General features: G+C 47.3%; 24 protein-coding genes, 2 long non-coding RNA genes and 1 other non-coding gene across 32 annotated transcripts in view; 15 read left to right on the forward strand and 12 right to left on the reverse strand.

Annotated features, from left to right (window-relative positions):
• Positions 1-517: 517 nt before the first annotated feature.
• On the reverse strand, positions 518-1133 carry LOC111069903 (the record flags this gene model as incomplete). Its single annotated transcript, XM_022360116.2, has 3 exons — positions 518-673; positions 734-901; positions 960-1133. Coding segments are annotated over 3 exons (498 nt in total), but the record flags the coding sequence as incomplete, so codon positions are not given.
• A 695-nt stretch (positions 1134-1828) lies between these two features.
• On the reverse strand, positions 1829-2538 carry LOC111067344. Its single transcript, XM_041591767.1, has 4 exons — positions 2479-2538; positions 2271-2426; positions 2045-2212; positions 1829-1984 (listed from the first exon to the last, which is right to left on the reverse strand). The coding sequence occupies exons 1-4, from the start codon at positions 2536-2538 to the stop codon at positions 1829-1831; spliced, it is 540 nt and encodes a 179-aa protein (XP_041447701.1).
• A 2651-nt stretch (positions 2539-5189) lies between these two features.
• Positions 5190-54960, forward strand: LOC111068339. Its single transcript, XR_005967466.1, has 4 exons — positions 5190-5912; positions 21951-21995; positions 49245-49332; positions 54785-54960. It is a non-coding gene; the product is annotated as an uncharacterized LOC111068339 (transcript).
• Positions 27102-28585, reverse strand: LOC111068350. Its single transcript, XM_022357791.2, has one exon. It carries the CDS (start codon positions 28331-28333, stop codon positions 27224-27226), a length of 1110 nt encoding a protein of 369 aa, XP_022213483.2. The 5' UTR covers positions 28334-28585; the 3' UTR covers positions 27102-27223.
• Positions 32750-33493, forward strand: LOC111068399 (coiled-coil-helix-coiled-coil-helix domain-containing protein 10, mitochondrial-like). Its single transcript, XM_041591586.1, has one exon. The coding sequence runs from the start codon at positions 32855-32857 to the stop codon at positions 33389-33391; it is 537 nt and encodes a 178-aa protein (XP_041447520.1). The 5' UTR covers positions 32750-32854; the 3' UTR covers positions 33392-33493.
• Positions 54961-54969: 9 nt separating the features above from the next.
• Positions 54970-57465, forward strand: LOC121403765 (5-hydroxytryptamine receptor 1). The gene has a single exon (XM_041591584.1). The coding sequence runs from the start codon at positions 55330-55332 to the stop codon at positions 57037-57039; it is 1710 nt and encodes a 569-aa protein (XP_041447518.1). The 5' UTR covers positions 54970-55329; the 3' UTR covers positions 57040-57465.
• A 5552-nt stretch (positions 57466-63017) lies between these two features.
• LOC111068359 lies at positions 63018-64271 on the forward strand. The gene is given in 2 exon segments (XM_022357803.2): positions 63018-63690; positions 63692-64271. Coding segments are annotated over 2 exon segments (1077 nt in total). The 5' UTR covers positions 63018-63156; the 3' UTR covers positions 64235-64271.
• Positions 64272-65732: 1461 nt separating this feature from the next.
• Positions 65733-131855, forward strand: LOC111068376. Of its 2 annotated transcripts, none has more exons than XR_005967465.1 (4): positions 65733-65897; positions 131188-131343; positions 131406-131574; positions 131642-131855. XR_005967465.1 is itself a non-coding variant. In XM_022357834.2 (4 exons), exons 1-4 carry the CDS (start codon positions 124981-124983, stop codon positions 131644-131646), a joined length of 366 nt encoding a protein of 121 aa, XP_022213526.2. In that variant the 5' UTR covers positions 124957-124980; the 3' UTR covers positions 131647-131855. The 2 variants fall into 2 exon arrangements, 1 of the variants encoding a protein (XP_022213526.2); XM_022357834.2 differs by lacking the exon at positions 65733-65897 and adding an exon at positions 124957-125016.
• LOC111068318 lies at positions 65867-68424 on the reverse strand. Its single transcript, XM_022357713.2, has one exon. It carries the CDS (start codon positions 68307-68309, stop codon positions 66051-66053), a length of 2259 nt encoding a protein of 752 aa, XP_022213405.2. The 5' UTR covers positions 68310-68424; the 3' UTR covers positions 65867-66050.
• Positions 92440-92948, forward strand: LOC111068410. The gene has a single exon (XM_022357878.2). It carries the CDS (start codon positions 92482-92484, stop codon positions 92863-92865), a length of 384 nt encoding a protein of 127 aa, XP_022213570.1. The 5' UTR covers positions 92440-92481; the 3' UTR covers positions 92866-92948.
• Positions 93026-93547, forward strand: LOC111068400. The gene has a single exon (XM_022357868.2). It carries the CDS (start codon positions 93113-93115, stop codon positions 93518-93520), a length of 408 nt encoding a protein of 135 aa, XP_022213560.2. The 5' UTR covers positions 93026-93112; the 3' UTR covers positions 93521-93547.
• Positions 100542-118486, reverse strand: LOC111068334 (pituitary homeobox homolog Ptx1). Of its 2 annotated transcripts, none has more exons than XM_022357740.2 (5): positions 118008-118486; positions 114565-115341; positions 107116-107256; positions 106113-106366; positions 100542-101126 (listed from the first exon to the last, which is right to left on the reverse strand). In XM_022357740.2, exons 2-5 carry the CDS (start codon positions 115079-115081, stop codon positions 100542-100544), a joined length of 1497 nt encoding a protein of 498 aa, XP_022213432.2. In that variant the 5' UTR covers positions 115082-115341; positions 118008-118486. The 2 variants fall into 2 exon arrangements, with proteins under 2 accessions (XP_022213432.2, XP_041447519.1); XM_041591585.1 differs by having other exon boundaries at positions 107116-107271.
• LOC111068344 (cytochrome P450 4c3) lies at positions 131794-137588 on the reverse strand. Its single transcript, XM_022357779.2, has 7 exons — positions 137172-137588; positions 133909-134141; positions 133680-133839; positions 133530-133599; positions 132773-133064; positions 132428-132707; positions 131794-132374 (listed from the first exon to the last, which is right to left on the reverse strand). Exons 1-7 carry the CDS (start codon positions 137404-137406, stop codon positions 132034-132036), a joined length of 1611 nt encoding a protein of 536 aa, XP_022213471.1. The 5' UTR covers positions 137407-137588; the 3' UTR covers positions 131794-132033.
• A 4930-nt stretch (positions 137589-142518) lies between these two features.
• Positions 142519-147783, forward strand: LOC111068308 (prosaposin). Its single transcript, XM_022357702.2, has 8 exons — positions 142519-142687; positions 142786-142882; positions 144226-144508; positions 144582-145832; positions 145901-146456; positions 146533-147020; positions 147085-147226; positions 147285-147783. The coding sequence occupies exons 1-8, from the start codon at positions 142642-142644 to the stop codon at positions 147287-147289; spliced, it is 2868 nt and encodes a 955-aa protein (XP_022213394.2). The 5' UTR covers positions 142519-142641; the 3' UTR covers positions 147290-147783.
• A 78-nt stretch (positions 147784-147861) lies between these two features.
• Positions 147862-149492, forward strand: LOC111068367. Its single transcript, XM_022357815.2, has 3 exons — positions 147862-148133; positions 148196-148284; positions 148343-149492. Exons 1-3 carry the CDS (start codon positions 147862-147864, stop codon positions 149047-149049), a joined length of 1068 nt encoding a protein of 355 aa, XP_022213507.2. The 3' UTR covers positions 149050-149492.
• Positions 149493-150099: 607 nt separating this feature from the next.
• LOC111068328 (putative uncharacterized protein DDB_G0271606) lies at positions 150100-155263 on the forward strand. Its single transcript, XM_022357725.2, is given in 6 exon segments — positions 150100-150225; positions 152127-152634; positions 152693-152802; positions 152911-153276; positions 153401-153946; positions 154121-155263. Coding segments are annotated over 6 exon segments (1872 nt in total). The 5' UTR covers positions 150100-150192; the 3' UTR covers positions 154430-155263.
• A 951-nt stretch (positions 155264-156214) lies between these two features.
• On the forward strand, positions 156215-157887 carry LOC111068123. The gene has a single exon (XM_022357481.2). The coding sequence runs from the start codon at positions 156294-156296 to the stop codon at positions 157572-157574; it is 1281 nt and encodes a 426-aa protein (XP_022213173.1). The 5' UTR covers positions 156215-156293; the 3' UTR covers positions 157575-157887.
• Positions 157888-159447: 1560 nt separating this feature from the next.
• LOC111068927 (extensin) lies at positions 159448-160894 on the forward strand. Its single transcript, XM_022358723.2, has 3 exons — positions 159448-159620; positions 159674-159922; positions 159986-160894. The coding sequence occupies exons 1-3, from the start codon at positions 159603-159605 to the stop codon at positions 160790-160792; spliced, it is 1074 nt and encodes a 357-aa protein (XP_022214415.2). The 5' UTR covers positions 159448-159602; the 3' UTR covers positions 160793-160894.
• A 1829-nt stretch (positions 160895-162723) lies between these two features.
• On the reverse strand, positions 162724-164301 carry LOC111067898 (DNA translocase FtsK). Its single transcript, XM_022357244.2, has 3 exons — positions 164065-164301; positions 163738-163988; positions 162724-163667 (listed from the first exon to the last, which is right to left on the reverse strand). Exons 1-3 carry the CDS (start codon positions 164074-164076, stop codon positions 163196-163198), a joined length of 735 nt encoding a protein of 244 aa, XP_022212936.2. The 5' UTR covers positions 164077-164301; the 3' UTR covers positions 162724-163195.
• A 14191-nt stretch (positions 164302-178492) lies between these two features.
• Positions 178493-180415, reverse strand: LOC111069156 (protein tailless). The gene is made up of 2 exons (XM_022359069.2): positions 180212-180415; positions 178493-180087 (listed from the first exon to the last, which is right to left on the reverse strand). The coding sequence occupies exons 1-2, from the start codon at positions 180285-180287 to the stop codon at positions 178799-178801; spliced, it is 1365 nt and encodes a 454-aa protein (XP_022214761.1). The 5' UTR covers positions 180288-180415; the 3' UTR covers positions 178493-178798.
• Positions 180416-191914: 11499 nt separating this feature from the next.
• LOC111067789 (mucin-5AC) lies at positions 191915-200520 on the reverse strand. Its single transcript, XM_041596452.1, has 4 exons — positions 200375-200520; positions 193706-195494; positions 192900-193331; positions 191915-192857 (listed from the first exon to the last, which is right to left on the reverse strand). Exons 1-4 carry the CDS (start codon positions 200417-200419, stop codon positions 192451-192453), a joined length of 2673 nt encoding a protein of 890 aa, XP_041452386.1. The 5' UTR covers positions 200420-200520; the 3' UTR covers positions 191915-192450.
• Positions 200521-207976: 7456 nt separating this feature from the next.
• Positions 207977-229124, reverse strand: LOC111067688 (SH3 domain-containing kinase-binding protein 1). The gene is given in 8 exon segments (XM_022356946.2): positions 207977-210449; positions 210514-211059; positions 215433-215597; positions 217044-217200; positions 217202-217594; positions 217733-217844; positions 218153-218387; positions 228346-229124. Coding segments are annotated over 8 exon segments (2850 nt in total). The 5' UTR covers positions 228356-229124; the 3' UTR covers positions 207977-209217.
• LOC111067713 lies at positions 226684-228538 on the forward strand. Of its 2 annotated transcripts, XR_002607138.2 has the most exons (4): positions 226684-226808; positions 226866-227230; positions 227282-227412; positions 227462-228538. It is a non-coding gene; the product is annotated as an uncharacterized LOC111067713 (long non-coding RNA). The 2 variants fall into 2 exon arrangements; XR_002607137.2 differs by having other exon boundaries at positions 226866-227412.
• Positions 229125-232461: 3337 nt separating the features above from the next.
• Positions 232462-233366, reverse strand: LOC111067908 (protein dj-1beta). Its single transcript, XM_022357255.2, has 3 exons — positions 233182-233366; positions 232797-233116; positions 232462-232731 (listed from the first exon to the last, which is right to left on the reverse strand). Exons 1-3 carry the CDS (start codon positions 233311-233313, stop codon positions 232575-232577), a joined length of 609 nt encoding a protein of 202 aa, XP_022212947.1. The 5' UTR covers positions 233314-233366; the 3' UTR covers positions 232462-232574.
• Positions 233367-234102: 736 nt separating this feature from the next.
• LOC111067731 (serine/threonine-protein kinase Warts) lies at positions 234103-252471 on the forward strand. Its single transcript, XM_022357005.2, has 9 exons — positions 234103-234426; positions 239349-240672; positions 247569-249065; positions 249140-250013; positions 250071-250191; positions 250681-250796; positions 250853-250931; positions 250998-251193; positions 251264-252471. Exons 2-9 carry the CDS (start codon positions 240550-240552, stop codon positions 251663-251665), a joined length of 3408 nt encoding a protein of 1135 aa, XP_022212697.2. The 5' UTR covers positions 234103-234426; positions 239349-240549; the 3' UTR covers positions 251666-252471.
• Positions 252472-253816: 1345 nt separating this feature from the next.
• LOC121403824 lies at positions 253817-254201 on the forward strand. 3 transcript variants are annotated; one of them, XR_005967494.1, is made up of 3 exons: positions 253817-253858; positions 253980-254023; positions 254132-254201. It is a non-coding gene; the product is annotated as an uncharacterized LOC121403824 (long non-coding RNA). The 3 variants fall into 3 exon arrangements; XR_005967492.1 differs by lacking the exon at positions 253980-254023; XR_005967493.1 differs by lacking the exon at positions 253817-253858 and having other exon boundaries at positions 253912-254023.
• A 779-nt stretch (positions 254202-254980) lies between these two features.
• LOC111070919 (zinc finger protein 1) overlaps positions 254981-282293 on the reverse strand; it is a 27475-nt gene continuing 162 nt past the window's right edge. Inside the window, exons 1-5 of the mRNA XM_022361970.2 lie at positions 281966-282293; positions 272234-272394; positions 271391-272170; positions 258440-260627; positions 254981-258365 (exon numbers count right to left, since the gene is read on the reverse strand). The exon at positions 281966-282293 is cut by the window's right edge and continues 162 nt beyond it. Of these exons, the coding sequence (XP_022217662.2) occupies positions 258172-258365; positions 258440-260627; positions 271391-272170; positions 272234-272394; positions 281966-282065 (3423 nt within the window). The 5' untranslated portion in view covers positions 282066-282293 and the 3' untranslated portion in view covers positions 254981-258171. The remainder of the gene's footprint in view (positions 258366-258439; positions 260628-271390; positions 272171-272233; positions 272395-281965) is intronic.

Here is a 282293-nt window from a genome sequence, read left to right on the forward strand (position 1 = left end):
CGAATTTGTTCTCTCTCTATCTGACAGCATTTCCTCGATGGCGGCTTCGATTGCCACTGATTTCTGCCCTTTGGATAAAGCATTCAGAAATTGTTTCTGTTCCTTATAATTGGCAGGGCAAAGTCGGGTGGATGCAAAGCAGTTGGTGAGCTGGGAAACAGAAGCAGTCTGAATGAGACAGCCGCTCAGCCAGTGACTTACACGATTGACGTGGCATTATCAACTCGTTGACAGAGAAATTAAAAGAAAAACACTGCAAATGAAGTGAAATGGCGATTGGTGAGAGAATAAATGCCACATCGAAATAAACGAGCTTGCTGGGCACTGGGGGCACTCTGCGTGCGGAATATCTGGTAGTCAGCACTAAATGTAGTCTCACAATTAACGAAAGAAGACAATCCCGCTTAGCCCACATATATACACATCATATATGAATAATGTTCCAACAATAACTATATATCCCAAAAGCATATAAAATCATTTCTATTAGAAATGCAGTTTCAGGCACCTTTTAAATTCAAGATAAAGTTCCATAGATTTTAATCTCAGCGCGGCTAATATCGTAAGCAATCCATGTTGTTTCCAAAAGATAATCGCCCTCAGGAAATGGTAGAATTTTTGTAAGCTGGTGATTCGTAAAGCTGATAGAAACTTTATCGATTATCAGATCGTGCTGGTAAGTGAGAAAACAGGTTAAAAAAAATAGAAGCACAATATCTGAAAATCCACGTACATTGTAGGGACAGGTATGATTCATATTGGAGAAGCTCTTGAAGAGATTGTAAAAGAAGGAAGCAACGGGGTATGATTTTTGATGTGCTAAGAACCGGCACGAATCCACAGTCATATTGTAGAGGAACGGCCTATAGCCACTGAAGCGTTTGAACAATGAAAAGTTTAACTAGAATTGAAACAAAAAAGAGAATAACTTTAATTCTTTATGTACATACAGTACTCACCTTGATTTTGGTAACAGGAATCTGCAGTAAATTGGCTCTTAAGGAAGCATACTTGTACGTTCGATTGATCGACTTCAAATAGCAATATTCGAACTGGGTAAAGTCTTTATCCAATGAAGTGCATTTTAAATTGGTGAACTCCCATTTGCATGTGATCTTAAAGGTGGCATTAATAGAGATATGCAGTTTTTTTTATAGATAGGTGTTACTCACTTCCAGCACTAAATGGAGTATTACAATGAACGAAAGTAGACATTTCCGCTCAGCGCACATCATATATGAATGAGGATCGAACAATAACTAATCCGGGGTCCGTGGCATTTTCCAGAATTTAAATTGTGATCATTAATAAATTTTGATTGAAAATGAGCAATTAGAGAGTAGTGCAGATACTCCGTACAGCAGATTTTCCCTCTATTACCCTGTTAGGATAGCAAACTCTCATCTGGTGTTCATTAATTCGGAATAGCATTATAATAATTATTTTTTCGTTGTTCCAGTCCATTTGGGAGATCAGAAACGAGCCAATTGAAACTAATTACGACTATTTTTAAGCAGTATGAAGTATATGAGTACGAGCGAGTACTTTTATGATATTCAACGAACCGTACCTGAGCTGAGCTGGCATATGTGACCTAATCATTGACTGAAACTGCCACAACGGATATCAACCCGTCGAGCACTGCGAAATCTTAGCCAGTTGGCCGTTCTATTTGGATTTTTTATATAGTGAGACTAGACTAGATAGATTCGAGGCTATTTTCGCTTAGCCCACATCATATATGAATAATGTTCGAATAATAGCTATATATACAAAAACCATTATAAAGCATTTATATCAAAAATACAGTTTCAGGCACCTTTTAAATTCAAGATAAAGTTCCATAGATTTTCATCTCAGCACGGCTAATATCGTAAGCAATCCATGTTGTTTCTATAAGATAATCGCCCTCAGGAAATGGTAGAATTTTTGTAAACTGGTGATTCATAAAGCTGCCAGAAACTTTATCGATTACCAGATCGTGCTGGTAAGTGAGAAAACAGGTTAAATAAAATACAAGCACAATATCTGAAAATCCACGTACATTGTAGGGACAGGTATGATTCATATTGGAGAAGTTCTTGAAGAGATTGTAGAAGAAGGAAGCAACTGGGTATGATTTTTGATGTGCCAAGAACCGGCACGAATCCACTGTCATATTGTAGAGGAACGGCCTATAGCCACTAAAGCGTTTGAACAATGCAAATTTTAACTAGAATTGAAGCAAAACAGAGAACTACATTAATTCTTTATGTACATACAGTACTCACCTTGATTTTGGTAACAGGAATCTGCAGTAACTTGGCTCTTAAGGAAGCATACTTGTACGTTCGATTAATCGACTTCAAATAGCAATATTCGAACTGGGTAAAGTCTTCATCCAGGGAAGTGCATTTTAAATTGGTGAACTCCCATTTGGTTGAGATCTTAAATGTGGTATTAATGGAGATATGCAGCTCTTTTATAGGTGTTACTCACTTCCAGCACCAAATGGAGTATCACAATGAACGAAACTAGACATTTCCGCTTAGCGCACATCATATATCAATAACGTTCGAACAATAACTAATCCTTGGTCCGTGGCATTTTCCATTGAATTTTAAAAAAAAGCAGAATTTAAATTGTGATTATAAATAAATTTTGATTGAAAATGAGCAATTAAAAGTGCATTGTTGTAGCGTGTAGAGAGTAGTGCAGGGTGAAGGGAATACAAGACAAAGATTTTTAGTTGCAGATTTTCCATCTAATACCCTGTTATGATCAGTGCGAACTCCAATCTGGTGTTCATTTATTCGGTATAGCATTATAATAATTATTTTTCCGTTGTTCCAGTCCATTTGGAGATCAAAAACAATCCATTTGAAACGAATAACGACTATTTTTAAGCAGTTTGCAGTATATGAGTACGAGCGAGTACTTTTATGATATTCAACGAACCGTACCTGAGCTGAGCTGGCATATGCGACCTAATCATTGACATGGCAAACCTCTGAGCACTCCCTGCATCGTTTCACATAGCTCCCTACCAATCCGCTTATTGGACTGTGCTCTGTAGGATATATGTACATGTACAATGTACTCTTATGGGGGGACAGGGAAAATGTATTTGGCTTGCAGTTCACACTTTCATTTCTTTTCAATTTCTGCAGCTGTGGGAATACTCGCTTTCGTTTTGGTCAGTGGGCATCCCCTACCCATTAGCAGGGTGTTTTAGGCTACTGAGGTGCTATGATCAAGGAAAATTCACACTGAAACTGCCACAACGGATATCAAACCCGTCGAGTACTGGAAAATCTTATTCTGTTGGCCGTTCTATTTGGATTTGTGGCACTTTCATTGAACACGGACCTGCATTAAAAAAACATATTTTATCGCATGGGGAGAGCTTGTTACCCGTACTGGGAGCACTAGCCCTCGCCGAACTCGTACTCCTGGTTGTTGTTGATGATGTTTCTGTTTCGAAAGTAAACAGCAATTTTTTATATAGAGAGACTGCATTCGATTCGAGGCTATTTCCGCTGTGTAATATTTCTGATCGTTGCTCTGTTTAATGAATTTTTATTTTTAATGAATGAACAACATTTTTCCTGTTGCTTCTTCTACATATGTGAGTGTTCTGTTTTGTTCTATTCTGTTCGGTTGTGTTCTGTTGGGCTCTCTTCGGGTATTAAATTTTATTTTTTTCTGTTTGCCAATTGATTGGAAATATTTCTTTTCATGTTTTTCAATTTTGAGGGCCCCCAAAAGAGAAGCGGGAGTGAACAAAGCCGAGGGAAAAACACTGCACATTTCCTCATGTCTGTGTTCTCTGTATTCACCAATATCCACCGAGCCAAGTGCTTTTGAACGATGGCATATGAGGTTGCCCCCTTTTGTTTAGATAATAATAAATTTTTGCCGTTTATTCCGAGAGCCCCGGTCTGCTCTTTCAGGATTTATGTTCTGTGGCCGTCTGGCTGACAGCTAATGTTAGCTTATAAAGCTTCAATTTATTATATGTTTTGGCTATAGGTTATTATCATGTCGATAAACACGAGTCTCAACTAGTATGGGTTTTCCTTTATGATTATTGGTCGAGTGGAAAATTTAAGTATTTTACTTGTGGGAACTTTTTTTCTGTGCCAGTGATTCTATTTGATTGATTTAAAAAAATTATGCCGATATCGTAACTTTTAAGGATAGCTTTTGATGTACCTATGTGTATGTTCTTACAATGTGTCTATGGAGCCCGATATTGGTAGTTTGAAAATCGAATGTGTTGCTCTTCAAATGTTCTTCCAATTCTTTTAACTTTAAATTTAATAAGATACAGCATTGCTAGGGACGGACATAAATACATAAATGATAAAACTTAGTTTGTTATTTTTTGACTTAGTTCATGTAAAATCAGTTGGAGGAGAATTTATTTTAGCGCTGCATCTGTTAACAGAGCTTGTTCTCTCCTCACTGTCAGTATGTATATTTTCTTATCTCTCTCCCCATCTCTATACATCTCTATACATTTCCCCTTTGCTCTCTAGCTCATTTTGTTGTTTGTCTGCTTAACATTGATCTGTTAGGGCATAACATTTATGCATTGGCGCCATTTTCAAATTTTTGCACAGAACTTTGGTATATTCAAATTACGTTAAGAGTAATAAAAGCGTTTAAAAATATATATTCTTTAAATAAAATCAACGTTATTCGTATATAAATATTTTTTGAAACTCTAAAACTTGAAATACCGCTTAAATGTATGCCCCACTGGAGTGCTGTTCCACTTGCCAAATGTTCCATCTCTGCAGGCAAATGTGCTTTGTTATCGCATGCTATAAATGAATGGCTAGTGCCAGTTACAGCACTCTCTCTGCCAGTTACAGCGCTCTCTAAAATTGGATGGCTGAATTTGTTACCCCACTGTGCAGACGGGAGAGAGCTCCACAGAGAGAGAGAGAGCGAATAGCTGCTGGTGCAGCCGCGCCACTGTCCGACAGACCCACTGACACACTGATAGTGCTGATAACAGCACGCAGCTGTGTGAGTGTGATAGAGAGGGGGCACCCGGAGAGTGCCACTGTTAGCAGATGCTGTTAGAGCACTGTTGGAGCGCTGGACAGGTACGAGGCCGATGCTCGGGCCCGTCTCGGTCGGCGTGTGGGTGGGTCGGCGCTCGTCGTTTGTCGGCTGTCGGCATTCGGTTGTAGGGGCGCTCGTCAGTCCCGCTTCCAGTTAAACATTTACCGTGCACGCATCAGGCCAGCGAACACCGAGCAGGCGGACGCGGACGGGACGACGACTGTGTGTGTGGCGTGCTCCATCGTTTTAGAATTTTGACTCTGCCCCGAACCCAGTGTAACGGTCAAACGAAATTGAAAACGGACAAAATTAAACCCCAGCATCAGCATCGGACCCCCAAAAAAGAAAGAGATGCAAAATATAATTTAAATAATTATAATACGAACGTGCGTGAGAATTCCAACAAACAAAATAAATAAAAGTGAGAGTTGTGTTGAGGAAATATTTAAATGGAAATCTGCGGAAAGTCTGTTTGTGCTACTTGAATGAAAAATAAATGCCATTAGTGTGTGGAAAACAGCAAATATTTATTCCTCTACAAGTATAAGTAAAATCACGAAAAATCAAGAAAAGAAAAATCATTTGAATGGAAAAGTGCTTGAGTCGAAAATTGAAACTGTGGAACTAGAATTTTCCACCGCACCGCACCGCACAAAAACTCATTGTCTGTTGTCTCAGTTTCCATTTCACTCACATATGTATTTTCCAATATTCTGTGTGCTATTATTAAGATAATCAGTGCGACACTTGCCACCTGTTTGGCAGCATTTTCGAAAATACATTTCTATGCTAAAGACTTTCCGAAAGAAAGCCGTGAAAGTGAGAGTGATTGAGCGTGCTGTTGACCCCCGCCCCATGTAAGTCTTTAGCCCTATCATAGCTTTTAAACTAAGTAGACTTTCCAGTTTAACACCTTAACACCCATTCTGTGTGGGGGGGATCTGTGTGCTTATCGCCGACTGTTTGTCGGAGATTTAAATATAGATTTATGGCAGGTACACAACCATAATCTGTAGGGCAATCAACGAATTGGGACTGCTCCGCTCCACTGATTGACCTAGACCAAGGAGAAATAAATAGTCGCAAGTGTCCGCTAAGTGGGGGGGGTTGGGAAGTGTTTACAGCTCTCGAGTGTTATTTTGTGGGTACTTTGTAGTGCAGTGTTTTTTGATTCCCAGAGCCACTCAAACACCCTTTCCAGGCAGCACACAACACATGCGAGTGCTCTTTCATTAACCTGATTACCGCGTACCTGAGGAGGAGCCCCTTGGGCTATGGCTAATCAAATTACAGAATCATATTTCGCTTGATTTAATAAATACCAAAGGAGATGTTTCAGTTGCAGGTACAGGTACAGACACAGGCAGAGGTAGAGGCATCCGTTTTTATCTTCAAAGTTTGCTGGGAATTACCCCAGAGATGGGGCCTGCTGTTGCTTAACAGCAAAACAACAGGCTTAATTGCCCAAAACTGAATAAAAACCCTGAAGAATCCGCAGCAGAAGAGGAAGAGAGGTGCGGCATGTGCCTGTTTTTGAAATGATTTCAGTGCCCAGGAACTGCTGCTGCAATGGCGCGCATCCTTGAACATGAAAATGGCAAAGTGAAAAATGGAAGAGAGCACGAGCACTGCCAAAAGATGTCGGGGAAAGTCATGTGGGCACTTACACTAATTACAGTTGCCGCTAGGTTTAGATACGAGTATAGCCGCCCCGGAAAACGGCAGACCAGACCAGAGCAGTGACTCATCGTGTCCATAGCGGCACATGTGTTGTCAGGGGATAGTGTTTGCGTTTGCCTGGGGAATTAGTGCCAAGATATTCCTTGGCCATGGATGGCTATGGCTTGGCACAGTTTTCCTGCCTGCCTGCTCTTTCATCTATTGTAAATTGACTCTCGACGATGGTGCCGCACAATGGGCGGCATGCGTAATGTCTTGCTCTCTTCCTCATTGTCTGCCGTGTCAAAGGATGTGGCATTGCCCCATATGGCTGCGGCGGCAGAAAGATACACAAACGAATCCGTCAAATCAAAGGCGACAAGCCACAACAATAGAGCACGAAATGCCGGCAGGCATCACGGAAATATAAGCTCAAACTACGAGTATTGTTCCCCAACAATGGTCTTGGCTTCTCTTTTCTAGTTTTCTAGTCTATTGCGTATACGCCACGTAACCGAGCCTCACCTCACCACACCACACCACACCTTTTGCGGCGGCCCAATTGGCAGTGCCTGGCAGTGCGCTAAGCGGTTGTAAGCTTTTAATTAATTAATAATTAATCGCTAGACAACAGTGGAGTCCATGGAGGCGACATCATCATTGCAGAACAGAGAGGTCAGCCAGGTTTTTGCCATTGCCTAGAGGATGGTTACTGTTGCTGCTGCTTCTGCTGCTGCCCAAGCTTATCGTAATGGCCAAAAAGTTCTAATCGAGGCAATTAACGTGACCAAATTTAATTTCCGTCCCCCAAGCGCTATCAGCATTCAAGACAGACAGCGCTCCAGTCGAGTGGAACTAACTGAAGCATTTGCTTTTATATTACAAAATATTTTTCTACACTTACGAGTATGTAAGTAAGTTTATTCCCTGCCCTGCTGCCACTCGGGAATCCATCATGTAAGTCAGTTGCATTTACTTTTCCATTCTACGTATTCCCCGCGCCGAGTTCCTCTCGCTTTTTGTTTGTTCTCTCGCCAAGTCCTTGCTTTTGTTTGTTCTCCTTCCAGGTGGTATGTAGGTCTTTCAGGTATTGAAGATTGCGGGATTTACTTTGAACAGTTGCCTTTAAGGAGCCATTAAGCAAATTACTTATGTTAATTAGTTGCCTTGCCTAATGAGAAATCGCTGGGATTTGCCGGTCTACCGTGATAAGTCAAAATTTACAAGTGGGCGCCCAGGAGAAGTCCCTTCCTGATTATGCACCTTCCGCCCCATTTTGGCTCTGTTGATTTATGATACAGCAGAAACTCAGCTTGAAAGCTAATTTAACATTTCCCCCAAGGGATTCTTGCCATAGAATTGGAATTAAATGTTAGTTCCTGTTCTCGAACTTCGGGTCTGGCCCTTTGATTCATCAAATTTCATTTATTTGGCAGATGAGCGGGCAACTATAATGCGGTGGCTCAAGATGCAACAGTTTGCTGAAAGGAAAAGCAGTTGCAAAATTGCATAAATAAACAAAACGACGCAATAGTTGGAGTGTCAAAGAAGAAAAAGGAGCATCTCAAGACGGTTTACTTTGTGGCAAACTAATTCAATTGGAACAGGAATTCCCGTAGTTTAAGGGTTAGACATAAATTCTGCAAGTGCTGTGTGCTGCAAGTACTGTATGACGAGCAAAGGAAATCCTCTCAGCTACTCATATCTCTCATATCAAAGATCTTTCGCTGAACTATAAAATTCCCCAGAAATTTTAAAGGGAATATGCTCGTAGTTTGATTATAAACAGGAGAGAGATTTAGGAATCCTTGTGTTTATGAATATGATTTAGAATGCATTCCCTCAAGAATCAGCAGTGTATGTGTATGGTATCAGCCTCCTGTCTCGCATGGAATTATAAATATCTGAAAATCATTTCACAAGAAACCTGCTTCGAATTAGCATTGCTGATTGTTCAGGAAATCCTGTAATAACTGCAAATATTAGGGTTAAATTGATTGATTCCACGTTTGCTGCTGCTCAGCATTCAGAATCTCTTATCTCTTATGATATTCGAATGCTCCTTTCTATAATGTATTGTATATCCCGTTCAGGCGAAAGGAAATCCTGTCAGATTACCTTTTATTACATGTTGAATTTCCACTAAAAATCGTCTCTGTACTTATCTGCTTTTACCAACAATTATTAATTTTTATTTTACATTATTGCGCAGCCAGTCGTCGCTTAGCTTTTCCATTCCATGGAAAATCCCTTAATCAATTTAATGCAATGCAGATGTGTGTATTGAAATTAAAATTAAAATGCATCGTAGATTTGTTAGCCTTAAGCTGTAAAATAATTAATGTATATAAATATGTTTCACGCAATTTTCATAACCACTCATGCCGCTGGACATTGGCGGATGAGATCGCTTGGGATCGATGAATGCTGGAAATAATTGTATTAAAATCAACTCTGGTTGAACTGCCTGCGGTTCTGTGGAAAAGAAGATTAATTACTGACTTTATTTGGACTGTTGTGGACCTGATCCCAGTGCAGTTCTGAGCTCTGGAATGCCATCCGTCGGCAGCACTTTATAATTCCTCATTGACATATAATCAATTTCTGTGGAGGGATGCGGACAGAGGACAGCCGGCAGGTCTTGTGCAATTCATGGAAAACTAATTAAGCAGCGAGTGAATGTGAAAAAATTAATTCAAATTGCATTGCTCGGCCAACAATAAACTTCTGGGCATCATACATACATATATCTTAATTTTGTGAATAATTAATGCCTGCAATTAAGTGCGAGTTTCGTTGCCTTTTTGGCCCTGGCCCTGGCTCTGGCCCCGAGTCCGTATACCTTAGTACAATTGTCACGCACCACCCACCCACACGCACTCACTCACGCACCTCACCCTCGCGATGGTGAAGGGGGCGACGTATTCAATCCACTTAACATGCTGGGAAATACCATTTGATCCTGCCATCCATCTACCCAAATGCCTGTCTGCCTCTCGCATTGTGTATACGCTTAACCAAAGGCGAGCACAAGAAGCTGTGTTCTTGGCTTCACTTCCGCTACCACGAAGAATGGTGAAATGAGGAAAATACGGTGGAAAATAGGGAGCTTGGAAATTCTCTATAATTTCAGTCGGTTGTGTAATCCAGAACATTCCTGCCGCCCAACGGACCGGACCGGACCGCCTTTGGCTACATTGTGTCACGCGCATTATTGATAGCCCGGCTCAATCGTTTCGGCTTGAGTTTCAGTTTCAGTTACAGCCCCTGGAGCTTGCAGCTTCTGGGCCTTATGGATTCCCACAGCATCTGGGCAATTATGGTGCTGTGTATTAAAAGGACATAATTGCAAGTTGAAACCCTGGTAATCAGCGGTGGTGATGGCCTGCTGTTGTCACTCTCCTCGTCAGCGATTTCCCGGGCTTACTTTCCGTTCTCTGCCGTAAAAAGTTTGCTCCCTCTTGACCCTGGGAAATTTGCATAAGAAGCGGTCAGAAGTGTAACTTTTGCCCGCCCAAGCAAGGAAATACGTTGCTCCGCATTTCAATTATGATTAATGACCAGTAATTAAAGCCATGAAAAACCTTGGCAGCTCGGAAAATTGATTAGAGACGGACGCGTGAGTCACGCAACAAAGTTTACTGGCTTAAGGACTGTCTGTCATCGAGTGCCACACATCTTGAGGCCCACACACGTCTTCAGGTCAGACACATTATCTTTTATTAGCCGAATTGTACACACTTGATACGAGTATTGGCCTGGCCCCACAAATACTTGTGCATAAATCTGGACCAGAGATGCCCAAGTGTTTTGGATTTTCATTAATTAAATTGTCGGACTCACCTAGTTTTCCTTCTACGGCCTATGTATGTGTGTTTTGATTAGAACAAAACCGAGATCCGAAAACATGTTTTGAGTTAAGTGCAGGCGGCCCTCGAGAGTGGGTCGTGGAGTGTGGACTGTGGGCCCTGGTCAAGTGGTTCGTGTCTTGTTCGTGTCTCGAGGGTGCATTATGTGTGTGCAATTATGTTTGCGGGAGGGCTGTCCTAGTATTAGTCCTTCGAGTGGCAATCGTAGACCATTAATCAAAGCCCATGTCTGGCAAGACAGCCGCGAGTGCTTGCCCACTCCACGTTTGATGGCTAATTGCATGCAGGGCTATCGACTGTACGACTGGCAGTGATTGTGGGCCTATTGCACCTGATTGCATGCTGCGAAAATGGTTCCGCCTCTTAATTGAATTGTTATTACGGAAAAACTAACACTGGAAAGGGCTTAAAGTCCGAATCGATTGCGTTCCCGTTCCCATTTCCATTAGCTGCAGCTTTTAATTTTAATTTAATGTCTGGTGACTCGGCTCGCGGCGTTTTCCATTTCCTGAATAATTACCACAAAGCACTTCCATCTGTACGAGCTGCTCTGAACTTGAACAGTACGCGCGAGGAAGGGAGGGAGGTAGGAAGGCACCCAATTGTTTTGCATTTATTGTTTAATAATATTATTTTGTAAGCTGGAAACTGTTCGAGTAAACAAGAAAGTAATCAAGCGCCGAAAGCAATTAAAAGCTTTGCTCTTCTCTTGTACTCCTCCCCCTCTGGGGCACTTGTGCACACAAATTGTGCAGCCCCAGATCTGGACAGTAGACAACAGACAACAGCCAACAGACAACAGCTAACAGACCATATCCCATCAGAGCTCTGTTCTGTTCTGCTCTGCACTCATTATGGTTATGCGATAATCACCATCATCAGCAAGACGAGACGGGGTATAATTGCAGCTGTTGCCACCAGGCGGCGAAGGAATGGGGGAATGCGAGTGCGATTGCAAGTGGCATGCCAGCTGAAAGATATTCCAAAACAATGCGATTATGTCTGGGGTGGCGAATACGTAATACGCCCTAATGCAACCCCTAACTAATTGGCTCTGTTAATTAAGTGACATTTGCACTGAGCTCCGCGCTGGCAGAACCGACACAGAACCGACTTTCTTATCGCCCGGAGCCACCGCGAATCGATCAAGAATTTGTGGGGACTGTCACTCAGCTTGAGGCAAAATGCTTTCGCTTTCGCTTTCTAATAGAGTCACGGCCACACACGTATCTATCCGATAAGGTTTCTTTTCTCTGCTAACTGCAGGAAAGTACGGGGGTATTTGCAGTGGGAGTCGAGCCATATATCAAAGCAATACAATACGCGTACCATACCCTTGTTCATCTCGCGGTGACTAACGCTGACCGCTTGCCCAAAAATAGACCCCCTTCTCACTCATATGCGACTAGGTAAATAAATTAAATTCAAATCTAAATTGATATAAACTATGCTGCTCATTGAGGCTGAACTAAAGAATAGAAACGAAAATAAAAGAAGGCCCGTGCTTATCGCTCGCCCTCCATTATCACCCCACCAGCCCATACCCCCCTTGGACCGACCCGTGGAACTCCACATACGAGTTGTACATGGAATGGAAAGCGGGGCGCCGCTGCCGGAGGGCGGCAGGCAACTGCGGCAGGGGGTGTGGCCGGCACTTTATCGCTGCTTAATTACGTTACTGATAAGGCCACATTTTGGGGCCGAATCGAGTTGATTCTTTGTATTTCTTTACCATTTTCTTGGCTCTTCTCTCCATATCCAAGTTATGCGGGTTCTGTTCTGTGCACGGTTTTTTTCCTTTTGCCGGACAGCACTTTTTTTTTGGCGCCCGGCTTTTGGCTCTCGCAACTGCTCAGCCGAGATTTTGTTAATAAAAATTAATGGCTCTGTGATTTGTTTGGCCTTAAGTGCAGAATTTCCTTATGTGTTTGATGTTGCCCCAGACTGCCCCCAGATTGTGTTTATATTGCTTGATTGTAATATCAATGCCCTGACTAAAGGCAAAAAAATACTCATGGTATCATGGGTCTGGAATCGGAATGGGAAGAGTATGGAAAGATTTCTTTAACTATGGGAGAAGTTTGCTTCACTTTGGAATTGCGCAAAATGGTTAGCCATTCAAAAAAAAATGTTTAGTTTCAATTACCAAGAAAGTTCACTTTTCCCTCAGTTTCTATAGCAGTGAAAGTTACAATAATGAGAAAACAGTTCCGTCCGGAAACATTTTAAACGTATTTCCTCAAACATATTTCGTAGGAAAATTTTTCTTCTTGTGAGGACTAAGTGAAGAAAAGCACCCTCACTCACTTTACAATGCATATCATATCTCATTTCTCTCTATCTTTTTATTACAATTTACCACTGCGTAAAATCTCAACTGATGTAGGTCCGGACTATCTCTCCATATTTGCTTTGATTAGAAGATGCACACAAGATATATTCAGATACAATTCAGAGAACAATAATTCACTAATTGTGAATAGGAAGTTTTTAATGCCATTTACTGAGAGATTGGCAGGAGATACTTAAAAGGCAAGGGTATAGAATACTCTCCTTCCCCAATGTTCTTATTCTCTGCAAATATTCTCTCTCTCTCTCTCTCTCTCTCCACACATATTTCTGCGGGATACGGAATAGGGGCTAATGGGGATATTCAATTGCAGATATGCTGCTGCTCTTGGTATGCAGACAACGCCCACATCCGACACTAATGCTCCGCTAATTATTTATTTAGGCACTTTAATTACTTATTTATCGATGGCGTCCGGCACTGTGTACGCGTAATATCTACAATAAACCGAAAAGAGCGAGCGAACAGCCAGAAAGCGATTCATTTCGCGTTGCTATGGTCCCAGAACTCAAACTCAAACCCAAACCCGGACACGAACAAAGAGTCAATGACATAAGGCTAAAAATACACCAATAACTATTTATAAATAATTCATTTTAATCATAATTGATATCTATTTGGTATTTATGGGGGATGCAGGCCAGTCACATGAACGGAAAACTGTTCTGCGGGGGGGGAAATCGATTTATTTAAAGAGCAGCGTATTTGCAGGCCTCTGGGATGGATTGTTTACCGGGCGGCTGTCAGGGAAGCCATTAACCCATTCAATCATTTAATGGTTAAGGCGGTCGAGTGCAAGTACAAAGTGTGAAAATATTTATTCGAACTCATAAAACAGTGATATTGTTGCCATTATTTGGCCATAACACTTTTTGTTTACTGGCGGCTGGCAATTTTCATTTTCGCATTAGCATTTTTTCCTGTTTAAAATATTTGAATCGCAATCTGCAGGCCTGGTCTGCATTCGGTTCGGTTTGGTTCCGTTTCGTTCCGAAATTTTCTCCTTCCCATTCCCAAATAAATGAACCGAAAATTGATAAGTTAATAAGTTTTACTGCGGTCCGAAATATTCATTCATATCGGGTTTTCCCAATGTTTGCTTGGGTGTGTGGGTATTCGGGTGTTTGGTTGTTGCTTTGCGGCCTTTGGCTTTGGCTTTATCATTCGGACATAATCTTTATGCATGGTCTGGCACGAATATGTGTGGTATTTATTTCTTCAATTAATTTAAGCGCCAGCCAAAGCCACAGCCACAGCCAAAGGGAGCGAGATAAAGGCAGATATCGACAGCAACCTGGTGACAGTGTCGCCCACATTCGTGCATTGTCTATGCATATCGGAAACAGTATATATATATATCCATAGATAGATCCATAGATCCACGATGCATATGAATACCCAAAACGTTATGCATGATTGATGGGCTGCCCACATAGAAACATTCTGGCAGAGGAGCCCTTTGCATTTGGCTCTGATGCCATTTGCATGTCCTCCTAGCTCTGGTTATGCAAATTGCCTTTATTTATTAATCGAATGCATTTTGTGGTCAGCATCTGTACTGTCCATGAATATGCAAACACGAATTTCCACTTTATTGGGGATTGGGAAAATATTTAATCTGCTGCACTGTGCACCGGAAGTGGATTTGATAAGTTTTTCACCATAGCACAGTCTCGGGCAAATTATTAAATTTAAGCTGGCAAACTTTAAGCTTTAATTTATTGGAATTTTACAGTTGTAATCGCACATACGAGTGTATTTTGTTGAATCTCCTGTATCTCCTAGAACCGGATCTCTTCTCTGGTATTTTAATATACCCATAAGCAACAAAGTAACGAGTAACGAGGAAAACCAAGTTCCCCCAGGCATGCGAACTGTTTTCATGCTATTTCCAGAAATGCAAACGAGTTTCCCTCTGTGGGCATCTTAAAGTCGAAATGTCGACACTAGTCTTCGTTTCCTATATTTCGGCTGGGGTTTCTTCTCAATTTTTTGTTGTCTTTGTTCGCCACATAAATCTCGTGGTGAATTTAGTTTCCGATTTGCATTCGGGTGCGTCCTCAGGTTTCCTCGCACATAATTCATGCAGCACGACACTTGCCACAGCCGCTGCCGCTGCTGCTCCCACTCCCACTCCTGCCCCAGCGTGTGGCAATAAATTTCGTGTTACTTTTTTGTGGTATGCCACATTTTCAACGCCATTTGTCCTCGACCTTGCTCGCAGCGCTTTTTGGCATCGATTTTGGTAGGGAAACCGCGTCGTCGCCAATTATGCCATTGGAATCTATTTATAGGAGGGAGTTCTGCGAGTTCTGCGAAGGCAACTCCAATCACGCAAGTTGCATGCCACCTGAAGGCTGCCACCATGCCACCATGCCACCATGCCACCATGCCACCATGCCACCTTGCCACCTTGCTGCTTGAACTTCACATTCCTTGGCAGAGCGTCAGCCCTCTCTTTGCATTTTAATGGTTTTTATTGATTTTCAGCATTGTTTCATTCGCACTGGCAGTCGCACTCTGCACTCTCCACTCTCCAGTCTCCACCTGCCTCAAGGGCTTCACCTGCTGCTGCCACTGCCATCGGTGCTGCTGCCTGACTACTCGTTATGAGCATTCATGGCATCAATTGGCGCGTGCCACCAACCGAATGTTCCCTAAAAACCCTCGCGTCGCCTCGCCTGACCCTCACAGTTAGTCCGCCAACTGGTTCTGTTGCACCTGCACTTGTGCTGGCATTTACCTTGCGGCCGATGTCCTCGTTCTGAGCCTCCTTTCATCGTGCCATCCATCCATCCGCTCAGCCATCCATCCACCCGAACACCCTATTTAGGAATCCGCGCAGTTAAACGTGCGCTTTATTCCGAATGCTCTACACAGAATTGGGGTCTAATTGTCAGGTGTTATGGTTGGGGAGGGAAACTACTGTGGGACACAAAGAAATTAGCTGCCAAGCTGGAAGGTCTCTGACATCGATTCAATTTTTGAAGGACCTTTGGGAGTGTCCCTTTTTAAGCAGCTTTTTTTGCAGAGTAATTTAATAGAATTAAATCCCGTACAATAATGATCTACATATGGCCCTGAACATATTGCCTTCGAGAATTCCTGAAAAATCGTTGTCAGCTTATTGATATCCCCGTTTAAGGTGCACATTTGGTTGAATAAATCCCCGGATAATATTTCACAAGTTTCAGTTATGCAAAGCAGACTCCTGAATAGCCTTCAGGATGTCGACCATTACTGCGGAGAGACGCAGACAGCGGGGAGGGGAGAGAGTACCTGCACCCGTATAAGCTGTAAGCCTCGACGATGGCACTTTACTCAATTTTTTTGTTGTCGTCATCTCTGTCCCCCCTTCTACCAGTGTATCTGTGACCTCTCTTTCAGCTGTTCTCTATCACCCTCGCTGTCATTCGCTTTGCGTTTTGCTTACACTTTCTTACTCCTTCTGTTGGCGCTACTCTGCCATTGCTGCTGCTGCCGCTGCTGCTCCTGGTGCTTCCGGTGAGCACGCCTCGCTTATCAGCGCATTTTCAGTTGTTTCTTGTTGCTGTGTGTCTGGTCTCCCCAACCCCCCCCTACACTCCGACACCCTCCGTACAGCCATCATTTTCGCACAGACCCCACCCCACACCAACCGTCGTTTCCCTGAGGCCAACTCGTTGCTTGTTTGCCTGTTTTGCATGTCATGCGCTTGTTTGTTTTTTGCTCCTGTTTTCTTCGTTTTGTGTGTTCCTTCCGTTTTCAATTTCTTTTTACATGTTCGCGTTCGGTCGTTGTTCCCCCGTTCGCTTTTCTTGTGCCCTGCTCCTACGCTTTTCTCATTTTATTTTTGCATATTTTGAGCAGTTCCTCCGTATGACATTTCTGCTGGCTCATGGATTCAAGGATTTGGTAGGATGAGGCAGGCGGACCTGCATCCATATTTCTCATTCTTCCGCTTCTTGTGTTGTGTGCCAAGGATTTCAGCATATATTTTGACCTGCCAGATAGTCAGCGCTAAGCCTCTGATCGGCTATAGCAGTGGTTGCCTTCGAAATTGATTTGCGACAAGGATGCAGCAGACTGGACCTCAATTATTGTCCTCATTCATTTGTGGGGCATGCCTATACAAACCTCTAATTGAAATCTAACTTAATTTATGGCCCAGCTACACAAACATTACAAATATTTGGCCAGGAGGAGACGGTCCTGCTTTAATTGGAAATGCCAGGACAGGGCCCGCAGCATATGGGCTGGGCATGGGTATGGGTGGGCCATCAAAGTCGACTTTAACGCATGACCTGCCAGATCAGAGCCACTGGAGCGGCAGTAATTCATAATAATACGAGTTATGTATACATTAAATCCAGTAATTTATTGATTTTTCATATGAGAATTCACCACACATCCGGACAATAGATGGGGGAACAGCAGTGAGAATGGGAATGAGAATGGGGATGGGGATGACTTCCGCTTTGTTTGCCTCAGATCTCAGATGTCAATAAAAATATGTGCGGCCACAGTCCAAGGAACTTCATCATCATCTCCAGTCGTCTGCATCATCATCATCGATGGGCCAATACGGAGTGCCGAATCAAAGATGAATGCGTGACCCAAGCAAAAGTTGTGATTGGAATGAATTAAGGGAACCCAGGCCCAGGCCTGGCTCCATCACGCGGCCATCTCTGAGGCCCACAGCTGAGTGATTGACATGACCGCAGGGGGTCGGTCGGTCTGTCGGTCGGTCGAAGGCAGCCAGGACATCGTCCTAATGGCCCATTGACAATTATGGCGCTACTAAATCTTGTCGAAAGAGAGCGTGTCAGGGGGGAGGGGGTCTTGGCAAACATGCCCCCTGTCATATGCACAAACGTTGTCCAACCAAAGCCGACTTCAACTTTAGTTTGCTTCTCTTTGTTTGTCTTTGATGGGGATCGAAGTGCGGAGTGCGGAGTGTGGGTTCCCGGCTGTGGTTGTGGTCACTGTGGAAGGGGATGTGGTGGAGGCTGGAGGTGGAGGCTGGGCTCTTGGATCTTGCATATTATTCAATTAAAATCGCACTACTATTAAGCTTGTACGGACAACTGTCAGCAGCACGCATGCAATCAATGTCAACACGAACAGGGGCATACAAACGAGTTTACTGCAGATGAGGCAAAGGATATATGCCCCGACACACACACACACACACACACAGACACACACACTTGCACACACATAAACGAATGTGTGAGTGAGGAAGAAGAGCCACAGTTTTTGGTGGGTGTACGTTAATAGAACTTAGACTCGCATAAATGTCAGCTACGAGATTGGATAGCCCCGGGCTACAACTAAGTCTCTGCATATGCGTGTCTGAAGTGTTTTCCCCTGGGGGAGGGGACTCTCGACTCTCTCTGCCCCCCCCAAAAACAGGCAGCAACCAGGGAGACAGACATAGTCGATGTGGCGACTAGAAGATACCCACTACACCGGGAACTGTCCAGCTAATGCAAATATTTACAGGTTTGCAGGAGGATGATTTGTTGGTTGAAGAAGGAGTAATCACACGATGTGGAGGGAGAAGGCTGGCAGCGATATATACACACATATGTGTGTTAGTTATCAAGTGTTCTTTTTGGGGTTTTGCTATCGAAAAGCGATAGGGAAACAGGTTGCGGTAACAGACTGTTAACAGACGTGCGGTGCTAACAGTTCTGTTAAGCTGTTCCAGCTGCTGGCCTGTACAACGGAAATCTCTTTCTTTCGATCTGTAAGTCTTCGAAATCCGAGAATTCTGGAAGGGAAAAGTACAGACTCTAATAAAAGAAAAAAGAATATACCTTTCGTGCTGCACACGGTATACTCAAGTACCGGGCATAAAAATTGGACGAGCTGTGCCAGCTTTAAATTTATGTGCAACAGTGGAGGCTGCTTAAAGCGGAGCTTGCACTGGGGCTGTGCGAGTTCCGCCAGTGGCCAAAGTTCACTGTGGCTCAGGTTTTCTCCAGCGTCGTGTTTTCAAGCATCCCGAGCAAATTAAGACAGAGCAACACAACAGGGGCCACACTGCCACACGCCCCTTGTGGCTTGCTACTTCGGTGGTGCCGTGCCTCATCTGGCAGCACGACCTCGTAGAAAGTTTTCGTCTGTTGTGTTGTGTGTGCCCCACGAAAGTTACCCAAATGCCAAGGAGGAAAACCTGAAAGAAGACGAAAAAAGAAAAAAGAAAAAGAAAACTGTTGCCCCCAATGAACTTTTGCATAAGATGTTTGAGAATACGAGTGGAGGATGCGATGGGGGCACGGCCACTGTCAGTGGCGTTAAGTGGCGCCCAGCCAAGACGCAGCATCAGCAGTTGGTTGCCGTTGCCGTTGCCAGCCCCTATCTCTGCCACATCCAATACTCATTCCCAGTCCCTCCCAGCTGGCCTGCTGGGGCGCAGATAGCGTGCAGAGAGTGAGGGAGAGCTGGGGGCTGGGGGACCTCTTGGAGTAGGTACATGGAGTAGGAGCCGCGGAGACGACCATTCGTTGCCCATCCGCCATGTAGCCTTATTTTTACGGCTATCGTTTCAATTTTTATGGCTTAAGTTGTTGTAAATTTAGTTGGAAGTAGAGTTGCGCTCCGGCGCTCTCCCCCTCCCTCATTCCCTGTGGACGGGCAGCTCGAAGGCTCTTCAATGGGGCACAACAGTGTGGTGCCCCAGCGTGGAATCGATATCCTCTAGCTATCCGCAGTGACCCACTCCGGCTGCGTGTCAGTGCGGACGGCGTCTGCTGTCCTATTAGCCGTCAAGCGGAAAATTTAATACTGTTTATTTACACAATTTCCCAGTTAGCCCCCCCTAGCCACGGCTTCACAGTTACCTAACGTTGTCTCTCTGTCCGTCTTACTGTTTGTCCGACTGTCCGTCTGTCTGTCTGGCAGTGTTTTTTCTGGGTCTGCTTTTTGCTTGAACGTTGCGTAATTTTGCTTCTCTTTTGCTTTAAATAACTCTGTCTCCCTCTTACACTCTCTTTGTGGCTGTGGCAACCACACGCACTCCCACTCCCACTCACACTCCCAATTACATTCGCACTTTGTGTGAAAAATACGAGTTAACAGTACATTTGGCGTAGAATTTATGCGCCGATAAAGGCGGAAGGTAACCCCGACACGTCACGCCCACAGCTACCAAAGCCGCCTCCACATCCGCCCAGGCGCTGCCCCGCCTGTGTGCGGTCCTGTGCGTGGCATACAATTACGCATTGCGTATTTTATTCAATTTGCAACACCTGGAAACACCTTCAGCACAGCCTGCTTAGCACCCCCACGATGTAAGGATATAAGGTATCCCCGATTCTTCAATCAGCCCTGGTGATGGGAGAACTGAAAAGGTCAGAAATCTGATCAGATATTCCCCTTCAATGGAGGAGGTGGATTAACCAAAAGAAGGCATTGGATGAAGAGATTCCAATTGGATTACACTTCCAGGTACTCCTTGGAAACGGGACTAATGTATGTTTGGGTACTGGTACTTGGTACTTGGTGTGGTAAGGTTTGCTTGGAATCCTGGTTACCTTTTTCTGTCGGAGGAAACCAAAAGAGAGAGATTTCCCTGCTCCATCCCTCAAGAATATTCTCAGCTAGAAAAAACAAATCCCCATTTCTACAGGCAACCAATTTATTCATAAATTATTTCAAACGGATAAAATGGTTACAAAAATAAAATGATTTATTTTTATATAAAGGCAAAAGATAGCCAAGAATAGTCCCAGAAGTTCAGACAGTGGGTAAACATTGCTATCATTTTGTGGCCAACTTGTTTTAGAAAGTTTCTCAATGTGCGTTCTCTTCAATGGGTTAAAGCTTGAGCCTTTTATTGCTATTTCATTTATTTATTTGCTATCGCCCTTCGTGCTCGCTGCATTTATTCGAGTAATTTTGTCTGGGTCATGAATAACAGACGACTCTGCCGCTTCGGCACCAGCGATGCGATGTGCACTACGAATGCAAATGGAGAACTGGAAAAAAAAGCGATGGGATTTGTGGAGGAAGGCGGAAGCTAAGCTGCAAGTCTGTGCTGACTATGGGGCAGAGAAGGCGGAAAAGTGTGGATATTTTTGCATCCGTTGGTACCTCGTGGAGAGCGGCGGTTTATCGTATGAGTAGATTATAATACTGGTAGATATATATAATTGTTTTGAATACTCGTACTTGGATCTCCACAACATAGAGAGACTTCCCGAAGAACCTTTCTAGTACCAGTAATGCAAGAAATCCTTTAGGCGCTTTCCACGGTACCTTGTGATTCGAAATCTCGCATATGCATATGGTGTTTTATTCCCACTTGTTGTGCCATACAATTTATGCGAAATCACGTATGCCAGAGCATAACAAATCAGGCACAATACCCGTACTATAAATAATGCAACAGCCGAAATGCAATGCTATGCGATTGCGGCATCCACACATAGGAGACACACTAAGAATTCTCTCTCTCTCTCTCTCTCTCTCTATCGCTCGCTCTTTTTGATGGAAGCTTAAAATAAACAGTGAATTTGTAGGCAGTCGGACAGGTGGGGAGAGGAGGGTTGACTAGGCAAACACAGTATCTACAGCTGCTTCTCCCATTTGGCTACACACCCCACCCCAGCCATGTCCATGTCATTGACTGCTGTCAGCCGAAGGCTCTTTGCTGCCAGACCGAGATGGAGACAGAAACGGAGACGGCGCACTCTGACCCATTTCTATGTGAACCCTGCACAAGCGTTAATCTTTTTTATGTTCAGTACCATCCTGGGTCGCTGCGATTCAATATAAGATATTTTTCAATGGAGCACAAGAGTGGGTTAGGAGGGGAGTAGGCTGTGGAGGGCCTTCATTTCGGCTGTCATTTGGCCCTGAGTGGCACTCCGAGTTAGCTTTATTGGGTTCCTCAGCTGTCGGCATATGTGGAGTCTATTTCGATAGTTGCCATAGGAAACCCGACACCCAAACTTCATGGCCATCGATCCGATACTTTCTAATAATCCCATGATTGAACCCCATTTTAACCAGTCTTTTTCTCTTTGCAGAGTACACATACGAGTACGAGTACGAGGGCGAGACAGGGCCACAAGGTGAGTCTGGGCGTCTGTAAATTTGACTATAGTGGCATTTGGCATTTGGGAGTTGGGAGTTGGGATCTCGAACCTCAAGAGCACATTCCACTCGAGCGAAGCGCAAGAAAAATTTGACTCTAGATTAGGCCATAAAAATACGCATTAAGCTGTCTGGAAGAGATAACTTCATATGAATTTATTGACATTTCGGTTGGTCAGTCCCACTCGTCCAGTCGTCCACTCGTCCAGCTGTCCACTTGTTTGCCCTCAGAACGATTCGTTGGTCCGGTCAACAGAGCATGAAAAGGCCAACATCCGTTGTGGCTAATGTGCCTGTGGGCAGGATGTTATGATGGGTGGACGAAGGGGGAGCAGAAGGGTCCTTTGTGTGAATGCGGCGAATGAGAAATACATAAATAAATTAGTTACGTGCCTGGCAGAACCCCCCGGAAACCACATCTGTATAGCTGTGTAGCTTTTTTGATCAACTTCTTTGCTCGGAATATGAAAGGGAAATATGTTTTTGGAAAAGTACTGTCGTACCTTGAGGGACAATTGTGATGGGTTAAGCTGCTCAATAGTTGCCACGGACTGTCTCCCTCACTTACATACATAGATACTCCCCAAATGGCATGGGCTGATTTATGGATAGAGATCCTTTATGCAGAGTTTAAATCACAAGCTCGGACACCGCTTAACTTTGCGGTTGTGCTTCATAAATTTTGTTTATTCATTTGTTTTGCTGTCTGGTCTGTCCTTGCCGGGCATGGCCTTTGCTGTGGTCCACAATTTTTTACCTCTAGAAATGTTCTATTTTTTTTCGTCCGTTGGTCAATTATTCAGACCGAAATGAAACGCTTGTGGTTTGCACACAGGCTACAAAAAGGCAGCAGCAGTAGAATGGCCTGGTGGGTTGGGTGTGGGTCTCTGGGAACTAGAGCATTTAAATGGAACGAGAGAGCACTGCATCCAGGCAGGGAGGGACTGGGACTGGGTCCACGCCCAACGAGACGTGTGACTGTTGACGGGCTTGTGTAAATTGCATAAACTTGGTAAATGTGCAAAAAGTGTTGCTACAGCTACAGCTACAACTACAGCCACTCCCTCAACAGGTGGGGAGATGAGGAGATTGCCGGCACTGCGCCAGTCAGTCCTTCAGTTCATTATGTGGCCAGCACTGTTTACCCAGTGGCCTGCTCCTCTTACTCTCGTGCTGTGGTGACAGTCAGTCATTGGGCTGGTCACTCGACTGCAGTGCCAAGTCCTCAGTCCTCAGGCAGCCTGTTCGCATCCTGTGGCCACATCCTGTCGGCGGCACGCCAGCCTCAGTGCCATCCCAGACTGAATGACGAGAGCGAGCAACCATTGTGTTTGGCTGGCAGCAGCACTAGCATTCATATGACTTCTCACAGACACAAGGCATTATGACGCCCGGACAGAGCTTCTCTGGAGTGTGTCGAGAAGAAATCAAGCGTAATGAAGCCCCAGCCTCAGCCCCAAACTGGGGCCCGGGCAGACAAAGGTTTACTTAGGCGATGTTCTGTTTGGTTCTTGTCTGTTTTGCTCCTCTGCCCATTGGAAATTCAACCAAATGATAACAGATAAGCCGCTTGACACTAACACGCTTAGGCACTCAAGGGTTGCTTTAGTTTAGCCCTGTTCCACCTTCTGATAGGTGGGACAGCCACCACACTCCCCAACGACCGACTGCCCCCCAATTAGTGGGAAACTGCCATGTAATGCCTCGGAATTAGGAAATACATATAATTGGAGTATTCCTGGGAAAAGGCATTACAAGACAGTTTGCTCAAATAGACTGGGAACCGAGACCTGCTGCTGGTATTACTTCTGCTGCATTTCGAGTGATATTTTCCGGGGAAAGCTGCTCTGTGAAATTCCATATTTTTTGCTGTGAGTTACGCCCAAGTTCTGTGTTCAAGGCACACTCAAAAGTTGCCTTGAAAAGTTTCTGAATACTGTAAACTACTGCTCGCAAATGCGACCAATCTTCCAAATGACAGTTTAGCCAACACTTTTAGCCCTCCCCTCCCCAGCCCAGTGTAGCTCTTAGCCGTCCTCGCCTTGGTCAGCTTTACCTTTAATGGGCATAAATGTTTACCATTTACCGTCGTGTGCCATTAAATAAACTATCGCAGAGGTGTGGGCGTGGTAAATTGGTTCGATTGGGTGGTTGTAAGTTTTACAGAGTAAACAAACAGGCGCGAAAGAACAGAAAGGGAAGGACGAACTTTTGATACTCTCACAGATCCATCAGATCCCTCTTTATGGGTATATGCAGACAACAATGAAAATCACGAGCTAATTGGCAAATTTTAAGCGCTACCTTTTAGGCAAACATCGACAAGGCAACCAACGACGAACGACCTCAAAGGCAAGACATGGGAGACATGGTAAGAAATGGCTGCAGGAAATCATGTGACGTGAGGCTTTTGTTTGTTTTGTTTGTTTCTTTGGCTAATGCTGTTGTTGTTGTTGCTGTTGCTGCTGTTGCTGTTGCCCGCAGCTGTCCACAGCAGCGTTTCAGGGTTAAGGGAAGTTGTTGTTGTTGCTGCTGTTGGCTTTTGCTGCTTTTCTGTTCTGTTCTTGCCACAGCAACATCATTGAAATTGACTTCATTATTATTTTATAGTCTTGGCCTGGTCTCTGGCCTTAAGTTTTGCTGTGCTGTGCTCTGCTTTGACTCCAGCATGGTTATGGTTCTGGTTCTGGTTTTCCTTTTCTTTTTATGGCTTTTTATCAAATCTTACATTGTGGTGCTTGTGGCACGTTCTACACTGATGGCCATGTATCCCCATCCCACTCACTGGCAGTGCTTATTAAAACCCGGGCACCGGGCTGCTGAAACATCTCTATATGGCCAAGTTTATGCACATAAAGATATGTATCCTGGGTACATAAGGATATCCCGGGATGGCTGGGTGCTGCTTGGTTGGATGATGGCTGGAGCCTCAAGCAAAACTGATATAATGCATTTTACAGCACACAGTCAAGAGGGTGGCAGGGCCAAGAAAACTACATAAATGGTGGCACCATTAGCAGCCATTATATGTGAACTTTGATTACATCTGGAGTATCTACGCTAAGTAGTGGGGCAGCTGTGCTCAGAGTTGTGTGCTTATTCCAATTTTAATCTTGTTCATTCTGTATAGATTTAAACTTTTAATCGAAGGGACTTTGGTTCGGGCAGCAGCAGGATCGGACTGTCGTCTGCAGCTCGCTTCCCTGTGTCCTGTGTCTCAACAGACTTTAATTTCCTGAAATGTCCCTGGATGGGGGACAATTTTCGACTACCTCTTTGATGGTCACTCATCCGCCAGTACTCCAGCGCGGCACGGCGCGGCGCGTCGCTTTTCCGCTTACCGAGAAGCACTCGCTCAAGTGTCACTTGCCATTTGCCAGTCACTTGCACTGCTCCCATCCTCCCCCATCCACATTTACACACGGCTCGCTGTATTTCTTTTTCAGTTTTTGCCGCTTCGTCGAGGCATTATGTAAATTTTTTATCGCCATTTTTGCTGTATTTCCTTTTTATGTGTGAGCGGCGTTTTAGTTTTTGTATGTGCAAGTAGACAGCTTAAGTCAAATGCTCTTCACGGGCTCTACCGCTTCACCGTTCTACCGCTCTACCGTTCTCTCTTTTCTACCTTTCTGCCGCTCTTTGTCTTTGTTAGTTTACGAGCATTAACACTCATGGCACGACACTCGCACGAGTACGAATACGAGTACGAATCCGACGCGTACGGGTAGTACTCCCATTCCCATTCCTATTCCTACTTGTTCTTGTTTTTTTGGGTCAGTTTCGAAGCTCTTAGCGTTTTTCAAGTGGTTTTAGCGCACACTCGAAATAATTTTGTGTACGGAATTTGCTTGTGGCGGCGGGTCTGCTGCTATCAATGCGATTAAAAAACAATTACACTTGTGACATTAATGGCACCCAAATCGCAGATACATATACATACGAGTATGTACAGGTGTACCGAGTACGTATGTACATGGGTACATATTTTTTAGTTATATATAATTTACCTTTGCACATTTCGAGGGTGGGGCGGTCCCGTGTCTGTCTCTGCCTCTGCCTCTGTTTGTGGCATCTGCGCAAAAAAAGCGTCGATTTGTTTACTCTGCCAATGGCTGTTCGCCGGATAACCACATCGAAAATAAACACAAATCCAAAATTGATTTCCCAAAAATCAAAATAAACAAATTCCCTTTTTTGCGTGTGTTTAGTGTTGCGTTTCATTTCGTTTCGCTTCGGTTCGTTTTTGTTCCTTTTGGAGTTTCGAATACTCGGTATTTGGTGGGGTGAAGGGTCGTGAAAATTCGTGGAAATGTACATATGCAATAGCCAGTGGAAAGCATTGCATACCTCAGAAAATATTCGACAGGTCATGGCCGTCTGCATGAGAGACTTTTAATTGCTTAAAACAAACAAATCTGTTGATGAAAATCATCAGTTTCTTCATTCTTTAAATTAACTGCCAGGCCAATGGCGGAGGGGCAGGCTGGGGCACAGCAATCCTAATGGCCAGGCTAATGGCTGGTGGCCAACATCTTGTGGCATTATTAACATTATTGCCGCATGAGTCCCATGCCATCCCTCCTGCCACAGCCTACTCTCCTTTGAGAGCGTCAACAGCAGCAGCAGCATCAGGAGGAGACGGATCCATAAGCAAAAAAGGGAAAGCTTATCAATGAATCACCAAAGCATGTGATTGATGATTTGATGTGATGTCTGAATGTGTAGGTGTATCTGTCAGCGCATGTATGTGTGTGTGTGTGTATTAGTGTCGTTTCATTTGCCTCTTGAAGAGCGACACACACAGGCACACTGAGTGTGGCTTCTCTGACAAGGATTAGGTGCCCACGCAGAATCCAAGCAAATACCAGGAAAGACTGCGACTGTGTGGGTGGGTGGAAAATGGGGAAAATGACAGCACACATATGCATACGTGTGCGTGTGCGTGTACGTGTGTGTATTAGTCAGTCTAAGACAGATTAAAAGTGAAGAGCCCGCAAAAAGTTTGCCTTCGTCGAGTCTGGGGAGGATATACCCTAACTGGCATACGGATGGTATGACTATGTAGGCGGTCACTCGGAAGAGAATTATGGGCTGAGTTACGTTTGCTTTATTGCGAAATGTACACAGAAAATAAATCAATTGAGTGAACTATCCCTGGGGGGACATCAATGGCAATCTTTATTCTAATTCATCGAATAATCTGCTTTCAACAGCCGTTGATGCGCGACGGAAATAGCCGACACTTGCAGCAGGTGTCTCGATCTTTCATGGTCTTCAGCACAACGTCGGCCATGCGCAGGCGTTTTGAGGCAGTCTGCGGCCTTCGCTGCTTGGCCGCCGGTGGAGCAGGAGCCGATTCCTGCGAGGTCTGGCGACGAGCTTGGGCTGCCCGTTCCGCGAGCACCTGCCGCATGCGATGCGTGAGCCGGGGATTGGTGTGCAGCTCGGTGAGGGGTCGGTGGTTGAGCAGCTCCTGCCGCTTCTCCATCCTGATTCGCTTGAGCTGAAGTTTCTGCGAAATCACGGCCTCCTTCCGCTGCAGGTGGAGAGCGGACAGTTTCTGCTCAAAGGACGTCCGCGAGCGATTCGCAAAATACTGCACCCATTGGGCACGCGTGGCTGCCATGCTCTCGGGGGTTATTTGGGTTTTCGGCTCAAGCAGCGCCTCCTGCACAGAGCTGTTTGAGATGCTTGTCCTGAAGCGAGCCAGGTCTTCATCCATATCCAGTTGATCCAACAGACTGGCGAAGTTGCTCTCCATGATGGCCGTTAGATAGTTTCGCTGATCCACGGGCATCTCCTTGCAGAAGAGCTTCCACAGGGCGTTGGAGGGCTGCGCATCGTCCCCGTACTCCTCCAGCATCTGGCGATCCTCCTTGCCCTGGGACTTCCTCTTCTCCAGCAGCAGATCCCTGAACCGATGTATCTTCTGTCCCACCACTGTCCTGGCCAACCGCTCCACCTGCTGCTCGAAGTGCTCTCTGTGCATGACGAAGGCTACGTTCGACCTGCATGTGGGTTTCTCCACCTCCTCCATTCCCACAGCGTTGAGCAGAACCCGCTGCATCTGCTGAGTGTAGCGCGTCCTCAGCTGGTTCATCATCACCTCCGATCTGCGGCCGGCACTGACCAGTCGCTTGTGCCTGTCCACCAAATCGCTGAAGATCGCATCGACCAGCGGATACACCTTGAACAGATCCAGATCTGACTTGGGGGGAATGCTTTCCGGATGCACTGGTGGATGTCCGCTGCTGATACTTGTCTTGGACTTTCTGCTATTTTCCGAGTTCCTTTGATTGGACAGGCCCAACACCATGGGACTTATTCGCTTTAGTTTATATGCCGGGAGGGGTTTCTTGGGCGAAGTCCTGGCTATAAAGGGCCCATACTCAGAGATATGCAAGGTCTTGCCAGGACCGCAATACTTCCATTTCTTTGTCGATTCCTTTGCCAGCCCTCCCTTACCTGGACGACTCTCCTCTTGGTGCTCTCTCCATTGCAATGCGCTGGGAAATTCCTTTGCACTGATACTCGTAATTTTGAAATCTTTTCTAAAGTTCCAATGACTTTCCTGTCATGGGGCTCTGCCGCCGGGCAGGGCAGGGCAGGGCATTAACCAGTCAGTGATTTCTTCCAGCGACTGTTTGCCGACATCAACCGCCATCATCATCAGCAGCTGTTGGCTGTTGGCTGTTGGGTGTTTGGGGCTTCCGCCATTTGGTCGATTTGTTCGCTCGACGCGTCGGCAGCTTCAAAAGCCTCGCACTCGCACGTTCGTTCTCTTTTTCTTTCCTTTTAGCTGGCACTGTTGATTTTCACACGCACACACACACACACAGCATACAGTCATACACCCCTGCCACACCATGAATCTCTTTGTCCTAGACCAAACTGTTTACACATACGCGCGATTTTCTTTTAACAATTCATCAAATGCGCTAAGCGCGCACAAAAACTTTGACACTCGACGTTTTCTTTATTTGGGCAGGGGGAAACGGGCGAAAAGGGGCTGCGCACGGTGCCTTTCTGCCACCCCCTTTCTGCCGCCCCATGGCAGCCATATCAATCATCGCCCAAAGTGCGTGGCTGTTAGACACCTTTGCCGTGTGCCCCTCTGACTTTGTGTCTGTGCCTGTGCCTGTGCCTGTATCTGTGCCTGAGTGTGTTCATGTGAAGCTTTAAAATATTTATTATACCCGGTACCTGTGGGGTTCAAGGGTATGTTGTATGCAACGGTAGAGGTGAATGTATTACAGCTTGAATGGGGAAAAGTAAGTTCCAACGAGAAAGTCTGTCTTTTGCTTCCAGTAATTGTTTCAGATGTTCGTGCATTGAAGTACCAGGTATCTCCCTGTCGAGACACTCCGCCAAATCGTTTCTACTTGTTTTACTTTGCGCTTGTTGGCCGCGTTGAAGGCTAAATACAATAACTCAAAGTGATTTGCCGGGGCCGAAAGAGCCGGGCGGCGTTATTTGCATGTTACCCCACCCGTCCCCGTCACTGATGCTCTCCTTTGCCGCCTCAAGTGTGCATTATTTATTTGCTTTGCCTTTTCGCAATTTATTTTGCCAAATTTTCGAGTGAGAGGAATTCGTTGCTGACGTTGGCAATTAGTAACCGGGCATGAAAAAGCGAATATTAAAGGAACTCTTTGCAGACATCGACATCGGAAACGGTAGGTAGTCAAATGATTAAGTGCACGGCATAATCCAGACATTGCACATACGCACTGTGTGCGCGTGCACCGCAACATGCCTCCAGGCTTAACTATATTTATTTTCGCTCGCATTTGCCCTTCGCTTAATTAGTGTAAATAATTTGGAGGGCTTAAAAAGCTGAATTAAAATTAATTAGTTATTAAATGGCAATGCGAAAACGATAAGCCCTCACGTATGCGAGTCGAGTCGAGTGTGTATTTTAGTTGATTTATGTAAATTAATTAAATAAACACCTGTGGCCAGTGCAGTGCAGAGCAGAGCAGAGCAGTGGCATGCCACCACCACACCCATGAAGAGAAATTATCTAGTGAATTGGCCGTTGGACCCAATTAGTACTAGGCCCTGCCCTCTGCCCTGGGGGCATGGGAATCCGTTTCGTGATCTGGTCTAATTTGGAACAGTACCTAATTGCATTGCCCGAGCGTCGCCGGGGGCCCTGATTTATATTGGATGTCAACTGGAGTCCATAAATTCCCCGTGGAATGGTTTGCGTGGCAGTGGAGCATAGTCCTGTCCCTCAGAGAGTGGGTTAGTGCCTGACAGGTCCCTATGTCTGCGCGCTGCGCGCTGTGTAGGCAGTCAAGTGTGCGGATGATTTATTTTCATTAAAAACTTCTTTTGCGGCCACTTAAACATTAAACAGGCTCTGGGCCTCGCCGCTCTAGCCGCGCACTTCATAAAGAAGAAAAGTGGAAAAGTCCCACTCAGCGGAAAGTTGAAAGTAGAAAGCAGACGGCTGCCCAAGAGGCAGGCAAATTTTAATCTGCACATTACGAAGTTGTATAAGTGAAGTCCGTGCATCCATCCTTTCGCCATTCGCCTTTCACTTTCGCCGCTCACTCGAAAATGCAATCATTAATTTTTCTAGCTTAGGTTCGAGGCAAAGTTTCCTAGTAAGCAAAAGGAAAACGAAATGTAGAAATGTGAATGTAATTACGTTCGTTGAGCCCTCCACTCGGAGGGAGGCCTTTCTTGCTGAAATCTAAATTAATTTGTTTGCCTGTCCCCCCCCTACACCACCGGCAGAATACGTGCGTGAACTGCTTGCACTGCTTGCGAGGAGTACTCTCGGCTCCATTCTCAGAACCTTCCGATTCCGATTGTCCAAGTGGCAGTTTGCCATCGCATTGGCACGCGATCATTAGTCAGGGAACAGGAAATGCAACTGCTGGCGGACCTGACACTTGATGAAAGCTCAGTTCCGTCACACCCCTCCAGCGCATACCCTACAGGGATCCGCTCGGCCATTGGAGAGCCATTTCATTGATTGCCGGAGTGGTGGCCGATTGAAATTGCTTTCTAATCGTGTGCCGCCCATCTTCAGTACGAGGATAATGCAATTAGTAGTCTAGTCTGATTTAGTCCACGGTACGGAACAGTTTAGTCCAGTCCAGTCACATAACGAGTACCTCTGTCTCTGTCTCTGCGCTGCTCTGCTCTGAATGTTTTTTCCGTGTTTCCATTGCGTGTCCCGGTCACGGCAAAGGGCGTTGGCAAATTAAAAGTTCTCTTTCCATTATTTGGATTGCCTGCAGGAGCCAAAGTGAGTTTGATATAAATTAGTTTCTGCAGTCGCCTGGAGTCGCCTGAAGCCGCCTGGAGTCGTCTGCTAATTAGACATGGAAAAAGTTCTCCGAATTCTCACACCTAAAGGACAATCCACAAAAAGTTGCCCTAAGCTGCTGCCACTCCGCATTGTCCATTGTCCATTCTTTAGAGAAAGTTAAGTGTTGGGTCGGTATTCCTTTGCCATTCCATTCCTTTCCCTGGCTGCGACATAATTATGTGCCAGCAATTTGCATTGCGACCGGCACCACCAGCACAACAATAACCATAAAACGGCACAACAATTGGAGGGCTGGAAAGGCTGCAAACGTAAAAGAAAAACATGGAAAAGCACAGGCGGCAAAGGCAAAGGCAAACAAAAAGAACTGAACTCAACTCCGTTGTGCAGCAGTTATTTCAACACCTTTATGGCGGTTCTACATTTGTTGTCCCGGCCAGGCCACAAAGCACACACGCCGACCACCACAATGGGTTTCGTTCTGGCCAATGACCAAACAGTGGGTCTGCTCTGCTCTGCTTTGGTCTGGTCTGGTCTGGTCTGATGTGCATGAGGGCTAGACTGAAATGTTGGCTAGGGGACTGGGTGGCTAGACGCCTACCCATGGCACGGCAGGCAAAACAAATGGCGGGACAGCTACGTGGAAATACATTTACAAACCAAAGATAGAAATCTGGAGATAAGGCAAATTGCTGTGCTACAAAATCGTTAACTGTAATTTACCGCATTCGAAATGTTCTCCATTCTCCAGGAGTCGGACAGCAAAGCAGTCCTGCAGTGCAGTCCAGCAGTCCTGCAGTTATGAATGGTATCCTTTAAGGAAGGTCTGCTCAAGAGCTGTACGAGTATTGTGAAACTTAATCGGGTTTTTAGGGGAAAGTCTTTGGTCGAAAATTGCCTCAATTGTAATTGAGGCAGCGCTCTCTTCGAGGTGCATTTGCCCACAGGTGTAATAGGCTGCCACTTAGGTGAGTGGAATGGAAATGACTGCCGCAAATTATCTTTCCTTGTATCCACATTACTCATACGCACCATGGCCGCATTCGGCTAATTCATCCGAAGTGCAATCACCCGCAGACAAACACACTCGAGTCCGATTCCAAACTGAACGCATGCCAGTCAGAAGTCCGCATTTCTCTGGCAGCTACTGTTTCTGGTATCTGACTGTGTGTGCAACAAGTTTGCGGCATCGCTGTGTTCAGAGTGTCCGAGTGCCTGTCAAAAGTAATGAGACGCTCGACGAGTAGAGGCTACCCAGCGGCAACTTACATTTCCAATGAAGCAGACCAAAATTTTAAGTTTAATCGAATTTCCGAGTACTCTGGAGCACCCAAGACCTACCCTGAGGAAAGCTCTCTGCGAACGGTTCCTTCTCCGAATTTGGGAGCACAAAGCAATCCGTAGTAATCCGAGTGGGCGGTGCCCTTCGCCAGATCGGATCCCTTGTGATTTCGAGCATTCGAAATTCAGCTCCCTGGCAACAAGTATCAAATACACACAGTCCCAATTTGTTCAATTTTTGTCTGTGATTTTGGCCCAAAATAAAGTAAGAAAATGCCCCGTCAACGTTCAGATAAGTCCAGTGGATCGGCTCGTCGCCAGAGCTCCAGGAGCAGCACCAGCTGCACGATTCCCGTACCCAGCTCTCGTGCGAGCAGCAGCCGCTTGCCTGCGGTGCAACAGCCACGCAAAGAGGAGTCGACACCAGCTCCAACACCAGCTGCAGCAGCAGCGACAGCGCCAGCGGCGGAGGCAGCCTCCAAGGCACGTGGCACAGGCAACATGTTCAAAGACATGGCCACCACTGCGGCGGGCGTGGCAGCCGGATCAGCTGTGGGCCATGCCGTGGGCGCTGGCATTACTGGACTGTTCGGCGGTCGCGCCAAGTCGGCCGCCGCCAACCACCAGGGAGACCAGGCGGCGGCGCCGGTGACAGTGCAGGCGCAGGGCACCAGCGAACTGGTCGAAGATGCTCCCTGTACGTACGAGCTGCGGCAGTTCCTCAAGTGCACCGAGGAGAACAGCGACCTGACCGTCTGCCAAGGGTTCAACGAGGCCATGAAGGAGTGCCGCCGGCGCTACAACATTTAGGGGCGGAAAACAGAGGCAAAGGCAGATCCAAGACAGCAATCGCTCATAAGAAATAGCCACAAAATATTCTCTTTGAGTTAATTGCATTAAAAAATAGTTCCCAAATGCCGAATATACTTTTTGAGTATTAACTAAGTTACTGAGTGGCCCCCAAGAGTAAGTCAAAATATGCTTCAAAGAGGGAAAATTAATTGGCACTGAGTGTGGGTGGGGCAGGGGCAGGCATCAGCCAGGGCTGGCTCTCCTCTCGTCTCGTTGCTCTGGCCCGGCCCATCCATCTTGCCAGCCGAAACATTATTGATGTTGATTGATTTATAAACATTTCTGCGGCCCAGCAGGGGACGGACTGACTGAGTGAATGACTGGCTGATGGGGATGGGCGGAATGGGCCAATTAAGTGGTAGCCAAAACAATAAACAAAATGAAATTAGCATGCCGACTGATCCTGCTCCTGCTCCTCCCCAGAACCAAAGGAAGCATCAGCTGCTGTCGCAGCTATTCACATGGGCTCTGGTGTAAGCCACGGGCACAGCCACACAAAAATGACAGATAGACAGAACAGAAATTTTCAGCGAGCAAATATAATTTGCTTAAATATTCATAACAGAGTGAGTGGAAATTGTATACTGCTGATTAACATGGGCCCCAAATGGGGAAGATTTCCACCGAATTCCCCAGTCACCACGCCCCCCACTCCACACCACGCCCATCACATAGCATCAATCAAGCGGCATTTGCCGCAGTGTCGAGTCTGTTTGCCGCTTTTGTGGTTGGCAATAATTTAATGAAATATTCCGTTTGCCTCATGGACTGCGGAACAAGGAGCATCCAATTTGTGGCACCCCTCCTCCTCCTCCTCCTCCTCCTCCTCCTCCCCTTCCCAGAAAACCTAATGCGAATTATGCTTAAACATTTGACTGGCTGGCAGTGCCGGCTAATTGCTGCTCGATGTGTGGTTCAGTCGTCCTACGAAAGCCAAAAATAGTCAAGCCAAAGCACTTTTGCATGCTGGCTGGCAATTAAAGCATTTCCGCTGCACACGTACGTATGTAAATACTCGTACTCGTATGAGGACAAGTATTTGGTTTCCAAATACTCTACAAATACGCTTGAGAATTGGGTGCTGAGTGGAGTGCCGCGAGTCAAAAGCCAATGGAACCTAATCTTGACTCGGAAATACATTTATTTGTATTTTTTGTTATATTAAGTTACTTTCAACCCTGTGGAAACACATTTAATCTTGATTTATTTAGTTTATTCTAGATTTTGAAATATCAAGTGGGATTTATTTCCATACAAAGATAAGATTGCCTTTTCTATTCGAGATGCAGCTCCTGATGCGAGAGCTCAAGATTCGCATCTTATGCAAATTTTATTCTAATAAAATGTGCATATATAAGAGGTCATATAACATTTGTATGTATGTATATACTGGAAGCTAAAACCAAAGACTATACCAATAATAAAAAGCTGCATGTGGAACAAATGCCCATTCAATTTTCGTTGACGATACATACATATGTATGTATGTATGGTCCGGCGAACGGGGGATATTTCTTCAATTCTCTTTTAGGCTCTGAAATGCAACTGGCTTCGTCAATGCTAAAACTTTGGCGCGGCACAATGGGGACTCAGCCCAAAAGAGAATTTCCAGGGCTTTAAAAAATTTAATTTTAAAGATAATTTTATTTTATGAGATATAAGCACCCAAAGTTCAAATTGTTTCAGTGTGAGACATTTTGTTGAGCTCTTATCTGCAGATTAATTTAGCCAGCTAAAAAAGGCAAAGGGCCCACTGTGCGAAAGACATGCATGTGCATGCGCTGAGGCTGTCGTTGGGCAGCGGGTTCCCAGTGAGAGACGAAGCAAAGCCGAAAAGAGAATTGAAAGCCCGCGCGCTTCTCTCTGTCGATGAAGCGTAGCGATAAGCCTCGCCCTAGAACAGGTTTTTGGTCTCGCTCATGCAGCATCTTGTTTAAAGTTTGTTTTTTGGGTACGGAAGGTTCTTTGGCACAGCATATTTCGAAGGTATTCGCTTGAAGAACTCTTTAAATATGTAACTTAAAGATTGAAACCATTAAGATTGCCCCCAAGCAATGGTCTCCCAAGTTGTTTAGCAACTTCCTGTCCCACAATTAACTCGAAGAACCCTCCACTCTGCCGAAATCCAGGTGATTTCCCAGCGCATCTATGTATAAATTTGGGCTACCCTTAAAGTTACCTTAGGCGCATAAAGGACAGAGCATTTCCCTCATTTCCGCTCAGGGAAGTCCTTTGCGTTTCCATTATTTCAACGTTGTGTTTCGTAATTAGTGTGGAAAGCAAACGCGAAAGGAAAATCAAATTACAGTTATGATTTTTGTGTAATGCAAGTTCCTTGACGGTTCCTGCCACCAAGCATGCACTTTGCAATTAGCTTTGAGTCACTCGTTCCCTATGCCAATGCAATATAAATTAGCTGAAAAGGCTGCAGATCCTATGGGAAATATCATGTCATGTTCGTGTGATCGAGACTCCCTTTGGGAACTTGGCTGGATGTGTCGAGGCTTTCGCCACTGCCAACGCACAGGCATAGACGCTGGAAAATCGAATCGATACTTTGTGGTTGAGAGAGCCGTAAATTTACAGGTGAATTCCTCCTTTTAAGAGTATCTGCCGGTGGTTCAGTCCAACCAAAGTGAGTCCCTGTCAAAGGCAGCCCAGCCCAGCCCAGCCAGCTGCATTGTCGAATACGGGAGTGCTGTTAGTCCCACAGGAGAAGAACGTAAACAAAATCCTCCGTATTGCAGTGAAGAAATTCGGGAAGGTCTCTACGCTACGTCTTTGAGTACGACATGACCCGCTGGACTGACTTTCACCAGGGAGGCCGTGCAGAAATGTCTGATGATGAATGACGAGGGAAAGCAGCCGAAGCCGAAGCTGAAGAAACCCTTTTCTAATCACTAAATATTCATCGTTTTCTTTGTTTCCGTTTCAATAGACTGCGGATGGTACGAGTGTGAGTCGCCCCTAATCATTTCTCCCGGGAAAAGCCTCCCACATAAAGGAATGTGGGGGGGGAACGGCAATTAAAATGCTTTATGACGAGCACACGCGGCCCTTTGCCAGAATAAGACCTTGGGATGTCCTGGGTGTCTGTTTTTTAACACTTTAAAGAGAGACGTAGATCCTTAACGCCCAGAACCCTCTGCCGTGCGTCATTGTCACACGCTCGCTGCTCGCTGCTCCTTTAGCGTTGTTATTTTTTGTCATTTTCAGTTAATTGTGATTTTGTTTACTGACATCCTTGTCTCTGTCTCTGCCCCTGTCTCTTTGCCCTGGCCCTGGCCCTGGCCCTGGTCTTGTCCCTGTCCCTGCCTTTGTTTGCCTTTCTACTTTGTGTGTGAACCCTGTCACATATTATGCATACCCTTATGGAGGGGCATTTTGGTTTTAGCCAGACTTTTGCAATGCAGATACTGAACCATTTTTGAGCCTGATAAGTCGCTCAGTTCTTAAAGTTATATCTGTGTTTGATTATTCTACAAAGGGTGCCCAACCCATCGGCTTTTCTATAGCTACATATATCTTTTCTTTTTCGCCTTGTTTACTTTAATTTTCGTTCTGTTTCGTTTTGTTACTTTTTGCCTCCAACCGATTGAAGCATTCAATGCACCTTTTCTTCTCACATTTCCCGCTTTTCCGCTCGCTTTTGTTTCGCGTTTTCGCTTCTTTTTTGGTGGTTGGCGGTTGGGGGCCCAAAACTTTTTCATTTCGTTTTTTATCTGCTTGGCCTGCGCACAATTAAGCCGGCGAAATGCTTTGGCTACGTTAAGGGCTGACAAAGGCGACGACGAGCCTGACACTGAAAATACCCCAGAGAGGAGAATACCCTTTTTAATTTAAGCATATTTTCGCGGTAGCAACTCCTCGGAGGAGAGCCCAGGAGACTGAGCATACATTTATTTTCCTGCCGCCTTAAACGGCTTTGTCTGGCTTAATGAAAACAAATTTAATTTTTGGCCAGCAGGCAGGCAGCAGTGGCAGCAGAGCAGCCAGCGGTTCTAATAAATATTTATTGTGCTCTCCAATTTCCCATCTGCACTCACTCTATATCTCTCGCATTTCCCAGCCTGAGCCTGATCTGACACTGGCAGATACTCCCTGCTGCGGTTGACCCATCCGCTCCACTCACCGCCATGCCAAGCGAATGCAGCTCAGACCTGACACGGCCAGAACGGTTCAGGCCCGACCCATCCACGCCATAATTACGTCCAATTAACAGGCTTTGAATTGCTAACCAGACAAACTAATGGAATCGTTCGTTCGTTCTCATTGACCTAGCGTACTGAAGCGATGCTTTCGTTGGGCTTGGGATATCCCTTAATTTTTATTATCTAAGCTGCTTTGAAATGTTCCCAATATCCTTATTTCCTTCCTACCACTTTCTGGGTATATATTTCCTTAATTTAATAAGTATTAACATTAATATCTTTGATGGATACACTGCACTTCTGTGTAATCTGCAGTCTGTGGCAAAATCTCAGAAAAATCCCCTTCCCCTAATGAAGAGTTTTCCAAAATTCAGCGCTTCAGTTCCGTATAATCCCCATTAAAACGTGGCTCATCAGATATCGTTGTATCAAAGAAAACAACGCGACTCCTCTCTGGTTTGCAAAGTGGAAAGCTGCAAGCGAAAAGCATTGTGAAAAACATATTAAGAGTCATGGAAAAGTAAAAATCCAATACGATGCAGATGCAGTTGCAGTTGCAGATACCTACAGATGGAGATGAATTTCCACTGGCAATTGGTGTTGGTGCTGTGGCGAAAGCGCCTCATTGATTGCCTCTTTTTGTGGCCCGCTGAATTTCCATGTTTTCCTTTGTTCGCTTTGCTCGGAACAGTGTGAAATTCGATATGGCAGACAGTGTTTGAGCGCTTTATTGCGGTGGGTGCCCGCGGAAAGTGCGGTGCTGGCGCTGAAAGAGGCGGGGGGAAACCCAATGCGGGCAACAACACTGGGAAATGGCAGATGGAGAGGCAGAGGCAGGACAGAGCCAGTCCACAGAGTGTGCACTCGAATTGCGACCTGCGATCGTGTTTAATTTAATTTTCAGTCTGAAGTGGTCAACGGCAATTCCATGTTTCATGGACACTTCAGCAAATCGCATAAAATCCTAATAAAAATCAAATCAGTTGCACAAGTGGCAGGCCGACTGGCCGACCAATCGAGGCCAATGTTGTGCAATAAATTGCATCAAAATCGTGTAACCAAATTGGTTGAATGGCCAACTAAGTGCATTAGCGGGTGACTCTGACTCTGGGGCTCCGCTCACCCCAGGCGGATGGTTTGGTTGGGTGGGCTTGGTAAAATGTCTATCAAATATCAAATTGATGTTCAGCCAAACAGTGGGCAAACATTGGCGATGGCGGAAGCGGAAATGCATTTCCGACAAACCGGAAATGTACCTCACATGGAATTGCAAATGGCGATGCGGATGCGGCGAACTGTCAGCAGCAGCAGCAGCAACAGCAACAGCAGCAACAACTGCAGATACCTTTATGAATATGAAGGGGAAAAGTTTTCTGCCTGCAGGCCAGCCACACGCAAAAAGTTGCCCCGAAAATGTACCATGCGAAAAGTTGTGGTAGAGCAAAGTTACACATTCGATAAATATTTCAGCAAACCAAAAGTCTCGGGCCACGCAAGTGCGCAAATTCGTGCGGAGTTCATTAAAGAAAGGAGAAACTAAATTTAAATTGCTGCCAGCCGTTTTGCTTTTTGCCTTTTTCGCCCATTTGCATATTAATTAAACCCAACAGCCGACAGGCGTCGGCAGGGCGGGACGGGACGGCAAGCCCCGAAGCCAAAAGGTCAAAATACCAGGACGAGGACTAGGACCAGGCCAACAAACCATAAGCTGACCACATACATGGGCCTGCTCTCAGAGCGCCCACATCTGGCCAGGACTGCTGCTGCTCCATTAGATTGCGTGGCACCCATTCTCTATGCGAAGCGATGCGATGCGATGAGCCCAAGTTTAAGCTCATAAAAATTTCATTTCATCTTAACAAAGGAATATGGGCAAACAATTTGCCGTCAGCCGAAATTTATCTTGCTCACTCCGCTGCCAGCGGCAGTGTCACTTAAATATCAATTTAATTTCCATAATAAAGCCAGCCAGCTCTCGTTCGCTCCCTCGCCCTATCGCCCAAACAACTCATCCATCGCCCGACGGGACGCCACAGAGGATTTTCCCCATGATTGACAGTTGGTTGGCGCGGAGGAAAGAGGAAAAGGAAGCCCCCTCGAGAAGTAGTTGACAGAACATTGATTGAAATAAGTAGATCATCAAATATACGAATATGATATTAATAGAAATGGAAATTTCTGCCACAGGACATCATTGGATCGAATAACTATTGTTAATTGTATTTGCGGAGCTCTCGTTGCCTGAAGGCAGCCACACACGAGTACGCCACAAAAAGGACACCAGAGGAGTGTGTGCTGTGCTCCATTTCTCGCAACGAAATGTGTATATTCTTGATTAAAGATAGACATTCGGTTGATTGCAATACAAATACGTAAATATATGTGTTCAATTCACCGAACTAGTGAATGTAGCAAATTTCGGATGAAATAAATAATTTTAACTAACTTTAATTAACTAGAAAGATTTGCTAACCTTCCTCTCCTTTTACCAAAATCCTTTCTCATCCAGATGCGAAAAAGCTGACAAAAGCGGAGGATTCTGGGATTATCTTTTGTTAATAAACTTTTCCACATTTAATCCCACCAAATCCCTCACAAGCCATCATCGTCCGGGGAGAATGGAGAAATTTTGTTATTAATTTTTGCTGCACCTTCGTCCCCCTTAGATAAATACACAGAAATGCAAACACTCGTAGAAGCGTCCACCATTTAACCTCCTCCGAATGGATACGAGTATGCGAGTATGTATAAAATAAAAGCAATGAAAATGAAACAATAAAAGCAAACTTAAAAGTCCATTAAAAATGCTTAAGCGACTTTATGAAGTCGGCAGACCGCGTCAAGTCGGTGACAGCCTGGTGGAGGAGTGGACACGGAGGGAGGACGACCACCATCCACTGAGTGGGTGACTGGTCCGAGCCGACAGTTGTATGAACTTGATGGTGCCTCTGACTCTGCCACTGCCACTGGGTGCTCGATGCTGCTGCTGTTGCTGCTGCTGCTGTGGTCGCTGACAATAAATAGAAATCTCAATTTACGATGCGTTAGTCGAGCAAACCCCCCGCCTACCACCACCACCACCCCCTGCCGCAGCACTAGTTACTAATGCCACGAGGACATTGTTGTTGCTGGTTGCTGGTGGCTGGTTGCTGCCACTGCCTCGACTCTATGGGGCTCTGTGGTGGTGGGGTGTTGGGGTGCTGGGGCTGGTGCTGGTGCTGGGGCTGTGCGGGTGGCATGTCCTTTCGTCCTTGCTGTGTGGCGGGGGCTAACCCAGCTCGACCGGTCTGCGCCTCTCTAATGGCATTTGTGATGGCTGCGGTTATAGTCACTGTCCTCGTTGACGATGATGTTGATTGGCGATTCGCCGGCGCATGCATGGATACATCTCCATCTCTTTAATCCTCCATGAAGCGGCACTCTGCTGTAAAAGTGCTTTCGCATACGAGGTACACAGTCTGCAAGGGTATATGGTTGCCAGGGAATGCATGTAACAGACAAATGAGTCCTTTTCGATCATTGCACACATGTATGATGATCCTCAAAGAATAGTTGAGCAGCCTCTAGTCCGTGTATCATTTATACTCTTGCTGGATTGTTGTCTACGAGTGTTCGATAACCTGCAGACTAAGTGCAAAGTGTGCTTAAGCTGATATTAAAAACTTTGCTCATCCAAACCGAACCGAACCAAACCGAACTAAGCCTTAACTGACGCTGAACCGTAACCGAAACCGAAACTGAACCGCCTCATAGTTCAATTATGCGATAAAAGTTAAGCACTTGAAAAGTTTCTGACTGCGACAAGACGTGACATAATTTGTGGTAATGCGATGGGATCGGATCGAAGGAATTGTCTAAATTGACGCAGACAGAGCCAGTCTGTTGAGTTGAGGGACCCCCAGAGTGGGCACAGACACAGACGCACAATCACAGCGCCCATTTGATGGGTGACTTGTCAGTGGCAAGCGGCATCCCCACCAGGAGAGAGGCTTTCAATTAGCCAAACCTTGTCAGCCACTTCCGCTTTTGGGGGCAGCTGTGCAAATTGCAGTGTGGCGAGAGGAAATTGCAGACAGAAGGAAAAGTGGGGAAATTAGAGGAACAAAAAAATCAGCCGCAAATGCACTTTTGGTGGAGGCCCAGCCCATTGCAGCCCACTGCAGGGATTAAGCCAAGCGAATCGGAGCTTACTGTGATGGATCCCCTCTCTCGGCCTGAGACAGTCCCGGACAAATCCTCGACAAAGTCCGCACCGCACCGCGGACTGCTCTGAGCCCTTGATGGTGGAACAAAAAGAGGAAGCTGCTCCTATACCACACCATCCGCCTGCGACTCCGCCCCCGACTGGAAGCCCAGCTAATTGGCACTTGAATGCAAATACTAACTCAATTGGATGAGCGCTCAATGGGCCATGGCCAGGACGGAACGGCACTAGGACGGGACTTCGAGTAGAAGAGCACCAAGAACTGGCGCTTAATTTGGCTCTGTTCATTATTTACGCAGCCATTGTTGGCCTGTAGTTGATTCATGCTGGTTGCCCCCTCAAGTGGCAATCTGCCCCCTCCCCCTTCCGCACCAAACCCCACTATACTTCCCGCAGCACTTCCCTCGTTATGGGGCTTCTGCTTTAGAGGCAACGAACGGGTGACAATCAAAATTTCGCTGCCTGCTTAACATTTGATGAGACATTCGCCGAATTTTATGTGCATCAAATGTGCAACAACTTTGACAGCGAATCATCCTCCCCATCGTTGCCTCCCCTCCCCGTTCAGGGCCCTTAAAATGACAGCACATAACTTTCGGCAAATTGCCGCATCATTTCGGCTTCATCTTTGGGATCAACTATTTCGGGACCGGCGTAAATATGCATGAATTTACAAATTTACATGCCACTAAAAAAGGCAACAAAAGTTATTTGCCGTTGCAACTATGTGGCGTGGCAACAACAGACAATAGCGACAGACACAAAGAGGGAAAGAGGCCGTTATATAGGGGCAGAAATCCCTCAGAAAATAGGCACAAAAGTGAACTCTGTTGCTGTAAGGGGTCTGATGATTTTGAGGGGACGTTTGCACTGTTACATCTGGAAAAGAAATTATCAAAATTTGACTATTGCAAAGCACAGCAACGAAGGAAACAATCACTCGTAGGGCCTTCCCTTGAGCGTCCCTAAATTTAATATACATATGCGTTCATAGCTATGCCAAATCTTATCATATCGAATGACTAAATCGCCTCGCAAGGGTATTCAAATATTCGGTCATAATCTTGTCGTCCTTTGTTGTTTTTTCGCTACGGTTGTTGCGGATCTGGTGGAACGTATAAAAAACTTTTTAATTAAATTCCCCCCTGGACCTAGAAGCCACTTCTTGTCTTTCCCCGCGCAGCAACAAAGTGAAGGAGAAAGCCAGAGGAGAAAGGCATTCAGTTCGGTGACAAGTTTGCATAAAGTAGTAAAAAGGCTATTTTTATACTGTTAAGAGTGGCAGCGTTGCCCAAGGCCCAAGGTGCTGCTGGAGGATCCACACTCCAGCGAAGCAGCATTTCCACAAAAGTTTCTTTTCACTTTTCACTGCTGCTGTAGAAATTTCGAAAAGTTCTCACTTAGCCGCGAGAATAACAATTTTGAAGGGAAATTAAGTCAATCAAATTCTGTTTGTTGACCATATTTAAGTGCACTTCCGTTGGCTTGTTCATTTGTCCATTTCCATTCAAGAAATATCTTTTTTGGTTCACATAAACAAGGGAGGGAAATCGAAATTAAATTCATATATTTTTAAGTTTTATTTGATCTAAAATAAAATAAATAAAGTTACTTTTAAACTAGTTAAAATACATCTGCACTCGTCTTCATTTTTTTGAAATATTTGTTCAATTTTCTTCAGTTTATGTCTTCATTTCATCGTTATAATAATTGAAATAAATCAAGCGGCGATTATTAAATTGCATTTGAATTTCTCTGCGAGTGGATTGATTTCTCCCTTCTGCAGGGAATTTGTTTTTATAGCATTTCATATAAATACATTTTGCAATTTATGCCGGAGATATTTTTGCTCGGATTGGCATTGGCCAAATGAGATTGCAACTTGTGCTGGGGCCTTGGCAATCAATTTGGAAACGTTTAAATTGTATATTTCTTTCGTCGGCTTCCTGCCGTCATCTCCGTCGACTCCGTTTATTTGCCGGGGCCCTTTGGTGAAATTCACTTTGCTCCTCATTGGGTTGGTACGGGTACGCCGTACGCCGGACCCCGTACTCTGGACTCCGGTCGCCGGATGCTGCCAGCCAGCAGCTGCAACAGGCAGCCATTTTCATATGTCTTCCCTTCCCTTCTCGCTCTCTGCATCCTTGTTGCAACAAGTGTCTGCTTTCGTCTGTTTGCAGCAGGTTCCTTGCTGCCTGCCGATGCTGTTTGCATTTTTATGGCAAAGAGCCTCGAGCGAGTCAATGTTGCTTTTTCTTGGCCAGCGAGCGAGCGGTGGCGTGGCAGTTGTGGCAGCAGCAAAACCAATTAACACAGGTCAGTCAGCTCACGAAACGAATCGGTGTAAAGACCATCATAACTTGACGCAGAGTAGGTTCTGTTATCCCCATCAATGTTGCACCTGGTTGTTCTCTCAGAGTACCATGACAAGTGGAAAAAGTTTGCGGCCCGCTGACAAGCCCTGAACTTTTCCTTTTCCTTCCGACAAATTGCTGGACCCATGGAATGACATTTGCACCTGTCGCTCGTTCCCCTCGATCTGAGATGTACATACATCACTGTCAAGGCGAATTTCTTTCTCAATTTAGAATATTTCTCGTATATAGTATAGCCCCAGAACAGCAGAGACACGCGAAATGTTTGGGAAATAAACATTCTAAAAATCGAAAATTCAATTTAAACGTCACATGGCCTGGCCCTGTCACCGAATCATAATTTCGCTCAAAGCGAATGTCGACTCGATGGAGGGAGGGATGGGCACTGAGACAGATACAAAGACAGAGACACAGAAAGCTTTCCTGATATTCTATGCAATAAACGTGTCGGAAAATCTGGCAAATGTCAGGCAGCTTGTCAAAGAGGGAGAGGAGAAATCAGTGTGGATGTGGATCCCATGAATGAACCAGCAGACGCAGCAGTTTCCTCTCAATGAACGAGAAACGAAACCAAAATGCATCAAGGTTGTGTGTGGCAGTTGGCAATTGCCAGTTTTGGCCAAGACCACACTCAAAGTCATAGCCACAGCCACAGCCACTGCGCAGCGCCATCGCCAGCCAAAAGAAATTTTCAGCTGCCATTGATTGCGTTACCATTGAATGGAAAGTATCTCTGTATCTCAGTATCTCAAAGTGTGTGCGTTTGTGCGCCTTGAATGAGCCAAATTGCAGGCCGTCTAATAGAGCCACGAGATTTGGCCCGGATTGTCTGCTCGATGGCTCCACAAAGCATCGAATTAAGGTGGTTTCTTCTTTGCAGCAACCATTTCCACCGCCAGACACAATTGCGTGAGTCTGATTTTATATTGGAAATCAAGGGGAACTGTAATCTCTCATCAGCTGACAAATTGTCATCCACTTCTGTCGTTCGATGATTCACTGTTCAGAGAGTGTTCTATTGATGGAATCCATTAAATACGAGATGTGCTCTGTAGCTACTGCCCAGAATCATAGGCTAGTTTTGATATTTATTTATTTATAAAACCTTTTCAAAATATTTATTTTCCATCAATTAAACAACTGAAATTTTTTTGGAATTTCTCTCTGCCATTTCCCGCTTCCCATTGATCGAATTACCAATTGTTTTGGGCCAAGTGCAGCAGTCGATACTCCGATTTCAATCAAAGGCAAATATTAACATTTTTCATTTGTGCAAAAGCCCGACAAAGGACACCAAATGGAGCACAGGCCGCAGCAGTAAAGTGAGGCAAGACAAGGCAAGAGAGAGAGAGAGAGAGAGAGAGAGAGGGAGGGAGATGAAAAAGAAATGCCGAATAATTGTATGAAATACGAAAACGAGCCACTAAAGAGACTGACGGCAGCCGCAGCCTTGAGCCCTTGAGTGGAGCCCGTGGGGGTGGAGTCTGGGTGGGGCTGGCAGCAAAAGAATTAAACTAATATTTATCAAAGAGATGAGCGAGACGTGCTTCAAGCTAAACAAAAGACGACAGCGCATGCCGGCGCCAGTCGAGAGCAGAAATAAGAAATGGCACAGGGACAGGGACAGGGACAGGGACAGGAGCATGGAGCATGGAGATGAAGATGGAGAATGGTCTGAGCAGGATTCAGATGAGCAGGATGAACTGGATGCTGATCCTTGCGAGCAGAATGAGATGCAGCGTCATGGCAGGGTTTTAGGAAAGTGACGCTGTCAAAATGCGGAATGAATGGACCTGCTCTTCCTGCTCGCTTGTCTCGCTCGAAACCTTCCTCAGAGGCTGCTGTTGTCTGAGAGTGTACTGTACGAGGTCCCTGAAAGGCTCTCGGCGGAGTCTCGCGAAAGTTGGCCCAACTTTATGCTAATTAGCAGCTGCTAACCAGCGTTAAAACTTTGCACTTAACAAGCGCAGCAGGCAGCCAGCCAGACATGTTCTCCAACCTGGTCTTGGAGCAGTATTTATGGCCTCCATGGGCCTCTTTTTCTTCACTTTTAAAATGAGATAAGTGCCGCATTTCGGACAGCTGGGCCCACACAATGGACTCGATGGATATCGGGGGGGCGGGCAGTATTCTCTTTCTCCTCCTCCCTGATTTTAGAGTGCATTTTAAGCTGTCGCAGCTGCCGCTGCTTCAGCTCCTACACAATGCTTTTTCCATTTGAAAAAACACACCATTTATAAGCAGATCTGTACGGGTATATGCAGTGAATACATATATATGCCTGGGTAATTGCATTGAAATGGGAAAATAAAACGGCTATAAATATGCCCATTGTGTGTGCTGGGTGTCTGGGGCTCCAGCAAGTGCGATTTCGGTGCCAACAATGCGCGCCATAAATTAACTAAATTGAAAACCATTTTGGTGCAGAGCCCCGCTGTACACCCAGTAAGCCATCCTCCCTCTCACTCTTCTCGAACACACAGTTTCCATCAGGCACAAGCAACACTTTTATATTCATTACAGTTCATACAGAGAGCTCTCTCTCACTCTCTCTCTCTCTCGTACTGTAGAGCATTGGTATATGGTGCACTACGCGTATAGCTGAAAGTAAGGTCTCTGGGCTATGGGCTAGTGGAGGGAACTGAATTGAACGCAGAGATACTTTTATGATTGATGTACATTCGCTGTTTGTTCCTGTAGAGAATTGCCGAGTCAGTTCTGGTATGTTTTTCGGTGCACTACCCATAAAAAAGGGTCCCTGGGCTATGAGATTCTGATTGATAGCATACCCATCCGTACTTTTGGTCGAAAACGTTGTGGATTTAGCTCCTGGATATTACTTCCCTAAGGAAGTAATAAGCAACTTCAGCTGTTAAATTTCCGCAAGTTTTTGATTCTCTAAACTATAAATAAGATAACTATATTGATTGATTTAATACCCGCTCTTCCCTACGCTGTAGAGCATTTACGCGTCCACTTTTTACAATTTTCCTGCATTTTCCGTTCGCTTCTTTTTTGCTCCTTGATGCGCTTTCCGCTGGCTGCGCACATAAATATGCAATAGAAACTTTTCTCACGTTTTTGATTGCAATCTTTTTTTTGTGCAGCATCATAAATATTTAATGTTTACTTTCGCTCGAGCTTCATTTTTATTTCCCACTTATTTCCGGCCAGAGCCGGAGCCAGAGCCAGACCCTTCAGCAGAGATCGCTGCACATTTATCCAGAAAATGCAGTTGAAGGGTAGTGTGGCGGAGGAGCCCTCTTGATTGCTTTTGGTACATAAAAAAGTGCTACAGAGTGCCGTGCGGTGTCCCGTTTTAATGGCCTTATTAATATAGAGATGGATAAGTCACTGCTTGTGACCGAAAAACCACACGATGCACTTCATTAACTTAATTAAAAATCTTGGCGACAGCACCGCAGCAACACACATGAAGGGGAAACACAGATGTTGCAACAGAGATCCTGCTGCTGCTGCTGCTGCTCCTCCTCCTGCTCGTGTAAGTGCAGCAACCGCAAAGCGAGTCAATTCCAGCTGAGTGCAAATAATGCGCTCGCTCTCACAGATACAGGCTCGAGTCCTTGCCACATTCATAACGGTGGCTGCCGCACACGAAGCGCGAACTCAATTAAAAACTGTCGCCCGCTGACTGAAGCTGACTATATTATATCCTCACACACACACACACACACACGTGTGCCTCTACCATTCTACACTCTTTATATATTCAGCTGCTTCTCTATACTTTCTGTCTCTCTTTAGTCCCTGTCAAATTCTATGCCTTTGTCTACACAGAATTGCTTAGCTCTGCTGCATTTTGATACCCTGGCGACGGGTGTTTTTATTTTGCATTCCCATTGCGGAGCTGCAAGATTATCTTAAGCCTGAGCGTTGGGCTTTTCTCCCTTTATCCTCTGTACTAAACGCCGCATGTAAATGCATTTGTTTTTTATGCTCCCTTGTGTAGCAGCCCCCTGCAGCTGTTCATTTCTTTCGTTTGGGCTTTCTAATTTATTTTTCTTGTTACATTCTATCTGCCTCTGCACTTAATGGGATTTTAAATGGAGTTTCATTTATAAATTAGCCGTCTCTCAAAGCACAAATGAACAGTAGTCCCCACATAATTTGTGGACTGAAGAGTCACTTGGTTTTTGGAACTCCTCTCGATGTTATCAGATCTCTGTGCGGAGTTCTTTAAAGCAAAATTGAGCTCCCAAAGTCACTGGGAACTGAGTGATTGAGATTGTTGCTGTCTGGCTGGGGAAGCTGCTGCTGCATGTTTGCAATTTTTATGTTGTGTGTGCAACTGGGTGGCACTCGTCGCCATCTCCGTTCTAGTCTGCTGCACAGTGGTGTTCGACTTACTGCAGCCAGGCCTGCCGACAATGTCTCAAATGCGGCTAAGCATGACGTTGATGAAGCGCATGCAACAGCTCAACCTAGTTGAAGGGGCATGTTGCAGGTTGCTGTTGTTGCTACTGTTGCTAGCTAAATTTGTTGCTGACAGTTTCTTGTTAGCGCGCGCTGTTCATGTTGCGGTTTCGCTCTTTCTGTGTGCGTGTGTTGCTGTGAGTCTGTCACTGTTCTAGACGATAAATTTTCAATTTTCTAACTTGCCACAGAGTGCGTACACGTGTGTGTCTGTATGGGTGTCGGTTTGGGTTTGGGTGTGGGTGTGGGTACGCGGCAGCTATTCAACGTTTCCGCCTGTTTAGCCACCGTTGAACGCAGCACAACATGGCGTATGATTGATGCCGTCTCAAGCAGACACACGAGGTGGCAGTCAGTGGAAGGTGGGCTTATTATATTTACATAAGAAAAGAAGGGATTCAAGCTTTCAAGCCGACGCCCTGGATGCCCCTACAGATGAAGAGTTTCCAACAGTCAGTAGACGCATGGGAAAGTCAGAGCACCCTTTGGGGAAGGGTGCAGGCAACGACGGTGAAGTGTAGTGTGGGGATTTCTATACCCAGTCTGGAGCTGTGATGGAGTGCCCGAGGCATAAGCCCGACTCTCATTATGCGCTAAGGTTCTTTAATTACTTACACACACCTCATAACTTATCTCTTTTATTGCAGGCAAGGTGTTGAGGAGGTCTGAAGAGGTCTAAGCCCTAAAGAGAGACAGCCGTACGGGGAAAAAAACAGAAAGAAGAAGGAAGAAAGGGTGAGTGAATGGGAAAGCGAAATGAGAGCATGGGGAAAGTACAGGATTAGCAGGAAATCAATTACCAGTGAAAGGTTAGCCACCAACATGGTGGAAGGAATTTAATATCGACATTATTGCGAGGATATGAATGCATTCTCCAGTCTCCAGTGTAAACTTGACGCTGATGCGGGGCTCGCAAAACAATTCAATTAAGAGACAAAGTTATCCGACAGCCATATAAAAAGATTTTATGACTCACTCTCGGGATCATGGCCAAGAAGGCATTCCACTAAAGCTGCAGCAGAAGCAGAAGCTGAATCAGACTCTGATACTGCAGCTGATGCTGACGTTGGCTAGCAATCTCATAAAAGTCGGGACAAGGATATTGAGTGGAAAATTGTTGGGGGCCAGAGATGCAATGCACTTTGCTGCGATGCAGCAGCAGGAGCTGCTTCAGATTGCATTAGATTAAAGCAGCAGCAGCAACAGAGGCAGCAGGCAGGAGGCAGCAGGCAGAATGTGCTTTGTATCAGCAGCAAAGTGATTCATTCCCCTGTGTCTGAGCCACAATCAAATCAATTGAAACGTTGTGACTTTTTAAACTGATTGAAATGCGAGACTGTGCCCCGAAAAAAACCCAATAGGTTGGCAATTGGCCAACAATTAGCCAAAGGGCCAAAAGAGTAACATGAGTCGTCTTGCTGCCACACAATGAGGCACAGGGCGGACAATGGATCGGAGGGGACAAAGGCTCCTTTTTTGCTCAAATGTTGCCGCGAATAAATGCGAAATGGTACGTTTTTTTTATGATGATGTCACAGCGCGCCAGAGAAATAATTTTAAAACCCAATAAATTGTGCAGAAAAACACAAAGCAACAAAGTGAGCTATAAAATGGGAGACAACAACGCCAGCAAATGTTTGACTTGACAAAACGAACATTTATGTGGCGGCATATCGGGAAAGGAACGAAACGAACATAAATTCCTTGGGCCTGGGTCTGGGTCTGGGCTGGCCCAGGGAATCATCGCCTTTTTTCCCCCACCCCAAAACAGAAGACCAACCATAAATAATCAAATGAAAATAACAAAAGAGGCAAACAAAATATGTAAATGTTTGCTGCTGTCGACTGGAAATGGCAAAAGCAAAGTGTACGTACATACATATGTATGTATTTATTTTCAGGGCGGAGCAATTTATGGAAAACTCAATGCTTTATTACATCACACACGCACAGGCAAATAAATTCGTGTACCTTATATGCAAATCGTATCACTCATACGCCCACGTGAACTTTAAATGCAAAGGCATTACCAAAAATGAAACACCAGTGAAAATGTCAGGCCAGAAACAACACCATAATGGGGTAGGGTATAGTGGGAAGAGGGCCTCCAAAGATAAGCAAATTCCCTTCTTCCCTTTCCCTCTTCTCTGTTTTCTACACATGTTTGGAAACAAATTTTATTATGCACACAAATAAACAAAAACACACATACACTGGGACACTGGAGCACCCATCAGACTTCCTGTAACGCGTACATATGGCAGCCATTTTACACGAACGGAACTGTTGTGTTGTACAGCACTGGCAAACAAAATTAATGGCAAGCACTTAATACTTTTGTGGCTCACAGATGAGGGATGTACCTGACCTTGACACACACACATCTTATGCCTGAAGAAATTAACGGAATAGCAATAGCAATTCCACAATTCAAAGAGGGGAAAACAACCTCGGCCCCTCGCTTTGTTGGACAGTGTAAGCGCGCTGGCATAAATATATGATTCGAAATCAACGCATTCATTATTTACAACCATGCCAACGCTCCTCCGCACAACGCACAACGAACGACAAAAAAAATAAGGGAAAAGGGAAAAGTGTAAGGGAATGTAAGCCAGCAGCAGCTTGACACATAAACATCAAGTGCGCAAGAATCTGGTGCTGGTGCTGGTGCTGGCGATGGTGCTACCCTCTGCCACAAATTCGACAGCTCTGCTGCTGCTGCTGCTTCTGATGCTTGCCCCCTGCCGCAATTCAAGCCAAGCTGCCAGCCAGTCAGCCTGCCACCGAAGGGGGCGCCAATGTCGACAGCGGCAATTTAAAATTGCTGGCTTTTTAACTCGCATCCATTTACAGCAATTTGGTGTGCTCTCGAGGCGTGTGTCAGACAGTGTGTCCCGTGCATCCGTCCCCCGTGTGATGTGTCAGGTTGAAATTACATGAGGCACTTGGAGGGAACATGGAGCGAATGCCCCGAGAACGGAGGACGACTGATGGCATATAAATAAGGCAGCGAACCGAAGCAGGCAAAATTGAAAGCAAAGCCGTCATGAGAAATCAAATTTTATGACTTTGTAATTGAAATTCGCTTGCGGACGAGCGCATGGAATGAGTTACGCATACGACCCATGGACAGCACAGATTTGGCCCTTTGCAGCTTTTTATTTGACCAACTTTTACACTTAACTTTTACCCGTTTGAAGAAGTTTGGTAGATTCGGTGCTATTATCAGCCAGAATGAAGAAACCAATATCCCAGGAGAGTCTGCCATTCGATACACACACAAAGGAAACGTTTTATCTGCGCTCCCTGGAGGCTCCTTTGATCAAAGGAAACAAGTGGCACCTGTAGCTTTTGGGACTGCGTAGCGGGTATCTCATTATGCAGCCACCCGACTGCACCGTTCTGGGCTGCTTTTATTCTTCAAGGATTTATTATACTACATTATATTATATCCCTGAGTGAGTCACTTGTTTCGTGACTTTCGAGTCTCAGCCGCAAATCTGCTCAGCTTTAAAAATTCTGTCTGTTAAAAAAGACCAAAAGAACGAAAAGCTTAAGTGCCGGCGCCAGCCAAGCCAAACCACAGCAAAGGAGTGGCAGAGTGGCGGAGTGGCGGAGGAGCAGGTCCGCAGCAGACCATAAACTGCAACCATCAACTGCATTGGATGCCGTCCTCGTGGCTGCTCCTGCTCCTGCTGTGGGGCTCGGGTGACTGAAACAATTGTTGGGGATATCTGAATCTGGAAAATTAAGTTTACGCTCGCTGATTTTAAAAAGCACTTTATTCTGTTGGGGGAGAAAAACTTGAGGATTTGCAAGCGTCAGCGCAGTCATAAAATATATTTTGTGTTAACTGAAAGGAAAGCCATGAATTGGCCAGTGAATCCTCCTCTCCACAGAACTTAATAATGCAGAAGCAAAATGGAAATCCGTGCTCATTCCGCCGCAGTAAATAGTTTACAAGAGCAGTCGGAAATCAGGCACCGCATCTGCAAAATAGTTTGCCCAACAAATTTCAGAGCCAAACTAAAACTATATTTGTTCTGCAACTATACTTGTTTCTCAGGACAAGAAATTGGGGCCCTCTGCAGCCCGACCTGTCAGCGGCGTCGAGCGACTGCGGCAAACCTCAAGACGCTGCCGCAGAGGGGCTGGGCTGGGCAGGAAAATTGCCAAGCATCTAAAAAGTTGTGCGCTGCGGGCTCGGGAACGTATTAGGAATGTCAAATAGTGTGGCAGTCGTGCGGTGGCAATCAAAAGTCGAGCCAGGTGGATTCTGTGGGAAGAAAACCAAAAGAAAGTCTCTCATACAGGTCGTGGCACATAAATATTAAAACCTATGAATATTTAGGCCGCTGTCGGCTTTGGCAATAACACAAAAGACCAGCAACGAAATGAGGGGAAATTTTAAGCCCTAGTCGCACGTCCTTCCCCCGAACAATTCATAATTAAATTACATTATTTATGTCCTGTTGCCGGGAGAATTCATCCGAACGGTAGTCCGACTTGGCAACTGTCCCCCGAAGCTTAAAGCGGCTTACGATTTGTTATTTGCTGACCAAATAATTGGCCAACTCTCGCAAAGAGGCCTGTCCATGTCCATGTCAGAAACCCCCTGCCAGGCATCGCCAGGGACCGCCTGGTGTCCGCTTGATTAGCATAATTAACACTGGTGTCCATTCCCCATTGGAGTGCACACTCACAAAATGCAGCCATGCGAATGTGAAACCAACAGACAATTTTCCGCCAGAGATGGAATTTTCCAAAAATCGTTGCACTCGAAATAAAATTAAAACAATAATGAGCAGCGCACAATGTTGTTCGCTCAGAGTTTGGTAATTATTATGCCATCCTATTATCCGATATCCAACCAATTTTCGTTGGCATGTTTCTGCATAGTTTGCTGCGGTTTGCGGGGCGATTGATATTGATGCCATCAGGGATGAGGTGTGATACAAACAATTATGCAAATATGAGAGGAATAGAAAATGACATTTATCACAGAATAAACTCATCAACTTTGGGAGCAAATTAGGGGAATCCCTTTACGGCAAAGCTTTGGAGACTCCCCTCATAGATAACCCAATCCTATTTCGTTGCCTCACAGTTTTTAAATTACCTTTAGAATAGTTATTTAATGATGCAAATCCCCATTTAATTTTTGTTTTGTTTCACTTAAAAATTTGACTCTGGCAAAGAGGGTCACACCTGCAGCACAGGTGTGGCATCGTCTGGCCGTCTAGACACTTGCTCCCCAGCCTCCTCCTCCGCTCCGTCAGGATCGATTGCCAGCCACATTCAATAAATTCTAAAACCGAGACACAGGAATGAGCGCAGCCCGTAAACCAAACCAAGTGATTTTTTAAAGCCAGTCCCCGATTGCGGTGGCAGCTCGAGCCCTTCGGTTCGACGACCGCTTTTCAGAGGCTCAAATGGAATTCAATTAGGAGAGAAATTTCCAAATTCGTACTCGTACTTTTGGTCGCGGTTCTACTTCTAGGACTGCTGACCGCAAGGCAAGAGTGAGGGTGAGGGTGAGGTGAGGCTGAGCAGTGAAAAAGAAATAAATAAAATTGCGAAACGGAAGCTGCCAGCCAAAATGGCTGCAATAAAGGCGGGAGACGAGCTGCCGCCTTTTAGCTGCTGTCCTTTTGTTTATTTGTTTCGCATTTTCAAGAGCGTCAAGTGCTACTGGGCGTGGACGTGGGCGTGGGCTGCGGCTTGTGGGGCATGGCAACCGCCCAACGATTCAATAATCAAAAGAAGTATGAAAATTAATACAAAGGGACGCCAGTGTGGAGCCGCAGCCGCAAGGATGACTCGTGGAAAATGAGGAAAATGCTTAGCGAGTACACAAACCATGCGAAAATGGCCGCGGGGCCGTGGGGCCATGAAAACGTTCGCGGTTTGTTTCTTTCTTCTGCTGCTTCGCTCTCTTTATTTATTTTCCTTTTTTTTCTTTCTGTGTTTCATTGTTTAAAAACGATGCCCTGGAAATTGTAACAACTGTGAGCATCATTAGGGCAACATGTGCGTGCACGAGACGGGGAAGCCTGCGAGCTGCGAGCTGCGAGTGCGACAGATTTATGGCAGAATGAGAATTTAAATTGGGAATTTAATACCGACCTATTTGCACTTCATAAATACCAGAATGTAATATTCTCTTCGCTTCTTTTACTCTTTGCAGGCCGTCGACAATCAGCAGAACAGATCCACTCCAGCCATAAATCCCAGCCACAAACAGCCACTCCGGAGATTGTCCGGTATAGATATAGTGGAGTAATACCCATAAAAGTCAATGTTCTGGGCGACATCAAGCGAAATCATTTAATAGGCAGCCGGCAGCTACGTTTTTATTAAGCAAACGCCTGGCCTGCCCAGCCCACATAAATTAGTAATCAAGCGACACAAAGGCCAAACGCCAAAGGCCAAAGGCCAGAGGCCAGAAGCTGAGCTCCATCTGGGAGCTGGGAAGGAAACTAATAAGACGACTTATTCTTATTGAAATTATGATTAATGACGGGAATATTGCACGGCAACAGCGAAGGGTAAATCAAGGCATTGTGCGGCACTAGCGGTGCTACGCGATGATGAACACAATGATCCAGATGATGATGATGAGCAGCAGCAGCAGCACCAGCAGCACCAGCAGCAGCAGCAGGTTAGTGCTGTGTCGCCACCACCCCCTGACGAATTGAAACCGCAATTCTGGAACACAGAGAACCCCGTTTGATGGCTTCGTCCGTGCCGGAGTACGTTGCAGCCGCAGCGGCAGCTCGACGGCGACGCCATCAGAGCAACCACCGTACCACACTGATCTCCACCGCCACACTGACGCTGCTGATACTCTTCCTCAGCAGCTGGGTGGCCTATGCAGCGGCCAAGGCGGCCACCACGGTTCCACCGCGGCTCGAGGAGAGCGGCACGGAGTCGGAGTCGGTGACGGACTTCAACAGCAGCAGCGCCTTCCTGGGAGCCGTGGCAGCCGCTTCGTCCTCGGCAGCCTCCGCGGCTGCCTTTACCGCGACGACAGCGCTGCCATATCCATACTCCGCATCGCTCAACAGCAGTCCCGTGGCCATCATAGCCCATCAGGGGATAACCAGCAGCATCACGGACAACAACGCCACTCTGGGGCCGCTCTCGGACACCCCGTTGCTGATTGAGGAGTTCGCGGCCGGGGAGTTTGTCCTGCCGCCGCTGCAGTCCATCTTCGTGAGCCTTGTCCTGCTGATTGTCATCCTGGGCACCGTGGTGGGCAATGTGTTGGTCTGCATCGCCGTGTGCATGGTGCGGAAGCTGCGGCGTCCCTGCAACTACCTGCTCGTCTCCCTGGCCCTCTCCGACCTGTGCGTGGCCCTGCTCGTGATGCCCATGGCCCTGCTGTACGAGGTGCTGGAGAAGTGGAACTTCGGTCCGCTGCTCTGCGACATCTGGGTGTCCTTCGACGTCCTCTGCTGCACCGCCTCAATCCTGAACCTGTGCGCCATCTCCGTGGACCGCTACCTGGCCATCACCAAGCCCCTGGAGTACGGCGTGAAGCGGACGCCCCGCCGCATGATGCTCTGCGTGATGGTTGTGTGGCTGGCCGCCGCCTGCATCTCGCTGCCGCCGCTGCTGATCCTGGGCAACGAGCACGAGGACGAGGACGGAATGCCCATCTGCACGGTGTGCCAGAACTTCGCATATCAGATCTATGCCACGCTGGGCTCCTTCTACATCCCGCTGTCCGTGATGCTGTTCGTCTACTACCAGATCTTCAGGGCTGCCCGCCGCATCGTCCTCGAGGAGAAGCGAGCCCAGACCCATCTCCAGAAGGCGCTCAACGGCAAGGGATCGCCCACAGCCGCCGATCCGCCGCCGGGACACACGGAGCTGGTCAGCGGCAACGGGCAACGGCACAGCAGCGTCGGCAACACCTCCCTCACGTACTCCACCTGTGGGGGACTCAGCAGTGGCGGCGGGGCCATCACTGGCGGACCGTCGGGCGGTCATCACGGCGGCCACCATGGCAGCGGGGGCGGTGCGAGCGGCTCCACGGGCCTCCTGGGGTCGCCGCACCACAAAAAGCTCCGCTTCCAGCTGGCCAAGGAGAAGAAGGCATCCACCACGCTGGGCATCATCATGTCGGCCTTCACCATCTGTTGGCTGCCCTTCTTCATCCTGGCGCTCATCCGGCCGTTCGAGACGATGCACGTGCCGCCCTCGCTCTCCTCCCTCTTCCTGTGGCTGGGCTACGCCAACTCGCTGCTGAACCCCATCATCTACGCCACCCTCAACCGCGACTTCCGCAAGCCCTTCCAGGAGATCCTCTACTTCCGCTGCTCCAGCCTGAACACGATGATGCGGGAGAACTACTACCAGGATCAGTACGGCGAGCCGCCCTCGCAGCGGGTGATGCTGGGCGATGAGCGTCACGGCGCCCGAGAGAGTTTTCTCTAAGGCTGGGATGCTGCTCCCGGGCCATCTTTGCTCACTCACTCCAACACACACACACACACACACACACACACACACACACACATTTAGTTGTACGCACACACCAGCACCCTAACGGATAGAATAAGAAGAAGAGTATTTGTATGTAGTAGTGTTAGTAGTGCACCGCCCCGCCCCGCCCCGCCTAGGACCACACTATACATGCATACACACGTGTGTAGGTGCGATATATGTAGACGACTCCTCTAAACGTAACTCGTTGTTGTAATTTTAACAGGTAGAACTATAAGTATCCACACGTACACATACACACACACGGTTGTAACTGTGACAGGTTTCTACGGTTCCTTTTATGTTTCGAAAACAATCAGCACCGGAAATGAGCCACAATCGTTATCGAATCTATTGATATCCATCCTCCCATCCTCCCATCCTCCCATCCTGCGTAGTGCCCCTAGCCCCTACCACCCACTCCCCCCCCCTGCTTAAACGTTAGTTGATTTGCGCGAGATACTCAAAACAGAGCCAAAAATAAACCTAAATGAATAATCTAGATACGTATTAAAAGCTACTATAATTAATATAATTAATATAATTATTATTAATATTATTAGTGTGTTCCGTGGAAGAAGCTATCCTCTGTAAATACGGTTCAATGGCTCTGTCTATATATTATACACGATAAACGATAAACTAGATATACATATGTACATATGTATGTATATTGTACGAGTGCAAGGTAGTCGCGGCTCAGGCTCAAGGGAGAAACACTATAATATTGTAATTTGTAACTTTCTTCATTAGTCCTTCGTTGTATGTATTTTGTATGAAAAAGTCACGCCTCTCTGTGATACCAAACATTAAGCATTACTTTTATGTTTAGATTGAATCGAAGCTGCATCGGACGGAACGCAACACACGCAAACGCAACACCTACTTATACAAAGCATCTAGATATAGTCGAAGTCTACTAAGTGTGCATGTTTTTATTGTATGTATCTGTATCTGTATATGTATATGTAATGCTAATGATAACGATAATGATAATGATATTCACAAGCAACCAAACCAAACCAAAACAAACAAAAGCAAGCGAGAGATAAACTATCAAAACTATTTACATACCACACCAACACCCCCACACCCCCACCTCCCACACTCATGAGAAGAAACCATGACAAAAAAGAAAAAACTAAGCTAAAGCCCAGCTAATATTACGAGTACGAGTAACTAGAGTTCTCTATGAAAACAAACATCAAATATTATAGTAAATATAACAAAACAAAAGCAAAACAAAACACTTTCCGAGTGAAGCTTACCAAAACAAACTGCAGGACTGCATTTGAAAACTGTTTTTCCAACGAGTGCAGTGCGAAAGTTAATGCATCAAATAAAAGGCAAACCGTATAAATGTAATTTAAACAAGTCTCCAGTTTGTTCTATTCTATTCTATATAAATTGCAAGGGTCATTCTTCACTTGAAGAAATAAGTTCATTCAGTTGAATGATTTCAGAGTTCAGTTGATTATTGCGACTACGGGATACCTGGCAATCAGTTTGAAACTTGTTACAGCAGTACTTATGGAGGATAGCTGTCACTGCACTGCCACCTGTACCCGTCAAGTCTATTGTTCCCCCTGTTCACAGCCACAAGCAACTGAAATGCCCTGGGGCATACCTCTGCCCAATTACTGCGTCTTCAAGTTACTCTAAATTGTCCCCTTTGTTAGTGAATTTTCATTCTTAAAAAGTGACATTTATTGAAGCTGCGACAAAGTGCCAGCCAGGGTCTTTCAATAGTATCTGCTCAGTCCGTCACGACGGTGTCCGACAGTGTCCCATAGAATTTGAGCCAAAAAGTGTGCCATGGAAATTAAATTCTATGCCAGAATTCATAAAAAGCGACAGCAGAAGAAGAATTGAATTCAAATTCAACAAGAGCGCAATTCGCAGTATGCAATGGCAAATGGAAAATGGCAGATGGCAAATGGAAAATGTGAAAATGCGAAGCGAAGTGCAGCAGCTGGCGGCAGTAGTTAATGCAGCAGAATGTCAGCCCAATGGGAAATTTAACGGGGCTGCAAGTGGCTTTAACCCAAACACACAAAAAGCGTCTATGGCAGAGGCAGAATCAGAGGCAGAATCAGAATCAGACTCTTATTCTCCCATTCGAGTGCATTCTGCTCATTGAAAGTGACAAGTTGGGCAAACGTGCAGAATGCACGTTCCGGAAACGGAAGCTAAAGCGAAAGCTGGCGCCAACATGGCGAAAATATCAAAAGGCAAACAGAACTAACAAACATCTGTGGCGGATGGCGAATGGAGGATGGAGGAGCCATTCCCGTGTGCCGTTCTTGCCCCATGCAAATATCTGCACATTTCACTATATTTCTTTTTGGGGGCAAGGCATAGACATAAACAAGGCGAATGCTTCGAAGCGAAAGATCTGGGCGGGCAGCCACTTTTCGCAGAGATTCCAGGATGTAGGGAAAAGCTCTTGAAAAAGGGTATGACAATGACAAAGTGATGCGGATCTGACGGCGCCAGCAGTTGGACCAGTTTCCAGCTACGAGAACTCTGAGAGCTTCGGGCGCCGAGCTCCGAGCTCCGAGCTCCTCCTGGCTGCCTGGCTGCCTGCTGATAAATGATGATTTTACGCCCGTACATGCGGGGATGCCACTTTATGAGCTCCGGCAGCCAGCCAAAAAAATACACCAAGCACAAGGACACGCCTTCCACTCACCCACTCATCCACGGATGCAGGATGTGGGATGCAGGATGTGGGATGCTTGATGTGAATGTGAAGGAGGATGCCCGTTTTCAGTTAAGCGGATTTTTGCATTCAAATTCCGACGAAATGAAGAAAAGCTGACGATTGCAGCAAAACTGTTGCAGCTCTGCTCGGCACTTTTCTATTAGTGCTTTTCGTGACACTAATACGACGTTTATGAAACAACGGGAATCGTCGGGGCTGTGCTGTGCTGCTTCTGCAGCTGGCTGTCAGGGACAGGGTCTGTTGTTAGAAAAATATATGTACATACGCATATGAAAGTGTGCGTAGTTGTCGGGCCCATAGCCATGAAGTGTTAACAAGCATGTGCCACATAAATCAACAGACAGCGGAAATGGGATGGGGGATGGGGATGGCAGACAGGACCCTTTTCTGGACAGCCACACTGAAAATTGGCAAAGTCCGAAAAACAATAAAAGCAAAAGGCAGAGGGCCAGAGGGCCAGCGTGCCAGAGTGCCGCCAGAGTGTGGCACGTAACAAAAAACCCCCAATTGAGCTCAATTTCCTGTAAGTGGCACTCTCCTCTCGTCTAGAATGTTTCAGAGGGTTCGGTTCCAGTTCCAGCTGTGTAGGCGGCAGCTAAAGTGACTACTTACGAGCAGCTAGATTTGTCCGATAGCGCTATCGAAAATCGAAAATCAATAGCCCCTCCCACGCCGCAAGCAGCCAAATGTCAATGCTGTAAGGTAATAAGACAAATTTCAAAATGTTTTTGCCAGAAACGAGACGAGACGAAACAGAAATGAGCTCCAGTTTCAGCCATAAAAGTGAAGACCATCCACAAAATGACTATCAGATGGTAGACGGATAGGGGCTGAGGGCTTCCTCCTAGAGGATGTTAAATTTAATAAATATCAAAGTAGCATCTCGGCAAAAATTGCAATTTAATATTTTGTGCGAGTATTCAATGACTCAAACAAAGAAATGTGAAACCCAGTCAAGATGGAGTTGAGGGTTTAGTGAAAGTTATTTAACCGCAGAGCACTCACATTTTACAAACAGATAAATCCACAAAGGTATCACGTATCCATCCGTCAGATATGAGTATTCAACCCAAAAGAATACACACACACACCTTTGCAAATTGTGTAGATTTATTCAAATTAAATTATATAAATTCTTTCAAGCGCTAACAACTCCATTTCAACATGGAGCGATAGGCATCTGCTCTGCTCTGCAGCCCAGAGACACATTTAGCCTCTCAATCTCACTCTGCCTCTGCCACTGCCTCTGCACACTTCTTCTTTGTTATAATTGTAGAAAATGTTTTATTAAATGCCGACCGGTGTCACGTCACCGTCACCCAGTCGAAAGTGAAGAAAGTACGGGAAAAGTGAGCTGAAATTTCTGGGAATTTGTACAAAATTAAGTTGATTAAATGGACTTAGCAGCGCGATTACACGCAAGGCTGCCCGGGTCCTTACGAACCATGCCCCTGCCCTGCCATGTCCTGCCCTGTCCTGCCCTGCCCTGCGTGCTGCCCTACATTCTACTTGGACCGCTTTTGGGCTTGTCGTAGAACATTTTTCATTCTTTCGTCTAATTCATTGCCGTCGCTGATTCGGCTGCCATCCATTGACAGGAGGCAAGCAACGGACGGAAGCAGCGCGGCAAAACTTTGACCATCGAAATCTGGGGCAGAGCCCCGTGGGAGCAGTCGACTTTGGCTTCGTTAAATGTGGCATGATTAACGCTTTGCTCTAGGAGACAATTGATAAAGAATGGAACGGAAGGGCCAGCAGGTTTTGGGGCAGAGACAGAGACAGGGACAGTGATAGGGACAGGGACCAGCTCCCAAGATGCTTTAAGCCGGGTCGGGCTGCACACAATGGGCAATGGAGAATGGAGAATGGACAATGGACAGTGCAGCTTTGCCTTGTGTAACAAGAGTAAAGAAAAGCTTCTTGGAAAACTCATTGCTCAACTTAAGTTGGAGGAGAGGAATCCAAGGATTCCTGTAAGTGTGCATTAGTTTCCCATTTCCCCAGAGCATTCAGCATTCGTCTGGGCTGTGTCTGCGCTTTTTGTGAGCCTTCCTGCCTTCTCTCCTTCCCTCCTTCCTTGCTCCCTTGTTTCCGTCTTGACAATTAAGGTCTGTGGGGCTGGCATAGAAAAGAGAAGCATTTAATGCAGGAATCACTTTGTTGTGCGAGTGGGACGGACCCGTTGCGGATCGTTGCGGCTCGTTGTGGCCCGCGTGGATGTCCTTTTGTTTTTTGTGTGAGCTCTGGTCGAAAAATAAAAAACAAAACAGAACTGGCGGAAAAAGCGGAAAAACCACGCTGCGATGGCTGCTGCAAGCATTCGAAATGATTAATGTGCCGGATCCTGCACGGAACTGGAACAAGAACAGGAGGAGCATTAATGGGCGGTCAGTGAGGCGTTCCCTCCGACAGCTAGTGGCTTCATTTTGTTCGCCCATGGCTCCCAGCGTACCAGCGCCCCAGCCTCCCTGTCGCCCTTTCATGTCTTCACGTACACTCTAAAAAAAATGGCAAACAAAAGATTGCAGCACGTTTTGGCTGAAAAATCCCGTTCCGTTTGGCAATCAGCGGCTGGCCCATAAATTAACTCGGCGCGCACCACGCGGCGTGCGTATGATTAATATTTAGTATTACACAATCTAATGGTAGACTCGTGAGCAATTGCCAGTGGATGCCGTGGATGTTGTGGATGCGATCTTAATTTCGGTGCCTGCCCCGCTTAAATCTTTATTAATATGTCAGGAGTCCGTCTCCTCCGCGCGTCTAATGAAAAATGATTCCCATTACCATTAGCCGCATCAAATTTGCCCGCTTGTCTCGCTCAGCCACGGCACAACTGCATTGATTTGGCGTCCGGCGAGTCCGTAGAGCCCACACAGTGCAGACAGCTCTGGCCACATGCCATTTATGTTAATGATTTGCCAGAATTGGCAGTGGAATCCGTCGAAATTGACGCCTATCCAGTGGTGAGGAGCGTGTACCATCAATTGCAGACAAATTGAGGTACATTTCCCGTCAGATTTGTAAGGGAAGGTGATACTTATCCAAAGGATTCTCATTACACACCGACATGACACACATCAGTGAGAGATTAGAGCGAGAGATAATTTATTTATTATTTATTTCGACATTTCGACATTCCCCCTGTAGTTTAATAGTTTCAATTGGAATCCCAATCGAATTGCACACTGGGAAATACTTCAAGTGCTCTAGAATATCTCATAGTTTCATTGAAAGTTTTTGGAGTTCTGTGGAGAAAGTGAAACATTTGTCAACATTTTTGAATTGCGAACTACCGAAAGCGTCGAAGTCGCATTATGAGTCCGAGGCATAACCACGGAGGAATGGATTATTTCCAGGACGACGATGTCACGCTGCATCCTCACCGCGATCCCATCCACAGGGTGGCTCATGACTCTGGCGGGCACGGGGGTCATGGGGGCATGACCATGTTCTTCCACGGTGGCTACACGGAGACTATCCTGTTCAAGTTCTGGCACTGCGACACTCGGCTGGCGTTGGCCGTCTCCTGCCTGGGCATCTTCATGGTGGCCATTCTCTACGAAGCGCTCAAGTTCTTGCGCGAATATCTGTTTCGGCGTCGCAGGCGGCGGATAGTGGGGGGCTTCGACCGCTACAGTCCGCCCCATTACCGTCACTACAACTACTACGACTACTATCCGCAGCCCCAAGTATACACAGGCACAGCCACAGCCACCGCCTCAGCCACAGCCACTGTTAAGGCGGCAGGACGTACAGGCGTATGTGTATCACCCGCCCCCGGTGCGCCGAGCATCGCCGGCACCACCGACACCACCGACTACTGCTACATACATATCGGATGGGGAGTCCACATCCACGCTGGGGGACCTGGCCATGTCCTCATCCAGTGATCACACCGTGCCGACATCTGCCCCCAATCCTGCACCGACATCGGACGCTCGAGCTACTCCCACAACGGTCGTCCCAGCAGTGTCCGTAGCGAGCGCTCAACGGCCGAAGACCACATCGGGCGTTAAAATCGCTAAGACCACATCGGGTTCTGTAGCCTGGCCGCGGTTCGGCGTATCAGGCACGCGCGGCTCGCGCGGCCAAGCACTGTCCACATCGAGCGCCCAAGGAGTGCCAGCGGCAAACGCCCATTCGCACATTCATCCGCCAGGTCCGCCGGGCCCAGGCCGGCCGCTGCCGGCTGTGGAGAGCCAGGAGACGAGCGAGACCTTCACGTGGGATTTTTATCTATCACCACTGCACATGGCCCAGACCTTTCTACACATGCTGCAGGTGCTGATCTCATTCCTGCTGATGCTCGTCTTCATGAGCTTCAATGTGTGGCTCTGCAGCGCCGTGCTGCTCGGCGCGGGAGTCGGCTACTTCCTCTTCTTCCCCCTCAGCAACAGTGTCCAGGAGCACTGCAACTGAGTCCCGAGTCCCGAATCCTTGTTCCATGTTCCATGTTCCTTGTTCCATGTCCCGGCTAATGCGCATGCTAATGTATTTTTCTAATTAAAGCCAGTTGTTAAAATCATAACGGCTCGACGGGTCCTCTCCTCTCCGCCTAATTGTTAATGTTTATGGCTCGTAAAACAATGGATGCAGCAGCGTCTTCCAAATTGCCGGCTAGCTTGGGCCTGCTGTCCTGGTCCTGGTTCTGGTTCTGGTCCTGGCCTTGATGATGGCTAACTAGGCTTATGCTTATTTCTTGGCCAGAGGGGCGTGCGAGTGTGTGTGCTGGGCATGGGAGGACAGCCAGCCAGGAGGCGTATCGCTCAGCATTTTTATGCGTTATTCTTGGATATTTTTGTATCTGGCGCCCGACTTTACGAGGGCACCCCCCCATTTGGCTTGTACGAGCTCTGTGTGTGGTCTCCAGGTGAGCGCCACCAGGGATGCTGGGGGATGCCGATGCCGTTTATTTGCCCGTGTCTGGCATTTTCATTATGCCGTAATTATGAGGGCGATAAAGCAGCACATCAGCAGTGTTTGCTTTTCGGCACATGAAAAGGAAAAGGGAAACGGAAATGGACGCCATTGTTGTTGGATGTCTGTTGTCTGTTGGCTGTCGTCTGTCGGGTGCTTGTTTGGTGCTCGCTCGTCGATTCCGCGCGCAGTTATCGGCGCTTCCACTTTCAATTAATATTTTAATAAGCAGACTTTACGCCGTTTGGCAGGCGGATAACGCAATTTGGCTTTACCACGCCCCGCTGCACACGAAAGCAGAAATGGCCAAGCCACGCCACGGCCTGAAACAACAGCCGCGGAAGGTAAGCACGGGCCACAGAGGAACGGCAGTAGCAGCAGTAGCAGGAGTCACACAGGAGCTGAACAAGGACCAAGCCAAATGCGGCTTTAATAATTCAGCCGTACTCGTATGTGGGCCCCTGCGAGTCTTGACCAATGCGCAGGGCCTGCATGGCCAAGTGCGGAAACGGAAATGCGTCCATGCATAGCAATTTTCCATAGAGCCAGAGGGTGGAGCCTTCTGGATGTGTGAGCAACGGCTGCCAGAGACCTACAGTTTCAATTAAATAAAGCTTGGTCTGCAGGCAGGGGGAGGGCTTACTAACTATTACAGAACCTGCACTAGTAGCCAGTTGTGATTCTAAAGCCACATCGAATGCCAAATTAGTGTCCATAGAGAGACACCACTGGAAGTCGGAGAGTGTTAAAGTGATATTCTCAGTTAGAAAAAATTTTAGGATTTATTTGTATTATTGTATTGCAAGTGAGAGTGAAACGAGGCCTTGTACTTTTATGTCTTTATTCCATTTGTCCGAACGCGACTCTCTTCATTTAACCTCTTGCAGAACGATCGAGCGTCGATGTACACATGTTCGGCATTCCTCCAGTGTGGCCGTACTTGTAGGAACTATTAGGGCTTGTGTGGGTTAATATTTACACAAAGGGGCTGATAGGGGTTATCCTACCACATGCAATGTAAAACAATACTCGTATTTGTATGTTCTAAATTATTACCAATAATTAGAACTTATTCTAGTCCTGTTATAATGTTTTTCCAACTTAAATATTCAATTGGTAACAGTGTATCTTCCAGTGTTTTGTCCCTGTACTGTTTCTAGGCTTGGTAAGTCATACGCTGCCTTTAATTTACATATTTAAGTTAATCGTTGTTTACATTTAGTACTAAAATAGTTTTCTTTGAAGAAATAGTTGGGTGTTTAAAGAACATGTAGAAGGAGCTTCAGTCCGTTCTTGTCTGCACCAGAACATACAAATACTAATGAAGCTTTTTGTTGATGCTGAAGCCCGTGTCGCGGTAGGCGGCCGGCATGTAGGCGTAGAAGGTGTCGCCCGGCGGGGTGTGGCACAGCGGGGAGCGCATGGCGTTGAAGAACACGCGTCCCACCGACATGAGTGCCTCCACGAAGAGGGTCGTCTGGTGCTCTCGGAGGTTCTTGGAGAGGGAACGCAGTCGCCGGGTGTGGACTTGGCTGGGCGGCTTCACCAGCGGGTACTTCATGATGTCGTAGAGGACGCTCATCTGGAAGGTGTTCTGTGCGTAGCTGCGCTCCCGCTCCGCCTGGGAGTAGCGCTTGCCGTACCTCGAGCAGATCCACTCCATGAGGTACGGCACCGTGTGGACGTTGGGCAGCGTGGGCAGCACATAGCGGCGATCCTTGGCGACGGTGTCGAGTCCCAATCGGAGCATTTTCTTCATCAGCGACGTGTCCTCTGGGTCGAAGTGCTGTTTGCCCATTTGCAGGCGGCGGTCGGCCCTCAGCTCCGCTTTGCGGCGCAGCAATCGATCGTATTCCTCGTCGAAGGTTTTCGTATCGCTGGCGAACACGCGCTTGGCTGCTCTATCCACCAGAGCGTCCAGGGAGTCGTCTTCCTCGCCGTTGAGGGCGGCATTCAGGAACTCGCAATCCTCGTCCAAGGCCTTGGCAAAGGCCGCCTTCATCCGCAAGTTCTGGTCGTCCAGGCGAGTGGCCTTCGAGGGCCCAAAGAGCCGCCGATAGTCGAACTTGAAGCCCGCAGCGCCTGCTGCGCCGAACTCAAACAACTTTTTGCTGTCGCTGCAACTTTGCGACGGAGCAGGAGCAGAAGCAGAAGCAGGAGCCTTCTGCTTGTCCTCTTCGCTCAGCTTCTCCTTCTCGATGTCGCAAAGCTTCAGAAACTGCATCAAGCTGCTGGGGCGTCCAAGGCTTTTGCCAGTGCATGGCTCCGGCAGACCCTTCTCCGGGTCGTAGAGCTCACAGTTCGCACAGTCCATCGCCTCCAACTTGAAGTCGGGGCAGCAGTGTGGGATCAGAGGGTTCTCGCCCTGCAGTAGTCTCACATTTGGCTCCTCTGCACAGCTATCTCCCCCGCCAGATCCTTTGTCCAGGCAGAAAAAATTCTTATCCACGGGTGCACCAGCGCAGGCGCAGCTGAAGAGCTTCTTCCTGGTGGAGGCGAGGCGCGTCCTCGCCGCCATCTCGTGGAAGCGGGCCTGGCAGCAGGCCACCATCTGCTCCAGCTCGGAAATTACCCTCTTGCGTCGCCGCTGCTGTGCTCGGTTGGGGGCGGTGAGCAGCTCCTCGCACTGCTGCTGCTTCAGGGCCTCCAGCTGCACCTTCAGCGACTTCTCCATCTCGCTGATCCGCTGGTGGTGGGAGCACATGGACTCCACATCGTTGGCGGGCAGCTCGGCCGCGTTCAAGGAGGCAATTATGTTGCGGATCTCCTCGTTGAGGATGGTCCGGGTTATGCGGTGGGCGTCGCTGAGGGCGTAGTGGCCGAACCAGCGGGACAAGAGCGGCGACGTGCTCGGGATCACCTGCCTGGGCCTGTTGCTCAACAGAGCCGGACGGGCGGGAATTTCGGAGAAAAACTTTCCAGTGGGATGCCAGGATCGGATGACTGGTGTCTCCTGGAAGTATGGGGACAGGGGTCGCATCATGGCAGGCTTCTTTGGCTTCCCATTCTCGCTCTCCGATCGACGGTCCCGAATCCTTTGGCTCTGCTTTTGACGAGGCTCGGCATTGGCCGTGGCCGTGGCATTGGCATTGTGTGTCTCGGTGGCATTCTGAAGCGGTAGCACGCGGTCCAGCTCCTGGAGGGTGGGGTACAGGTCCAGCCAGAAGATGGCGGACATGATGATCTGCTCGTTGATGTCGTACGCTCGGCCATGGGCCTCCGTCTTGTAGCACATCTCCATGAGGAACCAGAGAAAGGCCAAGTCGTTGCCCCTGCTCATGCGCATCAGCATGATCAGCGTCTTCCTGGACGGTCGAGGGCGCAGCCCCAGGACCTCCACCAGCTGCCACGTTCGGCGCGTCGTCCTCTGTTCCATGTCATCGCGCAGCGCGTCCTTCAGGGCCCGAGCGGCGTCCATCTGTGGATTGGAAATGTCGCGATACCATCCTGCTTCCGCACAGGCCAGCTCCTCAATGGCTTCGGGTCCCAGGTGCTGCTGGATGTGTCGAAGGGTCTGCAGCCCTTGGGGATCGCCTCGCGCACTTCTTGCAGATCCTTGGGGGGCAGGCGAACTCATTTCAACAGTAGCTTAAATTTCGTCTTACCAAAAAGGAAAGTAACTAAAACCGAAAGCGAAGTTAGGAAATTCGAAACTGGAGTTTTCAGTGTTGTTAAAGTGTTTGAAGTGCCAGTCAGCGCTTACCAAAACTGTCTCCTGCTTAGGTTTAGGTTCTCCCCCACCCCGCCTCCGATGATAAATGAATTTGGCGCCAGTCCGAGTGACGCCTGTCCTTTGTCCTGCTCTCCTGCACACGGCTGCCATCGTCCGAAATGCCATAAATTGCCCCTCGTGTGCGAGCGAATGTCGCCTAAGTGTGTTTGTCTTCTATTCATGTGGCGCACAGATTTTGGTGGGTGGAGAAGCACTACGAACCACTACGAACCACTATCATTAATTTATTAGCAAGCCAAATCGGTATGTTTTTCCTTTCACGCACGCTCGCTCTCACACGTGTTCCCCACGTGTGTCCTTTCGGCCGAGCAGGTCCTTCACAATTAGCTCCACTCTGGGTTCGGTTCCAGGTCCCTGTTGGCCTGTTTCCTTGCTTCCATGTTGGTTCGAGGCATCGTCTTTGATACGCCATTTAATTTATGACTTTCTACTGTCAATTAAATTCTTTAGAAGATGACAGTTCTGCCATTTGCCGACATCGTGATCCTTCCCCTGTTTTGCAGTTCTATTTCGGTGGCGGTGCCGATGCCGATTCCGATGCCGGTGCTGGTTCCTAAGCAGGTCGAAATGATTTATGCACCGCCGGGTTGACAGTTCGGTTCGGGCCCTGCTTTTGGCCACCATCTTTGCGTTCCCTTTCACACTCATGGCCTTTTGTTTTGTGGCTGTGTGAGTGAAGAGCTTTTCGGGATAGTTTTCGGTCCTTTTTCCGTACTCCCCCGGCAAGCCCGCCACCGCCGACACGTGCCCAACGCCTGCAGAGTTCTTTATGTTAATGACCCAGACCGGCTTAGGCTCCTGCTCCTGCTCTCCCACACCCTTTGGGCTCTGAAGCTGCTGCTGATGGGGCAATTGGCATGTGTTTCTTCTCATTTTGGGCCAGCGTTTCTTTCCTTTCGCCAGCATGGCGTGGCATGGGGGCAGGCGGATGCTAGATGTTAATAATAGATATGCTCCCATTGTCAGGTGAACTTATCGCATCGGGCATATATCAGGGAAATTAAAGTGCTTCTCCGGGACACAGAAGGAGTACAAGGAGTCTACGGGGGCCTGAAAGCCTTTGACAAGTTTTCGGTTTTCGTATGTTTGCCTGTCTTTCAGTTTGGGTTGCGTGACCAGGCTGCGGGGCTGTTGGAATCGCTATGGTAACCATTACCTTTACTGTTTCTTTCACCACCACGGGTGCACCCACCAGCGCCAGCACCAGGACACGACTGCCTGCCAGGACACACATCGAATGAATTTCACAAGATTTATGGCAGCTCATCCGTTATTGATGTCACCCAAAAAATATCCGAATACCCGAATACCCGAATATATCCACACATAAATGGGGCCACTTTTTAATAACGCGCTTGGCCCGGCGGTTTTTGTGCCCGCCCGACGGGATTTGGTGAACTTTTTTCAGTGTTGCGGGAATCCTCTACCATCAAATCTTTTAATTGCAATTCGTTTTACTGATTGTTGGAAATGGAATTTCTTGGCTGCCTTTTTCCGCCATGAATTCGAATGAAATTTCCAGCGGTTAGGGCAACCTCAAATGCACATCCAGCCACACTTTTATGGTGCTCCTGACCACAAGCGCACACATACGGAAAAACATCCGCTGGGCGGTTTACCCCCCACAGCCCGTGCCGACTGGCACGGCTTCAAGTCTGCGGCTGGGTCCTTTTCCAAATCAGATTTTCGTGTCTTTTGCGCCTGAACGCGCCCGCTGTTTTCCTTAACAATTTGCGCTCCAGTGAGTCAGCAACTTCACCTAGATGTGCCACGAGGAGGAAGGTACGTATACGTATACGCGTACCGCACCACAGTGTACGTACATGAGATTTCCATTGAGGCTGGGAAATGCCGCAAGCCAGGCTTAGGCTAAGTCGTTTTGTGGGCGTTCGCTGTCTGGCTTTATGGCATCACGTGCGCCCAGTGCCAGCCACAGTCCCGGACGACTCGGGGTGGGATTATAAAATACGAGTACGAGTAGGAGCACATGCATACATATATGTATATACGTACGTACGAATATGCATGGCATGTTGCTTGCGGCGCACTTAACTTATCTAGGAATGAATGGCTGCTGGAGGCCAGAGGCCAAACCAAAAACCAGAACCAGTCTCAGAGCCAGTCTTAGAACCAGCACCAGAACCTTATTGGTATTGTAGAAAAACTGTTGCTGGAAGTGCTTAGCACGTGTGTGTTTTTTTCTGTGGGTGAATGGTGAAGGGTGAAGGGTGAACGGTGAAGAGTGAAGCCATCTTGACAACTTACCATTATTCAGATACAACAGACTCACACACACACACACACACACACGCACGCACAGGAAAACAGATGCAGATACAGATACAGAAGGCTCCTGCTGCTGATGCTGTAAGAGTGAAAGCTTGTTCCTCGTATTCCTGCGAATATTTTGTACCCCTTGGCGTACTTTAACGAGCTCCTAACTTTGTGTTTGTTTGTCATGTACACATTTTGTTTTTATTGGGGGGTTGCTTAAGTGAAACATTTTTAAAGCATACTTTGAGGCGATGGAGGGTCGTCCCCTGCTCCTGCTACGCCATTCAACAGAGTTTTTTTTTTCGTTTTGATGGCGGTGGTGGGGGGGGTTAAGGCGAGAAACCCCAAAAAAAACCATGGAACCCCGGGTCTTAACTTTTTGCCAGCTTCTGCTTCTGTTTGCTGTTCGCTGTGTGTGCCATTTGTTTATAAATTTAATTTGTCTTAGGCAAAAACCTCTGACGACTTGTTGACTTATGGGGGCGAAACTTTTCGCTCCGTTCCGTTCCGTTACGGTTTTTTGTTGCCAAATGTGTTTTGCATATTTATCCAAGATTTAATGCATGGCAACGCATTCGGAAGAAGCCTCGCAGTAAATGGGAATTCATCCGTGCCTGCATCCAGAATTTATGTAGCCTCCAATGCATTGCGCAGCGGAGCCAAATGCCAACACGGACAACAAATTGTGTGCAGTGCAGCTGAGCCAAACAATGATTTGTAATATGCGAAATTCCCACTCTTTCTCCAGCATGAACTATCCACTACCCCCCAGCCACAACCCCAATCCTTACTCAATATACGTGTATACATATGTGTGCGTGTGTGTGTGCTTGTGACTTGGTATTTTATGCGTTATTGAATTTCACTTAAAGGCAACTCATGCTTGCCACTCGTATTGTCAGTGGTGTGTGTGTGTGTGTGTGTGTGTGGTACAATACTTTTGGCAGGAGCAATATCACTTGAGTAGAGTTTGGGGTCTTGGCACAGCTCTTGGGGCCCTTAGAGGGTTGGCCGCATTGTGGAAAAGTATTTTCTGGCATGTGGCTTGGCCTCCCACTGGACAGGAGGACCAGCAGCTAGCCAACCATATTCATATTTGAATGGGCCAAAAAGGTAACTTACTTGCTAACTTTTCAAAGACCCATTTCATTTCAAGCTCAACTCTGCCATTTACGAAAGTTTCCATAAACATTTTTGCACACGCAATTATGAACAGCCATTCGAGATGCAAAAACCATCCTGGTATCCTCGGACTCAGAGTCGAGCACAGGAGCTTAGGCATGGCTCAAGTGTTGAGGTGTCGGCGAAAGTTGCTACCAATTAGGAGAGCTGCCGTTTCAGCTGCACACTGCAAGAGTATCAAATTCAAGCATTTTCGGCATTTTTCAGTGGTTTTTGTGGAATCTATTTGGGGAAAATAAAAGCACTTTTTATTTAGTTGGGAGGGGAACCATTTTCCAGCATATAATCACCAAGGGCATGCGAATGCGAGCGTAGTTGGAGCATAGTTTTACCCAATTAAATGATAATTGTTATTAATTACAATGCACACCAGCAGCAGCAGCAGCAGCAGCAACACCTAACAGATATAACAACTAAAAACACATCTCCAGTAACATCCACACAGCAGCTACAATATTGTCCGAGCACTGCCAACCACCAAGGGCATACAAAATGTTCCAGCGTACCCGGAGTTTTGAGCCAATTCAGTTAGAACAGCAACTCCAACGACACCCACACTACCAGCAACAGCAACAGCAACTAATAAAACTATACGAGAGCAACTACGGGTAGTGGGTACTGGGTACTGGGTACACGGTACTGGCAATCACCAAGGGCATATGAAATGCTGCAGCATAGTTTTGGGCCAATTGACAGAAGCGTCAAACTGACACGACCATGGCAAATAAAGGACAACTACACACAAACACACACACTCTAAACAATTGCCAAACAAACACGCGCACATAGATAGCAGGATAGCAGGATGGCAGATAGAAACACGAATACGTGCGAGAGTCTGTGTGGATGGGCGCCAAAAGGTATGCCACAGCACTAACTGAAATTAAACATGAAAAATGCATCGCCAGCGCACAGACGGAGGTGCGATGTACAGGCAGATGTAACTGCCAGTCGTTTTATCTGTTGGCAACGGAAAAATACTAGGAACTAGCAGCCCAAACATGCAGCCACATTCGGAGGCAAAGGCGCATCCACATCCACATCTGCAGGCGGTGCTGCTGATGAATCCAAAACTCTAAATTATGCAGCACGCAAAATTTGAAATGCAAACAAACCAGGCTTTCCCTGGGCCCACACCCGCACCCGCACCCATATGGCTGCTGCATATGTTCCCGGAAACGGATTCGCCGCCTAAATAATTGAGCAAAGCTCCGATGGCTGGGGGGGGTGTCATCTCTGGAGATTTTTCTTTGGAAAGCAACAACTGCAGAGCCAGTTTTGCCGAACCTTCGGGATTCTGTATGAAATGTGTGTTGACTTCAAGTGGGGAACACTCCGTTAAGCTGGTCAGCGTATGCCTCGGGCAGTCACAAAGTTGTTTGGCCCACAACAGAAATAAAAGCAACTGTCCGTCATTTCTGGCTACAAAATATGCGGCCAATGTCGGCGCAATGCAAATTATGAGTGGCATCCAGAGGAGATTGCTGGCAAAGTGCTGCAGGAACGACTGCTGATGCGCAGCTAATTGCCACCAAAATGCACATTGAGGCGCATTTCTCGGTCATAACCATAGCCATAACCATTACCATTACCATTACCATGCCGTACCAATCTCAAACCCCTCTAGCCAGCACCCCACAATCGCTCCCCTGGAGGTGCGCTGTTTGGCAGCTTTTTGTTCCATTTCCGCTGCACAATGTTGTATTTTATCATCCGGCATCCTGGTCAGTCGCCTGCGCTCTGTTCCGTTCCGATCCGTTTTGGCTGCTGTAATCAACTTGCTGAATTAGCATTATAAATGTGAAAATGTGGAAAGTTAGATAAACGCTGGAAGCTGGGATGGGATGGTGTGGGATGGGACCATCCGCAAGTGGCTCATTAGCAAGCAAAGCGTGAACTGCATTTAATGTGCTCAGCTTGCAATTGTTTTTACGGTACTCCGCTCCTGTGGCAGTGGCTGTGGCTGTGTCAGTGGCTGCAATTCATTGTAATGAGCCGTCTGGTGATCCGGGGATTTGGACCACAGTTCCACAACCGCAGCAGCCCCAGCAGCCGCAGGAGCAGCTAGAGCTCTTCTCGGACAACAGATACATAAATAAGAAGCTGACAAAGAAGCAGGGACGGGAGCTGGAGCAGCTGCAACAGAGGACAATGTCAACGAACAGACATGCAAATTCCAGCAGAAAACAGAGAACAGAAAACAACTGAAACTCGTAAAAGAAGCAACCCTCAACCCAGATAACCTCAACTTTGTTACTTTGTAAGCGAAATGCAAAAACAGAAGCGATATAAGCATCCAACAGGGAAAGCGGTGAGGGGATAAGCGGAGAAGGAGTAGCAGGAGGAGGAGGCAACTGGCTGTATTGATGTGTGGCAATGTGTGGTGAGGCGCTCTCCATAGGCCATAAGCAACTTCTCAGACTTACAGCTGCCACTCCTCTTGAAAGCTGTTCACTTTGTAGCAACTCTGGATGATCCCAGATGAACAAATGGCTCTTCAGCAAAAAGCAAGAGCAAGAGCCAGGGAAGGAGCCAAATAGGTGACTAAAAGAATGCAACCTAGTGAGCCGCAATGCACAGCCACAGACAGAGCAGAACAGAACAGAACAGAGTCGCATTCTGAGACAGAGTCAGAGTTGCAGAAGAAGAAATCCTGGCAAGGGAATGCAGAGTACTTCACTGGCTTTGCTTTGTTGCAGAGCCACAGCACAGCACTGCGGCATGTGTCAAAGGGCGACGGAGGCATCCAGGCGCACTGCAAAACATTTACGCCTCCCGTCTGTGGTGCGTGCCCGACAACGACAGCGGAAGTGCTCGCTAAATTGCAGAGGGCCATGGCAGTAGCAGCGGAGGCTTTAAAAAAGGTCACAACTTGGTTAGCGTGACATGCTCAAGCTGCCGTTGCCTCTGCCTCTGCTGCTGCTTCTGCCACTGCCGTTTCTCGGCTACAAGCAAACACACGAGCTGCACTTGAACGCCTTCCTGGCTCACGTTGCGTATACGTGATGTTTGCATTGTTATAGAATAGAAGGAGATGGATGCTGGAGGCTGGATGCTGGAGGTTGCAAACTATGCAAGAGGACAGTGAAATAGGTATTGGGATTTTGTTTACCATTCAGTTCCCTCCGGGGACACCCGTAGCTGAAGAGTATCCACACACCGACCACTCGTCGTTCCACTTTATTTAATGTTTGCTTAGCCTTGACCACTGCACAAAATGGTACTTAAATTATTTTAATGCACTTGAAGTTATTTCGGCCCCTTTGTTGCCGCCCCAAATGACATACGAAAATATTTAGCACGCCCGGCCGGCGCTCCAGCAAACTTTTGTGGCACGCAGCTGGCAAGTGGCGAGAAAACTCCGAGTCCCAGTCTCGGTCTCAGTCTCAGTCCGAGTGCTACAATAAAAGCAACATTGTTGCCACAATGAAATGTCCTGTCATACGTACGAAAGTGGCCGACTTGAGAGAATGTTGAACGCCTTCGCCTTGCCCAAGCGAAAACAAGTTTTCGAAGCGAGTTCTGCCCCATGCCCCATGCCACATGCCACACGCCAGTGCTACAGCCACGTTCTTTTCTGCTTGCTTTCCCTTTGGCTAATGCCGGAAAATCGAAAGTGGCCGGGACAAGAAAGGACACATGTCCTTTGGCGAAATTTGTGCTGCTCTTAAAAGCATTTGTCTGCCGCAGCCACAAAAGATACTCCTCCCCATACCCCTACCCCTACCCCTCTGGCAGTCAATTTTAAAAAGTGCGGCGACATATAATGTGCCCTGCCCTGCTCTGATCTGCCTTTTGGGAGTAACTGCTTCCCGCGGATTTAGGATACATATAATGGCGAATGGCGAATGGCAAATGGCGGATGAAGGAGAAGCAAACTCGAGGGGACAGCACCCGCCGGATTATATTATCCACACACAAACATAATTAGATTGCGGCTCCGTCGCAGCATTCAAAGCAAACCAAATTCAATTACGTGTATTTGACATTGCAATCCCTTGATGAAGAGATCTCTTCTGCTCATGCAGGACGACAATCCCCAGTGGGATGGGGAAGCCTCCATGATGCCATGAATTAGCAGCACTTTCCCCACTTTCCCCATTTGCATTATACAAAGCATCCATTGATGCATGAAATATTTTTAATGTCTTTAATTGCTCCATCAACCGTTCATCAGGAAATGAGTACAAATAGTTGGGCCATGGGTCGGTACATCAGATACCCTAGATGATCCACTGTACCGCATATCCGTGGAAGTTGTGATTTGATCTGATAACTTCCACCTATGGGACTGTGTGTTGAACTGTGAGTAAGGTCACTTAATGCATTCCCTCCTCTGAATCGTTAATACCCTTCCATCCTAGGGTGTAAAAAGAATGCTCATGCATTCATACGAGTGAATCAATTAGGGCTCATCATTTTTTCAGTGGCTCACAGTACTCGCATGTAATTATGCAGCAACAACATCTATGGCCGGCTTAATTGCGCGGAATAAATTATAGATTATTGATTTAGTTACACGAGAGCGCGCGAGCAGCCAGCGGGGGGGCACTGTAATTGAAATGTACGTGACTCGGATGGGGGGAAGCAGCAGATCTGGCCCCAGAGTGCACTCAAGTGCAGAGCTATGCCGCTGACTAGAAAACAGCCAACAAAACAAACAACAAAACGGAGGACAGACACCCGCGGAATGCGAAATGAGTCAGAACGGAGTTGGCAGAAGCTGGAACAGGAGCAGGAGCAGGAGCCCCTGCGATAGCTCTCCCCTCTCTGCCCCACCATCATGTTGTTTGCGGCTTAATGCATTGAGAGCAAGAGAGAGAGAGAGAGGGACAAGGACAGAGCTCCAACAAAACAAAAGTCCAGCGCTGAAATTTGCCATAAATGCGGAAGTGTGCGCCTTACTCGAAACTTTTGCTGCTGCTGCACGAGGATACAAAGAGTCAACCCACATTGAGAGTGTTTCTGCGGGGTCAGGGGTCAGGGTGTGGTCTGTCCGAGTGGCAGGAGTTGGGCCTGCAAAAGTTTTGGCTTTTAAATGGCTTTTACTTTTTTGCCGTATGGCTCCCAGTGGCATAATAAAATACAAAGGTAAATCGAAGTAGCAGCAGCAGCCAACTGCCAGGACGAGTTCTTCTTGCTCCCGCTGTGTTGGACGCTCACCTATAAAACATAAAATTTCATGCGCTCTACTGGATGAAGATGAAGACGAAGGAGACTTCAGGAGCAGCAGCAGCTCCTTCCCATAATCACCCAGCTCTCAGTCTCAGCTGCAGAAAGAATGAACCCAGCTTGGCAAAAAAGTTTGGTCACCAAATTGTTATTAATTGAGCTTTATAGTTTTCCGAAGGAAACTTCGTTAAACATTTACCATCAGCATCGCCATCGCCATCGCCGTCACCGTCCCCAGGGCAGGGCAGGGCAGACCAGCGCAGCGCAGCGTTCGTAAATGTTAATAGAGTTTACTGAATAATGCAGCCATCAGGGAGACGATAATGACGGACCTGCAGAGGCTGAGGGAATGCTAACGAGATGAGTGTCGATGCCATAACCGATGGAATTGCTCGCTGGTGATATTCTCCACTAGCAATACGGTTTACTTAACAATTAGGACACGTTAGTGGAGCTGTTTCGGGCACTAAAATATCCCAAAAGTAGGTTCAAAATCTTTGTGAAATAAAAGGGAATATGCGAACATCTTTTGTGTCACTAATGAGATTCTCTCCTTTAGAGCCAAGAACCAAAATTAATTTCAGTTTGACGTGCTGGCCATTTCAATTTGGAGAATTTTTCCTCCACACACACAGACACAGACACAGTGGGCGTTCCCTAATCCTGACGAGCGATCCGCCCCGAGGTGCGTCCAATTTTTGGCGCCTGCATTAATCGAGTTTCTGTTTGCTTTACTCCCTTTTGTGGGTCCCAACAATGGCAGCCGCTACAAAGGGCCAGCGCAGGACCTTCTATTAACCAGATGAAGGTTATTTCATTTGCTTTTAATTTGGTTTTGGGGCTCGGGCAGCAGGGCTGCAAAGAAAACCAACCAAACTGAGCCCTTTGTAGCTCCTTCGGCTACCTGTTGCTGTGGGGCGTCTGGCCTCTGGCGCCTTGGCCTGGCTTAAATCGCAATGTAATCCTTTCTGATTTCTTAAGACTCCCCACACACACATACAAAAACGGACTAATTTTTTAATGCCGCAACATACCAGCAAAGGTATGTATGCCCGACTGCGGACAATGGACTCCTGCCACGGCAAGGACACAATTTGTTTCACATAAGAGACGTCTTGCATGGGTGTCCGAGAGTGTGTCTGCGAGTGTGTGCGAGAGAGTGCAACTAATTAGTCGAAATGCGTATACAATAGCAAATGGCAAATGTCTTTAGCGGGGAACAATAGAGTTCCAGCGGCTGCTGCCTCATTAATCGGCTCTAATTAGGCGTGCCCCGGATGCCGCCTCTTGTACTTCCTGTTGGATGCATCCTGGCAGGCGGCGGCTAAATGGCCACTGAGGCCACAATCAATTAGACAGAGGGAAGTGTTCCATTTTGAGGCGAAAACCCGCACCAGCAGCCTTTTCTTCTGTGGATGATGATTTAAGATCGCCGCTCGATTAGCAGCAAGCCGAAATTCTCTGCGCACAAATGTCAGAGCTCAGTGGCCATGTCCTGGCCCAGAACATTTCGCACTGGCAGTTCCTGTTTGGCCGAATGTGGTTCCGCCAGATGGCTTGTGCATTGAGCCGCGACCTGGGTTGGAATGTGTTCGACCTGCCCGCCCGCATCAAAGGAGTCAGCACAGGCAGTGGCTCTGTTGCGGCCAGGGCAACGCCATTTCCGTGACGGGAGCTGGACACTGCTTTGGATACGGTACGAGCTGTGATTGCATTCGCTGGAGCATGGCCATCGGCATTAGCATGCATGGGACCAGGGCGTGTCCAGTTGGGAGAGGGGAGAGAGCTTGGCAGCCGCAGCTTACCCAGTGGCCTCATCATCATCACTCAATGCTGGAGTTTCGGGGAATTTTGAGTGCCCAACTGTGTCGATAATCAATCAATGCGCCTGCTCCTCCCCCAGCCGAGGCATCCCTGCATCCGTGAAGCATTCACTTAAGCCATTTCGGCCTGTGCTCGTGGCCTTGCAGCAGCCTAGCTCTCCAGGTGCTTCCCTTCCGCCCCGACGCCAAAGTTTGAAGCTTTGCTTAGTGGCAAACAAATAAACAGAACTGAAGATGAAGAAGGGCTTTGTTTTTAGGCGGCTGGCAGCCAGCTTTCATTGTGGCCTGGACTCCAGCCAAGAAATTGATTTATTTTGTTCGGAAAGTTCTGTTTTCTCAAGCAGCAACTACTTGGAGCGAGCACTTTGCCTGGCGGAGGTGGCGGTGGCGGTGGAGGTGGCGTTGCTTTCATTGTTCAAGGACTTAATGAGCGAAACTTTCAGCTTTCAGCACTCACTGAGCCATCAGCATGATTCATTTAGCATATCTCAAGCTTCCAGCTCCAGCTCCAACTCAGCCAGAGCTCTGCCTTTGGCGGTCATGCAGATACAGGGCTACCTTGTGGTCATGGAGTACTCGTATCTGTTTGAGTTCCAGCAAAGATCTTGGCCCTCCATCGATGGACAAAGTTGCGATAGGCACCCATAGAAGAGAAGTGCCATCGGTGGTCTGTGCTGCATGCTACCGGGCTGAGCTGCTGCAAGACGATAAAACATTTTAACGGAAAGTGCACCCAGGAATCGAAAAAGTATGGCAGGCGATAAAGGGGAGCCACTTTCCGGCTCGAGCTCCTGCAAAGGACTGCAGTAATTTATTATGATCATTTTGAATAATTCATAAAATGTGGCCTCTGCAAGGGAGTTCTGTGCTCCGTGCTCCATGCTCCGTGCTTTGAGTACTCGTAACTGTGTTAGTGTGCTGCCGCTGCTGCTGCCCCGAAATGCAAAAAGGTCTTTCCAGCCCCAGCTACAGTCGCATGACAAGTTAAGCCACCAGAGGACAATATCACTTTGCCTTTGCGTTTGCCACAAGGAGCGGCAAAGCAAACAAGCAAAATATGTAACTAAATTTGTACTCCTCCTGCATGGGCAGGGGCAGGGACACAGGGGCACAGGCACAGGGGTACGGTACGTGTGTGTGTGGCATGTTCCATCGTTTTTCATTCTCCGGATTTATGATGAAGATGCTTTTAAAATTTTTCGACTGCGTTCCGATGCCTGCCTGCCTGCCAGTGTCACTTTGGATTTTTGGGTCCCGCAGGCAAAGCTTTTGCTTGGCCTTTTCCGCTTGCCTCATCCTTTTGAGTGGCCGAATGCGAACGGAAAGACATCGAGGGGAAGATATATGTATGTACCATAGGAAGAGAGAGACAGAGAGAGTCTGTAACCTCCGTTGAAATCTAATTTGATACCGCTCCCTGCCACCGCCACCGCCCTATACACATCCATCCCTCTCCCAAAAAGCCAAGCCAAAATGGGTTTTAGCGTACGATTTGTGGTCAGGGGACCCCCCACAACCAAAGCCAAAGCCGCCCGGCCGGCCCGGCCCACTCCTGTCTGGGACGGGCTACCTCCTTGAAATCTAATTTGATACCGCTCCCTGCCACCGCCACCGCCCTATACACATCCATCCCTCTCCCAAAAAGCCAAGCCAAAATGGGTTTTAGCGTACGATTTGTGGTCAGGGCGAACACGACCCCACAACCAAAGCCAAAGCCAGCGCCAGTGCCCGTGCCCGTGCCAACGCCAAAACTATACACCTGTCGTGGACCCAGATAGCAATCCGAATCCACCTCTTGCCCCCCCAAACTTGATGGGACGGGGGCCACAGTCGAAGTTGATTGTGCTGCTGGCTACTCTTCGTTTTCTGGGCAGCGGATTATGACCCTGATCTGGCCAGGTGCCGGTGTCGGTGCTGGTGCTGGTGCCGCCTCTATACGTGTATCATGTAGCTTTAGTTTCACTTTGCCAACTGCATGCCAATGCCAATGCGTTGTCCTTCTTGCTGCCTCTGCTTCTGCCCCTGCCCCTGCCCCAACTCCTGCATCACTGTGCATGTGTGTGTGCTTGCTGGCTAACTTTCGGGTTACTCTTGGTTATTGGTTTATGGGTCCCATGTGGTTGTCTGCTCGGTGTGTCATTAATTTCGTGTTTTTGCATTCCTGCGTTCGAGAAGCTCTCCCCACCGACGAGGGCACACACATCCATGGCCCAGATATTGCTGCCTTCTGCCGTGGAAATGAAGATGAAGTGACGCGACACGACGCGAGGATTGAACTAGGCCAAACATGCAAGTAACTTGGTTCATTGAGGGCCATTTTAAACGGATACCTCGAATTCCAATTTATTTGCTTATAATTGAGCAGTCCCTTGCGAGTGGAGCTATTAATGAACCCACGTCAAGCAATTAGAAGCGGATAAATAGATAGCTTTGGCTTATAGTGCATGAATGCCAATTGACCCGGCTGGATTACCTTTTTTTTCTAAAGAAATTCGTTTTATTTGCGCCATTTTGGAATAAATGCTGCATTATGCACAGCAAAATCAAGCAAAGCGTGGTTCGGTGGGTTAAGTCGAGACCTTCAGATCCGGGGGTCCTCGGTTCGAAGCGTGTACGGACTTTCTTTTTTTTTTCTTAAACAAATCTTTTTTTTCACAGTTTTACAGTAAAAATTACATTTTAAAATTGTTTTGATTTTTTTTTAAATTTAGCTGGCATCAATTAAATGAAGAGCTTTAAATTGAGCTTTTAATTAAAGCTTATTTGTTGTTTTTTTCGCGCGTAAACTGGCGCCAGATGTGGCGACTCTACTGGCCGCTAGTGGCGCGTCGCAGTTTTTGTAACTCCTGGAAAATACGCTGGAGGCCGCGGCCAAATATTCTTATTGCCAAAAAAAAACGCTAGAGCAGTTAGTTCTAAAAAAAAAACGTCTAGTGGCGCTGCAGTGCAAACTGTTGTCCCAAAAATTTATATTCGGGTGCTGTTAGGCGCCGTTCACTTCGGTTCATTCGGTTCACTGGTTCCAGAAAGTAAATGAACAGCCTTGTTTGGCGCGCAAATTCAAACGAAGTCCACCCTTAAATTGCCAGGCCACTTTGAATCTACAAATTAGGAAACTTAATCATAGGAAAGATACCAAGAGTTTGTTGAAAAGGTAAAGGTAACCCTACGAATCGTATCCTACGTAGTTCCAATTCCAATAATAATATTATGTTATCAAACTGTGAGTTTTTTTGAGCTTATAGGGCCAGTCAAATAATATCAAATGGGTTTCCACTAGGAATAATGAATCGTAAGGGGTACACACATAAAGCACTGACTCCCAACACTTCTCTTGCTTTGATTTTTAGCGACGTATCTTTCAGTTGTTTTCCCTGTAGCCCCGAGAACACTCCATTGCACTCCATTCTCTTCGGAGAATGCTGCGTGGCGTGGCGTGGCCCAAATTACATTAAAAATGCAAAAATTCATAAATTCATGACATGTCGCCGTTACTCCTCCGACTGTTACATGCACACCATGCCCTGCCCCCCACTCCGCAAACTGCTTCTGTGGAAGGAAGTTATCTTGTTGCTGGTGTTGTTCCATTAGAGGAAGCCGCCTGAAATTTCTCTTGGCCAAGCCGAGCCAAGCAAGAGCACAAGCACACAACAAAATGGCGCATGCCAGGAGATGGCAATTGGTGGAGCGCACACCCCCTACACCCCGTTCTCCTACGCCATTTGCCTGGTGTCGTGTCCCTTAAAACGACTCGAGTTAATTATTCATGCAATGTCGTTGGCAGCGCCAGCCATCCCAGCAGGCGAGGGCAGGCAGCGCAGGACGACCCTTTTTAATATTTATGAACACAACCGATTCTCTAATTATAATTAGGAATTGAAAAGTTAGCACAAGGCACAACAACAACAGCAGGCAGCAGCAACAACCAGGACACAAAGCGAGTGGCACGCAACAAAAGTTTGTGTGCACTGAATCATAATTAAAGCGGGGAGCACTGGAGTGGAGTGGAGTGGCGAGGAGTGGAGACCCTGTTCTTCTTTGGGGGTGGTTCCATGTTTGGCAAGGGGTGAGCAGAACAGAACACCGGCAAAATGGCGCACACAATGGCATTTTAATGGGGGGGCGCACTCGAGTCCTGCTCCTCCCCCCCGGATTGGCTTGCGAACCTTAAAGATACTTTTCAAGTGTATCTTTGGCTTGGAATGGCTCGCACATACGAGTGTATATTTTTAGCTGGGAATGCCTTGAATGTACGATTCCATTTTCGCTTTGGAAATGCCTCGAGAGCAGCCTTCAACGGGAATGGAAATGGGAAGGGGAATCGGAGGCAGGAACTCTGGCTTAGGTTAGATATTCCGTGCATGCAGCTGCCATTGAGGCGTGACTGGGCTGAACCTGGGCCTGGGCTGGAGTCCGGCCGCAGAGATTCTGTCTGCACGGAGATCACGTTCCACGTGACTCCAACGCGCCTGTTCACAAAAGTATTGACATGTTTTAATATTTTGTTTGTTATCTCTGCAAACAGAGGGGGACACCCCTGAATTTGAATATCCCTGGTTTAATCCCAGTAGCCGGCTTCTAATTACGCCTCCACACTCCCGTCCACAACTCATGGGAGTAATGAGGCAGTTCGCGGGCCGATTTGCTCCACGTCACGGCTGAACTTCACTCAAAAATTGAAAACAAAAAAAATAATCGGGGAGGAGAGGAAACTCCAATTTCCCCCCTCCCGAATCCCTGGAGTTGTGTCTGTTTGTGGATATTCGATCGTATTTCATGGGAAACAATTGAGCGGAGGAGGCGCGTGGGGCTGGCAGGGCGTGAAATTGCGCCAATTATCGAATGGGACTGGCCCCAGCACGGGGACCAGCACTGGGACCGGGACGGAGAGCTCTTCATAATTTTCCCGTCATCTCTGCGGCGGAACCTGCCATCCCAGGCAATCCACTCCACTTGATCATCGTCTCCGCGCAGGGAACGGTGGAATGGGAATGCGAGGGGGAATGTGAGGGGGAGGGCGACTGACTTCTGGAGCACTGATGATGAGCAGATTACGAGGGCGCGCAGCTATTAATAGCGGACAGGCGAGCAAACGAACCCATAAGTCAAATCGAACGGCAACAGTCCAAAAATGTAGAAACGTCTGCGCTCCTCCGGCTCCTGCTCCGGCTGCGGCTGTGGCTCCGAGCGTCTTTGTCCGCTCGCTCTGTTTTTTAGGGCTTAAGTGGGCTTAGCTTGCAACGACAAATGGTGCAACGTATCGTGTCCGTGTCCGTGTCTCGTGTCCCGTGCTGGAACAGTTTTAGTTGCAACTGCCGCTGACTGCTGGCTGCTGGCTGCCGGCTGCCGAATGCTGCATGCAACATGCAACGTGGGCTTAAGTAGGCTTAACTCTCGCTGCAGGGCCGCATTTTATTTTTGGCTGCACTGAAATTTCTTCCATTGCGGCGCAGCATTCTTTTGTCGATCTCCGGAGGCTGACGGAGTTGCAGGCTTCCTCTGCAGTTGATTTTCCCTTGATTTGCGTCAAGTTCAGCGAGGATTTCCATTGCTTTCTCCGCTGTCTCCGCTTTCCCTGCAGACACTCTCGCTTTTCTCCATTCGCGCCATTAAGTTAATGCCTCGAATGTCCTTGCCGCGGCTCTCGTCATTCGTCTCTCCCTCTCTTTCCCCTGCCTCTGGCCAAATTAAAGTGTTTTCTGTGCAACATTTACATACGGCATTTGGCAAACATATGGCTATGGCGAGTAACTTCATTTATTTTGTGGCATCGCCGTCTCCCCGCCCTCCCTGCAACACAGTCGCAACGCAATATCCATAAAATGCGAAGATAACCATAAGTCCTGTTTAAGTCGCTTGTTTTGTGGGGCAGCCCCACTGGGGGCACGTATGTGGAGGGCTGCACGAAAGTGCGTCCAGGCCCGTGCCCCACTCCTAATGACACTCCCAGCACCACCCACCCCTGCGCTCTCCCACTCCCAGGCTGCCTTGGCTCATCTACATAGCAATAAAGCAAGAAGGGAAGGCTTTCCCAGGCATTGCGACTATTGGATACCCGCTAATGGGCAACTATCTGGAGAAATCTGCTGCACGGAGTCGAATTGTGGGCGAGTACTATGCCCCAGTAGGTGCCACAATCGAGTCGCTTTTCGATGCAGATTGTGAGGCAATGTAACTGCTCGTTCTTCTGCCTGTTTTCCAGGCATCCAATATACCCTTCCACCCTACTCATACCGCGCATAATAAAATTCGCTGGCATCTTTTCCAACTTTGTTTCGGCCTGTGGATGCTGCTGCTCTGCTGCTGGGGAAAGGCATTAACCTAATTTTATATACATTTAATTTTATTTTATTTAATTCTAACACACACGCTGCTAAGAAGGGAAGGGACAGGGAGAGAGAGCCAGAGGGGAACTCTCGCATTGATGGAGAAATATCGAACTTTGCCTAGGGGTAGCTTTGGCAGAAACATGCGAATATGTAGGGCTCTATTTCGTTGGCAAAGATTTTTGTTTCTGATTTAATAGACCTAATTATCCTGGCAACGTACTTCCCCAATCCCCAAGTTCGTCGAGTACTTTCGCGGACGGTCGGAAAAGGCAAACGAGCAAACAGATTTCTGCACGATTTGCTGGGGCAACATCCATATCCAGTGGAGACACAGACCTATCCAGACCTGGCATTCTGGCATCCTGGCAACCCTTCCCCACACCGCTGCCCGCACTGAACCCCTCGACAATTTGTGCGACGCTCGTGCGCATATTTCATAACTTTTCGCCTAAGCTGCCCCAAGATAAATGTGCACGAAATCTACACACAAATCGAAAGCTGCATGGCAACAGCATAACAACAGCCACATGCGGATGGAGCAGTAGTAGCGGGAGCGGGGCGGGAGGACTGTGGCAAGTGTAGCCAATTTAGAAGCGATTTTTGAATAACTCGACTTGCGAGAATTGTTCGTGCGCCGTTTAGACTTTCTGAACAAGATTTATGCAGCAAATGTGTTAACTTGTACATCATTTGATGGAGTTACAGGCCGAGTCCTGCCCCATTCCCCACTCCCCATTCCCCATTCCGGAGGCCAGCCTTGATCCTTTCTGTTGTTGGTGGCTGCTGCCGACATGCAGGCCAAACTTTTTTGGCCCGAGCTTCTTGTTTTTTGTATTTTTATTTATGGCAATTGGATTTGTGAGTTATGTTTTTATATTTGCCCAACAGCAGCGGGACGGGGCTGAGCGGATCTCTGGCTTGGAGTCCATGAAACTTTGCATTCCGAAAATTCTAATTTAAATGGTGGCCTGCGAGTCCGCCGTGGAGTCCTGGGAGTCCCGTACTATGCATGCTCTGGTCAGTTTTATTGTTTTCTTGGGCACCGTCCCGTCCCGGCTTTGTGATGAATTTGCATCTAAATCGAATGCGGGGGGGATCCCATTAAAAGGAGTAAGAGAATGTGTCCGGGCGTGCGGTCGCATTGCATTTGCATAATCAGCTGAAGCCGGACTCAAGGGCTCAGGGACTCAGTGGCCGGGGCTTATATCCGAGGCTCTATCCACCGCCCCCCCTCTCGGGATGTTCCTCCCAATTTAATTTTAAATATTTTTCTGCATTTGTCTCGTGTCTGTTTCCGAATGGGAAAGCATAATCGTTTGGATTACGGCAAACAAACTAAAGAATTCTGAAATGTCTCTCACTCGCATTCTGTGAGTTTCGTATCAGCAAAGTGCATTGCCAGGACTCCACTTGAGAGAGACAGAGAGAGAGAGAGCTGCGGTTCGCTGCCGTTCCTTCCGAGTATACATATTCACTTTGGGGGCGCCTCCTCTGAGCGCGGGGAAGGCACTACATAGTGGTGGCATGTAGCATCCCCACAGAGAGGCTGCTGCTGCATCTACGAGTAACTTTTACATTTAAATTTTCATTAAGTATTCTGCATACGCATAAATAAACTTGAACGTGCTCGAAAGCACAGTTGAATGCAGCACACACACACACACATGCACAGATACTTTATCTGTGTGTGTGTGTGTGGTCCAAACTGACACAACAATCCCTTTGTTGTCCTGGTCCTCCGCCATTCTGCAGCACGATATGGATGTAAGGCTGGTGCTAGGGCTGTGGCTGGGGCTGGGGAGGGGTGGTTCGTCCTGGGGCATCCATGCAGATTTTTGGTGGCCCAAACAAAAACATGAAAAGTTTGCAAAAATAAATTTATATTATGTTCATAAATTCATAGAGCCGCTGGCACAGCCAGAGGCTGGCTATCCGGCCCTGTGGACACGGCACACACACACATACACACACACACACGGATACTGGGGAATGGCCATGGATGTTCTGGCCCGTTTTTGATATGCAAATTTCAACAGCTCCCTCCTCGTACTCCCCGTACTCGTCGTACTCTCCTTCCATTTCCATTCCGGCTGCGTCAACACCGAAAATAACAGCCAATCAACTGTGGCAGGACACGGACGTAGGCGCGGCATGCGGCATGCGGCATGTGGCATGGCATGGCCTGGTCATGGCGTAACTCGCAGCAATCCTTTCAACATGTTGGCCAGGCTCTGGCTCTGGCTCTGCATCTGTCCCCTGGCCCTGGGCCCTGCCCCTGCCCGTGCCTGCTCTGCCTGAAGAGAGGCCATTAAAATCATCATACACCTTGGACAAAGGCTGGTGGCAGAAGGCCATAACAGTGGCAGGGGCAGGAACAGGACTGTGGCATGTTTGCTGTTTGCTATGTCCACACAAGGATAACCTGCACAGAAAGGCGCCACAACGAACACAGTATACACTAAACGGGGAATCATTTGATGCTCTTTGATTGATGGTAAGCAACGGCAGATACGAGTATCAGATGGGTATAGCTAATTCTTCCAAAAAGGAGAATGGCAATGGATTGGCATATCATACACCTATGCAGTAGATGCTATAGATTTCCCAGCTGTACATAGATGTTTCTTCATTTGTCCAATCTGATCATAAACCCAATCAACTCTCGGGCTGTATAGTGGCGAACGATGCCATCGATAGTCTCTGCCAGCCATCCCCCGCCAGAGCAGAGTCCTGCCTGGACCCGAGTGTCGACAATGTTGCCTCAAAAATATGGCCACCGCAGCACATTTCAGGTCTGTTGCTGCCTGCCGCTTTTCCTGCTCCTCTTCCCTCTCCCCTCTGCCGCTTTTCCTCCTGCTGCTGCTGCTTGTTGGTGGTGGTGCTGCTGCTGCGTGCATTTATAAATTATGCTGAACATGTAAAGTGCCATTTTGAATATGAAATTTGATGCTTTTTTAAGCCAACCAGCCGGACCTGGAGCTCAGAGGAAGAGTGCTGGCCCGGACGGAGGGACGTACGGACGGACATCCTTTGTTGACTTTGGCATATTTTATGAGGGGCGGACGAGGCTGCGAAACTGTTCTCTCATATTTTAATTACTTGCAGAATGCAGTGCGCATTTTTCCCCATTTAACCATCTAATTTTGTGTCATCTATATTATTTTGCGGCACCAGCAGCAGCCACATTTGTACTCATTTACCGTGGAATGGATGGAGGTGCGCGAAGCAAGCAGCAAGAAGCAAGAGGCGACTGCAGCTAATGGAGAGTCATGGCATGCAATTGCTCTTAAGCCAAATTGCAGTTTGGCCTACTGCTCAGCAGAGGGGCCAGGAGGAAGCTGAAAAAAGTTGCGGAAAAGGTCAGAAAATCAATCGGGCCGGGGCCGGGCTCGGGCAGCAACTAATTCATTTAAATCTGGCCAAATCTGAGAAAATCCCTGGCAACGACCTTCGGGATTTTGAGATTTTACGAATGTCAACCGAATGCCGCAGCACCGAAAGCATCTCAAAGATGGCGCTGGGGGACAGCCGGACAGGGACATGGACACGGACACGGACGTCGACGACCAGGGTCTGGGCCTTGTTAAGCTAAGCAAGCAAATCACCCGGACCCGGCGGCTCCCAACCGACGGCAACCCGTGTGAGCTCTTTGGCTAAAATAGTTGGCAACACCACATTAAACAATGATGCCACACACACACACACCCAACACCCCCACCACACCCACAGAGGGGTGTGCTGGAGAGAGACAGCTAGCTGTGCGTGCGTGAGAAAATGAGGCCACAGCGAAAGTCGCAGAACTTTAGCAATTTGAAGCTAATATGTTGACAATCCAGGACAGGACAGGGCAGACGAGGACGAGGACGTGGACGAGGCGACGACATCGCCAGCGCCCAGTGGCAGCATCACCATCCATGGTTATGTGTATTTAAGTCACTGCCAAAGCCGCGCCCGCAATGCAGGAGGTCGCTCGCCTGTACCGGAGCAGAGTGCGTGCCAGAGATGAGGTTTGCTTAGGAAAACCAGTGACCAGCTGGGAAAGAAACTGTGACCAGGGCAAACTGTGATCGGTTAGATGTGCCCGTGAGCAGAGAGCAATCGGTTCATCACTTCATCGGTTGGAGGGCAGCAATAGGGAGAGCAGTGTCTTTTCCTCTGCTTTGGAAATAGTTTCCCAGGCAGAGATCAGATTCAAATTCAGACTCAAATCCAAATCCGTCTTCAATGCACTCATCCGTGCACTTCGCTCTGGTTTGAGGAGCTTTGATGCCGTTATGGAGCCTCTGCTCTCGTGCAAGTATGCTTTCGTGCAAGCATGCTCTCGTGCAAGTATGCTTTCGTGCAATCATGCTTTCGTGAAAGTATGCTCTCGTGCAAGTATGCTTTCGTGCAATCATGCTTTCGTGCAAGTATGCTTTCGTGCAAGTATGCTTTCGTACAAGTATGCTTTCGTACAAGTATGCTTTCGTCCGAGATTTAGTGTTTTTCTTGCTCATCTCTGGCGTGCAATCTTTTAATAAGAAATTCCCAGTCCGCTGCTGCGGGTTCTTCTTATGCTTTCTCATATGAGTAACACAAAGCTCTAGAGGGAGCAATCCGGGGACAACTCGTAAAAAGTGGATTTTACTGCTTAACTTTCTCACATCAAATGAAACAAATGGAAAACGCACAGAACACAGAACAGAGAACACAGAACAGCATGGACAGACCCAGAGTCACAGTCCGAGTCAGAGTCAGAGCTGGGACACACGAGCTTTCCATATAAATTGCTGCGTTTTTTGCATAAATAAAATAAAGTCAAATAAAATGCAATATTTTCCGCTGCATTTCATCTGCAACTGGCGCTGCCTGCTGCCTGTTGTTTCCTCTGTGGCAGGTGCAGTCTGCACAAATCCCTTGCACAAAAGTCAGCAATCAAAACAGATTAAAATATGATTTGACAGCTCCGCAAACAAGTATATGTACATACATACATATATATAGATATTCATATCGCATACATGCCAGATGCACACACATATCCCCAATCCCCAATCATAGAGTCCCGTCCGGATCGATCCGCTGTGAGGCCCGATTTCTGTTTGGCATTTGCTATATTCGTTCGAGTATTGTTTCCATATTTAAATAGAGCCGCCCCGTCAGGCCCATCAGCGCTGCGCTGGCATATCTTCCGTGTGCCGTAAGCCTCCGATTGTTCGACTGCTGCGTGCATGGCATTTTTATCAAAGCGCTGCTGCTGCTGCCGCTGCCTCTGCTGCCACATGCAACAAGAGAGAACTGCCTATTAAAAATTTAAATCAATTTTCAATATGGATTTCCGCACATCCGAATCGGCATCGAGAACCCATATCTTTGGGCTGACATTTTTGTTTTACTGCGGATCCAATTCCAGTTTAAGTTCATATCGGAAATGGCAAATGGCATATGGCATGCACCAAGAGCTGCCTTCGATAGCAACGAATATTCAGGGACATTCGTGGCTTTGGCTGCTTTGCGTTGCATGCGGGCGGGTGTGGGCCTCCTCCTCTGGCTTGCAACAATTAACAGTTAATAAGAGCCGCGACTAAGCGGTCGCCGAGCGCGCTATCGCTATCTGACCGACCGACCGACCCCAAGCAGATTTGTTGCAATTAGCCAGGCCGCAGCCGAATCGCAGGAGTGGAGTGCCTAAGTCGCCAAAGCCCGAAATGGCCGGCCCATAATTAAATTATCATTAACGATGTCGGTTTAGTAAATCGACCTCTGCAGGCCGATTAGCACGGGACAGGGGCACAGGAACATGGGTCCGAAGCCAGTGGCATAGTTGTAGAGGGGCTGAGCGCCCTCTGACAGCGAATGGGATGGGCAATGGAAAAACTCCGTCCAACAATCCCCTGGGTTGGTACGATAGCCCCTTCATACTGTATCCACTTCATTTCGCTCTCAATCTCTCATTTCGCAGCATTTTTAGACTCGCTGCAAATCACAGATTTTTGGGTTATTTCGACCAAACAAATTGGAAATTCGAAATTTTAAATTGGAAAACATAAACCCAGAAACCAAAACCGCCGCTAAATGTAATTGTATTTGCACTTTCTGCGAGCACAACTGTACCTCGAATTTGTGTCCAGTGAAAATCCACGCCAAATGCAAGCGGGGGCAGGGCAGGAGCTGGGTGCGGCTGGTGCCTGAAGTGTGCTTAAATTCTCATTAGACGCATTAGTGGCGCTGACCAGCTGCCCCATGGAGGCGGCACAGCCTCCCCCTGTGGCCCACGAACCCTGCCTAAATTCAATAATAATAATTGATTGCTTATTACAAATACAGCGGCAGGAGAGCAGGGAAAGGGCTGGGGCCTTCGGCACTGCATATGTGGCTCGGAATTTATGTGGCTCAAAGGGGTAGGGTAGGGTAGGGGGATCCATTTCGGTATTTGCTAATATTTACGCATTAGTTATATGCCGTTTCAGATAGCGGTTAGGGGGCAGTGCCACATGTGCATAGACAGGCCTCTAAGTCCCCCTGTAAATGGCCAACCGCACCGCCCCACATGCCCCGCATGCGACAGAGACAGATACAGCGACAGACAGGGAGAGAGATTTAGAGACAGAGTTGGAGGAGCGTCATTAAAATTGAATGTTTTCATTTGGGGTTTGTGCAGGCTGCAAAATAATTTTAATTATTAACTTTATAATTATGCAAAATCACGAATTACATTAGAATCACTTTGTTATGCTGATTTGGTTTTCGATTTGGTTGCTTTGAGTCGCCCCAAGCACTCGCATGTCTCGCATTGCCCGCCGCTTGATGTGGCACTTTCCACATTGCTGATAGGCATTCGAATCCCTCCAGTGGCACTCCTACGACTAAAGTGCTGCCACATTAATTAAACCCCAAGGAGTTCCATGACGAAAGCGATATTAAAGTAATGGAGGAATAGGCGAATATGGGATGCCCTGAATCACACCAAGGAATTTCGCCAAGTGAAGGACGGGAGACGACTGAAAAATATAGAAATAAATTGTGGGGATCCATGCTCAGATGTGAATCTAATTGAAATTAACCTGCACATAAAAGTTAATGGAACCCTTGACACTGGAGAAATCTTGTTGTGGATTGAAGTCCCAGAGGAAGAACTCTGGGAAAGACCCGCACCGAGGCGTAAACAATTCCTTCAAACAACATCGAACCTTCTACATATAAAAGCAGAAAATCCAACCGGCCCCGATTCAGTGCCACCAAAACCGCGATTCCGCAATGAGAACTACGTCGATACTCAGTCAAACCATATACGGTCTGCTGATGCTCTTCCATGTCTGCCAGGAAGCTGCCGCCGCCAACATTGTGACCCAATATCTCGACAGTATCCCCGTCAACGTGCTGATTTTGATCGGAACTGGCGTATTGTCCGCCGTCTGGCTGGGATGCACCTATGTAATTACGAACAGGCACCAGATCGCAGTGCAGTACTTGCAGCGGCAACTGGACGAGCTCTGGCTGCTGCAGACGAAGCCATCGGTCTGGCCACACGCCCCATTCATCCCGAACCGCAGGGAGGAGAATCCGCCGCAATATGTGCCCCCAACGAACCCGCAGGAGGATGCTCAGGGGACACCTAAGGATGCCCCATCGCCTCTCTAAATATATCTGAGTAGATCCAGAAGGGAGTTTAATATTCCAAAGAAAAATCCTTTTATGTTAATAAATTTTCAACTCAAATTATAATTTCATCTGAACAAAATGTGAGGCAAAAAGTATCTGGACATAGAAACCTCTGACTTATCGCTAGCAATTGCTGCCCAGAGCTCATTCCCGACACATCAGCCCAGGGGAAGCTACAGAGGAAATTCCCAGTTGCTTGTAAAAATTCTCAAAATCAGGACTAGTCATGAATACCTTGTTGATGCTGATCCTCGTGATGGTGGATGCTCTGGTGCAAGTACATGCGCTCAACTGCTCGACTGTGATTAGGGGGAGGCGCGGTAAGGTGGTGGTCTACGCCTGCGGTGCCAACGGGTGCTGTGCCAAGGGCTGTGTCTGGAACGGTCTGGACAAGTGCGTCGTGGAGGAGTGCACCAGCAGCCTGACGGGATGGCTGCGCCGGCCCGTGACGGTGTCCTGCTACTTCCACTGGTTCCTGCTCCTGTCCGCCTGCCTGGTCACCGCCGTGATGACGGTCCTGGCCCTCTACGCGCTGGGGCTGAAGTTGCGGAATTGCCTGCGCGCACGATTTAACGCTCGGTACAGGCCCATCAGGAACGAAAGCCACATCTCCTTCGGCTCCACACCGTGCTAAGCACACATGCGTGCCGGTGCCCGTGCCCGTGCCCGATGCAGGACAGGAGAGGAGTGGCCTGGGCTGGAGAGCAGAAAGAAGCTGCATAAACAGAGGAAAGGAGTGGCAAAGGGATTTGGCCTAAGCCACAATACATTAGCGGTAGCTTTGCTCTGGCTTCCAATTCAATTCTTTGGGTATCTCGTGCGAAATCCATGTAAATTACGATTCGGCACCTCGCAAATCCTATTAGTAGTTAAAACCTGATTAGGAAATACTTGCGGCTGTGAGCCCTGTGCTCCTCCTGGGCTGCCTTCCCGACCTCGGCCGGGGTTCGTTAAAAACAAATAATAATAAATGGCTCACATGTGAAATGCTTTGTGGGACGCCCTCCGGGGTGACAAGTTCTTCGGCGAAATGGAAATGGAGACGTAGACGGTGCTCGAGTCGAGTCAAAGGTGCATAACCCGTGCGGGCCCGTGCGGGCCACATAAAACTAAATGGCTGCGGGTTACGTTTCCCCCCAGTCACCCCCACCCTCACACACGCTCCATCACTATACCACTCTGCCACTCAACCTCACCCACCCCAACCCCACCCCACCAGCAGCTCTATTGCGGTGAAGATAACACACATACGACGGTTATTGTACCTGGGACTCTTCTGGGGCTGGGGTATGACCGCCTTTCTGATCGTATTCACTTCCCTGGCAGGCAGACTTGAGCTGAGAGATTCCCACATCAATGTATCCCAAGTAGAGTCTCGATTGTGCTGCGAGGCAGCGCATTGACACATTTTTTTTACATTTACTGTATGAAAGGCGTAAGTAAAGGGCATCACACAGTCGTAATGGCAAATATGTCATATGTATATATAAGCATATGGGTGGGTATATATACATATGTATATATATTTAGTATAACTGAAAGTCAGCGAGCCGTGCAGCCAAAGCTAAACGCGTTGCCGGCAGTCGCGCAGAAAATGAAATGGAAAATATTGCAGGAGCGGACAAAAGGGAAAATAAAAAAGAAATAAACGAGCCAAAAAGGAAAAGCTTTGCCAAAAGGTTTTCCCCCACCTCCACCCACACTGTGTGTGTATGTGTGTGTGTGTGTGTTTTGTGTTCGCGTGTGTAAGGGGTGGGGGAGGGGAGCCGGGAAGCAGATTTAGAGGTTACTTATGTGTGATTTAGTACAGCATGCGCGAATATGGCGGCGATAATTCTTTAAAAATTGGAAATTGTTTTCCAATCGATTTCGCATTTAGCCAAAAAGCACTCAACACAAAGACACGGGGTTAGAAAGATTTCCCGCGGAGGGGGATGTCAGAGAAAGAGACAGAGAGACAGAGAGAGAGAGAGAGAGAGAGAGAGAGGGTAACAGACGAGTGTCTTTTATAAAGTTGTATATGTAGTAGTTGGCTCACCCACACACAGATGTGCATTTATATTTCGATAAAAATGTGTATGAAAAATACAATATTTCGTTATTTTTCACCTGACTGCCAGCTTTGAAAAGGATTTGGCAGGTGAAATCATGGATTTAGATTCGGATTTGGCTTTGGCTTTTCCCTATAGTTGTGTTTATTTCTCGGCTGTCGGCTGTTGGGTGTCGGGTGCGGGGCTTGTCATGTGAAAAGTGGCTCTCACTGTGGCTCTGCAGATGGAAATTCGAAATGGGTTTAGTTTGGTTAAAAGGTACGACTATACACAATTAAATCTGTTCACTTGTGGAGTCGCTCGGGCGTGGGTCGTGTCCCTTCGTACATGACAGCGAAATCAATGTGGGTTGACTCTGCGTAACCGCATATACATACATACATACATACATACATACATACATATATCTCTCCCATTCGGCACTGTCCTGTCCTGGCCACATTCCCAGCCACATCCACATGCAGCCATTCATCCAAGTTTATATAAAAGACATTTCCTTAGAGGAGTAAGCAGCCAGAACATTCTCTCTCATTGTGGGTGTCGTGCACAATGGACTACAATGGGTGTACAATGGGCACAAAAGGTTAGATACACACAGGGGCGTGTTTTGGTTATTTCGGGCAGGGGGTGGGTTCTGAGGCAGGACCCAAAAAGCACATCCCAAGAGGGGGAGAATCGAGAGTGGGAGTGTGGGAGAGTGGGAGAGTCGTGACATATTTTATTTGCACAATGACAATACGAGTTACTCGACAGACACTAACCTCTCTTGCTCCTGCTCTTGGGTGAGCACGACACAACACCCGCCGCCACCCGCCATTATACAAACTCACCCCTCTGCCGCTCTGCCACTCTGCCACTCGCACACCCGCACACAATTACAGTTACAGCTACAGCCACAGCAGATCTGCATGAGGCACGGAAAGCAGCCGCGCACAAAGTAGTAAAATAAGTGCAAAGGATAATGCGAATTGGAATGACAAGACCCGGAATAATCATTGGCTCCACACTCTCCAAAGGGGGGTACAGTGCGAGGGGGTGCTTCGAGGCTGGTTGAACACGAAACAGAGTGCACAGATTTCGTTTTGCCGTCGGCAGTTGTGCCACAAAGGGAAAACTAACCGAGAAAAAGGCCCTAAATATATATCTACTATTTTATATCTAAACAATGAACTCTCACCAGAGTATCTATTCTTGGTAAACGCCAGTGACTGCCTTGAAATATCACACATGGATTCGATGGTAGATGTGCAGCTATCCCGCTATTTGGATGAGTAGCCCCATCAACGCCACTGCCACTTGCCTGCTGTATCTTTATGCCTTTTAAGTAAATTAAAATTTACTCATTTTGTTGCCAAGTCCAAGGATTGCGACTCCCCATCCCACAGGCGACATCAAATCGCGCGCATGACAATATTGTCAATTTTATTTGCCGCCATTTTTATTGCAATCTCGGGGCTGTGTGCCCCCGTGCCTCCTGTGTGGCAAATGTCCCCTTCTGGCCTGCTCTAGCCGGGAGTACTCCTTGGGCCATCTATTCCTTCTATTCCTGGGCTGCCTTGGCTCGTAAAATACTTTTATGTATTTTTTATTTACCCAACGCTCCGCCATGCATGACCCCAATATGGTTCGGGGGCCCACTGCAATTGGTGCTCCTCCCGCTCCCGCTACAGCTCCAGCTCCAGCTGCTGGCTCCTTGTGGCAGGCTTTTAATGTGCGCCATTTTATTTGCCACAAAACCGACACACGGCACCATTAAAAAGCCATAAGCGTTGAGCCTTCAGCTTGGTCTGGCCATGCTCTCGCTGCTGCCCTTCCGCCAGCTCCTACTTCCGGCCTGGACTCGCGCTTAGACATTATTAGAATTTTCCAGGCCCCATCTGACCGTTCACCCTGGCCCGACCGATCCCAACCTGGTTGCTGGCCATAAACTGTGCTGGAGCAGCAAACATTTTGATTACAATTTTTATGATTTTTAGGTCAAAATTTGGCATCATAAAATGGCCAAAAAGTAAATTTGAAATAAATAAACAACCGCCGGGCGGCCGGGAGAGACGAGCAGGGGACAAATATGCGATGTGTTTTATGTGCGGCCTTGCTGGCCATCATTTTGTTTTGGCCATAAACCCGAATATTTGGGAATTGTCTTCATTTAGGGCTTGGTTTTCGTTCTCATGGAGAAGCTGACAATTATTTAGATTTCTTTTCGGAGACTTAGTTCATATATTATTTCCGTTTAATGGGGCCCAAAGCTGCTGCAGTAAAAGCGGCTTGGAAATTGAATTTTAAACTGCTCGGAATGGACCGGAATCTGCGACTAATTAACCCGTAAACCCTTTGGCTAAGCAGGTGCCATAGATTTACCCCCAGTCGAGCCGAGCCGAGTCGCAGGCGACTGACATATGGCATCGAATTGGTGAGGCAGGGTGTGAGGGGGGGTAATGCTTCTGCTGCTTCCACTGGGATGGTAGCATGGGGGAAATCCTAACCCAAACTGTGCATGGCAGATAAGAGCGTCGAAGATTTATTGCCAACGCAATGAGTTAAGAAAGACAAGTACCTAAGGGAAAAACACAGCAGCCAGAGATGGAGATGGAGATGGAGCGGGATCTGGAGATGATGCTCATGATGATGATACGATGACGAGTTTGTATATAAAACACAATGGGAAAACAGCTCGAAGAGCAGCAGCAGCATCAGCAGCAACAGTAATAATGATGGAGCTGCCGCATACTGACAAAGTAAATGATGGGGAATCAAGTGGAGCAGAGCAGAGCAGGGAGCAGAGGGAGGTGGCCTGGTTACCCGACTGGTTCTCTGATTGTCTTTGATGGGTGGCTGGTTGAATGGTTGGTGTGGCAGGGGCACGAGGGCACGCTGCCTGGCAGGCAAATAATGGCTGACAGCATGCGTTGTGTCTTAAGGCAGTTTCAAGATGGCGCTCGCTTCTGCTGCTCCTTTATGTGCACAATCGAAGCCGCAGAGATGTGAGAGCCTCACGGAAGGGTCTCCTTACCATGGGGTTGGAAGGGAACACACACATTTTTCCTTCTATCCCTCCTTTGCCACTCCTCTCGTACACACATTTCCCTCGCTTTGCTTTGAGCATGCAAAGGAAGTTGATTTTAATTGTATCTCATCCATTATGTACACTGCCGTCGCCCCTGCCTGGGGCTGTCTTCCGTCCCGGCCTGAGCATGATTAACAATAATTAGACTTGGCATTAATTACGCCGAAAAGTTAATTGCGCAAGTGTGGACTGATACAGATACCAAAAAGGCGACGTGGAACTCCTTTCCAGGACACTTCTTTAAGCATTTCCCACAGCAGCTCCCCAAAAGCAATAGGGCCTCAAATTGTGGCAAACTCTGGCATAGAGACAATAAGGGAGTTCGTAAAACAGCTGGAGCGCAACTTATTAACCCTTTGACTCCACAGCCAGCGCAGGGAGTGCCACAGTGGAGGCCGCAATAAAATCAATCTTATTAAAACATTAACAGCGGGGCAAAGGGGAAATAAAATAAATAAAATGGTCGCCGGGTCGCAGGGTCGCACACCCACACACCCCATCCCCCCGTAATGGATGCTTAACGCAGCGGGCATTCCGTACTCTCCCGCCCGTCTCCGTCTCCAAATCCCGGACTTGCCCGATCCGGCCGCGGCACTTTATTAGCCCGCTTCAATCAAGGCAAGGCAAGGCAAGGCGGGGTCGGGCAGCATATGAAATTCAAATTTGATGCCCGAACGGAGACCAAACCAACCCCCTCGAACATTTTGCATAGTCTGGGCAGGCAATCCAGGGATGTCCTTTTATTATTATTTTTATTGTGCGGTGATTTTCCGGCAGCACGAAATCCTGTCGGCTGGCGGAGGGGGGGCAGTGGCAGTGGCAGTGTCCTGTCACTTGGCGGTCGGCGGGGTGCATATAAATTCGACATAATTTCGTTGTAATGAATAAATTGATGGATGGATCTTTTTGCACCAGGTCCACCTCGGAATTAAACACTTGCCCGCCGCCACCCACCAGGGGATGTATCTTTCATGGGGGAAGCGACCTGCGGGGGGAGTGAGGAATATGTCTTTAAATTAAGTTCTTCCTTCTCCCTTTAAACGTGAATGGAGGGACCGCAAAGCGTTCTCCCACTCCTTTGCGAAAGCTCCCCCCCCTGGGCTCTGTAAATTACAATTTGATTTTTTAATTTTTCCATTTCCAGGAAAGCCATCCATTATCCCTGCGGTTGACCGCAATTTGCCCTCGTAATTCATTTATTCATTCATTCGGTCATTGATTCAGAGGCGTGTGGGTTTTTTCCATAATTTTTATTGTTCTTTTTGATTCAATTTCTATAACTATTAATATTAAGTTTACAATTATTAAATAGCTTTATATTTATACGGGGTTCTGTAGTGGGGGGATATGCACATACACACAGATACATGCATATGTATATGCTCTTCTCTGGCGGATCTATACAACTAGACAACTCCTTAAAAACTTCTACGGCTTTGATATATTTTCTTTTAGTTTAGCTTTAGTTTTGGTTTTCTTTTAGTTACAATACACTTTGACTTTGACTTTGACTTGATCGTGATACGTTTCTGGCATATATATATATACCGATATATATATGTATATATACTATATATATGTTTTACTCTTGGCTGGCGAGTGCCGCCCATTGGGTGGGGAAGGGAAGGAAAGGTTGAGCTGGGTTTTGATTATATTTACTTCCCGTATCCAGTAGATACAGATGCGGACTATAGCTACATATTTGCTTTTATTTACAAAAACACTTAACTTCTACTGTGTCGACTCTGTGTCTGTGTGTGGTGTGTGTGTGTGTAAGGGGCGGGGCAGATCGAACGTAATTAGCATTTAATCTCAACACAAAATTAAACAGAATGCAATTTCAATTTCCAATTCCAATCGAAAACTAATTAATCTTCCTCACATCACATCTTCTCCTCTCTTCTCTCATAACTCTTCTCTCGCTGGATTTTATAAATTTAATTATTGTTCTTTAAAAAATTTGCATCTTGGGTATAGGGGTGGCATCCTTTCGGGTGCGGGTGCGGGTTCGGTACTTTATTTATCCGTAAATTACGCAAACATCTAAAATTATTTCTGAATGCTTAAGCTAACTCTCCTCCGACTTTGCTTTGGCTATAGATTGATTTATTTACTCGTAGTAGCTCCAGTATAGGATTCTCTCAATCGATAACGTCTTCCTCCCCATCGTCGACGTTGTCGTTGCTGCCGCCGCCCCCGCCACCGCCGCCACCGCCGCTGGAGGTGCCTCCGCCGGACATGAGGCCGTTGGAGTCCAGAGGCGACTTGTTGTCTCCCTCGATGCTGTGTCCCCCGCCAGTAGCCTCCTCGGAATGGCCGAGGTCGCCGTGGTCCATCAGGAGGCTGTTGTTGCTGCTGTGGCCATGGCCGTGCAGCATACCGTTGCCGTGGCCGTGGCCACCCCCCAGGTGCTGCTGCATCCCATTGTGCGACACTCCGCCGACGCCCACGCCCACTCCCATTCCCGCCGACTGGTGGGTGGAGAAGTGCTGCAAGTGGTGCTGATGCTGGTTAAGCAGAGCACCGAGCGCGTTTTCTCAGACAACGTCCGTGACCCCCACGCCCGTGTACTGGCAGGCGGAGAGCCCGGCGGAGTTGGATCGCGAGACGGGCGAGGGTGCCGAGTAGGGGCTGCCGAAGCCGGTGGCATGCTGCTTGGCCTTCAGCCGCAGGGTGGCAATGCTCGAGGACATGCTGGAGCTCATGCAGGGCTCGGCGGCGGAGCGGTACATGTACGGGTTGGCGGGCGTCGTGTACGGGCAGGGGGCGCCCACGTTCGAGTTGGTCAGCGTGGAGCCCATCGATCCGGGCAGCATCGAGTTGTTCATGCTCACCGCCACGCCGCTGGCGCCCGTGTTGAAGCAGTTCACGGAGTTCTGGTGGTGATTGCCCGTCACCATCGACCCCAGTGGATTCACGGGCCAGGGGAAGGGCTTGGTGCCCAGCGGCGAGGGCACCTTTGTCCAGTTGTTGTACGGGTACGACGTGTACAGCGAGTCGTCGGCGAACGGCTGCATGAACTGTGTCCCGAATCCGGACTTGAAGTCCGCCGCAGCCACAGCGGCGTTCATGGCGTTCCGCTCCCTCTTGCGCCACTTGGCCCGGCGGTTCTTGAACCAGACCTACGGATGATACAGAGCGGGAGAATTGGAGTTAGTTGCAGTTGCGGCAGCCATTTTCTTTTATAATTTATTACTTGAAAATTTATGTATCTGCAGCCAGCAAAACTTCCCCCAAAAAAGCACAGACCCACAGCGCACAGCGCACGGCCCAAAGGGGGCTCTGGCCCCGCAATACGCATGTGCAGTAATTATAAATATACAAATATATACCGGAGTGGAGTCAGAGCCCCAGAGCCATGGCCCTTCCCGTACCCGTACCCGTACCCTGAGTCGTGCCATTGTTGCCTTTTTTAATGGAGAGCTTTATATAAATAAACTCGGCTTGCCACCCCCGCAAAAATGGCGGCCGAGTGGCAGCAGGAGGCAAAGAAAGCTGCGAGGGCGCAAAAATAAATCAAAATTATTTTGCAAACAGAAAGTACACGACAAAAAAATAAAGAAGAGAGGAGAAGCAGCAGCAGCAGCAGCACACAGAAGATAAAAACAAAATGGCAACTTTGTAATTTATTGCTAAAGTTTGCACAGATACACAGATACGGTGTGGAGGGGGGGGAGGGGAGCAAGCAGAGGCCCAGACAAAGACACTCAGATACAGATACAAATGACAAAGAGCTGCGCAGACTTTGTCCAGCATTTTGATGAGTTTTTTTCTCTCAGCTTGCAGCTCGCAGCAGCTTTAAGAGCAACTTGAGACTAACTCGCACATTTGGCAGTGCTCTGGCCCCGACTATTGGATATACGTATTTGGCAGCCCTCTGGCTGAGGCAATTAAAGCACGCAAATTCGAAATTTCACAGAGTCACAGACCATCCCGGGCCCGGCTTGTTGCCGCATTGTTGTAATCCGCATTGCCACATTGTCCTTAAATCAACGCGCCAGTTTCCACTGGCCACACTCTGCTGCGGTATGGTGTGGCGGTGCGGTGCGGCGTGGGGTTGTAGCCCGATAGATTTATGGGCAATGCAGGTCCGCACACCACACCACACCCTTCCCTTTACCCATAGAGCATAGCCCGTGACTGAAGCCTGACACGCGAGGATCTATGCAAAAACTGTTTGTTTTACGGCTGGGAAAACTCTAATAGAGACATTCTGTGGGTGCTGTGCCCATTGCTAACAAGTGGAGAACCGGAAAACTATGGCCGCGTGCCAGCAGAACCATTTAACGTGCAAGTAGACGATTGCCGGCAATTGCTTTAATCTAATTAGTTGCGGCAGTTAATTGAAATCGCATGAACTTGGGACCCAGGAGTAGAGCCACAGTCAGAGGCAGAGTCAGAGTCAGCGAAGTTAGCGTGAGAACGGGGCAAGCTCCGAGTTCCTTTGACCTTAAATCAAAGAAGCAGTAACTTTCCACTTTCCACTGCCATCAATGCCAGCAATGTGTCAATTTGTCAAGGTACATCGCTCAGCCCCATCATCATCATCTGAATCCGAATCCGCATCATCATCATCAGCAGGAGCCCTGGCCCTGCCCTGGCCCTGGCACCATCATCTCCTGCATCATCACGGATGCAAAACTAACGTCATCGATCTCGTCAGCTGTCATTTTCACGTATCATTTAGCAAGTTCCTCAAACTCCCCCCAGCAAAAAAATACGAAAAACGGAAAACGGAAAATAGAAAATGGAAAAAAGGAAGGGGGCAGGGCAGGCAGCTTTTCCCTGATGGCAATTTGATGTCGTCGTTGCCGTTGTCTTTGGCTGAAAAAACGAACAGGGGAACTCTGCGAAAAAGTGAAATATGCGAGAGTGGAAAAACCAGCGCAATTTTCCACTCAACAAACTCCTGCAGAAAATCCTAATTGGTTTTGATGAAAGCATCAATGACACTTCCCCTCCCCAGCCTTTGGCCACCCGCTGGTCCCAGCAACGCAACGCTTCATCAGGTAAAATTGTGGATAGAAAAAAGTCAAATATGAGTGGCCAGAAAAGTGGCCAGTGTTGGCAGAAGTTACGGGACTCGGTTTTTTCTACGGGCTACAGGCTACGGGCTACGGGCCGGAGCTCTCATGATTGATGGCGGCAAATTGCAGCTAAATACGTTTTTTATTTGCTCGCCTGCGAAAGTTAAATGTGTGAAATGGGTTCCCATTTCCGGGCTGTCTCTGCCCCTCTCCTAACAGATAGCCGGAGTGAAAATTGGTTTCGTCATTCCCCAGATAACATCGATAAGGCAACTCTCCACGAGGCGGCTGCCTCTCTACGAGTACACTATGTAAGTACAAACAGTTGCACTAATGGGTGGTCTGATCTCTGGCCATACAGCTGCATGGATGGATGGATGGATGGGATGGTCACATATGTGAACAATAAGGGAACTTAATCAGAGAAAACTAAAGTAGAAGATACGCAAGAGTATGTATACTGGTAATTGGTATAACATACTGAAAAGTACCCACAAAATGAAGCTCCCAAATGTGAACTAACTCTATCACTTTTCACACCCTCATTGTTCGCTATTCTTCAGCAGCATAGTGGGAGCTCTCCTGTTTCATTCTGCCTTCGATGCTCATCCCTGTCCATCCACCACATGGATGCCATTGGACAACAACCATTCCCACCGAGCATATTGTGGCTCCTTTGTGGCAACATTCAATCGCTTTTTTATGCACTCTCGCCGATTCGAATGTTGCAAATGTTGTTCCCATTTCCGGGCCATTGGCGACACCTGACCTGATAAAAAAGGAACGCTAGAAGGAGTCCACTCCCCGCATGGACCCGAATGGGAACGTTTCGATTGAGGGCAGCAAATGTTTTTATGGGCGTTGTTTGGGCCCGACTGCTGGCTGGCTGGTAATTGAATTAAAAAGTGAGTTCTATTTGAAAAATTAAAAAGACAAAAACGATAGACAATGGGACAGACGGGGAGTCGGAGTCGGAGTTCGGGCGAACATATTGCCATAATTGCCGGCGCATGTAAATCCCCGGATTAGTAGCTATCAGGGACCGAAGAAGCAACATTTCCCCCGTCAGGGCTCTGGTGCAGATTCGGGCACTGGGACTGGGAATGGGAATGGGACTGCGACTGGGACTGCAGTTCCCTCTGTTTGCTCAGACGGGGCTGCTCTTTTTTGACAGTTTAAAACCCACCCAGATTTATGCGGCCCTGCTCCGTAATCCTTTTGTATATTTGATAAATTTTATTGCCTCCGCTAGCATTGCTGGCACAATGGGAATCAGAGTCAGCCGGCCGCCGCCTCGAAGTGAGAGTCAAAGTCAAATGTGAGACTGCCACCCCAGGGCCTGATCATGATCATCATTAATTCCTGTGCTGTGGTTTTCTAATTCATTAAACAACCCTCGCTGTGCGATGACAAATTGTCCTGGGCCGGCTCCAGCCTCACTTTGCATGCATCGGGGGATGAACGAGGGACGAGGACAAACCATTTTGTCATCATCATATAATGGACCATAAAACAAACTGTATCAATATTTTATGCATTTAGCTCGCCGTTCGGCATTATCCGAGGAACACATGTTTAGATTGACATCGTTTCCAGTCCTAGCACTCCCCTGAACCTTCACTTGTTCGTTCCTCCTTCTACTGCTGTTGCTGCTGCTGCTGCTGCTGCCGGGCCGCAGCTAATTTCTTTATAAATGTTGTCAAGTGCAGAGAGAGAGAGAGACAGCACCCCTGCCTGGACTGGGGAGAAGGCAGATTTTCTTGGCATATGCGGCAGTGGGGCAGGAGAAGGGAAATTTGCATAGGAAAACCATGAAATATTTGTCAACGCTTTTCATCGCACTTCGCAGATGTTCCTCCGTTTGTCGGCTAATTGCCTTTTCGTTTCGTTTCGTTTCCGTTTCCCTTACTTTACTCTCCGCTGGCTGATGACCCTTTTCTACCTAGACTGCGGGCCACTTCTAACTGTACAATTAATGCCACGCTGATGTCGCCATACGTCCAATGACAATGATCACGATCATCATCGCCGATCATCGATCATGTGTCTATCATATCCGTGCCGTGCCATGCCGCTGTCGTCGTCGCGCTGATTGTCTTCCTGTCCTGCCTGACTGACTGTCACAGCAAATAGATATCGCATTCGATATCTTTCCCGGATCGACATGGGACCATGTCCGACTCGATCCGGCTACTGTCGTTCCCTAGTCATATTTGCCTTGCCCTGCCGCTTGGCGCCACTTACAGTCGTCGCATACAACTCCAATTGTTTGCTAGAACTATCACTATCCCATCCGTGTTTACAAACAATTACAACTGTTGTGCAGCCAAAGATATCTATATCTGGCAGAGCAGAGCTCTCAATATCCACGTGGACTGCGAAGAGGAGTTGTAAGAACTGAAATATCCGTTTCGAGAATATTGGCTCAGCTCTAAATCTGATTCTAATTCGTGCCTTGGTACATCGCTATTTTCCTTTGAGATTTCAGGGTTCCCGAGACTCGATTTCTCTCAGTGCAGATGCACAAGCTCTGGGTACAAATGCCTATGGGCTGGTCTGTTCTGGTCTGTCAATAGAACGGGTATTGGAGCAAACAACACGATTCGATTCCGCGGAGTTCGATAAGCCCGCGGTTTACAAACAGCAAATGCCGCAAACGCAGCAAACTGCAGTTTTAGCTGCTGCAATTTATGGCAACACCACCCCAGCCCCTGCCACAGTCCCAGGCGCAACCGCAACCTGCCCCAATCCCACACCATAAATTCACGCCGCTGCAGGGAAATTGGTTTTTCTTTTTCGGGCATAGGGTTTTCGGTTTCGGGGTTTAAGCCAATGCCAAACGAGGCGACATATTTACGAGTCTGTGCGGCTGCATTGCGGTCGCGCCTTGGCCAGGCTGCCGGATCCTGACCACCGGCCGACCATAATATAATTGGGGCCCGGACAGTAATGGCCGCATAATGTGGCCGCACAGACAGGCAGACAGGTAGACCGGCAGACAGCTGGACAGACTCTCGGCTCCCCAATAGCTGTTTGCAGTTTGCGGTTTGGCTGGCAATTAATAAGAATAATTATGCTCACCCTGACGCGCGCCTCCGTGAGGTTGGTCCACATGGCGATCTCCTCGCGGGTGGACATGTCCGGATATCGGTTGCGGCTGAACGTGTGCTCCAGCTCCTGCAGCTGCTGGGAGGTGAAGTGGGTGCGCTGGCGTCGCTGCCGCTTGTTCTTCTTGTCGTTCTTCGGCTCGTCCGCGCTGGTGGTCATCGGCTCGTCATGCCCGGAATTGGATATGTTCTCCGTCTTGATGGTGGTCTCGTTGACACTGCGGTTCCCTGAAAGAGCAGCAGAAAGATCGCATCAGATGGGGGCGCTCGCTTTCCTAATTTCCTAATTTGTTTGCTGTTTTTATGCCCCACGTCTGGCCTGATAAGCCAGTAGCCAGTAGCCCATAAACCGGGGGCTACCAGCAAGAGAGCGGAATATTTCCCCACATTTGCGTGGCTTCTGCTTCTGGTCGGGGTGGGGAGGTACCGTTACTAATTGCCATGCAACCTTCAGGCGTCGCCACCCAAACCCCCAAAAACACCAAAACCCCCACTAGACCGAACTTCAAACGGAAACCGCTGCGGGAGTTCCACTCCCGGACGGACCAGATTTATAGCCCGTTAATGTATGTTCCGCCGATGTCATCGATCATGCGGCGTGCTTTCTGTGTAGTCCGTGTCGTGGCCTCTCCAACGCCCCAACCAAACTTAATCAAATAAACTAAATGGCTGCGACTGCGACTGCCCTGCCCTGCCCTTCCATGAAATATAATTTTCGGTCTCCCAGTTTTATTCTCAGTCTGATTTTCTCTTTCGCCGTCGTAGTCGCCGTCGCCGTCGTCACGTCGCAAATCAAAGGCATTCTAATCGAAAACTAAACGGACCCGGGCGCGTAGATTTCGCCGACAAAGGTGGAATAGTTGGCCACGCTTTACAAAATTATTATAAATTATGTTTCTTATCGGCGTACAAGGCACAGCGATAAGCAGTATGAGTGTGTGTGTGTGTGTGTGTGTGGGTGGTGGGTAGATACTCACCATCTTTGCGATCCCGACTCCGGTTCGTTAACGTCGATGTCGACGATGTCTGGAAGTTGTTCAAATGGGTGCTATCCAAACTATTCGCTACGGCGGTCATGGAGCTATGACTATCACGGAAATCGCCAGTTTCGGCCCAAACTGAAAAGAACAAGCCAGCAAAGGGCAAGAGAAAATTACAAAAAAATTTATGTTTCAACGTTCACACAGGAGAAGAGCTCTAGGACCCACTATCCACCGTAATGGGCGCTCATAAAAGGGTTTATGGGCTTTTGGTTAGCCCGATTAAGGAGCGGATTGCTCCTGGAGGAGCCCGACTTAATTGTTTTAATGGAAACTCCAGTGCGCCCTCAAAGGGTTGCCCCGCCGCTGCCCTGCAGGCAGATAATCTCGGGCAGGCCCTGCCATAAATCTCCTGCCACTGAATGAGCCGTAGGCCACCAATTGGCTGCCCCTCTACGCAATAATTGCCGCAGTTAGTCACGCCTATTTTAATATTAATTAGTCAGCCATTGACATCCATTTTTGCAGCAGAGTGGGACTCTCCCACCCTGCGCCGATTCCGTTTCGTCATAGATTTATGGCCGTGTCAATTGATTCTTGGGGGTTTTTCACCCGAAGGTGTGCACCCATATGGTCCCGGGGTACCAGGGTACCAGGGTCCCGACTTGCTCCTAAATCTTATGGACTCGCTTCCTGGCCATCCCAGACTCCATCGAGGGAAAGTAATTTATGGCCTTCTCACATGGTGTCAATTTAATGTGGTTTTAAAGTGCCATGGCCAGGGCCAGAGCAGCCCAACTGGAGACACCAGCGGAAACACCAACACCCGTGGCGACATTTGAAACAATTAGGAGAAGGGGATGAGGATGGAGCATCGGAGGAGTCACAAATGTCAGGCGATCCCTCGAGGAAGTCGGGCCATGACTCAATTAGTTTATGGCCAGCCGAATAATTTATGCCGCCGACAACAGCCTCACATGCCGTTGGTAAATTCAAATTTCCACAGAAAGTATTTTTATGGCCTCTAATGAGTGCGTTTAAAGGTAATTAAAATTTGATGGGATCATTACGAGAGAGAGAGAGAGAGCGAGCTACAAGCGTAGGATATGATGGGGATATGATGTGATTGTGATGTATGACAAACAAACAGCGCCGAGGTGTTTGGAAAACAAATTTACAAAGATATATAAAAATATAACGTTGTCTGGGAATTGTTTGCGAATATTTCTTGATATCGAAAGTGTAAACATAAACTAGTGAAACGAAGTCGGATTTTTTTGGAGTTTTCCTTTTATCATAAAGGATTTTGATTTATGATTCCATGGGCAACTTTTCAGCTCTTAATAATACTTCAGACAATCTGTCTGAATATTTCGTACAGTATTTTCATTTGTAGCTACAAATTGTCGCTATTAGTAGCTCTTTGTGTGGAGACATATGTATGTCTGTTGCTGCCACGACCCGGACCTATTCCAGCACATCTTCCATTTCTTCCATTTTTTAGTCAACGCCTCAGTGCAACCACCGAGGATCGCAGAGGATGGGACCTCCACAGCTGAATGACTCTTAATAGCCCTGACTGCTGCTGCTCTAATTTCCCATTCCCCTTCCCATTCTCGCATCCGATTCTCCGTTTCTCCGCTTCTCAACCTGAGCTAAATGGGTCGTCATCGTAAAAATATTTTCTTAACGACACGCTCCACAAAGAAAATCTAAAAGTGAGAAAAAACAACACCGAGAAGAATTCGGAAAAAACGCAGGGAAAATCACGTACAGCGGCGATTTTTATTTGTTTAAATATTTTCCGAACAAACTGTTCTATTTTCTTTTTTGGCCAGCTACTAATTTGAGTTTGATTTTGCTGCATTCGCTGGCTGCTGTCTGACAGGTCGGAAAAATTGTCGTCGTCTGTCAGATGGGCTCTGACATTTGTCGGGGCAGCAGTTGTCGCTACAGTTTTACACCATTTTCAAGGTTTTGTGGGGAATCTATGTATCCGTATATCCGTATATCCGTATATCTGTGTATTTGTATATCTTTATATCTGTGTATCTGTGTATCTGAATGTGAGTGGCAAGTGTCAATAGCTGTGGGCGTTGCTCTGCGCTCGGACATGAGCGTTTTGCACATGTCAAAAGTTGTGACAACAAGTGTCGCCGTCACTTTCGCTTTTCTCTTTTCGGTTTTCTGTTTTGCTTGGCAGCCATTTTGGCAGTACTCGCAAAGTACCTATTTCTGGGGGCATTTGCTGAGCAAACAAACGGGCAATGGGATATTTATTTGGCTTTGCGACTACTATTGTGATTTGGCGAAACAAAAGTCAAAGGCAAACACTCCCCTCGGGGCGGGCGCACAATTAATCATGCAAGAGGTGGGGTGAGAGGTGGGCCGTGAAACTGCAGAAAAATTTGAAATAAATTTTTGCTCTAGCAATGATTCTGTTTTTTTTTTTCTTTTCTATCCTGCACACTGCACACACATATTCTGTCGCTCATTCATGGACAGATTTCCACATAAAAACTTTTGACACACGACACGGCAGCCGGAGCAATAAATTACCCCGAGACTCGGCCGGAGAGACTGTCAGACGGGAGAGCCATCCGAAGACCAAAACAAACAAACAAACAAACAAACAAACAGAGGGACAGAAGGGACAGAGACAGAAGGAAGAACCAACAAAGGATCGAGAGGCGAACGGACAGACCTACGCCCCGAGAACGAGTCGTGATATGTGCGGAAAATGGGAAAAGGACAGCGCACAAGGAAACAGAACTGTCAGGCAGCGGCAACGTTTAGTTGGTGGCCAAAAACAAACGATTAATGTGACAGTTGAATGGGGATTGAGATTGGAATTGGAATTGGGCTGCTGCTGCGGCTGCTGCTGCCATATCCCTTAACCTAGCATTTACCCTCGCATAACCCTCGGTTGTGTCCTCCCCACATCCCTTGTGACAAGTTAGTTGCTTTCCTTGTGGCTGCAGGAAGCGGTAAACCACTCGATGGCCCATAAAAGGGTTAAACACTTGCGGTTCCCGCTCAGAGAGATAAATATTTTTCCAATTTCATGCCACATTTGCTCCTTTCAGGCTGAGCGAAGGTGTTGATGTCCCTGGGAATAGCCGGGATAGCCATATGCCGGCATTGCGATTCCGACTTCGACTGGGATTCGCCAACCCTCTCTCGCACAAATTAGCCCATGAAAATTAGGCAACGGCACGAAAGTTAATTGTTATATCTCCGGACAATGGCCAGCAGGCACATACATATGTTATGGCCATATAATGAGCTCTTGACCAACCGAGCAGCATGCTATAAAAATCACTGAAATCACATTGACATGCCCCAAGAACTACCCTCCAGCCGCCCTACTCCAGCCTCAAGCCCCAAACAACCCAGAGCCAAATTGCATTGGACCCAAACCCAAAACCAAATCCAGACGGGTCCTGGCCAAAACCAAGACCAAGACCAGAACCAGAACCAGGCAAACTCATTAGTTGAGGCGGCAGATAAGACAAGGCAGAAGGACAATCCCCCCAAAAAAAAAAAACACACAGTGACTATGTACACACTATATATGTACATATGTATACATATATATGTATGTATGGGAGTATGTACAGGGGATATGTATATGTCCAGACTGGATTCCATTCCCCCTTCGCTTCGTTGTTTTCCACTGCAATGACTTTGCCAGTAATTTTCTCAACTGTCAGCTCAAATTTCTGCTCCAGTTGATGCCATTGGGTCATTCCGGCCACAAAAACAGAAGAGCACAGGGCTGGCTCTGGCTCCGGGTTCTGGACAAGTTTGTTTCCTCAGATAATCTCTAATGCGACATTTTTACGAAATTGCACGATGCCCGGATAATGAGAAAAGAGGCGGAAAGCAGACAGACAGAGAGAGAGAGAGAGAGGGGGAGAGAGAGACAATCCCCCATGAAGTTTTCCTCGAACGAAGTTCTGCAACGAGGTAATTGCGGTTCAAGCCGCAGACGAGCAGACGAGCAGGCGAGCAATATGGGAGGATAATGGAGAGCAAGTTGGGGTTGTGGCTGCTTGCCATAATGACATTATAATTTATATAAACGAAATCAGTGCCAGGGCGAGGAGAGAGAGAAGAGGGAGAGCAGAGGCAGGACAGATGGATTGATATATGGGGAAGATTCAGCCACTTGCTGGTACAGTGGAAAAGTGTGGAGAGGAACAAGGTTAAACAGGTTCGTTCTCTTGCAGCCATGAACCACTGTGCTCTGCTGTGCTGTGGCTCTGCTGTGCTGTGATTATCCTGCCCGGTCAGCAACTGCAATTTATGGGGTGTTTGGCTGTAACTGTAACTCTGTGGCTGTGTGCAATGCCAAATCGAATGCGATCTCGGGATGACATATGCGAGCAATTTCGAAGAGATTTGCTGGCAATGCACTGGCTGTATCCTTAAAGCTTTAACACTCCCAGTCGCCGGTGCCGAAAAATCGATAAAATGTATTTATATTCATAAAGAAATGCCGTAGACCTGACAAATACAGAAGGCAGCGTGGAATTTAAAGTAGCCAGGGGGTGTAGTAGCCTCACATCCAGGGAGCTTTCCGTGTGTATCCCATGGATAGACAGGCGGCACAAAGGAGGCAGAAAGCGGGTCCTGTCGTGGGTCTGGCTTAGACATTGTTTATGTTTAGAGGGTCACAAGACTCTGGCTGTCTGGCTGCACGTGCCATTAACACTTACCCGGAAGATGGAGATATGTATAGACACACACACACACACATACACAGAGCCGAAGATAACACCGCAGATTTCACTAGAAACAACTCAGCAAACTGTAAAGAACTCCCTCGGCTGTCGCCTCAAGTAATTTCATAATTTTATCAACGGGCATCAGCCACAAACACTGTCAGGGGCAAATAGTTCTCAATCTCAATCTTGTGCCCGTGCTCTCATATCTGTGGCAAGCACTCGGCAAACAAGCTAAGGACTTGGGCTTGTAATAAAAGAAATAGAGACCCTCTACATAGATACAGATACTCTGCTCGCACTCGTAAAGAAAAACATTCTATTATTTGTCGAGCAACCAAAAAAGAAATGTAAACTGCTCTGATTCGGTTTCCATTTTCATTTCGGTTTTGGTTTCTTTTTCTGTTTCTGTTTGGGTTTGCGTTTACTCAAAGCAAATAACGCACCGCGTTGATATGTAAGTGGTGTGGATATAGTCACAGATACACCACAGATAAGTCCCTAATTGCTTGAGATGGTGAAATCCGGGGGGGACAAGGTCGTGTTTTCGTCGTGCCACAGAACTCTTTCAGCTGCTGACAACATAATTCAAAAGCGGACTCACAGCTATTATGGTACACAAAGAGTTGTCGCGCGCGCCCCAATAAAAAGCATCAACTATTCCGATTTTATTGTTCAATAAAAAATCTGTTCTCTGCTCCGTGGGGCTAAATTAGTGTAAAACGTGAACTTGGAATCCTTTGAGCGCAAAAAGCGAAATAAAAACACGCACAGAAGCCATAAAATGATCTCCGCCCATCCCCCAAAACAAAATAGACACAGAAACCGAAACTAAAAGGTGAACATTTCCCCATAAAAAAGTGCAATCGTTAAAAATTATTACCCCCAACATGTACGAGTAGTATATATAAATATAGCATAAATATGAGCATAAATATCTATAAAGCGAATGGCGAACAAACAAATAAATGGTCTGTGGGTCTGTGGGTGGTCGAGTGGGTGGATTGGTGGCTAGCTGAATTCCGGACTGGCCATTAAATTGACCAATAATTGAAAGTCCAATTGCAGCAGTGCACTGGCAGAGGGAGTGGGTCCCTTGGTCTGTCTGTGTCTGCGGCCTGACGAAGGTCCTGGCTGCAGGAGCAGCAGAGGCACGTTGCCTGGCCATTATTTAAACAAGAGCGTAAACAATAACGAGAACAACAGCAGTAGCCAGAGGAGGTGCAGCATCCACCAGAGTGGAAATTGGTTGGCCCGAAAGGGAGTCGTCGAGCTGTTAACGTTGCCCGCACCTGAATTCCGTGATCCTGTGTGTGTGTGTGTGTGTGTCAAAGGATAACTGCAGTCGTGCATATTTTAAATGCGCACAATTTTTGTGTTAAATTGTTTTGGCACGCAAATAAATGGCAGGACATCTGTGGCCAGGAAGGAGTCGACGTCGCCTCTGTGTGGTGTGTGGAGTGCAGAGTGCAGACAAGTGCAAAGTTTGCACGGGCCGTTAACCCCGTGACTGGGACTGGGACTGGGCCCTGGGGGCAGAGTTGACAGGGCGACAGCCAACAAATCTCTGGGCGAAGGCAGACAAATCTGTTATGCAAATGGAAATTCGCTTGCAGGAAGCTCTTTCCATGGGAGCTTTAAATGGAAAGTTTTTGCCCAAGGTGAGAACTATTCTCCATCTCGGGATCATCAATGGAATTATATAGCAAAACTCTGTTTAAGTTTGCCTGAAGCTAGCAAAATCTTACGGCTGCAACTGCTGCGATTCGTTCCTGGCAACTCCCATGACCAATTGAAATGTCATATCGCGCACTTGAAGCTGTGGAATCGTTCACTTTGCCGAGACACCTCCCGCACACTCTGGGCTGGGCACATCCTCTGGCCCGCTTCCAAACTCCCATAACAATTAGACCAAACGGAACAACAAACACTTGACTGCGGGGCTCTATACATATCATATATCCAGCCTCCCTCCGATACAGATGCAGAGTCAAGAGGGAAATTTCAGAATAGAACGGGAACCCAGGGAGCGGCCGGAGTGTCGCCTTCGGCACTACGGCAGAAGGGTGCTCAATTAGCCGTGACATGCGCACAAAATTGAAATTTGTTTAGTTCTTGCGGCCCTCCACTCCACGCCACGCCACTCCACTCGATTCCGATCCGCTTTTCCACTCGTCTCTGGCCATTTGGGTGTTTTTTTCTGGGTTGTTCCCTTTGTAACGCTCTTGTGAAGATTATGCGCTAATGATTGCACAATGATTATGAATATGCATGAGGGGAGGCCCATAAAGCAGCAGCAGCAGCAGCAGAAGGAGGCTGATGCTGACGCTGATACTGAGGCGCGACAAGTGGCCAACAAAAGCTTTGGGCCCGAAAGTTCACAGAGTAGAGAGCGTGAATGATTGCCAAAACGAATCGCATATTGAAATGACAACAGCTGCCGCTGACAGGGGCACAAACAGAGCCGAAAGTCCCATGAATAGCAATGAGAATGCGGACACTTGTTGAGGACAGTGGGGCCCAACAGTATGTCTCGCCGTGTGAGTTATGAACGCACTAATTAGTTGTCAATGCGAGAGATGCCACAGATAAATTTGACTGCAAATTGCCCACTAAATTGTCGACTATGGAATTACGACTGTGGGCCTGGTTCCTAGTGATCCAATAACATAATTATACATATTAAACTTCCCCTTTTCCACCTCTATTCGGTACTTACTTCTGAGTTTCTCGAGCGGCTCGTGCTTCGGTGTGTGCGGCGGGACGACGCCGTGATGCGGATGCTGGGAGTAGCCCCCGACCAGATCCTGGCCTGCGGCCGAGTGGTGCAAGTGGCTGAGGCTGCTGATGGGCATCAGACTCGATGCCATCGAGATGGCGGGTGAGATGCTGACCGAGGAGCTCGAGTCGTGCAGACTGTGGTGGCTGTGGAGGTGCTCTGTGCCAGAGGTGCTGCTGCCACCGCCGTTCACAGTGGAGCTGCCAGTGCTGCCGCTGCTCAGGGCGGTGCTCGTGGTGTTTGCGCTCTCCGCGGATCCTGCCGAGCCGGCCCCGTTGGCCGTGCCAGCGCTCACCAGATCCTGCAGACACAGGCCTGTGGATTCGGCCGACATGGCCTCCAGGCCGCTAAGGGATCCACTGAGGCCGACCCCGCCGCCGTTTGCTATTCCGCCCGGGCCGAGGGCGGTGGCTGAGCTGGTGACCACGCCACAGCCGCCGGCGGTGGCGCGGTCCATGCCGAGATACGTCGGAAAAATGGTGGAGAAGCTCTGGGCCACAGCCTGGTGCGGCTGGTGGTGGTGGTGCAGCGCGGACTGCTGGTGCGCCGGGTGGGCCGGATGGGCCGGATGCAGCGGTGGCAGGTGGTGGTCCCTGCCGGTGAACTTCGTCGTGACGACGTCCTTAAAGTGTTGCAAGAATGTCGTCGTCTTGAGGCCGGTATCTTCCAACTGGGGTGAGAGCAAATCCAAGATGTGGCCGTTCCAGAGCCTCACAGCTGCCGATGATAAGGGAGACACAAGAGGGGGCACGTTAGTAATCATTTGTGTACAATATACTCGTAATTATCGTATAATACGTAGTCGTAGTCGGTCGTAGTTGCTACTTGGTAAGCAGTAAGCAAATCCAGATGGGGCTTGGGCTAGGCTCTTTATCGCCTCGACGGGCGAGGCGAGGGCAAACAGTGGGGCTTAACCCAAACACCAGCCGAATGGCAAGTTAACACCAAACACGTCAAGGGGTTAATACCACTTGGGAGAGGGTCTGTGTCTCTGTCTCTGGGATGCTGGCGGTACGAATGCGAGAGGAGAGAGTGTGCCTCCTACTCAGTGTCGTAAATTGTACGAGTGGTTGTGGAATGACATCGCACCACCGAACCACCTACACCCACACCTACACAGCCACTATCGGAGCGGTGCGATAAGCCTTATCGTTGTAAAATATTTACATTTCTGCGGGGCGAGCATTTCTCCTGCCGCTGATGATTGTTATTATTATTGCACGGACGGGGAATACGTGTATTTGGCGATAAATACCCACCGTGTCAGGGCATCTAATAAATTCTTTTAAAATAAAGAAACCAACCATTGACAGTAGCCCGAAAATAGCCATAAATGATCGTAAATCAATTAGCGACTCTTTCGCGGAAAGACAGTAGAGAGAGAGAGAGCGAGAGCTCCAACCCCACTTCCCGCTCTGCACTCCCGATATCCCGGACAGTCCCAACCAACCCGTAGGCGCTATCAAGGCAAACCAAACCAAACGAAACAGAACAGAACAGAACGGGACGTTGCAATAAATGGTTATCTAATCTCAATCACAACAGAATAAAGGCATTCAAAGGTAAACGCCTGTAAACAGTCTCGTCTGTGTGTGTGTGTGTGCGTGTCTGAGTCTAATAAAGAATCCAAACCCGAACCATAACCCACATACCCAGCCCGCATAAATTCGCAATTGAAAAGAGTTTAATTTAAATTTAATTCGAGTAGTTTTGGTCCCAATTTGCTTGAGCTGTCACTTTCGATTTCTGTTGCAGCTGTGACTTTGATTTCGGACAGGGGGGTAATGGATAATTTATACTTGATAATGCCGCTTGATCTCCACTTGATCCCCAGTGGATTATTGCGGCTGTAATATTAAATCCATTTGCGGTTGTTCCCACAAAACACACAATAATTTCCCACTTGAAGGCAAATTTATGGCCAGCGCGGTGATGGGTCATCTGATGAAATGAAAAGTTTCTGCATTTATTGTTATGAGTATTTATTGCATGATGATTATTATTGTTATTTGCGGGCAGCATTACGTTGCTACGGTGATACGTGTTTTTGCCGTGCCGTGCCATGCCACATGCTGCGGCACAATTTCTGGCTAAATTATCTGCCGCAGTGTCTAATAAATAATCTTGGTTGCCAGAGGCATTGTTCTTGGGGCATTCTTTCCTCTTTTTATGATGCATATAATATATTCTATTTCTGCCCCGTCATTTTATTTCAAAAGTGAGAATTTATTTACATAATGATTCGCCAAGACAAAGAATGCCAGAAATTATTTTATGTCGCTTTATTGCCACAGAGATCTGGCAGCTCGTATGCCGCTACCCCTGCCTCTGGTGATTCTTCTTCCTCTGCAAAGGTGGCAAGATGTTCTTAGGTTCTGCCAAGACTTTCCACATGTTTTCTCTCCCATTTAATTTTATTATTTTATTCAAATTCAGTTTAACATCCCAGCTCTAGCTCCAGCTCCACCTCCCAGGCAGTTCTAGTGCTGTGTACTTAGGTTTTTTCCATGCCTTGTTTGCCCCCACAAAAAGATCTTAATTGTTTAGGTGACGTCAATGGGTTGGCACTGCCATTCCCGAACCGCTTCGCACCGTCTCCCTCTAATTTTTGGAAGCATTCTGGCCTCCAAACCACAGAGAGGCCCCCATTCGAGATGTGCCCCGAACGTGAGGCGCTTTATGGCCGCCATTCCGCGATGATTTATGCGCGACGCGAGAGTCGGACCAAAGTGTTCAGCAGGCTGTAATTCCTTGGTCAACACTCGGTTTATGGGAGGCTCGGCTGTGGGAATCTCTCGTGATCCCTTATATGAGGGAGCCCCTAAACTTTCTTACGTATCGAAAACATGTTTTCCAGGCATCAACCGAATTGACATTGGCTTAGCCAAAGACTTTGCTTCCTTAGAAACAATTCACCGAGATTTCGGTTTATGTGCTGGTGCAATTGAGATGAGATGCTGGGGTTTTACCTTCTGGTCTTATACCATTTACCGGCACTAGTTCTTTTCTGATTTCATGGAATATGTTGGGAAAGGTTTGAGAAAGTCGTAGCTATTAAAATGTATAGATCCATCTATCAATTATTGGGTTTGAATGATGCATTAAGGAAAGTGTTTTTGGTCACTTCATTTTAGATTAATAGATTGTTGAGTAAATACTTGTTCTGGAATATATTGTGATAATATATTGTGATACTCTGCAGTGGTTCCCTGATTTGTTGATGTTTTACTTTATATAAATTTGCTCTAAAATACCAAAACCGATGGCCAATCAAGGAAGGGAATCAAATATAAACACATATATATATATCTTACTCCGATCTACACAAAATATATCCACAATCAAACGTATATCATTCGTTTGCCACTAACCAATTTGCTCACCTCTGATTTTTGGGAAGAGAATTCAATTAATCCACTTGGTGGTGGCCGTTCGATCGGCTGGAACTGGAACTGGGACGAACTTCCGCCGGCGCTGTGGCAGATACTCGTAGATCGATCGGAATCGGACCTTTGGGTCGGCTGTCGGCTGTGGTTCAGTGGCTTTTCTCGGGTGGAAAAAGTCGTGGGCACTGGCAATAAATCAAATTGCTTTCATTTCAGTTTCATTGGTGACTTTACACGGAAATCTTCGGGATATGTTCGCGTGGCGTGGGCGTGGGCGGCTATAAATCGTTGTTTGGGTAGCCGGAGAATCGGAGCTGTTGATGATCTGATCTCTGTTGTTGCAACAGATTGCTGCCAGTTAGTGTCAGAGAGTGTCAGAGTGTTGCGTTGAAGCGCTAATCAAATGCGAAAGAGCATTTAATAGAGCCGTTTATAGTTTTCGCACACGCGGCTGCTGGGGTGGGGTGGCGTCGGGTCGGATCGGATCGGTAAACAGTAAAAGTCCCAGTGATTATGTTAGTGATTAATTTTAAGTAACTCGGGGATATGTTTTTAATGCGACTTTGATGCCCAACTCTCGCCGATGTCGGGGCGCAACGGACACACACGGATCCACAAACAAAACAGACACTCGCGGTGGGCACTGGGGGGCACTGGGGGGGGGCTCTGGCCGGGGATTCGATTGGATTTGCTGTGATTCGACTCTTTTTTGTGCGGTCGTCGCCGACTGTTGATTCTAAATCCGTTTTAATAACTTAATCCGGCGCGTAATTAGGGTAAGTATCTGTGTCTGTGTCTGTGCGGAACAGGAAGCAACTTTGGCAGATATTGTGGCACTCTCAAAACGGAAGCAACGCGTCTGCACCCGTAACAGGACGTGGCTGAATTGAAAACGAATTCGAAAGCGCACGCAAAGTATCTGTTGGATACGACAGCGGTTGGCAGGCCAGCAGGCAGGCAGCAGCAGTAGCAGCGAGTAAAAGTGCGTCAACCTGTGAGAGAGGGGTTGCTAACGGTGCAGTGACAATGGCAGTGGCAGCAGGGGCTGCTCTCACACACACACACACACACTCACGGGGCACGGACACGGGCACGGGGCACACACGCAAAAGATACAGATACACGGCAGCGAACGTTCGGACACGGCGACTGACTGAACTGAATAACGGAATTTGATTTTCCCAACTGCCGCGGATTCGGATCGGGCGGCGATACGAGTACGTACGCCGCCTGCTATCTATCTGCTATCTTATCTGTGTGCGAGAGTGTGAGGGAGATGGTCTTGCCTGCAGCGAGTAGCGAGTGCTCGGCCCGAATGGGAGTGGGAGCGAGAGACAAGCACCGCTCAGTGCCGATAGGACACACCCCCGAATATGTGTGCCACTGCTCGCGCGCTCTCTCTCTCTCCCTCTCTCCCTCTAGCCCTCTAGCACCCCGCTCACACAGAATGTTTACAGTGCGCCATTGCTCTCGGTGCTCTTCCCTGCCACTGCGCGCGCGCACTCACGAACAAACGCACACCACACTCTCTCCGTCTCCGTCGCTGTATCTTTCCCTCTCTTTCTGACTGTAGCTACCTCACTCTCTCTCTCTGGTATTTTGGCTGCTCTCGAGAGGGTTTGATTTGTACTTTTGTGTGTTGTGTTGGTCCTTTGCCCCCACCCCAGCCCCCCGTCTCCTGGCTGTACCATTGTACGATTGCTACGTGCTGCGAGTGCCCACAATGTTCATAATAATAAGGCTACTCTCCTCTCCTCTCCGTCTTCCCTGCTCTGCTCTCTGGCGCCCAGTTTTTGAGGGCTGGCTGTCTTTTTACTGGGTGTCAAGGGCGTTTTGTTATCCCATTATTCTGCGTTAGACCCCGCCATTGTAGTGCCCCTTTGAAAAGGATGGGATAGATGAATGGAAAGGAATGGAATGGGATGGGATGGGAAGGGGTGCTGCTTGAGGCGTTTACAGGGGGTGTAGCTCTGTAGCTCTGGCTCTGTGATTGCGCACAAATAAATAAATAACTGTTCCTTTTGACGTATTCTTCATTGTGTCTGTGTGTGTGTCAGGGTGTGTGTGCGTATATCTTTTTTTGTAGCTTCTCTGACTTCTCTGCTCTGCGCACTCACTCACCCCCCTTTGATTTGTTCCCTCTGCCGCTGTTGGCAGATACTCTCTCGCAAGATACAACAAGGGAAAAACATCTAAGGGAGCAACAATATTTATTAAAATTCACAACAGCTTTTGTGCAGTTCATAATTTTCGTTTTTTCGTTTTTGTTTCACATTTGCCTGCCTCAAGTGGGGCAGAAAAGGAAGGAGTGTATGGGGGTGGGAGATGCTGGCGCTTAAGGGATAAAGGGTCATGCGGCGCCTCTGAAGCTAGAAAAGTTGTACCATTTATATCCTTGTATCTACAGATGCTAAACACGAACAAATTGATATACTTTTGCATGGCCAGCACTAATCATTTTTATTTGATTTCAATTGATGGATGGGATCTGCACTTGTTGGGAACGGGAACTCAAGAAAATACTCTGCAGACTCAGGAAAAGAACAGCAAACACTGTAAGTCGAGAACACGTAGTTCTATGTAATGTATGTACGTAATCTATGCCACAACAGGCCAAAAACTCTTAAAACTCGACTCGAAAAACCTTGAGAACAAATTCGATTTGCTGCAGCGCCTTGGTACATATTTCCCATTGAAAACTTTAATTGGAAATGTCTCAGATTGTTGTAACTACTTGTCCATCCGACTGTCCATCCAGAACGTGCGACAGAGCAGAGATTGCGCACAGTGCAGGGTTCCACCAGTAATCGAGTTGAGCGGAGGCCCTTGAGAGAATCAGCCCCCCCACTTGAGTCGCTCAGACGGGCTCGAGTTGCTGGGGCGGCGAATGCGCTTTGAACTGTGCAGTTCCCTCCCGATACAAATTCACCTGCCAGTTGCATAAGTCATGAGCATACTCGTGCGATCCACCCACTCGATGGGGCACAAGCACAAGGCACAAGGCAACGCACAAGTGGACGGCGTACTTCAGGCCCTGTGCACATTTTTCGGGGTGAGGAAGTGTGATTTGAGGTGATGGGTGCCAGGTCCAAGGGCTAACACACTCACCAGCCAGCACCTGTTCAAAGGGCTATCCCCCTGGGAACTTGAGTTTTTTATTATGCAATCCGATCCGAATCGCGAATGTTCCACAGTGCAATTACAGTGTCCTGTCCCCAGTAGTCCCCTGGCAAATCCCCCATAATCAGCGCTACTTTCCCATTGATGACATGATATCTATTTGTGGGCCAGCGACTGGTACGGGTACGGGAACGACTTAGTCAGGCTGCAATTTCAATTATATGAGAAATTGAAATTAGACTTTCGACTTTGCGATATCGAAAAAAAATATAAACAGAGGGCTGGGTGGCAGGAGGGAACTGACAGTCAGTGCTTGCTGCTCCACCCACGTTATCTGTGCGCTACAAAATGGCGCTACACCTTATAGATGGTGTCTACGTGCCACGAACTGTGTGTCGGCCATGGGGAGGGAGGGGGCAACCCATCTGCATCCTCTTCATCCTTTGATGCTCGCAGAAGGAAAATGCTAATGCCGAACATTCAAGAAGTCGCACGCACCTCAAGAAATTGAAATGCAAAGGCGGTGAAAGTGTCGGATCCGCAGGGAAATGTCTCCCTATACATATACAAGAAGCAGCATTACCAGTCGGAGCCACATTCTCCGACCCCCCCATTCCAATACCCAATACCCAAGACCCATTCCCATTCCCATCCACATTTATATCTACATTCACATTCACATCCACATCCACATCCGCGCCCTTGTTGTCGTCACATTTCCCTTTCTTTCTCTCCCTCCCACTCCCACTCCCCCTTTCCCAATCTCTTTTTTAAGCAACTACCAAAAAGTTCAGAGGCAGCGACAACGACAGAGGCAGTTGAAAAGTTCAGGACAGAGCCATTGCTCAGTCGCCAAACTAATCCGGCCTAATCCCGAAACATGACGAAATGAAATACGATGGTGCGTGGTAGGGAGTGCGCGATGCGATGCGATGCGAGGCGATGCGACAACAACAAAGACGTGGCCCCAATCCACGACGTATTGCTCCCCCATTGCCCGTACTCCGTTCCGAGTCCCAGTCCCCGAAAACTGAACTAATTTTGTATGCCTTATGATGGAGGAGAAAGCCACGCAGCTCGGGGCGCTCTTCTGTGCTCTGCTCTGCTTTGCGCCCTCAAGCAGATTCTGGCAACTCTTTCGCAAAATGGCGGCATTGTTTCCTGCCGCCACTCAACCCAACCCCATTCCTCTCGCTCCCTCTCTCTCACTCTCCCTCACACTCTCCTCTAGCTCCTGTGTCCTTGCCACGAAGTCAATTTTCAGGATTTGCGGCCAGTCTTACATTCCTTAGCGAAAAATCTCTCCGTTTCTCTATGGAAAGCACTTCCCTCTCAAGCAGTCAATAAACTATACAAACACACGCTCACAGATGCTGGCAAGGGGAGTCGGAGTGCCCTGCCCTCGTGTGTGTGTGTGTGTGTGTGTCATGTCCTTGTTGACATTGGCCATGTCAGAGCCACGCAGAATCTTGATTCAGTGCATCCCATGGATTTCGAATGGCATGGAATGGGTACGGAGTATGCGGACTACACCTACAATTCAATCAAACCGCCAAAATAAATTACGATGCTAATTAATAAAGAACAGGATCAGGAGAAGGAGCTCGGACACCCGTCCAGGACACAGACAGACAGAGCTCCACGCCACTCCATCCTCGGCAGCATCGAGCCAGCAGCATATCGATTTAAATTAATTTCTGTTAGAGGATGCTCAAGCGAAAATCCTCCATTACCGTAAAGTACTTGTAACAAAGTCGGAACGGTGTCGGTACGATGCCGGAGTCGGCTCTGGTGTCGTGGCTCGCTCCTGATGTCGCATCCATATGCCGGACGCGACACAAAAAAAAAAGGAAGAGAGTGGGGAAAAGAAACAGGATGAGGAACGGCAACGGCAACGGAAGCAGGCCATCAGACAGGAGCCGGAGCAGGCCAAACAAATTAAGCGACACACATCGTCTACGGGGACGTAGACGGGGACGGGGACGGGGAGAATGGTAGGATGCAGCGGTCCAAGGAGTCGCATAATTTCGGAACGTGGAAAAATATGATGACATTTGTTTCCCCCTTCGCCCCCTTCTCCCCTCGTGCTCACTGCTCTGAGAGGACACTCGACTCTGGCAAAAGTTACATCGATTGCTGGCCGATTTATGCACGGCACGTGGTGGTTTGCTCCTGCAGCCAGGACGACACGGACCCAGACCCGGACTCTGCTCACGCACTCCGGGCAACAGTCCATGCCGTCGCCGTCGCCGTCCCACTCACTCCCCCCGCTTATCTCCAGCCACTCCACGCTGCACTCAACCACACGCTGGTGGCTCCGGCGGCTCTGATTGGTCAGCTTTGAACGTGACTCGCTACTCCATGGTCCCGCCCTCTGATAGGCAGGGGTGTGGCCTCGAGGGCTGCGTGTTACATGCGCAGAGGCCGCACACACATTTCCCCAGGCAGCGAGCTGGCGAGCAGGGGAAGGACGAGTGCCAGGAGCAGGACGACAGCGAGGTTTCCCCTTTGGGCTGTTGCATTTGCTCGCTTTTGGGACGGTCCCAAGACAAACAGCTGTTCGGGATTGATTCGTCAGTAATTTCCTCTCGAGTAGATGGAGTAGGAGTAGAAATGGAGAAGCCCCTGGTGGAGAGTGGGAGAGGGAGGAGGTCTATTCGAGATGGAAATTGGATATGCGAGATAGTAAGCCGGACAAAATCAATTAAGGGTGCGTACAACTGATTATAGCGACATCCAATTGATATATCTGCAAAGTTATTCCATTTGTTGTACGGTAAACAGTACAGTATTAAAAATAAACATTTTCTGAATGTAACTTGGGATGGATATATCTAGAATATATCCATAGAGTTTCTTCCGCTCCCGAAACGAATGCATTGCCCAACCTTTTGCCGGAACAACTTCAAAGGTTGTGGTTGCACATCAGAGACAGCAGGGAACCAACCCACCAACCCACCCACCCACACACCAAAACTCATCGTCAAACATGGCTAACGCAGTGACAGGGACAGAGGCACCACGAAATGGCTTGGCTTTCTTTCAACTGTTGCCGCCCCGTTGCCGCAGTTAAAAAGGGCCGACAAGAAATGATCTCGGCCATGGAATGGAAGTTATCGCGCCCTATTAGCACTATTATCGATACTCCTCCGATATCCGGGAGTCGGGAGTCGGGGGCAATGACGCAGTTTCCCTCCGCACATAATTAATTAATAAATCAACAAAGAAAAATCATCATCAGCGGTGGCAAACCAGAAGCTAAGGAATGCTTATCACCAGGCCAGGCGGGAACGGGGGCCAAGGTAATCCATCAATTTTTTTTGGGGGGGAAACGAGCGAAAAACAACGAGAAAAACTAACAAAGCAACTGCAGGCCCAAAGGCCCACAGGCCCACAGAACATCAGAGACGCCGCCTGCCCATGTCGAAAAGTTTGATTTTTGGCTTTTTATGCGCATGGATTAAAATGGGGATTACAATATCAAAATGTTTGCTTATGATTTATAGCAGCCGAAAGACAGCAGCCGCACTCGTACTCCAGCAGTGTGGGAGTGGCAGTGGGAGTGGAGTGGGAGTCGACTGGGTGACTGTATCTAACCGTAGACATGGTCGGGCGTCGCTCGTCGTCCGTCGCGTCTATCGCCTCGCCCCCATCGATCCATATCCCTCCTGATGCGTATTCCCCGGCCATATGTCCGATCTGTCGCTGCCCGAACCGGAACGGAACGGAACTGAAGGGAACGTGAGAAATATTGGACTGACTTAGTCCAGTGGTTCAGCGTCGTAAGCCCCCCGGATCAAAACTGTGGGCCCCCCGATGAAGTTCCGTTCGACGTTGATGCGGCCTAAGAATGTGTGATTACCGATTTATCCATCACAACGGGAAGGTATTTACCATATTCATATTCATATTCCACGGACAGGCAGGTGCCTGTGCCCTCTCACATTCTCACGGCAGTCCGCTCAAGGGGGCGGGCGGCTATATTTGGCTTAGGATTATGAGATGATGTCTTGGGCTTACTACTGCTCATCCAGAGGGTGGACGTGGGAAAGGCCTCGGAACCTTCCTCAATGGGCAAAGGGGCAGTACGGGAATGCCTTGCGGGATCCGCAGTTCGTGGTTGAGTCTCGGGTTATCTTGTTTGTTCAATTGATCCAAGGTGGAAATGGAACTAGAAAGTTCTCAGAGTGGCAATGCACTCCCTGACCTTAACCTTGACCCATTTAAGGTGTGAAATATTTATTTAAGGGAGTTAGGGGTGCAAATAAACACTATCTTCTATGGAGCAATTGTACAATGATTATAAAAATATATTTTCCTGAATCTTTGGTGAAAGTTTTCTTAACAGAAGATACTGCCTCGTATATCTGCCATGGCAACCGATTTTGCCAGAGGGTTCGAGTGGGGGAGACTGTGACATTTGAATATGCCAGAGCTCTTTGTTATTTTTATATTTTCAAATTAAAAAATAAAAGCTGAGGCTGCCGGGGACTTCTGTTTCTTGCAAGCCAAAGGGTGGGAGCAATACGGGGGTCTTTCCCTCTTTCTGCTCAGGGGTTGACTGAGCCAGAGAGATATTTATAGAGCGTGATAAGGAGAGCGGGGAGGGAAGGGGAGGGGACACCGGGCGTGAGAAATCCTTGACACGCGCAAACGCTTTCAAAATGCAAAAATAAATAATTTCAATTTAAATTCCTTGTTATTTTTTGTTCTCTGTTTTCTTTTTGCCAGTACGCCTGCAATTGTGATTGTGATTGTGGTGGCAGTGGAAGTGGAACATAAGTTTTCCCTTTGTTTTCCTTTTGATTTTCCTGCTCGTTCATAACTTTCGGGTGGTGGAAATTAATTAGATTTGCTCGAGAGGAGGCGTAGATACCCTAAAAAGTCCCACCAACCTTCGACTGTCTTTAATTTCGCAATTAAATGCTTAACTTTACAGCCCCTGCGGTAAGCGGGCAGCGAACTACCCAACCAGCTACTGTGTGCTGCTGGCCAATGTGCATTCTTTATTGGCAGTAAGTACTATCCACCTCCCAATGGAGACCACTCGGAGACCACTATCAGCAGCGGCTAAGCCAGCTTGTCAATTTCGTATAAAATTTATTATTTTATTTGTGTCAGGTTTCAGGTTTGAGGTTTGAGGTTTCTGTTTCAGCCTCAGGCTCTTTCCATTCTGATCGTTTAGTTCAGTTGGGAGTGAAATTATTTACATTTTGCGAGGCGACTGATTACGACAGTTTTTGCATGGCCATCGGCGGAGAGTTTCCCTGTCATGTCATAAAGCGAACTGTTTGCCCTCGCTGGGCACTCGAACCCACAGGCTGGCAGTACCACTCGCACACTCGTATCATCGCACGGAGAGTGCCATAAAACTTGCATTGCAGTGCACGCAATCAGCCAGAGCAAACCACAAATGTTTGCTCAATTTACGATCGCAGTGGCTGACAGAGACGGAGACAGAGACAGAGGCCCCAGGGTCATCGTCATCGTTTTGGCGGAGATCGAACTCGGAACTCGGAGCCCAGTCCCCTCCCACCCTAGAGTCTCATTAAAGCATTTGTTGGCCAAAGCACAAATCAAATTTGGCAGCTGATTCACTGACTCACACTGGTCATATGATGATGTCGCATGGGCGACGGCGTTGACGGCCGCCGGACACTTCATTGACAGCTCCTCTGGCACCAACAAAGAAGGGGTCACAAGACATAGAACCAAGAGCTGATAGGCGATAGGGGAGAGCACCCGACACGGACCCTGGCACCCTCAGTGGTCACACTGCGTATGAGTAATGTCGAAGCGGAAAAACCAAACCCGGAGTCAAACTCAACAGCAGCAGACAGGCTGGGTGGGAGGCGGACTGCGAGGCAAATGAAGCAACAAAATTCAGCAGCAGCAGCCACAGATTAAGAACCTTTTAAGGGGATTAATGATTTTAATTTTTTCCGTGCATTCTGTTTGCTTTTTTCTTGTTTTTCTACGAGCTCTCTTCCAAGGGTTGCCCCTGCTATGCGAATGTCTGTGGCAAAGGAGATTCTACGGATACAATATTTTACCCAGGGATACACGAGAGATCCACTTATGATGGATCCCCTAGCTTCATCTCCTACATCTTAGTAGCCCATAGTTCTGCAAGTCTACTGCTCTTATTTTGTACCATAATATTTTGAAGGAACTTTTAGCCATAAGAGTATTTGATGGTCACCTTGTCCTAGCCAAGTTTGCCATGGGTTTTATTTTTTCAGCCACTTTACGGACTGCTCTGGCTGTTGCTTCTGCTCTTGCCTCACGTTGCTGCCACATTTGTTTGCTTTGGCATTGCCACTGGCCTGGCGAAGTGCCAGCAAGGACATGCATGGCCAGCACGGATGTGTCCCTGTCTCCGAGCCTGCCCCAGTGCCTCTGCCTGGTTGTTTGTTGCGCGCATTAAGCTAATTATGGCCAAATAAAGTGAGACGAAAGGAGACGCGCGCTCTGGGTAAACAGGCGGACGGAGAGGGTCCTGTGCGCTGCATCCTGCATGCTGTATCTTCTGGGTTCTGCATGGCATGCCACCACTTTACTTTCACTGCCTGCCTGCCTGTCGTCTCTTTCCCGCTGCTGCGGCTCGGCCTTCTGATTGTTTTTCAATTTTCTGCATTGTTAAACTTTTGCTTCCCATGTTGCGCCTTGTTTAATTTGCCGGCTGGCACGTGACAGAAGCGCTGGCAAGTGCACCACTGGCACGTGTCCTTGGCACGGAGGCAGGACCAACATCGACACCGAGAGCGACAAAAGCAGCAGCAGGGGCAGCAGCAGCTGTTTAATGGATGCTGCATGCCGCTGGCAAATATTTTACTTGTGCTACAAGCAAATCAATTTTGTATGCCCCAGCCAAATGGAATACGAATTTGACATTGGTCCATGCTTCGGGTCCTGCTCCCACTCCCACTCGGGCTCATGCTCGTGCTCCTTCTCCTGCTCCTGCTCCGGGTCACGTGTCACAGTCTCGCGCCTCTTTCGTTTTGTCTGCTAATCTATCAAAGGCGTTGGCAGCCCACCAAATTGGGTTTGTTTGGATATCATTTCTGGGATGCTGCTACCTGCCCACCTACCAGCCATAGCTCGCCCGCCCAGTGCCACTTGTGGCCCGCTCTGCGCGAGAGTTGTTTTCCTTTTCCCACAATTTCCTGGCCCGCTGACGACGTCAATCAAATTAGTCGAGCAACCAGCCCCAGCCCCTGCCACAGCCCCTGCTGAAAGTTCACACATCAAATGAGATGCGGGGTGGGTTCAGCCTCAGCCTCAACCTCATCCCTAACGCAAAGTCGGCGCTAACTTGCGATTTGCGTTTGTAAATGTTTTGCTAATCAGATTTGTGTGCTATCCACGAGGGAGTGCAATTTGTTTTGATGTCGCACTCGCAATCCGTTTAAGCGACAACCGAGGATTGGATTGGGTTGGTTTGGATTGGATTGCATTGAAGAGTGGGTTCAAAGCGCCGCCAGCTCGCATAATTACTCAAGTGTTTGGATAGCGGCGCATGCCAGTGGATGGAGGAAGCATATGCCAGCCGGAGATTCCATCTGCAACTGTCCAGAGATACGCTTGTACCTCCAGCGACGTACGTGCGTATGTATGTACGTATCTCCGGTCTGTGGTCACTCCCCAATTGTGATCGATTGATTTTAAAGCCCGTTAGTAAACTAGAACAAACAGCAATCTAGTCGAGCTGGCATTGTAAATCCATAAACCCATAAAATGTACAACTGCCAGGCACGAACACTGCAATTGCAATTGCAATTGCGATTCCAATCGATTTATTGCCACAATTCGTGACCGACTCTATGACAGACTGGCAGACTGGCAGGCCGGCGGACTGGCTGGATCGCCATCGTCATTGTTATGATTCAGGGCCGCACTCCACATCCCTATCGAATGATCGCCATTTTTTGGTTGCGTGCCATACGGTACGGTGCGGTGCGATTTTCCTTCCCTTTTTCCAGTTCTTGTCTGGTTCGGGAATTACTTTTTAAGCTCTTTTTGCGTTCCGTGGATTTTTACTGCATTTACAAAGATTTTGCCATTCTAATTGATTGTTTGCCTCCCCCACCCACCCACCTTGTGTAGAGTAGCCGGGCCGCTCTTCGCATGCTTATCTTCACCTGGTTATCGATCTAGCTATCTGTGTTCCTGCCCCGATTTGAGCTATCTAACGTGACTCGTCTGCCTCCGCCTCCGTCTGCCTGTCCGCGTCATGAAATGTGCGCATAATATCCATTTAGATATATGTACACTGTGGAACCAATGGCCGAGCAGCCCAGCCCGCACACGGGGAATTTATTTGTGCATTACAAGCCAAAAGCACACTTAAGTTCCCACTAAGCTCTGGCGCCGCTCCATTTTGCAAAAAATCGAAAGAAAACAAATAATGTTGGAAAATATGGAAACGGGTGTGCACTGCGCTGCACCCACACAGCCACACAGCCGCAGAAGCGGGCCAAGCCAAATGGCGCCGTTTGTTGTTGATGGCCATTTTGCTAGATTGCTAGATTGCCATTAAAATACTTGAACAAATCGGGGGGCAAGCAAATATTACACGAATGTTTATTATAATTTTAATTATCATCCAATTGAAATGATTTTAGTGAGAGAAAATAGTTACGCAGCGGAGCCAGTGCTGCTGGAATATCAGACTCAGTAAAAGCTAAATTCGGAAGAAAAAAAAGGCTAAACTGGCAGCACTGGCGGTACTTTTTGATCGCTGGGTTTGTGTCCCTACTAAATGTGATCAAGTGTACGAAAATATTTGTGTAGAGTACATGTAGAGATCGTGTAGACAATATGTAACATAAAATGTGTAAGGGGAAGGTTCCGACACCATAAGAGGAGCTTGATCAGCATCAATAACCAAGTGTATGTCCGTCTGTCTCTCTGTCCGTCAGTCTTGTTTGTCGCCAAGTTCTCAGAGACTATAAGAGCTGGAGCAACCAAGTTTTGTTTTCAGACTCTTGTGATATCACACTGCTACAAGTGTATTTCAAAATTTCGCCACGCCCCATTCCACCACCACAAAGGACGAAAATCTGTGGCTGCCCCAATTTTAAAGATACCAGAAAAGTAAAAACGTAGTACCGAAGAGAATGACCATATCTACCAGATTGCCGAATCTGATTAAGATTGAATCATTGTTATAGCCAGAAAAAATAAATTAATTTTCAGTTTCTTCCCCCACCTCCTCCGGCGCTGCTGACGCTACTCATTCCCTTTCTCGCTCGCACACACTCTGCCCTGTGCAATGCGCGACCTTTGCGGAGAAAGTGTAGAATGTATAATTTACATTTCAGGTGTGGAATCGACATTGTAGATGTAGATAGCAGATGTAGCCAAAAAATTTAGAACTTAAAATATTTTAAGATTCAACATAAATCATAAGCTAATAAATTTATTTACTGACTCAGTACGGGGGGTAGTAGAGGTAGTAGAGTCGCATATTAAGTAAGTACTTAATAGTTTTAATCTTTCGTGACGTCATTACACTGTTGCAACCTATTTAAATCCAATAGTTTTGAGAGAGAGGCAACAGCTCCATATGTATATTAGTCTGTACATAATCATTTGATCAAACCAAATGGACCGTAACGAACAGAAGTGCTCTTATTTCTGCTAATTGCTAAGACCATTTATGAAAAGAGGAACACTAATGAACTAATGATAACTAAAATACGTGGAATAAATTAAGTATATCCAATCTGTTCAGCGGATACCCTTCAATTTATGATTTATGAGTAGCAGTTTACATTATATCGGCCCGCTGGGAAGGGTAATAAAGCATTCGTAATGTGGGATTGGATTACCCGACTAAACCTTTACAACTGCTCCAACTGGGGGGATAAATACTCTTGTACTATATACGAAATACGAATCGTATCACAGTGGCTTTCGGTGTTCATTCGTTTTCAAAATGAGCTCCACGTTCATTCTTCTGGTTCAGCTAATTTGGTTTCTACATCTAGTTGGGGAAGTGCGTATCCTTTTAATTTGAGCTGTAAATCGAATAAACCATGATCAAATATTTTAGATCACTTCTACAGTGGAGTTTACCAACATCAAGTGCACTTCATTGGACAAGGAATTCGATGATTTTGAGTATTGCTATCTGAAGTCGGTGAATCGCAGCTACAAGTACATGTCTCTCAAAGTGAATTTGTATAAACTTCCGATTACCAAAGTCAAAGTTAGTATATATTAATGTTAATTCGGTTTAGCAACAAGTGAAATATGATTCCATCATTTTAGGTTAACATTTCACTGCTCAAGCGATTCAGCGGCTATAAGCCATTCCTCTACAATTTTACCATAGATGCATGCAAATTCCTAAGGAACCGAAATTCAAATAGCGTTGTTGCCTACTTTCATGATATGTTCAGGAGCCACTCCAACATGAATCACACCTGTCCCTTTCGATGTGAGAGCCTTGAGATGCCTTGGGGATGTTCCAATACTCTTTCTTTTTAAATTTTCCTTCTTTGCAGCATGATCTTGTGGTGGACAAGGTTCCTATCGACTTCATCAATCGGCACTTTACGGAAGTCCTGCCCTTTCCCAAGGGGGACTACCTCTTCCACTCCAACTGGTTCGCCTACAATGTAAACCGCGCTGAAGTCAACTTCTATTTCACTCTTTCTTAATTACTTTTAATTAATTTAATTGTGCATACCGGATTGCTCCGCGTTTAAATAAACGGGATACAATTATTCAATCACTGAGTTTTATTCTTAGCCTAACACTGAATAGATTACGGAGCGAAACAGGGCACAACCCTGTGCATTAATCGTTTAGTTTAACATAAACTAGTCCCTAACATTACGGTATCTCTAACTATTTACACGTTTTATACTTTGGATAGAGTGCTGGGCCTCTGCGCTCAAGCACGCGGCGTGATCTTGACACGGAGCCCGTCCTTGGGCCGCAGAATGAGCTCGCCCAGCAGGGTGAGATCCTCGCGCCGATCGACAGCCTCGATCTTGTACTTGCGCAGCACCGTGGAGATGACGGCCTTCTCCTCCAGAATGGCGAACTTCTGGCCAATGCAGTTGCGGGGTCCGGCGCTGAAGGGGATGTACGCGAAGGGGTGCCGGCCGGCACAGTTCTCGGGCAGAAAGTTGTCGGGGTTGAACTGTTCTGGCTTGGGGAAGACCCGCGGATTGCGGTGCAGGGCGTATGTCATGATGATTGCTTGAGTGCCGGCAGGTACAAGTTTGCCACCTGCAAACGGATGATCAGAGATCGCAAAACCACTTGGCGAGTAATTGCCTTACCGATATGCACATCCTCGCCCACCATGCGAGCCATCATGGGCACACTGGGGAAGAGTCTGAGGGAGTCCTTGATGCAGCACTCCAGATAGCGCATGTCCATGAGGTTCTTCATGGTGGCGGGCGTCTCCTTGTCGTCCCCGAATATTGAGTCAAGCTCCTCCGCCACCTGCTCCTGGTACTCCGGATGGCAGCCGAGCAGGAACAGGGTCCAGGAAATGGCAGCCGAGGTGGTGTCATGGCCCTCGAACATGAACGTGTCCACCTCCTCGCGAATGTCCTCCTATGGGGGTGGCAAATGACAGGTTCTAAGAGTGAAGGCTTAGCTTCCCTTCCGGTGGCACTTACATTGGTCAGCACGGTGCCCTCCTTGGAGGCATCGATCAGCAGATCCAAAAAGGCCAGACGCTTCTTCTTTCCCAAATCATCGTAGGCATCGGGGGTGTTGTTGTTATTGTTGTTGTTGTTGCTGTCCTGCAGGAGGGCCAACTCGGTCTTGCGCTCCCGAATCACCATGTTGGAGAAGCCGTGCAGCGTGCTGATGTAGCTCTGGTGGAGCTTGTAGTCGTCGGTCAGCCGGAAGATGAGGTCGCTCTGCAGCCAGATCTTCGACTGGCGACTCTGCACAATCGAGCCAATTCTAAAGGGCGGATTGGGATTGGAATGGGGATTGGGAAAGTGTTGCGTTAAATTGAAAGTTAGTCAAGTGTGGGCTTGGGTGTGTGCTTCATGAGGCGTGCCATAAGCAGCAGCAGCAGCAGGAGCGGCAGCGGCAGCGGGAGCGGGAGCTGTCTGTTATCAGCATCAGAGCACTTCAAGCATCGCATTGACATCTTAATCTCGCATATTTTCCGCATGGCTGCACTTTTGCTTCAGCTCCTGCCCGGGCGTAGGGCGGATGGACGGATGGGATGGGATGGGATGGGATGGGAGGACATGTGTAGCTGGGGGAGTGTTCCTCCTGTTCTGACAGCTGGCATGACAGCTCTCGATATTAAACTGCTGCCAGGACGTCGCTGGCAGATGAGGAAGAGTTGCACACAGACACCCCAACCTAGCCCAATCCCACACTATTTTCTGATCATTATGGCACTGTGTCGCTTACCCGTAGACTGCCTTCACGTACTCCGACTCGCTGTCGCTCTGGGCATAGATTCTGCGACCCATGGCGGTCTCTGCAATAAGACGAGTGACGCAATTAGCAACGGTCTATGGAGATGGGGCTACCCTACCCCTACCCGACATTGACACTCACCACAGACAATGTCCAAGGTGCAGAGCGTGACGTAGGGGAACAGATTGAACGCCTCGCTGCCCACCTCAACGGCCAGCTTGCGGGCCAGCACGGCGCTCTGCTCGTTGAAAACATCCACAAAGTCGTCCAAGATTTTGAAGTGGAAGGCAGGCGTGAGAATCTGCAGCAACAGAGAGAGTTACGTTACCCGATGAACTCTGCCGGAGGAGGAGGAGGAGCAGACACTCACCTTTCTGCGGGAATGCCATTTGCGGTCGGTGCTGGTGAGGAGGCCGGTGCCCAGCCAGGGATGCAGATAGTCGTAGTCGTGGCTCTTGTTCACGAACTTCTGGCTGTTCAGGATGGGCTCCACCGTTTCGGGCTCGAAGAGTAGCACCCGGGGCGAGGTGCCCTGCCAGACGCGATTGATGCCGAGGCGCGTGCCCCACAGCTTCTGCATGCCGATGACGCGGTTGAAGAGCTCTGAAAGAGAATTCAAATGGTGATTGTTGATGGTGATGGTGCGAAACCGGTTAGCAAACTCAAATCGTAGCGCTTATGACAAATTTGTGTGAGAAAATAGTTAACGGCAGCAATGGGAGACTCCCTCTCTGGGCAACTATCAAGGTCGCTGCAATTACTTTCCAAGAAAACACCCAAAAGCCGAAAGCAGAGCAGAGCAGAGCATAGCTGAGCGAAGGCACGTTACTCATTATCTATGTAGCATCTGCATATACATACATATGTACATATGTATTTTCTGCATTAATTAAAAATATGAAACACTCTCTCGCACACAAGCACAGAGACTGGGGACCCTTACCCATACCCATACCCATGCGTGGCCATTCAGCGATCTCTAATAATGACTTTATGTAACCCCCAAAAACACCCAAAAAGCAAAACTTGATGATGACGCCGACATTCATACTAGTTTTGATGCCAAGTCGGAAGTTTGCATGGAAGGCGAAGGCAAAGGCAACCCCAATGGCAAATGGGTAGCAAATTTCGTACTCTCCCAAAACAAAGCACATTTTACAGAGTCAGTGGCAGAGACACAGTCAGAGCCACTAGAGTGCCGGCACAGCCGGCTGTCTTCATTATCATTTTCATTTTGATTTTGCTTTTGATTTCATATTGTACCTGGCTGTCACCTGCCTGCTGCGGTATTTTCTGCGTAAAATTGCTTTGGCAATTTGAAATAATTTATGTCTGGCATAATTTTGGTAGCTCTCTCGCTCGGCTGACATTGGCAGTGCACATTAAAAAGCAGTTACCGCGCAGACGGCGATCCAAGTGCTCCCCAATGCCGCACCCAGCAGTACAGTGGGCAGAACACCCACTACCGACCCCAGGCACCCCAGGTTACTGCCACAGGCAGCCGTGACCCGCGCAAGCCAGCGAATGTTCTTTGGCATTAGAACTGGTAACCAGTTGAAGCCTTGGAAGCACTGCACACAACTCCACTCCACTCCACACCACAAACCACTCAAGCTAGTATGTTGCCAATCTTCTTGCCCCTTCAGCTTCAGCTGCGAGCTATCCAAGAGAAATATGCATGATCAAGAACCACTTGACCTTGGGCAGCCGTTCTGCAACATCATATTTCACTATAAGCATTTAACAAAAGCCTCGTAATTGCAGAGACAGACAGGGGAGGTACGTTCTTAAATTAAATTATGATTATAAAAATATTCATAAAAACTCAGAGGCTGCTAATCGCTCCATAAATTGTAGGCAAGCTGCAAGCTGCTACTCCCCGATTGCCTTGACAGCAAAAGAATCTTTTACTTGGCAAGTATTTGATCAAATCTTCTGACAGACTATTCGGCTCTTGCTGCTTGAAGATGATGCTCATATAATAGACTGGTTTGCATGAACCAGTTCCTAATGTTCTGCCCGACTCATTAAATGATCTAACTTGATTATCACTTGGTCGAAACACTGCTAAACATTCAATGAAATTTTATAAATAAGCTAATGCTAATTGGGCAGCCATAAGAACTCTCAAGACTAACCAAAAACCAGATTTGGGAGGTAGGGGGGTAGCCACTCGGTAGAAGAGATCTTCACCGACTCTTCAAAGACAAAGAAAAAAACGGAAATGAATCGAATCCAGTCAGGGCTTAGCTCATATCAAGTGAGCAACAATATTTTATACATTTTATCAAATTCATTTCCTACACGAAATCCGCTCAGAGCCAGCATTGCAGCGGTCCAATAGTTTGCCCACAAATTTCGTATCTCTTGGGGGCTGCTTCCGCATTTAAATTCATGTTAATTTGCTTTGTTTTCGGCATTGCAAAAGCGGATCTGCGGCAAGCGAATTAATCATACATCGATCGATAGAGAACTGCAGAGTTCTTCTACGATTCAGTGTCAAGATCAAGTCCGCTTTGGCCAGAGGCCCATTGCCCATTGTCTGCTTTGGACCTTTTCATGAGACCCCAGTCTCTGTCTGAGCCGGGTCTGGGGCTGCCTTGTTTATGGCTATTTTTATCGCTCTTCAAGTAAGTATTTGTTTGGCTTGTTATGCCACTGATTTATGGGCATCCGACTATAAGCTTCTGGCCACTGACTCTCCACGGCTCTGTTCATATTTCTTAATAGTTTAATTCCATATAAAGGGCGTGTGAAATTACATTTTAAGTATTACGATTAAGGGAAAGTCTTGGCCCACTTCAAAGTCCGGTCGTATATTAAGATCAAAAACATTTATCTGCGCTAATTTGTGTGATAACTTTTGATTGTTCCATAATTCATCCGGTGCCGGGTGGTTAAGTGTCAAATTAACCTCCGTCTGAGGTTTCCAATTAAATATTTGATTAGGTTCTGTTTTCGGGTAAAGGTGAATGCCTTCCCGCAGAACTTTTTCGGAATTTAAACTCATTTTAATTAAACAACTCGTTTGGGTTCCGAGCTCAAATGCAGCTTAATTTATTGGTGTTTTGTTTGTCCCCAATCGAAGATGAGGCAAACCCCGCGGACAGAGACAAATATATGTTAATTAAATTATGTGTTGCAGCAACAACAAAAACCCCGCAAAAAGCTAAAAAAACAAAACAAAACACAAGCGAAGAGCACACAACACAAATCACCTGCTTATTACAGCCCAATTTTCCACAGGTTTTGTTGCATTTCAAAATGTTTGTCTAGGCTGTTCTATAAATCAATTAGCGACTGGGTTTGTGGGATCTTATGGCCTGGGCAGACTATCTTCCGCAATGAAAGTGAATTTCCAAAAGCTAAGCAAAGTTCATTAACACTGGCATCCAAACCAAAGATCGGTCCATCGAAGATCTCACATACATGGGCTCGTTGGGAGCTGATCAGCCAAATTAGCACCTGCTCAGCTCCCCGGCTCACTGTTTGTCCAACCAATCATGCACCCCTTGGCATGACTCAGGGTCGATATCACTAACTGGAGCAGTCACAGAGTGTACACAGAGTATTTATTGTCCAAATGGGTGTGAGAACTCTAGAACTCGTACTGGTACTCGTACTCGTACTCACCATCGTGATCCACATTCATTTCGATGGCATTGCCCAGGAAGGGCATGGCGGCCGGGCCCGGTATCTTCTCAATGTGCTTCACCAGGCGGGACCTGCGCTTGTTGTAGACCACCAGGAAGATGGTGATGGACGCCAGCAGGAAGATTGTTATGGGGGAGTATCCCGAAATCACTTGGGCCATTTTCGTGAGCAAAATGCTCTCGGCCATCAAAGAACTAATCACTTTTGAGGACATCCTTTATGTCAGCTCGGAACTCGGAATGGAGTATATTTTTGGCGTGTTTATTTGCGTTTCACTTTGTAATGCTCGGGGCATATCCCTGTCCCACGTATACGTATGTAGATCGAACCGGATCCGGCGAACCCTATCGAATGTTGGCTATAAGCGCTGCGAACTCCAATAGACAACTAACCAAAAATCCGAGATTGCACAAAAATTTAAAAAGAAGTGCTAAAAATTTCGGGCCAAGCGTTTCGGGTTTCAAGCAGCTCTCGTCGCAAGCTCGGCTTCGTATCGTAGCTCCATCTGTATTTGTGTCTGTGTGTGCCTTGGTGTGCGTGAGAGTATCTCCAAATGCTCGGCACTGATGTGTGTGCTCGATCGCGAAAAGGTAGTAGAGACGACGCCAGTGCCAGAGGCGACAAAAAGGTAGCCAAAACGACCGCCTTGCACTCGGCTGTCTGTCTTTCTGCCACTCACATTGTTGCCTAGATGACTGGGCCGTTTGCTGCTGACGAGACCCACAAATAGTTGCAGTTCCACAGAGGGTTCCACAGCGAGAAATAAGGATGCTACTTTTAATATGAAAAAGATATCTACTGCCAATCTTGACCTGAAGATCTTAGCTTAATGCTTTAACATTCTCATTATACACTCTCTAGAATATATCTCCTCCTTATGTGTACATCTCTCTTGGGCGGAAAAATTCTACCATAAATGGGAATGCCACTCCCTAAAATATCATCTCGGAACACACTTTTTTCAGTGTACTTTTTTCGCCTATTTATTTTTTGCACTTTGATGGCTTGCCCTTGGGTTCGAAAACCAAAAACAGAAGTCAGAAAGATCTCCCTATGCAATTAATTGTGACCGATAGACCATTGAGAACTGACAGCTCCAGGTTCTGCCCAGATGTGGCCTTGAGCACCCATTTTGGATGAGAGAGGGGACCATTAACTATAGATACACTACCACTACTAGTATAAGTGCAATAAAACTACGAGCTTAAACGCATTGTCATGTCCGTTAGTGGACACTTCAAAATGGGAGCGTTTAATTCGAGAGGTTTCAGAATTTCAAAATCAAAATCATTTGCCACCGCTGCCTGCGCTGGCGATTGCAACCTTGCACTGGTTAGATTTTTAGGTTCTTAATTAGCTGCCATTGAGATCGAGATGTTAAATGTAACCCAAGGCCAAGGAGAAGGTCCCTTATGCGCATTTTTAATTGCCGTCACAGGTTGTGCTCGTGCCTGGGTTCTTAGCTAACGTAATTAATTTAATATCGGCATTTGCGTTTTGGGTTTCGTTTTGTGTCTGCTCGGAGTAAGTCGTCGAACCTGTTCCAAACAAGTGTGCCCCTTGATTTTAGATTTCAGATGCCAACAGAACCTTGCCAGATTTATACACCCCTCCAGGCTGCTCCAGGCTTTGCCTCCGATACCGAAAAGAATAATTTAACAAATATTGTTAGCCGAATTAGCCGAGCACCCGAAATAAATTATAAAACCGGACCTAAAGAGTTGGGGGAATCATAGAATGTATCTTTAATTTTAATCCAAAACAAAATTACCATAACAAGCTAAAGAGAAGAGAAGAGATCCCCCCAAAGGTCAGGGACCACTGTCCCCACATATTTGCCGCAGTCTATCGGCATCTAAGCTGCGATAAAGACCTACCATTAGATTCATGTTACATTCACCATTTGGGGGCCTCATCTGTAAATCAGAAACGTAGAAAAGAAGTGATTACGAAACCTCCAAAGAGGCAGACACCCACACACACACACACACAGACACAATCGTATTAAACTCCGTTGTCTGAGTCTAGGAAGTAGATGTAGAAGTATTTACGAGCAGAAGTGGTTGGTTGTTGTGGTCCAAGCGACTCGTTCTTTAATTATAGAAGAATTAACAGCTTCGCGAAGAAAAAGCGGATTGCCCAAATTGCCGAGTCATGCGCTGTTCGAGACTTCTGTCCACCGAGCACTTCTATTTTCATTTAACAATTTTATCGTCTAATTCTTGGTACGCCACTAGCCCCATATCCTATGTAGTACACTCAACAAACAAACAAGAAACGACTCAAGCATCGGGGGAAGCCCCTTGGCCAGGTGTCGTCAATGTGAAGCACTTAACCAAAATATAACCATAGTGGAAGGAATCTTCCCGGATTCAGGATATCTTCCCGATAAGGCTTCCCTTTATTTCGATACGATTTGGGCTTTGTTTTCTTGGATTATGCTAATGGGCCTACGTGCAGTCGATCGATGGCTGATTTGTGCTGCAGGCTGCGAGCAACTCGCACGAATATGCTAATAACCGGTAGAGATTTTCGAATCATGTTATATGGAGGGCAGATAGCATTTAGCTTCTTGGATTTCAAGATCAAGGCCACATGTGGTGGATTTTATTCATTCATCATTCATCATTGATCACGAAGACCGCTTTACGCTTCTTCCGCTCTTGGAATATTTTTGAGAAAAGAAATTCCAGAAAACTATCCCCTTGAGGAATTTACTATAGAAGTAAAAGTCTTTAGTCAATAATATATATTTAGATATAGTTATTAAAAGATTATTAAAATATGTGCACAACATTTGCCAATGTTATTCTCAAATGTATTCCCTCAGAAGAGTTTTTCCCATTTAATGCCACCCCAGGATGGGGCAGACACACACCAACATACATATGCGAGTACCAGCACCACTCGTGCATGAAATTTTTAGAAGCCGGGAATGGCGTTCGACATTTTAGTTATAATTATTATATGCATTTAAATTTTAAGTGAAACCTGCTTAGGGGGCGGGTCATCTTGGGTCGCCTCTCAAAGCAGTTCAATGGGTCAAAGCAAACCATGTTTCGGTTTCGGTTTCGGTTATGGTCTCCGTTTCGGTTTCAGTTCAATGCTTCTAGTTTATAGTTCTCTGTAGCAGCTTCTCTTCTCTTTTCTATGCTTGAGACTTGAACTTGATCTGGAAATCTCGGCCTGACTACGTGCGGAAGAAGAAGTCGCCTTCGGCCAAAGACTGCAATAAAATAAGAGTTGTAGATTTTAACTTTTTCGTTGTTCCTTGGGTTGGTTGGCTTTTGTTACTGGTGCGGTGCGGGGCGGTGCGGTTCGGTTCGGTGCTGTGGTGTTCCGTTCGTTTATTATCATTAGCCAGGCCAGCCACTATTTGACTCACAAATTATGGGCAGCAACAACAGCAACTTGTATTTTCCGCTGCTCTGCTGCCAGTGGTTGTTGCTGAATTGATTAGCTCGCATTTGGCCGGCCTAGCGCCATTCGTCTTTGGCCAACTATCAGCTAGCGGTCGGCTCTGGGCCCGTCGATAAGGTCAAGTTCATTTCCGCATTGAGTCTGGGAGTGGAGAGTGAGAACCACTCTTGATCTCTTAAGCGCAGTACTCCAGTACTGTCATCCATTTGGGCTGCAGCCCGCCGCCTCATGGGAAAGGAAGTTGCACAAGAGGTCAGACATGGGGCAGTAAAACAATTAGCGACTAGATGGATGTGGCTTATGTTTATGTGACGCACTTTAAGCGTGTCTTGGCTTCGTAATCACCGCTGGCAATTAGAGTAGCAAACTACGTACAATCTCTCTCACGCAACACAAAACTCTGCAATAACTACCTGCCCCCACCTTCCTCCACCTCCTCCCCACTCCCACAAATGGTGGGCCACTGTGGTGAGACTTTCTCAATGGCATTGGCCATGATTGCGTGCGCCTTGGCGGCTTGTTCTGGCCAAATTATCGCTCGGGCCCAGACCTAGACACTGAGTCATAGACATAGACATAGTAGAGTCAAACTTCACTGCCGATGGTCAAGTGCAGCCTCAATTTGGTGGCAGTGCTATTAAAATTTTGTTAAAGAACCAAATGGCGATGCAGGCATCTGGCTTCAGGGTCAACGCGACCAGTTTCAAGTTTCCTTCTAAGCCCCTGGCCAGCCGAATCGGTGGTTTTGACACCGATATAGCCGTATTGGATAGATCGCGGATTGGCCTGGCTCTGGCTTGCATTTGGCATTTCGCTTGCCAAGACAACCACCGCCGAGTGGCGACCGCCACCACCGGATGACCTCGACTTTCAATCGAGAATGTGTCTATGTATCTGCGAAACACATTCAAGATGTTTCTCACACACAACTTGATACGCAAACAAATTGGAGAGTTGGATTCAGATAGGCATCGCAGTCGCAGCCGAAATTGTTTGTTTTGCTATGCATTTTCCCAGGCAAACATTACACGACACTATGCCACAGATCGAGTGTGGTGTGGGTACCGGAGACTCTCCGGTAATATAATCGTGTGCGTTCCCATTCGCGTTTACATCAATCAATTTACCTCAGCTGTGGCGCTGTGGGGCATAATTACAATGGAATTGTTCTCTGCTTCTCTATATTTTAATGTGCGCTTGCGAGGCGTCGCAATCAAACAGCTGGGCAAAGGGGGCTAAGCGGTTGGGCAGTGCTGCTCATTTATGGGCGGATTGATAGCCGAGCAAGAGTTCAAGACCGTCGTTGATGGTTATTGTCATAGTTTTCACGCGCCAATATGTTATTAAATCTGCGATTTCAAATCGATTAAAACACCATTTTGAGTTATTTTGAGAATTTTTCAAGAACAGTGTGCTGTTAGAGTCATTATTTTTGTATTTCATGTTTGCGCCCCGTCACATACGTACAACAAATTTACTTTGTGTTACTTTACAAATTTTTGTGATAATAGAAAATAGGAATCTTCTCTTGACAAAATTTCAAATTTCCCGCCGACACTCAAACATTTTATCAGTGGCAGCGCGTATTACTATTTTCCGTCAGTGTGGCAGCACCACAGCTAAAATCTCCCAAATCGTGGTGAGTTTTCATTTTTAAAATATACCGTAAAGTATACCGTTTAAACCATTCGATGGTAAGCACAAAAAACATGTTCCGAAACTTTTTATGCAAAGCTAGAAAATTTTAATTTTTACATTTAATCTCAAACAAGCTAAATTTTTTTTTTCTGAATATGCTAAAAAGCTAGATCTGGCTTGAAAAAGGCTAAACTTGCAGTCATACAAGTGTTTTTTAGGTATCCGCTGCTGGTCACACTTTTTAAAAAAAATAGTGAAATAAATAATTTTTATTCGTTGCAGTTGCAGTTCGCGTTTCCATTTCCAGATAATAACAGTCCCTAAACACAAAAGCAAGCCGACCCATCAACCTATTCAAATAGTTAAACAGAAAAGAAGAACAATCAACAAAATGCGCAGAGCTGGCCTTTTGGCCATTTTGGCTGTTTGTGCCTGCGGTAAGTGTGTGTCATAGTGCAAATTGCGTTTTTTCTTTAAGCATGATTCGTGATTGATGGTGAACTATATGTATGGCTTTTGTGGTGCAATTTTTCAGGCATCGCCTCCTCGTCGCCTGTCAGCAGTGGCGGCCAGCAACTGGTCGGCGTCAGCAAATGCACCTGGGGACCCACCTACTGGTGCGACAACTTTAGGTGAGTGCGGGGGGTGTGGGTAAAGTGCCTAGTCATCGAAAGCATCTAGGCGAAAACGCAGTTCTTAACCCATTAGCCTCTCCCCATTCGTGCATTGTTTGTGAGCCATAAGCCATAAGTGTTCGTTCGCAACGATAAGACAATCAAGAATCAATCGCCACGGCGTCCGCAATAGTCGCCATTCCCGATAACCTTTGTGGCGACTGTTCTAGTTCCTCCGTCCTATTCTTGTTTTGCACTCTCTTAGTTCTCCTCTGCCTCTGCCTCTCTCTCTATCTGTATTCTCCAGTGCGCTTTGTTTTCGACGCTGTTGCCGTTAATCAAATTAACAATTCGCCTGCAGCTGAACAAAGTTAATCGCTGGCTGCTTTATCAACTCATCCGACCGCCCCACTATTTGCATGACTAAGCCAGAGTTCATGCGATCCGGGGATCAGCTTACAGCCGATCTGTTCTGCTCTGCTCTGCTTGTTATCGCTGAACCACAGCAGAAACCATACGTTATGCCCCTGACTAATCCCAGAATGCATGTGTCATACGGGAGTAGTTCGCTGTGGATAGGGTTCCTTTTTTGTGGGGCTTACCGCTGGACATACCATACAACCCATTCCTTTGTTCATTGATGGATTTATTTTTAAACACTCAGGAGGAAAATTCAGCATTTCTTAACTCTTTCTTTGTTTGACAAAAGAAAAAACATTGCAGACCGAAATAAAAACGTCGCCATTGCTGAAATATTAAAAACAATATCACATATACCATATAATGTTTGTGTAGATGTACCCAGATATACGGCACATACTCGCACGTACACACATATGCACATATGTATGTGTGAAGACATTTCCGTGCTTATCTTTTGTTGTTTTTTCCCCACCACTCTCAACGTATTTTTTTGTCGGTATTTGTGCCGAATGCAAACACAAATTTGTGTTGTTAATAGGTATTTGGCATTAGCCATTAGCATATCCAAATCCAGGCCAAAGATGAGAATCACTCCATCCCAAGTGAATGGATCAGATCCACGCAAAATATTATCCACTGTCATTATTAATCAGTCAGAAATCACATGCTCTGCGGGTGCATTCAACTGAAAGGGAAGCGCCCCATTCGCTGTAGTTCGAGTTGCTTCTCCCTTTCCCTTGCCAGTAGTGGACTCTGATCTCTCTGCTGACTTGGCGCCTTGGTCATTCGATTACGAATGCGGGTCATTTGATCTGCGGCTCCTACTGCGGTCTTGCTGCATCAGCATAATCCCAATTGTTTTCGTTCTTTGGGCTTATCATTTTGGAGAAATTCAAGCTGACAGTCCCTTTGTCTTTTTTGTTCTTTCCCCGCTGCAGCAACTCCAAGGAATGCCGGGCTACGCGTCACTGCATCCAGACCGTGTGGGAGAAGAAGGTGGTGCCCGTGGACACGGACTCCATCTGCCAGATATGCAAGGACATGGTGACGCAGGCTCGCGACCAGCTGAAGAGCAACGAGACCGAGGAGGAGCTGAAGGAGGTCTTTGAGGGCTCTTGCAAGCTGATACCCATCAAGCCCATCCAGAAGGAGTGCATCAAGATGGCCGACGACTTCCTGCCCGAGCTGGTCGAGGCCCTGGCCTCCCAAATGAACCCCGACGTGAGTCTTCTCGCCCACAATCCCCGCAATTGAACTCCCTGCTTATCCTTCTTTGTTGGTGATTCCCCCACAGCAAGTTTGCTCTGTGGCCGGGCTCTGCAACAGCGCCGCCATCGATGAGAAGCTGAAGACAGCCTACCAGGCCGCACTCGAAGGCAAGGAGCCGCAGGAGGACGAGGACTCGTCGGAGGAGACCAGGGAGATTCTGGAACCCAATCAGCTGTCCTGCGGCAACTGCAACCTGCTGTCGAACATGATGCACCAGAAGTTCGAGGCCACCAACCGCGACGACATGGTGGAGCAGCTGCTGCACGTTTGCGGCTCGCTGTCCAGCTTCTCGGACGCCTGCGCCAACATTGTGCTGACCTACTTCAACGACATCTACGACCATGTGCGCCAGCATCTGAACACAGACGCGCTCTGCCACGTGTCGGGAGTTTGTGCCACTCGCTACCACCAACACAGCGAAGACAAGCAGGAGCCCGAGGCTCTGGTCGCCCTGGATGCCGGCGATGACATTCCCTGTGAGCTGTGCGAGCAGCTGGTTAAGCATCTGCGCGACGTTCTGGTGGCCAACACCACGGAGACGGAGTTCAAGCAGGTGCTGGAAGGCTTCTGCAAGCAGTCGCGCGGCTTCAAGGACGAGTGCATCAGCATCGTGGACCAGTACTACGATGTGATCTACAACACCCTGGTGAACAAGCTGGATGCCAACGGCGCGTGCTTCCTCATTGGCGTCTGCCCCAAGAATGCTGCCGCCTCCCCAGTTGCCCCGATCATGCCTCTCCTACCCGCCATTGAACCCGCCCAAGTGCAGGTAACCATCAGGAAGCTGCACAAGCTGGGAGCCAACGAGCCCAAATTCACCCAGGACCAGATCATTGGCATGCAGCTGCCCATCGACCATCTGATGGGTGCTGCCAATCCCAGCACGCTGGTGGAGGGCGGCGAGCTGTGCACCATCTGCGAGTACCTGCTGCACTTCATCCAGGAGACACTGGCCACGCCCGCCACCGATGACGAAATCAAGCACACCGTCGAGAACATGTGCACCAAGTTCCCCAAGGGCGTCGCCGGCCAGTGCCGCAACTTTGTGGAGATGTACGGAGATGCCGTGATCGCCCTCCTTGTCCAGGGACTCAATCCCCGCGATGTGTGCCCCAAGCTGCAAATGTGCCCCCACAACCTGGACAACCAGGAGGACATTGAGGTGTTCCACCCGGTTCCCGTGACCACCGGCGATCAGCAGGATCAGCCCACCTGTCCGCTGTGCCTCTTTGCCGTCGAGCAGGCCCAGAGCAAGATCCGTGACAACAAGTCCAAGGTAAGCATTCCACCCGGGTCGCACAGATCTTTCGCTAACTTCCCCCCTTGGTTGTGTTTTTTGTGCAGGAAAACATCAAGAAGGTTCTGGCCGATCTCTGCGTCCATCTGCCCAACAAGCTAAGGTCCGAGTGCGTAGACTTCGTGAACACCTACTCCAACGAGCTGATCGACATGCTGATCACCGACTTCAAGCCGCAGGAGATTTGCGTGCAGCTTAAGCTCTGCCCCAAGAACAAGAACTATCTGGACGACATGGGCATCAGCATGGAGGATGACGACTCGAACAGCAGCGAGGAGATGATCTTCAACGATGTTGCTTCCCTCGAGCATCTGCCCATCGAGGTGGTCTTCGAGAGGGACTACAACGGTGCACCAAACTGCCTGATCTGCGAGGAACTCGTGAAAACCGTCGAGAAGAAGATGGGCAAGCACCCCACAAAAGACAGCATCAAGCAGATCCTCGAGCACTCCTGCGACAAGCTCAAGAAGCCGGTGGCCAGCAAATGCCACAAGCTGATCGCTAAATTCGGAGACCAAATTGCCGACCTCCTGCTGAAGGAGATGGATCCCAAGCTGATTTGCACCGAGCTGGGACTGTGCCTCTTCTCCGAACAGGAGGATCGTGAGTAGAACCGCAGCAAAGCAGCCAGCAGCAATGGAGCCAAATAACGATTCTGTGTGTCCTTCATTCCCTGCAGTTGAAATTGACGAGGCCCTCAAGTACGATGTTATTGCTCTGCCCCATCCGGCTGACCAGCTGGCCCGCCTCGAGGAGTCGCAAAAGCCCAAGGAGCCGCCCACCTGCGTGCTCTGCGAGTTCATCATGACCAAAATGGAGGCTGATCTGAAGAACAAGACCGAACAGGACGATATCAAGCGTGCCATTCTGGCGGTGTGCGACCACTTGCCCGCCACGGTCCGCAAGCCGTGCGACACCTTCGTCGAGGGCTACGCCGCGGCCGTCATTGATCTGCTCAGCAAGGTGCCGCCCAAGGAGGTGTGCCAGAAGCTGCAGCTCTGCTTCAGCCAGGTGGTCACCGACGAGGTGATCGAGTGCGGTGTCTGCCACGGCGCCACTCAAGTCCTGTTGCCCTTCCTCAGCGCCCACCCGAAGGAGACCGATGTGACCACAGTGGAAATGACCTCGGTGGCCTGCGAGAACTTGCCAGCCAAATACTACAGCATTGTAAGGCTCCAAAACGAATACTCCTACCAGACCTTGCTAAATCAATTACCTTTCCCCCCGCTAGTGCTCCAAAATGATCTCTATCTATGGCAACAGCTTTAAGCATGTGTCCCAGCGACCTAATGTGGATCAGTCGCACGTGTGCGCTGAGATTGGCAAGTGCTTCGAAAGCGAGAAGTCCTCGCTGGCCTTTGCCAGGATTTCAGGTAAATTAGTGTCCCATTGATTACACATCCGCAACTCACTTTCCATTACTGATTGCAGCCTAAGATCCGGTCCCGTGATTCGCGACAACCGCATTGTGATGTGTGCAGGATTGGACTGGAGTGAAGAAGGAGGAGGAGGGTGACACAGTCCCACGCTTTATATATACAAATATCTTTACATAATCCGTTTACATTCTATAACGATTTACTGTACATGAACGACCCTTACTTACTTTATTTCCGCACTCTGTTTTGGATTGATTTTCGGTTCCGAATTCGGCTCTAAATTGGTTAAGAGATGAAGATGAAGATTTGTGATGATGATGATGAAGATGAAGATACTAGATGATTTTAAAGTGCACGCGAACACCGGGCTGAACAAGTTGAACTGTAACAGAAACTAAAATTAACACTAAGCTGTAACCTAATCGTACATTCAATATAAATATTAGCGAATCCAAAACTGTGTATCTACATATGTATCCATGTATCCGAGTCAGTGTGCGTAGTTTAAGCAGTCGAAACGTGTAGAAATTATATTTCATAAACAAAACGGAGAGAGCAGCAGCAGCGCGCTTATTGAAAAATTCCCATTCCAATTTCTGGATCCTTATACGTATATTTAGTATCACATCATGTTTGAGAACTCGCTGCTGATCATGAAGCCGGACTATATGCACAAGCGTCGTCCGGTGCTACTGAAGCTGCTGGCCGAGAGATTCCTGATTAAGGGAAGCCGCAAGTTGGCCTTCTCCCCAGAGCTGGCGGCCGAGTTTTATGCGGACTATGCCGATGAGAAGGGCTTCATGCTGGAGGTCATACTCCTGTCCAAGGGCGTCTCTGAGGCCTTCATTGTGACCAAAGAGAATGCGGTGCAGGAGCTGCTCACCACCATGATCTGCTACTTGTAAGTGTGCCCTACCCCCTGCGGCAGATCTTTCCATTCCCATGTAACCATTGCGCCTGCAGCGGAACATCCGCGGACCTAGAGCGCAACATACACGTGACCAAGCACGCCCAGAGCGTGGCTCGCGAGATCAACTTCATCTTTCCCAACTGTGAGTAGCCTTCGCCTGGCATTCATTCACTAACACTTCACTTTCTGCACACCCTCAGACATCCACGAGCCCACAGCCTTATTCGAGCGCAACAACTTCTGCAACCGGCCTATGCTGAAGCAGCTGATCGCCGAGGTCTACGACATCCTGCAGAATGCGGACTGCAGCCAGGACAACTGGAAGGTGCGGGTGTCCGACTACTTGGTGCGCAGCAATCCCAAGGTGCCGCGAGTCAGCAACCAGTGCCAGGTGCGTCCCGACGTGGCCATCCAGGACAAGGCGCAGCAGACTGTGACGACATATCCGTCGGCCGCGCGGGACGCCCAGCCGCGGGACAAGCAAAAGTCCAAGAGCAGCAGTTCCGTGCTGTCCAGCACCTCGCCGCACTCCTCCATGCTGCTAACATCGTCCTCGTGTGTGACCTGCGGCGGCTTCGATCGCTCCGAGCCGTGCATCTGCGAATTGGATCTGAACAAGCGCGTGGAGCCCCAGAGCGATGAGCCTGCCTGCGTGGGCGAGGAGATCTTGTGGAAGGAGGTCATCGTCTACGAGGAAGTCATGCCGGAGGAAGAGGAGGCCAGGGAGGAACGTTTTGAGGTCGAGGAAGAGGCCGAAGGTGAGGACGTCGCCAGCTCCGATATCGAATCGGATCACAGTGCGGTTGCACCACCTCCGCCCCCAAAGCCTGAAAGCGAGTCTGAGTCGGAGCAAGAAGCTTCTCCTGTGGCCGTGGAAGAAGCCCCAGCTCCGGCTACGGCTGATTAGGTCTCCCCCACACCTGTTGCCCCATCATTTAAGCTTTTCCAAATGTTTTTTCTGCTCCGTTCTGCCTCTATCCCACTGTCCCCTGCCCCCTGTCCCTGGCCATGCATAGAAAAAAATGTGAAAACAGGCAACAAAAAAAATGCGCGCAATTTTGTTCCTCCCTCCCGCCTCCCGCTGCTAGAACAGCCCTCCTGCAGCTGGCAATGCGCACTCGCAGAAGCAAAGGGAAGGGTACTGGGCCTGCAGTTTTTCACTCGGGTTCAGGCCCGTCCATCCACTCACACCCTCACCTCACAGAGGACATGGCAAGTGCAGCAGCAGCAGTAGCAGCAGCAGAGGCTCTAAAGCGCTTTCGACTTTCCCGCCAGAGTGAGCAGAGTTTTCCTTACCACTTTTTTTGCAAGTGTCCAATAAAAAACGGAGCAAAAGGGAACAAACTGTGGCATCAAATATAATTTATGGGCCGCCGCGCGAGTGTGCTTCTGTGGCATAGTTCTGGGGAAGCGCGCAAAGGAAAGGGAGTCGCCCTTACCTGCAACGGCGAATGCAATTAACCCAATTACAGGGCGGACAATGGACTAATTTCTGCCAATTGGAATTGCATCGATTTTTACGAATCACCTGTTGGGGGGGCAGGAATCGCCATTTGATTTCTGTTCATAAAAGTGGCTCTAATGTAATTTGACCCAAATGACATCCGCAATGTTGCATACACACGCGGCTCCGCCGCACTCCGCAGCAACAGTTGCCACTGTCGGCGCGGGCCAGCAACTGTTGCCGACACAGAGGCAACATGCAACAAATGGCAGCCACGACGATCTCAACTTCACATCCTTCGGGGAGCTGTGTCGCCTGTGCGTCATCCATCGGGGACCGGCCAAGATTCACCTCTTCGAGGAGAAGGCCGTGCGGCGGCAGCTGCTCCACAAGCTACGCAGCCTGCTGCAGGCGCACGTAAGTAGTCAGCGGATAAACAAACGTGCCTCCCGTATGTTTATTAGCCCGACTGCTTGGCAGGTCGCCGAGGAGGACCCCTTGCCGCAGTTCATCTGCGAGCAGTGCCTGGCCAGGCTGGAGCACCTGCACGAGTGGCGCGAGATCTGCCGGAGCAACGAGCAGACGCTGCGGAAGTATGCCACCGCCATGCGTACGGCCAGAAGCACGCTACACTTTCAGGTGAGTGCCCCGGAACAGGTAAGCTGCGCACAGTGGACGTACGTAGCTGCAAATCCTAAATATCTGGTTTTGGGTCAGTTTAGGCGATACCCGAACCACTGTGCTGTGATAAGCAGCCCGCCCCAACAATGCCATTGTGAGAGCTGCTGCAGTTCCTCTGGCTGGTGTCGTGTTTCAATGCCAGACCGTTCCTGCACGGACTGGCGGGAGCAAGCCACCACCATCGCGCCGCCACAATGGCGAGAGGTGAGAGTGAGAGTGGGAGCGAGAGCGAGAGCCAGGCAGTCCATCCATCCAAAGAGAGTAGAAAAAGCTCTCGTGCGAATCTCAGTTGCGACGCCGTGCGCTATGCAATGCTTTCTGCTCCGTGGCTTGCCGTGGTGCCGCTTCCGCCTTGCTCGGCCTTTCAGTATCTGTCTGCCGCTGCCTCTGCTAGCGACGTCGTCGTCGCTACCTTCCCATTCGTCCTGTCCAGCTCTCTTTCTCTCCGTCTTTTCGGGCATAACAAATAATTACTCAAACACTCTGCTCCGCCGTTCCACGACTCCCTCCGACTCCGGCACCAAGTCAGGAGCAAAGCAAAGCTCTCCCTGGGACGGAGACGGAGACTGGACTGCGCTTCGACTGCGACAGCGACTGCGACTGCGGCAGCGACTGTGGCCGAGGTGGCAGTTTCGCAATATACATACACAACAATAGGCGCTGGGCTCTGGCTCGAGGAAGTAGACGGCATCGAATTCCATTTGGCTTAACGATCTCCCCCGATTCTCGGTTGCCGATTTCCGATTTCGCGTTTGTGAAAATATTAAAAAAAAACCGGAACAGAACCTGCCCGTAATTAGCGGCGGTTTTTCGTGTGCTGTGGGTGAATTTTGTGCGCCAAACGCCAAACGCTGCCCCGGGAACGACCGAGCGGCCATTTCGTATTGATTTTCGACTGTGGTAAGAAGGAAAACGCCAACTGGCAGTGAAAACGTCAATAGCCCCTGCATGGCGGGGGACGGCACCAGGAAGTGAACTGTGAAACTGGCCAAGTGCGCGAGTGGTGGGTGCAAGGGTGACGAAGGGTGATGATGGGTGGACAAAGGTGGACGGACAATTGCCGCGTTGACGAAAGGAAAAGCTAGAAAAAGATCTGCACTACGGCGGGTAGCGCGCTTAAAATAAATCCGGGCAGACATGGAAAAGCCCCACACCGCCGGAGACGAAGCCCGGGCCAGGCCGGAGCAACCGGCATACACACACAACCACAAAGCAGTTCGGCAGGGGGTAGCGGGAATGGCACTGGCACTGGCAGTAGGGTGGGGGATGGATGGAGGGCGAGAAAAAAGCTCAAGTCACAAATTTTTGCGCAAGGGCAGGCCGAGTGCTTGAGTGCTTTTCCTTCTCTGGGGGGTGGCGTGTTGCGTATCCACAGCCGCGCCGCGCCGCTGACGTTGACGAAATTTCGCAACACTCCCTCACAGCTCTCCCGTTAGTTTGTTAGGGGTGGCAGTGCCAGCAGGACTGGAATGGAACGAAACGGAACGGAACGGCAACGAAACAAGCGCGAAATCAAGAAGAAAGAAAGGCAAGGCAGCCGAGCGACTTGGGTGCACGAACCTTTTGATACCCTGGCATATTCGCTTTGATTTATTACAACGATCCGTCTTGGACTATTATGTGGCGGATTTGTGTACAATATTTGTGCATAATATTGTACATATATATTATATATATGAAAGATTAAATTAATGGACTATAAGATCCAGTTTCCACAGTTTCGCCTTGGGTCAGCTATAGCTACACCTTTGTGGAAAACTCAGCAACATAGAGAACCTTTTAGACACGCTTGCAAAATATTCAGTGGGATATTCAGTGCTTCAATTAATATACTAATTATATATATTTTGTTCCCGCAGGACGGCGCCGTTAACATGGACAAGATGACGGTGGCCCAGAAGAACGCATATCTAGAGGCCCATATGGCCGTACAGCAGCAGATGGCACAGGCTGCCATCCAGTTCAAGCAGCAGCAATCCTCCCAGCAGCAGAACTCCCCCTCGGCCAACAACAACCAGCAGAATAACGGCATGCAGCAGCAGCAGCAGCAGCAACAGCACTACGCGGCCACCATCAAGGTGCCCCAGATCAGTTCCTCGAGTGTGGCCGCCGCGGCGGCAGGCGGGGAGAGCACCTTCACGGTGCCGGACGACGGGATGGGCTTCGAGGGGGGTGTCCGCGTTCTGCAGAGCCTGGGCACCTGGTCGGCGGCGGAGCAGCTCACCTACAACATACCCAAGCCGAACCTAATACCATTCACCGAGCCGTATGTGGAGGGTGGTTCCATGCATCCGGCCAGCCGGCTCAAGGCGCTGCAGCAGGTGCAGCAGGCCTCCTCCGGCGTCCGCAAGACGAATCCCTCGAAGTGTGAGTATGCCAGGGGATCCTCTCTTTGTGATCGTTCATTAAGGATCTCCTCTTCCAGCCACCAACAAGGCGTTCGAGTGCACGGTCTGCGGCAAGGGGCTGGCCCGCAAGGACAAGCTCACCATCCACATGCGCATCCACACCGGCGAGAAGCCCTATATTTGTGAAGTATAAGCTGCCCTAGATCCCCCCGGCCCCTGGCCACTGGCCACGGCCTCTCTGTGGGGGAGAAGCCTCTAACCTCCTTTTCCCTTCCTTCCATCGCCTCCCTTGCAGGTGTGCAACAAGGCGTTCGCGCGGCGGGACAAGCTGGTGATCCACATGAATAAGTTCAAGCACGTGACCCCCACAAATATTGCGCCGCTGGGCAAGCGGCTGAACAACATGGTGAAGAAGAAGGAGCAGCCCGACCCGCCGCCGGAGGACAACAAGCAGAGCCTGGAGCTGCAGCTGCAGCAGCAGGCCGTGCACGTGGCCGCCCAGAACATAATTGTGCAGTCGGCCCAGGGGGCGCCGACGGCCATTCCCGGCATCATCATACCGCACCACGGCCAGCAGCAGCTCTCGTGGACCTGCGAGCTCTGCGGGCGGATGTTCTCGAGCCGGGACGAGTGGTCCATCCATGCCAAGAGTCATCTGGAGGTGAGAAAATGTCGGTAGAGCCTCCAGGCCAGCGTAGCCGCGAGGAGATATTACTAGCCCCCCAAAGAACTGGATATAACCCGAGGGCAATGCTCTCTGTCTATCTTTTGTGATCCATTTGCAGTATTGACAACCGGAACGGGTAGTCGTAGAGTCAACAAAACCAGCGGCAGCGGCGGCGGCGGCCGGAGTAATTGCTAAGGGAAACCGTGGCTACCAGATGGACGCCAACCAAAACCAGATCCAGATGGAGGCCCATGCACACGCACGCAAGCAGAAGATAATCATACAGAATCAGATGATCCTCAATGCCAGCCATCAGCAGAATCAGCAACAGCAGCAGCAGCAACAACAGCAGCAGCAGCAACAACAGCAACATCAGCACCAACAGCAACATCAACAACAGCAACAACAGCAACAACAGCATCAGCAGCAGCAGCATCAGCAGATTCACCAGCATGTTGCACATGGCAAGAAGGCGGCCAGAAAGCATCAGCAGCAGCAGCAGCAGCAACAACAACAGCACTTGCAACAGGCCCCCACCAGTGCGCCTATGTACAATACCAGTAGTAGTAGCAACCAGAACCACAACCAGAACCACAGCCACAGTCACAGTCACAGCCACAACCAGAACGGCAGCGGCAGCAACGGCACACAGCAGGGCCAAGAAGTAACTACCTATTAACAATCCACAAGCACACCAATCAACCAACAACAACAGCTACAAACGGCACACATTCAACAACAACAACAACACCCAAAGAAAGACATTTGACAATCTTCTACTTGATACCCAAACTGCCAATCCATTCTGTAGTATCTCCCGTTCACTCTACCCGTTCAGGTGTCGGTGCCGGTGTCGCACATCATTGCCAATTCTCCGACGGCGGCCACCTACATGCAGGCCCAGCTGAGCGGCCTGCACGCCACCAACAGCATCGAGACGGGCAATATGAGCGGCATGCCCATCGTCACCTACAACGGCAATCAGTACTGCGTCATCACCAGGGCCCCCGAGGAGCAGAAGTCCCTCGAATATGGACAGGGCGGGGATCCGGCCGCCGCTGGAGGCACCACCAACATAATTGTAATGTCGCCGATGCAACTGCTGCCCCAGCAGCAGCAGCAGCAGCTGCAACAACAGCAGCAATAAACGGAATGAGGCAGGGCTGGGCACGGATTCGATCCGTTAATAGCGACTCATAACTGGAGAAAGGCAAAGGCTCATGGGCACCCATGGGGAAAGTAAACAGGCGAATCCATGGCCAGCGCCCAGTCCCCCATTCGCGTTTCCTGCCAGCCGCTTCGAAATACCAACTGTAAATAGAGTCTTAAGCAACCGAAAAGCGAACCTAAGTATATGTTTAACAATACAAGTAGAAAGAAAGACCCCTCCTCCACCCCAAGGAAAGCACCGCAGGAGAGAAGTTTGTAAATGTCAGAGTTAGAGCCCACTCCACTACGTCACTACCCAGTCACACTCACACACACACAAACACACTCAAGTCAGATCAAATCAAATCAAAAATGTATACAGCCTCACTCGAGTCTAGTCTAAGCAACCGTACATATCCCCCCACCCATACCGTACCGTACCGTACCCATATATTACCCATACCCATACCCATAAGGCAGCCCCCACACTGAGATAAATATCGTTTCGATCCACAGCAGCTCCTCCTCAAGAATAACCCAATCGAGATACAAACTATCCGTATGTAATCCGCGTGTATGATATTGTATGTGTTTCTATGGCATTGTTTGTACATTAAGCTAATTACGATACTACATTTACGTCTTCTAAAACAAGATACAGATACAAATAGAGATAGAGATAGATAGGGGGAGAGAGAGAAATCATGGAGCAAAGGAGGGGAATTATTACAAAGTAGTCTGGTAGTGTCCCACACACACACACATCTCCTCCCTCGGCATTCAATGGCAACCATGTGAAAAGATCAAGCGAAAATAAATTTAATTAAATTAAATAAAAATGTACCAATTCATTTTACTCAATCTATGGCACATTTTACCCCACCCCGCGACCCTTTTAGTTATCACAAACTCGTTTGAATGTGCATACCAAATGTTGTTTTACGTTGTTCTAATTTTCTGTCTTACTTAAACCCGTACTCAAAAAGATTTAAGGGGTATATTGTATTTGTGGTAAGAGCCTGTCCGTCTGTCTGTCTCACATATTTATATACTGACTGAGTACGGGCATAAAAGTAGAGTCGCGTCCACAGAAGCGACTCAGACTTTCCTTCTCTTTTTAAATTTATTTCTTTGAACTTTAAATGAGATTCATTGGGTTCGTCTTTTGTTTGTTATGACCTTATGGAATCGCTAGCATCTTGTAACATTACGTATACAACGTCATACAGCATCAGCCTAGTGGCTCAACGCTCTCACTTCTGACCAACTTCTAGAGTGTATCGTATCTATTAAGGCAGCCAATAATTGGCAGCTGTTGGCGCTGATTATTCTCGTTTTGGCAGAGTTTCGAGCCCCCAAAGAGGCCACAAATCCAACACGAACCAACACAAACATTTGGTCAGCTCTGAAGCTCTGAGTTCTGAGCTCACGAAAAACGACTTTTCGATGGCTTGCAAAAGTGTGGAAAAAATGCCGCCATGTGACCTTAGATGGAAACTCGTCGCAGCAGGCGTCGCAGTCGCAATCGCAGTAGCAGTCGCAGCAAATGTTCGTAAATTCTGCCTCGAATGCTGTTTGTGTTTGCTTTTTACAAGTGTTTCTTTGGTTGTTTTTCGCAAGAATCGCAAATTAGTCTGAGAGCCGCAGCATTCAGCACTGATCACCGATCAACGATCACCTGAACAAACTCGAAAACCGAAACCGAAAACGAACTCGAACGCCTACGACAGATGCGAATGGCGACGCCAACGTCTCCACGAGCAAGTGGAGTGGCTGGAGGCCCCAGTCGGATTCTTTGTGTCAGTCGGTCTCCGGATCGGTTGCCAATCAGTTGACGTGTGACGTGACCCCGCGAGCGAACCATGCTGAACGGAAAGTTCTACACGGGCCTGCCCCCGAAGATGGTGGAGCGGCGGGGGGCCAAGGTGTATGACCGCCAGGAGTCGCACTTCTTCTGGCCGGACGACTCCCAGCTCGACTCGGCGGTCGAGACGCGGGTGAAGCGACGCAACAGCCTCCAGCTGGAGCCGTCGCGACCGGGCCAAGGCTCCGCCATCCAGGCATCCAGGCTCCCTTCCACACAGAATGCGGCACCCGATGTGGACACTCGCCGCATGTTCCACAAGGAATTCGCCAGCTCCTCCATCGAGTTCTACGACAACCTGCAGCCGAGCAGGGATAACCGTCCCTCGGTAAGGCGCGGCATGCGCCAGGAGGTGACCCCAAAGCTGACAGAGGTTTCGCCCTACAGGGGCAACCTGCCGTTGCTAAGTGCCCACCCGGAAGAGGACACCACCGGTGAGCGGCGCAAGCAGGCGTACAGCTCCAAGATCCAGTTCTACGATTACGTCAACCAAGACGACTGCCACACGCCCACCCAGAACAACGCCAGGCGGCCCAAAATGGACATGAACGACAAACGCGAGGTGGAGCTCAACTCCAAGAACAGCCCCAAGCTCCAGGTGAAGCGGAATGTGCGCAGCCTCAGCGTGGAGGTGGAGCCGAAGGTCACAAAGAAGCCGCTGAACGACAGCCGTCACGAGTGGCAGCCGGAAAGCCGGCGTCGCCCCGTCCTGCCACTGCCACTTGGGCCAGGGCCCAAGCGAATACTCAAGCAGTCTCCGGCCGAGGATCTGGACTGGATGGACAGCGGACTCCGTCGGCTGCAGCTGCGCAGTCCTGGGCTGCGAAAGAAACATGTCACCTACAACGAGGAGGCCGATGAGTATGCCTACTATGATGACAGGGACAGGGACAGAGACAGAGATGAGGCACCACTGCCGCCAACAGAGGGTCGCCGTCAGCAGCCAAACACGCCGACCGGAAGTCGGGAACAGTCAGAGCAGCGATCGTATATGGAAACTAGTCGCACGAAGCCATTAAATAATTATAATAAGAGCATACATACACACAATAATAACCACTCTGCCAGCAGCTCCAGCACACGGAAAATCTTGCCGAAATCATCGCCAGAGGCGGAGACGGGGGATGAGGCGGTATCCCCCGACCCACGCAAACACCTGCGGAGCAGCCTCTGCTTCAACGGCGACGCTCTCATTGTGGGCACCCAGTCGTCGTCTGCCGATTCGCAGGCACGCCGAAGCTCGGCCCGGCAGCGGATCAGCGTGGGATTGCCAGACTGACAAAAACAGAGAGAGAGTGACAGAGAGAGAGAGAGAGTGGGAAGAGAGCGTGGAATGCTTATGTCAGTTCGCTGATGGCAGGGGCAGGGTACTACATTTACGATCATCTGCTAAACTTTGACTTCACCCACAGCGGAATCAGTGCACGAACCAACCTTGATCTTGACTAATTTATGAGCAGCAGCTCGCTGCGGTGCCCAGATGTATTAACTTAGTTAATAATGGAAATATATGCTAATAAACTGATGTATAACCCAATGCATATCGAATCGGCAATTGGGCAACGCTCAATCAGGCCCAGTTCGGCGGATAATTGAGCGCCTTTATATGGGAGCGATCGTTCAGATCTCATTTCAATTTCAGGCAAGTCATTGCTCGGGGCTGCCCACCTGCTGATGCCCAACCCCATCTGGCACTCCTCCAGCCAACTAACTCCTTTCACAAAATTTCACAAGACATTTCCATGAAAAGCAAAAACCGTTTGTGGCTTGGCATTGTTAAGACTCGAGCGGAAAGCAGCCACAGACCCCAGACCACGTCCAAGTCCACTTTTGATTTGTTCACGAGGAAAACGGAAATTATGCGGGGCGATTGGTGGCAGTGGCAGTGGCAGAGGCAGTGTCTGCCAAAGTAATTGTCACGCGTTTTGAACTTGAGCTTGACCTTGGCCAGAGAGCCAGAGTGGGTTCGGGTGGGCTGTGGCACCCAATGTCCAGCCCGCAAACGAGCTGCAATTGCTGCCGCTTGTTGCATAATTATGCATGCCATGCTGCAAAGCCCCTACCCCCAATCAATCAATCAATGCGGCATTGGACTCGCATTTAATTAGGGGGCATCGCTTTAATTGTTTTAATTTGATGGCAGTCTCAATCTTCCCTGGGAATGTCGGCCTGAGTCGGCTGAGTTATAGACAGGCGGACACACAGACAGGATAAGCGTGTAAATAATTGTGCAAATGAAGCGGGATGAAATGTTATGCAATGGACCAAAGTGAAGTCCCAGTACGCGAATATGTCCATATCCATATCCACATCCACGTCCATTTCCAATTCCACTTCCACCTACCGCCAGACAACCAGAAAAAGCAGAAAACGTCTCTGCATCTTCCGCATTTCGAGCGCGCATCCTGCCATAGAAAGTAGTCCAAGCGTGCCAGCAAAAAAGGCCATATCCACATCCACATCCACCTCCAGTGGCAGCAGCAGCTGGCTAACATTTCCTGGCTCTTTCGTTTTTTCGTTTTGGCCCCGGCTGAACCTGAACTTGGTGCCAAGCCAGGGGGGAGCACGTAACATCCATTGAGTAAGAGATGCTAGAGTCCGGGGTCACTAACTACTAAGTAATGGAAACCCGTTCTCCAGACAGTGCTGATGAAGAAGCGCCGATAGGGCGGGAGGTTTGGCTTCCAGCTAATTTGTCTACTTTCTTATTGAGTCACAAAAAACGAAAACCATTTAACCCAAGCCCAGCCCCAGCCCAGCCCCAGCCCCAACCCAGCCCCAGCCCACTTCAACGTGCCAAATCGCCATCGTTATTCGTAATTACAGCCATAAAGAAACATTTTATTTATGCCCCTCTGCTGCGCATGCGCTCTATTTCCTACTGGAAATGCAAATGATGCTTCAGTTTCAGCCACGGCTTCAGGCCTGGCTCTGGCTCCAACTCTGACTCTGGTTTGTGGCTATGGCTTGGACTCTGGCTTCCTCCAAGTTGCAACAAGTCCATGCGTGAAGCACAGACAAACGGACAGAGATTTCAATCTGTTGGTCGGCGGCCTGCCCCGGCAGGTTTCAATTGCAAAACATGTTGCCGTTGCGGCAGGTTCGAGTCGCAGTCGCAGTCCCAGTCGCAGTCGCAGTCGGAGATTCGATGAGGAGGAAGCTCCCATAAAACTGTTGCGTTCATTGTGCAAACTTTCAGTTTCGTTGGGGCCACGCTGGTGGTTGATTCGATAATACGTTGCAGAGACACAGGTCCCCGAGTGAAGCCTAAATCGGAACGAACCCCCTACGCCCTCCCACACTAGCAATGCGTCTGTACTGGAATGTAAGCGGCAATCGAGTCTAAACGAGGATCAGGATAAACCTTAGTCATTACAGTTCTTGGCTGTGGCGATGCTGCTGCTGGTCGCGACCGCCTCTGGCCTGAGACCGGCGAGGTCCTTCTACCGCAGGAGCTACTACAGCGCACTGGCCCCGGGATCCGGCCAGGGCTCGGGATCAGTGCCAGGCCCCATACGACTGGCGCCCTCCGGCTACCTGCGCTCCGACCTGCAGACCAACGAGAGCAAGCGCCGGGATGTGACCAAGAAGTATCCCAAGAAATCCCACTACAGGCCCTACGGATCGGTGAGTACTGCCCGTTGTCGGTGTGTGTAGCCCAAGCCCCCAACTCAAACGACCTTCTGCCAGGAGGAAGATGACTATTCCGGAGAGCGCTACAACTCGGCCGAATACTCAGGAGAGTCGTCGGTCCAAGACAGTCGCGAGTACACCATCGGCACCCAGATACGCGTCCAGCATCCCATCACCGTCCCCAAAAAGGCCGCCCCCATCTCCAGCTACGCCAAGCAGCCCAAGTACGTGACCGCCATTCCATACAAGAGCGGCGGAGGCTACCCATCCGAGGGGCACGTGGGATCTGGTGAGGATGTGTCCCCACCCAAGCGCTCCAAGTGGACTCCGGTGCAGTACGAGCCAGAGCCAGATCCATTCCACCTGGTGCCACCGCCCAAGGGCACGGCCTCCTACAGCAGCAACTCCTACAGAGTCTTCGAGCCGGATCACGATGACTACGAGGTGGTGCCCGTGCCCGTGCCGCAGCCCAAGAACCACGACCGCTACAAGAACGTGGCCTCCAAGAAACAGATCGAAGCCTACATCGAGGACCAGCAGAAGCTGCTCGATGACGCCATAAAGCTGCAGCTGCTCAGCAACCCCAAGCTGCAGAAGTTCCTCAAGGCGCAGGCGCACGAGCACGAGCAGGAGTCCAGGCCCGATCTCGACATAGAGGACTTTGAGTCCTACCCGCCACCCAACTTCTCCGGCCCCGGCCCCCTGCGCAGCAAGTACGTCGAGCACCCACCACCTCCGCCGCCCAAGGGCACGCGCTCCCGCCGACGTCCACCCAGCGGAGATCTGAAACGGGCGCCCAATTCGAAGCCGTTCAACAAGCCCAAGCGGAAGTACAGATCAACGGCACTGGTCATCAACGTGTAGAGAGCTGCGGTAGGGCAGCAGTTAGTCCTAAAGATACTCTACTCCACGTAGATTAGTTGTAATACATACTTATATGTAGGGCTGTACATAATAAAAGACCATTTATTTTATTGAATCTCTCGTTCAGTCAATTACTGTCATTCTTGGTTCACGTGCAGGACGGAGCACGTGACCAACATCGAAGTGAGGGAAAAATGTGTAAGCCTGGGTGTAAGAACAGTTTCCAAAGGCAAATTAATTGTAAATTTCAGACTATGCTGACATTACGAACGTTTCTTTTAAAGTTGAAATTCCCTTTAATTAATTAGCTGTTGCACGGGATGCCAGATAGACAGAAAAAGATCAAGCGGCAGCAATCAGCTGTTGCACGGGATGCCAGATAGACAGAAAAAGATCAAGCTGCATAAATGTGAAAATGTAATCATCAATGTAATTATCGATGAAAAAATGTAATTATCAATGTAATTATCGATATACAATTTTCATCCTGGCAGCGCCATCTGTTGGTATTCGTGTATAACTTACATCCCGCTTGCGGTGTGTTTTTGCTCATTTTAACATAGTGGCAGCACTGAGCTACACGCTATAACTGTAAATGTGCCATAACTTCAACCTGATAACCGGTCCTCCTGATACACTTTACGAGGGTTGAAAGGGTTGATTGAACGTAAGAGTGTAATAAAATAAATAAATAAAATTTAAAAATTAAAATTTAAATATAAAACTTTAAATCAATTTTCAGGGGTACGATAAAATTGCTAAAATATATTAATGTTTATCCCGTTTCTAAAGCGAGGTCGCCCAACTTTAGAGGAGTCTCCACTGAATAAAAAATTCAGATTAATTGCCAATTAGAATAAAAGTCAAAGCACTTTGTCACTTAATTGATCAAATGATTGAGCTCTTCACACCACAGCAGCCATAATCAGAGCAGCAACCAACAGCATTTTCAGAGTGAATCAATTAATTCAAATTACGAGTGCATAATGAAGTAGCCATACAAAAGCCCCGTCCCTTCCATAGCACACCTTGCACACACCTGTTCCGATGCGATACCAGCACATTCTTGACTTTTACCTCTTTCGCAAAAGCCGAACGAAAATCCGCAATTGAGCAAGCGATTCCGAGTCTGAGTCTAAGTATGAGTCCACGCGATTGCGATTGCCACAAAAGTGGGTGCAAAAAATAGCAAAAACAAAAACAATCCATAAAATACAATAAGAAACGAAACCAAATTGATTTTCTTAATTGACTGAGCAATTTCAACAGAAGCCAAGCCAGAGCCAGGCCCAGGCCAGAGGCAAAAGCCAATCCAATCGAACCAGAGCCGGACACCAGTCCACAACAAAACTGACCTTGAAAGCTGCTGTAGCCAGTGGAGCTAACACTCGAAGTGGTGCAAAAGAATGCCTAACAATGGATGTGGAAAGTAAGTTTAAGCTCTGGCACTACCCTCCATCGGTGTGGCTCGTGGGTGTGATTAGGCCAGGCTAAATCGAACACTGTGGTCTGGACAAATCGAACTGGAATTAGTCATTGATTTGCTTCTACTTAGTACCCCCGCCCCGACTGAGCATAGTTTTCCGGATCAGCATCGGCCCAGCCCAGCGGTGTGGGGACAGGCGCCAAGTTGATTTCATTTTCATTGGAATTTTGCACAATTGGCCAAGATTACTGTCAAATGGGCAAAACCAGTTTCCAAAAGCCTTTCCTTGTTGGCCGCTGCTGGCATAGAATCGCAACAGAAACCGAGACCGAAACTGGGATTGGAACCCGTTTTGCATGCACGAAAGTTGGTTGTGTAACGCAGTCAGTGGGGGTGGCACTGGGACCCGGACTGGCTCTGGGGAGTGGGCGTTGACTGCCGGAGGTGTTTAGATAAATCTGCTAAAAATAATTGAACAAAAGACTCAAGAAACGAACAGGATTAAGATTCAATCAACATCAGTATCGTATATTGCGCTTACATATCTACATATGTATGTATGTACTCTAAACAAATTGCTCAAAAGTCCCAAGGCCCAGAATATTTAATTTCGGATTTGGATTCAACATCTGCGAACCGCAACAAGTTTATTTGCTTCGCCTTACATTTAGACAGCTTCGATTGGAGTTAGAATTAGAGCTGGAATCGGGTCTGAGGAGGATTATGAGTTGCTGCAAACAAACGAACGAAGAGCGGCTCGTACGCACACGAGTATAGGAAGTACGACACATAGTTTACAATTTGCTCTTAAACATATCACACAAGAGTTTTGATGAAGTCAAGAATAAGAACGGGGGGAATCAGGGGATCTAGTTGTGGCGGAAGAGGGCGTGTTAGGGGACAGAGAGAGAGAGAGAAGAGAAGAGTAATGAAGAAGATGCAACATCTATAACTATCTCTAGGTCTTCTTGGATCCCTTAGACCTTGTTGAAGGAGTAGGTGAAGCCGTCTGGCGTGCGGCTCAGGGAGAGCTTGCCGGGCGGCGAGAAGCGATGGGGGTTGGGCGTGGTCGTGGTGTAATACGCCGGCTGCTGGGGCTGCTGCTGCTGCGGCTGGTGGTACTGCGGCTGTGGGGCAGGCTGGTGGTACGTCTGCTGTGGGGCCGGATTGTAGGCGGGCTGCGGGGCGGAGCGGTACTGCGGCTGAGCAGCCGGCTGATGATAAGTCTGCTGGTTCTGGCCGAAGCTGGGATCGTTATAGCGGGGATCGTACGACCCATCATCGTAGTCGTTGCTGCGGAACGAGGGCTGGTGCTGGGGTGCGGGCGCCTGGTACTGCTGCTGCTGCTGCTGGGGCTGGTACTGTGGCTGCGGCTGGTATCCAGCGGTGGGCACGGGCTGTGGTGGTGCGGGCGGCGCCTGGGGCAGATGGTCGCCGGAGGCCTGGAAGCTGTTCCGGGGGAGAGAGAGAGATTGATTGATCGAGTGAATCCCCGAAAGAATAATACTACGATTCTTACCCATTCTTGCCCGCCGTGTAGGAGATGGTGCGAAGCTGTCCGGAGGGATCCACGTAGCTGTAGCTGCCGTGGCGGGTGCCATCGGCATCGGTTTCCTCCTTGAACTTGATCCCATCCTCCTGCTCGTAGGCGGCCCCGAATTTGCCGTCGCCGGACAGGTAGCGCTGCTCGCTGATGATGGCCGCCGTCTTCGAGTCCTGGTGGTAGTTGTTCTGGCTGGCAGCCAGGGCCACCAGGGTGGTCAGGGCGAGCTGTCAAAAATTTCTCATAAGCATCTCACGAACAAAACACACTCTCCTCTCAATCAATCAATCAATCAAAACTCACAAAGCGAAACATTCTGTTAAATTTGTTTTTGGGGGCTCTGTTTGTGTGTATCCTTGGTAAGCTACGGCGTAAACTGCACTCTAGATATCTCTTTGGCTCTCTTCGGAGAACGGGGGGTATCACTCGCGCCTTTACACGTTGCTGTCCGTTAGCAAGGAGGGGTGTGGACTTGGACTCGGGTGTGGGACTGGACTTGGACCGACGACAACCGATTTATTGAATAAACTGCCTTCCGCAACGGCGCCGCCCAAGCTTTTTATAGTCCGATCGGCGGTCGGGGCAGCAGAAACCTTGGACTGCTGCCGCCTCGACTCTCGGCGGCTCCGCCTAGACACTCCAAGCCCCTGCTGCTGCTATTGCTGCTGCTGCTGCTGCTGCTGTTGCTACCTCTGTAATTGTGTTGGTATTACGAGTGTTAACAGTAACAGTAACAATAACAAGAATCGAGCTAAGTGCTCCAATAAGTCAACTTTGTGGCCGGAGTTGGTATTGGTAGTGGTATTGGTATTGGTACTCGTACTGTCAGTGGTATGGGTCGTGGCTATCGTTGCTGCCGCCGAGTCGTTTTACCAGTTTCGTACTCTTTCGCTTCGAGCGTCTACTTTTGCTTTCTATACGTACGATCTTGGACAGGCCCAGGCCCAAGCCGCAGGTCCAGCTCCAGTTCCAGCCCAAGATAAAACTATTTTTAAATTATTTAAACATTTCAGCCAGAGTTTTCCACTCTCATCTGCGAGCTGCAGCCAGGGAAAACTGGGAATTATCAATTGGTTCTGCGCTCTGTTGTTGCTGCTGCATGATGTAATTCTCATGGCAATCGTTTAATTTGGCCAATAAACTTGTTCCACTTAAAGCCAACTCCATGCCCAGGCCCCAAAGCCTGCAGTGCAGAAAACAATCAAACATCTAAGATCCTCTCCGGGGGGATCACTGTGGGATACCTCTCGAACTCTGTTCGGCTTTGATGGATGATGCGGCCCGCCCTCTTTCCCAATGGAAACATTTAACATTTTCTGCATGTGCCTGGCCGTAATGATTTATATCTAGATCGTTGGACTTTGTGGCTTGGCCAAAACCACCTGGCAGCAACCAGAACCAACACAGCAATAGCCACAGCCAGGGTTGCTGCCATGTCTTGTCTTTTGCTTGTTGACTCGACGCTGGCTTCAATTATTTATTGTGTTTGCCCGATTCATTCTACCAGTTGCAGGCATTGTTTGGGACCAACTTGTTTATGGCTGGTGGCTGCCACCCACATGCCCCAGGCCCACATCCACTCAAACAATTGTTTGAGAACATTTTGCATTATTTATGATCGCAACGGCTCCAAAATGATTTAAGCTCTGCCAAACAGGGGCTCAGAAAAGTGTTTACACCAGGGAAAGGGAAAGTGTTTCCTCAATTGTGGTCTAGCAAGGCAAGTGGAAGCCCTGAAGACCTTCAATCAAGAGATAAAATAATTACATCATTTATTCAACTGTAGCAGTACTTTCTTGACCCACTGTACTGCATTGTATAATCCCCACCCCCCCAAGAGAGTGCCACGTGCAGATATGGGCTAGCCAGAGAATATCTAAGTCTGTGCAAATCGGTTTTCAATATTTTAATGAGCAATTTCCACACACACACACACACAGACACTCGCTGGGACACGCTCGGGGAATCATTTGTGTGGCACAAAGCAGCCGCATGTGGTCGGAAAAGAGCGAGAGAGCCCGGCCTCAAGTAGAAACATTTTCATTTACACCGTTATTTGCCCTTTTGCAAGTCCGCTCCGCCATTCATTATCGTCGTGGCCTATCATCAGCATCTTCATAATGGTAATAACCGTCATCATGGCTGCTTTTGTTTGTGTGACCAAAAACAGTGAACGCCCTCTCACAGCGGGAAGTGTGTGGCAGGGCAGAAACCAGAAGAAGGATGCCCAAGGTATATCAACGGGAAGGTATGCCCTGCGAACTGTGCTTTCCTTCCGCCCTCTCTTGCCAAAGGGAGTAACAGCAAATGGTTCCGCATGGAGTTCGCTCTCTCTGACTGTCAGACCTTTTTGTTTAATATACCTTTCGGCAAGAAGGAGATGGGGTGGAGACCAGCAAGGACGCTGACCGACTGGGAGGAGTATTCGGAGAAGGAGGAGGAGGAAATTAAATCAGTTGACAAACAACAACAACAAGAGCAGCGGCAGCAGCGACAGCAGCAGCAGCAGCAAAAGAGCGAATAACGGTGCTGGGAGGGAATCGGTTGGATAAGGGGAAGGAGAAGTGCAAGGGGAAGTGCAAGGGGAAGTGGAAGTAAGCCCAAGGTGAGGCCGAGAGCATTTCTGGATTAGCCTGAGGGTGCGAAAGGGAGGGTTGAAACTGGCACCATGGAACTACAGTGCACACTCGATTAGGGAACTGACTCTAAGCCAGGGGTATTTGTAATTGTAATATTAAATATTCCAAAATTTAAATCAAATGTAAATGTATAATAGTTAAATGTGAATTTTCCCCAGTATCTACTCTATACAGTGTTCACTGTACATTCATGTTGCCATCGTCCTGTTAGCATTTCTCGGCTGCTGCTGCTGGCTGCCTTTTTGATTTTGATTTCGATTTCGAGGCGTTTGCCTGATGCGACGATACTGCCACCCAAGGCTGCAGTGGAAGGGAGGAGTGGAGAGTGATTCTGGGAGGAAGGGAGGGAGGGAGGTTGATTCTGCAGTTTTATTTTGATTGTGCGCAAGAGGCAGATACATAGAGCACGAGAGGGAGAGAGAGACAGCAAGGGAGTGAGAGATACATGGATCTATTCATAGTTATATTTGTCAGGCTTTCACTCTCGCCGAGTTAATCACAATCGCTCAGATGATAATGAGGGTTGCGCCCTGCCAGTGGATAGTGCCAGGGCTAGGGGTAGTGGTAGGGGTAGGGGGTGATGGGATGCAAATCAGCAAAGAGCCACAGCAGAGCATTTCCCATATCTGGATTCGCCTTTAATTCCGCGTTGTCTCTCAATTATTTCAGCTGCCATACAGAGAGCGAGTGGCCCCGAGTCAGAGGCCGACCGACCTACCACCAAACAAAGCAGGGAATGGAATGGAATGGACAGAGCCAGAACCAGAGCCAGAGCCAGAGCCAGACAATTGCGATTATTTGTAATTCAAGATGCAGTCGAGCGTTTTCTGAAATCGAGCGAGTCAAAACTCCAGGCGGAAGGTTAACGAAAATTTAATGCTAAATGCTTATCGGTTGCCCAGTCCATTTCCATCTCATCATCATCCTGGAGTCAAAACCGAAACTCGCTAAACTTGTTGAGAAATACGATCCATTGAGAATGAAAACCAGAGAGAAAGATCCATAGATAATCCCATTCCGGTGTGGGGAGGCTGCTTCCTGACGAGATGGTGATTTGATAGCTGACTCATAGCTGACCCTGCACACCCCACTCCTCGTCAGCGAATTCGTCAAAAGTCAGACAGACAATTCTCTCTCTCCGAGTTCCGAATCTATGTATGTCTATTCAGAATCCCCGAAATGAAAGTGTAATCCGAGAAGGTTGTTCCCAACTCATGTGTAAGTGCCCGCTAATTGCGCATCTGCCCTGAAATTTCACGGGCCAAGTCTCCGGCCTGGTCTCACTTTCCGTTTGACTCGGCTTAGCCTTGCCCGTGCCCGCTCCCCCGCCCCCACCCCACCCGCACTTGCCAACGCCATGGCGACCGTTTAATTGCCGCATAACTAACGTGGTTTATAGTGCCACTGCTCTGGACCAGTTTCCCCACACGCACCGCACTGCGCACTGCGTCGCACATGCAGCCTGCCGCAATATCAAGGTCAATGGGGGGGCTGGGAACCAGAGTTGGAGTCGCCGCATTGCGTGTTGAGGTGGGGCAATCGACGGGTTCCCAAACGGGTTTCCAGGCGCATGCGTAGCGGTTTTCGCACTGCACGCAGACTTCCGCATTCGGGGACCTGGGGCGTTGGCCAGAGCACTGGCTCTGGCTCTGGCTCCGATCATGCAAATCAGTTGCAGAATGACGTCAAATCGTGACGTGCTAATGGAGGTGGAAAACTGTTCGGGGAACTGACTCATTAGAGGCTTCCTTCTGAATTTAGTTTAGATTTTTTCTGCCTTTTTTTTTGCTGGCTTTATTTCTCGCTCAATTATGTGTCTTCCTGTCCCTGCCCTTGTCCTTGGACTGTGGCATGCCACAGCTCAGTTGCAGTTTTCGAAAGTTGTTCCACAGCCACCCAAAAGGCTGACCTTGGCCGGCCATTCGGCTCAATGAACTCTCCGACATGCACATGCAGATTAAACTGGAGAATTTTGGCGGAGGAACAGAATGAGCTTCCAGGGAATAACAGGCAACCAGCAAAGTTATCTATAAAGAGAGCAACACACATCCAAAGCCTCACAGCCACTGCGTGACTTCATCTGACATCCACAGAAGGTCAATTCCAATGCGAATAGACTCCATAGATGTCAACATCTATTCATTGGCGTAAATGATTCATGAATTTAACGCCCTACACATTACACGTTAATAATTACCCGAGCTGACAAAATGCTATTAACCAATTTATGATTTCCATTTATAATCGCATTTTCAATGTCAGCTCAGACATCACACATCGGACATCGGACAGCAGACATCAGCTCCAGTTTCAGTTTCAGTTTTGAGTTCCAGTTCCAGCGAATTTTTCGAGAGTGACATGCAAACAAGTGAACGATTAATTGCAATGGCAGCGGCGACAAATCAGAATCGGACAACAATCGCCTGCAAAGCACTGAGCCCCCGGTTAATTGTACACCATTGTGCCGGTGTAGAGCCGTGTAACCGGACACCGTACACCGGACCCCCGGACAATGTCAAACGTCAAAGTGCAAGAATTTGACAGCTCATAAAAATTGATGAATGTGTGTATAAACAGCAGACAACGAAAACAAATATCCCAAACAGATATATCCCAGCGAAGATTGGAGACTGGAGTTCCGCTCTCATGACACGGCAATAACTTATTATCCACCGAAAAATTCCAACAAGAAATACAAATACGAGTACGTCCACTTGACGTGCTCACTTGTAATCGATTTGATATTTAGACCTCACCAGAGACCTCACTCGACTCAACCTCAAGTGTTTTTCTGCGGCCTCTCGCTCGCCTCCTTTTTCACAGGTGATTAGATGTTAGCCACGTCTACGGCGGCGGCGGTGTCTCAAAGTGCTTAATTAGCCTACCGTTTGTTGCCGCTGCCTGATATTGTTTCCACTGCTGCGGTCAAAAAGCTTGTGCACTGAGAGAAAGTATTGAGAGGGATATACTCAGTACATCTAAGAGGCAATAGTCAGACACTCCACCTATCTATCACCTATTGCTCGACCAAAGCATAATTAAACCATTCATATTTTCTCGCAGTGCAGACCCACGCGATTCGAGGCTCGATTCGGCATGCGGTAATGATATGCCAATCACAAATAGAGCGGATCAGCTCATTGAGTACGTTTAAAGCAGAATTAGCCAGCGTATTTTGAAATCGAAAATAGTTGCCTAATTATGGCAATGGAATTTGGCATTTTTATTTGCCAGCTTAACGTATACACGAGTACTTAAAATACTCGTTAAAAGAACAACAGAATTCGGTTTTGCTTCGACTGCTCATTTTTTTTTTTTTGGAAGAATTCAATTCCCATTTATCCCGAACTGTAGCTAATCATTTCCTGATTGCATGAAACTGTCGCAATTTTTAGTTTGGGAAATCCTGCCCCTGCCCCTGCCCCTGCCGCGCCGGATAATGCAGTGTAAATTTGTTTATTCTGGCGCTGATCTTGAGCCTGACTGACACAACAACGGGCCAATTAACTGTTGCCAAGACATTGAGAATCAAAAAGTAAATAACTCAACAAGAGAGGACTCCCACCATTCCCATTCACTACGTAATATTTCCTGGCCCCGGTGCAACATTCGGCAACAGTTTGGAGAACAGAAGTCGGGCCCACACGAGTTTTGACAGCCATCGACAGTTGGACTCAGAACTCGGTTCCATTCCTTTTCTTTCTCTTCGTCTCGTCTCGTACAATGGCTGCGGTTGATTTTTTGTCTTGATTCTCTTTCTCTGGCATTCTTTTCTGCCGCTTTTCTCCTGTTTTTTTTTTTCATGGCAATTATTTGGCAATTTCCTTTCACCGTTTTCGCTCGTAAAACGCATTACAATATCCTTCTCAGTTCTCTGGCAGAGCAGGAGGATTATTTTGGTCATTGCCATGTTCTCACATTTTTTGTTTGCCCATCCCAGCGTGGCGTGTCCGCAGCAGCCTCATTGTCCCCTGACCGGGCCTATGAAAATATTTACTTGTGCCCAGGTATTGAACACACACAATTAAAAGGTTTTTCCCAACTAATTGGTTTCAATTATTCCGGGTCTCGAGCAGAGACCAAAGAGATGCGTAAGATCTTTGCAGAATCCACAGATGATCGAAGTCCCAGTCCCTAGTCCCTCGAGCTCCTCGATCCGTTTCAGGCGGCGGCTTCTGCATTGCGCGATTTCGCACATCATTGGAGTCGAGTTAATTGGCTCGGACGAATCTTCAAGATGCTGTGGGATATCGATACGCGATACGGGAAAATGTTATGAAGACCGAAAACAGAAAGATATCGGATTGTACAGCCACATTTAATAGGAATTGGTACTGAAAGACAACTTCACGGACATCATTACTCATGCATGGAGATATTATCACATATTTCATACATATGTTAATCTTTCTACCGAGTTATACTAACCCCATTTCAAGTCAATGAAATTTCGTATTACCAACTCCCCGTTCTCGCTGCGTTTAGTCGGCCGTTGAGGCTTACTTCGTTAGCGGATTCAAACCAGTAGCTGGAGTGGCTCTGGAGGCACTTTGGCTCTGGTGCACCATTGTTTGGTCTGGTCCGGCGGTGGGTCGTTAATCTCACGCCTCACGCCTAACGCCCAACGCCCCGTGGATGCAACACTGACAATTAACCACAACAAAGCGCAAATTATGTCATAGGCATTTTCATGTTGATGGCTTTTCCATTTCCCATCTCCCAGCCTGAGAGAATTATGACAATAATGTGACAATTTACATAGCAGCAAACAAATCGCGGGGTGCACATGGCGCAGAGGGATACAGAGGTTGGGTAGGGGACTGGGACTGCCTGCCACCCCTAAGGGTGCGCGCTGGAACCAGTTGAAACAGTTGCTGCTCATCGCGCTCATCCTCTCGAGCCCAGGTCCGGTCCGAATGGGCGGCCCACTCTCATTAAAATTGAACGAACGAGCGCACAAATTGTGGATCCGGCTCTCCCGACCCAGCCAGCACCCTTGCGCAGTAGGTCACTCCCCTCGGAGCGAGTGATATGCCCCGCCTGCGTAGGGCATCAGGATGTTTGCCGCTGTTCACGTGACATTGTCACATTATAATTGCCAGCCCCCGCAGCCCCGCACCAAAGTCCATGCCCATGTCCATGTCATGGCCCGGCGCTTTCGTTTCGTTTCGTAACGTGGGCTTAACCGTTTTGTCAGCAGCGGCCCTCAAGTGTGATCCGCACGGTAAACAGGACTCGGGCAACGTTTTTTAAGCAGCTCAGCGCCGAGCAGCACGCGCAGCCCTCGAATGGTCCCGCAGAGACAACCCAAGCACAGTGGGACCATTGCCAAGGTAACTTAGCGCTATTCTGAATGATTGATGGAACTTTAACCCACTTGAACAGTCTATTCCGGTTTATATTTACTCCTCCACATCATTTCTATAATAATTATTTTGCTAGATAAAGAAATATTTCTAAAATGAACAAAGCTCCAAGGGCTCACGCACACTACCTGAAAGCGGAACTGAGAGCGTAGCCCAAAAAAAATCAAACACTGCTCCAGTGCAAGTGCGCACATTGCAGCTGAGCTGAGCTGAAAGCTCGCTCTCAGCTAGTGAGTGCATGAGACCTAAGTTCTTATCGAGTCCATTCCGAACGCACCTCGAACCACTGTGCACGACCCACAACGAAGCTGACAAGCCACGACGACGAGTCAGAACGGCGTTGCCTAACGCGATCCGTTAGAATAGGTTTTTTTTTTGGTTTGACTGTCGCCATGTTTGTTTTAGTGCTAATCCCCGCAGCGGGTTGTCGCCTGTCGCCCGTCCGTCCGTCCGTCCGTCCGCTTGCCGCAAACTGATGCAAATATTTTATGAAGTGTTCGAGGGCACTTCAGAAATTAGTTCCCATGTAAGCGCTTAAATTGTGAGGCTACGAGGCCATCCCGGTGCTCTAATCTCCTGCAGAAAATTGAAAGCCCTCACCCTCTCTCTCTCTGTCACTCTCTCTATCTGTAGCATCCAGCAGTCTCCCGTAGCAGCTGTTGTTCCTGGGATGTGATGTGTCGTCAATTGCGATGTCAGAAATCACGCGCCCTGCTTTGTGTCTCATTTAGGTTTTTTATATATTTTTATCGCCACCAATTGGACGGCAGGCAGGCTCGTTAGGGCAGCAGCCGCAGATACGAGTATATAGCCGAGAACTACGGCCCGGAATCTTTCTCGCTCCCGCTCATTCTGCTGTTTCTGTCCCATTTTGGGATTAGTGGCTAAATCCCTTTTATTTGACAAAATGGCATCGATAAAAAGCGAGAAATCAGGCGATTGAAAATGAAATTGAAGTTGATTTTGTTGTCGTCGGCGACAGCTGGCCATAAAAGTCCCCAGAGGGTTTTTACTATAATAAATATATTTTTCGTGTGTGTTTTCTGCCACAAAGTTGCAGTTGAAAATTAATATACAATTGCCGAGAGAGTCCCAAGCTCCGACTCGAGTGGCTCGCTTGCTGGCTCTACAAAATAATTCTCGAGCATTGTTGATCCTTTGTGGCTTACTCGCGTCGTTCAGCGGAACAAAAGCTCTCGAAAATTGGTTTGCCAATATCCTGTTGCAGTTTCGGTTGCAAAATTCAAATCGCTAACTACCCCTTTTGTTTTAGGAGCTCCATCCACACAATATAATATACCGAATATATACCATATCCCACATCCTGGGAGCGTAATGATGTGTTGGTGTGAGTGACGTGTAGCAAGCTCGAGACCGAGTGCTAAGTGGCCTCTTCACAAGTTCTGGAGTGCCGCAACCAGCAACCCACAAGAGGACCTTCAGCGACAGTTTGCACTTTCCCAGGTTGAGGCTGAGTCGGAGCTTTGTCAAAGTCGATTTGTTACATTTCTCGAGTGGGGAGGCCGAGCCCGAGGCCCTCTCACCTCCTCGTAGTTCCAATATTTGCCCTGCACTCGTCGCGCTGTTGAGGAATGCCACTGCGGCAGGGTTGCATCGCTGGCTGCAGGGTTGATCGGGCAAGCAACGAGGACGAGGCGCTCGTTATGATGACATATGGCCTCCCATTGACGCGATGCGATGCGCTGCGATGATGACGCGACGGCTTTTCACTTTTCATCGTTGCTGGTCGACTCGGACTTCGAGCAGTTCCCAGGACTCGGCGATTGCGTGACCCCGACTGCAGCCCCGGCCGTAATGGCTTCATTCGGGGATGCACCTGATGACCCAGCGAGGGATTGAATCGACCTGACCTGACCACCTGCTTCCTTGACCGGAAGTTGAAAAGTTTCAAACTTTTCCAACCTCTGCGGGTGTGGGTGCCTGGTTGGGTGGAGAGCTTCGTGTGACAGCTTAATTAAATGATATGCCGTAAATGCTAGTTCCACGAGTGCGCCACAAACGCACAGCTGACCTCGTGGTGGCCGCCATTTTCCAAGGGAAGAGTAGGATGAGGCGCTCCAACCCCAGGAACTAGTAGTCGTAGAATCCAGGAAAGGAAGAACTATCATACGCAATCAGTTGGCTGCCTCGGGCCACTGGGCGGTCGGCTTTTGTTATGCTAAAAACAAAAAAGAAAACATCAAATGAAAAGGCAACAAATTCAATTACGACGCTGCGTCATGAGCCCGCCCCGGGGGCAAGGGCCGCAGATGCAGCAGCCACCACTTCCGACCTTTTAGCTATGCTATCCATCCAAACATCCAACCATCCATCCTCCCGATCATCCAGGCAATATCCAGACTTCATCGAAAGTTTGTTTCTCATACTGCGACCCCTATGGCTGAAACCACACAAGACGTTGTGATCTCGGTGGTCCAGCTTTTGATTGCAAGTCCTTGATGGTCCCTCACATTCAGAGTGCATATAAAACTGTCGCAGATCGTATAACACTTGTTAGCCTGTCCCCCTGTCCCCTGTCCCCGTCCCTGTCGATGTTCACAGATTTCTAGCGAACTGCCGGGAACAAAGGGATCGACGATCGATGAGATGCCCAGAAAAATGCGGGCAATTGCAACTTTCTTGAGGTTAAACGCAAGTTGCTCTTGAGCATCGAGGACATTGTTCCCGAGGCTCAGCGGCTCAGCGGATTTGCCCCTAATATTTTTCTCACCTCCAGGAGGTCCACTCATCTCATCTGAACCTCAGACCCGATATTCGAACCGAACCATTGTCCCGCCTCGTCTTCAGATTGCAACAATCAAAAGGAGAGGCGAGCAGATTCGTGGATCTGCAAAGATTTCAATGGACTGGGACTTAAGCAGCATCAAGTACTTAGCAGCGTAAAAAAGAGACATACGGGGGTGGGAGGGGACTCCACTTGTGATTAGGCAACGCTTCAGTGGTCCTGCCATGTCCCTGGCCTTATTGTCACTCTCGACTAATCGCCTCGGACAGCGCTCGAAAAGTGCCTCCATAGAAAATGATGTTCCGATCAATTCCCCTCTTTCCCGGACAGCTGCTTGATTCGTAGCGATTCCCTAATGAGGTTCCCCCCATGCCCTGTACCATGCACCATATTCCCTTCCCATTCCCCTTTTTTGGCTCCGCCTCTGGCTCTTGTCTGACAAATTATGCGACTAAGCGTCAAAGACAATGCCGAGTTGCTGGTGTATGCAAATACAAAGAACTACGGATGGTTTTCCGCTGAAAATTTGCCATTTGCCCACTAAAGTAAGTTAAGCTGAACTTAAGGGCACTAAGCAGGGACTAAGGAGCGGGGCAGGGCAGGAGTACAAGGACCAGAACCTAGGCTTAGCCTCTCCTTCTCTGCCGCTCTGCCGCTCTACCGCTCTCCCGCTCTCCTTATCTGTGCGGCAGATATAGAAAATTGATCTGGCGATAAATCGAGCTACTCAATTTACAAAAACAACGCCGCCTCGGGCTGACTTTTGCTTGCCGCAAGGCTGAAGCCGAAGCGAGCAGACAGAGACAGAGACGTCCTGACTTCAGGTACAACAACGGGGATAGGGACAATCGGAAGCCGGATTTGCAAGGATCTACCCATCTCTGTCGCCCTGCTACTCCTCCTCCTACTCCTGCTACTGCTGCTGCTGTGGCTGTTGCTGCAAGCCAGGATCAAACGGATGTTTAATATTTTGGCTTAGAGACATTCTCATTACATTTGAAAGCAAAGGCAGCCGCAAGAGAGCCGAAGAGGAGGAGTCCTGCCTCGTAGCAAAGCGAACCTTCGCGCAGACCGCCCGGCCAGGATTTGGGCATTTAGCAAAAGAGTAATCCTGCCCATTAAAATCTATTTGCATACTCATATTTTTGTTTCGCTAGGTAATTGCTCCTGGATAAGGATCACCCGCAGAGGCACTGCTCTGCAGAGGCAGAGGCCGAAGCAGAGACGGAGACTCGCAGCGAGTGTGGTTTAAGCTTGCGAAACCTTAACCTGTTGCCACACCTGCCCCGGGCCTGGGCCCACACTCTCAGCACCGTCATTGGGATCGGCATCGGGATCGCTTACGCGAACTGCGCTAATCGCGGCGGACGAACGGCGAACGGCAACGGCCTGCCCGTCGCCTTCATTGAGCTCTGAGCGCTGGGGATTACTTAATCAACGAAAATCTATGAATTAAAAGTGTTACCGAAAATCCAGCAGCTTCTCTCACTTGTTACGAGCGGAAAATTCCGGAGAATCCGGAGAGCAGGCCACAGATCCACACAGAACCACTTGAGATGGTATGGGTCTGTGATCTGTGATCTTTGCCTGGCTTAGAGAAGGGCACACAGCGCATCGCGACCCACTCAACCGATCCGCGGGCCAAAGCTTCCAGATTTAAAGCAGTTCAAGTGAGGCACCACAAGTTAGTCCAAGGCCAAGGCAGATCAGGAATAGTCCCCCCCCTGAAGTTCCATGGCGGCATAAGTTAGTCCCGATCCCAGCAGAAGTCCACGACAGATCAGATTTGTATCTCTCCCAGTCCAGCCTCAAGTACACGAAAGATCCGTTATAGACCCCGCATCTTCATGACTTCTCCTTTGATGCTGTCCTGTCTCTTTTTTTATAGACATTATAGAAATCAAAAAGTGAAAATCCTTTGCTCGCCGGGAGTGCAAAAACTACAAGAGAAGTCTGCAAATTAAGACCAGAACAATGCCGAGGCCCGACAATGTGCAGAAAAACGTCACTGATGACAGAATGATGAGGATTAAGCCAGCACAGGCACACACGCAGAGATCCAGAGAGCACAGAGTCCTGTTCCTGTCCTGTACTGAGTCTATTAAAAGTCTAAAGGCAGATAATAAAGGGCCATTAGGACTTAAAAGGGCTCAACAGCAGCGGCAGCAGCAGCAGCAGCAACAGAAATAGAAATGTCAGGGAATATAGACAATATATGAACATAGAGAGAGCGAGAGCGAGAGGGAGAGAGTGGAGAGAATTTGTTACCCCGGGTTCAACAGCATCCGAGTGAACCGGGGTCCTTGCCAAAGTCGAAATGGCAGCACCAACGAAGCATATTTAATTCCAAATCCCCGCAGGCCCTGAAGCAGCAGCCATGGGTGCCCTGCCCTTGGGTTAGGGTAGGTTTTTGCACATCCTCCTCGTGGCTGTGGCTATGGCTATGTCTGTGGATGTGTGTCAGTGGAATAGACCTACTCATCTGGCCAGAGATCTACTCAACAGCACTACTCTCCATCGCTCTCTCCGCTCTGTTTGCTTTGGCCAACGCAATTTGGCAACTGTGTTCCTGAATTGTTTGTTCAGCCTTCCCAACGAAAACTCATTTTCCACAGTGCCCCTGCTCTGGCTCCTGCTCCTCTGCTTTTGTGAAAGGATTCAATTGCTTTTGTCCGCCTGGCAGAGCGGGGATAGCGATCCTGAAGCAGCAGCAGCAGTGGCAGCAGCACCCCAATCGAGCGATCCAACGCGGCTCGACAAAGTCACAAAAGTGAATTTTTGCTTTTTAACTTTACGAATTTCGTTGTGTGTACCGTGCCGTGTCGTGCCCTGCCCTGCCCGATTCTGCTGGCCGTTCTGCTGGAGAGGGAAATGGGAACTGGAGCGGCCATTGCCATCTGTGGAAGGTTCCCAAATTAATCCCGACTTTGGTCTGCTCATGTGGAAAAACTATGCTAATTTGTTTGATTTCCTTCTTCAATGCCAAATGTGGCAGTGTCTTTCCCGTCTTTGTTCCGATATTTGCATAATTCATTTGTGATTAGTCCTGGCAATGCGGTTGCCTCTGATGTCTCAAAAGATATGGAAAGCATCACAAAATGGCATCGCATAAAAAAGTATCATAAGTCCCGCTGTAATCTCATGAATCCCCATGTATGCCAAAACACTTTTCAATTGTTTATATTTATATTTATTTAAAGGTTATTATCAAGATGGTATCTGCAGACAAAGAGACCCCAGTGGTCCCACTGTGCAGTGGGAACTTCCCACTGGGAATCAGTGAAGGCGAAGAGAAGAGCTTTTGCATGAGCAACAACATTAAGAGAGCGCAAATGCACAGAACAGTTTAGTGAGCGAGAGAGGATTAACAGTTACATAGATTCGGTTGAGCAATGCACACAGCAGTTTAGTGACCCAGAGAGGACTAGTCAAGCCATAGAAAAAGAGACAACAACAACAACTACGAAACTTAAGCGAGATAAGGCATTGGGTAGACAGCAGCAAAACGAGCGCGCGCAATGCTAAAATTTTACTGATCACAAGGCAAGATAACGAAAACGATGAAGACGATGATGAACAGTGGAGAAGATCATAGATTATTTTCTTGCCATTTTATATTTACATACGTTTATTTTAGAGTTTTTTTCTTTTTAAATGTTAAATTCTTCTCACGGAATTACAATTTTCAACATATGTATATAACACTATTCTGACCCAAGTTTAACTGAATTTTTATAATCACTGAAGTATGTATATAAAGTTTTTAATGCTCAGCATCAATTATCCTCCAAACTGAAAATAATTTAAATTTTAATTTCCGCCCTGAAACATCCCCAATAAAAATTCCAGCAAATAGTATTGATTTCAAAACCTTTAGGTTTATTTTTAAAATTGTTTTGTTAAGTTCTTAAATCGAATGATATGCACTTAGATCTAAATGTTTTTAACTTCTAACTAAACTAAAGGTATTAACAGGAAAAGTTGAAACTTTTACGAATGCAATTTGAATCACTTCGTGGATGGGTTAGGGTTAAGGCTAAGGGTAAGGCTAAGGCTAGGAGACTCCGACTAAGCTAGTGAGTGGGTTAAGGTATTAGGGTGCGTTTAAGGCTCAACTCCTGGAGATGTGTAAGCTTTCACTGATTGAATATTGTCCAATGCCAAATGGATCCGAGGTTATCACAGTTCCCAGCACTAGGAAGGCACTTCAAGTGCATGAATGAATGATTGGATTCCATTCGATTCGATTCGATTCGCCGACGGCAACTCAGATTTCCGATATCCACTTAGATCTTGCGCTGGCTATACATATCCGAGATGAGACGAACGATGGTGATGTCGCCGATGGTCTTGCGGAAGAAGAGCTCCTCGATGGTGAAGCTGGAGACCTTGTGCATCATGGAGACGACGCCGAGGAGCGTCTGGAAGCGCAGCGGCTGGTTGGGGTGGGTGCGCGAAATGTAGTTGTGGAGCGCACTGCGGGCATCGTTGTGCATGGCCGCCACCTTGCCGGACTCCAGGAGGCCGCGGGACTCGGCCGAGGCGGAGGAGTTGGGGCTGCCGCTGCCTGTCAGGATGGAGCTGTTGGCCAGATCCTCCGTGGAGCTAGCCGCCGGCGGGGACTTGCGGAAGAGCGCGATGGCCCTCAGGCACTCGTACTCGGTGCTGTCCACGTTCAGGTGGCACAGCTGGTTGAGCACGTCCTGGAAGGCGTGCACCTCCCTGGAGACCATGCCCACAATCTCGCGGTTGTTGTTCTCCGCCTCGTAAACGAACAGCAGCTGGGCAAAGTTCATGGGCATGAGGTACTGGGCCATGGCCAGGATGAAGAACTCCTTCCACGACTCCTCCAGCAGCATCAGCTGGTCGGGCATCGGCAGCTCCGTGAAGGCGCGCACGCTCTTGATCCAGTTGACGTTCTTGAACAGGTGCTCCGCGGCCGTCTCCTTGATGTGCTCGGCGGCCATCAGTGGGGGCGTGGGGGGCAGGGCCCGGGTGGCCAGGGCGTTCATGTAGGCGGCAGTGGGTGAGAAGAAGCCGTGATGGCCCTGATGGTGGGGCACACGGGGCACAGAGAGATCCAGCACAGCGGCCGGCGTCTGGAAGGCGGCGCTCAGCGCTGGGTGGCCGGGATGGCCAGGATGGCCGGCATGGTGGTGGGGCCGCTGCACTCCAGGGATGGGCATGGGCAGGCCGGGGAAGCCAGTGAGGGCGGCTGTGTTCATGAGGATCTCTGGCGGAATCTGCTGCATCTCGCCGGCGCCCATCATCGCGTCCTTGTACATGGCCATGTGGCGGCGCAGCGTGGAATTGCGTGGGCCGCGCTCATGCTGCACGGCGTCCTTGTTCATGCCCACCTCGAAGCACTTGCGCAGGCGGCAGGCGCGGCACTGGTTCCGGTGTGTCTTGTCCACCACGCATAGGCCCTGCTTCTGGGACTTGCACACGTACTGGCGGGAGCGGCGGATGCTGCGCTTGAAGAATCCGGCACAGCCATCGCAGGCATAGATGCCGTAGTGCTTCCCGGAGCTGTGATCCCGGCACACTTTGCACGGCACATGGTAAAGGATGCGGCCTGGAAAAGCAACAAAAGGGAGAAGAAAATGGTTAGAATGGTTTGACTTGGATTTTGATTGTTGGAAAGACTTAATCAGGGTTTGGTTTGGTTTGGCTTGGGGCTTGATCCGTGGTGTACTTACTTGATGCCGCTGGGGACAACCGGACGCTGTTGTACTTCTGATCCATCATGTCTGGTGAACCCTCCGCAGACTGCATACCGATGTGGGGCGTAATTTTGGCGATTTATATGGACACAATTGGGGGGCACGAAATATGTTTCACTTTTTCTGTTTGCTCGTTTCTTATTTCTTGACACTTTGGCACTGCTCTCGGCTTTCGATGTGTTCGATTTTGGTTGCGATTCGTTGCGATTTTTTGGGCTATCCTTGCTGGAAGCACTCCGTGTTGTTATACCGAACTGGACTCTGATGTGGACTCGCTGAGATCACGACTGGTTGTGTTGTCTGCTCACCACCCTGCTCCTGTTTTAATAGTCCTGCCGCGCAAATCCCGGGCCGTCCCATTCATCGAGCGCACTCCGATCACCCTTAGGTAGTCGAGCGCTACGTTTATTGGTCGTCGCTTCTTCGGGGGGTGGGAAGCTGCTGTTGCCAGCTCTCTCGCACGCACTCCCTCTAACGCTGCTCTCTCGCAGCGTCTGTCTCTTTCACTCCGCACTCTCTGGGCATCCTCTCGATCCCGGGTAGCAGCAGGCTGCCATTGCGAAAATTCATTGAGCAGCAGCCGTCACGTCGCTCATTCTCAATTCTATGGGTTTTTATGGCCTTTTTCCGTTGCGACAGCTACCTGTTCTCGTTCTCTCTCTCTGGCTCACTCTCTCGCTCTCTATCCCTTGTGTGTTCTCTGATTCTCTCCGGACTCCTGGGGGTTTTTGGTGTGACAGTTGTTAATGAAGACAGCGCCGTGGCCGTGGCCCTAGCTGTGGACATCCATCCACTCTCCGTTTATGGCGCTGCCATTATTACCGCTTTGTGATTTGTGTGAAGTACCTGTGGGTTCTGTTCTGTTCTCTATAGTTGGGTAGTTGGTAGTTGGGTAGTTCTACTTGAGGGCCCCTGCTTGAGGGTTGCTCGAAATTATTGATTGTTTTCCTTCCATTCAATAATTAGTTGTCTTTTATGATGCCATCAAATGGGGTTTATTTCTTGGATGCCAAAAAGGGAACTACGTACCACTAGGCAAACTTATGGCTGGTATATAATTATTTTTGAGGAAGTTTGAAGTGGAAGCAAAATGCCTCATACCCCACACAGAGGTTATTGAAATTAAACTCTTTTTTCAAACTTTTTTGTACCATGAACAAAATTATGTTTTAATTGGAGGCTAACTAATGGCATCTATTTAGGGAAAATAACTCTTCTGAGTCAAGAAACAACGGAATCAAGTTCATAGTTTCAAGAATTTTCATTTATCTGATAAATATAATTTGTATAATTATGATTTAATTATCATAATAATACATACCTAATCCTGTATACTATATATCATATTTAAGCGTATAAATAGTTATTACCAGTTAATATTTGTGACTGATTTGCGATTGTTGGAGATAAATTGGACACTTTCGTATATTTTTTTTGGGTATTCAAATATTAATAATACATTTCTAGAGAGCAGTTAAATTAGATTAAATGGATATTCTGAATAAACAGATATCAGATGTTTAGCTAGCAATTCGAAAAGTATAGTCTGAGTAATGTAGAAATTGAAATTTTAACGTGTGAACTTCTAACATTATTTTGAGCTTTTCCTTTTCAGCTTGTCCACAGTTTCTGCCACTGAGATTCTTTCCCGATTCTGTTCTTGTGTTCTCAATGTTCAGAGCATATCATCAGTTGGATGCTCACAGCACTAGCAGAGATCTCTAGCAACTCCACTCCCCCGTGTAAGCCTGCTTATGTGTTGCCTTTTGGTAGCTCAGATGAGATCAGATCAGAGGCCCAGCTTGAAATTAGATTCAAGTGGCAGTCCTTTTAATCAGGCTTCTGAACCAGCCAAGTCCTCCTGGCTAGTCCTAATCGCATGGCGTGCCGCTTAAGAAGATTACAAGAAAAGGAAGAGACTCTTGCCTGAGAAAGGCAAGCTGCTGATGGTGCTGATGCTGCTGCTGCTGCTGGACCTAGATCAAGATCAAGCAAATTTAAATCAAGCTTTCTTCGAGGATCAGCGAATTCGGAGGAAAAACATTGCACGAGTGGCGAGTACTTAACGAATGTTAAGCAAGATCCCGCAAGTCTGGTGCGATTAAGACCCAACGCCTAAGGCCTGACGAGGCCAATGCCAATGCCAACCCCGAATACGTGGGAACAGATCAGAGCAGAGCGCACCCAAAGGCACAGCCAGAGAGGGTGATGGGTGATGGACATGCAAATGATTCGAGTTCGAGTGCGAGTTCGAATATTCCATGTGGATATATGATAGACACTTAAAAAGAGCAATTATATTTCGATTCGTATTACGGATGCGTAACTTGATCAATAAAATGCTTGACATGATATCACCAGTGTCGGAGCGAGGGTAGCCGTAGCGGCAGGCAGGACTCTAATTGGAATAGCAACCCCTTGCAGCAGCAGCCGTAGTAGTGGGATGATGCTGCTGTTGGGGGTGGTTTGCTTTGCCTCTCCATGGGACTCGGAATGGGACTTGGACTCAGGTGAGTTGTTGCATGGGAATTTGCTTGCGTGTGATGTGATGTGATGCTATGCTGATCATTAGCTGGAGGGTGCCTTGCCCTGCCCTGCCAGCGAGGGAGTTGATCAGTGGATGATGCTCTAGTAAACCAGATGACGATGACATATCAATTTTTGACATTCTGTTGACCAGTCCAGAGTGCCGAGTGGCGGGAGGACTTAATTGTGGGAACTCATGAATACGAGTATGCAAAGAGGCAGCCTCAGCCTCAGCCCCAGCATCTGTCAGCGCTTCCCACGTACCCCTCCCCATACTCGTAGCAGTCTTTCTCCCCCCGCTTTCCCCTACTTTCATTGAGACCAAGTACAGCTACCGTACTTAATGAAATGATATGTGAAATATTGATATGAAACGCCGGCGAGCTGCTAATCCCCGCGGATTAGCGCTAAATCCACCACAAGAATTGAAACAGCAGTCACGAGCAGGCCACAATGCAGACCTGAGCACAACTCTGCCTCCTGCCTTCAGGTAGGACTCGCAGCCCGACGACCCACTGACGACCATTCAAGGTTATCGCAGCACATAAAAAATGAATAAAAAATACAAAATTTCCTTGAAAATTTTGCCCAACAACCTATGACTTTTTAGCAAAGTTTATGTGAGGGCTGCAGGACATTCGAAAGCGAAAGGATTCCAGAAGGGAAGGGAAGGGAAGGGAAGGTGTTGCCGCCATAGGTAGCCGTTGTCGTGGTCGTGGTCCTGCGGCTAATGATGATGTCCGAGCACTGTAGTTAGCACCTTTTTGTCTTCGAAGAATGCCAGCCACCAGGTAGCCAGGTAGCGGCTCTGATTTTTATGCCACTTTCGCTGGACGGATCGTTTTTATGAATCGGCCATCGAGGGGAAAGGGTTAAGACCCATAAAACACAGTCGACGCCACGCACCTAATGACACTTCGGGCGAAAGAAAGAAAACCAGCAGAAGAACACAGCGAAAGGGTTAAAAATATTTGGGAATTTCACTTCATTTGCGTTTGCAGTTGCGATTCGGTTTTACGGCCCAAAAGTTGCCGCCGACGCTTCAGCTTCCAACATTCATTGAGGATCGATCGGCCCGCAATGACCTGCCCACCGCCTGTCTCTCGTATGACGGCTGTTGCTCTGCAATATTCTGTATGCTGTACCCTACTATACCTATACCTATACCCATTCCCATTCGCTCATTATGAATCGCGCCAGACTTTTGGTGGGAAAGACCCGAAATGTCATTAGGTGAGTGTTTTGTTCCCGTTTTATGGCTCCAATAAACACTCTTTCGGCCAGAGCAGATTTTGTGTGTATTGTGTTACCTTTTATTCGAATTTCACAAAGGGAGAATCCCAACTATATAAACACCCAGAGAAAATGAAGAATACGGGACGCATTAAAGCTTTGTTTTAAATGACAATTTGGATCATAAATAATGAAGATATATTCAGGGAATTAATCAAGTAGGAGGCATTTACATGTCTGCCCTCTTAGCCTCTGAAATGAAGGACTTTCGCTGAGATTACTCCTCCTTTGAGTTTCTATATCTGCAATTGATCTTCCTTGATCTGCTCTTGATCTGCCTGGATTCGATCTGCTGCTCAATCTCCAGCGTTATCCCTTGATTATATTGAGCTCACCCTGTGGGCCATAAAAACCCTCTCGCAAGTCATCTGCAAGCTCCTAGAGAGGATCAGCATGAGAACAGGAGTAGAGTAGTTACAGAATGCGGAAAGGTTAGAGGAGAAACATTCTCTATTTCCCAAACTGCGTCTCAGAATGTTCTCTAATCTATCAGCATAGAAATAATAATGCACGATCACAAAGCACATCTCTGAGAACGGATATGCAGCCCATTGACATGGGACAACTCCTTTTTCAAAATCAAGCCAAAAGTAACCAAATCTTCATGCATCGCCCCGAGATGACAGCCCGGCAATTATCTTTTTTGGCGCCAAGTAGAAGAGAATTAAATCAAACATTTTCCAAGATTTTTGGCGCTCGTTTTATGCAAATTCAGGCACCAAGTGCGGAAGTGGAACCCTTTGAGGAGAACTTCCGCTGAAACGAGTCATCAAAGTTCATAAAAGCAAAAAGCGAATCAAACCCAAAAGTGCAAACAGACAGAGGGGAGGAACGCCAGGCAGGAGAGACAATCCACGGGGCGACATCCACAGGAAGCGACTCAGAAATCACGTCAAAAACGAAGTGCAAATGGAACCCCAGTACCGAGGCAGGAAATGAACTATTAGACCCCGAGACATCAGAAGAAACAGGGACGACGACAAAACAGCTAGGAAAAGCGCAATAATTGAATCAGGGGATTGAGGGACAGAGGGACCGAGGGACAGTGGCAGGAACCGAGGCAGATAGCAATCTGATCTTGAGAAATCATGTGAACAATCCAAAACATGAAATTAAAGTGCTCAAATAACTGGGAGCCGACGAGCCGACGAATTGCGTAAGGACGAACGATGACGGCAGAAAGTTGAGCAACTTCCCAGCGTTGCACGTGCAAAACTCCAGCATCCACGGAGGACTCCGCTCTGCAGATAAGTTTCATATTCGTGGCAGCCACGGAAACGCTCCGAACAATGGGACACACCTCCGAGATCGTGTGCGCTCCCATCCCCTCCATCCACAGCCCATCTCCAACCTGATATGCTCGTACTCGTCATCATCGGGATCTCCAGCTCCGGTTTCAGGAGGCTCTGTTTTTATGCAACAGGAGAGCGGACAGGACAGCAGAGGAGCACAGGAGCAGAGAGGAAACGAAACAAGTGATGAAGTCGCTGCTTCCATTTCAATTTCAGTTTTGATTGTTGTGTCCTGGTCCAGGACCAGGACTCCTTGCATAAGTGCCAGTGCCAATGCCAATGCCAGTGCCAGACGGGGATTCAGATTGAGATTCAGAGGCTCTTTTGTGGAGGAGGCCCATTGTCTTGGGCCCGAACATAACTTAAGGACTTTTTGTTTGCCTTTTTTACAATCGAGTCCTGAGTACCGAGTCCGAGTCCGAGTCCCGAGGCTCATTGCTGTTAAGTAGGATGTCCTGTTCGCCGTTGCCGTTGCCCTTTTGTCCTCCTCAGCCAGGCCACGTCTCGTTTGCATTCCTAAGCCCCGAAGATTATGTCATACGCAGATTATTTGATAGACCAAAACTATGCCCAAGTCCGAGTCCGAATCCGAGTGCGAGTCCATTGCGTTACATTTCTCACGCCTGTCAATATTTGGCAAAAGTTTCCGATTTCATTCCCAGATACGAGCAGTGTGGAAATTTTACACATTTCCTGCAAACAACTCAAAGGAAAATGTGTTTGTGTTTTCACCTTCCCGGCAGCAGATAGCTCATCTGCAAGGGGCCCACTCTTCCGGCTAAAAGTGTCTCAGATCCTGGAAGATAGTTGCATTAGCAGCGGTAACTCACTTTGATTAGATTAGCATAGAGTGAAGAGAGGAGAGCAGAGCAGAGGAGCGGCGATCATTGAAATATAACTGGCAGAGTAACCAAGAAATAGCCAACAGAATAGACAGGCCCGGGCACAAGTTTAGCCAGGAAGGAGTACGGCTACCTTTGAAATATAACTAGAGAGAAAAAAAACGAGTAGAGGAATATGAGAGTTGGGCAGGTGTGCCATTACCACACACGTATAATCAACAGGCTCTAAAAGATCTGCTCTCTGGGAGAAAGATAATAAATGAGAGATCTGCAGGAGAGCCAGCAAGTTCTTCTATGAACCAACTTTACTTTCGGCTGCGAACTTAGCTGCAACTAAGAAATTATACCACATAAATCAGCAGAGAAGTCTCCAAATTGTAATATGGAAAAAGTGTGAGAAAATGAATGCATATAATAGCTTCCTGCACAATACACGCAATAAGTTCAACAAGTCCCTTAAATGGTGACCCCTCTTGTTGTTGCATCTGCCTATCTACGCCCTTAATCAATTCCATTCTAATCACAAAGAGTTCGTTGCTCTATCTGGCAGAGATCGTTAACCTTCAACCTTTCGCGGGCAGAGCAAACCGTGAATCAAACCGTGGACCCAGCCGTGGGAAGAGCCGTGCAAGCTCCCACTCGAGGATACATGGCTGATTGAAATTGAATACAAGAGCTGAGCAATTCAGGGCCCATTATCACGGACAATGCCCAGGCACCTGATGCCGATGCCCTAACAAGACATAACACATAACAATCGATGCATGCAAGTGGATCTCCTTCAGCCATGCGGGAATTTTTATATCTATATTTTTCCCAAAAAATAAAACAGAATGCGCGCTGAAAAGGTTTGAATAAATAGCGAATATCGAAGAATTAACTTCCAAGAAATTGAGAGCAGAAAAGGGGTAGCAAAATCAATGAAAGGATTTTCCAACTCCTTTTTCTTTGGCCTTTTCGGGGGCCAACAGACAACAGCCAGCAGATAACAGAAAGCAGACAACAAGTGGGCGATCAATCTAGCATGCGCAATATGCTTTTTGTTTCAATTATTAATAGGAATTATCCATAGGAAAAAACCCTCGTCACAGCCGCTAACTGGAGGTAGCTGCGGCAAAAGGGGCAATTCCGGGCATAGCTTATCGATATCATCTATGAGAGATGTAGATTGGAGTTGCAGCTCGAAGCTGGAGCTGGAGCTGGTGTCCCACAATGGACTACCAGGGAAGCGGGCAAGTTGTCATCGGGCGAAGATTTCCCTGGAAGATTCCACATATAGATTCGGCAACTCTCTCTCTATGAATTAATGTGAAAGTTGTATAATTTCGCTGTCGTTCAATTAATGCGGAGCCATGACTGGGCTACTGACTGACGGCATTTTGATTTCGTTTTCATATCGAATATCGAATGACAGCGACGTGGGAAGCACGCACAGATTCCAGGAGATTCAGGAGGACAGGGGCCATGGTCGCAGCACAGGGATGGGATGGGTATGGGGAATGGGTCCGTCAAGATGAAAGATATGCGAGATCAACATGTAATCTTTGGCATAAATACGAGAAACGCTTAAGAAACTGACAACAACTGAGCGGGGACAATGAGCGCATGTTGCATGCCCGATCGAATGTCCTTTGATATCAGACGTTAAAGGAGCACCGTGCGGTACTTATATTTCATTATGCGAAAAGGTAGAGGTACAGAGTAGAGAGACCTTTGTAGAGGAGACCTGTTGTCGTCTGCGACTGGGACTCTGTAGCTGTCCCTGTCCCTGTCCTGGTATTCGTCTCCGTCTGAGTCAGTGGCAAGCAGCAACCCCTTGTGGATATGGCGTCCTTCCCCTTTTTGTCTGTTTCGGGTGAATTCTGATTCTGCCGGTGGCTGCCCTGCCCGACGCGTTTTTTTTACTCGGAACGCACACTTCAACCCTGCCTCTGCCCGTGCCCGTGCCTGTGCCTGTATGTCTGCCTGCCAACTCCTTTGGCCAGGACTCTCGTCTCTCATTGTCATCGCCATTTGCCAATGTCCTCCGCTTGACACTTGCAGATTAGTAGAGTGTTGAATTTTTGAATATTTTTCCTGCTAATTGCCGGCACACAATTAGTTGTGCTCCAAATTCATATGCCAGATATATGCCAGGACATACCAGGACATGGCAGGACATAGCAGGATATCTGGCATATGTGCCAGAAGGATCTGCCGGACGGGGCAGTGCAATGATTTGCATTATTCATTGTTTGACTGCCAGAGCACTTCTTCTGCTCTTTTTGTTGCATTAACTTTTCAGCTTGATTCATGACTTTTGGTAATTTCCTTAATCTCTCCGTTTCCGGTGTTCCATTTTCGTGTGGGCGTCGCATCCCTTGCTGGCCATCATTTCTAGATAAACATTAATGTTGCATTCCAGACATTGTCACAGATTTGATAATTATATTGCTGTGGTGTGCCAGCGAAGTCAAGTGGCATTGGAATGCTGCCGCTGCGGGTGGGTCGTTGATTGGCTGCAACTTCCTCTAATGCATGCATCCTTATCCTTCTTTTCTGGTCTTACTTAGTCTAAGCCTTAGTTTTAAGTGTAAATTAAATATTTTAATTTAAGTTTCATCGTGCAAAGAGCTTACACGGGGTTTTTACTGTACTGCTGGCTGTGCTGCAGATGACTCTAGAAGCAACACAGAAAAGTGTAGCATAGTTTCAGGCTGCTGAGAAAATGTATTGCCGAGAAAACTCACAAGACACAGATGGCGCCACAATACAGGCCACTAAATCTCTTGATGCGATTTCTTTCGATCCATCAACTTCATCTTCAATCTATATATATGTTTTCTTCCATCTGAATATATCTAAATATATTTACTTCCAGCTATCCACAGGCTAAATATTTCTCCTTTCCTTCTGTCCGTGTCTGCATTTTTCTACACTCTCTTGTGATATATATATTCCACATCCATAAATCTGTATATCCTGTTGCCTGCATCTGCCTTTCTATATTCATCTGCACGAGTTCCAATTTCTATCCAATTAATTCCCTCATTATGCCCGTATTGTTTCCGTTCTAAAGATGCTTATAATAAATTGCATTCTGCTCCCAGCCTCCCATGAAATTCCTCGCCTTCCTTTCAGCCTGCTGCAACATTGTTGCTTTTGTGGGGCTTTGTTGCATTGTTGCATTGTCCCCTCTAAAAATAATCCCAACAATATGCATAAATTAGGCTCTGCTGCGGCTCTGCGGTGTGTACGCTAATTATAATGACAAATCGGTCAATTATAATGCCATGTCATAAATTTCCAATCCGCGATCGATCATCCCCCCAAGACTGGAATATTGAATATTGAATAAAATGGATAAAATCGACTCGATCGTAAATTGTGGACGAGTACCTGCTCCCGCGACTTCATTAAGGAGCTCGAGTACTTGCTGGGAGCCTCAGAGCTGGAATAATTAACTAACGAGGCCAGCAGGACTCTGACTCCGACTCCGACAGGGACATGGGGCTGGACAGGGGCTAGACAAAAGTGCAAATTCTTGTAAGCCAGATCAATGGGAGAGCAATTTAGTTGGAGCTGAAGGCAAAAGTAAGAGGAGGCTGCAGCCTGCCTGTGAACGGATGCGGATGCCGTTCTGGGGGATGGGGGGAATGAAGACGGGGCAGCGTTTAATGAAGCCCACTCAGAGCTGTCAGAATGGCCATTCTAGCGGCACGCCCACCGCATTAAAAACCCACTAAGCAGGACATTGGGAGGCGTAGGGGGCGTGCCGACGTTCAACCTGTCAGGCAGGGGCAATCGTGTAGTTTTCAAATTTATTGTCGACACGCAGCCCCCGAACCTATACGCCCCCGAAGCCCGAAGCCGGAGGAGGAGATCTCGATGAGGCAACGATGCAGCGGTGGAACGAACGAACAGGCAACATGTTTACTTGGCATTCATCATGCTTTAGACACTTTCTCGTAGCTGGCCAGAGAAACTGTTGTGTGCCTCCCATAATTGCCGCACTTAAGCCCCGCAACGGTATAACCAGTTTCAGTTCCTTCTTCGGAGATGTCCATCAGGCAGCTGACCGCAGAAAGGGCACGGCCCGCCAGCCCCAGCCACAGCCCCAGCCACAGCCACAGCCCCAGCAGCATTATCTCTCTGTCTCTGGGGCTCTGTCTGTGGCACTGGCACTGGCACTGGCATTTCGCATTAAATCTGAGACCAGACCCAGACCCAGAACCAGGAACATTCTCTTTTTATACTCTAGCAGGGAGGGTGCTATGGATTTTGAGCAGCCGTTTGGCATGCCCAAAAGGAAGATAAATATTTAATTAAAATCCCTCCCTTCACTGGCCCTCCACAGATCTCCAAAGATATTGCCCAGCTGGTTTTTGTCTCAGAATCCGCTGCAAGTGTATCTAAGCTTCAGCTACCGAGAGTAGCCTCTCCTCTCCTCTCTTGTTTTATGGTCATGTGTTGGATTTCTTCACGCAGATCGCGTCGACGATGCTGCCAAGTCCCAGTAAAAATCAGAATCAGTGTCGGAATAGGAGTAGGAGTAGGAGTCAGGGGCTGGGGCTGGGGCTGGAGCTGGGGCTGATTGCCGGTTTGCGATAAGACAGCATACCAAAGCTTGAACTTCTACACTCACCTGGCCCCCGATTGTCTTACATATATTTATAAATAGCCACAGTCCGCAGAGACTGTGGAGACAGGACTGCCACTGGCACTGGCACAGGCACAGGCACTGGCGCATGCAATCATTAGTGGAAATTTTGCAGGCTCTGGGGCCAATCCAATCTCTGGGGAGCAATAAAATCCCATCCAAATGACGACACGCAGACGCCAAAGACGACGCATCGAAGAGGCATCGGCATCGGCATCCGGGCGACCGCAAGCAAGGTCGTTCAGCGACCTTCGAAGGTCTCTCAGTCCCTCAGTCCAGTTCCAGTTGATTCGCATTTCGCATTTATGGGCTCGCTTTCAGTTGCTCAGTTGCTCGGTTGCTGAGTTGCTTTGTGGCCCGCAAGGAGGAGCAGATTGGGGCAGATCAGTAAACTACTGCCAGCGGGGGACAGCTGTTGCTCATTTATGGAATGGAATTGCTGCTCTTAATTGGCCAAATGTGTCCATAAAACTCTCTCAGCGGCCGCCTTGACTTTGTCAACTGCAAGTCGGTCGATCGAGGGCGCAGCTTCATCCCGTACTTACCGCACTGCCCCGATTGCGGATGCCTTTTGCCTGACTGCCCGATTCCAGTTATCGGCTTCCGCGTTTCACTTGACAAGAGCCCATAAAGCAGCAAAACTAAGCCAGGGTATCGGATCAGCCGGGGCAGGGACACACAAGGGCAGGGTACTTGCAGCATTCGGATTAACCAAACTTGATTTGTGTTGGCTCAAGCCGTATCTGTATCCCACGATTCATACTCTGGTACTGGGATGCTTTAGAGCCTTTAATTCCCAGGTATCTTATGCGTCGAGACCAGGAGGTCTCCTGCGACTCCTGCCTCTCCTGGACTCTCCTTTGTTGATGCTGATGCTGCTTTGTCACTTGTTCATATCAATTAAGTTTTAATGATATTGTCCCAGGAAGCTCCATTCCGTGGCTCTTACTGGCCGCTGGCAGCATGTTTTTAATCAATTTTAAGTGGCATTTAAATTTCAGAGAGCAAAGCAGAGCGGAGCAGGGATGCCGCTCTGCTTCGCTCACCCACCCGCCGCGAGATTAATGCAACAAACAATTATGAATCACTCGCTCGGTGTACAGTATTCTAGGTTTTATTCCACTATTCAAGGGGCTCCATCTTAGGGTCTAATTAGGATAGTTTCGATTGGCGCTTAGGGCTCTTCTAGTTCTCTCTCTTCTAGTTCTAGGTGCGCGGTTGTATGGCAAGTTGCTAGGTCTGTAATTTCGTGGCTGGTTAGCTGAATAAATTAGGAGTTAAGTTTACAGTTACAGTTACAGTTACAATTACAATACCAACAACTACAATAAATTAATTAAAACATTAACTACAAATTACACAAATTCGTTTACTGACTACACGAAACACACACTCAGTGGAGTGGAGTGGGGTGTGGGGTGTGGGGTGTGGGGGGGCAATACGAGTGTGTTCCTGATCTCGTGGGAATCGAGTATATATATATCTATCTATCTATCTAGTATATCTATTTAGGCTAATCTACGCTAACTACAATACGACTTGGATCACATGTGGAATGCCTGCCTGTGGCAGCTGTTGTCGAATCGGCAAGAGTAGGACTGTGGACAGCTGGACTGCGGACTCTCACTTGAGCTTGAGAAATGCCAGCAGGGCCTTCTGGATGAGGCTGCGGTTAATGGTCGAGTCGGCGGTATAGCGCACGCCCCACAGGTTGCCATCGTTGTGGTCCACCACTCCGTACTCGCCGACAATGAAGCCATCGTCGGTCTTCTCCTCCACCCGGTACTTGCGATAGTTGCGTCCCTCCACCACATAGGCGACTTTGTCTTCCTTCTCGTTGCCGGGTCCCCCCTCTCGGCCGCGCTCCCCAGCTCCATCTTCGCCATCATCGTCAGAGACCTCCCCTTCGTTGCCGTTGCCGTCGTCGTCATCGTCTTGGCCAGCGTTGTAATCGTGGTTGGCATTTGCGTCGGCGTTGTACACCACCGAGCCACGTCCCCTGTCTATGCCTCTGCTGCGACCACTGCCGGCTGCTGCTGCTGCTGCTGCAGTGGTGGCCACTGCTGCCGCACTGCTGGCTGTGGCTGTGGCTGTTGCTGTTGTTGTCGTGGCAGCAGCTGGTGTGGCGGTGGCTGCTGCAGATGTGACTGCGGCCAGAGACGACTGTGCTGCCCCACCGCCCTGGCCCTGTGGTCCGTGGGCTCGTCCGTTTGTCATAACACTTACGGACTCCTCAATTTCGTAATTCTGCTCTGAGGTCGGGCTGTACTGCTGCTCGATGGACCGTTCGGTGGTGAAGTGGTGATGTTGCGGCATGCTGGAGTCGCGGGGCCTGCCCAAAGAGGAGGACGACGAAGACGAAGAGGAGCTGGTCGAGCTGGAGCTGTACGAATAGCCAGCCGCCCCTGATGGGGCGCCCAATGATGCTGATGATGCTGATGATGCTGATGACGATGCCCCTGCTCCATGTTGGTGTGCAAATTTGGAAATACATTTGACTAGATCTGCGATAGAAGAGAGACAGAGAAAGATATATAAAGAGAGGTTTATGTTGGGGGTGGAGCAGCAGTAGATGATGTCTGATAAGTTCAAGATTAGTTACTCGAAAACGCGGCTGGGGGAGGGTAAACCCACGCGTTGTCGTTGTCGTTTCACTGATTAACAAAGTTCCAGTTCAGCATTTAATATCATAAATCAGCCTTGGACTGCCATAACTTTGACTGCAGTATTCCAAGTACTTTCCTCTCTCTGCCCCTACTTACTATGAACCCTTAGAGAGCGTCCCCACTCTCTGTAATTTATGCAAATGCATTGCGAACCCTGTTGAGCAGTGTAATTTGGCTTGCAACCAAGACTAAGTCTCTGCTGTGCGACTCACCTCTATTGGGCAATCCTTTGGCATTTTGATTAGAATGTTGATGCGGCGGCAGTGATGAATGCTGACGTTGCTGTTGCTGTTGCTCCCAGCATGGACGCTGCTGTGGCTGCGGCTGTTGGAAGTGGCTCGGACTTGCATCCAATGGATGGTGGGGCTGCTGTGGCTGCTGTGGCTGCGGTGCATTCAATAAATCATAAGGCAATTTATCCAAATTGAAGAGTACTCGACGCGGCGGCGAGGCAGTTGGATGATGCTGCTGATGGTTGTAACTGTGATAATGGTGGTGCCAAGTGGTTGGTCTGACGGTGGCAGACGTGCTGGACTCTGGCTGCTTGGTGGCGGTGGTGCCCGAGGGGGCAGAGGTGGTGCCTGGCATCGCCAGTGGTGCTGCCGTTGTGGTGCTTGTGATCTGAGCCTCGCCGAAGGCGATGCGCGAGACAATTGCCGGTCGCGGCCGGGAACGTGAGGGCACAAAGGTGCTGGGGGCAGCCCCCGGCGGCACAGTTATGGGCATGGGAGTCGTGCTAGTTGCAGGCGTCTTCAGCGGACTCGAACTGGTGCCCAAAGTGGACGATCCTGCCGCAGGAGGGGCGGGAGTGGTGCTGGTCACTGCCTGGGGCCAGTAGGTCTTGGCTGGCTCGCCGTACACCTTGGCGGGCTCCCCGTACACCTTGGCCGGCTGCGAGTAGAACTTCGAGGGCTGCCCGTACACCTTGGAGGGCTCCGAGTAGACCTTCTCCGGCTGGCCGTACATCTTGGCTGGCTCGGAGTACACCTTCGATGGCTCCGAGTAGAACTTGCTCGGCACACTGTACATCTTCGAGGGCACCGAGTAGAACTTGGCCGGCTGCGAGGACGTGCCCGAGTGGCCGTGTGCTGGCCTGGGTATGGGTTTCAGGCTCTCGCTCACATTGCGCTGGGCCTCGGCCAGGATGCCGCCGCGCGTGGCCTGCTGCCAGGCCTGCAGATCGTCCACGTTCTGCGATATGGAGCTGTACGATATTGATCTTGACTGGGGGCCGCGACCCTGCTTCGAGTCGTGATAGATCACCGTCTGGAACGGCAGCAGTTTGTCCTCGCTCTCGACTGCCTCATGGGTGACGGCTACCTCGCTTTGGTTGCTGCCCAGCGGGTAGGAGGCGGCGGCGGCTGCGGCTGGTGCCGCCAAGACCGTCTGTATGTTGGAGGCGCTGTTCAGCGAGTCGCTGTCGCCCTCCATGGCATCGGGCGCGAGCCGGGGCTCTGCCTCCTCAATGGACAGCTCGCTCTTGTGGGATCGATTCACAAAGTCGGAGCTGGAGCCGGAGCTGGAGCTGGAGCCGCTGCCAGTGGCAGTCGAGGAGACGGAGGAACTCGTGCTGGAGCGGGGACTGGAGCGAGGGCTGGGACCTCTCTTGCTGGATGAACTCACGCTGACGGCCACGACCTTGACCTCATCGCTGCTCTTGGACTTGCTGGCGCGGGGGTTGGGGCGTTGGCGGGGCTCGTCCTCGAGGAAGACGATCTTGCTGCCGGTGGTCACCAGCTGCACGACCTCTCCTCGCTCCTCCCTGGCCTCGTGGTCCTTGCTGCTGGGCAGCGTGTTCCTGAAGCGTGTCCTGTGCTGCAGGCTCCTGCCGCTGGCTGTGCGCTGGCGGTGGGTCTCCGCCCGCCCCTCGAACTCCTGCTCGCTGCTGTGGAGGCTGCGCTGCTGCTCGTCGTGGTCCAGGAACAGCTTGAGGAACTCGTTGCCGGCGATGAGCTCACTCTGCCGCCCCGTGGGACGTGTCCGGCAGCCACCGGACAGCATCTGTAACGGAAGGGGTAGAGTGGGTAGAGGGGGTTAGTTATGCTCGACATATTCCTCGATTGCTCATTTATGCAAATCAGATCGCATTGGCTGCTTATCTCAGCAATCTATTTATAAATTTGCGTAATTAAAATATCATTCGGATCGACTGTCGATCGATCGATCGATCGATCGATCTATATACATATGCTCCGATATACAGATATACAGATATGCACAAGTCATGCAATGCAATGCTCTCGGACATCGGACATTTGAATAATAATGTGCCGAGAGGTCTATTAAGACATCAGCGGAATGCTGCTGCTGCTGCTGCTGGGCTCTGCTCTACTCTGCTCTTCGATGTGGTGCAGCGGTGCGGTGCTCCGTTTGAAGTGGTGCATGTTTCTCCCTAGTCAAGTGGTGGCATAATTAACCGTCGACGCCGCCGCCACCGCCGCCGCGTTGCAAGTGGGTGGCGCAAGGTAGCGAAAACAAACGCCTATGTGGGGGATTGCAAACACTTTGACTTTGCATGGCGTTTCGATCGGTCAGTGGAAATCGGCTAAGTGGAAAATGGAGCAACAAACGGCAAGGCATTCCATTGCTTTCTCTGACTCATCCCGCACTGCACCGATCATATATCATTATTGCTTTCAGCTGAGGAAGGGAAAGACCCAACAAAGGACAGAGAACAGCTTGCCAGATCAGGTTGCGTTCTGTTCCACAGGCAGACCGCTCTCCATGAGTAATCTTTGCTCGCAAATTAACTCAAATTTAGTCAGAGAAGCTCAGCAAGCAGAAGTGTGCCTTTTTTGGGTCATAAAACGGATCTGAATACTGATAAATCCAAGCCGCAAAGGTGCTAAAATATATGTGCAGCTTTTGCTTTGCTTTCCAGCAGCTCCAACTAGCCCCACAGTTCGACAGTCTCCCCGTTGAGCAAATGAAGAAATAATGGCAGATATTTCATGGCCAGAGATTGGCCATAAATTGTTATCACAGCACACCCACGCCCACCCCCATTCACACTTCCACTGCAGCAGGGAAAAAATAAAAAATAAAAAACCAACAAAAGACTTAGGGCACGAACTTGCCCTGCCAAAGGAAATCAAATCAGATCAGATCGGATCGGATCGGACAGGCACATAAAACATATTTATGGTTTATTTAAATGCATCTTGCATTAGCAATGCTAATTGCAGGCGGACAAATCATTTACAGCTCCACAAGAAATATTGATTTGGAATGGAAATGCGAGTGGCGCGCAAATTGAAAACAATGCAAAATTGAATCAAATATTAATGGAAATGGATGCCAAATAATAGCATAATTATTCAATAAATACAAGCAAATATATATATATATATATATGCATGTGTACTCTGTCTAGTATAATGTTTATACTTCATGAACAAGAACAATAACCACATCCGGCAGCAGTGGCAGCGACTGAACAGAGAGAGAGATCCAGCAAAAGTGGGCGCCTGTCGCCGGGCATTTTCTAGATCATATCGTAGCTGGCACAGTCGCTCCACCAAACAAACACCTTCGCACATGTGCTAAAATTACACAGTCAGAGCGGTAAGTATCTGACCGACCAGCTACCACTGTGGCTGTGGGGGTTAGTCACCAGTCACCAGTGCCCAGTCCCCAGTCCCCAGTCCACAGTCTCGAGCAGCAGCAGCAGCGGGTCGCCTTGCCTTTTATGTCTAAAATTGCAGAAGTACTCGACCGCGGGCGGTGAGCGTTTAGCATTGACACCAAAAGTTTTACTCAGTTCAGCTCAGTTCGGTTTGCGATTACAAAAGGGCTTTGGCTTTGCCTTTGCTTTGAACGCGTATCTGTGTCTTGGCTCGGTTACCCCCTGCGTAACGCCCTAAAACAAAAGCGCAAGAAAACGTTCTAAAAATATACTCCTAACCGATCGAAAAAAAAAACGAAGCTGCACAATGCGAATTCCTTTCCCATTGTCCCCAGGGCGAGGGGGACAGTTACCTGAACCGACTGGTCAGTGACGTGCTCCAGTTTAATGAATGAAACGAGAGACCTGCTGGGAGACCTCCGCTCCACACTGTGGATACCCCATGATAGGCAATTATTAATCTTGATTGATTTATCAGTCAGTGGGGGGTGGGGGGCTGATTACCTGTGGCTCTGGCTCTGGCTCTGGCTAATCCTGTTGGACATTCTTTTGCACTTTATGCTGGAGATTTTTGTCGATTTATCATTCGATTGTTGCACCACTCACAACAGCGGCGACAATTTTCACGGCTGTCAACTTAGCGGAAGTGTCAGAAAAGATACTTTCAATCCAGAACAGAGTGGCGAGTGGGGTGAGGGGCGCAGAACAGGCGCTCCGAATCAATGGGGAGATATCCGCCTTCGATCGATTCCGATTGTGGGGCTAACAATTAAGCAATAATCACGCCTTAATGAGCGCTCTTTTTATTTCAGATTGGCATTTGGCAGCCTGTGTTCTGTGTTCGATTGGCTGTTGGCTTTCAAGTGCCGCGGTTGCTGCTGCTGCTGATGCTGCCACTTGATACCTCCAATTTAATTAGCCACAATCATCGTGATTTCAGTTTTTACGCTTGACATGGCACAACACAAACACACAAACGCAAACGCAATTCACGGGGCGACTCGCTTGACACGGTTGACAGTTTCCAATTCAGCTCGTGTCATGCAAATTTCGGAAGTATTTTAAATAGCAATTTCCATTAAATTTCATACACAAAGGATTGGATTGGATTGGATTGATCTGTAAGCAGGGCAAACAGGATTCGTACTGTGACTCAGGCCACACAGCGAGAAGCTATCGAATGCGGAACAAGTCATGTAATACGTATACGATCGATACACCCCTCTAGTTTTGCATATTTGGAGTGGTGTCTGCCCCAGCGGCGCTTTGTGCTAGCGGTGGGCGTTGCAAGGAGCAGCAGCCACCGCACAAAGCCAGTGGCCAGTGGCCAAGTGAATGTGTCAGCGGGTCCTAAACGGCGGCCCCAGCTACAGCTCCAGCTCCAGTTGGGGTCTAATCTTTTGGTAGCAGCCACTCGCTGGCTAACCGTCACCACCCGCTGTCGTCAGCTGTGGCGAGTGCATTGTGGCCATGTTGCAACCTTAAAAAAAAACACTGATACACTGGCAAAAAGAGTGAGCCTGCAGTCCATCAGACAGGGGCTCATGAGGGAGGCAAACCATTAATTATGTGCTCGATGCTGATGCTGATGCTGGTTATGAGGCCTCTTTCGAACTGCCAACTATTTGGCTGAGTGTAGTGGCCTGTGTCATTACCTGTGCCTATCTGGCTATCGATCTTCCAGCCAAGTGCAGCCCACATCAGGGCAGTGCTCGAAACTCAATGCCACAGACAGAGAGCCTCAGACACGGAGCCCCAGTTCGGGGCAAAGGCAGAATCAGCGTCAGACGCAGACGCAGAGTCGGGTCTGCAACTGCAGCTTTGGGGTGCCACACATTTATTAATTACATGCCAGAGAGCGACACGGAGACAGAAACAGCTCAGTGCAGCCCAGAACCTTGGCGAAAAAGGAGACTTTGTGGCCCAAGAATATCCAAACGAATCTCAGCTCAGAGGCGCCCTGCTCAGACCTCAGTGGGTTAATGCTTGAAAGAAATGTTAACTTTAGAATGTTGTTGCACCACTAGGAGCAGCAGCAAGCACTAAGCACCACCACCACACCCCGCTGTCCCACCATACACCCCGCTGCACATAACTTGCAAATTGTAGCCGCCGCCGTCGTCGTCGTCATCGTCATCATCATAGCCATAGACCCGCTGCCCAGACTGCCTACAGTTGGAAGAGAGACCCAAAGACAGAGGCCGAGACTCCGGCGTTGCACATATAACTTGCAACTTGCAACTGCAGTCAAATCGCGTGCAATTATTTAGTTTATTCGAGCCTCCGTTTACCCTACTACTCCACTCCACATTACTCACAATCAACGAGGGTCTGCTCGGGTCTGGTGGTCTGTCTGTCTGTCTCTGTCTCTCTGTTGGTTAGTCTCTCTTTGTCTAATGAGCAGTCAATAAAGTGCGGGCCAGACAGACACAATCGAGTGTGGTAAAAATTAATTCCAAATGCATTCGCCAGCCCCGTATTATGGATGATTTTCGATCCAATAAAAGCGAACCAAGTCGAAACAAAGCCAGCAGCCAGCACAAATGGTTACCGATCGCACAATTAAACCATTTTTCAAAACGCATTGGCCAAGTTAATGGACTTGCAGTTGCATTTGGCAACTGCATTCGGGGCCTGGGAATTGGTGGGGCCACAAAGGTGCGCATTCTGCCGGTCCGGTCTGTGGCGAGGGAAAGTCAGGGGCTTCCACTGCTGAAATCGTTACAAAAACAAAAGTGAACTCTTCTCGAACTCAACCCGAAAACGGATTTGATTTGGTTATATTGATATATGATGCATAAATGATGATGGGTGAGGTTACGAGTTCATTGGGGAATTTTTTGGAAACTTTTCAACGCCTTTTCCACAGTTTCTGAATCACAAAGAAAGATATTTGTTCATGGAAAGTAATGCAAGACATTTTGTTGATCGATTTTCCTTCAATTCCATTCCACTCGGTGGACTGTTCGGGGAATTGCCATTAAAGCTACAAAGCGAAAACTATTTCCAGCTGAGTGGCACCTCCTCCTTGGCTGTTGCCAGATGTTGTGTGTGCCTTGGCCAGCAGCAATTTAGAAGGGATTTTGTTGCGATTTAAACTAGTTTTGTTTTGGCTAATCGGAGAAGGAAGCCTTGAACTTAAGTTTCGCTCTGGCCGAGCGTTAAAGCCAAGCAATTCCCGGGAATTTTGGGCTGGCAGCAGCAGCTGGCCATAATTTAGCAGAGACCCAAAATAGCGCCTTAATGTGACACTTACCAGCAGCAGAAAGCCCAATCTGAGGAACCAGCAAAAGTGTGCCATGACAGCTGGAAGAGGGGTCGTCGGTCCACGGTCCACCTGTTCCACTCGCTTCCACGGGGAGTTAATCAAGCGCTTTAGTGCCTCTGCCTCTGCCTCTGGTGCTCTCTGGCTGGCTGATGGCTGGCTGGCTGGCTGGGATGTCTGTGTGTGTCCGCTTAATGGAGTGCACTTTCCTCAAGGAACGTGATTCATTTGGCCGCCCCGGGCAGCTGCTGTTGGACCATGGTACGGGATGGTCTGTGTGTGTATGGGGATCCGCCGCGCTCGTTAATGACTGCAATTAAGAAGAACAAGAAGCGGGCAATTAGTGCACGGCCGAGCAGAGGTTTCCCACCAGAGCAGCAGTGGAGAAATATCAAAGTCATTGCCACACATACACATCTTAATTGCGAAATAATAAATAATTTATAAACAAATGAAGCACAAGAAACTGAACGGACTGAGCGGAGAAACAGCGCAGATGGATAGATCCATTGCGTTCAATCGTTAATCAATGGGAAATATCCAGCCCAAATGTCAAGGTGCATTTCACACCAGAAATTGTGTGTCTCGGAGCTCGGAGAGTCTCCGGCGAGCGGCACATGCAGCTAATTTGAAGAGTCTCTCCACCAGAGAGCCACAGCCACAGCCACAAGAATCATTGAACTTGTATTGGCAACAGGTTGGCAGGTTAGCAGCCAACAAGCCAGCAACCAGCAGCCAACGATCCACCGACTGGCAACCGACCGACTCTGCCACAGACTTGTGGCCACAAACAGAGCCAAGCCCAGGCCCCAGTCTCAGTCACCAGTACCAGTCACAGTGCCAGTACCAGTGCCAGACAGATGCTCCATCGCATCGTCTGTTGCAATTTCAACATATTTATAATTAATGGCAAAATATTTTGATAGCTTTTTGTAGCCAACAATTGGCATGCCATTGAAGAGGCCCAGGGAGCAGTTGTACTCGCGGGGATAGAGTTGCAGCAGCAGTAGAGACAAGAATGCCATACTAGACGATATTCCGACCCATCAAACGAGCCAATGATCGGCTATCAATGATCATCTCTAATCATATCCGAAGTCAAGCCAGAGAAGAGGTCAAGAGGATAGCTTTTATGGCTTCCCAAATCCAGTTGTTCGAGCACTCGAGGGTATGTTCCGGCACTGCTCTAGCACGTACCACACCACAAAGATGATTTCGCGCTTACCATCCATAATTTAATTAACATTTCTCAGGCATTTCCGTGCACACAGACAGACGGACGGACGGACGGACAGACGGACGGACCATGTAATTAAATGCTAGCCAAAGTCAAATCCATAAAATATGGAAACAAAGCAAAAACTATGCAAACCAGAAACCAGTTCTAATTCTTATCAAGCCTTCTTCACAGTCCATATAATTACTCATGGTCTGTGCGGTGTCTATCCCCCGCTCCAACCTCCTACCTCCTACCTCTCTCTCTCTCACTCCTCCTTTAATTGTTTTGGAATTTTGGCAATATTTTTTATGGCACGCAGGCAGGCATCTCATTAAAAACGAAAGTTTCATTCCCTGAGAACGAACGTCTCATTAATTAGCCAAAGTTGGACAGCGAGAACCACCTCCCATACTCGACTACCCGTACTAGCCGGCATTTATTATTCACACATACACACAATATACAATATATGGTTATATTCTCCAATATTCGATCTATTCTATTCTCTTTTCTATTTCTCGTTTGCGGATTCTAATCTTTTGTCTTCCTGTCGCTCTGTTGCGTCATTTCGCATTTCTTTTCTTCTGTGTGGTTTTTGCTGAAGGGTTCAACGTGGTTCATCATCGCAGGCTCTTGTGTGGAAAGTAAGAGTTGCGAAAGCCCATAGCACGGCACAGCAGAGCAGAGCAGAGTTCTGTTCCCACATTCATAATCTCCAGCTAAATGTCTCTGAATTACAGCTGCACCCATAATTGGTATAGGAATTGAAATCGGTTTAGTTCTAGTTCTAGTTCTAGACGTCGTATCTCTCAGCCCCTCAGCTGTGGACGTCACATGGGTTAAGGCCAAAAACAGCAGCAAGAAAACAGAGAAAAAAAATAAGGGGGTATATGAAGAAGGAATACTCTACTGATAAATGCTGAGCGAACTTTAAGTTATTCTTTTGGGTGAAACAAGTTTTTACTTGAAGAAGTTTTTGATGAAATTAATAAACAATTAATAACTTTAAATAGTTATAATCACTAGGGGTTCCCAGCAGCATCAGGGGATGAACCTCTCAGTGCACACTAGTGGCCTAAAAGTCACAACTCCCTCCACTTGGTAGAGAGTAGAGTAGCAGCCGCAGCTTGGTCTTGAAATTGTAATGGAGGCAACTCCAGGTGCGAATGCGAATGCGAACTCGTGCATGCCCATTGGCGTTGCTAAATTTGTGCCACACTCCCGGGGCGGCAGTTAGTATATAAATTAGAATGCTAATCGATAGTTATGGATACGCCCTGAATGCGAACACAGATAGATCTCCGCTCACAGACAGCACTCGCAGTCGTTGTCGTAGTCGTAGCGTAGCCGTACAATGCCCACTGACAGATTCCGGTTAATAAACTTGATTTAAAACCAGAAGTGAACAGTGGGAGCAAAAGGTAGTGGCAAATAAATTGCCACTAAGTACACACAATGCATGGGCCATATGTACGGGGGGGGAGTTCCAGTACAAAAGATACACTCACATAAAAGCGACAAATAATACGAAATAAAATGTGTAACAAATGGTATCAAACGTGGCCCGCACCCGCAATTGGCAGCGGACGAGACAAGTGTTGGACGCGGTGACAAATTGTCAAACATTTCCATTTTCATTTCCATGCCACCACCCGCCCTGGCACCAGAAAATGTCGCACGACGACTGCCACTGCAATTCATTAACAATCGTCGGGGGACTCGACTCGACAGAGTTGAGGGACGGACAGACTGAAAGCCAAAAAGGCAAAAGAAGGGAGAGGCCACACGTCGTATGCGTTATGTTATCGACACCACTCCAAAGTCGAAGGAAAAAAATAGCAGATAGCAAAGTCAAACCAGAAAGGAAGCCATGAAGATTGCTAGCCGAAGTCTTAGATACACTTTCAGGGGAAGATCGTTCCAAGGAAAGATCTAGAATATTGTGTCTGCTCTTGAAGGATACCAGTACCGGATATAATTACTTCTGTATGCGTACCCATGTTTGCTTTGGCATGCTTCTCTTTCCAATAATAATACCCCCTGCAAGGGTAATCGTATCAAAAATACGTACACTAATTGGAGCGTTTTGTGTCTCTGTTTTTGTTGATATTTCCATGGAATTTCTTAGAGTTTATTGCACTGCCTCCACTGCCTTTAAGCCATTTGTCATCTTACCACAAGACTAAAACCGAAAATAGTGCAATCCCCCCCAACTTGTTTTCTACTTTGTTTCGTTTCGTATCTTTTGGCAGGTCGCGCGAGTTTGAGGCGTTTTGTCAGCGCGTTTTTTCCAGCCGTTTCGTTTAGTTTTTAGTGGCCAACATATAATTTGTTAATTTAACATTTTTGCAGCCTTTAATTGTTTTGGCCAAAGCTCAGCAGCTCAGCGCATGGCTCCACTGCCGCTGCTGCTGCTGCTGCAATTAAGCTTTTAATAATAATTTTGTTTAAAAAATTGTTGAACGAGTTTGGCAACGCTTCGAACTTTTGCAATCTGGCTCAGAATGTCGGGGAGGGGGCCAAGAAATTGCAGATTATAGAAATTATCGATATGACTTTTTGATTGATTAAGGGTTAAGCAAAGGCCACAGACAGCCACAGCAGAGGACTCAACATAATGAGGGGAGTATTTATTTGCTTGAAACTGCAATTACTTTAAGGGGTTTCTGAGGAAAACATTTATTATATTATTTTTATTATAAATTGTTTGTTTATTAAAAGAGTTATTAAGCTGTGAGCTGGAGTTTATTCTGGGAATGCAGTAGTGCATCTTCCATGAAATGAATGGATATAACAAGGAATCTATATATATGTATAAAACCTAGATCATAAAACCATTGGCATACATTTTCCATCACTTCACTCCCAGAAATTGATTTTATTGAGACCCAATCGATGCCCTTGGAGGCCGGACTATCGAGGCTTTGGCTTTTCCTTGGCATTCAGCGGCGGCGGCGGCGGTGGCACTGGGACTTTCAATTGGACAAATCCGAAATTAATTCCCCGCACAAGCAATTTGAATGCGAGGCAGGCAGGCCGGACAGTAGGTCGGACAGTAGGTCGGTAAACCAACTCTCAATTACAGCCGAACCGTTAATTATTGCAGTAGATTCCTAATAAGCAGGGCGTCTAAATTACAGACTGCCAGACCTCCAGTCAACAGATGCATGCCAAATTAAAAGACCCTCCCTCCCTCCCTACACGCACACACACCCCCCGCTTGTTTCGACCCCATTAAAAGCCCATTTGTCCATCAAACACAAAAGACAATTGCAACAATCTCCCTCCTAGGGATAGAGCGATACTTATCTCGCATTTTTGGTCTCTAAAACGAATTAATCCACGGCTGTCCATCAGCATCAAAAATTGGAATCGGGAATCCGCGCCCTACACAAAAGACGCTTTTTTCCCAATCTTTCAATTTGAAACGTTTTTTGTTGTTGTTGTTGCTGTTTGATTGCCAACTGGAAACAATTTGAAACAATCTCAGACACAGGCCGAAACAGCGTCTGTGCATGCCAATACTCTGATTCACAGACAGACACATTACACTTTCATCCATGACCTTGAAGCTCTTTGGCCGACATATTTTTTGGAGCTGCAACCGATTCAAGTTGGTGGCTTAACCACCGCTGTCCACTGTACACTGACCACCGGCCACTGTCCCTGCCCCGCCCTCAGCCTTACACAGATTGCCACAATTGAAGACAAATCCACTTTACGGCCAATGGCCAATGGGCTGCAAGAAGTCCAACAACAGCCACCAAACAAACCACAAACCAAACGAAGAAATAAACGTCGAAGTAGGAGATACCCTTCCTGAACGAAATTTCTATGTTTGGCTGTAATATAATCACAGTATTCCCCTTACCTTTCGAATATCAGATGCAGGATATATGCAAGTGGGACCTCGATTCTTGACAACATTTTTGCAGGATTTTGAAAGTAAACCAAAAATCTCTGATCTACAGAACTGTCTGAAAACATAATCCACTACACTCTGTGAAGATTTTTCAAATTTCTTCTTCTGTTTTTGGGTCTTGAGTAGGATACCCTTGTAAGCTATATGATTTTTTATAGCGTTATAGTTTGTTACAATAGATAGTAGAAATAAATGATATCGCAGTGCACTATCTAAAATTAGTCCCTCCCCCTTATAGTACTCCTACATGGAATACAAGGGAACTCTCGAAAGGAAATACTCGTGGTGCTCGTGCATTGTGCAATGCAAAAAAAACCGAAAAAATAAAACCTAAAAAATTGAGCGCAAAAAACCAAAACCAAAACAAAAACAAAATTAAAACAGATCGAGTGCAAAAACAAACGAAAATCGAAAAACCGAACAAATTTAAGGGGCGATAAAATGTTAAGCATAAAACAAAAAAGTAAAAAGTATAAAAAAGAAACGCGTTTGCGCATAAAAACGTTTTGGATTTGGCCAATTTTAGACGTTTGCAGCAAAGCGATCTATATACACACGAGTATATGTATGTATATATTTTGTATGTACGTCTCTCTGACTGGCATATTATTAACCGTTACTGTTACTGGCACTGTTACTGTTACTCTGTGTGTGTCATTTGTTGTTTTTGTTATTTAGCTTGGTCCAAAAACCCGACGCTGAGGCTTACCAATAATGCACCCACCACATTTATGGCTGTTTTTGCTTGCTTTTTTAATCCCTCGTTGTATTTGTTGAATGTTTGCTGTTGCTGCTGCCGCTGCTGCTGCTTGTAATTGTTGTTGGAATTGATTGTTAAGCTTTCTATATTTACGATCGGTGCGGGTTATTGTTCAATGCATTTGTTGCTAAGCTGTTTTTTTTAATTTATTATTTCAAATTGGAGCAATATTGGCGCGCGAGCTTTACACGGATTTCGTTTTTGTTTATGGCTCTCTTTGCAATTGTTATTGTTTTCTTCGCAATTATTTATTTAATTTAATTTATTTTATTTAATTATTGTTTGCTGCACACGCACACACATACACACACACACTCTGAAAACTTTTTATTTAACTGACTTGGTCGAAAAAAATCTCCCTCTCTGTGGGGTACTTCTGACTGTTCGTGGATCCTTTTGGTGGGCTTTTTGGAACGGTCCTTAAATAAGTTTTCAGCTGTGTTATTGGCTGGCTGCGCGAATACGGCTCGTTTGGCGACTCCGAAACTGCTTGTGGCGCGGGAGAAGGAGGAGCTGTGGGTGTTTGGGCCAGGCCCAGAGACTCGGCCAAGTACTTTCACGAGCAGCGAAACAAAGTCGAAAGCTGTATGTGGAAAGGGGAACGTTTCGTGCGCCGCGTGCTCTTGCGTCCGTTTGGCTACAGCGTCCACAATTAACTGAATTCCCACAGCGATCAGGGGCTGATAAGTGCTGGTGCTGGTGCTGGTGCTGATCGCTGGTTGCTGGCCAGCAGCAGCAGCAGCGCCCAAGAAGCCAGAGCCAACAAAAGCTCGGCTTGATTCCGAAAACACTCACAGCACAGAACGTAGACCCGTCAGAAAGGCAAAAGCCACTCGCACATGGCCCACAAAAACTTCAAACTTTTGGGCCAAAAGCGGTTGGTTCTCTTTGCCTTCGTGTTCGCTTCGTGTACGCTCATGCAGATTCGCACCTTTTGTTGGCCCAAAGCCAAGCTTGAGGTCCACTTGCCTTTTGACCAAAACAAATCTCGGCAGCACACGTCCCGTCCCCTCTCCGCTCGCTCTTTTGACCAGATCCGTGGCCGAGGCACTGTGTGAGTGTGCGTGTCAGTGGAGACCGAAACCAAAGATGCAAAGCTTTAATCAGCCACCAGCCATACCACTAACCGTATTTGTAAATGAAAACGTGCCAACAGAATTAGCTGCGAGAGCACCCAAAGACCTTTGGCTCTGGGAGTTTAGATGTGTGCCTCTTTAATTTCTGGCGCTACAACTATGACCATTTCTAAGCAAGCTGCCCTACTAAATCAAAACAACAGACAGCAAAATTAGTTAAACATTTGCACTGTAGCCGGGAACTACAGAGATGGGATGAGATGAGATCGATATCATTACAGGTCTTAGCGGAGACAACAACAGCGGCAAAGTATTGAAAGTTCATGTAGAAATGCAACCCTGTGTAGTTGCCATGTAGCAAAAATAGTACGAATATTTTAAATATTTTTAAATATGTATATAGTGTACAATCTCATACAAAAATCAGGTTTGGTTTTAGGACTAAAGACTACGCTCGCCCTGCTCTAAAGACGGTCCTTTAGAAAATTTATAAATTATAGTTCTGATGAAATCTTTTTAGTTTATTTATTGCAAAATATTTCATAAGACATTTATCGAGCAGAACTTCTGCATTATACGAGTAGTCGCACGTTTTTCAATTAAAAATAGTAAAAACTACTAGTTAAATGTTTATTTTATAAGCCATATTCAATGTACATTAATATTTACAGTTTAGCGATGCGATAAAAATGCGACAAACATATATATTGGCTAACAAATGGGCGATCGGGGGGATTGGTTCGGTACCAGGATATTGATTTTTTTAGACTACAGAATGCAGTTGAATGCAGAGAGACAGAGAGAGAGAGGCTTATCACAAAAATAAAGGAAAACATATATAGGATGTACAACTCAAGCTGCTGCTGCTGCTTCTGCTGCTCCTCCGATCAATTAGAACATCCAATTGTCGAATTTCCCGCGACGAGATTGCTTGCTGTTGTGGGAAAAAGAGAAAGATTACAGGGAGAGAGAGAGACTCAGTTAGATATATATGTACGTATGCAAGATGGATATGTGGATTCTCTAACATGACATCTAAAAGAGGCAGGGACAGGGGCAGTGGACAGTGTAAATCATAATAACAGAACATTCAGAAAACATGTATAATATTTATTTGCATTATTTATTGGTATTGCTTAAGTTTTAGGCATCATCTCCACGTGGATATATGCGTACCTATTCTCCGATCTCTAGGTCTCCGCTCTCTAGTTTTTTTTTTTCTTTTAGTATAGTTTATAGTACAGTGTGTGTTTACTCATAACTTTAATACATCGTAAAATAATCATAAATCGTATAAACAAAACAAATTGCAATTGAAAGCAGCTCCAGATAAAAGAAATCACACAGTGCCCACCAGCACCAGCACCTCCGGCTCGGTTCCCCTTCGTTCCTCTGGGATTACGAATGTATTGTATATAAAAAAATACTTATCGAAATTATCAGATATACATGGGATATGGATATGGTATCAGTATCGTTATCAGTATCTTCGCATGCACAAATCAACACAAAATGGCTTGGATCGATCGGGGGCGCATGGAGGGGGGTGAATGGTGAATTCTGTGGTATTTCCATGGGACCATGGTATAAGTACAGAGTACAAGAGTTTTTTATACGATATTTGGGATTGTCTTGGGTTCGTTCTACTACGTTCTACGCACTTGGAATGTAGAGGTTCTCAAACGTCTAGCCGACAGCACGACAGATAGATAGATAGATACAAAATCATACGATTAAAGCTAGCTAAAATGCGATTTTAACTACTAAAATCTCCTACGGGGTCTGTGGGGCTGGGGCTGGGACGGGGTCTAAAACGAGCAGCTAACACAACAATCAACGTTCGGCTCAAACACAGGCTCAAACTTGCGTCACGCACTGGGCGTATTTGTCCAGCTCGCTCCTCAGCAGCTTCACGCGGTCCGTCTCCTCCCGCAGCGATCGCACCAGCTCCTCGATGGTCCGCTGCTGTGTCTGCACCATGGCCTCCAGCTTGTCCACTCGCTGCTCGAGCTGTGCCACGCGTGGCCCCGCCGCTGACGCTGACGCTGACTCCTGGTGATTGCTGAGCTGCTGGGCGGGGGCTGGACTCGAGTTTGTCTGCTGAACAGTGTTGGTGATGCCGCTGCTGCTGCTGGTGGCTGTCTTCGCCTCCTGCGTCTGGGACTGCACCTGCGCAACATTGGCGGTCTTGACCAGCGGGGAGACGCTGCGGTTCCGTATGGAGAGGCTGTTGGGGCGTGGCGCTCGCGTCTCCTCGTCGCTGGCCGCCGCCTTGGCCGCCGACAGGCTGCGGGACATGGCTGCATCGGTGCTGGTGGCCACAGAGCTGATGCTGCTGCTGGTGATCGCTGAGGACTCTTTCCGACTGCTGCTCTCCACGATCATCGACTGCTGCAGGATGCTGGACGACGTCACCGCCGAGGACTGCACTTTCGTGGTGGTGCTGCTGCTCTGCTGGCTGCCGTTGCTGCTACTCGTGGCACTGCTGGAGACCACACTGGCGGTGGCTGCCACCTGCTCGGCGGCAAACAGCTTGGAGGTGCGCTCGGCCACAGAGGCACCGCGCGGTTCGACGCTCGGGGAGGTCTTCTTGCGGGTGACCTGGGAGGCCTTCAGCTCCTCCATCCATGGGGCCTTCTTCTTCTCCCACTCGCGTGGCTTCGGCTTGGCCAGCTGCTCCTCGCCCGTGGAATTGTCGTCGGAGGAGGCCGCCTGCCTGCCCCCGTCCTCGCTCAGCTCGCTGGCACTGCCGCCTGTGCCGGCCATCCCGCTGCCGTTCACGTACACCGAATTGTTGTTGCTCTCCCCCAGCACATTGATGGCCGCCGAGGGCGGTCTCCGCTTGGGCGCCTTCACGCGTCCTGCCCGCACATCGGGCAGAATCGAGGCACGCTCCACGAGGTCGAATTCCACATCCTCACCGGCTATGGTGGCCGCTCGACGGATCACCAGATTGCCAGCGACTCCCTGCTCGGGCAGATGTCCGGCAATCAGTTTGCTGGCTGCAAGGCCATCGGCCAGATCGTGGGACACGGCGCTGGTTAGCTTTCCCTCGGGGTTGCTCTTCTTTTTGCCGCCCAAGAGGTTGCCTGTTCGAGGAAGAGGAAACGTTAGACTGGTTCCTTTATGGAGTGTTCAAGGGTCTTAACTCACCTGCCACGGGCACTCCACCTGTGGGCGTCTTCTTTAGCGGCACACTGGGCTTCTTGCTCAGCACTGGCGGTGGCGGCGACTTGACCTTCTCATCGAGACTCTCCATGCTCTTGCTGAGTGCCGTCGTTGTGGGTGCGCTCTTCTGCTGGCCCGGCTGCTTGCTCAGGTCGAGGTTCTTGGTCTCCAGGGACTTGCGCTGGGCGGCCACATTGCCGCTGGGCAGCCCCGTCTCGCTGAGGATGTCGTTGAGGGAGTCGCGCGACCCGAAGCTCTCCTTGCGGCCCGAGGAGCTGCTGCTCTGGGAGCTGCTGCCCGTCTTCTTGATGTACACCTTCGATGTGGTCGAGTTGGTGGTCTGCTCCCGCACCTGTTCCCTTTGCTGGCTGCTGCTCACCGTCGTGGTGCTGCTGCTGGAGTTGCTCGAATTCGTTGTGGTCATGTGGCTGGTGGCGTTGGCAATGCTGTTGCTGATCTTCTTCTGGGATTGCTGCTGCTGCTGCTGCTGCGGCGGTGGCTGTGTCGTGGCTGGCTCGTTGATGGGAGCAACTGGAAATGGGCAAGCAAACGGAGGCATTAATGCGGGGATTGCACCTTCTGCTCTGTCGGCAGCTGTTGGCCAAGCGCAAGCGCCAGTTCCCATGCAAATCATTCAACTCTACGATCAAATCTCATCTACCCATTCAAGATGCGCCAGTCGCGGCCCAGCCATATCCATGGGCCATGACTAACCCATCCATCGCTCGGTGGCAGAACAGCTGGCAGCAAACTGGTTTCCATCAGAGCCGTCTCGGCCCCCAACTTGTTGCCAAATGTCAATAAAAATAATGTGGAAACGCTCTCGGATATATAGAAATACAGAAATACAGAAGAAGAAAAAAACACATCTACAAAGCGCAGGCGTAGGAGCGGCACAAAATAAACTACACAAAACGAAATCAAACACGAAAAGAAATGAAGGGCTTTGGGGGGCAACGAAGCTTTGGATACCCTGGCAGATCGATGGATTCTATGGAAGTGCCAATGTACCCACTCCTCCCTCTGCTAGGGTATCCAAAATAAATGGCCAACGGGCACGGGCACAAATAAATGCCAATAAATGGCCTGGGCCAACAGACGACACAAAAAGCGAGTCCAAAGCCAACAAAACAAAACACTTATTGGGTATTGGGCAACAACAGAAAATGTGTAAAGGTCAGGCCCAAAGAAAAGGCAATACGAAAACCAGGAAACAAAAGCGCGAAAATCCAAGCAACGAATCGGGGAATACTCTAACAGAGATTCCCCTTTCCAGATAATGCTAATCTACAGATGAAGATATTGAAATATGACATGGAATGACAAGCCACAGAAGAGCCAACACAGGTGCAGATAAATGATCGTAAATGTGTTCATTCAAAAAGTACTTATCCGTTCAATCAATATTGAATACTTTAAGCAGGCAAAAATAATGCTAATCCACTTTCTAAAGTCTAATATTCAATCCTAGAGTTTCCACTAATATCCCAAAGTTCTACCTATACTTATGGTGTGCACTGTATACAACACTTACTCGAAGCATTGCTTACATATTTGTTTACATCACACACAATCTGGACACTGGTTTACTCAGCATCGACCGAAGCAATCATATCTAATTATATCGCAACTTGTTCTGTTGCTTATGTCATCTATGGATCATCCCCTCCCCCCAAACTTGATTCAAGCCCAAAGTTGAGCCAAATTCGGACACATCCCATCGTTCTTTAATTAACCAACGTACCCCAGCGATCAGAGGGAGTATTCCGACCATTCCAACCAAAGAATCGACATTGTCATGGCTTAAACTCTTCATGGTGGGGCCACCAAACATAACAAATCACATTTTCATAAGAAATGCGACGACTTTCACTGCTGTTGCCACAATGACAGTCAGCCAAACAGACCGACAGAAAACGTCGCAAAAAAGCGAAACGAAATAAAGTTTGACATTAACAAAAGCAGCGCGAATTTGATATTTTTAAGTATTGAGTAATTGAGCGTTGGGGGCCCCTGGGGGATTGTCATTATTATTTTTATTATTATTACTTGTATGCCCTTCCAGAGGATATTGCAATGTCTTTGAGACGTTTGTAACAAAGCAAAAGAGTCGGTCAGAATGCTCTTTTTCAATTATGCCTATTATTCTTTTGTGTATTTCTTGGAGCTATCCATCATCCATTTCTTGGGCAAATAGAATATTAGCTCTAACAAAATTAAAACTTTGACTGAAAAGTGTGTTCAATATCGACGTGTGGAGGTATTTTTTTCCCTAATATTATTGGAATTTCTGCCAGCGGCTGTGCCTCGTTTAAAAACACACTAACACCTTTGCACACGCGCTCACGCACACAATCGAACGACTTAAGCAACGAACTTGCGTTTGGCAGCTTTGGGTTAATTATGACGAAGCTGAGGCTGACTGCAACGCCGAAAGCGACGGCGACGCGACTGCGACGGCGAATCATTTACGTTGAGCGAGCAGCAAATTATAATAATTAATTTACACTTGGGGCAGACACATAATCTGTAATTAGGAGAAGACTCCAAAACCGTTCTTCTTTATTCTTTTGCTTTGCGTTACACGGCACGTTTTACAACGAAAGGAACTTCACTTCACCGACGTAAATGGCAATAAAATACGTGGGGAAACCGATTGGAATTACGTTTGAAAATCAATGCAATAGTGTGAATAAATATTAACATTTTTCGAAGGGCAAATGGCGTCGGTATAAAACGTATGGTGTAAGATCAGCATTAATTGAGTGGGAAGCGAAGCTCTTGTTTTGCTGCCGATGCTGCCCTTCTGCTGCTGGCTCTGCTTTTTTGCTGCTTCTGATTCTCTGCTGACACTTCAGCTCTCTTTGCCATGTGGCAAAAAAAAAGCACCCACAACTGCAATTGCACAGACAGAGAGACAGACACAGAAAGAAAGCCGAAAGAACGGTAACTGTAGCACACGCACGCACCAAAAACAAAACCAACAAAGCTCAAGCCAGAGAGCGAGAATGAGAATGAAAATCAGAGGGGAAAAAAAGTGGAAGAAAAGAAACGTACGTATAGCCGCCGCACCACAAAATATTTCAATAACGTAAATGTTCAAGAAAATCGAAACGACTAAAGCAAAAAGGTAAACAAAAACGCTGCCAAAGGTACAAAAAACAACAAAACACAAAAAATGTTGAGAGCGCAGAAACGTCAGGTGGGTCCCAAGCTCAAGCTCTCTCTCGCAACTTTGTTGATAAGCATAAAATAAAGAAACTAAAACAAAGGGGAAGGTCTGGGTCAGAGAGGGGGGCAGACGGAAGGTATATTCAATTAGAAGGTAAGCGAGACCGAGAGAGCGGCCTATATTCCACAGCAACTGCTTTACCTTCCATCCAAATGTACCTTCGAAAGTCAGACAGTCAGACAATCAGAGAATGAGAGAGTGAGAAAAGAGAGAACGAACAACTGAAGCGCGCGCTTGTGGTGTTGTGGCTTCCCACTGATAATCGCCGCTAATGTCTCTGCCGACTCCGCCGCCTCAGCGATGATGATCATCATGAGCGAAGATAAACATAATGATGATCGCGTTGATTATTAGCTAAGAGAGACACTGCGAGTGAGGAGAGAGAGCGGTGCAGCAGGCAAAGCCAAAGAGCAAGACAAAAGCACAGAAACAACAAGCAAAACTGAGCAGCACACAAAAACCAGTTACAACAACTGTTGTTTATGGTTATACCCTAGCAGAGGGTATAACTATTTGATGAGATAAGGAAGTATATTTATTCTCAATGAGCATCAAACATTCGCTGCATAAATGGCTTTAGCATAAATGCATGTAGGTGTTCATGAGTGATGCAAGGGTATCAATACTTCGGCTCTCAGCCAGAGCACTCGAATGCCCGCTCTCAGTGTCGAAGGTGGCGGCGCTGGTCACGTCGCGACAGTTGGAAATGCTAAATAAAACTGCGACGTTGACAAACAGAAATCAAAAGGCAAAGAAAAGACTGAAATGTCAAGCAAACATTTTTAAAGCAAAAACTTGAGATTCCGCGAGCAACCGCAAAGTATGCAGCACTAATAATACCTATTAATTAGATATTTATATTATCTCGACATTTTTCCAAGCCACAAATTTCAGGGAAAAGTTTCGCACAAACAAAAAGCCAAGCCGAAACACGTTTTCCATGCAAATGACACAAAAAACCAAACTTTGCACGAAAATTCAAACGCAAATTGAAAAGAAAAATGATCGTAAACAAAGCGATTTGCCCCAGGCGCCTTTGCAGATGGGGATGGGGGGTACGCCCAGTTCGCTCTGCCTCCGCCCCACAGCAATGGGAAAAGCAAATAAATAAATGCACCATTGAAGAGGAGAGCAGGCAGAAGGAAGCCTACGGGTTGGATACCCTCTCTGGAATCAACAGCAAAGCGTACTTTTATACAATCTTCATGCATATGTACATAGATGTCATTGACGATAAATAATCTTTACAGAACGACAGAATGTGGTTATCTTATGGATCGGACCCCTGACCATCATCAACATACCCCCAAAAAAGAAAGAGTATGTCGCATAAGCTAAATATAAATCATACAAATTATGAGCAAGAGAAAAGCGGTCTCCAAAACAAAGGCATGGGGGGTGGGGCACTCGGAGCGACAGAGGCAGAGTCAAGCAATTTTCCATTTCATATGAAAAGCGCCTCAAGGAGGAGGCACAGCAGCAGCAGCAAGCCGGAGAGAAAGGAAAAAATGAAAAGTGGCCGAAAAATAAGTATAAACGAAGGAAAAGATACAACTACAGAAAAAAATGAAAACTCTGCACACCACTCGAGAGAGAGGTGGAGTGGAGTGTGGGGTGGGGTGCGGGGACAACTCTGGCAACGACTGCCTACTGGAAAAACTCGTTTACATACAAATTGTGGTGATAAAGCTGGCCATACGCGCGCCCAAGAACTCGAAAGAGCCGCCGCGCTGCGTCCGTGGTGGGGCACGGTAGGCTGAGTAGGCTTCAGCTCCAGTGCCAGCTCGGGGTCGGGCACGAGGACGCGGCGGCGGTGGCGGTGGCATGGAAGGAGCTGCTGTGTTGCACAGTGCACAGTTCAGTGTTGCACATTTCAGAGTAGTGTTGCACATTTACGTTTCAGTGTTGTTTTGTTTCAGTGTTTCGTGTGGTTCAAAATTTGTGGGAAAAATCGTTGAAGAAGTAGAAGGAGGAGTAGAAGAAGAATAGGAAAAAGAAAAGTGTTGAGGAAGAATTACACAGAGAAAGACCAACGACATTGCAGTCATAATATACAAAATGTGTGTGGAGAAACAGAGAGAGAGAGAGAGAAAAAAGATAGATAGATAGATTGATAGATAGAGAGAGAGGGAAAGAGAAAACTAAACAAATGTCCAATAAAAAAGTCTTCAAACGAAAAGCAAGTCATAAAAACTCATACTCAAAACAGTTTTCATTTGGATGGGAGGAAAATGGATATTGGATATGGAAATGGGAAAACTCAAAAATTCAAGGATTGGCGAGCAATCGAATGTCGGTGGCAATGTAATGTGATTTGTAATGAAAGTGAAGTGTGTGTGATGATGTGCCAGCAGATGTAGGGGCGGGACGGATAGACTTTTGTGGATCCAAGGGCACTATCTGTAATGGTATCTATGGGGTAACGGTCTTGTGGAAGTTGTTAAGCTATGCTAATATTTAATCTGTTTTAGCTATCGTCTTTTGGGGCATATTGAAGCATCAGTAGGATTAACTCAGGGGAAACTATTGTATCTTGTGTAATTAGTTTGGGAAAGCGCGTCAAAAAACTTCTAAGATTTTGATTAATGGTTTGTAGGTATAACCATTACTTTGGGTATTACTTATATACATCATCTAGCCAATTTTCCTACAGCCAATGATCCATCCAAATACTAATGAGGACTCTTCTGACATCCAAAATTACCCACCATCCCCTTTTTTCTTACAGCCAATTAAGCTACAGATTCTCATATGAAAAAACATTACATTAAAGTAACAAAACGTAATCAATTGCAATGCGTAAGTGGATGGGCCATCAAAAGCAGTTTGAAAATTTTGCACAAGCGATAAATATTTACGATCTTCGAGACGGCGGGGTATGGGGTTCCATCTGCAACCGGGACTGAGGCAGGCTCTGCGTGCGAGTGTCTGTGTGGCTGAGGAGGCTTTTCTCTTAATTAATTCAATTACCAAACAAACGTTTATTGACTTTTATCCAGGCACAATGATGATGGCTACGTCACGACAACAATGTTCGAGGCCTAACGACGTCGATCGTCGCGTATGGGGGGTTGGGTTTTACGGCCGATGCGTCGGGAAAATTGCATCCAATTAAAAGAGAGGGGGGGACGTACAGAGGAGTGCAGTGCAGATGCATTGATGGGAGGAGGGAGGTGCAGACGCGATGACAACAGTTGACAGACCGAAATCAAAACGTAGCGAAAGGCAATGGCTGATGAGAGATGGAAAGAGTGAAAATCTGCAGAGGGAAAGGAAAACTCACCTTCCAGCATCTTGACAAAGTTATCCGGAAAGACTCCGACCTTGCCATGGATCTCGCCCTTCCACCAGCCCTTGTCCGGCAACTCCATGCTTATGACCGTAATGATTTCGTCCACCTTCAGCTCCAGCTCATCCTCGTTCATCGGGGCGTAGGGGAAACTCCACGCGGCAGAGCCGCGAAGGCTTTGGCGGCAGCATGGGTGCTGGTTCTGCCACTGCAGGGGCTGCTGCTGCAGGGGGTGCGACTGTGATTGGGGCTGCAACGGGAGCTGGAACTGTGGCTGGTGCTGCTGCTGATGCTGCTGCACTCGAGGCAGTTCCTCTGCTCTTGGTCGTTTGCTTCGTTGTTGGGGCTGCCGCTGCTGCTGCTGCTGCTGTCGTTTCTGCCACATTTGCCGCCTTGGCAGTCAGCGATGAAGTGGTCACCGTGGCACCAATCGTCGGCGGGCGCTTGGAGGCCAGTATGGGCGATGGTTCGATAAGTCTCACAAAGTTCGATGGGAAGACACCGACTTTGCTGCGCAAACGTCCGCGCCACCAGCCTTCCTCGACCTAAATGAGAGAGAAACAGAGAGAATAGAATGGAGAGAAATTTCAATTTTTATTGGCCCAGAGGTTAAGCGCGGGGGGTGGCAGGCGGCAAGTGTCTACTGGCAACCCCCTTGGCCGCTAGAGTGTGCTTGTACGTACCTCCCCTAGGAATTCAATGACATCACCCATCGTCAGCGTCAGTTCGTCGTCGTTGACTTGTGTGTAGCTGTAGACGACTTTAACGCGCCGATTCGATGTCTCTGATTTGTCCCTGAGAGAGCGCAAACACAGCGAGAGAGAGAGAAAGAGAGAAAGCGAAAGAGAATGTAAATTTTTTGTTGACCAACAATTGAACTAAATTGCGTCATATCGGAGTCGCTTAAAATGGAAAACTTATAGACTATAAAATACCTTGTTCTTAAACGAAATTTATGCAGATTTTTTATTTCTAGTTAAGCAATGATTTTAGGGATAAATTCTTAAAATTACAGTTCCAGTTCCGACAATTTCATAGATCTGCACAGTGTACACTCATTGAGCATCCCACTTTTATAGGATATTGAGAACCCAAGAACCCACCTCAACTGCACGGCTGTGCCATCGTCGATATGCTCGCCGTTGCCGTTGGTGCTGCCATTGGTGTCGAGGACACGGACAAAGTTGTCCGGAAACATGCCCGTCTTGCCGGTGGCCTTGAGGGTGCCCATCCACCAGCCGCCGGGCATCTGCTGGATGTGATGGATGATGGCACCTTTGCGCAGATCCAGCTCGTCCTGCTCCTTGGCCGCATACTCGTACTCGACGACTGCTCGAACTGCAACAAGAAAGAGAAAGGGAAATTCAAGGATGAGTTATGGTCTGGAAATAGGAGAAGGATGGCGATGATGTGGGGGGGAGTGTTACCCAATTATTGGATGGATAGATGGGCGCATGACACATGACATGTGCAAATATTTGTGCAATCGTCTCGGATTGCGCAACATTTAACCCACTGCTCCACAATGCTCCCCATCGTGTGTACCTCTCCGAAACGTGACATTTGTCTTTTGCCTTTCCTTGCCTTGGTTTTTGTTGTTGTTTTTTTGCTTCTGCTGCGGCACATGCGGCAGTACAAAAAGTAAGAGTTACATGACGCGTCGCCTTGTATGGGGGGGAATAACAATTTCTGACAAATCATGGATCGTATAACCATGCCATCCATCCCAAACACCCACCATCCATCCATCCATCCATTCATCAATCAAGCAATCAAGCACACAAGTGTGTTAGTGTGTGTGCTGCCTGGTACCTACACTACTCTTGTCTTAATAATTCACACACTCACTATAAAAGTGCATAAATCTTCGGATAAGATGGGATTTATGGTCTGGCAAGGGAGCTGCTTTCTATATGTATATATAGAGCTCTTATTTATAGCAAAAATAAATCTTCACTGAATTAATAATTATGAAAATGAATTTATTGTTGCTTCTGTACTTTTGGAATACATCAAGTACTTTCATTTATGCAACTTTAATCTTCAAATTTGTTATCCAAAGAAATTCCACAAAATCCCCCGGAAAACTTTAAAATTATATTCTTGGGATTACCAACGAATATCCATCTATCATCTTTCAATGATTTCATGTGATTTTTAATCCACTAAATTGAACTGCAAACATAGCAGCAAATATGTTTGTTTCCATTACAAAGTTTTCCAATTTTCCCCACTACATTAATCCCCTGGATGGGAGGAACAGCAACACACTTCTCCCTCCACACATTCACATCCACATCCGCATCCCAAACAGAGATACTACAATGTCAGAGCCATGCAGCATCCCAAACAAATATTCAAAAGTCAGAGTCAGAGCTGCAAAGGCAGAGCCAAAATCCGATATGTCATGACGCATGCTCGTCGTACACATCATGAGTATTGAAAGCAACGCGACGACCATGACTGACATTTTCATAAGTGTGGAACTATAAAAGCAAACATTATAGACTATATACGTATGCTCCCCCCTACGGACCCCTCTCTCTCACCGAGAGCTATTGTTCAACTTATTTGGCTTTGGAGGAGGTTGCTGCCCCCGCAATCACACGATTGACTCAGTTCTCTCAGTATTTGCAGCTGTATCTGTATCTTATGGATCCAATATTCCGTATCCAAATGTTGTGATTTTTTCTTAGAGCAATGCAATGAGGGGAATACTCTATCCTCAAAAGAGAGAACTTAAATAGGATATGGGTATTTTAAACAGAGATAAACTCTAAGAAAAGAGCATCCCAGAGTATTCCACTTAAATTAATCAATATTAAAATATTCTCCTCAGCTGCTAAGCCCCACTGGAAATAAGACTGAGAGAGAGAGAGTGAAACAAGCTGTTTATGGGACGACAAACTTTGAGAACATTGGAAACGCTTATTGGCTTAGACGATAGGGGGAACCGACTGAAGAAAAGGTCTATAAAGAACCAAAGAAAATGATAAATACTTCGAGTACGTGATGTTGTTTAATTTCAGAGAGCAATCCTCAAACACTCTACGGGTAAATGGGTCAATAGTGTGAGGGAATTCTACGAGTACGAGTATTCTGCCATGAGTATTCTCCGCGTAATGAATGATATGTGGATGATATGTGGATGAATGGGAAAAACTGTCACTGTGTGGCCGAGAAGAGGTCGGGGAGAGTGTTAGCCAACATTTAATGGGGCTGTTTGACGTTGTGTGTTCCGACAACCGCTTAATGGCATTAAAGAGCGACTCGAAATGCTTTCCATTTTACACGCTCGTTTCGACATCAGCAGCTCTCGACATTTCTTTTAGTGTCGCCTCCGAATGCGGCAGCAGAGGAGAGCTGAGGAGAGATTACCACCAGCAGCAGCAGCAGCCTTCAAGTGGCTGCCAATCAAAGACTGAATCATAATAATTTCACTTTATTTTCCAGTTCCAGTTCCCGCCACGCAGATCCGTCCGATCCGGCGATGAAGTGGCAAAAGTGCGAGCACTATTGCAACAGTGACAGAGAGACAGAGAGAGAGAGCGACACAAGCGGACGCACAAACATCAAAGTCGTCATTAAGAGACTGGAAAAAGCCACTAGGCATGGACTGGATTCGTGATTAAGACAGAACTTAGAGATGGTAATGATATGAAGAGAATCACTGAGGGAAAAGGAGATTCCTTGAGCAATTACATAGTCGATTTTTTAGTGCTCCCAATAAGACCTATGGTTTGAGGCTTTTATTGTAAAAATTTGTATGAGGTAGGTTTCCACCTCTTCGATTGCGTTTTTGAATCCCCAAAATCGACCACCGAACCCTCTGCACAAAAGTTTTACGATTTTAATGAAGTAAACCTAAAGGCTAAATTTGATCTCTGTAAAAATAATTTATGCGTAATAATTAACAAATTAAGTGGAAGAAAAAACGAGGCACAAAGAGTCAAATGACGAATGGCTCAACTTGAACTCAATTAATTTGATTAGTGATCCATCTTCCACTTTATTCTTCTTCAATTTCCTTCATCTATTAGTGATTTTCCCCAATCGTTCTCCCGTGTCACGCTCCCATCTCCAGCGATTGCCAATTTGTATCTGGGCCAGGCCTTCCAACCCTTCCAGCCTTCTTCGTATCCCGTGTTTCCAATCTGCTCGTGTGACCGTATTTCCAGTTACAGTTTTAACCTACGCGACAGCAGAAGGCAAACAAAGCGACAGACAGCCGCCAAATGAACCTTTAATGCGGTTTTTGTTTTCAAACTCTTTTCTTTCCCTCTTTCCTTCTTTCTTTTTTCCTCTTTTTATGGTTATTTTTACCCCCCCTTTTTACCATTATTCTCTTTTGTTTTTGTTTCTTTTTTGCTTATGTACCGTACGGACAGATGGACGGATCGTAACGTATGCATGGCTTGAATGGAGGGGGGGATACGGTACGCTTGAATAACAAAATAATAACCGACCAGAGACCACAAAGCGCGAACGAGGAGGAGGGCCTAGAATGGGTGGCATGCAACACCACCAGCAACAGTGGCAGCAACAGTGAAATAAGCCGCGTCTGGAAAATGCTGGGAAATGGTGAAATGCTCGGTGAAAAGCAGGCGGCGACTGCGGCGGCATGTGAAAACTCCATCATCAAGGGGCAAGGCAAAGAATGGGAAAACGAAATGTGTAAATGTGTCAAAATTGGAGAAAATCGCATGACACGACCGCCAATGCCACAGAGGGGCGTGGTTCATCTATGCAGCGGCTGGCATGGCAGCCCCCGACTGTGGCATGTGGCTGTGACATGGCCTTGCAATGACTGCATTGCTTCGGATGGTATGGAGATGGGATCGTATCGTATCGTGTGTTATGGCGGTTATGTTATGAAGGCAGCTTCCCCTCAATGTCAAACAGCACATCAGGTGCCGCCATAAAGATATGCAAATTGGTTGCTGGATTGTTTAAAATACACGAATATATGGCGCAAAAACAGGTTAAGGTGTAAGCGAGGGAGCCCGAGGGAGTGGAGAGTCGACCCGGGCAGTACCCTGCCCTGCAGGGGAGAGTGCAGTAGGCCCGACATTCAGATAATTAAGATAAACCCACAAACCTTTTCCATACCCCCTAGCCTGCCTGATATATCCCATTTCACGCACCCCATACCCTGCAATTTCGAGTGTAATAAAAAATGTAGCAATTTTCAGTTGGCGGCTCCTCCACAACACTGTCTCTCTCTTTCTGCCTCCCCAGTTTCTCTCCCTCTCTCATTTACTCCCCTGCAAAAGCAGCAGGTAGATTACAAATTAAACAGCGAAAGAGAGAGAGAGAAAGAGGGGGAAACATAAAGGGTGAATCGGTTAAGCGTTAATCGGTAACCGGTAAAGCAGCTGCAGCAGAGAACGACGACGACGCTGGTGGGCGCAGAGAGTGCGCTGCGGCCAAAGTTCCGTATAGAGCAAACACCTTTGTTGGTGTAGGTGTAGGTGTGAGTGGGACACACTCCATATGCTCTCTCCCCCCACCCACAACCCAACACTGAATCCCTCCACATACCCCCCTAACAGACGCTCCCCTTTACTACAAAAAAAAAAAACAAAAAACAAACAAGAACATGCTAATTGGTTTAACCATCGTTTTTGGCTGTCTTTGGGTTTGTTTTTGTGGTTTTGCTTGGTTTGCCTTCTGACATACCCTTCAGTGCGAGACAGAGACAGGCAGGGTATAACCTTTCCTCAGCAAAGTTTGCAACGCAGAGAAGAATGCATTAACAATGCTAGTCGCATAAAGATACGAGTAGATAGAATGAATATTGGGACCACTGCATCAGACACATAACCATAAGCCACATACATACATACATATGTATACTTCTGCCAAAGGGTATCTAACGCTTCGACTCTTTCGTTTCGTTTCTTTTCTTCGTTTATGGGCCCCGTCGCTGGTGCTGTTTTTGTTGGTTTTTGGTTGGGGTGTCAGCAGTGGGAGGGGTAGAGGGAGGCCATGAACCGTAAACGGTAAATTGCCTTTGCGTGCGTTTTGACTTTTGAATATGCAACGGCTCTAAGGAGGGGAAGGGGGCTAACAAAGAACAACTGAAGAAGGGGAATGAGTAGGAAAGCAAAAGAATGTAAGGAAAACAGGAGTGTGCACAGGGGAGTGTGAAAAAGAGCATTCGAAGTAATAGTGGGAGAGCTGACCAGTCTGTCTGTCTGTTTGTCTCTGTCTGTTGATGGAGTGGAAAACAAGTGTAAACTGGGAATGATCATATTTAAACTTGTGCTCAAGCAGCCACAAAGTGTTAAAAATGAATGGCAATTTGGTTTACTTGCTCGAAGGCACTCAATATACGGGAGATTAATACTGAAACACGGCCTCCTCCTAGTATTATTCTTGCCTGCGTTGGCTGTACTTACTTAATCCTCAAAGATTTAAATATCTCAAAACTTCAGTCAATCTAAAACTACGAAATATCCTCTCAAATGCAGCTGCAGCAGTAGATTCTATTGTGCAACCCTCCCTAAGGATTCCCAGCCCCATAACTTTTGCAAGCAATTCCTAAACAAAACATCAACAAAATATTGCCCTGAAGCGTTACAAAGTCACGTACTCTTGCTCATTGTCTCCCTCTTTCTTTCAGACTGCCACACACACACGCGGACACTTGTATCCTTGAACCCTTGACAGGCCTCTTTCCTCTCGAGTACGTGTAATAACGGCAATTGTCCAAGTTCAAGGCCGCAAATTGCGTGTCAGAAAAGAGTCGGAGCAGCTACTAAAGCAAATCGTTTGTCGCCTGAATTAAATGCATTCTAAGTGGCATTAATTGAAGCACAGAGAGTGAGGAACCGAATACGCACAAGAGTAGAGGGGAGAGTGGAGAGAGTGCAGGAAAAGAGAGGAAGTGACGCAAGCACTCATATAAAACCCCAAATGATGAATCACTGGCGAGAGTGTGTGCCCGAAACGTGTAATCCAAATTGATAAGATTTATTTTTCAGGGTTTCATGGGAGGGGGACACACCCTTATCATTCAGTAGCATTAACATTCGAATTCGATTAAGTCATGGACGCAAGGTGTTGTCATTGTCACCCATGGGGCAGGCCCCACTCTCCCCTCCCTCCCACCCCACGCCAAGAGGCCTTTTCCGAATGCATTTCCCTTTCCAAAAAAAACCATCGAAGCATGCCGAAGGGCCAGTGAATGCTCAGAAACTTCCAATTGAAAAGCTTGCCCCAAAACCCCACTGCATTTACCCAGCTCTATGGGGTTTTCCCCCACCTCGCTTTTCCTCGTTTACTTGATTTGCGCTGATGAGGCGTCCGTCCGTCTTCTGTTCAATTCCAAAGAGTTTACGATGGAAAGTGTTTAGGAGCAGTCGCGCATGGCCCCTTCCATCCATCCATCCATTCATTCATCCATTCATCCATCCATCTATCCATCAGCAATTCCATTTGATGATGAGTTTTGCATTAGCCAAATGAAACGATTGAGCAGAGGAGGATTTTCAGAGAGTACGGGGGGGTCTAATGGGGATTTTGTGCGGCCAGAGGTCAAGCGAGGCTCTAACTGATTGTACGTAAAGCATCTTTCAATTGATTTCCCATTGCAATCAAATATGCAAATGGGAAAACTATCTTTCTTTTTATTGAATGAAAGAAGAAAAATATGAAAATAGAAGGGAGAGATGATCGGATTATCTGATGGTTAAGTGCACTCAAACGTACATGCATATGTATGTATTAGGTAGTGCTCCCCTTCATTTTTATCCATTACCTAGAATCATGTTTTCTTTCATAAGAAGAAAACCGTTTTCGTTCTTCAACGATAAATATAAATATTATTGTATTGAGTCCCACTCGTCATTCAATCAAACAAACTCCACTCCAAAACAAACAAAATATATAGCCTTAAGGCTACAAAAATTCTTGGAATTTAATTGCATGCCTCTCCAATGCCCCATATTGCTACATTGCCCTTCCCCTTCAAGAGTCTACCCGGCGAATGCCATTAAACTGGCGGGAAGGCCTTGTGGTTCCATTCGGCGGGAGTTTATCAGTCCATTGATATGGTATATGCGCTCTACACTCGCTGCAGTACAGTCAATTGATATCAGACTATACTCTACAATCTGCAGCAGTCCCAAAAAGTATGGAAGGGACGGGGCGACTCGACCCGCATTTCTTGGCGATAAAAAGCAATAAAAGCGAGTCCGACAAGTGGTTTCTTTCAACAGAGTTTCCATCAACAAACATTACACAAAACTTGGCATAGATTTGGATTTTGTGTGGCATTTCAGTGTCAAAAGAACAGAGGCAGACCAAGAGAGAGAGAGGTTAAAAGTGGAAAAGAGCTCTGTCTCATATCTTGAAAAAAAATATTCTCTATTTATTTGCTTCCCGTTTGGTGGACGGGCGTACCGACTGCTGCCTGATAACCGCCAACCGAGCCGTGGCACTGAGTCTGAGAAGGAGAACAAATTACAGATAAGATAAGGAAGTAGTAACCACAGAACAAAAAAAAATCAACTAAAATATACGATTTTCGCTATAAAAATTCTACAACTCAACAATTCTACGAATGAGTCAGAGCCACAGGGCGCAGGCCACAGACCAACAAAAACTGTTGAATGCACTCGGAGCGGCCCCCCCGCTAACCCGCTGACAACAAAAAAACACGAAAAATATATTATTTGCATATCAATATAGCAATCGTTGTTGCTCTCCCCCTCTCCATGCCTTTCACTGTTCGCTTCGATGGCGACAAAATGCAAATACAAAATGTACAAAATAATTGCAAAAAACTTACAAATACCCTGGAAAAAAGAGGCATATCCGTTTGTCAGTCAAATTTCTCTTGAAATGAAAAGAGATTAAGGATATCTAGCTGTTAGATGTAAGAGATAAAACCATTTAAAATCGTAGCGGAAACATAAAGAATTTCTTCTGAAGAAATATCAAATCCATTTGAAAGATATCTCTATCTAAAAACACGAGGTTTAACTATTATAGAGAGCCCATTCTCTTGGGTTAATTTCCTCTCGGCCACTCCTTATAGTCTGCAATTTTTCCACAGCCCCTGAATAGAATTGAAATTCCTTCAAGTCCCTCAACAGATACCCCATACCACGTACCATCATTAAAATACAGCCTTAATTCCTGCCATTTCTTCGTGACAAGTTCAGAGAGAATGTCGGGGAATGATTCATATGCACAGACAGCACGTCAGGCCCAACCATTCATCCATCCATCAGGCCTTATAATTTCAGCGAAGAATATGAGGGAAATATGAAGAAATTGTTAGCCAGAAAGAGCCATAAGCCATTAAAAAAAAGAGTTGGCAAATGGGCCACAGAGATGAGGGCGTGGCCCGTCGAGAGGCTCTTCATTAACCCATTGGCAGCGATTTACGGCCCACGCCAAGAACGAATGAGTGGAGAAAGGAGGGCGGCGAGTGTGGATAGAGGCGTGGCATGGTAATTTATTAAATTGTCAGAAATGTAGACGAGTGGAAAAAGGACGGGGAGTGTCTTAAGGAAATAGAAAAACTCAATTTGATAGGATACAAAATTAAGGAAAATAGGAAGAAGGAAAATAAAGAAATTGCAGACTACCATGGCCTGGAAAATCCATTCGAAATCCATTCTTTCTCTGTGTTCAAATCGTAGCACCCCTTTAGTAAAAAGGGTATCCAAATGTGTTAATTTGTCGAATTATTTTTGGGCCATTGATTGCTTTTTTTGTGTGGCGTTGGCGTTATATAAAACCATAATCGTAATATTTATTTTCATTTGTTTTGTACACCTTTCTACCTTTCCGTCTTTTGTCTAGCAAATGAATCACTTAAACGGACGGAAGAAAGCTTTGTTCGGGATGCAAATGTTGGAAGAGGCAGAAAGAGAGAGAAGAGGTGAAGAGCGAGAGCAATAGGTAGATGGAGAGGCATTGCCATTCCATTGTCTGTCCCTGGAAATGGTTCATCAAAAGAAATCATCAGTTGAAAAAAAGAAACGACTGCGGGTGCGGTGCTTGGGTGCAGCCAGTGGGTTGGGTAGTGGCAGGGGCAGAGGCAGGGGGCATTCAATCAGCCTCCATTATCAGCTGGTTGCATCCACAAAGGCAACAGACAACACAAAGCCCGAGACGAGATGAACAATCTTGGGGCCTTATTCTCTCCACAAAGAAGCCATAACAAGGTTGGGACCGACCCGACGCACATTCAGATTTATTAATATTGTCTCTGGCAGTGCTCCAACTCCTATCCGATGTAGGATTATCTTTGCGGCCGATTGCACAGTAGCTGTGAGGGTCAGGAAAAGGTCTGCTGATTGGGAACTTAAGGAAAAGTTTAACAAAGAATAAAGATTAAGAAATGGCAGTAAGTTTCCACTGAAAAGTAATAGTTTCAACTAAAAAACACCTTTCAGGATCAAGCCTTCCATTGCAATGGTAAAAGTGAATCTCTCTCTTGAGCTTTTTGATTGGATTGAGTGGCTGGGCAGGCTGTAAACTAGCGAAGGAAAATGGTCACTAAACTCAAGAATATGACTGATTAATGGGTAGAAATCAGCAGTTACTTTTATCATGGAAATTCTGTCACCTGCCCCAGAGAATGACAAAGAAGATTTCCTCAAATTATATCCGAGGCCAAGAACATTTTCTCATGGAAATATTTCCACTTCTGGAACGCAGATGATGCGCTGGAGGGTGTAACATAGGCAGGGGCGTGACTGTTTCTGGTTACATGAAATCATCAAAGCCCCCAAAATTCCCATTTAAAAGACCTTTTCTTCTCGGCCCAAAAAACCGGTTTCCCTTTTTTGTTTTAACTTTTTTTAGCCATGTTTTTCTTTTTTTTTTTTTTGCGTATTGCTGTCAAAATCTGGCCATAAAAAGCGTTAAACAAGACTAGCAGGAGGGGGATCAAGGTATTAGATACCCTTTCAAAACGATTCCCTTTATCTGAAAAGGGTATCAAAAGTGCTCAAATGTCGCGCCACTCTAAAAAAAGAAGTATAACTAGTACTGTTAAAGAGCGAACGCGGCCTCGATGCGGATTTGAGTCTCGAAAACAAACGGTAAATGTCCTTGGCGAAGACCACACCCACCCCTCAACAGCCACCCCGCCCACAGGCACGCCCGACAGTGCTGCAGCAGCAATGAAAATGCGAATGAGGAAGCAAAAGGGAGTCGACGCGAGCTACACCCACCCCGAAATGAGGAAGAGGAGTAAAAGAACACACGAAAACTGCAGTTCATGGAATTTTCATAGTTTCCCAACAGGCGAGAGACAGGAGGAGAAAAAACTTACTATTATCCATTTTGCTGCTGCGTCCGCTGCTGCTGCTCCTTCCTCTGCTTCCGTCGCAGTGCGTCTGTTCGTATGACAATGTTTTTAGCAGGAAACCGTAGCGTTGCAGTCGGGCCTGCCGTCAGCGTCGCCGTCGACGGTTCAATGCACGACAGTGTTGTTTTTGTAGCTCTGTACCTCTGCTGCTGCTGCTGCTGCTGCTACTGCTACGTATGAATCACGCGCTGCTCACTGTTTTAACCGCAAACAAGAAAACCGGCCAGCATTTGGATGTATTTTTTACGTGTTTTATTTTGACCCTATTCGCAGCGGCGGCAGAAACGGAATTAATTACAAGCGCAAGAGCGGGATGGATGGGATGGGATGGAGAAGGAGAGCACTACTGTAAGCGGCGCATTTAATTCGCGTCACGTATAACAAAAAACGCCAGCGTCGACGTCTGCAGCGAATGCACCGAAATTTGTTGACGGCTTCCTTTCCATGCACACACACACACACGTTGCACTTTTCTCCTTCGTCTCCTTTGTACTCCCTATTCTTATTCTTATTCCTATTCCTATTCGTTTCGTTTCATCACGCACTTGGGTTTCTCTCACTTTTACGCTGTTTTGCCTCTCCCCGCTCTTCCTGCTGCAAAACCACTTTCCGTGTGCACTTTATTTATTTTGCTTTGTTATTGATTTTCGCCATTTTCACACCTAGTTTTTCGAGCAGCACAACACACGCAGCGCACCGCAACAACAACCGCTTCCCGCTCCGTTTTTGGGGCCAAAATAGAGGTGTCAAACCATCGAGGGCACTACCAATAGTATCGATATTTTACTGCTAGTCTCTACTATCGACGGTTTTGCGACTATCATGATAGTATCGAGCTACAGTCGTTGCGCTTTTGATATGTTTGGATTGGCTGCTATAAAATACGAAGACAAATTTGTAAAAAAATCGACAGGTGGCATCTAATTTTTACAATGGACAAGTTCCTAAAAGGTTTCAATGGTTTTTTAATAATTATTTCAGCCCGATACTATCATGATAGTATCGATTGTTTTTTCAAAACATTCGACGTTGATATTCCTCGATATTGATATTCCGTTTAATATTACCAGCTAGTTGGGACTCTCAGCCCTAAACAAATAATTTTATCCGATAGATACATACATTTGTTAAGAGATTGGCAAGTTTTCAGAAGTCCTTTTTATTGGATTATTTACATATTAAGGTTCAAACAAAAACAGCATAAAACGAATTTGTCGTCGTTTTGTGGCGCTGCCAGACTCGTGCAATTCGTAGTTGCTGCGGGCTGCCATACCGTGATATTTTGTGATATGAAATTCGTCAATTTTGATATTCAGTTTAATATTACTAGATAGTTGGCCCTCTCAGCCGTAAACAAATAATTTTATCCGATAGATACATAAATTTTGTTCAGGATTGGTTAGTTTTTAGAATTCTTTTTTATTGGATTGTTTACATATTAAGGTTCAAACAAAAACGGCCAAAGCATAAAACTTAAATGTTGACTAAATGTTACGTCAGTGTTGCTGGTCAACCAAGTATCTTCTATGCGTATGTACTTTTGTATACCTTATTTCTTTTAATTGGTGTTAAATGTTTTGTTCCAAGCTCCATTGAAACATTATTTATGATTTTATCCTAGATTGACATGTTTTTTACATATTAATGCACATGTTTGTGTGTTATAAATACATTTATCCCGGTTCTGATACCTATTATTGGTAGTCGTGAGCTGCAAAACTTTGTTAAAATCTTTAGAACAGAGACTGAGTAGTTTCTGCATTAATTGGAGCCTGAAATTACAAACAATATCTCAAGTACATAATATCCATTTTCCCAAGGTATGCAGATTGTTGCTCATTCCGTGCCAAAGTTGCACAACAATGCTGCTAATTCATTTCCCCATGTTGCTGAAATTTTTCCCATACAAATCATTAAATACCATTTAATACCATTTCAGTTTCGAGAAATACCATTTAAATACCATACCAAACTAAAATCAGGGCAGTCCGGCGATCGCACGAGATTTAACCCACCTAACACCCCTCTATTTAAAAAGTTGCGCACCCATTGTTAAACCGCGGAAAATAATACTGTCCTTAAAGGCTCCTTGTAGCTCCATCCTCCTCCTTACTTTCAAAACAAAAATTACCACTTACATCGTTCACCTGCAATGCGTAAAATATGTTAAAGTTACATAAATTTCGTGGAAATATTAAATACTCCCCCTGGTCAACAAAGGGCTAACGTTTTATTTTATTGATTGAAATCGTATTCCATAATTTTGATATTCAGTTTAATATTACTAGCTAGTTGGCCCTCACAGCCCCTAATAACAAATTTTATCCGATAGATACATCAATTTTCTACAAGATTGGCTAGTTTTCAAAAGTCCTTTTTATTGCATTGCTTACATAAAAAGTTGCACAACAATGCTGCCTATTCACTTCCCCATGTTAATCAAATTTTTCCAATAAAATCAATTTTATCTTACGGGAACGTGTAGGAACGTCGCAACAATGTATATAGGTTCCCGTAAGATACGTGTGGCTCACACCACGAAAAGGAGGGGGAAGTCACCACGAAAAGCGCTGTCTTTATCTACGGAAAAGAGAGCAAATTTTGAAAAACCATCACGAATTGATAGCGAATAATATCGATATTTTTATGCGATAAATGCAGTTTGGCGGTTATTTCGATTTGTTTTTTCGGTGCTGTCCAGTGTTACAACCAATTTGCAAGCGTGTCTGCTTCAAGTGGAAAAATCTTAAAAATTTATTTGATCGAAGCAAATAATATTGGTGCAAGGTGAGATAGAATTTTTTAAGAAATGTAATTCAAAATGTAGATATTTATTTCTGTGGCAAGTGCATGTGTGTGTTCTTTTTGTATTAATTTAATAAAAATTAATAAGAACAAAATGTTGCTCAAGGGAAGTGCGTCGTGCGGTTCTGCCACTGCTGCAAAGCTGCCGCATTGCTTTGTTTGTGAGCGCCTAAAACTTGCGCTTCACTGCATTCTTCTTTTTTCCCTTTGCTGGCTTACGTTAAAAAAGTCGAATATCTCTCCAAATGTTCTTAAATAACTCTAGCTTTATAGTTAGAATCGACCTAAAGCACAATGCGCATTTTGTTTGCCTTTCGCATGTCGGCGCTGCGTTTCGTGCGTCTGTCGCGGCCTGTCGTCTGGGTGGCGCCCGTCTTTTGCGAGCCGCATTTTTTCTATTCCCTTTTGCCCCCTTCTTCTTCAAGTAGAACTGTTTCGTATTGTTGTTTTTTGTTGTTGTTACAGTTCGTTTGATTTTCTTTTAGATGGAATATCCCCTTCACATATCTCCCAATGGAGATGTATACTACATTGACGAGCTAATCGCCCACAGTGGTGGTTATATTAGCAATGGAATGGGTAAGAAGTCATTCATAAGTGTAATAAATTAATTAATAATAGATTTAAACATAATTACAGAGCAAAGCTTCCTGGAATTCCTCGATCAACAGGTGATCTCTGCATCTTACGCAGCTTTGAAAATAGCTACTGACGAGGCAATGAACAGCATGGACGTCGGAACTGGGGACAACGCTATTGATTCGTTGAGTGCTGCTATCAGCTGCCTCATGCCTGTTGTAGAATCATCATTCCAAGAATCCAAGCTTTAGCTGCACCATAAGCGGCAGAGGAGGAAGCTTCAGCAGCACCAGAACCGGCGAAGGAATAATGTGAACACATAAAATTAAACGAACAAATAAACTTTGATTATGTAATTTTTATTTAGTCATTAATGGATTGTCCCGCTGTTCCTGTAAGCCCCCGAGACTACTACCCCACCCACTGACACCCACCAAGGAAGATCACTGGAAACTCCAGTCCGAGATTAGTTGATGATCGCTCCTGTTTTGGATCGGATTATTGATAATGATAATATTAGTGCCCATTGCAAAGGGAAGCGAAGACATTTTGCCGCCAAATTAAAATGTTTGCTCTCCACGAGGAGTAGTGTGCCCAACAACGGCTACTGGAAAATGCAATACTTAAACGAAAATAAGCGCCCGTTATAACTTTTGAATACGAAAGCAAAAAAACGACTGATCTTATCAGCTGCCGTATTGGTTAATTATATATATTTACTCGTAAGCTGACCACAGCCACAGGGCCTTGCTTGCTCAGAATAACTTAAATAGCTTCAGTTCTTGTTTTGCAAATGGGAGGTGAGATTTCTAATTGTAGGACAGCAGCAGGCCCTTGGCCACCTCCTTAACCTTCTCTAAGCCAGCCAACTCCTCGGCAATCTTCAGGGCAAAGTCGTAGGCGGTTCCTGGTCCGCGACTGGTGATGAGATTTCCATCCTTCACCACGCTCTTGTCATCCACATAGCTACACAAAAAGGGGAACCAGCTGCCATTAGTCACAATCTCGGGAGTAGGGACATGTGCACTCACCAGTACTTGTCCACCAGTTGGTCCTTCATCGAGGGGTACGAGGTGAGGGACTTGCCAGTGGCGATTCCGTGCTTGGCTAGCACCGTGGGCGCGGCACAGATGGCGGCAATCAGTCCTCCGCCAGATTCTTGGGCGCGCAGGAGCTCCCCCACAGCTGCAGAGTCCCCCATGGCATTGGATCCACCCAATCCACCTGGCAGGACGACCACATCGAATTTGTCGCAGGCCGCCTTGGCCAAAGAGGTGTCCGGCAGAATGACAACATCGCGGGAGCACTTCACCGGCTCCGAGTCTTTCAGCCCAGCCACAGTGACCTTGATCTGCTGACAGACATCGAAAGGTTTAAAAAAAGTGTGAATTTTGCATGGCATTTGTGATTACTCACCCCCGCACGACGCAGCACATCTGCGGCTATGACAAACTCCATCTCCTCCGCCCCCGGAGCAAGGATAATCAAGGCACTTTTCGACATGTTCACAAGTTTGCCAAAGTTCCGCGAGAAAACGGAAAAAATCATCGACAATAAAATAAACGAAGAACTCGACACTAGAGGTGTCAAACAAAAGAGGGCTCTATCGATATGGTCTTGAGACTATCATGATAGTATCGAGCTACAGTCGTTGCGCTTTTGATATGTTTGGATTAACTGATATAAAATACGAAGACAAATTTGTAAACAAATCGACAGGTGGCATCTAATTTGTACAATGGACAAGTTCTTAAAAGGTTTCAATGGTTTATTAAAAAATTTTTGAGCCCGATACTATTACGATAGTATCGATTGTTTTTTTCAAAACATTCAACGTTGTTATTCCCCGATTTTCATATTCCGTTGAATATTACTAGCTAGTTGGCCCTCTCATCCTTAAACAAATAATTTTATCCGATTGATACATAAATTTTCTACAAGATTGGCAAGTTTTCAAAAGTCCGTTTTATTGCATTGCTTACATAAAAAGGTTCAAACAAAGAGAACATAAAACGAATGTGACGTCGTTGTTGGTGGCGCTGCCAGACTCATACTATTCGTAGTTGCTGCGGGCCACACCATGATATTTTGTGACCCGTTTCATTACCGATTCGCCTTGAACCGATCTGTTAGTGTATTAACTAGTTAGATAGTACACCGTTAACTGATTTTAGAAAAATTAATTTTTAACCCCCCCACCCCCCCCCAACAATATTCCAGGAAGATCACACTACGCAATTGTGAGTAGCGTAGCTCAGCTGAACTAGTTCATTTGTTGGCAACATGGAATATTTTCACAATATATATCGATAGGCGAACCACTCTGTGAACTAGTTCGTTCGCGAACTAAAAAAGCAACAAAAGTGATTTGAGCAGCTAATTTTTATTAATTTTATTAAAAGCGCGCACGGATAATCGACAAAAATATGCCTGTGCACAACGGTATAGACTTGGCGTTCGTCGGCAAGTGCCACCCATCGGGGGGGCAGTGAAAAGAAAGCCATTCAGCGATTTGTCAACAAATACTACTCTGTGCTCCGTGTTCCGTGTGTGTGGTGTTCCCCAATCCAATCGAAGAAAAAGGCGAGAACAAAGAGCCAAATATCCAAAAATATAGAAGAAAAGTGGCAGGAAAGTGCTGGGAAAACTCGCTGCGTGAAGGTAAATCACGGTTGAGTTGGGAAATGCAACGTTTGCATGGGAAACGTGTGCGCAATTTGTGTATTTTCCAAAAGCAACAAAAGTGCAACAGTTCGATTGCGAGAGTGTGCGTTAGTGTGCCCGTGTGCGTGTGTGTATGCGTATTTCCAATTGTATGTCTCCCTCTTGCCCCCATCCCATCGCGTCCATCGTATTTCTCTCGAAAAAAAGCTAAAGGAAAAACGCAGCAAATCTGTGGAAAAAGTGTTTAAAAACGAAATGCAAAAACTGCTGGGAAATGTATATGAGATCAGGTGTGTGTGCGTGTGTGTGAGGACTGTTAAGCTGTATGCATGAGACCCTGTGTGTGTGTGTGTGTGCATGTCACTGTTAAGTTTTACATGTGTGCAAGACTGCTGATCGAGTGCGATCTATAGTGTTTGTGTGTATTAGTGAGTGCATTTTGACTTGCAAAATGTTTGATTTGCCATAAAAATACCAAATGCTGAAATCCCCTGACCCCCCTGGATCCAGTATTTACATATTTCTCTCGCTCTTGCAACTATTTCGTGTGTGTGTGATTAGAGTGCGAGTGTGGGATAGAGAGGAGATCACAGAAACAGAACAGGCCCCCTCCTGACGAAAGTGTATTAAATATGAGGTGAGGAGTGATCAGAGAACCTTCTCCCGCACAAGGCTCTAAGATTGATATTCCTCCCCTCTCTATCCATCGTTACCACACAAAATCGGAGTAATATTTCTGTAAGTGTGTGGAAAACTATTAAGAATAGTTTTTAAACAGCATAGGAACCATTTAGGAGGTGCTTTACACAAAGTATGCTGCTGCATTCTTCCCTGTCGCAAGGTCAAACTCAGCCAAGAACGCACGGACGCCCGCACGCAATTTAGTGTCTTGAACCTGCTGCACTTTTGAGAGTGGAGGCTGCCCCTCTCCGTAGCACCACACCCCTCGTCAGACAAATGTCAACTGCAACAAATTGCGGCAATAATTCAGGTGTCAAAAACCCGTCTCGTGGGCGTTCTGTGCGATTCACAATTGCAATTCTTTAAAAAAGAAAAAAAAAAAAGGCAAAGAAAACCATAATAAATCGTGAAAAACAAGAGCGAGAATTACTGTAACAACAACAAGAACAAGCGTAATTGGGGGAATAAGAAAAACCAGACAAACAGTGAGAAGATCAGACCATGCAGAGGGGTACAGTGGTGACTGCCTAAAGGGAAACTGCAAGTTTACCCATTGAGTGAGAGCATGAATTGGGGGGGGGCAAGAGTACTGTGGAACGAGTGAGTTTGATTCCGCCAAAAGGACAGATGAGCTCGCACTTAGCCACTCTCCACTGTACCTGCAACAAAGTCTCTATCGGGCTGATGCAGCCCTGGACAGGCAGGCAGGCAGCTGCGCCTCTGATTTACATACGAACACAACAACAACAACAAAATGTCAAAAGAAATATGGAGACAAATGTACAACAAAAGCAATAGCAAAAGCGGGGTAAATGTGAATATGAGAGATGCAAAAATGTGGCACAAGTAACTGCATTGCATGCAGCGGGGGGGAGTGGAGTCCCCCTCCGTTGGATCACTTTGTAATTAGAGGCAGACGTTGACGTCTCTGCTGTGAGAAATGCGCTCAATGTCAAAGCGACAATAATTTCCCAGGCAGGCGATTAATGGAAGCAGAAAGGGGATCGGCTCAGATCGAATCGAATCGGGCGGGGGAGACACGAACAGTTGAAACGTAAATGTTGCAATTTGGTTAAAGCCAAGCCCCAAAAAAAGTCACAAAGTTCGAGCCAAAAAAAGCTTGACCAGGCTTCCGCCGACTCCCCTCCCTCGTTCCGTTCCATTCCAAACGTGCAAAATGTTGTTGCTGTTTCTGCGGCGTCATCGGCAGCCGACGCTAAAAATTTTTCAGATTCCATTCACATTCCAGCATGCAATTCGTAGTGGATTATGCGAGAGTGTGTGTGTGAGTGAGTTTGCTGTTGTTGCTGCTGCAGCTCTGCTGGTACGCTGCCAGCGGCGGCAGCATGGAACAGGTGAGGGTTTGTTGTTGCTGCTCTCAAAAGTAAATGAACGATAAAACAAGAAAGGAATGAAGGAAGACTTGTAGTGGGCTGTGACGTACTAGGGATACCCTTTGATTGGAAATTAACCATAGAAGATTTTGTAAAAAGCGCGAAAAATTATCAAGCTTGGGGAAAGATCCGTCCAAAGCTCCTTCGATCTAATCAAACTACTCGTATCGATCTCTTGTCTAGGGTGTTGGAAAGAGAGCACACATTTTCCAGTTCGATCTGAGCGTGTCCGTCCATTCCACTGATCGGTTGAGGAGGGGGCTGGGTGGGCGGCCATTGATGACCAGCTCAGCAACGCCTTCCACCTACCTCCCACCCTCCTCTGGACGACGCCAGTGCCCTCCCATCTTAGTCGAGCGACAACAACAACATCGAGGACGGCTGCAGCAACGACTACGACGACGAAAATGCAATTTAGCTCGTTTTTCTTGCTTGCTTCCATTCTCCCCCTCCCACCGATCACTCCACTATGCTTGCTCCTCTTTTCTACACATTTTGAAACATGCTGCAGTCTCTCTGTTTGGTGTGTGTGTGTGTGTGAGAGAGTGCTTGAAAAAAGGGAAAACGAAACGAAAACACAGAGAGTAAGAGAGAGCGAGAGAGAAAGAGAAGTGCACGCGTAGAATGGAGCTCTCTCTTTCTCTCTCCCTCTCCCACTTCCCTTGTGGAATAAGTTGCCGTGGAATGCGCATTTTTGCAATAATAATCAGCAACTAATACTATTTTTATCTTCTGCCGTCGAGAGCTAGTAGGCACTGCGTTTCGCTGCGGCAGGCGTCAACGTTGACGTCGCACACTTCTGTGTGTGTGTGTGTGTGTGTGTGTGTGAGTGTGTATTTGAGTGTTTGCCCCCTGCAGCGTGTCTTCGATTGCTCAGTGGATAGCAGCTCTCTGTACAACAGAGCACGAGAGATATTAACAGGAGGGGAATGCTGGAAGGGAGATTCTTTCCAAATATTAATTTTTATGGGAAATTCTCTGTTAAATTACCCTCCCATTAACATTAACAGATCACTCAAAGCTGTGAGAAAAGCTGAGTTCTCTCCTCTCGTTTCCTGATTAGCCATTGGTAAATGTTCAATTCGGGTAATTAATGTTAAATAAAGAATTCCGCTTAAGCGGCAGCTTCTCTTTTATGTGCAGGGGGGACGCAATTAAACAATTAAAAATTCCCAAAGCGTCGAGTCGCTTAATAAGCCATCAAAATCAAAATATCCCTCACAATGGCAATGGGTATGGCAGTGAGAAAGAGAGAGAGAGAGAGAGAACACGCAAGTTATTGTTAATTGGTTATCGGATATATACTATACATATGTACTCGTAGATCCACTCCCACATGTACAATATTTGCGCAAAAATATTTTGTGGAATTCGTGGAATGTGAAAATATCCCAATTTGGTGAGGTGGAACGCCATAGAGGGGCGGGATGGGACACCTACCTATGTACAGTGTACACTGTACAGGGTCGCTCGCTGTTGACATTCGCGGATATGGCGCGTGGAACAGAGGTGTTTACCCAACCAGATCTACAATCCACAACAGTACATATTATATCTCTATCTCTCTGCTCCCCCGTGTTATCATCTATTGTATGGCCGGCTACGAGTACGGGTACACATTCCATTGCAAAAATGTAAGAACAAAATTAAAGTAAACGCAGAATTCCACATTTGTCAACAGAATAATTAAACTCATATTTTCTGTTCTTTTTTGTTTATTTTTTGTTTTTATGTTGAGGGGGGCAATCAAAATTTTGTTTGAATATCATCAGGCCAGCTAAATGTTGACAGATGTCTAAGGCCCGCTAAGATCGGTTGAGGAATGTGTACCGACAAAACGTTTTGGCATCCACATTTTCAGAGACAGTGGGCCCTCTTTTGGCAGAGGTAGACTTAAGATACACAGTGATATACAGTGGATACACTTATCATCGCAAAGGGATTACTAATCGGATCTGCAAAGGGTATTTAAATATTCGGGCCCTTGAATCCGATCTTTCTTTCATATTTTGTTCCTCATTTGCACTTGGCACAAATTCGGAATGTTGTTTTGTGTTTACGTAGTATCTTTCAGATACATACATATATTGATGGCTATTTCATAGTCAGGTGCGCACGCCATTCCCCCTTTAAGCCAGCTATCCCTCCCCCTCTCTCTTGGGATAGTGTGAATTTAATGGTTCATCGTAAAAATGCTGTTGGTGCGGGGATTTTGTTTGTTTGTAGACATTTCCCCCGAAATTTGATTTCGAATTTTGGGGATGACATAATGCCGCTACGCATAAATTATGTGCACGCGTCAGACTGTCCGCCCCCTCTCAGCCCAGGTGATGCAGCGCGATCTCTCTCTTTCTGCGAAACTGTTTCCAGGTGAACTTCCTCTTGGTCTTTTGTCTCTTCCCCGTCTTTTGGGTCATTAGGAACAATGAGTGGGGCTTTTCCGGCCATGGGCATGGGCTGGCTCTGGCTCTCTTGAGCTGTCTGCTTTGCGATGACTCACGTCTCTGGCCATTTACATGCCATGGGATTATGGTCCAAGGTATGTGCAAATGAAAGGAAAGGCAGTTCGAGAGAGACCGAATGGATTTTATTCTCCAGATTAACCGTTTGTTAGTCCTCTGATAGAGGAAACCGTTTGAATGCATGTGTAAGCGAGACAACTATATATATATATATGTGTGAGCGGGACAACAGTCTGGCGTGTGTGTTTATCGAATGACTTTGCTTTTTTGGGGCTGCTTTAAACGCGTCCGAAACGCGTCCTCGGCCAAAGCGTGTGACAATTTCTGTTTGATCACAATTTTCACATATATGTTTTTGTTTTTTTTTTCCGTCTATTTTCAGCCTTCACGTCGTCTGTTCTGTGTGTGCGTGTGTGTGGGTCCGGCCGTCGATCAATTAAAATTCCGCTGTGGCCGCAGACCGCTCAAGAATCAAATCGAATTAAACAAAAAATCAACTAATATTTTGGTATTCAAATATTCAAATCGTATTCGTATTCCCATTCATCGCCAGCCAGCGAGCGAGCGACTCTTTTGCGTTTGCATAAAATTTGAATTGTGATAAAAACCAAACCGAAATAAATCGAATACAAAATGTGAAGAAAAGAGGAATTATTTACATGCAAAATGAAGAAGTTTTTGTTGGAAATGCAAATGTGTAGAAGTGCCTTTTGAACGGATCTGGACGGGGCGTGGAGTGGAGTGTTCTGTGCGTTTTTCGCGTCGCGAGTGATAAATAATACGATTTGAAACGCAAATAAAAAGGGAAGACGAAGAACGAGAGCGATAGCGAAAGCAAGAAAAGGAATACCAAAAGTAAAAGATAAAGCAAAAATCAAAAGAAAAGTAAAACAGTAATAGCAAAGCTACAGCGAGTAAGGCAAATAACGAGAACGAGTGAAAAGCGGAGGAACATCGAGTGGGAGAACCAAAGTAACGTTAATATCACCCATAACTAGAGCAAAAGCTCCCGTTAAGCCCACTGAGAGAGCAAAGCGGGAGCAAAGTAAAGGCAAAATAAAAAAACAAAAAACAAAAACAGAAAAAGCAACAAGCAACAAGCGGGAGCAATGCAAAGACATTTATCTTTATTGAGATCAACAATCTCAAGATCAGCAGCGGCAACACCAACAATAAAGATAATAAAACATCATAAACCTTCGTATAAGCAGGCCTAAGAGTAGTTCATTATAAAGTCCCCACAATAGAAATGCAAATGCAGAAAAGTGCCCAAGAATAAACAGAAAAAGAAGCAGCAAGAGCAAGAGCAAAAGCTACAAATGCTGATTAAATAATTTATTTATTTATATATTTACTCATACATTATATTTTAGTATAGTGAATCCCCAGATAGAAGGGGAAGGGAAAACATACAAAATATTTATTTACATACAAAAATCTCTCCCCTGATGTGGGAGCGAGAGCAACGAGTGCCTTAGTGTTCGCGCGTGTGTGAGTGAGAGCTGAGTAGAGCAGAGTATTTTGTGATATGAGTGGAAAATACCGCAGAGAGAAGACGCAGCAGCAGCAGCAGCATCAGCAGAATGCATCCAGCGGGGGAGAAAAGGGGCGGTCGCCCCAATGATACATACACAGCGGAAGCCCTCAAGAGCATCAAGCAGGATCTAACACGATTCGAAGTACAAAATAATCAAAGAAATAATCAGGTAAGATATCTATAAACTCTATTTATGGGAATTTTCTTCCATGCTACAAATTCCAGCAGATGATTCCAATGGGGATAGAGAACAGAGAGATCAATTTTGTTTACACTAAAAGACAAATTTTGTTGAACATAAGAAAACCCTTCCCCACTTGCCACTTCTTATCAACAAGATTCATTCCCAAGGCATTTCCAAAACTGTGACTCATCCGAAGAATCTCTCGATTCGTGTCTGTACAAACATTTAACCATCAACCGTTTAGCCTGGGATGAATGCCACTCCAGTCGGGGATCATCTTGGATTAAAGTCCACTCATTCCCATTCGATTCTCCGCGTATGCCAGCCTCAGGTTTTGTTCACTCGAGTCGAAGTTATGCCATTAACAATGCTTATCAAAACATTTTATAGCCTCCGCCCAACAAATGATGCGCTAAGAAAGACACAAAAGGAAAAATCACGACAACTAATAAAAAACTAACAAGTAGATGATAAAATGCAAGCCACAAACAGAATCCGAGAGCGAACAACAATAAAAGATGATGTGGGTGGAATTTCGATGGAATTTTTGAGAGAAGGAATTGGGGGGGTGGGAATTCGAAGATTTGGATGCTTTTTGGGGTACAGAAGCGATGCGGAATGGAAAGAGGAGAATATAAACATGGCTACTGGAGTCCACTCTATTTTTGTGGGAATTCTGAATAGATCATAATATACATTAGTTGATGATGTTCTAACAAAGTGCACTAATGGTACCACAGGTTCCAATACATTTGTTCTAGAATTTCTTTCTTAAACTTCCTTTTATTCCGAAACATCTTAAGTTTTTCTCCTACATTTCCATATTTTCTGATTGATTTTTCAACCGATGGCTATGAAAACGGATCACATTTCTGTATATCATCTTATAAGCAGTTTCTTAACTGTAGATCTAGACAGACAGAGAGGCGGCCGTGAGGCCATAAGATTATTAGATCTTATATGCAGATGATGCCTCGTTCATGCGGACTAAGAATTTCAGATGAATTACCCCTTCGAAATAGATGGAAATTTCACTGGAAACTGGCACGAGCCATAGATTTTTCACCTGCTAGAACAAGGTCAGGAGGAGGAGGAGGTGGGTGGCAGGAGGCGACAGAGGAGGAGTTGGCCAAAGAAAGAGAGAGTCACGAATAAGCTAAAATTAAACGCAAACAAGAGCATAGAGAAAGAGAGAGAGAGAGAGAGGAAGGGGAATGGGAATGAAATTAATGAACTGACAAACAAAATGCAATTGACCTTCTGCCTTCTGCGAGAGAGTGAGTGAGTGGGTGGATGGGTGGTGCTGATGGCATCGACTGCTGCCAGACAAAGTGGTGTCCCGCATGCGAGAAGGAAAGAGAGAGAGAGAGCGCGCGTGTGTGTACACGCGATCGCCCTGGATTCCATCCATTGACGTCACACCGAAAATCATCCAACAAAAAAGCGTACCAAAAAGATTGGAAAGAACAGAAACTGATCGAATTGGATCAGAACTGAGGAAGCGATCGCTTGGGGAATCGCTGGATGAGTGGATTTTCTATTGATAATGCAAAACCAGAACGAAAGAGTGATAGAGAGAGACAGCGAAGGGGAGGTCGGAGAGGATGACTAATGAAGTAAGGAAGTATCTCTCACGATCCGTTGTAAATTTCAGCACCATCTCCACAATTAGCCAAACAACTTGCAATAATCATTTATTAAGTTTTTGGCTTGAACGTTTCTCTCCTCTCTCTCTCTCTCTCGGTGTCTCTGAATACTTCGATTCAGTGCGTTGCAACAGTTACAGTCCGTTTCAGGGGTGTAAGATGCTTTTTAGACTTTATTCGCGGTTTGCTGCATTTGCCGAAATTCTGTAATTGTATAGTTAGGAGTTATTAATACATAATTATAAAAATATCGCTTATCATACAATACCGATTCGCTTGTCGGAATCTTTTCGTGTCATTTAAAACAAATGTGTCTATTCCCTTGTGGAAAATTCGTTCAGCTAATCAGTTTCAATCGATGAATGTGGCCTTGTGCAGTTGTTTCATTGTAAGTTTTCGGTATTTTGCTTCACTAGAAACATGTACCCCATAGGAAGACTGATTTCATTTACATTCCCAAGTCGTGTTTGGACAGATTTCCATACTTATAAACCCATTTATCATCCCTAATTGTTTTAGGAAGTGTCTTGGATTCACTTTTGAAGCGTTAATTAATTTAAATTTGATGATTCAACATCCACGGAATTCACATTCCATCAAAGACATTCAATATCATCATAATTTATCCAATGAAAATCCTAATGAATGCCTCATTTTGATTAGTAATACTCGCCATTATTGGAAAACTTCACATATTCGATATGGAATGTTGTCTATAACTGATAACTAATTCAATTTGTTTGGCTTTTGGCCATTAACATCGTCATCGTCGTCGTCGTCGTCATGCACTTCCATTAGATGATATCGATCGATGGAATTCCTAAACATCTGAAACGGGCTGTAAAGGAATACGACAGAGGATACCGAGAGAGGGAGCCAGAGAGGAGGAGGACATCATAAAAATTCTTAAATATTATCTGACGGGTCATCAATTTACATTTTTACGATCCACCACTTGCTGCCAGCTACTGTTTGCTGCGACTGTAAATTATCGTTGGAGTGCGGACTGGACCCTGGACACTGGACCCAACTCCGACTCTGAGGATCAGCCCCCAAAAGCATTCCACAGACAGAGAGGAAGAGCCAGAGGCAGAGGAGAAGCAGAAGGAGATTTCTCTTAATCCAATCGTTTGGGCGGTGCTCAGGTTTTTGGCCGTAAAAAATATGTATGCTGGGGATGGGTATGGGGGATATGTGGATGTTGGCTAATTGTTATGACTTGGCCAGTTTTGGACAGGCCACAATTTAATGCTGCAGTTGCCTGGCATTGGCCATGGTCACCGTCTCTTCTCTGGCTTTAGTTTTTGGCCAACTTTCGCCCGATGTCTGCTAGCTGACTGCTGCGGCCTACACGCCTCTGCTTTTGCTGCCTGCTGCCTCTGGCGGCACAATGGACTGGCTAATTGGTCATGCTGAGCGGCTAAATACCAGAAACCCATAATCTGCTCATATATAGGCATCCCCCCGTGCCAGAGAAGTGCCACGCCACAGATGTGGGGGCAGGGCGTATGTCAAAGCGATAAACGATTGAACGATAAATAAATACGGAATTTATGCAACGCCGCCACCCGATCACCGATCAACACTTTTCAGCGACCATGTTCCACCGCCCACGCAAACGTTTTTCCTACCTCCTCAATTTTTGGCGGCATTTCGGATAGAGAGAGAGAAAAAGAGGGGGAGCCACAGACACGTCTTGGGGGCCGTCGCAGACATTCTGGCCATGCTATAAATATCTGAGCATCAATAATGGTCAACCCATGCACTGGCAGAAAAATATTTGACTGCATTCTATGGGAATATTTTATTTAAAACTACAGAAAGTTTTGGAAAACGAGTGAATTGTGAATTGTATCTTCCGTGGTACCTTTAAAAGTGAAATTAACTAAAAAATAATTACGGTCTTTACATCTATTTAAGCGATTATTAAAGTGATTTCTTAATTTGCCAGCAAAAATATTTCTCCAAGTGTACCACGTCCGCAGTCCAAGTTTGCGCAGAAATTAATTAAAATAACAAATGCTGATAATAAATAAAAAATCAAACGCAAAAAAGGCAGCAAAATAAACAAGAGGCAAACGCCAACGCAGTGTGGCAGTCATCGGGGGCACGCAGCCATTACAATAAAAATTAAAATAATCCATAAATAAATTAGTAAACAAAGTGAAGAAAATGAGAGGGGTGGTGCAGTGGGGGAATCATGCGATTGACAAATGCCGATCTGCAGGGTCTGTCTGTCGATCCCCGTTCGACAGCCACCCCATACAGTCGGTGGTGACTCTTATTTGGTCCGGTTATGGCCCGCCGCCGTACACATGTAATCCCAATTATAGATCGGGTGCGAATTCATCCATCTATTTATATAAGGCAGTGTGTGCGGCCAACAGTGTGTCCGGAAAATAATGCGATTGTGGGGGAAATAATTGCCAACTAATAATGGGGAATAAATGCATAGAATGAGGGAAAGTTGGATTCGTGATATAGTAGGTATATCGCATTCTGTCATTTGGAATGCCACAAATTCGCATACTTATCAACGCCACTGTATCAGCTGTCTTTTGAATCTTTTATGGGGGGACACGGACACATTTCACATTTTCGAGCCAAAATGGAATTCCTTGGGGTGCAATTTTCGACTAATTTGCGCGATATTCGTGCGAAAATTTGTTGAACCTGTCGTTGGGTTGCTTTCTTCTGCTTCTCCTTTCATTAATTCTGTGGGGGGCTGTGTTTTTAGCTATTTTCTTAGGAATTTTCACCTAAATATACGAATACTATGCTCTCAACCGACAAACATATATCAAGCGAAGCAATCGCCCAAAAAAGAATGTTCTCTATATAAACGATTATCTGTGTGGCGTGGTGGGTTGTGGTGTGTGTGTTCTGACTCTAATAATAACAAAAGACAAACAGACAAACGCATACACTCACATGGAATACAAACACAAACAAACAGACCGAATGTTTGGACTGATGATATGCCCCCATGTCTCCCACTAGTGCCTTTCGATATGGTTTGGTTATGGTATGATCTGGTCCGATCAGTGTGAGAGATATTGCCAGTATTCAGATAATTCCACAGTAGACACACTTTAGTGGGGAAAACTTTGCTGTGCATGTTCCAAAATCTCCTATAAGTTAATCTTTTCGGATCTTACAAGATCTATAATTCTACTACTGATCAGATCTCTTGCGCGAACTTATCTTTTAATGTTCCTATGGTTCCGTTTTCTATTTTCATGTTGTCTTTTCCGATACTTCTCTTACCGGTAGTTTCTGCTACCAAGTGCTGACTGTGGGTACATTTTACACAAATATTTTCCCCTTGCCAAGAATTTCGAATTTTGATGTATTTTGTTGGCGTTTGTTCGGATGGGTTTGAGAAATACCAATCGTAATTCGTTCCTCTCTCTTGGAACACTCCCACCTCCTGCTCTCTCTATATAGTTCTTCGATCTGTAGCAGATAATAGATATGTATGTATATAATATACCTTCTGTCAGGTTCAAAGAGGCAATTCGGTCAAGGTTGCATCATCCACATCTTCAGTGGGGCAGGGGTGGGGAGGGATGAGTAGGGTGTTTCGTTTTGTGTAATCTGTAAATTCCTTTGACCTTGCTCACCCGGTAATCGCTTGGCCAATTGCAAGCAATCGTCAGAGCCGCAAAGAAGGCGCTTAAGTGGATTAACGAAAGTGTTGGACAAGTCCCGTCCCCATTCCCATTCGCATCCCAAGCAAAATCCAATTTGTTTTATTTGAGAATTTAGCCTGAGAACTTAGCGGAATGCAAATTTCGCGTGGGCGACACTTTTTTTTCCTCCTCAAAGTACTTTTGTTGCTGCCTGCATTTGTTGATTTAGTGTGCCCATTGGCTTTTGCTAATTTGCCGTAAATTGGCTTGCTTGTAAGATGCTATAGAAAAAGAGAGAGAGAGAGAGAGAGACGGACAGAAAGCCTGCTGGGGGTCTTCTTATTCTTTATTGGGTTTCGCGTCCTTGGTTTTAATTTGAGGCAAATTTAACGCTTGTCACGAAAATGCATGTGAAATGGAAGGTACCCAGGGAATGTTTTCCTAGTCGTGTACTGGGTATACTATTATTATTGTTTCTCTAAATTTAGTGATGATGATTAGACAAGTAAAAGGCATGCACTCTGAATAGTCAATAATGTTCCGTACGTAGGGTACCCAAAAGTCGACTCCCTCCCATATGCCATCTCCGTTCGTCAGGCAGCAGTCACTGAAATTGGTAAAGGGGAAGGGAGAGAGGTAAAGTCATAAAATCGAGGATCAGTCACAAAAGGGCAAAAACAGATTGAAGAAGAACAAGAGGAGGCATCAAAAGAACGCGTAAAACTGGTAGCAGCAGAGCAGCGACAACAACAACAACAACAACGCATGTGAAAGGAAACAAGAACAAGGCGACACACACACACATGCACACACACGCTCTCACGCATACAAAATCAAAGCCGAAGGTTGCCCTTGCCTTGCATCTCGCTCTGACGTTCGTTTGGGTTTCCACTTGGCGCATCTGGCAGCCGCAGCCGGCGATTGCTCTTCTTCTTTGCTCTGATCTTTTGCTTGCAGCCATGTCCAGGCTATGTTTAGTGTGAAGGTGAGCCAGTCCGAAAGAGAGTCTGGAAAATCTAGCCGGCTGCATTCCAGATCTGGAAAGTGCGGATCTATGGCGTGGATACTGCAAACACTAGAAATGCATGTGCAGGCTCATTGGAGACTGCCCTACCTTACACTTAATATACTCTGGGCCTGCCTTCCTTTCGTCGTTTCGTTTTTCGTTCTCTTGCGTTCGTTCGCTCTCGCTCTCGCCCACTGTGTGCGCCGCCTGACTTTTAGGAATTTCTCGACGATGGCAAGAATTTGATTTCAATGCTTTTTTGATCGCTTCTGCGCTGGTGTTTCTTCGGCCTTTTGTTTTAGGCGCTGCTTCTTTGCTTATTCCTTTTGCTTTTGCTTTTGATTTGGTTTTGTTTTGTGTGCGTCTCTTTTGTTTAGTTTTTGATGTTCACACACACACACACAGCATTGCACTCATACATGTCGGGAAGGTGCAGGAATGTTGATCAGGCAGAGGCGTAGCCCCCTAGAGGTAACGAGGGGGTGGGTGTAATCATACAAGGATTGGGGATAGATGGATGGATGGATTTCTAGTATTTTATGATCTAAGAACTGGATAGAAACCTATTCTGACCCTCTTTCTCCTTCCCCGTTGCAGAATTACACAGCTCTGCGATACACAGCCACCAATGGACGCAATGATGCACTTACTCCGGACTATCATCATGTCAAGCCGCCCATGGAGCCGCCACCGTCGGCGTCCCCATCGCCAGATGTGGTCATCCCCCCGCCACCCACCATAGTAGGCGGCCAGCCTGTGGTGGGCGTTGGCGTGGGTGTGGGCGTGGCCCTGCAGACGAACGGGCACGTGCCAAAGATGATGAACCCCCTGATCCCCACGAAGCTGATCCGCAAGCCGAGCATCGAGCGGGACACCCCGAGCCACTATCTGCGCTGCAGTCCGGCCCTGGACTCTGGCGCCGGCAGCTCCCGTTCCGACAGCCCGCACTCCCACTCGCACCAGGGCCTCGGCGGAGGGGGAGGCGGCGGTGGGGGTGGCAGCCGGGCCAGCACTACGGGTCCATATTCCCCGTCGCCCAGCAGCTTCAGCGATGCGGCTCCTCCGGCACCGCCACCACGGAATCCAACGGCCTCTAGTTCGGCCACGCCCCCGCCGCCACCGCCTACGAATCAGGCGTACGTGAAGCGAAGGTCGCCGGCTCTGAACCGCCCACCGGCGATAGCCCCCCCGCCAGGAGCGCCTGGGACACGTGGCACCTCCCCGGTCATACCGCAGAACGGGCTGAAGACGCAGCAGCAGCTCTCGCAGCAGATGAAGGCGCTCAGCATGTACCCCGGCGGAAGCAATGGCGCTGCGGTGGAGCCCCCGCCGCCGTACCTCATCAACACGGTGGTGGTGACCAGCAGTCAACCGCCGCCGCCGCCCAGCTACACGGCCTCCATGCAGTCCCGCCAGTCGCCGACGCAGTCGCAGCAGTCGGACTACCGCAAGTCCCCCAGCAGCGGCATCTACTCGGCCACATCGGCGGGATCGCCCAGTCCCATCACCGTGAGCAACAGCAGCGGCATCCTGCCGCCCCCGCCCGTCTCAGCGGGATCCGTGGGCCTGGCCAAGCCCCAGCCGAGGGCGTACCAAGCGCGCACCCAGCAGCCCATCATCATGCAGAGCGTGAAGAGCACGCAGGTGCAGAAGCCTGTGCTGCAGACGGCAGTGGCGCCCCAGTCGCCGGTCAGTGCCTCCGCCAGCAACAGTCCGGTTCACGTCCTGGCCGCACCGCCATCCTATCCTCAAAAGTCGCCGGCGGTTGTGCAGCAGCAGCAGGCAGCGGCGGCTGCCGCCCATCAGCACTCGCCGCTCCTGGTGATCCCGAACACGGGGTCCGTGATTGTGGGATCGTCCGCCGTGAAGCCACCCACGCCTACAACGCCGCCACTTATGGGGTCCGCTCTCAACGGATCCGTGGTCGTCAAGCCCGCCTGCATGGAGCCTCCCTCATATGCCAAGAGCATGCAGGCCAAGGCCGCCGTTGTGCATCCGCAGCAGGTGCAGGTGCAACAGCAGCAGCAACAACAACAGCAGCAACAGCAGCAGCTCCAAGCGTTGAGAGCACTCCAGGCGCAGGCTCAGGCACAGGTAAGGATATCGAGATATGCGAGCAATTATCGACATTTGGTACTAAATTCGATATATCCTTTCTTCTCCCTCAGGCTCAGGCGCAAGCGCAGGCCCAACAGCAGCAACAACAACAACAACAACAACAGCAGCAGAAGGCAGCCCTGGCGAGCAATGGCAATCCTGGCAGACAGCTGCCACCCCCACCCCCCTACCAGAGTAGCAACAACAACAACAATAACGACACTAAACCCGCCAGCAACAATAACAACATTCAGATCACGAACAGCAACCTTGCCACCACGCCACCAATACCACCCGCCAAGTACAGCGGAGCGGGAGCGAACAGTTCGGGTGGAAGCAATGGATCCACGTCGACAGCATCCTCTTCGGGAGCAAAGGCCGCCGCTGCCGCCTGCAAGAAGATCAAGCATGCGTCGCCGATACCTGAGCGGAAGATCTCCAAGGAGAAGGAGGAGGAGCGGAAGGAGGGTCGCATGCGGCAGTACTCGCCGCAGGCCTTCAAGTTCTTCATGGAGCAGCACATCGAGAACGTGATCAAGTCGTACCGCCAGCGCACCTACCGCAAGAACCAGCTGGAGAAGGAGATGCTCAAGGTTGGGCTACCGGACGAGACGCAGATCGAGATGCGGAAGATGCTCAACCAGAAGGAGAGCAACTACATCCGCCTCAAGCGGGCCAAGATGGACAAGAGCATGTTCGTGAAGATCAAGCCCATCGGCGTGGGAGCCTTTGGGGAGGTGACGCTCGTCCGCAAGATCGACACTTCCAATCATCTGTACGCCATGAAGACGCTACGCAAGGCCGATGTCCTCAAGCGCAACCAGGTGGCGCATGTGAAAGCCGAACGTGATATCTTGGCCGAGGCCGACAACAATTGGGTCGTGAAGCTCTATTATAGTTTTCAGGATAAGGATAATTTATACTTTGTGATGGATTACATACCCGGTAAGCCAGCCCTTATCTATATTAACCTATCGCTAATCTGTCGTCTGTTCTCTTTAGGTGGCGATCTCATGTCGCTGCTGATCAAGTTGGGCATCTTTGAGGAGGAGCTGGCCCGCTTCTACATAGCAGAAGTCACCTGCGCCGTGGACAGTGTACACAAAATGGGGTTCATTCACAGGTAATTCAGCCTGGAGCTGTGCCTAAGGAATTGGTAGTGTTCCGAGACTGTTTAGATCCAGATAAATACGTCGATTTTAAACATTAAGCCATTGTAATGATTCTTTTTACAACTCGCTATAAAGGGAGATATTTGATTATATTAGAAAAGACATTCTTCTAGCTAAATTCAAATTCACTTTGAGAGAAAATTTTGTTAGATTTCACCTTCAATATCTGATCTCATCCAATCCTTAATTATGTATTCAATTACTGCCCCCATTCGAAATGATTTTGCATATTTGATATAGCAAATATGTACCCCAAATATATAATCTATTGAATCCCTCAAATATAGAATATAACCTCATTTTATGGAATGCATTAGGGAACTGCCTTTCTGATAGTTGATATTAATCCACTACCTAACAATTTTTTCCTTTTTTTCCAATATCGTAATGATTAAAATCTTTAAATGTTACTTATATATTCCCTGATCTCCTTCTCGCAGAGACATCAAACCTGACAACATACTCATCGACAGTGTCGGACACATAAAACTCACCGATTTCGGCCTATGCACGGGATTCCGATGGACGCATAACTCAAAGTACTATCAGGAGAATGGTAAGGCAAGAGATCAAACGGAAACAGAGCTCTTATAATTCTCTCGAACCGCATAGGCAATCACTCGCGTCAGGACTCGATGGAACCCTGGGAGGATTACTCGGAGAATGGACCCAAACCCACTGTGCTGGAGCGGTAAGTCCATGTCCATGAATCGCCTCTTGATTATTGCTTAATCATTAAATCTTTGTGATCCCGTAGACGGCGAATGCGCGATCACCAAAGAGTTTTGGCCCACTCGCTGGTGGGGACACCGAACTACATAGCGCCCGAGGTGCTGGAGCGGAGCGGCTACACGCAGCTGTGCGACTACTGGAGCGTCGGAGTGATTCTCTACGAGATGCTGGTGGGGCAGCCGCCCTTCCTGGCCAATACCCCACTGGAAACACAACAGAAGGTGGAACAAACGATTGATATATCACTGGAAGATGGGTTTTATAACGATTTTGATTTCGACCCCTTTGCAGGTCATAAACTGGGAGAAATCGTTGCATATACCGCCGCAGGCAGAGCTCTCGCGAGAGGCCACCGATCTGATTCGCCGGCTCTGTGCATCGGCCGACAAGCGGTTGGGCAAGAGCGTGGACGAGGTGAAAAGCCATGATTTCTTCAAGGGAATCGATTTTGCGGACATGCGGAAGCAGAAGGCGCCCTTCATACCCGAGATCAAGCATCCCACGGACACGTCCAACTTCGATCCGGTGGATCCGGACAAACTGCGTTCCAACGACTCGAACATGAGCAGCGGGGACGACATCGAGCTAAACGACAGGCAATTCCATGGATTTTTCGAATTTACCTTTAGGAGATTCTTCGACGACAAACAACAGCCGGATATGACAGACGATCAGGCGCCGGTCTACGTGTGAATTCCGAACCACCACTAGCCCCGAACCCACCACACCCCCAATCAATTGTTAGTCAAATAGTCACAAAGGAGAGTCCGCTGTGTGACGACCAGCCCACAGGAGAATGAAACTATATAGATTATATAATTTATAGGAGAAAGTAGAAGAAAGAAGGAGAGAAGAGGGGGAACTACACATATAAATACAAATATATCATATGCTTGAGTGCATGAACTGAATAAATTTAAAGAGAAAAATTAAAAAAGTTAATGAGAGGGAACGCGAGAACGAGTCATAAATTTTGAATATACTTTCTAAACCACAGATATATCTACATATCTACGTTCTGCAGTCTATTAAGCGTGCAAGAACCTGAAAGAATCGAACCAATTTCTGGTGCTCAAAGCTAAAAAAAAAAACAAGAATGCCTTAAAACGAGAACTCTACCCTCTATATATATACACTGAGCGAAGCGAATTTACCTAAGCCCAATCCACTCTACAACCCAAAACCAGGGGACCAGGCGACCAATCGATGGATGGCAACTAATTCAGCAGGCTGGTTAGTCCATGCCATCTCCCACCAAACCACACCACAGATTCAGAATGGACACGGAACATCATCGATTGGCGACCATAAGTTGAGCGATAGCGATATAAGCGGGTCTTATAAGCCTAATCTAATCTAACAGAACCACTCTGCGCTATTCTATCTACGAACCCACGCCCACGCCCATCTCTGTCACTGCTCATTATTGAAATGTCTTCAAACTTGTGTCCAGCATCTACAACCCTACAAAAACAAGAACAAACTAAGAGATACCTACATATATCTATATCTATTTTATATATATTGTATACTTTAAGTATCTATAGCAATGTTAGACCAACTTGTTGAATGCCAAATCAAATTGTTTAAATGAGAATGAATGTAGAGGAAGGAGAATTCAACACAAAACTAGGAACGAGAACGAGGAATGGAGGAGAGGAGGAGGAGTTATTGTAATATTGTAAAGCAGCCTACATTTTAATCCTTATGCATAGTTACACCTTATATATAGTATATATGCAATACATTTTTATTTATGCTAAAGTTGTGTACCGTTTAAGATGTTTTTTAGTTTATAGAAGAACCAACCGCCTAACCATAATCTAGTTTAATTCCTAACACATAAGGCGCGAGAGTACATCAGTTTTTTGTTTGTCGTATTTTTTGGCGTTTTGGAAAACGCCTGAAGTGTGTGTAATGTAAACGTGTTTCGGTTTCCCCATTCAAATTAGCCTCAGTTTGTATGTGCGTGTGTTTTTTATATGAATATCTATATAGTATATATTTTATCTATCTAATTATGTATGAATATGTAGTATATATATTAAATGTGAGATGAGAAATCGAGCTAATTGAAGGGGAAAATACAAACCAACTCTGTGTGTGCCTTGGCCAATTAGTTTACTAAAACAAATTAATAAATGGAAAGCAAAAAATGTATATAAAAACGTGTATGTATTGAATTCAACACAAAACGAGGAACGAGAACGAGGAATGGAGGAGTACAGATGTACATACATACATACATACATATGTACATGCATACATACAAACAAACATACATACATACATATGTACATACATGCATACACACATACATACAAACATACATACATACATACATACAAACATACATACATACATACATACAAACAAACATACATATGTACATGCATACATACAAACAAACATACATACATATGTACATACATACATACACACATGCATACAAACAAACATACATACATATGTACATACATACAAACAAACATACATATGTACATACATACAAACAAACATACATACATACAAACAAACATACATACATACAAACAAACATACATATGTACATACATACATACAAACAAACATACATACATATGTACATGCATACATACCCTGCAGTACCAGAAGTGAGCGATGACAAATGTCAACTACGCGTCATTCAAGATTTTTTCTCTGCCGCTGCAACAGACGAGTAGAATATGACGTCGACGTCGCGATCGACGCGTCGGTCTGACAACTCTTTTTTTTCTTTGTTTCTTTCTGTTACGACTCGTGCCGTAACAGAATTCGGTTTTGCCGTCGGCATCGACAACGTTGTTAGAATTATGCGGTGAAAAGTGAGACGCAGGTTTTGTTTATTTTGGGCAAAATTATTATCAGGTAAGTGCAGTGTTTCATTCAATTAAAAATAGTCTATTGTGCGTTGTAAAAAATGAAGAAAATGTGATAGTGCGAAATTAAATTTTTGGACGAAATTTTTCATTTCCAACAACGAAAACAGAAAAAAACCACCCGATTGGTTCTTGCGAGTCTTGAGTCGAACAGGTACATATCTTGGCGAGTGTTTTGCTTTTGGCGCAAATGCACTGCTGATCTACTAAAGCATTGTTAACAAATTGAAAAATATTTTAATTAACCCATCTTATTTTAAAGGCGATTCAGTTGAATGACCACGACGACCTTACGATCATGAGCAAATCAAAAAAACTAAAAAGGTTCTGTGGAAAAAAGAACACACAGCACAAAAATGTGAATATGTATACATTTTTATAAGAAAACAATAAATAAAAGAAATTTAATACTTTAAAACAGAATTTACCCATGCCTTTTTCATCAAAATATCAAAAAATTTTACTTAAATACATCACTTATTAGGGCCTTACTTTTTAAGGGAAATTCATCGCTTATTAAGGCCTGACTTTCGGCTAATTCTCGCTTACTATGTCATCGATTATGCTCCTAGGACATCCCTGTGTTAAAGTAAACAGCCCATCGTATGGCAGGTCATCGCTTATGTCATCGAGCTGCATGACGTTGCCATCGATGTGTGGTTGCTTACACATCGCTTACCCGTACTGCAGGGTACAAACAAACATACATACATATGTACATACATACATATGTACATACATACAAACAAAACATACATACAAACAAACATACATACATACATACAAACATACATACATACATATGTACATACATACATACACACATACATACAAACAAACATACATATGTACATACATACATATGTTCGTATATTCTGAATCAGCATCTTTGAGTATATCTTGGAGAATTCGTAAAACTGAATAGTGGTAGGCCCATTTTGATCAGAAATTTCCAAAACCATCCCTTAGCCCCCTTCCACATGAGGATTCCCCGAAAATAAGAAATCATTTGTTTTAAATTTTAATAATTTCATTTTTTGTTTTTTTTTTTGGTATTTATTATTTTCACATTGTAAATTTAATAATTATAATAATTGTTTTGTTTTTTTGTAAATTTATCAAGACAAAAAGGTTTTATTCATTTATATGAATGCGTGTTTTTATCCATTGAATCATTGAATCGTTCGTTTTTTTTTTTGCTTACTTTGATTAAAATACATTTATGCGTAATATTTGAAATATAAGTTATCTGAATCGTTATCTCTCTCTCTCTCTTTTTCAACTCTCTTTTGGTGTAGTATTTTCTTGTGTGTTTCTTTTAGCGGGTGTTCTCTGTAGAGCAATTAAAAAATGAACATTTGATGCTGAGGCTTGGCTTTCGCTTAATTTAGGGATCGCTCTATTGTTGAACATATGAATAAAACAAATAATACATTCGACTGCTTTCTGCTCCGCATATATCCTCTATACATATATACTAAATACATATACATATATACTATATCTGTGGCTTATTTACATAAAGAGTGTTTGTGTGTGTGTGTTTGAGGGTGAAACAACTTTAACAGAGAGTGTTCTTTGGGGGTGGGGAGTAGAAAACAAGGTAGTAGTTTGGAACATATAGGTATATAGTAAAAACGATGCAAGGCTCTCAATCCTTTCCATTAAGTGTTTATCCTTTAAATAACTAACAATCGTGTGTGTTGTGTATCTCATATAAGGCCCTAGAGTGCAAATATCCATCGACTCCCATCACAAACCACAAAATATTTGCGCTTAAAAATAAATTTTTTTTTTAGTTTCTTTAGTTTAAATTTTTTAAGTTAACATTTTGTTCTTGTTAAGTGGGAAGTAGGGGGAAGTTGGGGGGCTTTAACTAGGCTAAGTATTCATTTGTAGTAATAGTAATTATTGTTAAATTTATGCTAAAACTTTTGCGGCCTCTTCTTTCTTTTTCCGAAATCAGCGCGTTGTTTGGGTTTTGTTTTTTGGATTCTCTAGCTTTGTGTTTTGGCGAAATAATTTACAAAAAATATATGTATATACACATATATATATATTTATCATTCGATCCTGCCACCGATCGATCCTTCAGTTAAAATACAAATATATAAAAATTAATTAAGTATTAAATGCATTTTTTTGTGAGTTCTTCTTGTTCTCTTTTTTTTTGGGGGGTCTGTGGAAAAGCAAGAAAATCCTTGGACAAAGAAAATGTTCGTTGTTTGGGAAACCTTTTTGTGTACATATTTTTGTTGGATTACGTAATAATAGAATTATAGTTTTGCTTAGGCGCAGGCGGAGGTGGAAAACGATTAGAATTGAAGTTGAAGTTTGAGCTAGAATCGAAAGCATTATCTTTTACATTATATAAATTTATTGTCATGGCAAACACTTTATTTTGATGGTTAATAGTATTTTGGTTTTTCTTTGAATTTTCCTACTACTTTTCTGAGAGACTTTTCCAAAGGTTGGTTTTTGGTTTTTTCTTTTTCGTTTTTACATGCTAATGTTTTTAATGTTTTAATTGTTAAATAATCTTTAATAAGGCCAAATTAAGTTTTTGTTTTCGTTTAACTTTAGTTGTAGTTTTAGGTTAGGTTCGTATATATATTAAATATTAGTTGTGGTTTAGTTTAGAGTTAGCTTTAGTTTTAGTGGGGTGTTCTTTAGCAGTAGCCCGGCAGAAGGCCTAAATGCATGAGGCGACCCATAAGGGAGCCCCCCATCGAGCGTGGGGGCCACGCCTTTGGCCGAATGGAATGATCTAGTAGGTGTGTTCTCTCTCCCTCTCTGTATCGATGATTCGAGCGGTTGGGGGGGTTAGAAGCGTAGTTCGAGAGGATTATAGCTGGGGCGGGGAGGTATGCCTTAAGTAAAAGAGCTTGAAACGCGCTGCAAGCGGTGGGTTTTCCATCTGAAGAGGGGTATTTAATACAGTTTTCTCGCGGGGGGTAATACTTTTGAGTCCTCGGGGTAGGTATTGTCTGCGGTTCATAAATCTGTTTGCTTGGTCCGGAAGTTTTCTGTGTGTGTGTTTTCTGAGGAATTGAATGCAAATGGTAACCCATCCTGGCTCAAACGCTTAAACATAAACGATATAAATCGATGTAAACTATAAGAAATATACATTTATTCCATCAAGGAGTGGGAACTAAAGTATTTCTGAGTATTATGCAGCACTTGGTACTGGGCAAACTATACATAAATCTAGTATACAAAAATATAGATACACTCTATGTATATATCCGTGGGGCAGGGAGTTCGGGATGGGGGTGGGGTTGGGCACTGGCCAAAAACTGGCCAGAACTTAGGCGGTAAACTAAAAACAAATGGTGGTTAACTAAGCAAATACTAAAAACAAAATGGATTCAACATTGTAAAAATAATAATAAATTCGCTCCAACGAAAGGTTTCTCCTCCTCCTCTTCGATCCGATCAAGCTCTCTCCTTTTCTTTCTTCCTTCTTTTCGTTTATATTGCTATAAAAAATATCTCATCTATCGCTCTGTCTCCGTCTCTGTCTAGGGTGCACTCTATCTCCGTTCTACGTGTTCCTGCACATTTTTGAGATTTTTATGTTTCGTTTCGTTTCTGTTTCTGTTTTTCTTAAGTACAGCATGTAAGTGCACTGTTAACGACCACTGTTATCGTTTACATTTAGTGGTAAGTGTAGGTTGCAGCCGGGACACGCACCCGTCACCATAACCGTTTCGCGGCTAGCAAAGACACGCACCGAGTGTCTGGTGCCTAGTGGAGCAACATTTTGGCACTGAAGAAATCAAAGGCGGGACCCCCGCCGTGGGACGGAACGCCCGAGGGCGGCGTTGGTGGTGCGGCAAACCGCACATTTCCCGCCCCCGATGGTGGGGCTGGTGGCGGTGGCGGAGGCAGCAGGCCGGCATGGTGAAAGAACTGCGGTGGCGGCTGTCCAAATCCTGCGCCCGAAAGCAGCGGTGGAGGCGGTGCCGTGGGACGCTGTTGCTGTTGTTGTTGATTGGATGGCGGTGGCAGCATCACCCCGGCACCAGGAACGGACGGTGGCCAGGAGAGACGCTGATGCTGTTGCTGCTGTTGGTGCATCCTCTGCTGTTGCTGCTGGAAGGCGGCCATGGCCGCCAGTGGATGCTGATGCTGATGCGGATGCTGGTGCGGATGTGGATGCGGCGGGTAAGTGCTGCTGCTGGCCTGGGATCGGGCGGCGGCTGACTGGCCGCGACCACGGCGACCGCTGGGCGCCGGTGGCCCCGTTCCCGAGGCGGCTGCTGAGGCGCAGGTGGGCGGCACTGAGGTGTCGCTTACCTATTCCCTGTAGGGCTTGCAGTAGGAGTAACGGTGGTTCATGTGCTGGCTGTAGCTTCCCGAGTGCGAGAAGCGCTTCAGGCATTTGGAGCACTGGAAGGGCTTCTCCCCGCTGTGCAGACGCTTGTGCTCCGTCAGGTGGTGCTTGTGCTTGAAGGCCTTCGGGCAGTCCATGCACTGGTATGGTCGTTGACCTACAAACACAAAGAGAGGAGCCAAAGGTTAGTCGAGGGATCATTTGGGAATCTCTTTAGGGGGGAGTACTCACCGGAATGCTCGTACTTGTGCCTCGCCAGGGAGCTCTGCTTGGCAAACGCCTTGTCGCACTGGTCGCAGACGAATGGCAGATCCGGATCCCCGGCATGCCCGTGGGTCTCTGCCTTGCCGCGGCGTGGCTTGGGCGGCATCAAGCCGTTGCCGAAGTCGTCCTCGTGGGAGATGCGCGAGTCGTCGTCCCGCCAGGAGCGCTTCTCGGAGCCGCCCGGACTGAGGCTGGTGCCGCGGAAGTCGGGCATCTTAATACTGTTTATCAGGGGATTGGGGGCGTACTCGCCGCCAGGGCGCATCTGGAAGAGGGCCTCCATGGGTAGCCGCTGCATTGGCAGCATGTACTGGAGTCCCGGGAAGGCCTGGCCACCGCGCGGCGTCGAGCAGTGCTGGGCGGGCGTGGCCTCGTGCTGGCTGGGCGGCGATGGAGGCTGGCCGCCAAAGGGCCAGAGGGCTGCCGCAGCGGCGGCCGCAGCTGCCGAGGATTGCTGCAGAGAGGCGCCCGACGAGGGCGACAGCGAGGCTGGCGACATGGAGGCCGAGCTGGAGAACTTGCGACTCAGGTTGATGGCCTCCTGGAAGTCGGCGGGGGCTGGCTGTCCGGCAGCCTGCTGCTGGGGCAATCCGTACACGGCGGAGTGGTCGCTCTTGGGCGTCAAGGAGTCGCGCTTCACGGACAGATCCAGGGGCTGATCCTCGGTTGTGGGACGGCTGGCCACCGGAGTATTGGGCACTTCATTGGCGGCTGGAGCTGCCGTCGCATAGCTTTGCATCTTCCGCTCACGTGAGCGGTTGTTCTGGAACCAGACCTGGACCACGCGCGGATCCAGCTGGAGGCGGGCCGCAATCATTCGGAACTCGTCGCGACTCGGCCGCGCATTGAGGGCGTAGTGCTGCTTCAGCTGCTGCTGCTGCTCCTCGTTGATGGCCGTGCGGACGCGCACCTTACGCTCGTTGCTGTCCGGACGCTGCTCCGTGTCGTTGTCGTTCTCGCGCTCCTCCTCCTCCTCGTCATCCTCGCTGGCCGAGGGCAGGGCAAAGGATGCCTGCTGCTGCTGATGCTGCTGGAGCTGTTGGTGCTGCTGCTGTTGCTGCTGCTGGTGGTAGTGCTGCTCCAGCTCTTCCTTGATCAGGCCGCAGAGGACCTTCTCGTGCTGCACCAGCTCTGTGTGGTGATTGAACTGCTTGTCGCAGCGGCTGCACCGCAGCTCGACGGGTGTGTCCCTTGGGGAGGAGACAGAGGCTTCGGGTTGAGCCGATTCCATGGGCTGATCCTCTTCCAGGCAACGGGGCTCCTCTTGCTCCTGCTTGAAGGACTTGGGCGTGGGCGGTGCACTCTCCGGGAGTGGGGTGGGCTCGCGGCTAGGCTCCTGCTTGATGGGAGCAGTGGCCATGGCGACAACGGGTTCGATCTCCTCTGGCATGGTTTGCGGGCTCGCGTGTGGCACCATACGCTCCTTGGCCTCTGCCTCATCAATGTCCATGACCAGCTTGGGCTCCTCCGGCGTCTCAGGCTCTTCGTGCTGCTCCTGCTCCTCGCGTTCCTCGCGCTGATGCTGCTGCTGCTGCTGTTGTTGTTGTTGTTGCTGCTGTCCGGCAGCTGTCAGCTCCAGGAGCCGCTGTATGCTGTAGGGGTGGACGCGGGGATCCAGGGCCGCTGCCATGAAGGGATTGGGGAAGGCCAGCAGGGCCGCATTCATGTAGTTTGGATAGAACGGTGGAGGAGCTCCATTCGAAGCGGCAGCCTGCGCCTGCGCCTCGCCGGCAAAGTAGATCATGGGATTGGGCAGCGGAGGCAGGGACTGCTGATCGGACATCTTTCCGGCACCGTTTTTGGGGCCCTGCAGGTCCGTGGGCGAGCGTCGGGGCCCGGCGCCAGGACTCTTCTCCAGTCGCTTGAGCAGCGCCCGATTGTTGTTCAGCTTGAGGCCCATGCTGATGCACTTCTTGGAGGTCATGTGGGAGGAGAAGCTGCCGGAGTGCGAGAAACGCTTGCCGCAGTTGTCGCAGCCGAAGGGCTTCTCGCCGGAATGGATGCGCACATGCTCCTTCAGGTGGTGCTTGAACTTGAACGCCTTGTCGCACTCCTTGCACTTGAATTTTCGCAGCAGCGCCGACTCGTCGTGGCTGATCATGTGCCGTTGCAGGCGGTAGACATTTGCGAAGGCTTTGTGGCAGATTCGGCAAGTCTGCAAAAGGCAAGAGATAGAGGGAGATGGTTATAGTGTGTGTGTGTGTGTGCTCTTGGATTGAGACATAGAGATTGAAAAATGTCCAAGCAATGTTAGGTGTAAAAAACAGTTGCTATATTTCGTATCAAGGTAGATCTTTAAAGGGTTATCATTGTATTTGTATGTATTTATCTACAATGTATAAATCTAGCTTTGCTTAAAAACTATTTCTTGCCTGTTGCCCCGCATGTGTAACCCTTTTGAAAACAATATCGGTGGTCATCTCTTTTTGTAGCGTTGACGCTTGTATAAAGGCAGCAATCGCTGCTCTATTTCGAGGCCACATACACACGCTCACGCATACGCACACACATGAGAAACGAAGACACAGGGAGCGACAGAGAAGCGAACACCAACGCAGGCAGGTAATAAAAACTGTTTAAAACAACAAATGTATTTATTTGCTTGAAATTTAACGGCTTTCTAATTTGTTTCAAGGCAAAGCCAGAGACGCAAACACACAAATCAGAAATCAAAAGTAGCCACAGCAGCGCAGCACCCGCGCCGTGCGTCTGCTTGTGGCAGGAGTCGTAAATACGATATTTTGTGATATTTTTTGACCCGCGAAAGAATATAAAACGCGGGAAATAATGCAAAAAAAAAGAAAAAAAGAAACAACTTCAATCGAACAGAACAGAACAGAAATTCATGCGCGCACAGCGCGAAACGAGACCGAAATGAGAGCCGACGGGAGCGAGGACAACAGCAGACAGAGGGCGAAGGTGGAGGTAAGGTGGAGTAACAACAAGAAGAACACAAGCGAAAGGTGGATAGGAAGATAAAACACGAAAATACCCCACGCGAGCGTGAGAGAGCGAGAGAGCAAGATAAGTACCGCAAGCATGCAAGCTGCGCTCAGCTGCTGCTGCTGCTGCTGCTGAGGAGGAAAGAGTAGAAGAAGGGAAAAAATAAGCGACAAAGAAAACATTAACAAAAGTGTGTGGAAATAAACAAAAGTGAAATGAAATCAAATCAAATCAAATGAAAATGTTTCAACAGCTGATGCAAATCAAATGCACTTTGTTTGTGCTTTGTGTTTGATTTGTTTGGCTACAAATTGAACTCGTCAAAAATTCAGCCGCCTTGCATCTGCCTTCCATCTTCCGACCAAAGGTGGAGCCTACGGAAACAGTGTGTGTGTGTGGTGTGTGAAAGCGAAAGTGGAGCCGCCGCCACATAGTTCACATAGGGGGTGGCGCATCCTCCCCCACTTAGCTGGTGCGTTGAAAGATCTGCGGCACTTTGCGGACATATGGCAACACGTGTTGTTATCCCGCTTCCACTCTCCGATCGTGTGTTTGTTTTGTTTACCGCTAAGGCAATGAACTTTCCCATCCGTCCATTGCTGGAAAATGCTGCTCACCTTTGCTGCTTTCAATATTTCCCCCCATTCAAATATTTATTATTATATTGTTGCAAAGTTCATGACATTGTCGATCGAGCACACACATATGTATACTGTCCATATTGTTCAGCCGCTGACTGTGCACAGGCCTGGCCTTTGTCTTTGCAAATACAATTTCGGACTTTGGCTCGACGCGGGTTACTCACAGCCCAGGGCTTTGGCATGAATTTCAATTAACGGGCGGGCCTTGCGGCCAACCTATTAGTCATAATCATCAATTTACACTCGAGATGAGATCAGAATGCCCCTCTTCGGTGGTGGGTCCACAGCCATCCAAAACTATCCCCACCTAATTAGTTTGTACATTAACGTGACACTGTGTTTATTTGTTCAGCAAGTGGAAAAAAATAATACATTTATACGCCCATAAAGCGCGCATAGGCTGTGCCTGGGGCCCTGGGGCCTAATTTGTGTGTGTTTGTGCTGTGTGTTAAAAAACAACTGAAAATGGTTTTTCCCTGAATGGGACTTTTCATTTGAGTGAAATGTGAGCGGTGCCGGCTGTGCAGGAGTTCAGGGGGAGGGCGTGCCTGTGCTGCGCTAATGCTGAATGGCCGGAAAAGCAACAAAAATTTCCGTTTCCTTTGTTATTTTACCTGATTTTCATTCATTTTAATGTTCTCTTTGACTGCCTTTTGACGTCACACTCTCTTGCAGTGCAGAGCGAGGGCCATCCATTTATCAGTGGTATACAGAGAGTCAAAAACCAGAATGGCTACCTGTTGCACTCACACACTCGCATACCGAAACCGGTTATCTCCAAAGACACGCTATCTGCTTCTCTCTCGCTCTGGCCCACTCACTGAGGGGCTTAATCAGGTTGTCGCCGCACACACCGCACCGCACCGCACCGCACCGCACCGCACACCGCAATCGTGTATTTTTTTTTTTGATACGCCTACCTACGAACCCAGAGCAGAGCAGCGCAGCGAGTACCTCCAGAGCGGGCATTAAACCGCAGATCCACACACAATGGAAGCGCTTTGTTGTCGCTTCGTCGTCGTTATCAATTAAATGTAACGCAAAGCAAAGCAAAGTGAAATGAAAATGAAAATGGCAGCCAAGCCGTAGAGCCGTACAGCCGTACTACTACTACGCCCACAGTGGCTGCCATGTGGATGTGCACACGTTTACAAAAGGTAAGCGCAAGTCGCACTCTCGGAGTGGTGCTCCATTTTGTGGATGCGTCAGCCGGATTCTTCTTATGCGCTTTATTGTTTGTATTATATTGTTATATTTGTGATGGACTGCCAGCGGAAATGCCAATTGAAGCTACCTTTAACAATGCCCCCACGAAGATGCCCAGGGGTCCCAGGGGTCTGGCTGACTGGCTGCCGCATGACTCAAGTGTACGGGTAGCATATTAGGGGGAAAGCACTTGAGCTAAAGTTGGAAAATTGATTGATTTCACTAAGCAATCCATTCCATTCCCATCCATTCCATTGGGGGAGCACATGGTTAAGCGGTTACTCGGTTACGTGGGATCGATCGCCAGTCTGACCCCCCCGTGGCCCTAGCTTCGATAAGCAGGCGCACACGTGCGTTAATGTATGTACGTGTAGTGTGGTCTCGCTCCCTCCGCTGCCTAATTAATGGAATCCCATTTCAGATGGGAAAGTATTTCGGAGCACCTTCCACGAATTTTCGGGGTATTTGAATGCTGCTGATAAGAAACGGGATCTCAATCGATCAGAGCGCGTGTGTACCGCGCGTAAACAACTTGTTTGGTGATCAGGGCGGGCGGGCGATAGGATTACGGATTAGCAACGTTGGTGAACAAGACCTAACGCTTCTGTATCGGTGCAAAAATTACGTACTACCCTGATCATCAGGTGTTGATCTGGTGCTGAAAAAGGTTCATTGCCTCAGCGGGATACTGCTTATCATCACTCCTCCCCCGTTCTTATCAGCCTGAACGTGTGTGCCGTGTAAAATCAGCAGAATCCGAAAGCGGAAGCTATCAATTGCGATAGACCCGACCCGCCTCGGACCACACATTAGATCGCTTCAAAGCGTCCATCAACTTAAACGATTCTGGCATGGATCCGTCTGCGCGGGTCCAGCGGGTCCGACGGCTACCCGGGCATGCCTGGTTAATTGCAGGCGACAAGCCTTTGGCTATAATTATAACGCAACGTAGGTGGGCGGGCGTCTGGTCTAGAGCACTGAGGCCCCCGCCTCACTAATAGACAAATCAAATGAAAGAGCCCCAGCGCCCAAACCACCAACCGCACAGACACACATCCATGGATATATATGTATGTACATAGATAATGTCTTGACAGAGCGACAGAGAGCTAATTTGTGAACGTATTTCACGATTATTCGGTGAAAATGCTTTATGCATTGAGTGACATGGGAATTTGGCCATAATAGCGCACATAATTGGCTGTAAAAGATGATCGGCCAAAGGGACATCTCTCTGGGCTTTTAAAGTGACAACGCCAGAACATTGTTGACAAAATACTCGTACCCACCGATGTCCGGGGAGGGGGAACAAATACAGTGCGTTTCAAAAATATAAGAGAAACATTAACTGAGTTGAGTCTGAGTAAATTTGTGGCCATAACTTTATAGATAGGTTGGTAACTCCAGCAACCGATTTCATTTCATTATTTTATCTTGTGATTTTAAGAAATTCACTGCAGAATTACTACAGCCTCTTTAGCTATATGAAACGTACTGTAAAAAGCTTTATGTGTATATATATAGATGTACAAATCTGATAGATATAGAAACGCACCTGTCGCCTGACGAAATGCGTAAACAAAAATAACAACAAGCGACAAGCTCAAAGTTTTTTTCTGTTTCAGCTTCTGCTTGTGCCTCCTGCCTCCTGCTTATGTTTTTGTTTTTGTTTTATTCTATTTTATTTTGTTTTGAGGTCAACGAAGCAGCAAGAGAAAACGAAAAAAAAAAAAAATTATTAACGACGCCACAAAGAAATGTTTAGCGCAAAAAGATGAAAGGAAAGAGAGGACGATACGAACGAACATAATAATGTCCGATCGGACATCTAACTGCTTTATAGCGAAACGCGACCCAATTTCTGGCTTATCGCCTGCCTCTGACTGCTGACTGCTGGCAGCTGCACGAATGAAATACGACTAAAAAAATGGAACAAAATTGGATGCGACCGAACCGAGATTACGCGTAGGAGCTACGACACACGGAATGAATGAATTTCCACTTGAGCCATTGACGTACTACCTTGCGACAGGGCAAGAGAGAGGGAGAGAGAGAGAGAGAGAGAGATAGAAGCCCGAACTAATTGTAGTACCGCGAGGAATCAGAGATCAATCATCTCTCGTGGGGTTATCTGAGCAAATAGGATCGCCCAGAAACCTCTCCGGTGGAAGCCAGACTCTGACTTGAGGCTGGGTTAATTTATATTTATTTATTACGTATTTCGCACAGCGAACAGCGAAAGTTCATTAACTTTGGTGTCAGGCAGGGAAGAGGAGGATAAAGAGGAGGATCTTCTTTGAGAGATGCTTTCTTCTGTTCTGTTCTGGGGCTGTCTTTGGACCCTGAGAAGTACATACATTTCCCCCATGGGGAAATTGATTAACACGAAGAGCATTAACAGGGAAATACTTTTAGCCATTGCTGCGGTTTCTTCTTTATGGCCCACACTGCCGCATTTCTCAATATTTTATGGCCCAGAGAGAGAAAGAACTTTCACTGGGGGATTTAATATTATTATTTTACCATAAATCATCTGTAAATTTAACTGTTGAAAACGAAATCTCTGTGTTCGGCCAGCGACCAATCAAATTTAATTGTTTATAAATAAAACGTTTTTCTTTGAATGATGCGATTGGGGGGGGGGGGGATCTCAGTTCTGTTCTTCCCAATTTTCTCTCGAGCGACAACGGGAGAGGAGACCTGGTGAAATTAGTTGCGTATTAGGAAAACATAAATTAGACGGCGCCGCTGAATAAATTAAATTTATCACTTTTGATAAAAGCCCAGTGAGAGTGAGAGATGAGAGATTGAGAGACGGCGAGACCGAGAAATGTGGGTCGAGGGAAATTAGGGAAACGTGTCGTGGAAAAATTATGATTTTCCTCTTTCTTTTGCGAGCCAACAGCTGCGACAATCAATTTCACAGCAAATATTTTCCACTCGAAAGTGGGGAAAATTCAGCCAATGGGTTTTTTTTTTCGTTAAGAGAAATACCTGTTCAATGACAAACTAATTTCTGTGTTAATGGTGGTAATCCACTGCCCAGGCCTGTTATCTGTTTCAACCTCAATCGTTAATGTTATCTCATTTAAATGGAATTTTTTTTTACCTAGAATTTTTATAATTTCATCAGAATTTGTCCGGTTTTTTGTTTTTAGAATTTGTATAGCTAATTCCAGTCCAATTGTTCTGATTCACCTGAATCATAATTTCGAATGGCAATGCTTTGATCTGTTAGCTCTTTTTACTCGATCAAATTCTAGTCTCCTTTTACTTTAAAATATCTTTGGATAACTTCCAGTACAATACCTCCTATAAAAGAGTGGGGGAACACTGCAACAATCTCTTCTCACAATCAGCAAGACAAGACGACTGCCCAATGAAATGTGAAGTGCCCTGCTCTCTCTCCTCTCTCACGCTCTCTCTCTCTCTCCAGCGATGTATGTACTTCTCGACTTTCTACAGCAATCTCCCTAGACATCACATTTCTCATTAAACATATCAAGTAACAACCGCACAATAAACGTCACGAGTGAAAAAACCCACGGGACCGGCGGACTGGCATCTTCCAGCGCTGAGAGAACTGAACTGGAGTCAAGGGAAATGTCTGTGGAATTTCCATGTGAAACGAAACGAACGCCACATAATTTATGGCCCTCACGGTGAAAGTTGATATAAATCTCAGGAGTAACTTAAAATTCATCCAGAGGAGAACAAAAAAGCAAAAAAAAACAAAGAACGAAAAGAGAGAGCGTCTTGGGGCAGGGTTTTGACATGTGTGCGGCATGGACGGGCCTTGGTGGCACTGGCAATACGTGCATAAGGAATGTGCAGGTGTATCCCATAGGAAGTGGAGGGCACAGGAACTCCCAATGATGATGATGATGATGATGATGTGCGGAGAGACAAAGAGGAGAGTGTACTCGAAGAGTGGCAATGTAAATTACCTTCTGACAGGAGAAATAGTTGAATGACTTCTTCCCCTCCTAAAAAACGGTGTTCTTTTTTGGGGCTTCCTTGAATCTCAAGTGGAAATGGATGCATTACCAAACGGAGAGCATCAATTATCTGCTCTAATTATAATTATTTGAAACGTATTCAAGGCAAAAGGCAATCCATTTGCAAGTTCCACTACCAACGTTACAGCCATGGGAAAGTTGTTTAATTTGTTTGCTTTAATTGCGAATAATTTTTAAACTTTTAACGGCGAGTCGCCATCGTGTGTGAACCCTTGACCTTACCAGTGCCCGCAGAAATACATAAAAATACATTTAAAAGCGGTTCGCTGGAAGGATTGCTGCTGCTGCTGCTGGGGGGTTGCTTGCCACAGGAGGAGGGACTTGAATAAATTGCTATTAATTTTTCACTCGCTGTTCGTCAAGCGGCGGCGCCGAGACGGCGACTGCCACAGAGAGAGAGACAGAGACAGAAAGACGGAGTCATAGTCCGATTCAGAGTCCGAGTCCTGTCCTGGATGCCTGCGATGGGCCAGGACTCGCACCTAAAGTGCATATAATTTTTCAATTTGAATTGTCCACGCCCCAGACCCCTGCTACCCACGGTTTTGCCTTGCCCCATTTTGTGGTGATGGCCAGAAAGGTGGCAACAACCCACCAAATGAATTGTGGCCAAAAAGTTGCAACTGTTTGTATGTACTTCCCCTCTCACTCCCTCTGCCTTCTCCACTATATGGGTGTGTCTGCAGTTAAGCAAATATTTAATTGCTGCACTTTTTTCTGTTGAAAGTTTGCCAGGCCGCCTCCTGCCACATGCCCCGTTCTCGGACTCTGGTTTTTTGAGCCATAATTTATGGGCTGCCATTTGCTCTCCTGTCAGATCTACTGCCTCCTGCCTGGCTGCTGGATACTGGCTCCTGTCCTCCTGTCCTCCCGTCTCTACCCGCTCCGTTAATGATGTTGACCTTAACAACAAATGTTAAATGTTGCATCAACAATGTTGGCCTCAATGTGAATCGAGCGACCCACACGACCCCCACACATCCTGTCAACGCCTGCGGTCAGTATGGGGCCATTTTTAATGCCTTTTCAATAAAAAAAGAATTAAAGGACAGGCTTTGGAGCGAGATTAAAGCGAGATTGATACCCTGGAAGATGGATCTTTTCTCTGGTTGCCATGGGATAAAGTCATAATAATAAATAAATAAATAATAATAAGTATTTGGATACGAATTTGGATTGGCCATATATGAAACTGAAGGTGGTTGTGTTTGCTGCTACTCGTATATAAAATTGTGATCCGATTCTTGCCGTTTACTTCTGTACTTATGCTCTGCCAACATCTGCCGCTAATTATAATACCGCTTAATGCCAGGGTATAGTTATCGGGAAACCATTTTGTTGCCTACTTTTGTGAGTCTCGGGCGTGATTTCCATAATGAGCAATCTGTTTTTATCCCCTCCGCCTACCCACCACCCTTTTTCGACTGACTATTATTGGTATTATTGTTATTTCTTGCGCTGTGCGCTCTGTTCTGCTTTTTGTTTGCCGCATAATTAATTGTTTTCACACATAATAATTTAATACGGCGAACACGTGTAAAGCCAATGGCCAACAATATTAAATAAATGCAATGTGCCACATCAATTATAATTGGTTTGTTCGGCTCCTGGAGTGGGGGGGCACTGTAGTTTGCCATGTGTCAAATGTGCGGCTGTGCCGTGTTGCCATTTTGGCCTTTTTCGCATGTGTTTAAATGTTTAAATGTCATTAACAAAGCCGTAAATTATATGCAGCCCGCTAAAGAGTGGAGCGAAGATGGATGGATGCAACATACATACATCCAGTGATGTGATGTTGCAAGGTGGAACGAGTTGCAACTCATAAGCGTGCCCCATGCCACCAGATGAGTGGACCGTACTTTATTAGCTTTTTCTCTCGTGGCGCATTCGACGGAGCGCTTAGGTAAATATTAATAACGGACAGCAAGTACAGCAGCAGGGAAAGCAGGGAAATTCGGGGAAAGGGTCAGTACAGTGGTGGCACGCGAAGTGGAATCGTAGTGGGAGCCAGGACGGGGACTCTTCCAAGCTCTAACCACTGTATTCGCACCAGTCACAAAAATAAAGAAAACAAAAACACAAAAACCCAAGCCTCATATCATATCACTTCTTTTTTTTTTTGGTTGGGTCCCGGCCCAAAATTGACTTTTGTAGCCGGGGAGGCAAACTTTTTCATTTCGCTTCCTCCATCCCATGGATGGATGCCATGGATCTCGGTCCTTGTATGGGGGATATGGAAGGTAAAAGAAGGCGAAAAAACAGCAGAAACAACAACAAACTAGCCATATGAATTTATGACCAGAACTTGGGAGGAGTGGAGTTCGTAGGGGAGGCAGGGCGCAGCGATATGTGAGGGGGGAATGTAGCGATAAAGAGAATGGAAGATGGGTACGAGCCCGAGTGTGGGGTGGGGAGATGGGGAATGTTGTTGGGGGAGGGAATGCAACAAAATTATAATTTATGTGGCTTTAATAGCCCTTGGGCTCGGTTCGGGGCTTGTAGGGCTGTTCACCGACTCCAAGGTGAACCTGTCTCTCCACTGCCCCTGCCCCTGCCCCTCTCTTGTACTCCTTATCGTGTGTGAAGGCGAGTCTCAGTTTTGTTTTTTACTGTTCTTCAGAGTATGATGGCGTCGTCGAAGACGATGACGACGATGAAGTAGAAGGACAAGGAAAAAAAAAAGAAACACAAACTTATGACTGGAAGGGGAGGTGTGTGCGTGCGGTGTGAGTGTTTGTTATCAGGTCTACGGCCTGTAGCAACATTTATTTTAATGCCTTATCACAATGCCCGACCAGACTGTGGTCTAGGGCCTAGGAATCCAACTTCGTACGTAGAGCACAAACAACAACTGCACAATTGGGAGTTACGGACAGCAAAAGCGAGAGAGAGAGAGAGAGCGCACACACCACACAAAGTCAGATATATCGGGTCACTCACTCGCACTCAACACACTCTGACTTTATGGCCTCTCTCTCCAGCACTCCAGCTCTCACTCTATCCCCACCCTCTCCCATACACTCTGGCTCTGTGTGTCGCGTCATCGTTCCATGGCCATTGGGGAATTTACGTTTTTACTATTTTCTCCCTCCCCCCCTCTCCCCCTTCTGCTGAAACAATCTGCGCCCGTGTTCTCGCGTTCTGGGTTACTGGTAAACGCCTACGTTTTATTTTTATGTACGTTTCTCTCTCTCTCCCTCCCTGTCTCCGTATCTGTCTCTCTCTCTCTCTCTCTGCCTCTGCTATTCTTTATCATACCTAGTTTATTATGGCCGTTGTGTTGTGGTTTTTTCTGCCTTTTACTGATAACAAAAAGAAGTCAGTGTTCAATTCCGGCGAAACCCTCAAGTACGATAGGAATAATTATTTCTTAAATACGAAAAACGGAACCGTAGAGGTTCCTTTAATTTGAGTGCGATTAAACACGAGTATTGTTCCCCTTTATCTGGCAGTAATTATTCCCATATATCTACATACATATGTGCATACATACATATGTAGTACTCTTATGTTTTGATTTGTCAACAGGAAACGTGGGCGAGAACATACTTACGTATGTGTGTACCCACATATGAAAGGTTTACTCGATTACTCGATTCCGAGTCGCGACTCTGTACTTGGCACCGTTGCCCGATGTCCCGTTATCGTTTGCTCATTTCCCGTTAACCAAGAACAAAGCCCACGCATTGTATTCAACGTGATCTGTGTGTGTGTGTGTGTGTGTGTGTGTGTATGCTGAAAGATCAAACGGGGCCAGAGCCCTGGACGTCTTCTGTGGTCTGATTACGGGACTCATGAGTAACGATCCACGAACTTTAACACGTAAGCATTATGTATGTACACAGGCAGAGGAGAAGTAGGAGGAGGTGGAGCAGGCAGGAGGCAATGTCGCTTATCAATTTCCAAGAAATAATCTTTTTAGTTCTTGCTTTAGTCATTGGTTCGTTCGAGGGGATAAACTCAACTCTGAGGGAAAAACTCTTAAATGAACCGAACAGAGAATTTCATGGGATTTCTTGTGATCCCGACTCTAAGTCGAGTATTTATCCAAAGGTCAAAGTTTTCTGGTTCATCCCCATAGATACTAACCCTAAATCGAGGACACTCACCTGTGAGACATTCTGTGCCGTGGGCTGGCCCCCGGTGGGCGAGTGGAGGAGCTCGTGCTGCTCCAGCTGCTCGCGGCTGCTGAAGGCGGCGGTGCATTGCATGCAGGGATAGGCGCCGCTCAGATCGCCGGTGGTGGAGCCCGGACTGGAGGTGGACCGCGGGGCACTCAGGTCCAGATCGTAGGCGGAATTGCTGCCCACACTGCTGTTGCTTCCCGGCAGTTGTGGCGGCAGCAGCTGCTGGATGGCCATCTGCTGCTGCTGCTGTTGCGACTGTTGCTGTTGGTGGAGGTGCTGCTGCTGGTGGTGCTGCTGGTGGTGATGGTGCGACTGCTGCTGCTGGTGATGATGGTGGCTGTTGGGCGAACTGGCGGAGGAGCTGACGGATCGGGCCGACTGCATGGCCAGGGCGGCGGCGGCCATGAACTGGGCGTGCAGGTGGGAGGGCAGCTGGGGCGGGGCTCCGTGTGAGAGGTGGGCGAAGAGATCTGCGGCGGGACCCACCGATCCGGGCGAGCATATGGGCGAGAGCTTACTGCCGTTGCTGTGGCTGCTGTTGTGGTTCTTGGCCAGTTCGCTGTTGTTGTTGTTGTTGTTGTTGTTGCTGCTTGGGGTGGCATGGCTGGTGGTTGCCGGGGACTTGGCGTACCGGCTGCCACTCAGATTGCTCTGCTCGTCCTCGGCATCGCTCTCGGGCTGCACGGCACCGCTGGAGCCGCGACTTGCCTCGAAGTTCAGCTTATCGTGCGGATGCTCGCTGGCGATGTGTTCGCTGAGGGACTGCACAGGGAGGAGACGATTGTAGGGGACTGATCTTCGCAGGGAAGTTGAGACTGGACTTACCTGAAACTCGGTGAAGCGTTTGTGGCACTGCGGGCACTTGACCAGGAAATCATCGACGGAGACACCGGGCTGTGCGTGCTGCTCCTGGCTGCCACCGGAGCCATTGCTGGGCTTGCTGTGCGGTGCCTGGTGGTGGTGCAGACTGGAAGCCAAAGAGGGAACTGTAAGGAGAAGAGAGGAGAACAAATTAAATGTCAGTTCGTTTAAAAAAAAATGAACGAAAGAAACGCAAGAAACGAGAGTGCCCAAGAGTTGTTTCCCCAAACAAAGAGCAGCCTCAGAGAGATTGGCAGAGACGAGGAGGGGGGGGGGTAGAGGATCCCAAGGGCCCTGGGGATCAACTTAATTTCGTGGCAAATCAACTTCTGCGTGCCCCTCCCCCTCACCATCACCGCCTTACCATTCCTTTGGTTCCACGCAATGGATGGATGGTTCCACGTAAGGCGATGATCTCATGGCGATGCCAATCAGCCAGAGAAACAACCAAAGAAAAGAAAACAGAAAAAGAAGAACGCGAAGAACGAGAAGGAGAAGTAAGGGAAGTAATGGAAAAGAGATGGAGAACCAACGCACACACACACACACACACACATGCACATGAACACACTTGAGAAGAGATGAAGATCCAAGAAAAAGACGGCAGAGCAGAGCAGCAGAAGAGCAGCAGAAGAGTTGCTTTAATCAGTTTATGAAACGCGTTCAAGCATGTCCAAGGGAGTAGAGAGAGAGAAGAGATCGTGAGAAAGAGTCGGCGGATACACAGAGAGAAAGAAAGAGTGTGGATCGCAAGAGGCAGATTGCTTTGTTCCAGCAATGGCGATGGATGCCGAGGGTCACTCAATGGCTTGCTCTGACTCTGTCTCCCTCTCTCTCTCTCCCCCTCTCGTTATCTTTCTCAACTTTGTATCTGAAAGATTGCCAAGAAGGTAGCAGCAGAACCCCCACCACCAGAAGACCAGAAGAGACTCCTCCACAAAATGGAGTTTCTGCCGCTGTTTCTGTTTCTCTGTTTGTGTCTGTATCCCACACAACGCCGCACAGCGACAGAGCCGAGTCTTTGTTCGCATTTGAACGCTACCTTAATTTAAGCCAATTAACTGTTGCGCGGGGAGGGGCTGGGCAGAGAGGGAAGGCACAGGGAAGAGAAACAACAGACCCCCTGCTATAGGGGCAGGCGGGCTGGTAAATTAATGAAGTCTCTCTCCACACACCACAGTCCGAGTCCGTACTCCACTCCATATAGTAATATATGTATACCTTTAGCCAGAGGTTTCACCATGTACTATATACATATCTATCTGCTGTGTATCTGCTGCAACTGCTGCATGCATCTGTGTAAGTATCTGAGGGATGGCAATCGAGCGTCAGATATCAAAAAGTTCATTGCACGTTTTCACTTTTTTATTATAGTTGCAAAGGGTGGGGTGGGGAGGGGAATGTTAATTGATTTCGATACAGTTTGATTGCAGACTAAAGATGCGGGTTTTGATCGGTCTTACGGGAAAGAAGTCAGGAAAGTACATACATAGATGCAGGAGGGGGGATATAGATTGATACAATGAGAAGATCAAGAGTGGATGAAAAATATTGAAGATAATGATGGTAAATTGTCAGGGGGAGACCTTGCAGCAGATCATACATATGAACATAATGTAATATGCCGTTAAGAATGTGTATTTGTAGCAGATTAATGATCAAAGGAAACCAATGAAAGATCTCAGATGGATGATATCAGTCTTTGGATCATATATTGGATTATAGATGTAGCACAGATACTATCCATATTTAGGACACCAGTTCTGCCTCCCACCTTTCACCTTTCCCTTTCCTTTTGCATTCCTATTAATTTTTTGTTGCCACTTAAGAACCCATTAAATGCAATCAAAGGGAACAGCTGACAGTGGGACATGGCATTAAAAGCCATCCATCAAAGAACGAGAGAGATCTTTTCTATATCTTCCAGAGGTCCAGCCAGCCACTCGCCAGAGTTAATAATTTTAATTCGAAATTTATTCCCTTCCGTCTGCCTAATGACATTTTTATTAAAAGCTGTAAAATCCAAGGGAGAAGCGACACACACACACTTTTTTTATGGATCCTACAGTCAGTTTCATCAACATAATGCTACACCGTAAAGAAGGGAGGTAGGGAGGGATGGGGACAGTGCGCGTCAACAAGTGTGTCACCCGCTCATTTAGCTCAATCAATTTTTGTCATAACCGACGCAACGCGACGTGGAATCGGAATTATTAACGCAATCGCAGCACCAAAGGGGGGCGGAGGAGGCGGATCCATAAACAATTTGGTTTTTACACTTTTTCCCTCTGCGATTTATACCGCTCTCTTTCCTCTCACTTGCCGCTTTTCCAACGTAAGCGGTGCCCACCAGATATCGAGATATTGAAAGTGTCCCGCAAATTAATTTCAATTTATGCGCCCCTGACTCGGCCCCCCCCCTCCCCACCACCCTGCCAAAAGTCGCAACGAAATGAAGGAATTTTTCGTGCATTTTCGGTGTGTGTTCTTTGGGAACGGAACTGGGAATTTTTGAATGGTTTGTTTATTTCGGTTGTTTCGGTTTCGACTTTCAGTTTTTGCTTTCCGAGGCTGTACCTCTGCTGCCGCCTTCTCCGCTTCCACCTCCTGTGTCTTTCAACTATTTTGCGCTTAACGCGAACCAATTGAAGTTGATTGATAGTGCAGAACAGAACCAAACAGAACAGAACAGAACAGAGAGAAACATAGAGAAAGACTAGGAGAAGGAGAATGGAGAGTGGAGAGTGCAGAAAGGAAGATGAATTGCTCCAAGAGAATTGCTTGAAATGTGCCAAAGCCATAGCATTATTAATCCAAAGAAAGTGCGGATGGATCGTAGGGATCATCGACTATAGAAGTGAGTATTCAACAGGATGCTGTTCCTCGTTTGGGAATCATTCTAAAATAGTAAAACCAAAACCAAAACAAACCACAAGAATAAAATGTTTTGGACTTTGATGGGGGAGGGGGTTTCATTTTATTTTATTTTTTTGTAGGACATTATCTTTCGGACGATATAATTTATGTGGAGCCACACGTTTGCCAAAAAGCAATCAAAATCTGGCAGGGCTTTCATCAGAGTGAAATCCGCTGGAACGGTGTCAAGTGTTTGTTGTAGCTGTATTTGTAGCTGTAGCTGTATCTGTATCTTTGGCTGTGGCTGCTCTGACTGCTGCTGTTGTTGTTGGTTCACCTGTGCGGCATTCAACACGCGCACACAGAAATAGATACAGCGGGGGGTGGTGGTGCTGGTTGTGTTGGTGGTTAGTGGGGCGATATGGGGGGCAGATGGGGTAAATATTATAAATAATACGTAGATGGGATGGCGGCATAAATCAATGGGAAAAATATGCCAACCGAATGTTTGGTTTGCTTTGCTGAAAGATACATTTGTATCTTCTGCACACACACAGCATAGACATCACTAGACATCACTAGAGATGGGTCTGTGCGATCTGTATCTGTATCTGTCTGTGGCTGTGTCTGTATCTGTATCTGTGGCACCCACTAATTTTATGTGCCTTTTTTATAGCCAACTTTTATTAGCCAGACATATTTCGACTAAGCCCGGCTAATGCAAATTTATTTATTTCTGCTTTTCTGTTGCTGTTGCCTTTGCCATGTGAAAATGTGAAACCATTTTCCACACATATAATTTATACCTGTGCCAGACAGTTTCCGCCGTGATTTTCTTTAGACAAAATTCTTCTGTCATTGGGGCCCCAAAGTGTTTTTTAATATTTCAATGACAGCCGATTGTCAAACAAACTCAAAAACAAAAAGGAAATCCAAACCGATGACACTTTTCGCCTTCGCTTTCAGGTGAGGTACGGCGGGTATGGGTATGGGTACGGATGTATCTTTTTGTTTAGGAGAAATTGCTGACGCAGTTGCAGACAAATGGAGGACAGGTGGCGCCTCCCTGGGTGGCAGTGGCAGGTGCCCCTCGACGGTGCGGATGATGATGATGATATTTAATGCAAATAAACATAAATTTTAGCACTTAATTATAAACAGACCCGATCCGAACGCTCCCCTGCACTCATTTGCAGTCAATGAACGTTGTTTTAGCATATTTATGAAATAAATTCCGCCACTGCCACTGCCACTGCAATGCAATGGAATGAAATGAAATGGATAGCGATTGCGAGTGCGAATAGCACGCTACTTAGCTAATTGCCAGTTGAAAAATGACACTATCAGATACGATACGAGCACTAGCCCCCCTGCTGCTGCTGCTGCTCTGCCGTTGTGTTTAATTAATTATTCACACATTTTTGTAAGCGAAAACCTGTGGGAAGGTCTCCACAGTCCGTTTGTGAAATAGTTAGAAATATAGAGAAATATAGCTCTCCTTCTCGGAGTACCTTCCAGGAATAGAGTAAATTATCGGAATAGATACGGGAGCTGCGGCGCTTTGTGTAAGCAAACACCTGTGGGAAGTCTCGATTTGTTTAGCCCAGGAAGGGGTTTGATTGCCAGAGGTGCAAAAGCTTCTGCAGCCTCGATACATTTTCGATTTGTTTGGGAAATGCAAATAGTTAATCGATTGCCAAAAGAAGACTCTCCCGAATACCTTCCACAGACCCTCCACCTCCTCCATTGTCTCCATTGTTGCCTGCTCAAGTGCCACTCGAAGAGAGCGAGCACATGAGCGGCATGTAGCGGCATATGGCCGGGCAGACCAGTCCCATAATCGGTCTCTAAATTTGGAATGCTCCTCTACCTAGAGAGGTATCTCTCCACTTTGGTGGCACCTTTGGCCCTGGTCTCTGCTCCGCTCCGCTCTCCCTTCCATTACGAATGGGCACAAAGGTGCTTCCAATGCCCCTCAAGTGGCAGAGGCACAAGCAAAGGTGCAGTGGCAGTCGCAGTCGGGGCCTGCAGACTGCGGCTCCTATAAATAGAGATCGTCGGGCATCCTATCCCTATCGGGAGGCATGGCAGGCAGAAGGGAGAGCGAGCGAATGAGAGTTCTACTCTTGTTTTGCCCTTTACTTTTATTTATTTGTACAGCCAGGGCGATGCTGCATGCTGCATGATGCACGTTGCACCGTTGCACCGTTGCTGGTTGCTGCTTGCAGGCAGCCACGTTTATTTTATTTGTAGCACATTTTGCTTTGCTGAGTGTGAAATTTTAATAGCCAAGCGAGCCGTGTCCGTTTTCGTGTCCCTGCCACACGAGAGACTGCGACGCTGCATCTCCTGCCGCGCCAATCCCTCGGCTGACACATATGGTCTGTGCAGGGCAGGACGGCGGCAGGGGCACACCAGGGGCACGCAGGGAAGGCATAGCATATAGCATATGTGCCCCAGGTCCGACTATTTCTGTGATTTACCTTGAAAAAATATGCAGAAATGCGTGTGATGTCGGTTGTGGGCGTTCTACGGCCTGAAATTGGAGTTGCATTTGGAATTGCTTGAGACTTGAGGCATGAGCCATGAGGCATCGCGATGCGTTGGCACACACAGAAAGCAATTAGAGAAATATGCCACAGACGGCAAGGGGCACAGCGAGGGCAGAGGGACGGCAGTCTAAGGTGTAGAAATACTTCAGTGGAAGCCACAGAAATAAAGAAAAGAGAGCGAATATTTAGTGCAGATACATTTTCAGTGCAAGATACTTTGCCATAAACATTTGCGAGCGTCTTTCAAGTGTCTGCCCCATCACAGAATACTTCGAAAATGTATAAAATATCGATATTGAAGTAATGGATACTTCCAGATACTTTTCGACGAAGCACTCCCCACTCCTCCAAAAAATTAAATTAAATATGTTTTATATATAGAGACAATTTGTTTTTTAGTTTCTAAAAAATTTCGTCTCTTTTTAGGAAATGTAAATTTTTTCTTGCAAAAAGCAGCTTAAATATTCCGTATTATTCTTATATTTCAAACACCGCAACGAAAAAATCTCTCAATTAAAGCAAAATATAACCAAAGTTCAGCTTAAGTTGGCTAATTGATATTCACTTTGGCCTCGATTCATATCTATCTACAAATAAAAAGAGAGTGAGAGCAAAAAGGTTGAAAAAGGCGAGTTCTCATGCAATTGAAACTTTTTCTGCTGTTTCCATATCTCTCTCCTGCTCTTCTCGGCACTCTACAGTGGCCCCACAATAGAGTCGAACCGTTGACTATTTTTTGTTTATTTAAAACTTTTAACAATTATTGTGCAATTGTGCGAAATTTATTGCAATTGAACGGCAATCAGAAGGGAAGTGGGCAGCAGCCCCCACACTCCTTTGTAACCCTTTGCTGGCAGTGCCTGCTCCTGCTCCTGTTGCCCGTTAACCAAAATCGTTTACATGTTAAATTGTGCCTGCCACATGCCCCATCCTTCAGGGTACTCGTACTGCAGCTGCTCCTCCTTTATTTTTTTTTGGTAGCTGCAATTTTGACTGCCCTTTGGCAACACCTTTTTTTTCGGAGAGGAGATGACTTTACCAGGAGGCTGGGAGGAGGTGAACCCTTTGTTTGCGCCCCGCCGATTTTTTGGCACTTTTTTTTTTTGGGAGTTACAGAACCAGAACCAGGAATTGTTGTCTCGTGGTGCGGCGGGGCATTAAATAAATAAGAAAAAATATTCACAAAAATTGCAAAAGGCAGGAAAAGGCTTCAGGAGTGTACGCGGGGGGGGAGTGGGATGGAGTGGATGGAACGACTGGATTCCGTGCAATTTTCACTTTACAACTGTTTCAAAGTTATCTTTGTTTCAATTGTGTGCACAAGCGGCAGGCAAAGGGGGAGCAGCAGCAGCAGCAGCAGCAGCGGCAGCAGAACAAAAAATATTGGCAAACAATTTACTTTGGGGCTTCTACAAAATGTGAAATAAAAGTAAAATGTGGCAAATAATTTGCCCAAAGCTGCGGCAGGTTGAACACTGAAGAGAAACTGGAGAGAGACAGAGAGGGACAGGGGGTTTACAGGATATCAAAGAGGACTTTCCCCTCATTGATTTATAGTACTCTTTTTTTTTCATTCCGTTTGTTTGTTTGTTTGCCTTTTGCAGGAGGATCCTGGTGCAGCGGCATTGCTGCTCAATTGCAATTTAAAGCACAAGAACACAACAAATTTTTAAGTGTATCCACGGCTGGATGCTCTACGAAAGTATCTCTGAGGTACACACACCCGTGATGATAGAGGCTTTGATTAATCATTTTTGCATGCCATTTGCCAGATAGTTTCGGCCCGACGAAGTTTGTCCTGCAGGCTGAGGATGAGGATGAGGAATTATATAAATGGCAGCACCGACAGCACCAGCATATAAAACTGACATCCACTGACAGCGCACCCTCCGAAATGATTAATTAGAATGTCGCTGCGTATCCGCATCCTTTGGGGATGGCCTCTTCACTAATCAAAAGATGCAGCCCGTCAGATAAGTGTTTAATTTCTGGGCTGCCAAACAAAAGTTCGATCTGCCTGCTGCAGAGTAGCTGGCAGCGCCCCCCTGCCCGAATATTAGATAACTTTTTGTTTTTCTTTGGGGGCGTATCTTAGGTGATAACTAGGCGGGAGACAGGCAGACAAGCGACAGGTTTTGCGCTGCTCGCTCGATGGCTCGATGGCAAAATGCCTTTGATTTATGGACCTTTGGAGCAATTTCGAAATGCGACACAACACACGCCCCAGCGCCAGCAGCAGCAGCAGCAGCAGCAACAGCAAACAGAGCGGCAGTTGAAGCAGCGAAAATTAGTACAAGATACATTCTTTCCACACAGATAGATAGATACTTCTTTGGGAACAGAAATTTCAGTGTATCTGGCGATTAATATCCATCGCGGTCGCAGCTGCCCAGCGCCATCAAACGGAAACACAACAACCGGAAAAGTGTACCGTGTCTATGGCTCTGGCTCTGGCACTGGCACTGGCACTGGCGCTGGCTCTCTGGCTAAATAGATACATTTGTATCTAAACGTGCACGTATCTGTACACGTATGTGGGCCAACCTGTGCCACAGCCACCGACAAGCCAGCGCCGTCTGCTGATCGATTAGCAGCGCTATCTGCTATCTGTTGTGCTTGTGTTCGAGGGCTTTTAGAGATCCACCCACTGCTCACGGCTGCCCCACGGTGGCTGCCTACTTAAATAGCCATAAATTATAATTTATAGTTTTTTTTTCCCCCGCCACTATCCACCTCACTTTCTATTTATGTGTGCGTGCGTGTGGAACATGTGCAATTAATCCGTTTCTTTGGGTGGCTTATCAATTGTCAAACCGAAACAGAACCGAATGTATCGCTGTATTAAAAGTGTCTCTGTGGTGTGCGTGTGTGGGCGTTGACAATCTCCCAATGTTGCGCCATCCATGCCTTTGCTGCATTTTCCCCCACCCCCCACCTGATTTCCCGCTAAGAGTTTTCAATTAATTTCTAGTTTCTTCACACCTTCATTTAATGGGTTTCCCTCTCCCTCCGGCTGCTCCCTCTAGCTGCTCCCTGGCTGCTTTCTCTCTCTGGTGTGCTAATGATGATGATGAGCTCTGATCACTGACAGTTTTATGCTTTGTTTAGACACACACGCACACCCATCTTTTGTATCTTTTGTATCATTGTATTATTGTTTCCTTTGAATGGCCACCAATATGGCCAGAAGAACAGGTTTATTTTATGGCCACGAAAAGTCAGTCAGGTTGTGGCTGTTGGCCTGCGCATGCCTCGAACTCAAACTCAAACCCTCTGCTGCCACACTGCCTCGAATGGTGGTTGAGGTGTGCCTTGCCTTGCCTTTGCCTTTGCTGCAGGTGGTAGGCGCCTCCTACTTGTGGTCTCTTTTTAGGGGATGTACCTGCGGTACCTGTACGGCGGCTGTGTCTGTGGAATGTGGCATGTTGTGGGTGGAGATTGCCGTCAAGCCAAGGCTGTCGTGAGCAGTCGTAAGCAGTGTGTGCTGTGGTGGCGTTTGCCAACAAATCAAATTGAAATGTGCCTGCAATTGGCTGTGTGCTGCCTCCTCTCTCTCCGTCTCTCTCTCTCTCTGTCTCTCTTAGGGGACAAATCCCTCGCATTGCAAAGTATTCTATGCTGCTGATCAAGCGAAACCTTCAGCAAAGGAAAGACGGGACCTTGCACAGGGAGAGGAGATCTCGCTCTCAGCCCACACACTCCATGGAAAATACTGAGCGCACAGCGTAGGAGGTAATCCGATGCCTTGCCATGATCCTTAGTGCTTTGTTTTTTCTCGCTTCTCTCAAACTTCTTCTCCATCTTCCACGCCATCTCCTTCATTGTTTTTCTGATTCTTTTTTTTTATGGTTTCCCCCGGTTTCGTGAAGGTAAAGACCACACAGGAGGTCCGCTCCGCTCCGCTCTGCTCCGTTCCGTTCCCTAAGATGGCGGAGCACTTGGCTGCTTCGTTTGGATGTTTGGATCTGGCAAAACTGCTAAGCTTTGCATTTGGGAGCAGGCTTTGGCGCGCAAATCTTCAATGAATCGAGAAAGCAAAACACACACACACAGATACACTCTAACACACTCACACACAAAAGTTTAATTGCATTTTAGAGGCTGATAATGACAAAACGAATTTCTACACCATATTTTGTAGCTGTCTTGTCTGTCTCTGATTCGAACTCTGATTCGAGTGATGAGTGTGCTGATGCCAGCCCAGGGATTGTGTGAGTGCGAGTGTGAGTGTATGACTCATCCGAATCACATTCGAAGATCATAGATCATGGGAGGGACCTTCACTTACACTGCATGGTGAAGGCTGTGGACGATGGCATGCTCTGCTGTATTATGCTGTTATCCTCTTGGCCAAAACGTGTAGACGACGGCGCCAGGCAGGACAACATCTGGAATGCTTTTTTGCTGTGATTCGTTATTGTTTTGGGGGGTTCTTTGTCCGGCTACTCTTCCGCTGAAGTTCTCTTTAAGATTGGGATTGGGGGACTGCTTTTTGGATCACTTGGGTGAATAGCACACACGTGTTGTCGCGGCCATTTGGGATGGATGGATGGATGGCCCTTGGTTTATCTTTTATATTCGTTTTTTTTTTTTTGTTTGGGTTTGATTATTCACTT

Source organism: Drosophila obscura, unplaced genomic scaffold, assembly GCF_018151105.1.
Source record: "Drosophila obscura isolate BZ-5 IFL unplaced genomic scaffold, ASM1815110v1 contig_150, whole genome shotgun sequence".
NCBI classification, from domain to species: Eukaryota; Metazoa; Arthropoda; class Insecta; order Diptera; family Drosophilidae; genus Drosophila; species Drosophila obscura.

Bases quoted from the DNA above. Each gene is read 5' to 3' on its own strand.
- LOC111067344 (XM_041591767.1), bottom strand. From the start codon at position 2,538: ATGTGCGCTAAGCGGAAATGTCTAGTTTCGTTCATTGTGATACTCCAT. The intron at 2,427-2,478 runs GTGAGTAACACC...ACCACATTTAAG, and splicing joins TACTCCATTTGGTGCTGGAA to ATCTCAACCAAATGGGAGTT. The intron at 1,985-2,044 runs GTACGTGGATTT...CTCACTTACCAG, and splicing joins ATCATACCTGTCCCTACAAT to CACGATCTGGTAATCGATAA.
- LOC111068350 (XM_022357791.2), bottom strand. From the start codon at position 28,333: ATGGTGTTGGGCCTGTCCAATCAAAGGAACTCGGAAAATAGCAGAAAG.
- LOC111068399 (XM_041591586.1), top strand. From the start codon at position 32,855: ATGCCCCGTCAACGTTCAGATAAGTCCAGTGGATCGGCTCGTCGCCAG.
- LOC121403765 (XM_041591584.1), top strand. From the start codon at position 55,330: ATGGCTTCGTCCGTGCCGGAGTACGTTGCAGCCGCAGCGGCAGCTCGA.
- LOC111068318 (XM_022357713.2), bottom strand. From the start codon at position 68,309: ATGAGTTCGCCTGCCCCCCAAGGATCTGCAAGAAGTGCGCGAGGCGAT.
- LOC111068410 (XM_022357878.2), top strand. From the start codon at position 92,482: ATGAGAACTACGTCGATACTCAGTCAAACCATATACGGTCTGCTGATG.
- LOC111068400 (XM_022357868.2), top strand. From the start codon at position 93,113: ATGAATACCTTGTTGATGCTGATCCTCGTGATGGTGGATGCTCTGGTG.
- LOC111068334 (XM_041591585.1), bottom strand. From the start codon at position 115,081: ATGGACCGCGCCACCGCCGGCGGCTGTGGCGTGGTCACCAGCTCAGCC. The intron at 106,367-107,115 runs GTGAGTATCTAC...CTGCTCTTTCAG, and splicing joins GAGTCGGGATCGCAAAGATG to GGAACCGCAGTGTCAACGAG. The intron at 101,127-106,112 runs GTGAGCATAATT...TATCATCCGTAG, and splicing joins TCACGGAGGCGCGCGTCAGG to GTCTGGTTCAAGAACCGCCG.
- LOC111068376 (XM_022357834.2), top strand. From the start codon at position 124,981: ATGTGTGATTACCGATTTATCCATCACAACGGGAAG. The intron at 125,017-131,187 runs GTATTTACCATA...CAAATATTTTAG, and splicing joins TTATCCATCACAACGGGAAG to ATCACTTCTACAGTGGAGTT. The intron at 131,344-131,405 runs GTTAGTATATAT...CCATCATTTTAG, and splicing joins TTCCGATTACCAAAGTCAAA to GTTAACATTTCACTGCTCAA.
- LOC111068344 (XM_022357779.2), bottom strand. From the start codon at position 137,406: ATGTCCTCAAAAGTGATTAGTTCTTTGATGGCCGAGAGCATTTTGCTC. The intron at 134,142-137,171 runs GTGAGTACGAGT...ATTCTCTTTCAG, and splicing joins AATGAATGTGGATCACGATG to AGCTCTTCAACCGCGTCATC. The intron at 133,600-133,679 runs GTGAGTGTCAAT...GTCTTATTGCAG, and splicing joins CACCTTGGACATTGTCTGTG to AGACCGCCATGGGTCGCAGA.
- LOC111068308 (XM_022357702.2), top strand. From the start codon at position 142,642: ATGCGCAGAGCTGGCCTTTTGGCCATTTTGGCTGTTTGTGCCTGCG. The intron at 142,883-144,225 runs GTGAGTGCGGGG...TCCCCGCTGCAG, and splicing joins TACTGGTGCGACAACTTTAG to CAACTCCAAGGAATGCCGGG. The intron at 144,509-144,581 runs GTGAGTCTTCTC...ATTCCCCCACAG, and splicing joins CCTCCCAAATGAACCCCGAC to CAAGTTTGCTCTGTGGCCGG.
- LOC111068367 (XM_022357815.2), top strand. From the start codon at position 147,862: ATGTTTGAGAACTCGCTGCTGATCATGAAGCCGGACTATATGCACAAG. The intron at 148,134-148,195 runs GTAAGTGTGCCC...TTGCGCCTGCAG, and splicing joins ACCACCATGATCTGCTACTT to CGGAACATCCGCGGACCTAG. The intron at 148,285-148,342 runs GTGAGTAGCCTT...GCACACCCTCAG, and splicing joins CAACTTCATCTTTCCCAACT to ACATCCACGAGCCCACAGCC.
- LOC111068123 (XM_022357481.2), top strand. From the start codon at position 156,294: ATGCTGAACGGAAAGTTCTACACGGGCCTGCCCCCGAAGATGGTGGAG.
- LOC111068927 (XM_022358723.2), top strand. The intron at 159,923-159,985 runs GTGAGTACTGCC...ACCTTCTGCCAG, and splicing joins ACTACAGGCCCTACGGATCG to GAGGAAGATGACTATTCCGG.
- LOC111067898 (XM_022357244.2), bottom strand. The intron at 163,668-163,737 runs GTAAGAATCGTA...CCCCCGGAACAG, and splicing joins TACACGGCGGGCAAGAATGG to CTTCCAGGCCTCCGGCGACC.
- LOC111069156 (XM_022359069.2), bottom strand. From the start codon at position 180,287: ATGCAGTCTGCGGAGGGTTCACCAGACATGATGGATCAGAAGTACAAC. The intron at 180,088-180,211 runs GTAAGTACACCA...TTGCTTTTCCAG, and splicing joins GTTGTCCCCAGCGGCATCAA to GCCGCATCCTTTACCATGTG.
- LOC111067789 (XM_041596452.1), bottom strand. From the start codon at position 200,419: ATGGCACACTTTTGCTGGTTCCTCAGATTGGGCTTTCTGCTGCTG. The intron at 193,332-193,705 runs GTGAGTCGCACA...CTTCTATCGCAG, and splicing joins CAAAGGATTGCCCAATAGAG to ATCTAGTCAAATGTATTTCC. The intron at 192,858-192,899 runs GTGCGGCAGCAG...CAGCAGCAGCAG, and splicing joins AGCCACAGCCACAGCCAGCA to CCGGCAGTGGTCGCAGCAGA.
- LOC111067908 (XM_022357255.2), bottom strand. From the start codon at position 233,313: ATGATTTTTTCCGTTTTCTCGCGGAACTTTGGCAAACTTGTGAACATG. The intron at 233,117-233,181 runs GTGAGTAATCAC...GTCTGTCAGCAG, and splicing joins ATGTGCTGCGTCGTGCGGGG to ATCAAGGTCACTGTGGCTGG. The intron at 232,732-232,796 runs GTGAGTGCACAT...CTTTTTGTGTAG, and splicing joins CAACTGGTGGACAAGTACTG to CTATGTGGATGACAAGAGCG.
- LOC111067731 (XM_022357005.2), top strand. From the start codon at position 240,550: ATGCATCCAGCGGGGGAGAAAAGGGGCGGTCGCCCCAATGATACATAC. The intron at 250,797-250,852 runs GTAAGGCAAGAG...CGAACCGCATAG, and splicing joins AAAGTACTATCAGGAGAATG to GCAATCACTCGCGTCAGGAC. The intron at 251,194-251,263 runs GTGGAACAAACG...ACCCCTTTGCAG, and splicing joins CACTGGAAACACAACAGAAG to GTCATAAACTGGGAGAAATC.